Source organism: Primulina tabacum, chromosome 4 (genome assembly GCF_025594145.1).
Source record: "Primulina tabacum isolate GXHZ01 chromosome 4, ASM2559414v2, whole genome shotgun sequence".
NCBI lineage: Eukaryota > Viridiplantae > Streptophyta > Magnoliopsida > Lamiales > Gesneriaceae > Primulina > Primulina tabacum.
This window is the reverse complement of record NC_134553.1, coordinates 699,353-925,187: the sequence shown is the minus strand read 5'-3', so window position 1 is coordinate 925,187 and position 225,835 is coordinate 699,353. Positions and strand designations below refer to the sequence as shown.

General features: G+C 34.4%; 30 protein-coding genes, 2 long non-coding RNA genes and 5 pseudogenes across 59 annotated transcripts; 22 read left to right on the top strand and 15 right to left on the bottom strand.

The window, feature by feature from the left end:
- Positions 1–6,066: 6,066 nt before the first annotated feature.
- Positions 6,067–7,909, top strand: LOC142542170 (small ribosomal subunit protein uS19-like). The gene is made up of 4 exons (XM_075648658.1): positions 6,067–6,219; positions 6,309–6,454; positions 7,024–7,081; positions 7,372–7,909. The coding sequence occupies exons 1-4, from the start codon at positions 6,217–6,219 to the stop codon at positions 7,618–7,620; spliced, it is 456 nt and encodes a 151-aa protein (XP_075504773.1). The 5' UTR covers positions 6,067–6,216; the 3' UTR covers positions 7,621–7,909.
- A 1,192-nt stretch (positions 7,910–9,101) lies between these two features.
- LOC142541306 (pentatricopeptide repeat-containing protein At5g66631-like) lies at positions 9,102–17,869 on the top strand (annotated as a pseudogene).
- Positions 17,870–18,359: 490 nt separating this feature from the next.
- LOC142542166 (phosphatidate cytidylyltransferase 1-like) lies at positions 18,360–23,641 on the top strand. Its single transcript, XM_075648655.1, has 12 exons — positions 18,360–18,611; positions 19,227–19,425; positions 19,582–19,835; positions 20,284–20,435; positions 20,650–20,791; positions 21,188–21,344; positions 21,506–21,553; positions 21,647–21,733; positions 21,971–22,099; positions 22,185–22,241; positions 23,171–23,254; positions 23,336–23,641. The coding sequence occupies exons 2-12, from the start codon at positions 19,345–19,347 to the stop codon at positions 23,423–23,425; spliced, it is 1,281 nt and encodes a 426-aa protein (XP_075504770.1). The 5' UTR covers positions 18,360–18,611; positions 19,227–19,344; the 3' UTR covers positions 23,426–23,641.
- Positions 23,642–24,077: 436 nt separating this feature from the next.
- Positions 24,078–24,749, top strand: LOC142542167 (PRA1 family protein D-like). The gene has a single exon (XM_075648656.1). The coding sequence runs from the start codon at positions 24,078–24,080 to the stop codon at positions 24,732–24,734; it is 657 nt and encodes a 218-aa protein (XP_075504771.1). The 3' UTR covers positions 24,735–24,749.
- A 3,770-nt stretch (positions 24,750–28,519) lies between these two features.
- Positions 28,520–30,651, bottom strand: LOC142542168 (small ribosomal subunit protein uS8z/uS8w-like). The gene is made up of 4 exons (XM_075648657.1): positions 30,529–30,651; positions 29,738–29,888; positions 29,482–29,642; positions 28,520–28,813 (listed from the first exon to the last, which is right to left on the bottom strand). Exons 2-4 carry the CDS (start codon positions 29,868–29,870, stop codon positions 28,715–28,717), a joined length of 393 nt encoding a protein of 130 aa, XP_075504772.1. The 5' UTR covers positions 29,871–29,888; positions 30,529–30,651; the 3' UTR covers positions 28,520–28,714.
- A 3,092-nt stretch (positions 30,652–33,743) lies between these two features.
- Positions 33,744–36,568, bottom strand: LOC142542165 (auxin-responsive protein IAA14-like). Its single transcript, XM_075648654.1, has 5 exons — positions 36,127–36,568; positions 35,791–36,005; positions 35,025–35,160; positions 34,393–34,454; positions 33,744–34,096 (listed from the first exon to the last, which is right to left on the bottom strand). Exons 1-5 carry the CDS (start codon positions 36,387–36,389, stop codon positions 34,059–34,061), a joined length of 714 nt encoding a protein of 237 aa, XP_075504769.1. The 5' UTR covers positions 36,390–36,568; the 3' UTR covers positions 33,744–34,058.
- An 11,166-nt stretch (positions 36,569–47,734) lies between these two features.
- LOC142541374 (uncharacterized) lies at positions 47,735–52,064 on the top strand. Of its 3 annotated transcripts, none has more exons than XR_012819323.1 (6): positions 47,735–48,127; positions 49,723–49,895; positions 50,015–51,001; positions 51,092–51,160; positions 51,629–51,705; positions 51,813–52,064. It is a non-coding gene; the product is annotated as an uncharacterized LOC142541374 (long non-coding RNA). The 3 variants fall into 3 exon arrangements; XR_012819322.1 differs by lacking the exon at positions 47,735–48,127 and adding an exon at positions 49,518–49,620 and having other exon boundaries at positions 51,821–52,064; XR_012819324.1 differs by lacking the exons at positions 47,735–48,127; positions 51,629–51,705; positions 51,813–52,064 and adding exons at positions 49,518–49,620; positions 51,292–51,578.
- A 1,094-nt stretch (positions 52,065–53,158) lies between these two features.
- On the top strand, positions 53,159–57,019 carry LOC142542164 (U-box domain-containing protein 44-like; annotated as a pseudogene).
- Positions 57,020–57,729: 710 nt separating this feature from the next.
- On the top strand, positions 57,730–60,553 carry LOC142542163 (uncharacterized). Of its 2 annotated transcripts, none has more exons than XM_075648651.1 (3): positions 57,730–57,861; positions 57,968–58,168; positions 59,864–60,553. In XM_075648651.1, exons 2-3 carry the CDS (start codon positions 57,977–57,979, stop codon positions 60,221–60,223), a joined length of 552 nt encoding a protein of 183 aa, XP_075504766.1. In that variant the 5' UTR covers positions 57,730–57,861; positions 57,968–57,976; the 3' UTR covers positions 60,224–60,553. The 2 variants fall into 2 exon arrangements, with proteins under 2 accessions (XP_075504766.1, XP_075504767.1); XM_075648652.1 differs by having other exon boundaries at positions 57,738–57,811; positions 57,970–58,168.
- Positions 60,554–60,685: 132 nt separating this feature from the next.
- Positions 60,686–64,420, bottom strand: LOC142542161 (guanine nucleotide-binding protein subunit gamma 2-like). The gene is made up of 4 exons (XM_075648650.1): positions 64,062–64,420; positions 61,537–61,589; positions 61,407–61,451; positions 60,686–61,065 (listed from the first exon to the last, which is right to left on the bottom strand). Exons 1-4 carry the CDS (start codon positions 64,176–64,178, stop codon positions 60,981–60,983), a joined length of 300 nt encoding a protein of 99 aa, XP_075504765.1. The 5' UTR covers positions 64,179–64,420; the 3' UTR covers positions 60,686–60,980.
- A 1,708-nt stretch (positions 64,421–66,128) lies between these two features.
- LOC142541373 (calmodulin-1-like) lies at positions 66,129–67,227 on the top strand. Its single transcript, XM_075647910.1, has 4 exons — positions 66,129–66,309; positions 66,453–66,610; positions 66,720–66,800; positions 66,980–67,227. The coding sequence occupies exons 1-4, from the start codon at positions 66,231–66,233 to the stop codon at positions 67,115–67,117; spliced, it is 456 nt and encodes a 151-aa protein (XP_075504025.1). The 5' UTR covers positions 66,129–66,230; the 3' UTR covers positions 67,118–67,227.
- Positions 67,228–67,672: 445 nt separating this feature from the next.
- On the bottom strand, positions 67,673–70,639 carry LOC142541305 (small ribosomal subunit protein eS1-like; annotated as a pseudogene).
- A 476-nt stretch (positions 70,640–71,115) lies between these two features.
- LOC142541372 (leucine-rich repeat extensin-like protein 6) lies at positions 71,116–72,658 on the bottom strand. Its single transcript, XM_075647909.1, has one exon. The coding sequence runs from the start codon at positions 72,562–72,564 to the stop codon at positions 71,425–71,427; it is 1,140 nt and encodes a 379-aa protein (XP_075504024.1). The 5' UTR covers positions 72,565–72,658; the 3' UTR covers positions 71,116–71,424.
- A 3,746-nt stretch (positions 72,659–76,404) lies between these two features.
- On the bottom strand, positions 76,405–82,112 carry LOC142542160 (RNA-binding motif protein 25-like). Its single transcript, XM_075648649.1, is given in 8 exon segments — positions 76,405–76,936; positions 77,371–77,939; positions 78,018–78,692; positions 78,860–79,286; positions 79,288–79,308; positions 79,681–79,833; positions 79,986–80,233; positions 81,569–82,112. Coding segments are annotated over 8 exon segments (2,823 nt in total). The 5' UTR covers positions 82,047–82,112; the 3' UTR covers positions 76,405–76,684.
- A 1,762-nt stretch (positions 82,113–83,874) lies between these two features.
- Positions 83,875–88,861, bottom strand: LOC142541304 (2-methylene-furan-3-one reductase-like). Its single transcript, XM_075647861.1, has 6 exons — positions 88,405–88,861; positions 87,834–88,160; positions 87,529–87,607; positions 86,509–86,601; positions 86,289–86,425; positions 83,875–84,302 (listed from the first exon to the last, which is right to left on the bottom strand). The coding sequence occupies exons 1-6, from the start codon at positions 88,822–88,824 to the stop codon at positions 84,168–84,170; spliced, it is 1,191 nt and encodes a 396-aa protein (XP_075503976.1). The 5' UTR covers positions 88,825–88,861; the 3' UTR covers positions 83,875–84,167.
- Positions 88,862–96,192: 7,331 nt separating this feature from the next.
- Positions 96,193–96,972, top strand: LOC142541303 (uncharacterized). The gene has a single exon (XM_075647860.1). It carries the CDS (start codon positions 96,193–96,195, stop codon positions 96,970–96,972), a length of 780 nt encoding a protein of 259 aa, XP_075503975.1.
- Positions 96,973–98,255: 1,283 nt separating this feature from the next.
- On the bottom strand, positions 98,256–100,547 carry LOC142542159 (galactinol synthase 1-like). Its single transcript, XM_075648648.1, has 4 exons — positions 100,116–100,547; positions 99,078–99,398; positions 98,752–98,886; positions 98,256–98,621 (listed from the first exon to the last, which is right to left on the bottom strand). Exons 1-4 carry the CDS (start codon positions 100,446–100,448, stop codon positions 98,400–98,402), a joined length of 1,011 nt encoding a protein of 336 aa, XP_075504763.1. The 5' UTR covers positions 100,449–100,547; the 3' UTR covers positions 98,256–98,399.
- A 2,788-nt stretch (positions 100,548–103,335) lies between these two features.
- Positions 103,336–108,112, bottom strand: LOC142542158 (polygalacturonase At1g48100-like). 3 transcript variants are annotated; one of them, XM_075648646.1, is made up of 8 exons: positions 107,623–108,112; positions 107,407–107,568; positions 106,250–106,381; positions 105,925–106,146; positions 105,210–105,257; positions 104,911–105,118; positions 104,017–104,207; positions 103,336–103,925 (listed from the first exon to the last, which is right to left on the bottom strand). In XM_075648646.1, the coding sequence occupies exons 1-8, from the start codon at positions 107,953–107,955 to the stop codon at positions 103,533–103,535; spliced, it is 1,689 nt and encodes a 562-aa protein (XP_075504761.1). In that variant the 5' UTR covers positions 107,956–108,112; the 3' UTR covers positions 103,336–103,532. The 3 variants fall into 3 exon arrangements, with proteins under 3 accessions (XP_075504761.1, XP_075504762.1, XP_075504760.1); XM_075648647.1 differs by having other exon boundaries at positions 107,407–107,567; positions 107,634–108,112; XM_075648645.1 differs by having other exon boundaries at positions 107,407–108,112.
- Positions 108,113–109,546: 1,434 nt separating this feature from the next.
- On the bottom strand, positions 109,547–110,393 carry LOC142541370 (uncharacterized). The gene is made up of 3 exons (XR_012819321.1): positions 110,092–110,393; positions 109,839–110,009; positions 109,547–109,757 (listed from the first exon to the last, which is right to left on the bottom strand). It is a non-coding gene; the product is annotated as an uncharacterized LOC142541370 (long non-coding RNA).
- Positions 110,394–110,792: 399 nt separating this feature from the next.
- On the top strand, positions 110,793–119,596 carry LOC142542157 (putative serine/threonine protein kinase IRE). 2 transcript variants are annotated; one of them, XM_075648644.1, is made up of 18 exons: positions 110,793–110,904; positions 111,010–111,645; positions 111,976–112,043; positions 112,168–112,335; positions 112,440–113,684; positions 114,124–114,296; positions 114,964–115,210; positions 115,321–115,413; positions 115,509–115,649; positions 115,735–115,827; positions 116,442–116,634; positions 116,738–116,823; positions 117,326–117,414; positions 117,971–118,022; positions 118,104–118,160; positions 118,272–118,436; positions 118,941–119,021; positions 119,136–119,596. In XM_075648644.1, the coding sequence occupies exons 2-18, from the start codon at positions 111,276–111,278 to the stop codon at positions 119,223–119,225; spliced, it is 3,411 nt and encodes a 1,136-aa protein (XP_075504759.1). In that variant the 5' UTR covers positions 110,793–110,904; positions 111,010–111,275; the 3' UTR covers positions 119,226–119,596. The 2 variants fall into 2 exon arrangements, 1 of the variants encoding a protein (XP_075504759.1); XR_012819479.1 differs by lacking the exons at positions 118,941–119,021; positions 119,136–119,596 and having other exon boundaries at positions 117,326–117,370; positions 118,272–118,434.
- Positions 119,597–120,059: 463 nt separating this feature from the next.
- On the top strand, positions 120,060–124,800 carry LOC142542155 (uncharacterized). Of its 3 annotated transcripts, XM_075648642.1 has the most exons (10): positions 120,060–120,324; positions 120,478–120,603; positions 120,940–121,291; positions 121,668–121,701; positions 121,908–122,129; positions 123,417–123,506; positions 124,020–124,085; positions 124,165–124,256; positions 124,336–124,383; positions 124,506–124,800. In XM_075648642.1, the coding sequence occupies exons 3-10, from the start codon at positions 120,969–120,971 to the stop codon at positions 124,591–124,593; spliced, it is 963 nt and encodes a 320-aa protein (XP_075504757.1). In that variant the 5' UTR covers positions 120,060–120,324; positions 120,478–120,603; positions 120,940–120,968; the 3' UTR covers positions 124,594–124,800. The 3 variants fall into 3 exon arrangements, with proteins under 3 accessions (XP_075504757.1, XP_075504756.1, XP_075504758.1); XM_075648641.1 differs by lacking the exon at positions 120,478–120,603 and having other exon boundaries at positions 120,061–120,324; XM_075648643.1 differs by lacking the exons at positions 120,060–120,324; positions 120,478–120,603 and adding an exon at positions 120,632–120,848.
- Positions 124,801–126,047: 1,247 nt separating this feature from the next.
- LOC142542153 (ATP-citrate synthase alpha chain protein 2) lies at positions 126,048–129,694 on the top strand. Of its 2 annotated transcripts, XM_075648639.1 has the most exons (12): positions 126,048–126,300; positions 126,504–126,613; positions 127,313–127,489; positions 127,638–127,799; positions 127,908–127,988; positions 128,092–128,143; positions 128,255–128,369; positions 128,479–128,560; positions 128,731–128,826; positions 128,904–129,005; positions 129,150–129,266; positions 129,347–129,694. In XM_075648639.1, exons 2-12 carry the CDS (start codon positions 126,515–126,517, stop codon positions 129,533–129,535), a joined length of 1,272 nt encoding a protein of 423 aa, XP_075504754.1. In that variant the 5' UTR covers positions 126,048–126,300; positions 126,504–126,514; the 3' UTR covers positions 129,536–129,694. The 2 variants fall into 2 exon arrangements, with proteins under 2 accessions (XP_075504754.1, XP_075504755.1); XM_075648640.1 differs by lacking the exons at positions 126,048–126,300; positions 126,504–126,613 and adding an exon at positions 126,648–126,989.
- A 1,069-nt stretch (positions 129,695–130,763) lies between these two features.
- LOC142542154 (protein NSP-INTERACTING KINASE 3-like) lies at positions 130,764–137,917 on the top strand (annotated as a pseudogene).
- A 3,850-nt stretch (positions 137,918–141,767) lies between these two features.
- LOC142542152 (homeobox protein knotted-1-like 6) lies at positions 141,768–146,952 on the top strand. The gene is made up of 5 exons (XM_075648638.1): positions 141,768–142,370; positions 142,610–142,729; positions 142,831–142,942; positions 146,211–146,449; positions 146,662–146,952. The coding sequence occupies exons 1-5, from the start codon at positions 142,029–142,031 to the stop codon at positions 146,818–146,820; spliced, it is 972 nt and encodes a 323-aa protein (XP_075504753.1). The 5' UTR covers positions 141,768–142,028; the 3' UTR covers positions 146,821–146,952.
- Positions 146,953–147,738: 786 nt separating this feature from the next.
- LOC142542151 (protein POOR HOMOLOGOUS SYNAPSIS 1-like) lies at positions 147,739–151,807 on the bottom strand. 3 transcript variants are annotated; one of them, XM_075648635.1, is made up of 8 exons: positions 151,333–151,807; positions 150,289–150,405; positions 150,120–150,185; positions 149,944–150,047; positions 149,483–149,685; positions 149,341–149,402; positions 149,097–149,124; positions 147,739–148,941 (listed from the first exon to the last, which is right to left on the bottom strand). In XM_075648635.1, the coding sequence occupies exons 1-8, from the start codon at positions 151,606–151,608 to the stop codon at positions 148,883–148,885; spliced, it is 915 nt and encodes a 304-aa protein (XP_075504750.1). In that variant the 5' UTR covers positions 151,609–151,807; the 3' UTR covers positions 147,739–148,882. The 3 variants fall into 3 exon arrangements, with proteins under 3 accessions (XP_075504750.1, XP_075504752.1, XP_075504751.1); XM_075648637.1 differs by having other exon boundaries at positions 149,341–149,384; XM_075648636.1 differs by having other exon boundaries at positions 149,483–149,679.
- Positions 151,808–154,687: 2,880 nt separating this feature from the next.
- Positions 154,688–156,887, top strand: LOC142542150 (F-box protein At1g70590-like). Of its 3 annotated transcripts, XR_012819478.1 has the most exons (3): positions 154,688–155,332; positions 155,548–155,758; positions 155,789–156,401. XR_012819478.1 is itself a non-coding variant. In XM_075648634.1 (2 exons), exons 1-2 carry the CDS (start codon positions 154,807–154,809, stop codon positions 156,665–156,667), a joined length of 645 nt encoding a protein of 214 aa, XP_075504749.1. In that variant the 5' UTR covers positions 154,688–154,806; the 3' UTR covers positions 156,668–156,887. The 3 variants fall into 3 exon arrangements, 2 of the variants coding, with proteins under 2 accessions (XP_075504749.1, XP_075504748.1); XM_075648634.1 differs by lacking the exons at positions 155,548–155,758; positions 155,789–156,401 and adding an exon at positions 156,549–156,887; XM_075648633.1 differs by having other exon boundaries at positions 155,548–156,401.
- A 514-nt stretch (positions 156,888–157,401) lies between these two features.
- LOC142542149 (uncharacterized) lies at positions 157,402–159,589 on the bottom strand. Its single transcript, XM_075648632.1, has one exon. It carries the CDS (start codon positions 159,459–159,461, stop codon positions 157,605–157,607), a length of 1,857 nt encoding a protein of 618 aa, XP_075504747.1. The 5' UTR covers positions 159,462–159,589; the 3' UTR covers positions 157,402–157,604.
- Positions 159,590–160,157: 568 nt separating this feature from the next.
- Positions 160,158–166,368, top strand: LOC142542148 (ABC transporter B family member 26, chloroplastic). The gene is made up of 18 exons (XM_075648631.1): positions 160,158–160,779; positions 161,152–161,279; positions 161,414–161,456; positions 162,169–162,213; positions 162,334–162,456; positions 162,531–162,634; positions 162,867–162,921; positions 163,017–163,087; positions 163,172–163,274; positions 163,443–163,653; positions 163,830–163,903; positions 164,557–164,613; positions 164,783–164,857; positions 164,983–165,057; positions 165,134–165,415; positions 165,487–165,551; positions 165,705–165,765; positions 165,846–166,368. Exons 1-18 carry the CDS (start codon positions 160,336–160,338, stop codon positions 165,924–165,926), a joined length of 2,097 nt encoding a protein of 698 aa, XP_075504746.1. The 5' UTR covers positions 160,158–160,335; the 3' UTR covers positions 165,927–166,368.
- A 1,127-nt stretch (positions 166,369–167,495) lies between these two features.
- LOC142542147 (histidine--tRNA ligase, cytoplasmic-like) lies at positions 167,496–172,105 on the top strand. The gene is given in 8 exon segments (XM_075648630.1): positions 167,496–168,893; positions 169,340–169,519; positions 169,803–170,060; positions 170,273–170,407; positions 170,578–170,859; positions 171,113–171,253; positions 171,454–171,693; positions 171,695–172,105. Coding segments are annotated over 8 exon segments (2,688 nt in total). The 5' UTR covers positions 167,496–167,510; the 3' UTR covers positions 171,764–172,105.
- Positions 172,106–172,659: 554 nt separating this feature from the next.
- LOC142542146 (uncharacterized) lies at positions 172,660–175,207 on the top strand. The gene is made up of 9 exons (XM_075648629.1): positions 172,660–172,906; positions 173,013–173,122; positions 173,244–173,362; positions 173,446–173,543; positions 173,853–173,940; positions 174,040–174,177; positions 174,258–174,366; positions 174,544–174,671; positions 174,804–175,207. Exons 1-9 carry the CDS (start codon positions 172,845–172,847, stop codon positions 174,846–174,848), a joined length of 897 nt encoding a protein of 298 aa, XP_075504744.1. The 5' UTR covers positions 172,660–172,844; the 3' UTR covers positions 174,849–175,207.
- A 1,402-nt stretch (positions 175,208–176,609) lies between these two features.
- Positions 176,610–180,944, bottom strand: LOC142542145 (uncharacterized; annotated as a pseudogene).
- Positions 180,945–185,114: 4,170 nt separating this feature from the next.
- Positions 185,115–187,482, top strand: LOC142542144 (uncharacterized). Of its 2 annotated transcripts, XR_012819477.1 has the most exons (3): positions 185,115–185,535; positions 185,639–185,838; positions 187,212–187,482. XR_012819477.1 is itself a non-coding variant. In XM_075648628.1 (2 exons), exons 1-2 carry the CDS (start codon positions 185,219–185,221, stop codon positions 187,219–187,221), a joined length of 327 nt encoding a protein of 108 aa, XP_075504743.1. In that variant the 5' UTR covers positions 185,118–185,218; the 3' UTR covers positions 187,222–187,482. The 2 variants fall into 2 exon arrangements, 1 of the variants encoding a protein (XP_075504743.1); XM_075648628.1 differs by lacking the exon at positions 185,639–185,838 and having other exon boundaries at positions 185,118–185,535.
- Positions 187,483–194,446: 6,964 nt separating this feature from the next.
- On the top strand, positions 194,447–201,053 carry LOC142542143 (coilin-like). Of its 4 annotated transcripts, none has more exons than XM_075648624.1 (16): positions 194,447–194,770; positions 195,456–195,520; positions 195,598–195,879; positions 196,000–196,218; positions 196,449–196,518; positions 196,980–197,081; positions 197,166–197,231; positions 197,303–197,368; positions 197,448–197,781; positions 198,117–198,148; positions 199,405–199,602; positions 199,765–199,836; positions 199,926–200,072; positions 200,168–200,333; positions 200,420–200,467; positions 200,551–201,053. In XM_075648624.1, the coding sequence occupies exons 1-16, from the start codon at positions 194,576–194,578 to the stop codon at positions 200,868–200,870; spliced, it is 2,382 nt and encodes a 793-aa protein (XP_075504739.1). In that variant the 5' UTR covers positions 194,447–194,575; the 3' UTR covers positions 200,871–201,053. The 4 variants fall into 4 exon arrangements, with proteins under 4 accessions (XP_075504739.1, XP_075504741.1, XP_075504740.1 ...); XM_075648623.1 differs by having other exon boundaries at positions 194,448–194,770; positions 198,114–198,148; XM_075648626.1 differs by lacking the exon at positions 200,420–200,467 and having other exon boundaries at positions 198,114–198,148.
- Positions 201,054–201,295: 242 nt separating this feature from the next.
- On the bottom strand, positions 201,296–205,911 carry LOC142542142 (protein-tyrosine-phosphatase MKP1-like). 7 transcript variants are annotated; one of them, XM_075648617.1, is made up of 3 exons: positions 205,629–205,911; positions 202,585–205,182; positions 201,296–201,928 (listed from the first exon to the last, which is right to left on the bottom strand). In XM_075648617.1, exon 2 carries the CDS (start codon positions 205,152–205,154, stop codon positions 202,875–202,877), a length of 2,280 nt encoding a protein of 759 aa, XP_075504732.1. In that variant the 5' UTR covers positions 205,155–205,182; positions 205,629–205,911; the 3' UTR covers positions 201,296–201,928; positions 202,585–202,874. The 7 variants fall into 7 exon arrangements, with proteins under 7 accessions (XP_075504732.1, XP_075504733.1, XP_075504736.1 ...); XM_075648618.1 differs by having other exon boundaries at positions 202,585–205,175; XM_075648621.1 differs by having other exon boundaries at positions 202,585–205,146; positions 205,629–205,910.
- A 391-nt stretch (positions 205,912–206,302) lies between these two features.
- Positions 206,303–209,838, top strand: LOC142542141 (uncharacterized). Of its 5 annotated transcripts, none has more exons than XM_075648613.1 (5): positions 206,303–208,169; positions 208,708–208,892; positions 209,003–209,182; positions 209,295–209,393; positions 209,527–209,838. In XM_075648613.1, exon 1 carries the CDS (start codon positions 206,593–206,595, stop codon positions 208,138–208,140), a length of 1,548 nt encoding a protein of 515 aa, XP_075504728.1. In that variant the 5' UTR covers positions 206,303–206,592; the 3' UTR covers positions 208,141–208,169; positions 208,708–208,892; positions 209,003–209,182; positions 209,295–209,393; positions 209,527–209,838. The 5 variants fall into 5 exon arrangements, with proteins under 5 accessions (XP_075504728.1, XP_075504729.1, XP_075504726.1 ...); XM_075648614.1 differs by having other exon boundaries at positions 209,003–209,197; XM_075648611.1 differs by having other exon boundaries at positions 208,733–208,892; positions 209,003–209,393.
- A 1,101-nt stretch (positions 209,839–210,939) lies between these two features.
- On the bottom strand, positions 210,940–216,179 carry LOC142542138 (mRNA export factor GLE1-like). The gene is given in 16 exon segments (XM_075648606.1): positions 210,940–211,289; positions 211,369–211,491; positions 211,591–211,722; positions 211,948–212,031; positions 212,257–212,340; positions 212,508–212,589; positions 212,731–212,801; positions 213,035–213,147; positions 213,235–213,451; positions 213,940–213,966; positions 213,968–214,112; positions 214,616–214,764; positions 214,966–215,080; positions 215,364–215,525; positions 215,590–215,757; positions 215,997–216,179. Coding segments are annotated over 16 exon segments (1,905 nt in total). The 5' UTR covers positions 215,999–216,179; the 3' UTR covers positions 210,940–211,058.
- A 692-nt stretch (positions 216,180–216,871) lies between these two features.
- On the top strand, positions 216,872–218,311 carry LOC142542139 (protein SIEVE ELEMENT OCCLUSION B-like). Its single transcript, XM_075648608.1, has 4 exons — positions 216,872–217,256; positions 217,401–217,544; positions 217,629–218,077; positions 218,187–218,311. The coding sequence occupies exons 1-4, from the start codon at positions 216,885–216,887 to the stop codon at positions 218,299–218,301; spliced, it is 1,080 nt and encodes a 359-aa protein (XP_075504723.1). The 5' UTR covers positions 216,872–216,884; the 3' UTR covers positions 218,302–218,311.
- The last annotated feature ends 7,524 nt before the right edge of the window (positions 218,312–225,835 follow it).

The window sequence follows — 225,835 nt, the reverse complement described above, 5'->3', positions numbered from 1 at the left end:
TGGAGGCTGCCCATTAATCAATTCAAAGAACTTTTCCAGCTTTGCACTGCCTCGTTCTGGAGGCCGGCAGTAGTGGTGGCAGTCACGGTGAAGATGGCAATGGAGCAGGTCTCACTAATTTGATGACCACTTAAGAGATAAATGAAAGCTTCATAATATTTAATTTTGGGCATGGAAAAACTACTTACAGCCTGATTGTTTAATTTCATTATGATTTTTTTATTGGATTGCATGTTATCATTTTCTTTACTTTATTGTATAATTCAACATGTATATATATATATTATATATATATATACATACACTATAAGCCTGGAATTGGACTATGATTATTGGTTTTGTAAGAAATTATATGCTATGAATTTTCGGTTGATCATTTGTATGTACGAGCAATAAAGGGCATGTAAACCCTAGAAAGCACAGACGATGTTCCAAGATAACCAAGAAAACAAAAAACGAGAGAATCTCGTGTGATATTGTGCTCTGATTTCTTTTGATATATTTTTTGTCTAAAACAATTGTCCTTGACTTTTTCAAATATGAATGTATATTGGGCTAAGCTGAACCCACTCAAACTTACAATTATTTTTCATTTCCCTTTAAAATTTGAGTTAATCTAATCTTTTTTTTTTTGGGAGTTAAACTAATATTTTAATTGCAGAACAATTGAGCAAACACGTGACTACATCTTTTTATCATAATAATTCTTAAAATTAATTTACATGTGGAATTTAAAATTTAAATTTTTCTCTACATCTGTTTGTATTAATTTTGGGAAAAATTATATTTTGCATGTTTTTATTTTTTTCATGTTGTCGGATGATTTACTATTTTGGCCTACTTATTTTAATTTTTCAATTTTAGTTCTCTCTCAGAAATATTGATGTAGCACTGAAAAATGATGAAGTGACACTGAAAATTGTTGAAATGATATTGTACATTACCCAAGTATATGATGCCTTTACACTCTTGTGAATAAAGTAAAATTGAAATAATACAAATTAATATATTAAAACAAGGATTAAATAATAACTTGATAAAAATAAAAAATATCAAATTGCGAGACAACTATTTTTTTTTTAGTCCTGTTTTGACTCCGATGCTGTTATTTTGACGAGGGAAAAAAAATTAGACTATTTCATGCATTTATATTAACAATTAATGCAAATGTTAGTAATACATGTCACATCCTAATTGGCCGAAATTGCGTGTTCGTTCTGACAATATTTTGGACTTGGGATGCAGCAAAGAAATATTGCAGAATGTGAATCATTTGTCAGTTAGGCTTATGTATATATCAATTAGTCAGTATAATGCACGTGTTAAACGGGCCCGGCGCACTGCTCCAGGGTCTAGGCAAATTAAAATAATGTATATTCAATAAACTTTTAAAAAATCCGTGCGTGGATCAAACATATATTAATATCATATGTATTTTATACGAGGCTTATTTTATTTGAGATCAATTTATTTCATAATTATTCTGCAGAAATAAATTTCAATTTGGCGCATTTAAAAATATTTCGTTTGATTTAAATTTCAAAGTTTTGATATAATATAAGACACACGCCAATTTCAAGAGAGTAAATTTTCAAAGTCAATAAACAGGCATGCTTTATAATTTATGAGTGGTCGATGCACACACGTTAGTTTAGTTGTATTAAATATAATATATGAATGGTATGAAGAAATTTAATTATGTTAAACTTTTTCATATCTGGTAAAGGAACAAGTGTAAAAAAAGTCTCCCTTCTGACTGTTTTAAATTAGTAAAAAAAAATATAATCAACCACCACAAATTTGCACATTTTATAATATCTCTTTCACACCTTAACACTAAACAAAATTGAATAATTAAATCCAAAATATTCACTATTTCAAAAAATGGGTTATGAAAAATTTCTATAGCCAACCTTTTTTGCACAAATAAATTAGTCTGTCCATTTTTATGCTTTTTTGGGATAATTAGCTGAAGAAAAATATTTTGTCCATTTTTTGAACATTTTCAAATTTTTCCTGTATAAATTTTGTAAGAAATAAATAATTATAAGTTACAATTGATGCCATAAAAGATAGTTTTTCTAGGACGTTTCCTCTTTATAATAGAGTAATTTATAATATAATTTAATAAAGTGAATGAATGGATATTGAAATCTATATATAAGACATTTGCTTATGTAAGCATAGTTTTGGTGTTTGCTTGTGTCATGCAATATAAATCCAAATTATTTAGTCATAAATTTCAAAATCGACTAAACAACAAAAGAAAAATGTAAAACTAAATGAAAACAAGGGATTAACGTTTGACTTTGACCCACTATATATGTATACTTCCAGCGACGAAATCATAAGGACTTGACCCGAAAAATCTAATGGAATATATATGAACAAGGAACCATTCAAACTCCATTCTTGACCGCCAACTTCAGCTTGCTTGAGAGGAAACATCATATGTATATAGCAAAATATCTTTAAATATGAAATGATTAATGCTTTTATCATATTAATTTAATCTGAATGAAAGGAAGATAACATCAATATATAAAAAAACTATAACTGCATTAAGTATTAATAATTTATGTTTTTATCTTAAAAATATTTTTTTTGTTTATTAACTTGTTCAGTTTTGGGTCGTAGGCTTGTCAAATTTTTGTTTTGGTGCATTAACAATTAATTTTAGGTTATTTTGGAATATTTTTTCAATGTTACGTCAACACTCAGACAAAATAGAACCAAAATAAAAATAATATAAAATCAAAGTTATTACATCCACTACAACAATAAATGGCTATTGTGACACTTTTTTGTAGACACTTTTAATTGAATGTTGTTACAAATACTTAATAATGACACTTGTAAAAAATTAATAATGTGTAAAATAAAAAAACATATTAGATTAGTTATCATGACATTTTTAATTGATGTCATCTTTTATATGGAGGGAAACAATTACTTTTCCCACATCGTAAAAAATCGTTAAAAAACTAAAAAATTTCACTATAAATAAGTGTGAGAATATTTGGGTTAGATAAATATTGGAGGAGGGAAAATAATTGTCTCCCTCCATATAAAAAATGACATCAATTAAAAATGTCAGGATAACTAATCTAATATGTTTTTTTATTCTCACATTTATTTTATCTAATTTTCCCTCCTCCTATATTTATCCAACCCAAATATTCCCACATTTGTTATTGTCACTATACATAATATACACGACACTTTTAGTTGTCATTATAAATGATTTTAACTGACATATAAATTTGTCATTATTACTATAATAACAAGACATTTATAAATGTATTTAAACATGAGTTTTCCTGACATTTAAAATTGTCATTATATGAATAATTAGTAACACGTATGAAGTTGTCATTAACATCTTATAATGACATTAAAAAATTTCAGTAAGTAAGTTTAAGACGACATTGGAATAGATGACATTTGTTGGAGGTGTCACTAAAACTTAAATGTCACTAAATATTGAATATGATGACATTTATGAATGTTACCATAAGCATTTATTCTTGTAGTGATCAAAACTAAACTTTGAGAAACCATGTACAGATAATTTTTAGGATATATTGTCCTTAAAAATTGCACGGGTATTATGAAAGCTCCGGATCGAGCACATCACAGCGACATCATGAATACGTATAACTGGAAACATACTTTAGTTGTTTCGTTACTTCAGATATAAAATTATTATATTATTTGCATGTTTTATTGGGAAAAAATCAATTAGCTGAATTGGAAATCGACAATATATATCTGGCAGTACAATTTATTAAAATATATAATAGATCATTTACATTGGAATTTTGTTACTTTAACATTTAATTTACTTTTGATCACTTCAAAAGTTCAACTAATATCTCTTTATTAACAAGAAACCAAAAGTTGTTTGCATGCTACAAACTAAAGACTAATGAACAAATTAAATGAAAAAATTAAAAAGAATAATAAAACAATTATAAATCTTGTCGACGGAATTAACTTAATCTGGCATCAACCACAAAACCCTCTGTTTGTCAAGCTTCGCCATTTGCTAAATTCAAGAAGACCTCAACCAAGATTTATGGAAGCCCAAGCTGGCCACGCACGGACGGCACGGCCACCAGCAAAGTGTTTTTCACTCAAAGGGCAACTGCCGCCGCTACCCTGACCAGGGATGTAAGTGCACGGAGAACCCGCAGATGGTGGCACCGGTCCTCGTGGAAGAGACGCGAGTAAGGTAGCTTGTTTCCTTAGCCTTTCCTCCAAGCCCAAAGGTCTCCCAGCATCTACTTGGTGTAAAGATGCCGCTATACAGAATAATATTTGAAGGATTACAAACACTTCTGTTTTGAATGAAACCATTTTTCTTGTGAATTTTGATCGCCAAATCAAGCAGTTTTCTATGTTTGTCGGAGCAAGAAAATATAAGGGAGTTGTTTGTTTGGTGGATATATTTATACCCGAATTCGAAGTTCAAACTTTTTTTGTTGAATCAATTTTCTATATATTTTTTAAAATTCTAGTTGACTTCGTCACTTGGACGAGGTAGTATTGGTTTGGTTGGCTACGCTTTTACCAATTTTATGCAACTGGTTGCGATTTGAACATTGTCAAAGACAATTAAAAATGCTTTTGTGAGCCATAATCTATATCTTTAGAATAAAAAGTTTGTGGAGGAATATTGTCGATCGATATTTACACCATAAATCATAGCTCCGAAGCTACAAGCCAATTGATAAGAGTGTAGAAATTATGTTTACCGAGACATATAATAGAATATATTCAAATGTACCATTTGAATTCTTACTTAGCTGACATCATGCTAATTGCTAGTTTGATTAACATGATCGTCATGCCTGACCTTATATATCTATCTATTACGACCGGGGAAAATATTTGATGTGGTCTGGATATCTATATATTATTTTATTTCTTTCTAATACATAAAAATTTTAGTAATAAAATTTTTTTTCCGATTGTAAATTATAGATAAATTCCGTTGTGGTCTGGTCTCTGGATATATATAAATTTACATTATTCATTAATTTTGACACACCATGGTGTGTGAAAAATTACTAATAATCAAGAAACACCTGTTGGTGCTTTGGACTCGGAACGTAGAAATCAAAGCTTTGAAATATAAAAAAGTCTTTAGCCCAATTCAAAGACACGGAATGTTTGAATATTGGATCGTTCTTATTTTTTAAATGGAGAGGAAAACATTGGAAAATAATTATAAAATTAATTAATCGTAAATTTTAACCACTTTGACTTTTTCTAGTATGGAACCTGCCCATTTCATCATTCAGGTAATATCATATGTTATTATATTTTATATAATACGTATCTTGGAGAACTTTTGACTAGTGAAAACAAGACCAAGGAATTTCATAACCATATACAAAATTTAAATATTAAAAAACCCTATTTTAATAAAGTTCACTAAGATATTAAACAATATTTATTTTATCAAAATTTAAGTGCAAAAAAAATTATTTTAATCCGATGAATTCACTTATAATTCAGAAAAGTAAAAATAAAAAAATTCTCTTATTTGAATAAATTTATCTAAAAGTATTACAAAATATTGGGAAACATGCCTTATAACAGTAACCATGTATATATACTATATAGCTCGTGTCTTAATAAATTACTCTTTTTTATTTTGGAAAACATAAAAGTTAATAGTTCTTTATAAACATTATTTATTTATTTATAAAATATTATACAGAAGTATTGCATATATAGACATAAATTATGCTTATATATTTAAAAGAGTACAGAGGTGAAATACAAAGACAATGTTTGCTTATTTTCCAGGAAAACATTATTAGAAAATGAAAATTCTCGAGGCCTTATTTTTCATTTTTTTAAAAAAAACATATATTTTTCCAGCTCATTTGTTTTCTTACACCTCAGTTTTTTCTATTTTCATTTTTTCGCACTACTAAAAAAATAACCGATTTTTATTCACAGCAGATTTCATTTAAAAAAAATATAACCATGCAGTTAAATAAAATTTAACGAAATATCCCGGAAGCCAATATTTATCGGGCTTTTGAAAAAACATTCGGCCCTTTAGCCCTCTTCGTTTTGGGCTCAGGACCAATTAGACAACGCCCTCTACTAATCGATTCTTATCCTCCATCCTGCTTCCAAAACCCTAGCGGCGGAGCTTCTTCTCATTTCAACAGCATCACACCAATTCCATCGGCAACCATGGTAACTAGTTTGTTCCATCTTCTACACTCTCGGGTACTCTCAATGTTCGTGAATTCGCTTATTATGTGTATGTGTTGTGTGTTGTGCAGGCTGACGTCGAGACAGAGGTGGCGGCCGGGCAGCCGAAGAAGAGGACGTTCAAGAAGTTTAGCTTCAGAGGTGTGGATCTGGATGCCCTCCTTGATATGTCCACTGACGAGCTCGTCAAACTCTTCAATGCTCGTGCCAGAAGAAGGTATTATGGTTTTTCTTTTATTTTCGTTATCCTATTGATGTTTGATTATCTGTATTATATGATTTTTTAGTGAATCGTTGATTAATTGAAGAACTTGAATCGTACGGTATAACAGCTAAGGAATCTGTAATATCTTTTGTTGTCGTTAGTGGATGTTTAGTGTTTTTCTCGTTCGTGGTTTAACTTTGTGTATTAGTGCGAAGCTATAATTAGGTTGCTGCTGCTGCTGCTGCTGCTTTATGCTGCTCATGTATTTTTTATCTTGTCAGTTTTTTGTTTTATGAAGCTTTGTTCTTGTGAGCTGGTCCCTTTCATGACATCTTTTACGTTGTAACCACGAACAGTGTTCGACTAACCACGTTTGAGCTGTGTTATAATCTGTTACTGCATTGATTTGTTGTGGATGATTTCAACTGAAGAGTGTGTTTCCCTTTAAAATTTGTTTCTTTATCACCGCTTGTGTTTGGATGCATGTATTGTGAAATTATACTTTGGTTATGTTTATTTCAGCACATTTTATTTGCCATTTAAGATTTGATCCATTCTTACCTGAATGATGAAATGGGCAGGTTCCAGAGGGGTCTGAAGAGGAAGCCAATGGCTTTGATCAAGAAGCTGCGCAAGGCTGTAAGTATTCCAAATTTTTCAACTCATCATTATAATTCACCTTTTTATGCAATTTCTCGAGGTACGTTTTTCACTCAAGTTGTTAATCTTGTTTCACTCAAGCGTGTTTATACATAAGTTTTCCACTTGATCCACTCACATCACTGAATTTTTGTGCCTCTAGCAGTTTCTGGATTGCAAAATCTATTTATTTTTGATTAAATTGGAATAAATAGTTTTCCTACCATTCATTCTGTGCTTGCACACTCGTGGTTATGTTGAACTGATGTGACCATATGGTATTTGTTTAGAAACGTGAGGCCCCACCAGGTGAGAAACCAGCTCTTGTTCGAACCCACCTGCGAAACATGATCATCGTTCCTGAGATGATTGGAAGTGTCCTTGGTGTCTACAATGGCAAAACCTTTAACCCAGTTGAAATCAAACCCGAAATGATTGGCCACTATCTTGCTGAGTTCTCGATCTCATACAAGCCAGTCAAGCACGGAAGACCTGGTATTGGTGCTACACACTCTTCAAGGTTTATTCCTCTCAAGTAAAAAAATTCTGCCCTCAAATCAAGAAGACATGTTATGTTGTGGCCAACTCTTCCTCCCTATTCCCGCCACTTGATTATTCTAACCTGCAATCCAAGGAGGGATATGTAGGGGAACGAATGTGATTGTGTTTCTGAATTTTTGTTTCTCTTTAGTGTTTTGTCGAAGCTGTTCGAGTGTTAGTTGAGACTTGTGACTTCTACATCTGAATTCCCGTCTGTTGAAAATTGGTCTCGGATAATTTTGAAAAAGAGCTTTGAATTTGATATTTTTTTCTAAAAGAAAATTCGATAATATTTCGCATGTTATTTTACATTTCTATTATTTCAGGAGGGTTCCTGATGTTTTTGGCATTCATTATATTTTCTTTAAAAAAAAATTAGAAGCAAACTAGAAAATAACGAGTGTTCTGTTTTGTGTTCGCGGTTTTTGTTTATAACTTGTCACATAATTGCATGTCTGTTATAATTAATCTTTTATATGTTATTATTGTTTCACCCTTTTTATCCTAAATCATTTAACATGGATCTATTTATTAGAGCATCCGCATTGGTGGGTGTTATAACACCTACCACCTCATCAACATTAACACATCTATTCTCTCATATTCATTTTAACATTCAAACTCATTATTTGTGGGTCCCGCTGTTCACTCATTCATCTTACTCTTATTTTACATTATATAAATTCAATTTCAAATATTTTAAGAAATTTAAATTATTATTATTTTATATTAATAATAATTTGTTTTTATATATTCAATACGTAAAATAATTTAATTTTATGAGTGTCATTTACTTAAAATTAAAAATTTATTATAAACCTAAAATAAAACGGTACAACATATAAAATTGAAGAGCCTCGCATGCCCGGCTTCACGATTTCTTTTGATGAACCTTCTTCTTCGCCGCATCACGTTATTACTTTGACATGATTCAACTATTTGTCAATTTTGTTGAAGTATCAATGACATTAGCTCTTTTCCCGGATCATAATCTTCGTCATCAACTTCAACTTGGACTTCGTTTTCACTTGTTGAGCTAGAGGTTGAACTACTGGAATATTGAGACATTTTGGAGTAAACAAATTTAAGTGTATAGTTTTGCCAAATTGTATGTTTGTAGAATAAAGAATTGTATAGTACAAGGTGTCTATTTATATTGAAATTTGCAACGGCTATATTCCAACGACTACTTTGCAACGGCTATTTTGCAACGGTTATATTCACCAACGGATACTTTAAACCAATACATAAAATAAGTAACAACGTTCAGCGACGGTTTTTGAAAATCCGTCGCAATTAGCGACGGTTTTCAAAACCGTCGTTAAATGTCCAATTTTTTTGGGCGTTAAAATAATTCAAAACACGTGGGGCCCGCATGTCAGCAAATCGACGACGGTTTCTATAAAGCAGTCGCTAATAGCGACGGTTTTTTCAAAAACTGTCGCTAAGTATGCAATTTTTTTAAAAAATAAACTGACACATGGGCGTTCATACATATGAACGCCCCACACTCTCTCATGTGAGTGGGCATTATAACGCCCACTCACGTTGGAGAGTGGGTGTTAAAGGGGTGTTATAACATCCCTTTTAATACCCAATGTGTGTGCCCTTATTTGATTTTTTTGGTTATCATCGAAAATTTAAAAAAGGATTGTTCTTTTAATATAACGCCCACTCACATGAGAGAGTGGATGTTAAAGGGGTGTTATAACATCCCTTTTAACACCCAATGTGTGTGCCCTTATTTGATTTTTTTGGTTATCATCGAAAATTTAAAAAAGGATTGTTCTTTTAATATAGTTTAAAATTATGCTGGTATGTGAAAAGTCATTGTTTTTGTTTATTTATATTTTATTACTATATTTACCCATTTTAATTTTATAAATAATATAAAATAAGGGCAAATTTCAAAAAAATACATTTATACATCTTTGGTTTAAGATTCAGTACCTAGATGATTTTTTTTACAAATCAATACCTGACAACTCTACAAACTTAGTTTTAGCTCCCTACAAAGATAAATTTACATTTTGGCCCTTTTATTATTTAAATATTTAAATAAATATATAATTTTATCCACCAAATTAATTGTGTGTTTTCCATCTACCAAAATATTAGTACCTATTATGGGGTTTCAGATACTTGATTTTGTTATTTGAATACTCCAAATGTGTAAAAAAAAAATACTATATTTTCGAACAATAACAATAAATTCAGTCATTGTTGGTTTTAATTAAAAATGCATTATGATGACTTATTTATGTCATTTTATTTTTTAAAAAATATAGTTGTTCACTCGTCGTGAAATAAGATTAAGTACTTATTTTGACATATAAAGTATCTATTTTGAAGTTCCAGATACTTGATTTGACTCTTTAAATACTCCGAATGTGTAAGAAAATACGAAGATCACCATAAATTCAGTCATTGTTTGTCTTTTCATGAAAGATGTATTTGGATGATATATTCATCTCATTTAATATTTTTTTGTAAAAAAAATTAAATTCCCAACTAAGCATGTACATTTTAAAATACTTAGTTTTACTTGAGAAATACATATTTTGAGTTTGCAAATACTTGCATTTCGTAAATGAGATACTCACAATATGTATTAAAATATTGGATATTCGAATAGACAACGTAAATTCACCAAGTATTGGTATTTCAATAGAAAATGCATTTGGATAACATATTCATCTCATTTAATATATTTTTTTGTAAAAAAAAACAATTTCTCAAATAAGCATGAAAATTTTAAAGTACTTAATTTTACTTGAGAAGTACCTAGTTTGAGTTGGCAAATACTTGATTTCGTAAATGAGATACTCACTGTATTAAAATATTATATATTTGAATAGGCAACGTAAGTTCTCCAAGTGTTGATATTTCCATGGAATATGCATTTGGATGAGAAGTACCTAATTTGAGTTTGTAAATATTTGATTTGATATAGGAGATACTCATAGTATGTCATAGAATACTGGATATTCAAATATGCAACGTAAGTTCACCAAGTGTTGACTTTTCACGGAAGATGCATTTGGATGACATATTCATCTCATTTAATATATTTTTGTAAAAAAAAACAAATTCTAAAATAATCATGAACATTTTAAAGTACTTAGTTTTACTTGAGAAGTACCTAATTTGAGTTGGCAAATACTTGATTTCGTAAATGAGATACTCACAATATGTAATAAAATACTGGATATTCGAATAGACAATGTAAATTTTCCAAGTGTTGGTATTTTCATGGAATATGCATTTGGATGAAAAGTACATAATTTGAGTTTACAAATACTCGATTTGGTACAAGAGATACTCATAATATGTAATAGATTACTGGATATTCGAATATCCAACGTAAGTTCACCGAGTGTTTGCTTTCCACGAAAGATTCGTTTGGATGACATATTTATCTTATTTAATATGTTTTTTTGTAAAAAACAAAATAAATTCTTAAATAAGCATGAAAATTTTAAAGTATTTAGTTTTACTTGAGAATTATATAATTTCATATTGAAAATACTTGATTTGCTACGTGAGATACTCATAATATGTAATAGAATACTGGATATTTGAATATGAAACGTAAGTTCACAAAGTGTTAGTCTTTCTATGAAATATGCATTTGGATGACATATTCATTTCATTTAATATTTTTTTGTAAAAAAAAATTTCTCAAATAAGCATGGATATTTAAAATTACTTAATTTTACTTGAGAAGTACCTAATTCCATATTGCAAATACTTGATTTGGTACACGAGATACTCATAATATGTAAATAGACTACATGATATTCGAATATGCAACGTAAGTTCACCAAGTATTGGTCTTTCCATGAAAGATGCATTTGGATTACATATTCATCTTATTTAATATTTTTTGGTAAAAAAAATTTAAAATAAGCATGAAAATTTTAAAGTACTTAGTTTTACTTGAGAAGTATCTAATTTGAGTTTGCAAATACTTGATTTCGTAAATGAGATACTCACAATATGCATTAAAAATACTGGATATTCGAATATGCAATATTTCCATGGAAAATTCATTAGGATACTTATTCATGTCATTTAAAAAAATAAACATAGTTCATTATTCATCATGGATTAATTGGGATATGCATTATGAACATAGTTTGTAAATGAGCTTGAAGTTTGCATTTGAAGCACATCTATCGATTTTTGGATTAATGATTTATAAAATATTCATCAATGTTGATTGACAATACTTTTGATATTCATTGAATGACTGATTTGACAATTATTCTTATTTGACATAATACTTATTAGTATTTTTTTCTTTATACTTATGAGTGTTAATTTATAATATCATTAATATTCATTCACAATACTTGTTGGTATTCATTAAATGACAAGGCAATACTTCATTTGATATCATCCTCATTAGTATTCATTCATAATATTTATTGGTAATCATTCATTATATGTATCAATATTCTTTCATTATACTTATTATCAAATTTGAGTTTTTAAATGATAAAATCAATTATCAGTTGAATCTAATTATGTAATATTTTTAACAATTTAGGTATCACATTTTTATTTCACGGATCTTATCATCAAAAGTCACTCAATATTGACTTCAAATTATATATTTTGACATCATCAAATAATCGAATTTGAGTATTTAAATGGTAAAATCAAGTATTTGTGGACTCGTATTAGGTATTATTTGTATTATTTTAGGTATCACATTTTTACTTCACGAATGTCATCATCAAAGACCACACAATATTAACTTCAAATTATATATTTTGACATCCCAAAATAGTTGGATATAAGTATTTAAAGAGTAAAATCAAGTATTCGCGAACTCGCATTAGATATTCTTTGTACCAACTTAGCTATCATATTTTAACTTCACCAATTTAGATACTCTTCGTATCAATGCATCTTCCATGGAAAGAACAACACTTGGTTAATTAACTTACGTTGCTTATTCGAATAGTCGGTATTTTAATACATATTGTGAGTATCTCATTCAAGATATCAATTATTTACAAACTCAAATTAGATATTTCTCAAGTAAAACTAAGTATTTTAAAATTTAAATACTAAGTTGGGAATTTGTTTTTTTTTTTTTACAAAAAAAATATTAAATGAGATTAATATGTCATCTAAATGCATCTTCCAAGGAAAATAAACATTTGGTGAGCTTACGTTGCATATTCGAATATCCAGTATTCTATTACATATTATGAGTATCTCATGTACCAAATCAAATATTTGCAATAACAAATTAGGTACTTATCAAATAAAATAAATACTTTAAAATTTACATGCTTAGTTGGAAATTTGTTTTTTCTTTTACAAAAAAAATATTAAATGAGATGAATATGTCATCCAAATGCTTATTCCATAGAAATATCAATATTTGGTGAACTGACGTTGTCAATTCGAATATCCAGTATTTTAATATATATTGTGAGTATCTCATTTACGAAATCAAATATTTGCAAACTCAAATTAGGTACTTCTCAAGTAAAAATAAGTACTTTAAAATTTTCATGTTTAGTTGAGAATTTGTTTTTTTTAAAAAAAATATTAAATGAGATGAATATGTAATCTAAATGTATCTTCCATAAAAATACCAACACTTGGTGAACTTACGTTTCTTATTCGAATATCCAGTATTTTAATACATATTGTGAGTATCTCATTTACGAAATCAAATTAAGTAATACTCATTTATGGAGTAAAATTAAGTATTGATATATCGAATTAGATACTTTTTATACTAATTTAGGTATCATATTTTAACTTCACAAATGACACATCAAAAGTAATTCAATATTACTTGAAACTATATTTTTTTATATCCAAAAATAATCAAAATTGGGTCTTAAAAGAGTAATCAAGTATATGCGAAATCAAATTAGGTACTATTTGTATCAATTTAGGTATCACGTTTTTTATTCACAAATCTCATCATCAAAGAACATTCAATATTATCTTCGAACTATATATTTTGACATACTCAATCGAATTTGAGTATTTAGAAGGTAAAATCAAGTATTTGTGGACTCGAATTATGTATTATTTGTATTAATTTAAGTATCACATTTTTACTTTACGAATTTCATCATCGATATCACTTAATATTAACTTCAAATTATATTTTGCCATCCTCAAATAATTGGATATGATTATTTACGAGGTAAAATAATTTATTTATAGATTCTAATTAGATACTCTTTGTACCAATTTAAGTATCACATTTTAACTTCACAAATGAAACAATCAAAAGTCATTTAATATTACTTGAAACTTAAGTATTTTCTTATACATTTGAGGGTTTAAAGAGAAGACTTGCAAAGATGCTAGCTGCGTTATATATTTAACCAGTTTTGTTGCATCAAGTCTTTGGATCTATCTTAAATTATCATGCATATGTATCTATTTTTAGTTTTATGGAGCTAAATTTTTTGTCATCAGTTACTACGAATAAATTTCTGCTGCCTTCGTGTGATTGCTTCAGAAATAGAGCAAGACTGAATCTTTCTTATATTCCTTTTTTACATATAATTGGGTTTGTTGTTTTGTCATCTTCTGGATTTCACCTGTCTATATTTACTTCATTTAGCTGGGCTTCATTTGTGTGTGTGTGTGTGTGTTTTTTTTTTTACCCTTATTTTTTCTGATTGTGCGCTCGCCACTGTGTTTGTGTGTGTTTTCTGGGGTTTTATGCCCCTTTATTTAGGCTTTTTCTGCTCTTCATCTTTATATTTCATTATAATTATTGTTATTATTATTATTTTATGTTCTCCATTTTCTGTTTCTTTCTTGTTTTGTTGTTTTTTGGTATTTAAAAAGTTTTAATATGACTTTTGCTCCGTTTTCTTATTTCCACTAGCACACTAAATATCTTCTCTCTTTGTTTTTTCAGGGAGCACATTTCACCCATACGAAATATACCCTTCATGCATTGGCCAAGATTCTTGCAAAATCGGCCAAACAGGCCAACTTCGAGCATTGGTTGATGCTATGAATTCAGGAAAGTTCGTTAACGTGTTTCCCATCAGTTTCATGGATGCATGAGATGGTATGCGGCTTCAGGTAATCTTGATGAGGCGTGTGGGAGGAATGGAGAGCCACCTTAGATAAGCAATCCTAGTACTGAGTCATATAATCTTGTAATTAAACTTCTGTTGAGAAGGGTTTGGATTCAGAGGCTGTGATGCTGTTATGTAGGATGATTGAGGAAGGGGCGCTTCGTAATTGCAGAACATAAACAGTTATCGTAGAGCACCTAGTTAGGTTTGGGTATTTAGATTCAGCATTTAAGATTTTTCAGATACTGCTGCCGATGAGGCGTACTTTAAAGCAGTATTCTACTCTGGTGGGGGTTTTCACTCGCACCAACCAGTTAGAAACTGCCAAGATTTTGCTTCACGAGATGCAAGCTGATGGTATATTGCCTAACCGAGCAGTGGTATTGTCTTTGCAGAAGGAGTCTGGCTATGTTGATGACAAGGAGGAATAACTTCGAGAAATGATTCCAGATGAGAGGATTAAAAGCATAGGTTATTCAGTATTTAGTCATGAGGATGATATTGATGATGAGGATGAGGGTTCTGGTAGTGTTAATCAGGACAAGATGGCTGAATTTCAATTGAAACCATGGTTGGACCCAGCTGCTTTGGCGAGTGCCTTGCAGCAATGGGGCTCTGAAGAGGTGTCTGTATTGCAAGATGCAAACTTTGTGGACTAATTGATTTGTCTGCAAGTTAATCAGAAATTAATTCACCTGAAACAGCGTGGCCATTCTTCTGTTGGGTTGCTCATCAGCCTGGATATGTTCACGATGTTTACACGATATCGAGGATGATTGCGAACTTGGCTCGCCATGGTTGTGTCCAACTGGTTGATCAACTCTTGTTTAAGATGAAAAAGGAGGGTATGAGATTGTCGTTCAGCACAATTAGATTAGTTATTGATTTCTATGGGTTTTCCAGAAAGGGTGATACTGGTTTAAACATTTTCTACAATGCTGAGACCATTTGTGATCCTTTGTCACAAAACAGTCAGCTGGTTCTTTGTTCATCTGAGGACATTGGCAAAGTATCAGATGAACACTGAAGCCATGGATGTAATTGAGGAGATGATTATGCATGGGATATCCCAGATTTACAGACCTTTTCTGGGTTGATGCATCATTATGCACTTGAAGGAGACATTAAGAGAGTGCAACGGCTTTTTGGGATGGTACGACGGAGGAGTGACTTGGAGCCTGAAGCTCACATGTACATGATTCTCATATGTGCTTATTGCAATGTGGAAGAGCTATTCTCGCTTTGAGGGCTTTTGGGGACATGAGGAATTCCGGATTTATGACTGATGCTGCTGCCGAAGAAATGCTTGTAAAGAGTTTACGGAAGGTAGGAAAGCTCATGAGACGTTATTCTTGGTTCTAAAAGATGACGGGAGAATTAGTCCACAATCTTTTAGCTGGGTAGCACCATTCTCTGCTCCATATAAATGCTATGAAAATTTCCTAATCTGTGAAAGACCAGTTTTGTTGTAAAGATAAGTGATGTTCTCCCTGCCATTGTTAATGAATAATGGATGACACCAAAATATATCAGAAGTATGTTCGTTTGATCCTCTGGCAAGAAAACAAACTTGATGTCGAATATTAACAATTTCACCTTGACCTTGCACAATAATATCATCTAATGAGTTGTTTTAGGTACGAAATTTCTGTTTCTTGAACACACCCTGCCGTCTGCACCTGGTTTTTTATATTCAACTAATCTTGCAGGCTTCCAAATAAGAAGTGAAGGCAGTTGTGTCAAGTTTGGTGTGTGCTATCAAGTCATCAGATAAAGAAACAGGAAGAAGATTTGCAGCCAAATGGTACGTAAGGAGTCGATTTAGGGGAAATTCGTTAGTATGAGGAAAGGAATGCTTCCTGCCTCGTCAACTTATTTTGTAATTGAAAATTGAGGCGGTTCTTCTAACTTAATTCAACTAATATATTCTTAAACCTAAAATGGCATAAGTTTTTAACATATATTGAGTTTTTTTTTTTTTTTTTTGAAATAATTTGATTAAACTTTCTTTCACTTTCTTTCAAATTAAATGCTATGAAAATAGTCGAAATTAAACAGAACCCTTTCAATGTTGGCTTGAACTTCCAACACATGGAAAAACAGTGAGGGCAAGTTTCTGAGGGTTCAAAGAGGGGTCTTGCAGAGATTACATTGATAGGCATAGCTCGCTATGTTATTCTTCTAACCAGGTTTCTTTGACACATTAAGAAACTTCTTTCTCATGTATATATGGAGCTAAAATTTATTTTCATCATTTTTTCATTCTCTATTTATTTTTTCTTTTATCATCACTTCATCTTTATTATTCTGTAGTTTGTTGGGTATTCAAAGCCCTTTAGTTTGAATTCTTCCGTTGATTTGGTCGAATTACAAAATGGATAACTACGTATTATGTAACCATATGGCTTGATGAGAATTCTGAATTTTCTCCCACATGTTCTACACATGGTAGGTGATATCCGTTTCTAAAATCTCAATTGTCATGGAATGTCGTGATTCGGGCTGAGAATCTGGACTCCAAAGGTATGATGCATGCTTCAAAGGGCCATTCTGATTCAGTTCATGAATGACTTTTCCATCAAGAAGGCGTCTAAAGACCTCGGTTATTTCATTGCTCTGACAACTATAAGACCAAATCGGACAGGGAATCGCTAGGCAGCACTCTGGTGATTTCATATTTCCATTCCACTTCAGCTGCATAACCTTCAAGATGTTCCCCGGAGAGGTCTTGGAAGGCACTATGCACAAAATCATGAAACACAGTGTTTACTTGCAGCGCCGGCTGACCGAAAAAGTATACACGTCTCACCAAAAAATGGGTGGTTTCGAGTACATCCCTGGGGAGAATCCTTTCTTCAGAAATGAGGAGTGATCAAGCTTGAAAAAGGCGTGGTGGTCCTATTTGTGGTGCTGTTGTTAGCTCGCATGGGTGATTATCTTGGACCCATTTCTTAAGATGTCACTTCTCTTCTATACACCTTACTAGGCGAGCAGTTTTTTTTTTTTTTCTTTGATAAATTTTGTATGTGTGAGTGCAAAAAATTATTCGCAGAATACGTATCGCAACCCGGATCCTCCATTGTGCACAACACTGGATTCATTTTGATCCTTCCCACCACCCCCAAGTCTTGGTTTCGCCGCTTGTGGTTGCCATTAAATGTGTTCTGGTTAACATTGTTTATTCTGAAGGTCGAACTCTTTAATTTCTCGCGTACCTGCTGAAATTGATAACTCCTAATTTAATTGGGATTGAGAATATAAAGTTTCAAACAAGCTGCATCCAATTATTCTATTTGTAGATTGAAAAAGCCAAGATGCTCACTCTCGGTCTCCGCTGTCTTTTTCCACTTTACGCCCTTTACCTTTTCTACCTTAGATTCTCCAGCTATAAAGGTGTTTCCAACCATCATCCTATATATCAGTTTTCATATTAATATAATATAATGTATGTGTATCAAATATGAGATATTTGGGCATAAATATACAATGAATGGATTTTTTTTTCTGATTTTATTTTATTGCCTATGGTTTAAGAGTGATAATAAATGAGTTTATTTGACAATTAAAACTAATGATTGGTTCCAATAATACTCTACACATCTAAATTGTGCCAAAAAGAAAATTAAAATTTTAACTAGCCCATCACTTTAACCCCAATATTTTCTTTGGAGTGAATCGGGAGAAATTAAATTGTAATAATCCCGATACCCTTTTGACCTCAAATCTTCTAAAAAATCGAACCAAAGCGAACTTCGAATCCCAACACACTACACACTGAGCAAAAGGCCAGATCTCTCTCGCTCTTTTCATCTATCATTGACGCATGTCGCCTTAATATTGGAGTATCGTACTTTTTTTACATATAATGCATGCTTCTCGATTCCTATTGGCCTCTGGTGATTTCTCTGTCACAGGTTTTGTGAATTGTTATTTCTTTATTGTGGATTTGGTTCAACTTTGAATTTTTATTACCAAGATGCAATTTTCAGCTGTTTTAATTCTTAATTGCTACACGATTGCTGTAAAGAAATTAATTTTATGTGTATGCCGTATTCGAATCATGTTTATGTGTGAATATGTGTTTCATTAGTATCGTTTTTAAGAAAATCTTTTATTACCATTATTATTTTTTGGTACTTGAAGAGTTGATAGGCAATATGATAGTTATATCATATTTCATTTTGTTTTTTTTTTAGCGTTGATGTTCTATGTATTTCTAAGAATATGTTTTGAAGTTTATGACTTTTTTTTGGAGCTTCTCCTGTAGTTTTTGTTTTTGTTCCTAAACTTAATATTCAGTATTTGTTTGATTTTATGGTTGCCTGAATATGATATTAGTTAAGAATTAAGAAGTGAAGAAAAATTATGAAAATGAACATCAGAATAAATGTCACTAGAAGTTTATATTTGCGATTGTTTGCTGATCTTCTTTTTTTTTTTAATGTTAATCTTTGAATTCAAGTGTTTAAGGTGAGATAAATAAGGGCGAGGACCATTTTCTCACATGACTTTGGTTATTTTTATTGCAGCTGCTCAAAGTTCAAGTGGGGCTAAATTTTGTGGTGGTTGGTTTTGATTTCTCATATGGTTCATCAGGATCAATATATTTATGTGAATTTTTAGTGGAGTTCAAATCTTAGAGAGAAGATGCAAAAGGATTCCGGTTCTGGTGGTCCCTCAACAACTAGCATGTCTACGGCAAGACGTCGGCGAAGAGGTTCAAATGAGGTCTGTGATCTTTTTGGGAATCAGTTTTTTGCACCGTGCTGAATTATGTTAAATAGATATCGTGAGATAGTTGTTTGTTTTATTTTATCCTCTTGCTGAATCTGATAAGATTACCTGTATTTATATTTATTTGTCTTCTCCTTTCTAAAATTCCAGGTCCCTCCAGAAGTTGATAAAGAAAATGGAAGCCATCTACTTGTTAATGATAATAACAAGTACAAGTCGATGTTAATCCGCACATACTCTTCTGTCTGGATGATTGGAGGATTTGTCTTTGTAATATATATGGGCCACCTTTATATCTGGGCCATGGTCGTGGTTATACAAATATTTATGGCAAAGGAGCTATTCCATTTACTTAGAAGAGCACATGAAGACAGACGCCTTCCTGGTTTCAGGCTCTTAAATTGGTGGGTTGTTCCAGATCTGTTTGTCTTCAAGATCTTCTTTCTTCCTCAGGATATCATTTCATTATTAAAACCGTGCAAGCTAATGTCACCATAACTTGGAGTTATTGACACCATTTTGGTAGTTTTTCTTAAATTATTGCTTCAAGAAGGATTCTCCAAATTTAATTTTCTGTAAGCTTTTTATCAGAGAAGGAAATCCTGAAGGTTTTGCTGTATATTTTTTCAATTCCAGTCCAGGCACCTTATTAGTGCCCATGCTTTTAATTACCTCAAATTCTCTTAATGTGTGTTTGGATCCAATTTCATCACTTGCTAAATCAGTATCCTTTTTTTTTGTGCTGCCTTACTTTTATTTTCCTCGTGGACTGACATTTATTTTGTAATTAACAAAGCTTTTCTGCAGTTATATTATGGATTTTCCTAGTGTTTAAAGTTACTCTGTTTTCAGGTACTTCTTCTTCACTGCAATGCTATATTTTTATGGCCGGATTCTGAGTCAAAGGCTTGTGAATACTGTCACTACAGACAAAGTTTTGTATAAGCTCGTCAGCAGATTTATTAAGTATCATATGGTCACCTGCTATTTTTTGTATATTGCTGGTTGGTACAAACTTGACCTTGCACTCTACTGTTGTATGATCTGATATATCTAATTAGTTTATTCTTCTAATATATTAAATTTTGCTTGTGTGCCCATCAAATTGATTTTTTTTTTTTTGTAATTATATTCAGAACATGTGTCATTTCAGCCGTGATGACAGACTGCTTTTAGCTGTCAATATGAAACTAAATTTTTTTTCTTTTGTGACATCAGGTTTCATGTGGTTCATTCTCACTCTAAAGAAAAAGATGTACAAGTATCAATTTGGCCAATATGCTTGGACACACATGATTTTGATTGTGGTTTTCACTCAGTCGGCTTTTACAGTGGCAAATATTTTTGAAGGAATTTTCTGGTAACACAACTTCAGTTTTCATATAATCTTGTTTACAGTTGAACGCCATGGATGATAATTACTGGTCGATGGTTTTCTCTCATTAGACATAATGATTTGTGTTGTTATAATGACTCCGATCGATTTCAGCCAGATCAAGTATTATGTACTTTACTATATTTCAGTTGTCTCGCTCAGTTAATAAAATCTTTTTAGAAACGTCTTGGTTTATGAGTCGTTTAGTACAAACTCATTTTTGTATGCTTGATCTTTTACGTCTTGAGGACTTCCATATTTTTGTAGCTCAGATACTTGGATTCCGAGCCTTATAAATACCATATACTAATTAACAGACACAATTTTGCTGATTAAATTAACTTCTATAAAAAATTTCCAACACAATTGACATCAATGCAGGTTCCTTCTTCCAGCATCCCTTATTGTTATCAACGATATCGGTGCTTACTTTTTTGGTTTCTTCTTCGGGAGAACTCCTTTGATCAAGTTGTCACCGAAGAAAACATGGGAGGGCTTCATTGGGGCATCTTTTACCACCATGATCTCTGCTTTTGTGGTAGGAAATCATCCAGTTATTTAGAGACAATTGAGATTATGGAAAATCTTTGATATAGTGATGGAGCTTTTATGGAGTATTTTGCTATACGGGTCAATCTTGGCCTGTCATTTTTTAAATTTTGTGGTTATAAATTTAGTTAAATTTGAAATTGGTTTCAGCTTGCAAACTTATTGGGCCGCTTTCAGTGGTTGACGTGCCCTAGAAAGGTTGTTTCTGGCTTACATCCGATCTTCTGTAATTTCAAACTTTACTCATCAGTTTTCTAGAAGTTTAAACTTTGTATTGACTGAATGGTGCAGGATTTATCAACTGGCTGGCTTCATTGCGATCCAGGTTCATTGTTTACACCTGAAGATTTTACTATCCCGGAGTGGTTTCCTGAATGGGTAAGTTTATGTCTGATTTTGGTATAAATCTAGTGACCTGGGAGAAATCGTCCCTCTTGCAGTTAACAATGGCTCATGTCAAACTTCTTGTAAATTGCTGGCTGCCAGTGTCCTTTAATTGAATCAGTTCGCTATCTTTTACCATTTTGTTTTTATTTTATTTTATATCCTTCCAATTTTAGATGTGAAAGGTGAATATGATACTAATGAGCTGCTACACACGTCAATTATTTCCAGTTTCCTTGGAGAGAGATTTCAATTTTTCCTGTACAGTGGCATGCACTTTGTCTCGGTCTTTTTGCGTCGATTATAGCACCATTTGGTGGATTTTTTGCGAGTGGCTTTAAAAGGGCTTTCAAGATCAAGGTTTGATAAATGTGGAACATTCCTTTTCTAAATGCTCAAATTTGTAATGTACCCGATCTTTTTATATATATTTTCTCCGTCACAGGATTTTGGTGATAGCATTCCTGGCCATGGTGGGATCACAGATAGGATGGATTGCCAGGTAAGCTAAGCTTAAGACAAATTACTGATATTATCACAAAAACTGACGGTTGCTTTACACAAGTATGCATCACCACTATGTAGGCTTGCTTTTACTGTTGCATTGGTACTTTTATTTTCCCTTGTACCAAGGGGAATGTATTAGAGCTTAAGTTTGATCCATTTCACTATCTTTTTTATGTCATGTATTCACCCTTGGAAACCTTATCCATCCTTTTCTAAAATTTATAGGAAGTCTTCTACCAGATTTTATGCACACTTAGTCATGCATGTGCACATTCTACCTGGCCTGGAACTTTTATGTGTTTCTGTGTTCATGTATTCATTTAATTATTTTGACCATCTTACGGGATAGGAGGGGACAAAATGATTATAGTAACAATTAAAAGCCAGTCCAGTCACATACATCTGTTTCTTTGCATTTAGATGTAAAAATGTTTCATTCTTATCTCTTATGATGGGCTGGAAAGTTCTTAATGCCCTGTAACTTAGGAAGATGGTAACTTAGGAAGATGGTGACTTCTTGTTCACCTTTTCCTTGATATGGTACCTCTTTACAGAACTAGGATTTGTAGTGCTGCATTTTTATCACTTCTTGGCTTCTTGCCATGACATTGTATTGCTTTGTCAGAAACTAACGACGTTGGTCCTATCACACCGCACCTTGGTTCCATGTGCCCATGCAAGCGAGATTTAGACTCTGCTAGCATCCACTGGTGCATTCTTTCCTGCTCCATAAAAATAATTAGCCTAAGTTAGTAGAACTCATTGTGTAACATTTTCAATTTCTTCTCATAAACCGACGGACAGTGATGCTACTAAATGAGAAATAGTTCAACATTTTACTTTCTCTTCTGGCCTGTAATTCACTGAATCATAGCATTTTACCAAATTTTGTTTGTTCTGTGGTTAATACTCACCTACGTGCAGATGGTGATGGCTGTCTTTGCATATATTTATCTCCACTCATTTGTTGTGCCTCAAAGTCTATCAATTGAGATGATAATGGACCAGGTAAAAATATCAGCAACCATTCATCATGTGTCTAATAATTCATGCATTATGATTATGAGAAATGTTTTCGATTTGGTGTAGATATTGATGAACCTTACATTTGAGGAACAGCAAGCTCTGTACACAAAGCTTGGGTGCATCATCATGGAGAAGCAGTATGGAGAATCCTGAATATGATGAAACAAGTGAACCAATGCAAATTGTGGTGTTGTTTCTTGTGCTGGCCCTGTACATTCCTTTCCTTTTATTATTATGATAAGTTTTGATACTACTTTGCTGCAGGGATTTACAAGTGTTGTTTCTTTGTCGCCTCTGTAAAGTGGGTGAGTGAGTGAGTTAGAAATACCACATTCTCACTTTTTATAACGAGATGTATTTTTCCATTTATCTATGGAATTGGGGATATCTGAAATTAAATCATTGAAGAAAGATTGAGCCGGTTCATTTTTAGTCTGGGGACACGAGAGTCTGTCAGCTCTCAACAAAAACTGAAATTTATCAAATCCATGGAAGAATTTTTACGGAATTTGATTTCGTCAGAAAATATATGTGATCTGATGATCTATGAAACTTAAGATAATTATTAGAAGGTCATTATTTATAATTCAACAGTTCATTATTTATGGTTACTTCAGGAACTATCTCATTATCATGGTGGTGGTGATATGGTCAGTAGTTTTATATATAATATCCTTATATAATTTGAAACATATTTTTAGAAACACTCCAAAAGTCTTGTCATGTGTTTTAAGTTGAAGCCCAGTGTTAAAAAAAATTGGCAATTAAAAAAAGTCCAATTTTCTGTACAATTATTGGGACCCGAATGAACTGTGATACACAGATCAAATTACAGTTTCAGTCAAAATTTTCTCATATTGTATTTAATTTATTTATTATTCGCATTCCAGTGTCACCGACTCACCGTACTCTCCCCAGATTTTACAAACGAAATTTCCAAGAATTCCAAATGTCATCCCCGCCTGGCGCCACCACCTCTGCCGCCGGGTTACGCCCATGGGGACAATTCCTAGACCCATCTTCTCTCAGCATCCCCATCTCCCTCTCCGAATCCTCCTATCGCCTCACTCAAAATCTCCGTATCTTCCTTCCGAACTACGCTCTGCTCACTCTCGTCATCTTCCTCCTGGCCCTCATCACCCACCCCCTCAACCTGATTCTCTTCCTGTGCATCTTTGCCGCCTGGACATACTTGGTTATCTTTCGCGACGAGTCTTTAACTCTTCTTGGATACGATATTGACCAAAAAATAGTTGTGGGTTTTCTTGCCGTACTGACATTAGGTGCTTTGTTCTGGACTAAAGCTTGGTTAAGTCTGTTCCTTGCTTTGATAATTGGGGCTTTGGTGATTTTTATTCACGCTATATTGAAGGCGCCTGAGGATTCTTTGGAGTATTCGCCATATGGATCGTTGCTTAATGTCGTGGATGTTAGAGAAAATGCTGACCAATCTTTATTTTAATATAATTTAATGTTTCATGGTTTGTTATTTCTTTATCTGTATACCCATGTGAACAACATAGATAAAGACCTTGATTATACTTTAATACAAATGAATCGTAATTCGATGTTGAAACTCATTTGTAAACACTATATTATCTAAATCTGTTCCTAGTCGATTCAGCCACCTAAAACATGGATAAAAGTCGTTTGAGCTCGAGACTAGTATCTGTGATGTTGTGTACCGCGTTTCTTGGTAAGGGCATGTAGATGTCCAAACATACAGATAGGTAGTTATATGATGATTATACCGAACAACCCTCCCTCGGACTTTCCAAGTGGTTATCATTCATCGAGAGGATAAGTCCATGGTTATGATTGTACACCATTAGTCCTTACGACCCGGGACAACACTGAGGCTCTATATGCTAGGGCTGAACTTTGACTCGTTTACCGGCTCCAGGAGAGTCATCAGGTGGCGAGATTGGGTACAGTTGCGACACATGTAGAAGCCAATACATTGTAGTCGGGGATTCACCGCTCACCTACGGGTGTGGATATCCTATGTGATCTGATGAAATAATAGTGCATGGAATCTCTGGCCAGAGTATGAAATGTACGTTAGAGAAGGAGTTCTCCAACAGTACATGCGGTGCCACTATTTATAGATATCACATAGTTATCGAATTAATATGCAACCCTCGATGAACCAATGGTTGCAGATTCGATCGGGATATATGAGATGAAGGGATCGTACTGTACGTTAATCATAATCGACTGGTTCTTGCAGGCACTATCAGTGATACCTAGGGGATCATGGGGCGATGCTACTAGACGCTCTTACCATGATTCGATGGGTGCAATCAGAAATGAGTTCTGACATTCTTGATCAAGATATTGATGAAAAGAATGGGGCTGACTAGGGTAAGCCCGAATAAAGGATTATGTCCTGAATCACAAAGAGTTGTGAACCCACGGCTAGCTGTATTCCTGAACAATTGAGGGACACACAAGCACTGGCTTACTTGTTCCCGTTGAGATAATAAATTCAATGAGTTGAATTTATAAGAAATAAGTTTGATATGATCAATCGATAAGCTTATAAATAAATTTTATAAAAGCTTACAGAAATTTTGAGAGCATGACTGCTAAATACAGTCAAAAAAAGTAAACATGTTTTATTTAGATTTTGGTGATCTCCCAAATATATATGTATTAAAAGAAAATCAAGATTGAAAGAGGTTTGCATGCATATTTAGAATCTTTAATTAATTTAATTAATTAGATTAATTAAGTTAAGAAAGGATTAGAAATAATAATGAGGGATTATGATTCCCAATTTATGTGACATGCATCCACATGGATTTTATGGAAATTCATTGACTTAATTAATATGATTAATTAAGGAAATGATATTTAGTTAATAAATTAATAATGTATATATTACTTTGATTAATTGTTGGAGATTATCGCACCTTTAGAAAAATGGAGAAAGTCTCCAAAAATCCCATCAATCGAGATTGACCTTGTTTTTGGCATGAAAATATTTTAGAATCTTTAAAAATGGGAGGTTAGACAAAAATATAAGATTTTGATTCTTGTTTTACGTGAAGTATCAGCCAAAAACTTTAAATAAGAGATTTCAATATTTCGGCTCTTCAAGGTTGCTCTCAAAATTTTGAAACAATTTTTCTTGATCTCAAATACGCAAAAACATCTTATAATTTTCTAGTGCAAATTATAAGAGGAACAAGTTTCCCAGTCGTGGACCGGATTAGTAGATCGAATAACGTTCGTAGGGAATTCACGAAGAGCTATCTCCGCTGACTCCGGAATAGTTGGAGCTTAGTGATTTATTCACCAAAGGTATAACAATTTCTAACATCCTATGAATGTTTATATATTTGTTAAATCATACGAGCGCCTAAAGCAAAATTATTTTGTTTTTCAAAATAAAATAAAATTTTTAAATCTTCCGCTGCGTTTGGGCGCGTAGAAAACCGGATCCAACAGTGGATAGTCCGAGGGGACAATATGCCAGAGTCTGAAATAGGGAATTATTTTGTTCCGATTCTTGATTTCCCGGGTGTAGTTTTGCTTTGGATTTCAGTTTGGATTTGTGTATTCAAGTCTGCTGTTATCATTTTTCTCTGATTCGAAAGCTTTAACAAGGGAACGTTCTTTTACTCCCTTGGCCCATACTTGGCTTTATGGCGTAATATTGAATCAAAGGTGTTATCTCATGTTGATGAATTCATTCACATATTGTCTTCATGTTTCTTAATAGTGTTGTCCGATGGAAATTTGGGGAACCATTGGCTCTGACCTGCTTTTTATGACTTGTGAACTTATTATTTTGAATTGAATCAGCGGTTCAACTGGAGTTTAGCTTGTTTTTTATTCGTTATACTCCTTTTCCCGATTATTCGGCTTGAGTTATATCTACAGGATTCCTTATGTTTATGAGATGAAATTAGCTCATGACATTCCGGAACACGCAAATAACTGCATATCTGTATCCCTGATAAGTATATAAAATTTGAAATGATTAGAATCAAATATTGAAACTTAGCGCAAAAAACTAAAAACAATATACAACCCTAAAATCCTACATTTTGCGAGCGAGAGGTAGTGTCTGAGGTAGATCATATAAAAATATTTTCTAGTGGATATACAAATGGCTCCATTTGGTTTGTTCGTATTGTCGTATCGATCTTCTTGGTCGAAACAATGTAACCAACAACTTGGTTCATAGACAGGAGAGAAACCAAAAATAGCTTCCATGACCATGTTATCAACCTTTCCTTTAAGTTGCCACTTGTCCGCTCCTCCAAACTCCCACATATATAACTCATAGTCATTGTGCAGGTATTGATCATTACACCTTGGTTCTGTCATTGCATACCAAGATAACCTCGTTGCTGACCGATGCATTGATATCCCTGTATGTAACCAGGAAACTCAGTAGCATCTAAGAATCCCATGAAAAATACAATGTAACTTCCGGTTTGAACTGTTGATTGTTGACATATATACTACAATCTATCAGGAGGTGGATATGAGTACTGAAGCTACATCTTAGCCATGACTTGCTACTAGACGAGTATACTGTAAATCTTAAATCATCTTTTTAAGTATTCTTTTAACCTTTTCATAGGACACTCCAACCAATTGGTAATAACGACAACATGGAAATCCCCTCACCAACGATGACAGAAGTACTGATACTTCGGCGCCATTAAACCTCGTTTGCAGGGCTTGATATCATGCTTGAATTCAAGAATCGAAAAAACTTAATAGGACACGTGATCTGTGCTGTATATCTGCTGTTTCAACCTGAAAACATAAGCCTCCAGACCCAATCGTCACACAAATGATCAGTATCTGCAAACGTCTCTCCAGATTTCTTAGTCATGACATTATTTCAGTGATTGAATCGTCGCACGATTGGTTATGGGATTAAACTCAGATTCATGTTTTACTTGGTTCTTGATTATTATACCGTTAATTTTTCAACCACGTCAGTTTGACCCCTATATAGACTTGTTTTAATTTAATTTTTGTTAAAATTTTGCTGTCGTTTGAAATGAAAATAATGGGGGTGAGGTCACTTAATGTAACGTTATGCTACATTACCATTGAATTGCCATTCTATTTGGTAAATGGTGCAAATATATTTTAAAGTTTTACTTCTAATTTGTTGAAGTTTTATGAACCCGTTTTTCATGCATGCGTTCTCGCTAGCAATTTTGGAAGCCAAAAGGCATTGGCTATGAAATAATAAAAACATTATCCAAGAACACTTGAAAAAAAAAACGATTCTTTCAAACTACTGAGCTCGAAGTAGCTGACACAACATCGAGAAGTCATGTTAAAATTTCTGCTTGCAATTGAAGCAACGATCAATAATCGAACATAGAAAAATTCCAAAAACAAGCAAGTTTAAAATCACATCAAAATCTCTTCATAAAAGTAACTAAACCTCAAAACACGTTTAAGCCCTTAATAAAAGAAGCCAAGAACCTTGCCACCGACATTTTTTCTTCTGGCCTCTTCATGGTCCATGATGCCTGCAGATGTCGTCAATACAATGTAGCCAAACTGCAAGATACAATGGAAGTCGGGGTAAGCCACATATGAAAGATAAAGCAGAACAAAATGACTAAGTAACACAGATTTAAGATCTAGCACCTTTGATCAGGGTTGTGAACAAGGATCATCATGAACACTAACTAAAAACTCATTAATCAAACGAGAAGTCTTTTAGATAATGAAGTATCCGATAAAAATGTATAGTCAGTGTCAGACAATCTTAGGGCCATAGACTTTCAAAGTCAATCTTTAATCCAAACATAAATTTCCTATAAAAAGTACCCATCGCCATTATATTCCCATAGATGAATCTCTCACTCTCAGCCATTAATCCTTGATCACTCTTTTCATTTTTTTTGGAGTCCTCCAGCAGATAAAACACCAATCTATGACGCCCACAACATAACCATAAAGTGAAATCAACACTCAAGATTAATCTATAACCACAAACTAGTTAATTAAAACAAATAAATGTAACACTTACTAAACTTTTATACATATCATGGTGTTTCATATTGACACTCTAAATGAACAAAATTAAACCTCCAGAGCAACACATCCTACTATAATGACAGAAAGCCACATACATCAACACAGAGACAAATCCAAAGATTATAATTTTCATTGTCTAAAAATTATAGTTTCTAAACAATGAATAAAAAAAATTAATGGCTCACCTGTCTGGAAGGAAGCAACCTTGCAGTCCAGCCCTCAATATCCTTGACACCAATATCAAAACGAGGGCTGATCACACCACATTTGTTCAACCTTCCATTTAGTTCGACAACAATTTTACCGGACCGGTGATCGTCTACAAACTCAAACTCCCCAATATATCCTGCATGACGAATCAAAATGATGAAAGCATTAAGACATGTCTCGCACAATATCAGGAAAACAAACAAAAAATAGTTGAGTGAAATGCTAGCATACCATGCTTCTGCATCACCAAGAGAAACTTGATGATGACTTTGGACGAAGGCCTTATCATTACTTGTCGCTTACCCCGCTTCTCCGCATTGTACATGCTCTTGAGGGCATCATTAAGCACACTAACTCTCACCATCTTAACTTACCAAGAAGACTGTACGTAGAACAAACTACAGTCAAGTTAATAGCCTAAATCATACCAAACAGGGTCAACACACAAATTAAAGAAAACAATAATGTCATAAGTAATTTCTTGAAAAGAATTCGATTTTCGCAGTCAAAATACAGTAAGTCAGGACCAAAAAAATCCATGGGTTCGCCCTGCTTACAACAAACACAAAACGCAAATGATGTAGTTCCAAAACTCAAGGCCAATGTCTCATATTAAGGCATTCGTAAACATCAATTAGATTCAACCAACCAAGGCGAGAAGGCCAATGACCTAATACTTACTGTTCAACATTCCACTGGCGCTATAAAATTCAAATCGCTACAAAACACACACACACACAAACAGAATGTAAAAGCTTCCAGGGTTCTAACGGTAACTCAAATCGCTACAAAACACACACACACAAACAGAATGTAAAAGCTTCTCGGATTCTAACGGTACACGTCTTCCAGAAATATTAAACAAGCAAAAGACATTGATCAAAGAGAAGGACAAATTCGTTGTCAAAATCATAAGTTTGAAAATAAATTGATCAAATAATTCACGCACAGAAGAAGTAGCAACATGAAAAAAGCAATGAAATTGAGCTCTGGTCAGTTGAGGCAGTAGGATTTCAGCTTACCAGACGGCCAAGAATCAGTAGGCAGCGGGTGCCGAAGTCTCTTCGAATTGTGTGGTTTCTCGAAACCCTAGAACCTATTTTACTTGCGTTTAATGGGCCAAATGATATATTAGGTATGGTATGGGCCGTTTTATATAATAGGAGTACAAAATGGCCCATTAGTTGTTACGGGTCAACATATATATCGGATACACGTACTGGCCCATTATTTTTTGATGGATACGTACTTGCCCATTAGTTTTTTAACGTATGCGTAATAGACAATTAAAATGGCCTATTAGTTTTTAATGGGCCAATTAATATATTGGGTCTACGTACTGGGTCTACGTAATGGTTCATTAATTCTTTTAGTTCTGACCCATTAGTTTTTAATGGGTATACATAATAGCCCATTACTTTTAAAGGGCAATTGATAAATGGGCTAATTTATTATACGTATTTACCCATTAGTTTTACAGGCCGACTTGTATATTGGATAAACATGCTGGCCAGTTAGTTTTTTAATGGATACGTATTGGCCCATTAAAAGTGGACCATTAGTTTTTAATGGGCCAGTGGCTATATTAGGTATACGTATTGGACCATTTGCTTTTTGGGTATAAGTACTGACCCATTATTTGTTTTAATGGGCCCATTTATATTTAGAATATTGGACCATTATTTTTTAATTAGCCATTTGATATCTACTGGTCTTTACTTCAGACCCATTAGTTTTTAATAGTTATACATAATAGCCCATTAATTTTCTATTGGGCCAATTCATATCTTATGTATAGGACTGAAATGAGTCAGTTTATTATTGGGTGTACGTATTGTTCCACTGTTTTTTACCCGCCAACTTACATGTTGGATAAACGTACTGGCCCATTATTTTCTTAATGGATAGTTACTGGCCCATTAATTTTTTATGAATATGCAATGGTTCATTAAAATTGCCCCATTAGTTTTTAATGGGCCTGTGTCCTGGAACATTTATTTTTATGGGTATAAGTACTGACCCATTAGTTGTTTAATGGGCCTATTCATATTCGGGGTATACGTACCGGAAAATGTTTTTTAATGGCCCAATTGATATTTAGTTGTATATTAATTCTTTGAGTTCTGACCCATTAGTTTTTAATGGGCTAATTGATTGATATCCTATGTATTCCACTGAAATGGGCCAGTTTATATATTGGGTGTACATATTGGCCCATTAGTTTTTACGGGCCAACTTATCTATTGGACAAACGTAGTAGCCCATTTTGTATCGGATACGCAGTGGCCCATTAGTATTTGATGGATACGTAGTGGTCCATTAGTTTTTAATGGATACGTATTGGCCCATAAAAAAAGGGCCCATTAGTTTTTAATAGGTACGTATTAGACCATTTGTTTTTATGGTACTGGCCCATTAGTTGTTATAATGGGCCCATTTATATAACTAGTATACATACTGGACCATTACTTTTTAATGGGCCAATTTGATATGTACTGGTTCATTAATTCTTTTAGTTCTGACCCATTAGTTTTTAATGGGTATACAAATGCCCATTAGTTGATAATGGGCCAATTTATATTTATGAATGCGACTGAAATGGGCCAGTTATATATTGGATGTAAGTTTTAACCTATTATTTTTTAAAGGCCAACTTATATATTGGATAAACAAACTGGCCCATTAATTTTTAATCGATACACTTGCCCATTAGTTTTTGATGGATATGGACTGGCCCATTAAAATATCCCATTAGTTTTAAATGGGCCATTGATATGTACTGATTCGTTGAGTCTTTTAGTTCTAACCCATTAGTTTTTAATGGATATACCTAATAGCCCATTAGTTTTATAATGGGCCAATTGATATCTTATGTATACGACTGAAATGGGCCAGTTTATATGTTGGAAGTACGTATTGGCCCATTAGGTTTTACGGGCAACTTATATATTGGATAAATGTACTGGACCATTAGTTTTTTGGATAGGTACTGGCCCATTTGTTTTTAATGGATACGTAATGACCCATTTGTTTTATTAATGGGTCAATTGAAATTATTGGTTGTACGAACTGGCCCATTTATTTATATTTTAATGGGGAATTAGTACTGGCCAATTATTTTTTAATGGGCCAAGTAATATATTGGTTGTATTATCATACGGGCCCATGGCGAATTGATATATTGGATATACGTGCAAGTACTGGTCTATTAGGTTTTTAATGAGCCAACATTAGTTTTTTAATTGGATAATATGGTATGCGTAGTGGCCCTTTATTTTAATGGGTCAATTTATATATTTGGATATTTACGATAGCCCATATTTTAATGGGCCACCGATATTGGGTTACGTATTGGCAATTGATTGTTCATTGCTAATGGGTATGCGTTAATGGCGTATGATTTTTAATGGGCCAATTTTTATTCGGGTATATGTGCTTGCCCATTATGTTTTTACTAGGTATAATATTTGCCCATTATGATTTTAATGGCCCAATTGATTTGGTATATGTACTGACCCATTATTTTGTCCGAAGATCGAGATTTGTAATGGTCCAATTTAGGTATGCGGTATACGTAATACTCCCGACTCCTAATTAAATAAAAGAATAAATTCGAGAGCAATTTCTTTGTTTTTAGACTTTTCTCAGTAGAAATTTTATGAATGAGGGATATAATACGTTCAGAATTATTTAAATTTAACATATAAAATTAAGATTTTTTTAAGAGAAATAGAAATATAATGTTAATTTTTTATCGAACCAGATTCATTTTTGTTTTACAAATCATTTTTTAGACTGCCTTCTCAGAAACTTCATTAAATTAATAATCTAAATACCTAAGTTAAGTCTTAATTGAAGCATGTAACATGCATGTGCTCCCAACCACCATCACATTTTATAAAATTCCAACCCACAATAGACTCCCCAAAATTGACTAACATTACCACCCACATAATCAAATAATTGTTCAATAATTCAGATTTTATAAATAAAAATTATTATTATATTGATGATAATAATTCAATATTTGATTATCGAGATAAGAAATTTATATTCAATCTTTTTAAAACTTCACGTGCATGCATTGCATATTTTTCCTACTTTCTATTCAAATTGAGCATCGTAAAAAACATCAGAATGGAAGGAATAACCACATGGCCTTGTTCCCTGGAGTACTCGATTTGGCCGGGGACTAGAATAATCAATAAATAGAAATTTAATTTAAAAAAAACGATACGGACAAGATATAAATAAACATTATAGTTAATTGTTGGGGGTCATTATTATTAAATACAAAGCAAGCCAATTAATGGATACTATAATGACAACAAGCCAGACGACACAATACAAATATTCGACGAGATGGTTCATGTGTATTTAGAATTTATAATATTGATTTAGATACAGACAACGCCCAAACTCGAGAACGATGATATTTAAAAATTATACATTCACCACATAATATATATATATATATATATATATATATATATATATATATATATAAACAACTTATTTTCTTCGATCAAACCAGAAGATGGACAATGTTTAGTTAACACCTGCTCTTGCATTTCTCCATTGCCCTTGGAGCTGATTTTGACAAGAAAATAAATAAATAAATAATTAAAAATTAAAATCAAGAGAGAGCTCAGATCTTAGTCTCGATTCTTTATTCACACCAAGTGTATATCATGGAATCTTAATTCAAGAAGCTAAAAGTATGAAATTTTTATCAAACCTTAACTTTTATATAAAAAAATTCAAAGGTGTACGTTTTCACTTCTTTGGTCGTTTCATATATTATTATGTATACTGCAACTAAATAACATAACGTATATACATATTTTTTTCCCCGGCCAGATATATCGTAAATAAAGGTGACATACCCAGTCCAATTGCTTCTGATCCTTTCATAATACGAAGGCGCTTGCATGAAGCAATAAACATCCTGCGCATAAACACTCCAGAAATTCTTAAAAAGAAACTTTATAATGTTGAGAAGTGGCCATTTAAGTTATCACATGCGCATATAATAGTTTTACAATGAGGAATACTTTTCTAAAAACATTTTTTTTAAAAAATAAAATAAAATATAGCTTAATTAACAAGAATGGCAATATTATAGCTAGAACCACAAAAATCAAGAAACGGTCGCAATAAAAAAATTAAACACAAAAACTCTCATATGACATAGGTCAACTTTGTGAACGGGATCTCTGACCCGACCCGACCGACCCATGATACTATTCATGCCCAAAGTAACATCTTTCATTACCAAAATATCACATTTTGTTAGTTATGTCATGATGAAATATTGTGTGTAATATTGTTGATTTGAGTGAAAATTATTACTTTTATGTAAAAAAATATTACTTTCCAATGTATATATGGATCGATATGATCCGTGAGACTGTTACGATAATAGACACAATCAAGATTAAAATAAATTTTCGTAACACTATTTCAAATCACTGATAATTAAAAAAAAAATTAACTTGGAATCGGGGATGATACTTACTCCCACGGTACGTCGCCCACGAGCATCCAGTCACCATCCTTATCTTCGTATGTGGGAACATATTCCGAACTATTCAGCAAATCCATTAATTTCCTCTCGTTCATAAAATCTATCATTCCTTGGGTCCCATAATTACCTGTATATAATATAATCACAAAAATTAACCATACATTAATAAACACCTTTCACATTCATTTCACTTTTCAAACATGAACTTATTTTTAGACTTTACATGAATTGGAGCGGTAGATCCAATACTATTTTAATTTACTCTATATATGGTGATATATAAACTCATACCAGCCAGCCATATCTGTCTAAACACACTCACTAATATATATTAATTACTCAATAGCTACATTTATATATGCATATAGTTGATCTCGCAGAAAACTATTTTAGAACTTATTGTGCCCCAAAAAAAATTCCAGATCAAGAATGAAACAATTGACTATATTTCGTGGTTTCTATTATGCTAGCTAGCTATACTACCAACAATTTTGGTGTGTGTGTGTGTGTGTCTCTATATATATATATATATATATATTTTGGTGTGTGTGTGTGTGTGTCTCTATATATATATATATATATATACACACACACACACACATGAGTTTATATGAACTTAAGATGTAGGCAAGGATAGACGTAACCCTCCTTCAAAAAAAGAGTAACAATAATTCACGATTGTTTTTTTCTTTATTTACACGCAAATGAATATTGCAAAATTTCATGCAAAAATAAAAGGGGCTTGCACGGTACTTACCCATGGTGAAGGAGCTAAACATTTTAGCAAGGGCATCGGAGAGCTGTTGGTAACTCTCGTACATCGTCAAGTCCACTTTGCGAAGATACGGTGCCCCATCCATCGACACCTTCACGAAGGCTGGCTTCTCCGCCGACTCCTCGCAGCTGTTCTTCTGGTGAGCCATAATGTTCTTGCGGAAGGACCGGACTGGTGGCCACCCCACCACTTGGGCCCTATTGCATGCCAAATCAAACGAAGACATATCGATTTGTTTACGAACAAGCAAACATACTACTCCGAAAAATTACACACAACTTTTGCACATCATAGGTAAATAAACTAATGATTGATTACTTCGCCGGTGGCTTGACGGGATCTTTGGGAGGAAGCACGCCGCCCGTCTTCACCATAGCTGATTTTTTCATGTTTTCCTTGAGATCTATAGCATCTGATTCATTGTCTTGTATGTTGAGCTTCAGATCAACTGTTTCAGAGTAGTTTCTTTTCCCGGTTATCTTCATAAGCTCACCAATTTCCCCTCCGCCGCCCGGAAGCCCCAGGCAAAGCTCAGTATCCTTAAGATTCAGGCCACGCTCCTCCCCGAGAAAAACAGACATTTTCCGGCCAACTTCCCTAAAGTGATCTTGTCCTTTTTTCTTCTGAATATAGTTTCAATATCCTTCGTCTATTTGATTATTTTAAATAGAAAAGCGTGGGTATGAATATGCAAGCACCAGATAATTATTATACGAATCACATGTGCGCTTAGCATATTAGGCCATCAAGTTCTCTCGTATTGTGGGTGGACAAGTGGACAACATTACACTTACCTTCTAAATATGTTTGTTTTAATATATTTTTTTATATTATATAAATAATAATAAATTTGAAATAAAACAATGGTTAATTATATATAAAGTAAAATAATTAAGTACACTAGAATCATTTACTTACATAATTCATATGAACCGTGAAATAAATTAAGATAAAAATATAGTATGGGATTTAATATTTGTAATATGTTGATTGGTTTTCGCATCAAGAGCTAGCTTGCCCTTAAAAAAATGAAATGACTTTTTTAAAAAATTAAAGGTGAGATAAATCCTTGAATTTATGGCATTAATTCGCTTCTGCGGGCAATTATGTGCATTTTGATGTTTCAATAATTCGGTTTAATTTATAATATATTCAGATTGATTACCCTTCTATTATAATATCAGTAGACAGAGACGGAGCCATCAATGTTAATTATCAGTGTAAATATAAAATAAATATTAATTATCAAGGATGTTGATAGAAAAATGAGATTCTAAAAAAATATAAATTGACATTTTATATACTTGGGATTTTCATATTACTCGGAAAAAAATCTCTCACACGTGAAATTCATCTTATCATAAATTATTCCTTCCATTAATTAAATCTTCAGTAGCTTAAATTTTTTTCTGAATTAACAATAGTTTATTCAATGATAGAAATAATAATTTCAAAGTAATTATCTATTGAAGTTTAAGTTTAATTTGTCATTATATTTAGCAATAAATTAAAAATGCATTGTTTAACTGGTATTATCAATTAATATATTATTTTAAACTTTGCTCTCGATTTTTATATTCCAACCGCGCGAATTCAAATGTTACGAATGCTGCAATTAAATTCTAATTTGTATTCACACTTATTTATTTGTGTTATTAAAATTTAATTAAAAAATGAACAAATTGCTTGTAATTAATTACATGGTCAACTCAGCCAGCACCAGAAAATTAAAGCAAAATTTAAAGACAGAAGATGTAGTAAAAAAACTCAACTATTGGCCAATGTATATTATAAATTTTGGGCAGAATCTGCTGGGCGATTATCCAGCTTTTCCCGTATGATCCATCAGCTCCTCCATTAGGTCACATGATTCTTTTAAATTTTTATTGAACTTTACATATATATTAAATATCTTTTTTTTCGAAACAACATATATATTAATTATCTAAAAATTAACATTTAACCATATAAAAAACAAAAACATTCTAAATATAACAAAAAATAATCTATTTAATTCACATATTTGTTAATCAATTTAATAAAGCTGATGGTTTCATTCATGGCATTGATTAATTTAAAATTAATAAAGTAATGTGATTGACATGATTTATGGAGCAGAGCCTGTACGTGGTCTAGAAAAGAGACACGATGAATTAACAGTATCCTCTAATTAATGGCATTATATTTATATAATTCAAGAATTATTGTATATGATAATGCAATGTATTTAAAATGAATTGACTTATCATAGATTTTGTCTGTTTGATTTCATGTCTTTTCCCGTTTATTTATCTTTGGAGAAGTCATTATTGGACACGGAGTATTATATAAATGGAAGAACATTTCCTAAAATACTTATTACATGGAAAAATTATGACTTTTTTTAATAGTAAAACACTTACAAACACGTTTTAAATTTACTTTCATTTGAGATAAGCGATGGCCTCTACTTTCTCCTTTCTTCGATTTTGGTGGAGGACTTGATATTAATACTTAATTAATCATGCAAATAAACATTGAGGAGTTCATCATTCTGAAAAGATGAACATTCAATAAATCTTACAATGTTTGAGTTGGTGGAGTTGATGATCAGCATTTGACTAATGATCAAGACTTTGATTCCTCAAACCAACATTTTTCAGACGAGCCCATCGTACAAGTTTTGCATAGTGTGGTTTATCTAGCTATCGTGGTTCGAAAACAATTACATTAATATGAAGGTTTATCCAGTACATACAAATAGTGGCGGTTGTATGATTCATCTTGATTGATTCTGTAAAAGTGTTTGATTATTTTTAATCAAAATAGTGATTAGCGCTGATGGTTTTATCGATTACTCTGACTAAACAAAGAAAATGTCTTTATGATATTGGACATGGTAAAACATTAAACAGACAATGCAACGAAACTGTCCTAGAAACCATGTTTTTATGATATTCTCCTGCCCCCACCCAAGCAAAAATTCGTGTTTTGATTAGGTCAAAATAAAATTAATGTTTATGCTAGCATTATAACAAATATGACATGATTAATATATACATTAAAAGGTTGTAAACTAGTAAATAATCAAATTTCATTATTAATTGCTAAACATATTCTTTTAAATTGATCATTGGTGATGACTTTGAGACAAGTCACATCTTTAAGAAAAGGAAACATCCCTAACCCTAGTTGTATTGTGTCCTTGCTCCATCACTATTCTTTATAAACTACAATATTTTATTTAATTAATCGCCTTAATTTCTAATTTAGTATATATCGAACCAGAAAATTTGATTGAAAGCAACGTACAAAAAATATGATAAATTTGAAGAAGTTAATGTCATACATGAAATAATGTGATCCGAATATGAAATTAAATAGAAAGAACAAATTTTGAATTTTTCAAAAATTATATAGGCTTGATCACGATGTTCATCTCTCGCTTTCCAACGTTGGAATTATCGTTGTTTTGGATTTGATGTAAAAAAAATTAAAAATTAGTAATCGAAACATTAAAACCTAGATCATATATCTAGCTCTATTATTTAATATCAATAGATTCAGATTAGTTTTCAATTAATAATAAGACCTAATTCATGGGAACTATTTTCACTCGCCTCTATATATATTATATTAAGTAAAACTATCTTATTTGCTTCATCAAATATATATATAGACTAATTTTTTATTCATCGATAAAATATAACAGTATATATTGATCGTTTAAGTGTGGTATTTTTTCGAACCAAAAGTAATTAATTATTAATGTGATCCTTGTGTTTAATATATCACAAGAGTCCTTAATTAATTAAATAAACTGCTCTAGTTTTTCTAGCTAATTTTAGAATATAGGCACCTTAAATTAATTCTTGATCTGAAAGGGATTCCAAAAGATAAAAGGACTATATTTTCACCTTTTTGAACTTGGTGGAGTCAAAATCATATAAGATAAAACAAAAGACTGTTTTTTCCTTGGCGTCATCCAGAAATTGAAAACCTAGAAAACAAAAGAAATTGATTTCCCTTGTTATTGCTTTTGGATTATCGTTTCTTTTACAATAACACACACACACACACACACAGATATATATTTTCTTGTTTAGCAAATTTTTTCATGTGGGAAGTTTGTTAGAGATTTTAAATTTAAGTATAAATTTTCTTTTTATAAATATCTATTCAAGGATTTTGTAAATTTCCTATTCATTAATAATTGTTTGTTTAATTAAATAATAATGATCAGGTTGTTATTCGTTGGATCATAGTGGTCACATTTATTCGTGTTATATGGGAAAAAATCATCGCCACATGGCTATTGTGTGTGTGTGAGTGAATATAAGGCATTCATGATAAAAGCTTTGTAGAATTAGTAAATGAAAGTGATTTACAATCATTGCCACAACAAAAGAAACAATATTTTTAAGATAAAACAACTATACATGTTAGTTGAACACTTGAACGTTTTATCAATTTTATTTCGATATAAATGATAATCGTTAAAGTAGGAATATAGATCCATGATAATTAATTGACAACCATGTTATATTTTTTTTTGAAAAAAGCGTGTATTTCTTTTTATTAATACATGAAAAAGTACACACACACACACACACACATTTTTTTCTCTTCGAGTTATAGAAAAATCCAATCTAATGACTAAAGTTATTTAAACTTTATTTAGAATTTTGAAGATGAGTATATCGAGTTGCTAGACAATCGATCAGGTCATTATAACTGAAACGAACTAATATTAAATTTATGGTAAAAAATTGTGCGAGACGGTCTCACGGGTCGTATTGTGTGAAACAGATCTCTTATTTGTGTCATCCATGAAAAAGTATTACTTTTTATGCTAAGAATATTACTTTTTATTGTGAATATCGATAGAGTTGACCCGTTTTACAGATAAAGATTCATGAGACTGTCTTACAAGAGACCTGCTCTAAATTTATTGGTTGGAAAGTTCAATTTAACTATTAGATAGAGGTAAAAAAATTTATTCGATGGAGAAAACATATAATTTAAAAAAATGTGTAAAAAAATAATGAAAGCATATATATATATATATATAAAGTGTATAATTTATTTCAACATCCCATTCAAATAATAATAATAAGAGTGGCAATGATGAATGGTGGTGTAGATCTTAAAAGTTACAAGAGGTATAAATTAGATTAAATAGACTGACGCATATGATTCTTTTATATCTGAAAAAGAAATTTAGATATTTTGAAATATCGATAATCCTAAAAAAAAGTATGCCGACTATATATGATTTGTTTGTGTGGCCCATAAATGCATTTTAATAATAATAAATATTCCATATGTTGGTTGAAGTTGGGACAATGGATCCCCATGACGGGGATTCATCATCCCACTAATTGCTTGCATTGTCTAAGCTTATTCCACCCGAGTTTCCATCTCATCCACTCTTATTTAATTTTCCCATCAAACACGCGTTTTTCTCCTTAAATTAAATTATATATGATCATTTGTTCTACATTAACTTTACCATTTGACACTATTAGAACAAATATTTTGAGCTCAAACTTACTAACTGTATCTGTTGATCAGTTGATCAAAAACTCGAAAAATATAATTTTTTTTTTTACATTTATGCTATAAATTTAAAATTTAAGTTTCATAAATTGACGAAAAAGAATCACACTTCTACTTCTGGCCTTGGGGTATTGACTTCTCCCCTTGGCTCAAGTGGCGGAGAAAGTTGGTCACTGCATCTGTTTATATATATATGTGACGTAAGAGCAAATCGAGATGTATATACAAATGTTCGAGTTCTATTATGCTCCTCCATCTTCTCTCGGTGCATCTAATCTATATAATTTAGAAATTAAATATGCACATGCAGTGGTGGATAATGTGTTTTTGCATATTTATTTATAATTTTTTTGAGCTGTATTTATTTATAATTTTGGCAATGAATAACTTCTTCGTGATGCTTTTTGGGCCTTATAGTGAGAATGGCACGGGTGGTCCTAAATGAATTTAGACTCTGTTAGATCTGTACCGACCATGAAATCTAAGCATCTCATTTATTGTATGATCCTCTCTTGCCATAGCAGAGAACAACTATTGGCGTAACATTCCTTCCCCCATCACACTCATTCAATTCCCTGTTAGGAATTTAATATAAATGTGGACAGTAATTAACAAAAAGGTAAGGAACACTTGTATTATTTTCTAAGACATGCATATGTCTCCACAAAAGTTATATTATAATATTATATAATTAATGGTATGAGAAATAAATCAACACATCATGAACTTTTATTTAAAAAATGAAAAATTGGAATGTATGCTGAGAAATTATCCATGTGTATATATATATATATATATATATATATATCTTTTTTTGTTTGAGAAAAAAATAACTCTTAAACATGTTGATCCATCCATTAATTCCTCCTCATGATTGCTTTTGTTCGGACAAGGACAGTACTTAATGGTCCATACTTTTAAGATTTCAGTATTTTGTGCCATTAGCCCAATCCAAGTCGATTTCCCAAGTGCCTTTGACAAATATCTCTCCATATATGATTCTTCTCCCTAGGATATTTTTGTTAAAAAATACTTGTCATTCGTAAACACGTACAAAAACCAACTATGTACGTATAAAATGTGAAAGATGTTTTTTTTTTAATTGACAGCACATTTTTCACGTACATATGGTTTTGGCATCATTCTCTCGATAGAAAAATTTGAAATAATTATTATATATTGCCACAGATATATAGGATCATGTAAAAGTTCTTGTAAATGTTGATGATATGCCCGTCGCTCTCCGTGTGAATGAAATTTGTCGATTCATATATCGAAACTCAATCGCACTTGAATGGTCCATATGGATCGTAATGTGACGATGCATTGGTAATCCCCAACTGTATTGTCAAATGTGGACCTTCATAGCTAGACACATTCAGACTCGTACATTTGCAGGTTTTCTCGCAAAATGGTCCATGTTATGGAACATTTCACCCTATCTTATGGGGTCCACCAATTTTTTAAAATCAATTACCCAGATCCTGAGGAGGCACTGCCCCACAGGTAGCATCGACACTACCCATGTTGTTATATCACATTACTGATAGTCCTTCAGTTAACCCTAACATCTATATATTATGAATTTCATGTACACTAGGAAAGAACTACCTATCACATGCGAAGTTGATGGGCTCATTCAATTCGAAACTCCACTTGGTACGTGACTGCGTATATGGCGTTTGTTTTGCAACGTGGATGCACATTTGGCAACTTGCACGTCGCAAACAAAATATGGCTGTATTTGGGATTGTTACAGCTAGCTATAACCATGCATGATCACAGGCGCGCCTAGGTAGCTTATTATTCACTTCTTACGTGTCCCACGTTACTTATGACATTGTATATATATATATATATATATATATATATATTTTGACGTAATATATGACATTGTTATATAAATAGACGTGATTTTATAATTTTAAAAATAATTTTTTACTGTATTAAAATTTAAAATTTTGATTTTGATATTTTAACTTTGATTATTTTTTTCTTTTAATTGTATTTCATCGAAGTGTTGATATAACACTGAAACATATAGATGTGACGTCATAAAATGTTGATTTGACGTTTATAGGCAAGGTTAAGATTTAGTGTACTCAACTCAAAATTTAAAAATTTAAAAGATCAAAATCTAAAATTATAACTTAATAACAAAAAAATCATTTTCCTTTTTAAGATACGTAGATTGTGCGAGAGGCAATCCAAATTATGCAGAGATTGTTTCGAGAATTATTTTCATTTCAAATGATAATTTAACATCACCATAATTCACGCTTTAAATTTCCGATGGATTTATAAGAATTTATTTGAAATTGTACTACAAAACATGGGTATAATATTCAGATATGAATCAGTTCAGTAGCTTACAAGTTGTTTTAATTTGAGCATATCTCAACTTACGGATTTGATATGTTGCGCAAACAGTGGACCACCCATATGTGATATTTGCGCGTGGAATTAATGAACGAGAACGCCCGTGGATTTATATATTGCCACAAAACGGACCCTATCCTTCATGATCTGGCCAGGCCATCCAGAGACTGCATTGCATGTATAGTATCAATATCATTCCAAATTATTATTTTTACTTGACTTAGTTGAATGGCATAGATTCTCTTATAACCAACGTTATTTGTTCAGGCATACACACTTTTTAAGAGAGAACATTCAATCAAATGGGGACTTTAATTTCTCGATTCGATCTTTCAGTACGTAGAATATCAAACAATAGTTTCCTGTGTGTTGACAAACAAATCAACATTACATGGGAGGAAAGTTCGTGTTTTTTCCGGGTTCGTTAAACACTTCGTATTCATTCGATTAAAACAAAAAAAAATGACGTATAAAAAAATATTGCTTACCTGAATATATAATTGAAATATTCCGAGTGAAGATTAATCTTCTTTCACTATTATTCCTGCAAAAGCGTCGTTCAAATAATTCCAAACAATCTATATCGCCAGGTGTATCGACAGATTGCCAGCCAACTCAAGCATTTGCCAAGGCAACATCATAATGAATAATGTCATATTCGAATCTAATTAACTAATATATTTTTTTGGACAACATGAAAATTCAATGAGTACGTAGCCTAGACTTGATGGAATCTTTAATAGGTATATTGTATGTCACTATCCTCCAGCACACAAATTACTTCCAATTCAACTATGTCAATTGTTTGTTTATTTTCTTCTTCTTTTTCTTTTCCTAACACGGCTAAATAAATTTCATTTGCACACATTAATTAATTTAATACATATAAAGAGACATATATACATACAAAAGACACTAGTATATATCTCGTCTCCTCCAAGAACCAATTTTCGTACTGCAATTTTTAAATACCAATTTGATTGACCATAATTCACCGCACCTCGAAAACATTGCCTGTTATGTTAATTGCAGAGCATGTTTCAAATATAAGGCCAAGTGCATTGCACCTATGGCCCTTCAAATCTTTAATATCATCATTGATATAATAATAAAAATAAAATTGTATTGATATGCAGAAATAATTTTGAACATAAAGATCATTACCTAGAAATCGTATTAGATGTTACATGAAATCAAAATCCTATAATCAGTTTTTAAGGAATTGTGATTTTGTTTTTCATCGATTAACGGATCAGTCAGCCCGGATTATGATGTCTTCTTACTATTTTCTCATACGTTAACTATTGCTCTTGGTTTGGATCAATATAAAATAAAATAAATCTGGGCCCGCGAGCATGCTCCCACGTGGACCCTCTCTTTTCCGGATTGGATGCACCTCCATCTCCAATCCAACGGACCCTCTCTATCGCATCCCCTCAACACGCATCTTGACTCTTCCTCTTCATTTTTTAAATGTCTTCCAAAATGTGGGCTGAGATTGTTGCTCTCTTGTCCCCTAACCGAACGATCTTCTGCCGCAAGCCTGCTGCTACTCGCGGAGACATCTTACGCTTCCTTGTCCAAAATTTATTCATAGTTTTGAAGTTCTGAAATTCATTTATGTCAAGTTCACGATATCACTTAATATTATTTGAGAATTTTAAAGTAAACTAACCCAATTGTTCAAAATTAGATATATATTGTTTGGATACAAATATTTGAAATGTCAAATCGACACCTTCAAGTACTTTAATCACAAAATGCAACATATATATCACTGACACCTTAACGCTTAATTTCTACTACAACAAAACACACGCATTCCACATATACCCCAAGCAATCTAGTCTAGAAAACCGAAGGAATCAATTTAGTTCAAGCAAATCATGATTTGCATGACGAAAATGAATCGTGGAATGATGGGTCAAGATCAAAGTGAGATAAATTTGAAGGCAACTGAGCTGAGATTAGGGTTGCCATGCTCCGACGAATGCCATCAAGATATGACGAGTGTTGTTGCCAAGAACAACAAACAAGCATCGCCTGAATTGACCGAGGACAGCAGGTCCAACGGCATCAATTTATCTGAGAAATCCAGCGAACCTGAATTGCCGCCGGCGCCCAAGCATGAGCTAGCCATTTTCTGTAATTTGAGTTCTCTTTGAATTGCGAGTGGTGGTTGTTTGTAAGTTAAGTGTTTGATTGTTCATATGGTTCAGGGCGCATATAGTAGGGTGGCCACCGGTGAGATCTTACCGGGAAAAGGATATCGAGGCGAAGAATTCGGGACCTGAAGCTGGTGGGATGTACGTGAAAGCAAGCATGGATGGAACTCCTTATCTTAGAAAGATGGATCTCAAAGTTTACAATGGATATTCACAGCTTCTCGAGGCTTCGGAGATTATGTTCAAATTTTCCATGGGTAATAATTAAGAAATAGCTAGTTAGCTTTTAATTCATGAATGAAGAACAAGTCATGTAGAAAATTATAAATATAAACAGAATGTGAATTTTTTTCTTTGAAAATTTATTCAGAGAGGGAGGTTTTCAAAGGATCGGAATACGCACCTGCGTATGAAGATAAAGATGGTGACTTGATGCTTGTCGGAGATGTTCCATGGGAGTAAGTTCACTACTGATATATATATATACCCCTCCATTATACAACATTGGATTCGAATGGTGTACGTACCATTTAACAGTGAATACAAAATTTTTGCGGAGTGTTCAAATCATCTTGCAAGAAAGTGAGGATTATGAGAGGAATAGAAGGCAAAGGATTGGGTTTTGGTGTGATATATGATCGATAAAACCTTCTTGGGGTTAATTGGTACCAAAATCAGAGGTGGATCGAAGATTTTGAAGTTTCTCCTGTAGTTTGAACAATTTTCCAAGTGCCACTATTGGTGGTTCAACACAAGAAAAATTAAGTTGTGATTGTAATTTTAATTCTTTAAGAAACCATGGTGATCTTTGAGAATCTGTTGGTTTTTCTTCGTTTTGCTTGTTTACAAATCAATGGAACAAAAAAATGTGCAGCACACGTACGTTAGGTTGTCTAAGCAATGTACAAATTACAAGAACATGCATGAGTATTGAAAATTAATATTATTCATTTTGGTAATATATTTAAATATGCGTTTGATGTTATGCTATACATTCAATGGCACGCACTTGGCCCACAGAAAATATCTTTAAAATGTATTAAGTGTCGTCTTTGGGCATTCAAGTTGGTGGAGTATGTGTCACAAGTTCAATTTCATGTCAATACCTTCTTGGACTATCATGTCTCCCAAGACAGCAATTGTGGATTCCTGTTAAAAAACAAAGTATTTAGTTTCAAATTATATGTTTTATACTTTCAAATATCAATTATATTACTTTGGCTCAAAATCAGTCAATTATGGAAGAGAGGCACGAATAGTAATTTCCGTAGTCTATTTTTTGGGGGACGTAGCATGAAAATTTAATTGAACTTTTTTAACTTCTATGGAATATATATTTTTAAGTTATTCCCCCAAATTACCCCCTTTTTTTTAATACTTCTGTACAAAATAAACTAAAGTTGTGTGGGAAGAGCATCTTCTCACAATCTCTCTTTGGGAAAGAAGAAAAATGATGGTTTAACGACGCTTGGTCTTCATCAATGATTAAGATAGATCAAACAAATATAATTTGAGACGTGTTTCTTAATTTTAGTTTTAATTAAATTTTACATTCAAACTTGTATATGATTAAATTATTTCGGAAAAAATTTAAAAAGATAATTTTATCAACTCTGCGCATGTCTAATAATTATATTTAAATTGTGTTATGAGTTTGTATTTCTAATAGTAAAATATAATCACAATCTTTTCAATTATATTACAATGTGTGTGATGAATAAGTAATTTGTTTTAATATTTACTATCAAATCTTTGTGTTGGAGCATTTTGTTCCCTCTATATTTTCTAAACCCAAAGGTAATTGGCAAATATGAATGTTTTTTTTTTTTTGAGTTGTTGTGGGCAGTGAATTGTTTCCTACTTTTAACATTCACAGTTTTTTGTTGGCCATTGATATAGGCAAAAATATTAAGGCATGGTGATCTTGGTGTTTTGTGACGAAGTTTTGTTGCTTCGGATTTTTGATCGATTGAACAGAACTCGAGTCATAAAAGGTTTTCATCTGATGAAAAGAAAATCACGTCTTTCTAAAATTTTCTTCTGCATTTTACCGGTTTCTTTCTTCGGGTTTGGCTAATGTGGACTTGATTTGAATTTTTCGAAGGAGACATCAATCTGTACTGGTCACTAGGAAAACTGATATCAGGGCATAAGATGATCCACAAAGACAGTGTCAGGGAACGACACGAACAAATGGAGACCTATATTTTAACTTGGACAGAGTGAAATCAAATGGGGTACGTACTACAAGTCGAGTGTAAACATTTATTAAATCAAATTTTAACATTTTCAATATATGATATTGTACGTAGTGTATGCCATAATTTTTACTTAGTTATTATTGGACATGCCAGTAATAATAATTGCAATTTACATACAGTCAATATACTAAATATTCACGATAACACTCTTTTAAAAAGTTGGAAAACGTAATATTATATAAAAAAATTATTTACTATGATAGAGAACCGTGAGATTAAATATATAAAAGTAACACAAAACACAAAATCATAACCAAAATTAAATGAAATGATATAATCAATGCAAATACTTAAATGTAATTTACATTTTCAAGAGACATCAAATTAAAATTTAAATTTTAAAAAAGAAATTGAAAAGATTTCACATTTAATTACATATTTATTCCTTATATATTTTAAAATATTTAATAAGATAAGTGGATACATGAATATAGATAACTTTGAAATCGGAGTAATTATCAATATCTGAAATTCGGAAACTGCTGGAAATTTTGAAAGCTTGTTGAAGGGAAAAATAATTTTCTAATTTTAATTGATATATCTTATTGATTTAAAATTATTTCCCAAATATCTTGTTTCCTTATTGATCTCATTAAATTTATTATCTTGCCTTTCTTAGATAATGAGATAATCATCCATATATATTCAACGATATGTTATTTATTGATGATATTGGTATTTCAAAAGAGTTTATTCCTAATAAAACTCTTATCTTTCCTTGTGAAATAGGTTTCCTTATGGAATGAAACTCTGGATCTATAAATAAGAGACCAAGGACATCATGGAGTCGCTTCTTCCCCCGGTCAATATTCACTTCTGTGTACACGTTCAGAAATTCAGAGGAAACCCTTATTCGAGAAACGTGCTGTGAAGAGGGTGATAGAGTGTTGCTGTGAATGTTGAGAACATCTGGGAAGAAGTTGACCGAAGATTGCTTCTCGTGGATCTACTGTTTGGCAACACGTTTTTGCTTTCTTGTTGAGGAAATTGATTTTTGTCATAATCACTAGTGTTAGGTTTTTGTAAACGATTGAGTTTTCTAGTGATTAATTTTTGCCATAAGGCACCGCACAAGTATTTATACTTGTGCATATTTAATCTCGTCCATCTGTTTATTTAAAGTGAATTTGTGTTACAAAATATAATATTTCGCTGCATGTTGTCCGAAATGTTGTAACATCTGGCACAACATTTAATTCTGATAAAACACGAATTTATTATTTTAAATCATATTCTGATATTCTTATTATTTCGATCATCTGTCGGACAAAATAATCCTTACACTTGTTGTGTTACATTAGATTCATTATGAATAACTTAATTGTTTATGTTTTTACATTTGTTCGATTTGCTCCTTTGTGATTGTCGTCCTACATTAGGATCTACATGTTTTTGCTGGATATACTACTGTTGTGACAGAAAAATGTATGTACTTAAAAAAATTGCAGTTGCATTCCCTCCCTGCCTAGGTAGGTCTTGATCAATATGAAATTGATATCATTTTACTTTTTAGAAACATCCTGCTTCTTGTTCTATACAATTTCTGATTTTTATTTTTCTTACTTTTGAAGTCAAAGATTATCGGTTTTATCTGTCATGAACAAAAAGAAATCCAACCCCACCAAAGAACTGTCGGCAGGTTTTGATGCAACTATGCTTGAAAAGTATTCTTCTCTTTCTAAGTTACAAGAATTCTCAGATATTCCCACAATAGATAAAGCATGGACTTTTAAATCTGACAATGGTAATGCTGGTCAGTTTTATCAGAATTTATCCCTTTAAATTAACTTTTATTCTAACTATTTCATGTTGTTTGAATATTTTCAGCCAAGATGCTTGACTTACCACTAATTGTTTCTGCAGAAGATGGTTCTCATGCTATGTTTTCAATTAGCCAACCAAATACTTTGGTCAACAAGAGGCCGGAGGAAATCCATACTATCCAGTCACATTTTACAAAAAAATAGTGATTCTGTAACTTTTCAATGGGCCCCATTTCCTGTCGATGTTACCGACGTGTCTGCTATGGTACCGTCTCCATCAGGTACAAAGCTTCGAATTATTCGAAACCCTGAGGATGGCTCTCCAACACACTTTGAAATATGTGGCCCATCTAATGTGAAGAAGGACTTTATTGTTGCACGATCTATCCATGGATCGGTGTATACTGATGGATGGTAAACATTCTCTATGTATTATATATTACTTCCCACGTGCTATGGCTACATGCCGAGCATTTTGCATAGGAAAGAAGCAGTGCACAAAATGAATGCAAAAAAATTAATGTAGAGTGAGTTTATATAGTTATTCAAATTTTCTTATCTTGGAATCCAATGATACAAGTATAGAAGGACCAATTATTGTGGAAGATTTGTCTTCATATGTGTGAGAGTGTGTGAGTGTATTTATATATATAGTTAATACCGTAAGTATTCTTGGCATATCATCTTAATTTTTGAATGATCATAAAGTTATATTGGAATCAGAAGGATAACAATCAGGTTTGCAACTTCCGAAATTCTGATTGATACTTTCTCAACAAATTTACATCAAATTTCCGCGTTTTATATTTTTTGGAAGGCATGAAGTGACGCACCATGAATTAGGATAGTATGTGAGGATATGATACTTTCAAGTTTTGGAAAATGAACCTGAATGAAAAATAATACAATATATCACCAGTTCCTGCGCTACCACTCTTCTCCTCTTGATGGTTGGCACATCTGATATTCCCAATTGGTGTTTCTTCGAGGCATATGGAAGTGAGGGGAAAGCTCTCTTTGAGGAATCCGCTTCACCAGAACAGCTTGCTTTGTTTCACAGCAAGTCTCCGATTCTCACATATCTAAAGTCCAATTTTTTTAGCTATTGCTGATGTTATTCTATTGCAAAGAAGTCGACTAGATACCAACTTTTTTTTTTTTTGGTACTCTCTCACAGGTCAAAACTCCCACTCTGTTCCTTCTTGGTGCCAATGACCTTCGTGTGCCGATTTCTAATGGATTGCAGGTCAGATTTAATATTATCATTAGACCTTGAAATTCACTGATTATGACTGTAGTTTAGACCGGGGTACAAGCAAGCCAAGCAGTTTATGGGTAGCTCATGAGCGATTCAGCTAGAATTCGACTTGGCTCCAGCTACTTTGATGTGAATGCCGAACAGAAGAGATGAGTCACTTTAGGATCCTCGACTTCTGGAGCTACTTTTGGCCTAGAATGCAAAGACGTTCAAGATTTTTGACCTCGATCGCTAGTCACTTGACACAGGTTCCTGTTGAGTTCGAGCATAGCAAGTCAATATATGACGAAGAGCTTGTTTGAGTAGCGAGACTGTACTTGAGTCTAACTGTTATATAGCACGAGCTCGACTTAACTCTCATATTTGATGCACCCCTAGCCGGGGCCATATACTAATGAAGCAGTAAACGTATGGGTGGCATCTAATTTCAGTTCCCCTTTTTTTTCTTGTACGCAGTATGCACGAGCATTGAAGAACGAAGGAGTGGAAACTAAGGTGATTGTGTTTCCTGAAGACGTGCATGGCATTGAACGGTAAGTCACCACATTGTATTTATAACTCGCCTTTGTTACCGATTCCAACTAACAATGAATTTTGTTGAGTCGGACTGGTTTGGAGTCTGATGCGTGTTTTCTTGCAGACCACAAGTCCGATTTTGAGAGCTTCCTTAATATTGGAGTCTGGTTCAAGAAGTACTGCAGATAGCATAAAAATCTTCTATTTCTGCAAGCATTTAAGTTGCACTTCTGAACGATTAATTTCATTATTATGATGTTAAATTTAGGAAAGAAAATATAGAATTTCTTTCTTCAATATTTTACAGCACATTTTAAAACATTTTTTATCCAGAACTTTTAGTAAAATAATATATATTCAAGACAGTTTTTATGAATGAGGGTTTTTCATTATGAATTCAATGGCTTACGAGACTCTTAGCTTGTTAATTTTTCATGTAAGATTTCATCTTCAAATTTGAAAACACAAGGCTATTTTAAGCAATTGATTTTTCACGGGGATTTGGCAAATTCTGATGAATTTTAACTATATATGAAAGTCTAAAATGCAACACAACAATTGAAGAAGTGAAACGTTTGAATTAGTCATTGTTTTCAAATTTCTCAATCTTTCTTTTTCCTCCATTAATTTCTAAATCACCAATACTAAAAGCATCCTGAGTCTTTGAGAAGAAGTGAAACGTTTGAATTAGTCATTGTTTCATGAATCCACCGTGTGAAATAAAAAGTTTAGGTTGTATTTAGATCCATAAATTTTAAATTTATGGATTTTAAATATATTTAAATATATTTTTGTAGTGTTAGAGAAATGAGACATAATAAATTCTAAATACACAACTTGCACGGTTTCATTTTATTTTGGATATCTAATATGCAATAAATAATCTATGGATTGAAGATTTGGTCGATTGTTTATTGTCAACATTAAAAATATAATCGAAATCTATGGATTTCAAATCTATTCCCCCAATACAACCTGAGTTATTTTACTCAATTAAAGATGAAAAATATATATAATTTAAAGTTTGAATGAACTGAAGCACTTTCAAGACGTTCAAGTCCACTGCATTACTAGAAAAATAAAATAAAAATTAAAAAATGTTCCTATTCACACAAAACAACAGCAGCAACAATGATAAATAAAATAATCATGGATAATTTCCTAGCATCGTCATTCTTTTATGATAATTTTCCACATGCATGCTAACAAGCCAAAATATAATATTTGGTTGAATTATTATTTTAAGGCTGAAATAATATCCTCGCAAATTCGAAATTGAAATATGAGGGTGATACTTGATATTGGGTGACTTCTTGTCATTTATTTTCTGAACCAAAACATCAAAAGTTTGAATATTCAACATTTAAAAGCATAAAGGAATTTATTTAAACATATTAAAAATTTAAATTCAGTACTGCAGTGGTAATTTTCCACTAAATTTCGGTCCCTTGACGTGACCAAACATGGAAAACTCGATCCCATTACGATTCTATTTAATGTTGATCGCGTTTCTTTCCAAGAAAATGAAGAGAAAAGATCGCCTGTCATTGACTCCAGCAAGTCAATAACGTCTAAAGAGTGTTGCTTTATTTGTAAACGAACGTGGCTTCTGCTGATCACTGGAGCGGCATATTTTTGTACTTTTCAGATTCTTGAAAAAGGGTAACCTTCCCTTCCATTCTTGAGTAATTTTAACTGAATGTCTGAATTGTTCATGTTTATACTCCATGTTTTGACAGCTTTGAAGCAGCATAAATTATCCTGGTACGGTTAATCTACAATTCGTGAATAATTTTTATGTGTACTTTTGCGAAGAACTCGGATAAAAGTCGAGAGGGGAAATAATTTTTTATCCTTTAGAAAAATTACAGCATATCCCCTCTATTGTATTGGAAAAAGCTGTAGTGTGATCCTATTTGTTGAATAGAATAATCGCAGCAGTGATTTTAATCTTGATGGCGGAGTTGGTACCTATTGGAACTAATCATAGCAGTTGTTTCCAACCAGATCATTAAAACAGCTCAGGCTGCCAAGGATGTGGTTTTCGAAAAGGAAAGTTTTAAGGTTTTAGCGAAACATCTTTTTGACATCGATCCCGTATTAAAGGAACTTCAGTTGAAGCAGCTTAGTGACTTACCTGCCACGAGGCAAGCTTTGGATTGCCTTGAAACAGATGTCAAGAAAGCAAATAACTTGGTGGAAAAGTACAAGAACCGGGCTCGTTTCTACTTGCTAGTGAAGTGTAGGCACATCGTAAAAGAAGTACAGGACGTTACCAGAGAGATAGGAAAGTCTTTGACTGCTCTCTCTCTCGCAAATGTTGAGGTATTATCAGGAATCTCGGACCAGGTGAATAGGTTACAGAACGAGATGCAACGAGCAGAATTTGAGGCTTCTAAATCTCAACTTCAAATAATTGATAAGCTAAATCAAGGTCTCTCAGATCATGTACTTGATAAAGAATTTGCAAATTATATGTTGAAGGAAATTGCTCGTGCTGTTGATGTGCCTGTCGAGCCCACTGAAATTAGCAGAGAATTAGCTAGCTTCAAAAGGGAAAAGGAGGAAGCCGAAAATCGGAAAGAAATGGCTGAAGTTTTGTTCTTAGAACAGGTAATTGAATTGCTATCGAGGGCAGATGCTGCCAAAGATTATGAACAAGTGAGAGATCAATATTTCCAAAGAGTTAAAGTTATTGGCCAGTATGATCCTCGAGAAGAATATATTCAGCACTTTAAACCCTTTTTTTGTTGTATAACTGGAGATTTGATGGTTGATCCCGTTAGCCTCTGCACGGGAACTACCTGTGAAAGAGCAGCCCTTGAATCTTGGTTTGAATGTGGGGAAAAAACAGATCCAGAAACAGGTGAAATTCTTCATGATTTTTCATACAGATCAAACATCCAACTGAGGCATTCCATCCAGGAGTGGAGGGAACTGAATTATTGTGTCAAGATTAGGCGTTGCAAGGAAAATTTGATATCGAAGGATGATTCATCTGTTGAAGAAACGATAGAGCAGATACGAGAGCTCATTAGAGAGAATCATATCAATAAAGATTGGATTTCTATTTCAGGATTAACCGATATCGCTGTTGCTATGCTTGGTAGCACGGTTGATGGAGAGGTAAAGAAGGGATTATTAGTAACATTGAAGGACATCATAGAAGGTCATGCTATAAACAAGGTTTGAACTTTACACGTTGAACAAAGCCCTTGAAAACTATTATTTTCTTGATTAATTTTCTGCCTTTTATCTTATAGGTTATATTCATTGAGAATCAGGGAATTGAGAAACTAGTTATGTGCTTAAGCTTGGATTCAAGAATATCAAAGGCTGCAGTTGAGTTGCTATACGAGGTTTTGCTTGATAGGTCAGGCTGGAATATGTCATACTGCAGGATGCTTTCTACTAACTGTGACGTGATCCATCTTCTTGTTTCCCTTCTTAAACATCCAATTGATGAAATAACTAAAAAGGTGGAAGAAATTTTAGTTAAGCTTTGTGATGCAGATGAGAATGTTATTCGAGCTGCGAAAGTGAATTGGTTTAAACCTCTGGTAGATAAAGTTGTCCAAGGTTTATTCTCATAATTATTCCTTTCTCTAATAAATACAAGGGTCTTTAGCATTTAGAATCTCATCTTTATCGTTTAAACGCCTTTTTCAGGATCAGCTTCTGTAAGGACATCAATGTTGAAAGAGCTTGTCAGCCTGGAATTTGATGAAGAGAAAATAAGGGTACTTGGTGAGGAGAGGATTATTCCACCGCTGCTTGAAATGGCATCTGGAAATATTGAGTCAAAAGATTTGTCTCTGCGAATACTTGTCAAGTTGTCGACTTTCCATCAAAACAAAAGGCTTATTGCTTCTTCCGGCGGAGTTTCTCTGATCTTGAATCATGTTATTTTCGTCCCACACTCACATTGCTATTATCAGTAAATGTGCTGAAATTCTTGCTAATCTCTCTTCAAATGGCGATGGAACTAAATTCTTGATTGATGAAACGGGAACTCAACTTGAGTTGGAGGCTGTGACAGCCAGATTACTTGCTTTTCAACAGAATCTTAATTCATGGGATGCTGTTCGAAGGCCTGCATTGCATGCCCTGTTAGGGATCTGTCAATCAGAAGCAGGACTTGTGAAATCTGCAGTTCTATCTTCAAGTGGAGTTTCTGTGGTCCTCTCTCTTCTCGATGACTCGAACCAAGAAATACGAGAACTGGCGATCAACCTTCTGTTTCTATTCGCTCATCACGAACCGCAGGGAGTTGTAGAGTATCTCCTCAAGCCAAGAAGATTGGAAGCTTTAGTGGGATTTCTTGAAAATTCTGAAAAATCTGACGTACAAATGGCTGCAGCTGGTTTACTAGCCAACCTTCCGAAATCAGAAACTTCACTGACAGAAAAGTTGATTGAACTCGGCGGGCTTAATGCGATCATCGACATTTTGAACTCGGGGACGATTCAAGCCAAGGAGAATGCTTTGAGTGCTCTTTTCAGATTCACAGATCCCACAAACCTTAAGTCTCAACGTATAGCAATCGAACTTGGTGCATATCCTCTGCTCACAGGCCTTCTTAAGGCTGATTCATTGACAGCCAGAGCCAGAGCTGCAGCTTTATTAGGTGATCTTTCTATGAGAAGTCCAGAACTAACAGACAAAACCAAGAAACACAGATTCTGGTGCATTCCTAGAACCAGTTTTTCAATTTGTCCTGCACATGGAGGCATTTGCAGTGTGGAGACTACGTTTTGTCTGTTAAATACCAATGCTTTGTCTGATCTTGTTAGATTGGTGCAAGATAAAGTTCATGCTACAGCTTATGAAGCAATTCAGACACTCTCAACTTTAGTTCAAGAAGAGTCTCCCCAGAGAGGGGCCAAAGTTCTTCACGAAAACGGCGCGATTGGACCGGTAATAGAAGTTTTGAGCTGGGGATCAGAGTCACTAAAAGGAGAGGCTTTGGCCCTTTTGGAGAAAATTTTTGTGTCGAGGGAGATGGTGGAGCTTTACGGGTCGATTGCTAAATCACCTCTTATGTGCCTTACTGGCCGGAGGATTTATGAGGATGGTCATCTTCAAAAGAAAGCTGCTAGAATCCTACTTCTTCTTGAACGGTATTCTAGAGCATCCGCAGCTATTGTTGCAGGTGGTTTAAACAATTGATCGTGGTTTTATTGTATCAAAAAGATAAGGCAAAAACTTTTTATTTTTGAAATATATTTTTACGATGGTTCATCAACAATATTATCTTTAAACCAAAATGTTACGAAAGATTTCTTCTCATTTACCGCAATTAGATGCTGACCTTTAATGCGATGTAGTGTAATCAAGAATGTTTATACAACCATTACAATATTTGGCATGTAATTACCGACTTGGTTATTTAGATCGTATATTTATCGAGTCTTACTCAACAAATATATATATTTTTTGTAGGCTAATCGATTATTTTGTATTGAATCCAAAATGGCAACTGCAGGGTTGGTCCGCCTATATTTTGGCTTTTAAGTTTATTTTACCTTATTTTTAAATTATTTCTAGAAGAACCCTTATAACACATTACAAAACCAATTCGATATATTGCGTTTCTTTAATTTTAAAATATTCAATAAAAATTTAATTAAATATGAAATAGTAATTTACAAAATATAACAACCACAATATGAACATCAAATTCTTAAAAATGAAGCTAATGTTAAGTAGATCTCTTGTGAGACGAGGTCAATATACCGACATTCACAATAAAAAATAATACTCTTAGCATAAAAAGTAATACTTTTCACGGATAACCTAAATAATAGATTCGTCTCGCAAAATACGACTCATGAGACCGTCTCACACAAGTTTTTACCTGATGCTTATCCTGTATTCTCCCTGTTAGACCTTGTATACAATACACATCCTTGTTTTTGTTCGGAATTTAATTCATTTCATTTTTATATATTTTTTAAATTTTTTATACAAGAATTAGATATTTATTTGATCACAAATAAAATGGTTTCGTGCGAAAAATCACTCCCTTTCTAGTGTAATAAAAAAGCATGAAAGAAATAGAAAACACAAATGAAGCATCTAATAAAGGAAAGGAGAAAACAGCAGCGGCTTCTTCCTTCGCAAGTTCGCACAAACCATTCGTCAAATCAAAATCTTAATCGTTTCTAGAAAAAGGTCCAATTTTTCTGTCTTCGCACGATCTATATTAATAACCCATATCAAGAATTTGTTCTTGAGCGTCGTAATCTTGGTGATCTTAACACTGTTAAATTTACGTACAGGGGATCTATGGGGGCACTCATGTCCAAATTCTGGTTCATGATGTTTCCGGCGAAGGAGTATAAGATTGTGGTGGTGGGTTTGGACAACGCTGGCAAAACGACGACGCTCTACAAGCTTCATTTGGGGGAGGTGGTCACCACCCACCCTACTGTTGGAAGCAATGTTGAGGAGGTTGTGTACAAGAATATCCGTTTCGAGGTATCTCACTTTCATTTCTATATATTGGATTTCTTGACTATAAATTTGAGATTATTTATTGGTTTGATCAAATCGCAAATTTTGTGATTTTGTCGAAATGTTGAAAATTTATAGTGCTTCGTGAGATGAATATGATGGAAAACCAACTGGGGAATCAGTATTATTTTTGCATTTCTTGATCTTGAAATCGTTGATGATTCGTGTGCAGCGATATCAAGGATTTAGTTGGTGGGGCGTTGTATTTTGGGAAGGAAATTTTTTTTTTTGGGAAAACTAAACATAAAATCTAACTTTTTTCAATTGGGAGTTCCCTGTTTGGAAGCTGAGTCTACCTCTCGTTCATGTGGGATCTGTTACGTACAGTAAGAACTCATCTTTTTCTAGCAACACTTTCGTGAAAAGGTTAATTCTCCGAGTAAAGAAGTATTAGAGGTTGTAGAATCGTACATACAGATCAAAGGAAAAATAAGAAGTTATGTCCATAGGAAGAACGAGAATCACGATACAGGAGAAAGAGAAATAATGGATAATAGAGTAGTAGAATAGAGATAGAGAAACTGTAATTATACTATATTGCAATTGAATTGATATACAGTTGAAGTCTCTGTTTATATAACATTCAGTTTATATTAGTTATACTAGCTGTTAGTGGCATGCCATAAATCCAAGTGACGACTTTACTCTGCTATATTCTTGGATGAATGTATTCTGCTCGTCTTCATTCTCTTCAAGAAACTTGTTTTTACTTGTTCTGTGGAAGTTTGTTTAAATTGGAGGTTTTGGCTTTCAAAATTGATTACATTTGTCCCAGATATAAATTTAGATTCTGAGGAACTGCTTAAAGAACGGGAATCTTTCTTCAAAAGATAAGAAAATAAAAGGAGGGAAGTGAGTTGAGTATATTTATGCGGCTAAAACCCTAGACATAATTTTACTTCGTTAAGTTCACAAAAGTTAATGCCGTGCTTAATTTATAATGGCTTTAGGGAACTTGGAGATGATTGGTACGAAGATGGTTTTTATCTTTTTTTTTTCCCACTCACTGAATAGGTTTTGTGTGTGGGGCCGGTAACTGTGCGATGGAAGGGAATATGAAGTGGTTTTACCTGGTCTTTCTGTTTGCTTTTACTCTCCACATCTCAAATACTATGTTTTGAGATTCATCATACTTCTGAAAATGGATCAGTATGTGGTGACCATGTATTAACGGACGTGAGTCCAGTTTTGTCTTGTTTAATTTAATGAACATGTGATTGTGTGTTATCGAACTTTAGCTTCTTAAATGAGGAATGGCGGAAGAGATCGTGTAGTTACCTTATGGAGCACCGCACGATGTTGTGTAAATGCTTTGAGTAATGTGCATTGCTTCTTTGGCACGTAGCTTGTTGATATCTAGACGAGTTTAAAAATAGAAACACTTGTTCTTAAAAAATAATTCAAGTTATTGGAGATCCTTATTATGGACTTGCAGTTGGCTCCAAATGCCAGTTGGTTTCATCACCAGGTCATTTAGATCTAGAGCCGTTTGACTGCAGAATTTATTTAAAAATTCGTGTCAACGGTTTGTTTTCACATACCTGACTGCCACTAAATTGTTTCTCGAAATCATAGATATGGATTACGTGGATTCTTCAAACTATGCATTCTGACTATTCATAGAACTTTTGAGTGATACTTCTGCTTTTCTGTAATCAGGTATGGGATCTTGGTGGGCAAGAACGACTCAGGACATCGTGGGCAACATACTATCGTGGGACTCATGCTGTTATCGTGGTAATAGACAGCACAGACAGAGCCAGGATTTCTATCGTGAGGGACGAATTATTTAGTCTCCTTCCACACGAAGATCTACAAAATGCTGTTGTTCTCATATTTGCAAACAAGCAGGATATCAAGGATTGCATGACACCTGCTGAAATAACCGATGCACTCTCCCTTCACAGTATCAAGAACCATGATTGGCATATTCAAGCTAGCTGTGCTCTTACCGGTGAAGGTTTATATGATGGCTTGGGATGGATAGCGCAGAAAGTAACCGGGAAAGCAACTAGCTGAAAATCTGAAACCGTATGTCTAAAATTATTGGGAACATTTGTAATTTGACGAGTCTGCCATAATTGGATTCTTATATTCTACTAGTACAATATATTCGTGTTTTCAATGGAAGTGTCGTTTGGGGCATTGTTTTACGTGTCTGCCGGTGATATGTTTGGTTCCACGAGCATACTTTATTTTTCTGAACAGCCACGAGTGTTTTCGATTAATTTGAAGTTGGCATTTTCAGAAGAAAAGCTTAGTTCGAAGGTTAAATTTCGGCGGGTGATTTTATGTCTACTTTTTCTGAAAATATAAAATTGTGCTATGAAATATCTCAGTTCATCCCAACATAGAAAAAAAATAGCTCAACACTTGTATATGTGTAGCTAGTTAATACACTGTAGATGCTTGTATCATTATACAAAGAGCAAAAAGAAATACTAAGAAAGTTAATGCCGGGAAAGAGCAGCGCAAAAGAAAAGCAAGAACTGCAGAAATTGTGATATAAGCTCTCAATCATTCAACAAGATATACTTAGAACAGAAAATTGGATAGAGAATTGGAATCATTGTATCAACACCGCACCATTCAGCATCTGATGTACATGTAACATCGTTATGGGGAGACAAAAAATTTTAATTTTCTGACAAGGCAAACATTAGCTAGTTTAACATGAAACACAGTTGTGTCCAACTATCTTTGATGCCTGCTGTAAGAGAGGTTTTCACAAAAACACCTATGGAAGAATAATAATCCCAGAAATCAGATGCAGCCATCATAGTATCCGGCACCTGCATCCAGAAGAATCTTGGGGCCCTTCAAACCATCGATCCCAGATTGGATTTATCGGACCATTCGTTCTGAAAAGACACGGAAAATATTATATGACCGACTAAATGATCGAATAGTACAGCTATTGGTTTTGCATGATACGGATCATGAGATCAAGTCAGATTGGATGAAAAATTCGTTATCAGTACCATGTTCAATTATGGAGAAAGAGGGAGGCCAGCAAGGCCGTTGCTCCTCCCTTCTAATTTTTCCTATATATTTGTACATTTTTCCCAAATCGTTGTTTGGATAGCCGACTCCGCAACTAACGGGAATTGTAAAATTCAGCACGTTAGGTTTCTGGCTTAGCTAGTCACCACTGACCATACTGATAGCACTCGTGAACAAGGACACAAGTTAGAGTTCTTACACAGGAAGAAGAGGGTCTTGTCTTGTCTCGATATTACTCAGCATCCTGTTAATAATAAAAATACTATCAGGCATTTATATCATTTTAAAAACAGAAAAGTAGCAAGTCTTTTAAAGATCTTCTCACTTACTCCTTACAAGCAGCTGATGCTTTCTCCATTTTCTCAAGCTGTTCCAATTCTTCCTGTGCACGTTGTCTTGCATAAGAAATTATTTATAGTAGAAAAAATCCATTTGGTATTTAGTAATGTGATAATCACACTGAAATTTATCTTATTGCCACCGGTTGGATTATCATGCGGCATATTTCTTCCGTGGAATTACAATTAACACAGACACCACGGGCTGAAAGATTTGGTGATCCAAAGTGCTCAAAATAGAAAGGTGGAGATGGATCACAATTACATATTCTCTTACATATAGAAGGCTAACGACTATCATGTGTAGGATTCCGAACATTCAGGAAAGTGAAGCAGAAAAGCTGTTGGGAAAAAAGAATCACGAGTACTTGCAGTTTACAATATAACACTTCAACTTTTGTAAGTACTTGCAGTTTACGGTAAATCACTTTGACTTGTGCAATGTCGCGACAAATAAAATGATAGAAAATTCATCCCTAATTGGCATATTTAAAAGTACAGATTCGCCAAAAATAACATACTACAGCAATCAGGTTTGAATTTTACAATTTAAAACCAACAAATTTAGAAGTATACAAACCAAAGCACTATAATTGCATTCTAAATGCTAATTATTCTACAGTATGGACGTACAAGTAAATATATGCACATGCAAAAATAAAATTACCATTAAGAAATCTACATGTGAAGATTGTTATCTATATAAAAGTGAAATAAATCAAAGTTCATTCTTTTTAAATTAGCTGACAGTTATAAGCACACTTTCACCAATTATTCTTTACAATGTATATAGGGATTACAAAGAATACTCAGATAGATACCTTTTTAAAGCCAAACAGGTAGATAGATTTTTTAATTCCTTGGCAAGCATCATAAAAGATAATCAAGCATCCAAACACATGCATAAGCTAATCTTGTGTCAGGTCCTGGGTCCACTAGGTGAGGGTATGTAAAAGCGAGATTGTGCCTATGGAGTTGCACAAGAAATTAATTCGCATGCATTCCCACATTGAAAAAATAACTAATTCAACTTGCCTGAATAATACATTATACAACCTTATATCCTTATTGATACCGCCTCAACATTCTAATTTGGGATAGAGTATTACAATTTTCACCTACTGGACATGCGATGTACTCATCGTGTTCTCTCACATTCTAAAACTTTCACAAGTATATAGCTGGATATTTTCCAGACTAATAGTATCCTCAGGATTGTGCTTGATACAATTACATCACTCCCCGAACCCACAAGAGGGCGCCAATGCAGGCGACAACATACATGATGGGCTCCACGAACAACTTATTCGCATTTGTCATCACTCAACAAAATGATCAAACCATGTCGCTAAAATTGTTCGTTGTCGATCTTGTAGTCCAATCATGTTCCTTCTATATGTGGAACAAGATATTATATTGCTATTGAGAATCATTATGTATTTGGCAAAATTATCAAAGTTTAATTCTTAATTAATTGATTAACAACAATATCTCTAACTTCTCTTTCAACATATTTACAACGTGGGCTAGCTGGTCAAGATAATTCACAAAAACATTGGATCAAGCTATGGGCTTGTCAAACCAAGCATTCAAATGTTCGATATTTTTGTTGTATTTCTATTGCCATGTTTGAGGCTGGGTAATACACAAATTCTCAAGTTTCTTCAGGCTTAGCCTTCAACAATCACACTAGTGAACCAAGATGTTCAACAATGTAATATAACTCAATCTAACTGCAGGATTCAGTTTACTAGACAGTGGCTGAAGAATTATGTTGTACTTACTAATTCTAGTAAAACTTAAGTGCTCATAAGAAGCATTATTTTGCATTGATCACATACACATCAATGGGCATGTTTTTTTCCAAAAAAATGTTCGACACCATTTCCAAGAAACATGCCAGTAACAGAACACATGTATCCAACCAATGAACGGTCAAGTGAAAAAACGATGGATGTCTGCATCTGCCCCTTGATTGTAAATTTATAAGGAGGTTTGAATGTTTGAAGCTGAGTAATGGTAAATTATACTAAATAACACAAGTTGTATGAACCTATTGAGTCGAATTCCATTTTCTCACTTTGTAAAAGAAAGTTTATACTTCACCTTATACGTGAAGTCTACATATTTCAAAAGGTCGACTTAACCATACTAAGCCCAAAAAAATTCTCAAATTTTTTAGTACTAATTGCGAAAAATGAAAATAAATATGGTTCCAACTATTATAGGGGATCATTCAACAATATTAAGAAAGCACAAGGTAAAAAGCTTAATTCTCTAAAACTTCAATTTCTTTTGTCACTGAAATGAAACAGAATTAGAAAGAAAAAAAAAGGAAAGAAAGAAGATAGAAAAAATGACCAGAATACATACCTCAAGATTTCATCTTTCACCACTCAAAATAACATTTGCAGTGAAATTACAGCATCCCAGACACAAGACAACATAAAAAAAAATATGTGATAACAAAAACAGATAAAGGGCCAAGTCAAGAAAACAACAGAAGAAAAAACAACCTCCAAGAATCGAGTTTCTTGCTCAAGTCTCTTCAACTCAGCAGAAACCCTGTGTTTCCCTCTCGTATCCGCAGCTCCCACAAGCGGTCGAAGCTCACCTGAACTCCCAGATTGCATTTTTAGTATACTTCAGACGTATAAATAAGAGCTAAACGCACAATCAAAAAAACAAAGCAGACCCACACAAAAAAAATGAATTGAACAAGAAAAACAGGAAGAAGGAAACTTTTTCGGTTTGGTCTATGAAGTTCGATTTCGTCCAGGATCAACAAATGTAGCGAAAAGTTGGACTTCTTTTGTCGCTTTTCTCACAAAGAATCGCATTGTGTTTTATATATTTCTTTTCATGTTCTCCTTTATTTGGTTAGGCGAGACTAGGTTAAACGATTTTCTTATAATGATTGATTTATTTAACTTATTTGTTTATCCTTTTGTACTTTAGTCCAACCACATTAAAAATACAATATAATTATATTTTTTTCCTTTTTTGAAGTTAATTTTATACGATAGAAATTGAGATTGAAAATAAAGCAAAATTTTTATTCAAGTTTTATTTGAATAAAGACCAAAATTCTTCGAATAATATGCTGCAAATACTGAATAAACGTATATATACACAAATTATTTTTCCTCAGCTTGAATCTTCAAATTTAGGATATATATATATAATATAAATGGGTCAGCAGATCGAGCTAAATATGGACTCAAGCCCAGCAAAGTAAATATGGGCTTGTAAAAATGAAGCCTGGTTTTCAGTCCAATTTGATTATAGTTGTCAGATTTAAACGTTGCATGTGAAATATATATAAAATCTTAAAATTTAATTTGCATATGATATATAAATTTTTCATATATGAAAATGCTCCCATGATATATAATTTATTAATAAATAAAGAAAACGTTGGGGTGAGGAAGAAAAAGATAGTTTTTTTAATGAGAAATTACAGTTGTCAAATAGGAGCAAAACGCGTCGACAGCAAAGCACATTTATGTCGTTTTGATTTCATTTTCAAAGTCGCACGCTTCCCACAGTCATAGGCTGTTTATGTTTATGCCTAACCATGTTTAGTCGTGCTGTTAAGGTATTTTTTTCATTATTTATTCACTGGTCAAACCTTTTTAACTATTCTGAAATCCTATAACATCCAAGTAAGTCCTTCCATTCCATGCAACTCTTTAATTAATTTCAATTACAAGCTGATAATGAAACTTGATACCAGATCCGGTGGAGCACCCGACCCGACTCACCCATTTCACCCGGATGGTTGTGAGTAAAAAAATAACAAGGATTTGCAGTATATATATGTAGATACATATGAATGAATGAAGTAAAACATGCATGCTAATTCAACGGCGATTGCCCGTCCATATATAGAAAATTAAACATTAAATTAATAATCTCCTTTTTTTGACAAGAATCTCAAAAATTCGAGAAGAAGAGCCACAAGTAGAAAACTAAAAGAATATATATAATATTGGATGGGAAAGAAATCACTCGTATGAACGTAGAATTAGGTGGAGAAATTCCAAGAGAGAGTTTGAAAGGTCAAAGACGTTGAAATGGAAGTTGGTGAGTAAAAGAAACCGAGTAAGGGATTATTTGTCAAGGCCGGAGGGAGATTCGGTCGTCTTCTTGAAGGGAAAACATACAATACATATTTCTTCATTTTTGACCTATTCATTCTTTCATTTGATCAGCATGTTTTTCGTTGAATCTTGTCTCACATGTATGTATATTTCTCGTGTTCTACATTATTGTGTTACGTTTACCTATGACCATTTCAATTTTCACGTGCATTTTATCGATATATAAGTGATTCCAAGAAATGATATTACGATTTTCCTAGGCTTGCTTTTAATTAAGTGAGAAATGTATTCCGGTCTAATTCAAAATTTCGGAAAAATTATACGTACTCCCACAAGTACAACATTGACCTACTCAATCCTTGACTAATACTCGTTTTCTTTGATAATAATAATAATAATAATATTTTTTGTAAACTTTCATGAAAACTTGATGCGTTTACTACGGCTTTGTTTGTCCCATTTCTCGCTACTACATAAAGCCAGCCAGGATTGAGCTAGCTATACAATACAGCCTCTCTCTCTCTCTCTCTCTCTCTCTGCGCAACCAGTTCAAGTATTGTTATTTACCTGTAGAGGACCTCCATGGCGGATGCAGTACTTAACGAAGAACAGATTGTTGAGTTCAAAGAAGCCTTCAGTCTTTTTGACAAAGATGGTGATGGTTAGTGCTTTTTCTTGGTCATTTTTCTGATGAGCTGAGAGGGATTAACTCGATGAAATTGGTTTTTTTGTACCTTAATTTAACTAGAGTTATCATAGGTTTGTCCTAATTCATCCTGAAATGAAAATTTACATACGCTGCAGGTTGTATTACCCTTGAAGAATTGGCAACAGTGATAAGATCTTTGGATCAGAACCCAAGTGAGGAGGAGCTTCAAGATATGATTAATGAAGTTGATTCTGACGGGAATGGGACCATCGAATTTTCTGAGTTCTTGACTCTCATGGCCAAGAAAGTTAAGGTACATAGCGCTTTTAGTACCAATATTGTGATGTATACTGTTCTCCGCATTTTGCGTGCGTGCGTGCATGAACAAACAATTATGATTTTTTTAAAAAAAATTATTGCAGGACACTGATTCGGAGGTGGAGCTCAAGGAAGCATTCAAAGTGTTCGACAAAGATCAAAATGGTTACATTTCTGCCACTGAGGTATATATGACCGAAGCTAAAATTTAGTTAAATCTTGTAAGAGTTCTTTTAATATTAGTTTAGGATCATTTTTTTTTTTTATGGAATATTTTTAGGTGTAGATAGATTAATATCCAACGCCATTTCTACTTATTACATTATCATATCCTTGATTATTTTTTAATGACATTTTGTGGCAGCTTCGTCATGTAATGATCAATTTGGGGGAAAAATTAAGCGATGATGAGGTTGAGCAGATGATTAGAGAAGCCGATTTGGATGGCGACGGACAAGTTAACTACGATGAATTTGTGAAGATGATGATGACTATTGGTTGAAAACTAGCTTCATGTTAACTTTCTTTTAATTAAGTTGAGTCTTTTTCCAATTGTTTTATTATTGCTGATTTATTTTCCATATTAAATTGAAGATAGAGATTGTATTTCTATTTTTTTTTTTTTTACCGAGTTAATTGATTTCTGACTTCCTGTACCAATAAAAATCGTTAAGATGTTCGAATATTTCGGTACGATCTCAAACTCGAGACATAATTCAAATTGAATTCGGATAATTTTTTTAAAAATTTTCGAGCTTAGAGTTTAATTTTATCCGAATTCGAACTTTAATTATTTTTTCATATTTGATTCGTTTAAGCCACATTTGACTAAATTCAGCTCATTTACACCCTAATTCAACTTAGTTACACCACTACCGTAAGCCAACCATGAAAATTATGGCTACTTCATTTCTCATCTCAAGTCTCAACTCTCTGGCGTTTAAACGAATTTTCAGTCAAAATATAAAATTTATCACCATAAATTATACAATTAAAATACACTTAAATTTTGGCCAGTAAATTAATGTAATTTAAAAATATTACAAACGAACAAAATTCATCGATGCAAAAACAGCAACAATAAGACTGAGTAGGGAAAAAAAAATTAAATGATAAGAATGAAAGTAACATTTAAATGTGGTTTTGGCAAAGGTGCGGATTACTAAAGAATTACCGACCAAACAAAAGAAAACAAAATTAACATCCAAAGTCACATTATCAGACTTCCCCTAGACCACTCTCCTATTGCATTCAAAGGAACAAAAGAAAACTTGGGTGGTCTCAGCAAAATCTAAGCACCAATAACTTCAGTCACCTCAGCCACGGTCTCCTCAGCAGGCCACTCCGATCCAGTTTAACACCAAAGTCCTCACTATATTCGCCGTGAACCTACAAGTTATGCAAATGCAGACAATGTACGATACCATCAAAAAGGATTAATTTTCAGAGATGTTCTAATGACGACCAGTGAAGTCATGGCATTTTTTCTTGACTCACGAACAAAAATATAAAAGATATCTAATTATCGCTTCAAGATGGTGAAGGTTAAATTATTAACAGTGACATAGGGCTAAAAGGAGATCGTGGACAATAAAGACTTGCCTCCAATAACTTGCCAAGGTCGAACTTGGGAGTTTTTAAGATCTTAACCTTCCTAATGCACACATTTTGCAGAGGGTAAATGCTAGAAGTAGCCTTCTCTCTCTCTTTTCCAGTTGCCTCAGGAATGAACTTCTGAACCAAATCCTTGAGATCACAATATTGTGCCAGGTTAACCATGATTTCCCGCATCTTCCTTCGGATCTGAAGGAATAACAATCATCCACATGAAAATAGAACATTTACTCCAACATAAGCTGCACCAAGTTGAGGATGAAGGCACATATACAAGTGTATAAATTTGGAACAAGTCCGTAATAATACAAATATTTACTTGCCGAATTTGACTGGACTGTGCGTAACACGTCCTCTTCTGCTGATTCACACACTTCTTGGTGAAACCAATGCAAAACATCCTCAGAGTATAACTGTCAGTTGCCTTGACATCAACATGAGCCTCAATCAAGGACTGCCACTTCCTGACAAGTGACCTCAACTTATCAGTAGTAAAGTCCATACCCTGCAGGTCACCCAGAAAATGGAAGGCATTAGATATACAGAATGCACGTATCACAAAAGTGTACAGTATCTTTGGCTCCTTCATACCCAGAATTTTGTGAGAACATTCTTTCCCTGAATATCTTCAACTCTCAAGCGGATCTTTCTGAAGGCATTGTCTTCATCACCTTGAAGGTAAGCCAAAGACACCTCAACGACACAATGCTTGAGTCCGTCTGAAGCAATCTGATAAAAAGAAAAAAAGTAGAACATGACAAGTGTAAAATAGAAAACTGGAAACAAAATATTTTTCAATAGATTATCGGAAAGCATAAAAAACATTTAACTCAACTAGTACAAGCTCTGCATTTCATAATTTCAACAAACACGCAAAGAACCATCAAATAAAAAATGAAAAAGACCATTTTCTCTTTATTCCACCATTTTCTTATCTACCTAGCATCTCCTCCTGAGTAACATTAGTTAAAACATCAACACCAGTCATACAACAACGTCCTGAAACATATTCGTAACCTAAACAACCAAAAAAAACTTTCATTGAGAAGCACAGGTCTTGGTATGCTTTAGAGGTTCAAGGGACCATTTCACGCATTTTTAATGTAGGGATGGATGGATACAAGTCACGTTCATTTTGTATGGAGTCGTAAATATTTTTTATATTGTCTTGCATAAAGATTGATAAGAGATTGCTTAGGTTGTAATATTATCTATATTATGGAATCTCATTTTAATAAAGCATGCTTCTCATTTTGCGCCTTGCCCTTAAACTCTATGATACACAAATGCTTTAGTGAAAATTCCACTTGTTATAACCATGGATTTTACCTTAATTTAGACAATAAAATCGTGAAAGAGTTCAAAAGCATGTAAAACCAGACTCCAACATCCACCAAAAGATGTAAATAAAATATTAATGTATCAATGAAACAGTCATGACATGCAACAAGATCCTTCGCAAAATGTTTATTTCACATATATAAATGTAACACGATGAATACATTTCCTCGAAATAAGTAAATTAACAATTTTTTGGACCCAAGATCCAGACAGATGAGAAAGAGAAAAACTAAAATAACAGACAGTACAAAGCAAGACTACAGAAAGAACAGTTGAGCTTTTCACAGAAAAAAGATGCAAATAAAATCCAACACAGACCAGCCAACAGGTGCAACAAAGTATACAAAATTCGCGGAATAAACATTATTCTGATAAGCAAAAGTGAACAGCAACAGCAAGCTGGTGAAACACTCCCATCAAAGATTTGAGAAAATCACAAAAAGGTATATCCGAATTTCACAAGCAATAGTTCCTTCGGCATTAACTCGCAGGATGGATAAAAACGAAATCTTTGATCTGAAACATAATAATGTGATACAATAATTATTATACCTTTGTACCCTGAGTACGAGTAACAAGGGTTTTGCCAACATTTCTGGTATTGAATATTGAAGGCGCTTTGATATCTTACCAATCTTTTTTTAGTAAACGTATCGGTCCTATCATTAATCAAAAACGCAATTTTAGCCAAAAACTGGCACTTTATTGAAATTAGCACCATAACAGAATACTCACGCTCCCTTCTTGCCTCCCTTCTTACCCTTTGAAATTCTCTTGTTCTTGCTGAAAATAAACGATAAGAATCAAATGTACTCCGAGTGAGGCCAAGAACCCTAGTAATTTTTTATTGATTAATGTACTCGTTTTGGACTAGAAGTGTTTCGATCGTTTTTGGGTTTATTGGACTACCCCACCCCTCCTCAACTCATACATGGGACCTGGGAAATATATTATTTTTAATCTGTATATGTGTAACAATTTCTGGAAATTAATTTGTTCAAGTAGGTGTGATCTTCCAAATTTTTTATAAAAAGACCAATATTTGTTATAATTTATTCCGAAACTCCATATTCATCCGAAGAAATGATTGATAAAGTTAGAATCTCATATCCAGAAATTTCAAAATGTTTAATTTGACGATTTCAAATTCACAACAATTTCTACCGCTACAGTTTTTTTGATGATGATGATTATTATTATTATTATTGCTTTGAGCAAAGATAAATAAACAATTTAACAAGTTATGGTGCTATTTTATATGAGTTGACCTAATAATGAACTATTTGATAGTATCATATCTTACGTTGTTAATGGGTTGTGTGTAACTTGTTCATGAGCTGGGTTAAACGAAAAGGGTCATCATTATCAATATACTGTAGAAGCTTTCTCAAAAACAAAATGTGAAGAGTAATAAATCTTACCGATGACCACTGCTTTCTTCAACTATATATAGACTTGTATTTTTTAGTTATTATTATTTATGATATGAAAACTCACAATTGTTATCTTTTAATATATATTGGTTAAACCTAAAACTTATCAATCATGTCAGTAAGATAATTCACAACAAACAAACTATGTGAAATAAGCTAATCCAAAAAAATGTTGCAAGAAAATGTAATTCTCATCTCTCACCCACTTCAACTAGTCATAATCCTTAAACACATTATTATTTTTAGTGTTATTATTATTATGTACAGTGTTTTCTTCGAAGTTCAACCTTCCCTTTCTTGTAACAACCAGAGCCGAAAAATATTAAAGAAAAGCAACAAAAAACATAACAAAATAGAAGTCAAGAAAAGTACAAACAATCACATCTAGAAAATAGTAAAAACGTGAACTTGATCAAGGCAATCAATAATGATACGGCGGCGGCGGCGGAGGCGGTGATGGAGGTGGAGCAGGCCGAGACGCACAGCCGAAAGCGCTACAATCAACTGGATGTGAATAAAAAGCACGGCATTCTTCATCAGAACGCTGTTTAGTCTTGTATGGTATACAATTCATGGAATCATCCTTAGCTTTGATTTTCCGACACGAACTTGGCTCTGTACAGAAGTAATTATCAGCAAAAGTGAAATTCTCCAGCCTCGGCAACGAACAGATGCTCTCAGGAATCGCCCCGGAGAGCTTGTTATGCGCAACATTCAGCTGTTCCAGGGACTTCATGTTGCCAATAGATTCCGGCAAACTCCCGACAAGCTTGTTAGAACTCACATCAAACACTGTCAATTTAGTCAAAAGCCCGATTTCCTGAGGCAAGCACCCTACCAGTTCAGCGTTACTGATGATAATTTCGTTCAGTGTTTTGGCCATTTTGCCTATACTTGAAGGCAAGCAACCCTTGAGCTTGTTATTGGCAAAAACTAAAACAGAAACTGTTGAGTTCCCGAGGTTTTTAGGAAGAGCGAACTGAAAATCATTGTTGTTTATGAAAATCGCGTCGAATTCTTTATCAAATAAGCCTGGTGGAACCTTTCCCTGGAATTTGTTAAATCGAATATCCAGGAATTTGAGCGAAGGCAGACAAAGAAGGACAGAAGGGAATTTTCCAGACAGACGATTATTACTAACATCAAGTTCATATAAGAGATGGAGATTACGAAAACTATCTGGGATTGTGCCTTTGAATCGGTTCGAGTTCAAATGGAACAAGGCAAGATCAGTTAACAGGCCAAGTTCTTCTGGCAATGAACCTGAAATTCCACCATGATTTAAATCGACCCCAGCTACCGTGATTACGTGTGGATCATCGGGGGCCGGGGCGCAGAAAATTCCATTATATTTGCAAACATCAGGGCCATACCAGTTTGAAGTGAAGTTCTTTGGGTCATCTGTGATGGCATGTTTCCAGGCTTGGAGGGCTAAGAATGCATTGAAAAGTCTAGGATTTGGAAGTGGGGTGGAATAGTTTGATGCTTGCAGAGATGGTTTCGAGAAGAGGAATACAAGGGAGAGGAATTTGAAAATGGTTGATGGATTAATGATCTTCATTTTTCGTTTGCTTTAGAACATTTTTGGAGTTTTTATGAGAGTGTGTCGGACGAGGTTTTGGGCAAGAGTTTTTTGTGTGAAAATTGTCAATGGATGTAGGCTCTACTTATTTCTCATATATATAGTTCTCTTTCTTTGGGAATATAATAATAATAATAATAATAATAATAATAATGTATATATAAATATATACGTGACTTTCAAACATCATATATATATATATATATATATATATATATATATATATATATAATGTGGTTATGACTTTAAAGTTTTATAATATACAATAACATAGTAAATCATTTCATGTTTTACTATATTTTATTATACTATAAAATAATAGTTTTGTTTATATACACCATAGAAAAATGCTGCATGTATAATTCATTATTTCTTTAAAAGCATATATTTTTTTATCATACAATTTAAATTTTGATAATGAGTTATCTAATAGAGTATAAATTTTGTGTATGCAAGAAAACAAGTGGTATGAAAAGTAGAGATAAAATTAAAATGAAAGAGAGAGAAATTGTTTCAATTGATTGTTTGAAATTTGTTAGATAAATCAATGAATCAATGCTATATATCAAGTCTTGGGCCAAATTACATTAAAGTAATATTACTACTATACGTACGTTTTTAAGGGAATATTAGAGATGTAGAGTAGATGAACGTTTGATCAATGGTCAAGAGTTCGATTCTTTCTACTAATATTTTCTTCGACTAGCTTGTCATGTAGGACTTACTCAGTGTGATTTACTTGACTAACATGGTTTGCAAGATTCACGTTAATCTAAAGATTTATCCAGCAGACACCGAAAAATAACAACAACGCGTTCTCATTGATATGCACACAATGCGTGGGGAGGGAATAGTATGAATAATTTGCCATTATAATTTTTGTTGTAAAAGGTGGAGATAGTGTTTTTTTGACACTTAAAAATACAAAAGTGTGTTATTCTAAAATACTCTCCAAATACTACTAGTATTGATAGGCACTTAAAAGACTTTTATTTACCCTGTATATAAATAATCACAAAAATGTATTACCATTAAAAATAAACAGCTGCGATAAAAAGACATAAAATAGAAAATAATTGTTCGATTTATAATTCGGTGGGGTTGTTGAGAGATATTAGATTCAAATTAATTAAATTAAATTACACCAAAAACACGGTTATTAGTTTTGGCAGCTGAATTTAAAATATAAATACTGCATATCGGTCATTTTCACAATTACAAAAATGCTTTGACAAAACCCACAAGGTATCGGAGACCTAGTCTTTCAAGATATCTATGGCCCCATTGCGTTTATTTTTTTATTCCTACTATTATCTATACATATAAAAATATTAATTAGAAGCTAAGTACTCTATTTTCTATCCGTAGACTAGGTGTGTGTGATTAATCAATTCCTTTAACAAATTTATTTTAATTGGCAACAAATTTATTGACAAGGAATGGCCTCAATTGTACGTTTGTTGGGAAAATTGGACTTGTCAAATTCCTACCGATTAGGTTTTCGTCTCGTTGTGTCCATTATATTTTATTTATTATTATAAATTATACACTGAATTCTTATTTGTTTTTTTCCCAAGCAACCATTCTTGCATATATGGACTAGGCAAATGATTTGAAATTTCTATGATCATTCCGCACCACCTTTTCAATAATTATTTCTTTTTCTCTCCTTATATATTGACTTTGAATGGATGGAGGGAAAAATTGAACTAACGGGTTCTTTTAAGATAATCATCTCCATTTATATTTAAGATCGTAATAAATACATAAAAACCAACCATAGTTTAATTTCACATTTCTCACTTATTGATCAATGCTTAATTATGTATCTAATTGGGCGGAACAGCAAAAAGCATGTTTGAGAATTTTATGATATGAGGAGCAACAGGGGAATATTGACTGAGTTAATCGACAGAGGTTCAAACTTTTAAAATTTTTATCCCGCGGATAACCAGGATGGATCAAAATTTAAATAAAATCTGTGATGGGCAAATAATTTTTAGATTTTTTCACTAAAATTTAAATAAAAATATTGTATACACATTTTATGTTATTTTCAAAATAATTTGCCCGACAAAATTTCTGCCCTTTACTTCACCAACCATGATTAAGATTTGCTTTTTTTTTTTTTTTAATAGACTAAGATTTGCTTTTAAGACACGGTCTTAGAATGAAACTTATTCAAATTATAAGAATTCCTCCTGCATGGTGGCAAGTAAGCTAGAAATAGTTAATTACCATGGTTAAATACTAGCTGTCATCCACATTAATGGAACCCCGGATAATGGAGATATAATTAAAGATTACCTACCATTCATGAAAATCAAATTTGATTTTTTTTAAAAAAAATAATTCAAGTTCGTCACCCTTTAATTAATTAAATAAACTTTAAATATGATGTTGGATTATTATATACTAGACCTGCAATATTTCCTCCTATTTTCAAATGTTATATATGTCAATTTCAATTAAAAATACAAGAGACTCACGTGATCTAATGATATTAAAATAGGAGGAGAAACACTCTCGACATTGACTAATCTTTTACATCTTATCTCAAATTTAAATGCATGGTTGTTTTCTTAAATTCAAAATCAAAGTTATTATATTATACGAACATGAACACACATATTTGTGGTGTATGGATTGAGGATATGATGCTGTGCTCAAACTTGATTGCTTGTGTTTTAAATTAATCCCCACTTGCATGTGAAAGTCAGACTTCAAAACTTAGGTTGGAACATATTGACAGTCTCTCCATTTTCTTCTTAATTCTTTTTTCCCTGCTGGACAGCACATAGTTTTATTAGCTTCAGGGAAACAGCACCATCTTGGAAATTATATGTATGTATGTATGTATGTATGTACGTACGTACGTATCTGTACGTGTAAATTAATAACACTTAATTATAGACATTCCATGGTTTCATCTCAGCAGGTAATTTTGAGCTACCGCTTGGAATTGATCAAACCCCGGAAAGACAAATTTGACAAATTGAAGTGAATTATATCAAATTTAAATCAAGGAATTCAATGGTTAATTGTTGGAATATTCAATCTTAGCCCTTTTTCATGCGAAAGGGCGGCCAGCATTTGGAGTGTCAATTCAGAGGCCTGAATTGAGGAACTTTGATGTAATGATCCTTCTAATACTTAATATTGAAAATAAATACTCAATTATGGTAAATTACTAAAGTACAAAAAATATCTCAATCATATCCCAAATTTAACGATAAGAATTAATCTCATCTTATCAAAATTTAACGATTATTAATAATATAATATAGAGATTACTGTTAATAAAAAAATTATTATAAAACATCGTAATTACAAAATCAACTAATTTTATCACGATTATTTTTTATTTTAATTAATTATGCTAAAATTGTTAATTTGAATATGATCATTAGATTTTTTACACAAAAAGTATGTAATACAAAATATTATTATATACATGCACGTTGGATATGATCAAAGTCCATTATTCATTAAATTCTAAATTTAGAAATAAATGATTTATTACATTTTATTCGAAATAACATCTTTTCAAGTCAAGTAAATAGATATATTATATGTGATAAAAAAAAAATGCAGCATAGTAGACTAGAACGGCTAGAAACTGCCTTCTCGGGTGTCTTGAGATAAGAGGTATATATGATCGAAGTTCATAAAATCGTTGCTTTTAAAATCCATCATAGTACGCTATATATTTAGGTAAAAGGTAATAAATAAATGTTACCAACATTCCAGCTCATTCAATTTTTTATGTAATAATAAGTTTTTTGAGAAATTTACTTGATAGGGATGCTGACCTGAAAATGAGTAAAATCAAGAGGATATATGTATGCGACCCACCTCATCTGTTTTTTTCCCTTTTTTTTTTCTTGAGCAACACCTTTGTCTTTTTAAGTCTGCGAGAACATTTTATAAGGTTGCAACATGTTTATATCTACCCTGAATGAAACTTACACATCGAAAGTAGCAACACTGCAATTGAATCCTCTCTAAAAACACGGAAAAATGTGGCTGGGATGCAGTGGTAAATCAAACTGAAACAACCCATGGAAACAAGATTATTCTGTTTTTGCCAAATTTTTGCTCAAGCCCTCGCCTTTGGTGCTAGGCCAGTCTCTACTTTCTTGATCTCAAAGATGAGCATTCTCCACATCTTTAGCACAAACATTTCGGCTTCATCGTCCAGAATAGATTGGAGACGTTCAAACATCTCGCCAGCATTTATGTGTTCCTGAGTGCTGGAAACTATGTAGTCCACAAGTGTAACCTCCTCTTCTCCCAGAAAGTCAGTGATCTTCTTTGATATCCATGGTCTCATTCTCTCGTGCAATGCGTTCTGTAAATGCAAAAACAAAACTAATAAGCTGCACACAAAATGTTAACTGTTTATTTCAGGAGAACAAAAGAGAGAGAGAGAATATTTCGAACTCAGGGTCTGGTCACTACTATATTTAAGAGACGACAGATATTCAAATAAAATTAGTGTACAGCAGTAGTATAGTCAGGAAGGTTTTACGGTAAACTAACTTTCAAGAAATCTTCACGGTTAAATATTTAGTTGAGTAATCAGAAATTTAGACAAAATGGGTTGCTTGATCAGTTGATCGGTAAAACGAAGATGGTTCTCTATTCAATCATCATGCAGTGCTATCTTTTTTCCAACACAACTGAAAAGAATCGGATGGTGTTCGATCATTTCGCAGAAAAAAGCTAAGTCAAAATATATCAAACAAAATTTTTAAAATTTTAGACACCAGCAATTTAAGTCACCTGTTCGTAAATAACCCAGTTTATCTCATATGAGAACAATTCATCTTTGGTCTTTGGAATTGCATCAATCAACTGCTTAGCATCCAAGAGCTTTTGGTTTTCCGGGGTCTTCAACTTATTTGCTCTCTCTCTCCCCGAATGATCCTTTCTGCTATCTTCACGAGTGCTACTAGTCTCTTCTTCGTATCTACCTCGATCGCGCTGACTAGATTTCTCATGATAACGCCTGCCTTTTTCTTTTTCTATTCCAAGTTTCTCTTCTTTAGGATTCACAGTTGAAATACGCTTTACATATTCTGCTGCCGCAACCATATTGGTACATGGACCTTCCGATATGGAAGACTGAACTGCTTGTTGTTCCTCGGTTGAGTAATCAATCGGGACCAGTGGCTTCATCTTCTTTTCCTTGTGTGCATCCTCGTCCTCATCCTCGTAAAATACAGATGGGATTGCAGCTCGTTTTCCAGACCCTGAAAGACCAAAACCCAACTTTCTGGTAGGTGCCTGTCGCTCATCTGTTGTAGCATTAACAGTTTCATCATTGATGCCATTCCGTAATACCCCTTCACCTGCAATCAACCAAGGAGATCTAAGACACGAGATGTGGAAGGTAAATCAGCAACACATCATAAAGTTAAAAATATTACTTTCATATATTCCACCACTAGGTAGGAGGCCAGAGGTCTGATCAACTGCTTTACTCCGATCTTCAAGATATGAAGCATCATTGGGTAAAATCATACTCTCATGCTCATTAGCTGGTCCAGCAGATATAATTTTCTGAGCCTCCTGCAGTTTCTTTAGCAGTTCTTCCTCAGCCTTCATTTTAGCTTCTGCGATCTCTTCTTCCTCTCTCAATCTATCAGCCAGGTCCTCTTCCTTCTCCCTTTGTCTCCTTTTCCTCTCTTCATCGCTAGTCTTGTATTTCCTCTTTTTTCCATAGCCATCATCACTATCACGCTCTTGGTCCATTATTTCCCACTTTCTTTCTTGAAATTTCTCTTTCTCTTTTTCACGCTCTCTCTTCCGCCAATGCTCTCTCTCTCTTTCCCTAGTTTCCCAATCTTTTTCACGCACTTTGTACCTGCGTTCTTCTTCCCTGCTCTTATATTCTCTATCTTTCTCCCTCTTAGCTCGTTCTTGCTCTCGCTCCCTCTCATATCTTTCAAATTCCTTTTCTTTGTCTTGCCTTGATTCACGGTCTCGGTCTCTTCTCTTATCATGCCTTCTACTCCTATCGGGAGAACCAGTTTCAGTCCTGTCATGATCGCTCGAAAGCTTACTTTCACCAGTCTTCTCATCTTCATTTTTGTCTTCAGCGTCTGCACAACAAAGTTGCAACATGTCAGGAGTGCTTATGGAGAACCCAAGTTTTAGGGATAAAAGTGTCTCCATGGGATAAAAATGTCATAACCCTTAAAAATGAATTCCAATCGAGGAAGCGAAAAAAGGAACACCTTTTCCATTCACAGATAAAAGTGAAACTCACCATGCTTTGCTATATCTGTTTCGGATTCTCCATCCCTTGACCCAGAAGGCTGTTCAGAATTTGAGTTTCCCGGACCATCAACAGCTATTTGTAGAGGTGGGGGTGGGGGTGGCAGAGGTTTGTTCTTCAATCTCTCATCCAGCATGCTAGTAAGCTTTTCAAAAGCCTCACGGTCTGCTTCCATGTCTAAATCAGTTACAATACCAAAATTGGAATCATCAGGATTTTCCTTATTCAATTTTTCACCGTCGTCTTTCTTCTCTTCCTCTAAAGAGGGCTTCATAGACTCATCGGAGGACTTCACTGCTTCATTTTTATCAAAACCTGATCCATTCGGTTCCCCTATCACAGAAACTTCTGTTTCTGATCCTTGGATAGTCTTCGAGCTTTCAATTTTGTTCTTCACGTAATGTTCAAGATAAACACGAGGTTGCTTGATTAACTTTTAACTGCAAATTCATCAAATCAACTAAATATAAGCCAAAAAGAAGTCCAAATTTTTTACTAGAAAATTAATAATTTAGAAGTAATCAGCAAAAGTTTTTTACATTATGAGAATGAATCCAAGATTATTGAAAAAAGGCACTATCAAGACAGAGATATGAACCATGAGAAGGAAACACTTAGCATGTGATTCCAGTTTATATTTAAAATATCACAAAGATTTGTGTTTGGTGAGTACTTTGTGGGCTAGGATATTTATTTCAACCATCAAAGCCAAATGCTTAGCAAGAAATACGATTTTCTGGCAATCCAGTGTCTTGAGTAAAGACATCTAGCTTGAAAAAATATAGGAAAATTATTGAGTAAGTGTCAAATACCATTAACTCCTGTCCATCGACATTCAATTTATTGAGAAGTCGCATTGCACGAAGAACTCCTTCAGCAAACTCAAACTCGCAAAATCCAAAGCCTTTCAGAGTACCATTAGTAGGATCTTGCACTCGTTTCCAACTCTTTACAGGCCCACAAAGCTTTAGAAAAAATGAAAAGTAAGATTTCATTTAAGTGAGAATCATTAAGATTTCCAAGCAAACAGGATACTCATAAAGCAGGGACACACAGTAGATTGAACTCAATAAGTTCAAAAAAAATGGTAGCCAAGTAAAATGTACGAGTCTTATACTTGCAACAGAGAAAGCATGAAATCATTTTCCACGGTTGACGATATCTTCCCAACGTAAACAGTTGTCTGCGGCTTCTCCGTTATTCCAGCACTTGAGATAACAGGCTGCCTAACAACAGGAGAAATTAATGGACCGCGAATTCCAATGATTGGCGGACGTGCCAGAGGTGGCATGACACCAACTAGCATTCTTGGAGGAAATCCTGGACGCATCATTGGGGCATAAGGAGAGGGATAACGGACAGCGCCTGCACAAGGAGACAAAAATCTAGGCTAATGTGTTAGAATTCGTTCACGAAAATTCAATGTTCCTTCATATTGCTGGAAATCATGAGTATAAAAGAACCAATAAGACAAATAATCTTTTGTTACCAAAAAAACTAAACAGGGACGAGAACATTCACCAGCAGAATATAGAACCTGAAGGGACATCAAAACAATATAACTCGAATTCATGAATCAGGAATGAGTGAACAGATCATACCTCATGTATCCACTTGTAAAACAGAATGCGTGTCAAAAACTATCCAATTCCAGGCACCATATGTGAAGGTTTAATTTGAGTTGTAAGATGAGAAAATCAACTTCTCAATCTCACCAGAGTGATAAAAAAACAGAACTAAGATATAGGTCTAAAAAACATTTAATTACATCACCCATAACAATGGTTTTAGGGTCATTTTAATAAAATGTATAGAAACTAAATTCAAATTGGGAATGAGAAGATTGTGATACCTTGATTGACATAGGCATAGCTGCACTCAACTTTATTAAGAGTCTGCTGTCGGCAATTCAAAAATTAAAATCCCACAAGAGGGATAAACATTCTTATAACTACAACAAGTATCCTCATGATTAGAATACGAGTACCAGAAATGTGTTGTATTTCATTATAGGAAAATCACACTTTGTTCAGCCTATTACCTGGACTTCAGTTAGATGCTTGTTTTTCCTATTCCTTGTTTTCTATGAATTCGAATTACAGACATTACCATTCTAGTACTAAATTGGTACTTAAGCGAGATCAATCAAATAAACCAAACAAATAAATTGCGTTCATACCAACAAAAAAGGAGTTGAAGTGTTGGGGTACTCAGTAGTCTCTAATGAAGCCTTCCAACTTTTCCCAACGTAATCAATCATGAGTGCACTGTAGGAGAAAACATGGTCATCGATACCCCTAAATCGAACCAACATATATCTCTCCCCACACCTTAGTGGCACCCATTCTTCCTTTTTCATCAACATATCATATCATATTATATAAATGAAGCTCAAGTATGAATATGCATTATTGTCCTAGTTTCAACATGATGTTAATGCCTATGTGGCATACCTAGAATCAAGTCAATCCAATACCAAGTTCATCACAGCTTAAAACTTTTAGAAGTGCCAAGTCGTATAACCGTAAAAGTCAAAGTTACAGCAAACTTTTTATCTTAAAACTAACAATATACTATAAACTAAAAAAAAATTCATAAGATGATGCATATAAAGTACAAGACATCACACACAGTTAAATCAAGAAAGGGCGAGACAGTATCAGAAACGGAAAAAGGACCCACCCGGAGGAGGCATCGAACCTTGGGGAAAATTCTGAGGGATCGTGGGGTAGCCATTCGGCAGGTGCATTGGGTATCTCAAAGGCTGCGGGGCCATGCCATAAGGAGCCGTAAGAACCTGATGAACCGGAGCCACTAAAAGTTGAGGCGGCGCGCCACTCCCGACTGCCGAAGCTGAAGCCATCGCCACAGGCGTCATCCCGCTCACCCCCGGCGGCGGAACCCCGGGATTCTGAAATGGAGGAACAGGTGAGAACAGAGGCGTGGAGCCGGCGGAGGGAACCGCAACAAGAGGAACGGCGGGGCGAAAGGATGGCATGATCGACGGCGGAGGAGGCGCGCTCGGATTAGGGCTAAGGTTCGGGAAAGGGGTTAGCGACGAGGAAGATAGATCGGATTGGATGGATGGTTTGGGGATCGAATTATCAGAATCTGGTCGGTTAGGTGTGAGAACGGGACCCGTGGTTGTTGTTTCCGGTACCATGGCTGGCTCCGCCATTGCAGTTCTAAGCCGGTTGTGACAACTACAAGTTCAATTTGAGCCCTAGTCTAATTTGTGGCAAAACTCACGTCGATAATGATATATACCATTTACCGTTAATGACAAAGCTCGATTTATGTAATTTTTTTAAAAAATTTTTACTGTTAAAAGTATGAGATCATTAAGTAGAAGGAGAAATTGATTTTGACACTTGTTAAATTTTTTTTTTTTTAAATCAACTTTATCTTCATTTATTAGAAGAATGGTTTGATAAATTATACATTGAGAGTTCGCTTGATATTTAAGATGTGATAATTGAATGATTAATAATTTTATTGATAAATGATTGATATGATAAGATATAATTTGATGGATATATAATACCATGTGTGATATTAAATTAATGACATGGATAAAATCATGATAAATGTATTAATGACCAAAATACCCTTCATCTTAATATGGATTCGCACAGTCCCCACCAGCCCACGCCAGCCAATGGAGACTTCTTCCAAATCCCTAGAGTTGTTTAAAAACGCCGTTTCCGCATGTTGCCCTACCTCAAAGGGTTCGATTTCGATAAACCCACAATTGTATACGTACTTGAAGGAACCATCCAATTGGATTTTCCTTTTTTCATGGATAGAAACGAAAAGGGGATTACGAAATAAGAAATTTTTTTTGGGTATTAAGGGTTGCATTGGATTTGTACGATGGTGCTGCATCCGGATGTGCTACACTACGCCTGCATTGCGAAGGGCACCACCGTTTTGGCGGAGTTCAATTCTAGGGACGAGACCTTAGGTGCTCTTGCCGCAAAATGTTTGGAAAACACTCCGGCTTTTCATTCCACCTTCTCCCACACCGTCCGCTCCCGCACCTATTCTTTCTTGATCGAGGACCCTTACGTTTATTTCGCGATTTTCGATGTGAAATTGGAGAATTCAGGAAGGTTTGGCATTTTTGAAGAGCGTGTGAGAGTCTTTTGAGGACGTTTTTAACGGAGATCCGGGGAAAAAGAGGTTGGAGCATTTGAGCTCACATTGTTTTCAAGGTGAATTTGAGCTCATATTGTTTTCTTCAACACCGGTCAATGGCAAGAGTGTACTGATGAAGAAATTAGGAGAATGACGTAAAGAACACATGATTGAAAATTTGATTTTTAAAATCAGGGTTATTTAGGACATTACTCTGTACTGGAGTTGTCGGATAGTTTTTATCCTCCTGGTATGACTGGATCTCTTGTCCAACACAAACAGTGAAAACTGTCCCACAAATAGTCAATGTCAAGTTTAAAAATCAAATCAAACAAAACATTAATAATCTATCCAACCTTAATACTATTAACCAAACTGAGCCTAAGATGTATAATATAACACTCAAAAAAATTTAATTTTTTTATCATTGTATTCGACATTTTAAGGTGTCACTCGCCCATTGGATGCACAATTTTTCTATATTTCATCACATTCAATAGGTGAATGACACATCATCGGTGCTCACAAATGTGTGCACGGTAGGTGTGCATGATATCAAAACTATATATATATATATATATATATATTGTTATGTTTACATCACATATTAAAATTTTTACTTTAAGATTAACAACTAAATATCAAATAAACATCACATGAGATATATATTAAATAATAGATATTAATGTATGTATAATTTAATTAGTGTCGATTATGTTATCAATTAAATCATACAATTTATTATATCACTGGAAGAAGATATTATCTTCGGTATATTTCTATCAATAGCGTATACAATATTTTGTTTGGAAATTTTGGAAATTTTCTGTTTAACAATTCAAAATATAAAATTTTTGTAACCACATAAATTTACAATATTAAACGATTAAAATCAAATATAATTCTTTCACCATTTTTTTCCTTTTCATGTGAAAAATAGGCTATCAAATGTCGAGTCTTAGTTACAATATATCCCCGAATCATAGGTGGTTTGGAATTTGATATTCACAATCGAACATATTACAATCATCTTTTGTATTAGAAAAGACACCAGAGACTTTGCCGCGATAAATCCTGTAGTTCAACCCCCTAATCCAGACTTTTAATTATCCTTGCATTAGACAATCTCAAATACACACCTAAAATAGTACTCAGTTTTTCCTCACTGAATTGGGTATATCACCACCTTACCGGTAGCCCGGTTCGTTTCCAGGTACGAGAAAGCTTCGTTAACCTTGTCGAATGGGAAGGGTCCCTTAGGGTCGAGTATCGGCTTCACCTTGCCACTCTCCAGGTGTAAGGCCCGAGAATTTTATCCTATTAATCTGAAATGATTTGGGGATAATTGATTTGATTATAGACGGAAAGGATCGAACCGGGAAAGACGAGATAATGCATGAAAATGTGCGAGGAACAGTAGCCCTCGCGCATATGCGCGGCACAGATGCGCGCATATGCGCGACGTGGCCAGAGGACCTTGCGCATATGCGCGAAGTAAGTCGCGCATATGCGCGAGACTGTACAAGCGAAGTCCAGAGGACCTCGCGCATATGCGTCGAGATGAGTCGCGCATATGCGCGAGCTGCCGAGAAGCCGAGCACCGAGACCAGTAGGTCTCGCGCATATGCGCCGATGATGTCGCGCATATGCGCGAGACGTGTAATTGGCGGAATGAGCCACTCGTCCTCTTGCATGTACGTGTGTATATATATATATATATCTATATATAGATATAGATATATATATATATATATGCACGAATTCTTCAGAAATTTAGGAATGAAGAATCGAGAAAGGGCCGAGGAAAGAGTGAAAAATCCTTACGCCTTTTGTGAGAAATCCGTCTATCTAATTTTGAATCCGACTTCAGTACTGTGTTCCTATCGACGTAGGCTACAACTGGACGTAAGTTTTACTACGTTTTGATATGATTTGAAATTATGGTATTGTCAGAATCTGATACGATTCTTATATGATGTTCTGGTCATGTTAGACATCGTATAATCGAAACCGGACTGAAGAATAAAGACCATATGGAATTGTTATGATTTTCGGAGTTATTTTGGAATCGATTTGATATCAGAATTGAATTGTTATCAAATATGAGATGTTAGAATTGATATCTGACTGAGATGATATTGTTGGGTATATTGAGACTATGACGTTGTACTGTTGAAACAGAATTTGATTGAATTTTGATTATATCCAGTGTTGTTTGAGTGGCGTATTGATACCGTAACCTCGATATTGTTATTGTCAGATTGAGTATTGACAGGCTTTGAGTTCGAGACTTCGACAGAGTCAGAGTATCAGAAAGAAAGGTATAAATTAATGTTGAGTTGGGATTGCACAACTCGAGTGAGGTTTGACTCGAGTCTCCCTAAATCACATACTTAGTTTATTGCATTGATATTTGTAATTGATAAGATTGATGTTTGTAGTCTATTGATTTATAGCCACTGCATGTATTGACTACTGATTCGTTTAGTCATTGGCTGATTCGCCTAGTCACCGGCTGATTCGTCTGGTTATTGGCTGATTCGTCTAGTTATCGACTGATTCGTCTAAACTTTGGCTGATTCGCTTAATTACTGACTGATTCGTCTAATTATTGGCTGATTCGCTTAATCCTTGACTGATTCGTCAATTCTGTGGCTGTTTCGCCCAGACACTGGATATATGAACTTATATCCATACCGTTTAGGGTTGATTCATTCCTATCGACTGAGATTCGATATAATTATCAATATCCAGACATTGGGATCCCTAGGTTAAAGTTAAGTCGAGTCTGAGATGACGCGTTGTTTGAGTCGAGTCTGTGATGACTAGTGGATTTACAGTTTTGATATCATACATGTTTGTTGATTGGCTGCATGTGAATGATTATTTGTTATATGCTTTTGTATATGTTTTTATATGATTGCATGTTTACATTGTTTATACTGAGATTTATTCTCACCGGAGTTATCCGGCTGTTGTCTTGTTTTGTATGTGTGCATGACAACAGGTGGGACAGGTTCAGGGTTGAGAAGATGAAGAGAGATCGTGATTAGAGTGGAGGCTCCGGACTTGGATTAGAGATAGGGTTGGACACTTGATATTAGCTGTTAAACCTTAGTTGAATAAATGTATGTAGTACAGGACTTGTACTTTTATACTGAGATGTATATATGTTTTATTTCACTACGTTCCGCATTTAAAAAAAAAATTAGACCCTGTTTTATTATTGATTAATTAGTCCCAATTATGATTAAAAACATGATTAGCGTCCTGGTCCCCACACCAGGTATGGATTCAGATGCTTTAAATATTCTCCTTTTGAAGTGACCACGAATCTGAAACCAGGCGGGGTGACGGCACCGGATAGGACAACTACACTCCCGCCTTCTTTCACTGCCTTGGCCGCCCTGTCGCTTTGTCCTGTCATGTTCGAAACAGAAAAATAATGGATACCATCAAGCCATGATATAGTAAAGATTGAATGAAGATTATGATGAACTCACCAACTGCATCGTAAACTACATCATATTTCTCCGGCCTGTCTTCAAAGTTCTCTTTAGTGTAGTCAATAGTCAAGTCCGCACCCAAGCTTTTCAGAAATTCATGTTTTGCTTCGGTGGAAGTCAGAGACGTAGACAGAAAAATTTTTGACCTAGGGCTGAATGACTCGATAAACAATAGTGACATTAACTAGATATAAGCTACTGCTCTGCGGTTTTTAATAGAATAAAACTCATCGATTATTGAATCAGTATCTATCCTTGCACTAAACTTTCTTTTAATGTAGATAATCATATAATCTGCCAATAACTCTTCTTTCATCTTATTCTAGAGTGAGGTATTAAGAAATTTCATAGCTGAGAATGATCGTTCAGTTGTTGCCAGTAAAAACATGAAGCGTTAAAACAAGACAAATCAAATCTTTAAGAAAAATGCACCAGAGCCGCGAGGCAGGCATGCTAGGGCGGAAGATTTTCCTCGTCATAGTGCCCCCGGTGAAATTTTCTACTCGAAACTCGCGTTGGGACGGAAAAACAGAAAATCCACTAAAAATATATATCATACGGAAGTTAATCTCAAACTCTATACATATCAAAAATCTAATCTTCTATGAGTTCATCAATACATAAGCTGAAAAATAACTACAAAATCAACCAACCCATAATTTGAATCTTTCTGCATAATAAATGGAATATTCTAATTAAGTAACAAAAAACAATCATTTCATCTCGTGAAAATTCAATCGAGACCCTCTCCCGCACAAACTTTTTCAAATCTCTTACCATAAATCCCTTTCAAATCCTCGCCCGATCACAACCTTTTTCAACTCGAGGCCCTTGCTTGCAAAAATACAGTTGTTTACAGAGTAATTTCTCTTATGATTAAATGGGTTGAAAATGATTTTAGTGGGCTAAGTTAGTAAATATAATTATTTTATGGACCGGATAAAACTTAAATGTAGGCTAAAATTAAACATATACTATAATTACTAATAATATTTTTTTTTGATATAGGGCTGGAGCCCACCCCAGCCTTTGGGGTGGCTCCGTCCTTGGTGGAAGTGACAGCTACCTTTGATGCGCCAAACACATGTTTTGCAACCTGCGCAAAAATATACTAATTTTTGAATGAATGATCCAACCAAACAAAAAAAAACTTTTCCGCTTGAAGAAATAGGCATAATTCAAGAACATCTTTCAGTTCATATGGAATTCATTAAGCTACGAATCGGAAATCACAATAACCAGACTCTCCAACGACAATTTGTAATGAACTACAACTAGAAAGACAAGAATCAAGTAGAGTTTTAATTTATATTTTTATTTACCTGAATCGCAAGCGATCCAACGCCACCAGCTCCACCAAGAACAAGAATGGATTGACCCTCAGAAAAGCCAGCCTTGAGAAGGCCTTCATATGCCGTCTCAATGGCAAGAGGGAGACTGGCCGCCTGCACGAAATCAAGATTCCGAGGCTTGATCAGGGCTAATAATTTCTCCTCAACGGCAGTGTATTCCGCTAATGACCCGAACTGTTTTGGTCCAGTCAGTGGTTTCTCGTTGATGTTCCCGTACACTTCGTCCCCTTCCTTCAGACCATTCACCTGACTTCCAACTTTAACCACTACGCCGGCAACATCGTAGCCTGGAACCGTCTGTCAGGAAAACAAAAGTCGAATAACAGTTCAATAAAATGTCACTTTAGTAACATGTAGCATAAACGCTGTTGAGAAGCAATTACTCTGAACCTATCTACTGCTCTCCTATCAAAACAAAAAATAAAATAACTCCAAAACAAAAGACAAAGCCAGATTTGACCGAATTATAGTACTCAATAATAGCATAGCATAGAAAGAACGAAACAACATCAAGAAACAAAAAGGTCGACATAAAAATTACAGGAAGAGGTGAATCGGTGGCCTGAAACTTCCCTAATCTCCTCTTGAAATCAACGGGGTTTAGCGCAGCAGCAGCCACTTTAATCAGAACCTGATGTTCCTTGACCTCAGGCACGGCAACATTCGACTCGAACTTCAACACATCGACACCGCCATACTCGCTGTATGTCCAGGCCTTCATTTCAGAGGGAATTGAAGAGGCAGCAGCAGCAGCAACAGTTGAGGTTTCTGCAGATAGACAAGCTGCAAGTATTCTGAGGTTTCGAGGAGTAGCAATGGACTTTTGGGCGGAATGGGTTGGTTTGGGACAGCCTTTAATACTTATTTGGGAGGTTAAAAATGGAAATGTATGTTTGTTGGGTGAAGAGTGTTGGGTTGGCACCATCCATCGGGAAGTGGTGGGAGAGAGGATAGAGTCCATGACTTCTTTTAAGCTGATCAACTTCAACGCTGCATGCTTGTTTATGTGGCATGGAATTTTTTTTTTGGGTTACCCGAATAAATTACTAAAAAAAACCTGATATATCAAATTTAACGTAATCAATATTCAATCGATAACATTATTTTTTAATAAAATTAACTGTTAATGAACACCTATCTGGTTTTGCTTTCAAATCACTCGTAGTGATCAATTTTGGTATGTAAGTTCTAAGTATCAAGGTATCTGGACGTATTCTTGAATCAGATCACATGTAAGGCTTCTGAATCTACATGTCCTTTGTGAATGTAGAGTATGTCTTTTGTGACACGGTTTCACTAATCTTTATCTGTGAAACGGGTCAACTCTACCGATTTTTACAATAAAAAATAATACTCTTAGCATAAAAAATAATATTTTTTCATGGATGACCCAAATAAGAGATCCGTCTCACAAAATACGACCCGTGAGACCGGCTCACACAAATTTTTGTCGTGAATGTGAGAATAAGCTAGGTGGAAACGTTCAATTTTAAGATAAAATCTTAAGTTTCGAATCTAAGTTATAACACCTCTCTTCCTCGACTAAAAAAATATTTAGTTATTTAATCACAGTTTAAAAATCATATGTTATTAGTTGTTCAAAATTAAAAGAGAGCCCATCATAAATTATCTTTTCGTAGTTAAAATATATATAGTTGGAATGTTTATTCCATATTTGATAAAATTGAATGATGCACAATAACAAAAAATCTCGTACCATAATACATGCAATCAACAATTAGGCACATATTGATCCAGCGGCATTAATATATTCGAGACCTGAATTTTGACTCTCAAAAGCTCAACAAGTTCGAGTCAAGCTCGTGAAATCGGATTTTAGTTTCTTAAGTTCGAATCAAGCTCAAACAGTGCAACCATAAGATATTCCAATACTTTTAGCTCATGAAGCTACAAAACCCTCAACTCAACGACCCTTGAATTTAGCTCCATCAAGCTCAAAATTCAGCTGCCATTTGAGCTAAAAATTGAACACAAGAATTACTTTTCAGTTCATGCATGTTGTTTTTTTGTTGTAGCAAAATTTGACCACATTAAAGATGATATTGAGCTCTAAGAAATGGAGTAAATAACTATTCAGATGTCTTTCATGGCTTATAATTACCCACATAAATGCCTTAAAAAAACTTTCCAAGAAATCGAGTCATTAAGTGTTGTCAAACTCGTGCTATCTTAAGCCGATTTTGGGCAGCAGCAATGTCATTTTCTAATAGGTTATTCCGCTCAAATTTCTACTTGAAGTCGAATAATAAGGTGCCCAAAGTTTTCCAAGTTCCGTTCACACATTTGAATCACGTAAGCGAGCTAATGCGTGTTTTAAAAAATATGTATGCGTGTTAAAACTCGATCGAATCAGTACATGTTTTACTATGTTTCGTTTCTTTTGGTTATAAGCTCTGTTTCGATTTGTTACGTTCATTTAATCATGCTCCGAATTTGGAAAGCTCGGTTGGGATTCAAGTTAAATGAGAGAAATTCACAAACTCTGAAAGTTCTGTTTCGTCACTCACACGGTGTGTATAAGACAGTGATACGACACCTCTCCATAGAAAAATAACATATTAGGAACTGATCAATTAATCGTGAATAATGAGACGAATTTTTTCAGTGTTCTATGTCATATGTTTTGGTCCATCCATGTTAGTCCGACATTTGAATGATTTATGACAATTTTTAAAGTATATTTCTTTAGAAAAAAAGAAAAATTTCTCGCCGTTCACACATTGTAAAATCATACCAAACATTCATTTTAAAGATGTGAACGAATTCTATAAAATAAAAATTTTCAAACACGCCACTTGAGAATTATGCTAAAACAATTAGTCTTCGACGTTCAAATATTGCGATGTGAGTGTGTACGATTTTCCAATCCTACAATAAAGCAAAGGGCACATATATGTTTGGCCTATTTGCAGGCAGAGAATATTTCTTATGTTAGTGCACCGAGCAAATTTGAATTTATTTATAATATTTGCTTGCATGATAATAAGATAAGATTTAAAATAATGAGAAAATAATGTGAGAAGTTTTGAACAATTTAATTTTTTTGCACCTTAATTATTACATATATAAGAAGAATGGTAAATTAAATTATTCGACATCCATTAATATTATAAAATATAGTTAATCAAAGTGGTTTTCATATTATAATATAATAAAGATAACATTATAATATATTAAAGATAACGGGATAAGAATTTCCTAATTAAATTACATGTATTATTCACATAATTAAAATTTGAATCCAAGATTTCATGAACCCTTGGCGCAAGCAAGAGGATCCATCAGTTTGTAAATTAAATAATCAATCCTATGCTTTCTTTTATATTTTAAAACGCGGATAGATTATATTCATTTTTAGAATAAATTTAAAAATAATAATTTTTATTTTATACGAATAAATTTATGAAGTAAGCTACTTAAATTTAATCAAACGATCGAGGCTATTTTTAGTGCAAACGCCTTCTTAATTTCTTCCTTATAAAGCAACATTCTATAAAAGACACAAAGAATATCTTTACTTGTATCTTTATTAAAGAAAAGCCACACCTTTTGGAAAGGAAACCCCAAATTAATCATGTGTTAAAATAAAAGCAACCTTCTGTATAGATATAGAACCAAAAAATTTGCATAAACAAGCAACTAATTCTATCCTTTCGATCTTCACCTAGTCTTTGCCTTGTTTTCACTCAAAGAACATAAAATTCTAACCTGATTATATTCAAATATTGAACCTGTTTTCAATACTTTAACCCAACATAAGAAAAAGAGATATAAAATGTCACAACCAGTTGAAGTGTACCCCAATAATCAAGTCCCAAGACAGTCAAGTTCTTCCCATTCTCATGGCTCGTTTGGTCCTGTTTTTGTCGTCTTGGCGGTAATCGTTCTCGTATCAGCGGTGGCTTGTGTGTTGGGACGGCTGTGCAACAGGCGGTACCACAGGGACGCTGCAAAGGAGGCGGCTGCACACCACCGCTCGAAGGCCAAGAAGCAAAGCCATGGACTTGGACCCAAAGAGTGGGAATCTAGGCAAGAACCTGGCTTCAATATGAGAGATGGAGACATAGAATTCGGATTTGATAAGAAAATCCCTTCCGTGAATATGGCTAAAAAGGAAGGAGCGAAGGAAAAGCAAGGCTCATCGTACTAACGGTGGACACAAGCCAGAAGTAAGATATGCTGATAATAATTAATTTTTTTTATATAAATAATAAAATAATTTTATTCATGATGAGGAATTAAACTTGTAAGATGCATGGTGGGAACTTCTGTAAATTAAACGCTAGACTTAAATATAAATGTTTTCTCTTTTAACTAACCAAAGTTTTGGCAAATCTTCTGTGGATTATGAAATATAATTGTGACTAACATCACCATTATTTTATCTGGAAAATTTATATCTGCGTCAATTTGTTATTTTTAAGATATATTTATTTTGATAATTATATAGTTTGTAGCTTTTAAATAATCAAGGTAACAATATTAGGTTCACACACACACACACACACACAAATCCAAACCTATCGATCGACCTTTCAATGTGTTTCTTATAAGTGACGCTTAATCGATATAATCTCATTTGTTTCAAATATTTCGTTTAATCAACCTCGATGTATTTAAAATCTTGATATTGGTTAACTGAGTGCCACGAAATATATATTGATACTGTTTTCACTATTGGACGGAAATATGGAAGCCCGCAATGTTAACTGAATCTCAAAAGACCTAACCAATGATTGAATTTATGCATCGAAATTCGGAAGCCCAAATATTGGGCCAATGAAATTAAGCTTAAATACTGATAATGAACAAATATTTTCATGTCAAGCAAACTATATTTTGATAATTACATTTTGTTCCCTTCTAATATACTAAACAAATCCGATTGAGTTTGACCCGCTAATCGTTGAACAGCTAGGAAGGAAAATTGAAATTTAGATTTTACGACGAATGAGTCCCGGTCAAGATTTCATATCATATAATTATGTTTTTTTTAACTAGAGGTTTAGAAAAATCCAAAAGCTTCAAATCTCGATGCAAACACCAAGGAAGAGAAAACGTTACACTTATCTTAACTTCATATTCTAAAAATGATTTAACAATTTTTAGGATATAATACAAAGACGTTGATTTCAACGTAGGAGAAGATACCGATAACATTGGGATTTCGAAGATTTTTAATAATATACGAGTTCATTAATACTTGATGTCATGTAATTTATATTGGAAATATCTTGTATCCATCCCATCCCATCCCATCCCACCCCACTTAAGGCTGTGTTTGTTTGGGGTGATTAGGCGTGTTTATTTTTTTTAACCCACCTAATCACCTGTTTGGTACGTTTTTTATTTAACCAAGTCAATCCCTTCTCTGAATGATTAGTTTATATTAGGTGTGATAAAATAATCACTCCTCACCCCTAAGATTATTTATCTCACTCTTAATCCATACTATTTTTCCAATTTTACCCTTCTCCTAAATCCAAACTCACAACCACTTCCATCCACCGACCACCGGACGACCACCCCTGCCGTCGGCCGACCGCCGCCGCCTCCTGTCGGCCGACCGCCGGTCGATATCCGGACCGCCGTCATTGCAGCCGCCGCTACAAAACTGGAAGGGCAATTTTGTCAATTCATCAAAATATTATTATTTATCACATTCTTAACAATCATATCAAACATAATATTATTTTATCATTATTTACTTCAATCATTTTTTTTATATATTTTCTTTTAATCATTTCATTATTTTATCTTTCAAACCAAACTATAACACAAGAATCTACACTAGATTTATATGGGTCAGGACTCGGGAGTGATGTTATATTGAATATGAATGGACGACATTGTTTCTGCTTTATTTTCTAATTAAAGAAAATTATTCAGATATCCTTGCCGCCTTGCCTTCAATTATTAGCGTTATTTGTCATTATTTAATTAATGTATGTATAGGATATCTCACACTAATTGCTAGCTAGCTACTAGTCTTCTTATATATTAATTAATATTGATATTTTCATATCATAATTTTGCCAACCCCCATTAAATGCATAATCAATATTTGAGTGTGAGATTTGGAATCAAGAGTGCATTCGGAAATCCCGTGAGAGGACAACACAAAAATAATCATCTGGCTTGTATGTTTCACAGTGTTCTATTTGTATAAAATACTGATGGAATAATTATTTTATTACTCTGAATTACGGCCGCACAGATTTGTATTCTTGGTTATTTTTTTTATTGATACTTTAGAATACAATTTATTTCCTTAGTTATTAAGAAATATAGTTTTTTTGTTTATTCATTATTATTGATTTTGTAAACTCTATTTTTTAATAATTATTTTGTCATAAACATTGCACAAATACGTTCATTTATACACATTTATCTTTGTGTTATTTTTAATTAAAATTTATTTGTGCGTTATATCTTTACGTTAGATGTTGTGACGAGATATTATAAATTCGAGACCTCACAATCTTGACCATTATGTTAACAAAAATAACTCTCAAATAGTATGTATGTATAATGATGATTCATGACCCCACTTGTATTTTTACATCTAACCCATCGAGTAAAAAAAACTCTAGCCACTACCCTGATCAATACTGCAATAATGTAAGCACTAGATAGTACCTACGTTGTTTGGTGCAGCCACGTAACACAAAGCATTCGATATGAATCATTAACCCAAAAAAAAGTTAGATATTTGGAATTATCTAGAAAATCTTACATTTCAACACCACACCTTAAATTTTAGGTAATACGTTTAAAGTAAAATTTTATTAAAAATAATGGTAATGGCAATTGGCCACTTACATGCCAAATAAAATTTATAATCATTTTAAATGAATTTACGGTACACACTCAGTAGTATATTAACACGAACTTTGACAAAAACTCGTGCACCCATTTTAGCTTAAAAAAAAAAAAAAAAAAAACCAGAGTTGGTAGGATCGCAACCCACTAATCGGCCAGATTGTTTTAATTTTTTTTATTTTTTTGGTATAATATAATATCATATAAATACGCTACACCATTCAAAAAAAATGAACACATAATAACCATGATCTTGATTTTGAAACGAACTCACGAATATTTTGGAAATAAATTTTCGAATTCCTAGAGAATCCACTATTAATTTCTTCGAATTTTATTGAAAGTTTTTATCACAATAAATTAATCAATACGATATCGAGCAAATGAATTTGTCACTCGTGGGCAGCAATACGAACAAATTATTTGTTCATATATTATTCTTTCCGAAACTTACAAAAGGTCAAATTTTCTATATTTATACGCTATATATATGTATAAAGAATGTCAACAAATCTTTATGTTTGCCAACATTATCTTTATATGATATAGATATTACATTTTTGCTTTCTTTTTTTTACATTTCAAAATTGCAGTGTAATTTTATGGGATTTTTAAAAATTATGATATAAATATAATCAATTCAAATAATAATATGGACATTCATTACATTTTACAATTACGAAATTATATCGTAAAAATAAATTAATTAGAAAAATACATATATATTAGTTTATTTTATTACCGTATGTGCAATCAATTTTTCCATCTTTCTTACCCACCCTAATTTCCACGCACTTTCCCATCTAATTATTTCCTTAAAAAGTAAAATAAAATAAAATAAAGTAGCACTACTAAAATTTTACACGTATTTCCCATTGAATTTTCATAAATATGTTCAATGTTTGACCACTACGACAAATATTAAAAATACTGCCACTCATATTAATAAGTTTTATGTATTATTCATAATTATAATAAAAATATAATACGAGTCACATTTAAAAAAAAAATCGACTCAAGTGTTGATAAACTGATATATATATACTAAACGGTTTATAAACACGTGTTGTATGACCATTATAAAATGATATTTTGTAATTATAATTTTTTAAAATTGATTAAATATGAAATTAAAAGAAAAATAATATAAATATGGAGATATATATATTTATATGTTAAGAAGGGTGAGATAAAATAAGAAAAATAGTAAGTTATATGAATATTTATAGAAGAAAATAATATTCAATACAAGGAGTATAACAATAATATAATATATAACACATTATTTTATACTTGCTTGTGACAATTATTCAGCCAAAATTTTTAATTAATTAAAACGTAAACTAAATTTCTTACCCGAGGCATCAACCAACCAACCACGTCTACAATATTACTATAAATAAAGTGATACAAAGATCATTTAATCCATCTCTCTCCAACTCACCGTCTGATGAAACTAGTGCATATCCAGCCAAAAGTTTCAGAAATGCAGGGAAGCTTTGAAGAAAAGCGTATCCTAGGTCAAGATTCAGATTTACAAACCGATTTAAGCCAAGATTTCTGCAAGCACATGAATTTCATCTATACTTCAGGAGATTTTCAGGAAGAGGAAATAGAGAAAGAAACTACAGCAAATCATGATGAAGGAGAGGAGGAAGAGTTTTCCTTCACATGCGGAGCAGCTGATATGTCACCAATAGCGGCGGAGGACGCGTTCATCAACGGCCAGATCAAGGCGATCTCCCCCTTATTCGACCGGGATCTCTTCTCCACCCACGATGAGTTGGATTCCTTGCACGAAAACTTGCCCACGAAGCCTCCGGTGAAGAAGATCTTCGTGGAAACAAAGGATAGCGGAGAGCTGACGTCAGCTAACGCCGGAATTGGCGCCAGGAAGGCGGTGGAGGTTTCTCCGGAGGTATGCAAGAAGAGCAACTCAACTGGGTTTTCGAAGATATGGCGGTTCAAAGATTTTTTGGGCAGGAGTAATAGCGATGGAAGGGACGCTTTTGTGTTCTTGAATGACAATTCCCACGCACCGCCGATGATGGAGGCGAGTGAGAAAGGTGGCGAGGAGAGGGTTGAGAGAAAGTTGCCTAAGGCGAAGAAGGGAAAAACGGCGTCGTTGTCAGCTCATGAAGTGTATTTGAGGAGTAAGGCCAAAGATGATGAGAAGCGGCGGTCGTATCTACCGTATCGACCGGAGTTGATGGGTTTCTTTACTAATGTTAATAGTGGGTTGAGTAAAAACGTGCATCCTTATTAAGAAGAATCGTGTTTGGTTTTTTTTTTTTTTTTTTTTTTAATCGTAGAAATTACAATCTTTACGAGGGCTAATTCTCTTGTATTAGTCAACTATATTATGGTGTTTAAATTAATAGATGAAAAACTGTTGACATTGGATTTGAACTAGTTTCACACATTTACGTTGTTGCCTCGTTATCGCATAGAGTTGTACGTATCCTTAGGATATTATCCGACACACAATAACAAATTATATAGAATGTATTTTCCCCGAATATAATCGATCTTGCGATTATCATGAGTCATAAAAGAGTCCGTTTGGATTTAATAGTGTTTTTCTCATATGTATGTATATATATATATATGTATGTATAATTGATTAGTTCACGAGCTACTCGAGCAGATCCATCGTATACTTGAGCTTGACTCAATTACAAGCTGGAGCTACTCGAACTCGACTCGAGCTAGAATTTTGACCGAGCTTGAGTCGAGCTCAACTCATTTGTACCCATATATTAGATCGGCCAGATCCTGATTTAATTGATACTGTTATCCGCTTATTTTCTATTTATCACGTATTGATGGAAATTATGCATTGTTAATTTGTAAAAAGTTATTTCTTTTTATATAAAAAAAACAATCAAACACATATAAATGTTTCCCTAATATACATAGATATATTAGGGAAAGGAACCTTCCGATGGCTTTCGTGACGTGGCGAAGTTTCTTCAATAATAGCGTGCGTCAATTATTATAACTCTATTAAAATGGCGGTGGCGCACCAATTCTCCTCGAGTACGGTTAACTAATTGGACACAAAACTTTGAACCGAACACTAAAGACCACGTGATGTTAATTAAGGTCATGAGTTGACCAAACCACCACCATCATGCATGGTACCTCTGCTCAATCACGACTTTAAACTTTTAGCAGGTCATGAGTTAATCCGAAATCAACGGACCTAATTTCAATATTCACGGTTCCAAGTTAAAAGTTTGATCAAACATTTTCACATGTTCAACTCAAAAAAAGAATTTTGCTCTTGATTAATCTCTCGGGAGATGATCCCAAATTTGATGAAGTCTTTGAATTGAATGGTGGGGGTGATGTTTTGAAAAGTAATTTGTCGATTCCTTCAAGTTAAACTGGGCCAGCATTCCTTTTCATTTATATAAACATTCGGCTAATGGGTTGTTAAGCCCGTTTCTTTAATTAATGGATATGGATATCGATACTAAATTTGATCCGTAGATCAAATAAAAGCCAATAAAGTTGGTTGCTGAACTAAAAAAAGTGTGACACAGATAAATCAAACAGTACCAAACTATACCCATATATATATATATATATATTGTTACATCACACACCAAAAAAAGGCCAAGTGGCCTACAAAAACCCATATAGATATTATATTATGGCTACATCATAAGGTTAACACCAAACTTATTTTTAGGCAGCAGATGGTGCTGGGATATAAGATACAGCCGGCTCAGGCATGGCAGCCAAAAGCGAGGGTGGCTCGGAGAAGCTCTCTTCTTCCGTAACACCGTTCTCGGATTTGTTATCGAGGGATGGATCGTTGTAAATATCCCACCATTTCTTCACAAGCATTTTGATGTCTTCTCTGTCCATGTTGTTTTCTACACCAGTATACCTCCATGGTTTTGATCCCTAACGTGTGAAAAAAAACTGTTAGCGTACAAGAATCTGGTTTGATATATGAGACAAGTAAGTACTGCTATATCTTTCTATGTTTTGAAATTTTTTTATTGTTTTATCAAGAGAAGAGACTGATGCTTACAGCAGCACAATAGTGAACAACTTTGACTTTTTCAAGCTCTACATTCTCAGGATGGCGCCACAGATTTGCTAGAACAAGATTGTAAACATTTCGAATGGGTTTGTAGACGCTGTTGAAGAACATGTTCAAGAAATCCTGTCGAGTACAAAATTTATAAATCTTAGCAACCTGCAAAATTTATTTTCTCTATAGAATGGAGAGAGTGTTAATTCGTATCCTATTAGTAGTTACTAATGAGTGCGACCCAACTTTACAATTCAGATCTTCCAAATCGTGTGTTTAGGACGTCTGCGAAAAAGAAAACAAGATCACATGTATGTATATACCTGTTCAGCAAATGATGTTGGAGGAGTAATACGCAGGGTTTCGAGGAGGTTGTCGTAAGTAGTCTGGCTAGGCTCGAACACGAACATTCCAGCATTGAAATAGAGAGGCGGAGGGGACCCCATTTCAGCAGGCCAAGTCACCTTATTGGGAACCTGTTGGCAGTAACCAATAGAGTACTGCTTCGAGTGGCTCCACGTTTTCTCGCAGAAACAGTCCATTACCGCATAGAAGTAGCCGTCCGGTGCGTCGAAGAGGTGGTCGATGTTGTCGTAAACCTGAATGTCTGCATCCAGGTACACCATCTTGCTGTACTCCTTGAACTGCCATTCAAACATTAATATATTTGATTCTTTAAAATGTGACATGCCACGGAAATACGTGGAAAATGCAAAATTAAGTTTGCTCCCGTATGTGTGTGTGTGATTTTGACATTAATGTTGAAAATAATAATAATTTAATTTGGCCCTGAAAAATGGCTAGACCACCGTATAACCAATATTCATCACTAATGAAGTTAATTATATGGACATCCACAACGAGCATCACTCACCAGAATACAAATGAAAGGTGTAAATTTATGCATTTAAATTTAAATCTGCATACGGTATATGTGAGTATGGGGCAGATTAATTAAATTGATAAATTTTTAATTTTATGCCCAATATCAGAATTTCTTAACTTAATTTATTCATATATTTAGTGCAACTGCTACATTCTCTATTATTGGTATTTGTGATACACGTTATATATGTGTGTGCATAAAACTATAACTTTTTACACAAAAGAATTTAATTTCTAAAGTCTCAATGGAATAGTTTGAAATCTGAACTTCGGACAAAAGTTTTTAAAATTTATGGCATTTCTCTAACATCCAAATAAATTTATTACTAATATTCAGATTACAGATTTTAGATAAGAAATTAATTAGGCCTTTATATATTTCCTATGCGTCGGTTGATAAGACAACTTGTGTACATAATATATGTGCATGATTGATGAGACGAACACATAAATATATAAAGAGATAAAATACTCACATTCCATATACGAAGCTTGGAGTAATTGATAACATAATAAGCCATGGCAAACTGAATCTGATTCTCTGGCGGGTAAATCGGTTCAATTTCCTTCACAATGCAGCCCTGTTCCTTCAATATCTCCCGATGCTCTTCTGGCACGTCAGGCAAGATCGCCACCACCAAAGGGTAAGAACTTTTCACCTTTCTCAAGCCCTTAGCCAATCCAACCACGCCTTTAACATAGTCACCATTTCCAGCCAAAAATGTCACGTATGCTCGCTTCATGTGGCTCGACTCCAGCCCTGGAATTTTCCCATGGAAAACGTGGTCGACAGGCGCTTGGGGTGCCATTTGCAGTAACCTTAAGGGTTTATTTATTTTGTATGGTTTAAAGATATAGAAACACTAGGAAAACCCTACTTAATTTGCCTCGTGCTCCTGAGCTTCTAGGGTACTATTCGTTCGCTTTAAATAGAACTCAAATGAGCCTGAAATGAAATTCAAATTGAAAATGAGATTCTTTTTTTAATAATTGATTCTCTCTGACTTTTTTTTTTTAACTTTATGTAAATATAAATTTTATTTTATTTGTATATTTATTTACGTGTGAATTTAAAACATGTGAGTTGTGTGGAAGAAGGGAACGCATGAATATTATTTGCTTTTTTCATCTCATCGTTCATTTAGCCTTATCACTTGACGGGACCGTTCAGATCCCAAAAAAAAAGAAAAAAAAGCAGAGGTCGTATTCAATTTGAAATCGAACATCATAATGAAACAATTAAAATAATGAATATAACTTGGATATGATTATTTAATTTAAAGAGATTTTAATTTTTTTCATCATAAACAAAAGATTATGTATGATAGTAAAACTAAGGACAAGCGTCACGTTCCACCATCTATGATATATATCTATATATATCAGCAATAGCAAAAAATCATTTTTAGAAACACACAAATTACGCAATACCTGCTGGTTTATTATATGAGCAATTAGTCACTTTAGCAAAATAAAAAATAAAAAAATCGATAAGACCGTCTCCCCGCATGTGATATGAGTCAGTAGCACTCATAATAATAAAAAAAAAAAAAAAAAGGAGAAAAATGATTCACCAAAACAAGCTAACCCTAAAAGACAGAATATACAACTTTATATCAGAACAAAATTCGGATATGACACCTTATCAAGTGGAAGCAAAAGGACAATAACTGAGTAAAAGAGTAACAAATTATTCAACAGAAAAATTATATTATTTAGCAGGAAACTTTTGGCAAAAGAATCTTCCTTACATTTGGAATTCTATTTGAAAGCATACCTTTCATGCATTCATGGCAAGGAGAAGCGGTCCTTTTAGGTTCTTGCAATTAGCCATGGATGGATATATAATCTAATGCTTATTTGTTTAGCTTCTAACGTACGTATCAATATTTTCTGGATACGTACTATTCTTGCCTTATAATATGCATGTGTAAATAAATCAAATAGCGATCAATTTGTTCGCATTCCCGGGAATATTAATAAGCCGCACAAAAAAAATCACTGAATAGTATATTATATAACATTCATCGTCTCATCTTTCAAACCAAACATAATTTATATCGTATATGTTGTCACATTGTGACCATACTTAACGTATGTTTTAATATATGTATGAAACTAGAAGTAATTAAAATGGGGAGTGAAATTAATTTGCAAAATGTGATTAGGATTGAACTCACAAAAAGGTGTTGCGTCACCTTACGTATTCCGTGTCCAGAATCTTCTTGCCCATCGGGTTTATAAATAATTTGATACGAAGGCAATTAAACGTACAAAGAAGATCCGATTAAGTTTCCTATAATCGCACCGAATGTTTTCTTTTCAAAAATTCATGTCTATTAGACATTAGTAAGTACCTTAGTAACCTTACTCTGCAAATCAAATAAATATGCAGTAAAATGATTTGATATACTTCTACATATGTGGCTGATGAGACCGAGTAAAGATGGATGTGAGATGCATGGACAATTTTATCGGGTCGGGTTATATTATTTCAGTAAATGGTTCTTCCTGGCTCTGAAAATATCTACACACTTAAAATAATAGAGATCGCTAGTGGGGCGCTGGATAGTTTTCTGGCGTAGCCACTCTGATGCTTTAAGTCAATTTTTTTCAAAGAGAGTGAATATTTCATTTTTTAAGAAGAGATATCTGAATAGCTCAATAATAAACAAACCTTGATTCTTATAGGAGGCATAACCAATCATGATTTTGTTTTCAGTGTCCAACTACTACTCATGATGGGTTGACTGTCCATGCTTCTGTTTAACTGACACTGTTCAGTCATACATCTCATGCTTACTTCGATTGAGTCATGTCACTCTTCACATGCCAAAAGATCACTTAATGATGATCAAGTCATGGTGTCTCATACCTACAATCTAAGACATGACACCAGTAACAGAATGCCCGGGCTCACAGATGGACTTTGCCCTAGCTACTCCAGTCTTCTGGCTGACCGAGATCCAATCTCCTGGGATTTTAAATAAGCTCGGGCCCTGCTTGATGCATAGCAAGCCGCCTGGTCTCTCGATTACATAAATGTATAGCTGAAAAAGTAAAAAAATAAAAATATCATGCTTATTATATTATATGATTTGAAGAAACAATACTCGTAATCTAGATGTAATTACATGATGTACATCTTTCAATCGTATTTTTGAAAAATTAAAGTTATATTAACGCACATTATATTTCACAATTTCAACATTATAAAAACCTTTTGACCAAAAGGACGAAAGCAAAAAATCTGATTTTATATTGATCAAGTAATCTTACTTTTTGAAATAAGAAAAACGTTTGGCAATGGCAAACAGATAAAACAAACTATTGTTTTCTCATAAGCAATGTACGAAATCATTACCCCACAGAAAAAGAAAACTATCACTCCAAAAAAAACGTGTTGGATTGGACCCTTGGGCCATGATCTTTCTGGTTTTGGGAAAGTACCGGACTCGATTATTTTTCCATGTCCGCTTACTAACATGATATCTCACGAATCAAATTTAACAACGGGAAAAGAGGAGATAATAATAAGCTTGTGGGACGAACCAGGGAAGCAGACCATTCTCCCCAGATTAGTCGGGTATCTAGATTAACCAAAAACAATCATAATAATAATAAGCATGTGGAAGTTAAAAAAGGCTAATATATAATACCTCCCGATTGTATATCCTAAAAAATTAGTCTATGATCAAGACTTTAATTTAATTTTGCCTTCATGTCTCCCATTATATATGTAAAAACATTGTATCTTATTTAATATGTACCCACACAAACCCATAATTATTCATTAAGTAATGATGTGATGAAATTGGGCCAGAAAACCATAACCCCAAAAAAATAATAATTACACTGATATACATATATATAAGACAACATTATTAAATTAATTAGCAAGAATCTTCATCCCCCAGAATCCTACTGCTCAAAGGCTTCCCGACTAACAAACATTCGACGGGAGGAACCGTAGGAGTGAGAAGCTTCCCAAATGTTTGCCAACAATAAGGATCGTACATGTGGTATCGCTCTTGTTGAGGTTTCAGCTGTATGTCGTTGAGCGTGACGTCGGTGCAAGGTAAGATATCGCTGCAAGCAAAATGCACTGGTTTTACAGTATACGTTCCTCTTATGTTCTCGTAGTTTATGCCCGACAGAGCCACGGCGGTTGTCTGATTCTTGCAGCTTCTTTTATCACAGTAGTATTGGTCGATGACTATGGGAAGTTGGACCTCGTATACTTGAATGTTGGAGAATTGCACACCCTGAACTGACCCCAACCCGCCCTGTCGAACAAGACTTTGTGTTAGGATTAATTGTTGGTGTTTACATGCGAGGTTTCCACACAGTGATAAATTAGAGGGAAATTGAATTCACCTGCCATGTTTTTATTCTAACGCCGTTCATGGTATTTTGCAAAATGACATCTCGGACAGTGACATTTGATACGCAAGCTTTGGTGTTATCTTTTCCTAGACCTCCGATGCTGATGCCATGTCCTGGTCCGCAGTTGATGTTGTGCACGTATATATTGGTGCATCCAGTTTGTATTGACACGCAATCATCTCCTGCGACCAACAATATTTTAGTCCATTATCAAAAAAAAAAAAAAAACATGCCAAGTACTCAAACATATGGAGGAAAATTGAAAAAATCACCAAGAAATCTAAATGATCTCTAAATACCTTCAAAAAGACAAATTCCATTTTAAACATAAATAATATTTTTTCAGTTCTAAGAAAAGCTATTACTTTAAATATTAGTCTTTTAAGGGGAACACTCACTCATGCACATACGGTCCCCGCATAGGCAAGAAATATGTCTCCTCTTAAGCAAGGATGGCGACAGTTCTGGGGATCTATTTTATTTGATAATACAAAGATTATGACAATTCTACGAGAGTGGGGTCAAAAGCTCGTGGCGATCAAGTTTCTTCGACAAATCAATGGCTGAAACGTGTCCACTCACAGTGGCTTAATTTTGACTATGTGGTTGGCTTACGTCCCTCCCCACTAGGATAAGATTGTAGCAAAATGGATCACAAATTTGTCCTAGGTGGCTATGCTACACATTCTTTTTAAAATTAAAGTAGCTAGCTAGGGTTGTTTAAGTAACGCTGGTTGCATTGCATTGACTTGCAGAGATAAGTTGTTTATGGGGTCTAGCAGGTCGCAGCGAAAATATTGGAATAATCTATCTAATGTAGACCGATTCATTTTTTTTGTCTCGCCTCGTATGCAAAAATCCACTCAAAGGAATAGGAATACGTACCACAACCAATATTGGAACTGCGAATGAGCACATCTTTGGAGTTCTGAAGGTGAATGCCATCTGTGTTTGGGCTGTCGCGCGGCGACGAGACGCTAAAATTGTAGACAGCTACACCCATGCAGTTGTCGAACTTTAGATGACACTGAGGGCTGTTTTGAATTGTTATTCCCGTTACGGTTACATTGAAACTTCCGTAGAATCTAAGTGCCTGATTATCAAGATTTCAACTTTAATGTGACATATATAAATACCATTAATTTCGAAAATTGGTTAATTTTGTAAATGGTGGTGCTAATTACCGTTGGTTTTATGCTTGGCATCTTGGAACCAAGTGAGCTGCTTATCCACTGTCACATGGAAGAAAGAAGGAATAGGATAAGTTAATAATTATATATATATATATATATATTTATATTTCGATCACGAGAGTCAATCAGAGATACAAATAATTTTAATGTCTATTTTTTTTTTCTTCTCCCCAAAAAACAAAATAATTAACCAAGACATCAATTAAATTTATGAAAATTTCACTTTATCTATTTGCAACTTTGATCTTCCATATTATAAAATTTCAATTTTAGTACTATATTTGTTTTTTGTTTTTGTTTTTTTGGTTTTTTTTTTCCTTCTAATTTTAGTAATTTTTCCAATGCTTAGGTATGAAGTGACACATCAACACTCATAATGAAAAATGACTAAAATTGTCATAATCGAAAGATATTCAGCTATAACTAAATTTGATAAGATAAAATATTAAAATTAGAAATAAAAATAAATATAAATGACTGAAATTGTGATTTTTCTATTTTTTGTTCTAACAGTAAAAAAGAGGAGTGGAGCAACATGATGTGGTCGAGGACTAAACTCTAGCATATATCCAATATTATTTATAGAATGTCACATATATATTTTTAATCTAATTGTTTTTTTTTTATGACCTGGAAACCAGCATCTGTTACTCTTGTTTATTGGACGTTAAGTTGCTTGTGAATAGAGGATTAATTAATATGTTACCTGAGGCGGCGGATGGCTTTGTTCTAAGGTGCCATTTATTGGGATTATGAGTCTTGATTGATCATCCTCTAAGGGAGAATATTGCCACCAGGCAGCTCCGTTTCCATCTATAATTCCACTTCCCTTTATTGTAATCCCAACCAATTTTGTGAATTCTAGCCATTGCAGAAGCCCCGATCCCCAAGCACTTGGCCTCGTGGGAGCAACAATTTTGCCATCTAACTATTCAGTTTTAAATAAAAATCATTAAATTCGACATATATATATATATATATATAATTTTCTTTTGTAGGAAAAAAGAAGCTCGACCCTTTTTATAATTTACCTGGAAAACAATGTTGTGTTGGCAGTATGGACCCGAAAATGAAATGGGCCCTACAAGGAATTCATAGTCTGCTGGCACATTAATCACCGAGGCTTCGACGTTACAAGCCGCAGCCCAAGCAGCAACAAATGCCTGCATTCAATTTTTCCCTAATAAATATATATATAGATATATATTATATGAATCTCAAGTTTCTAATTGATTGTGTGTTACCAAAATGGGTACATCAAATAATTTTTGTGATACAACATTTTAAGTCCAAAATCAATCGTTGATGTATGATATTAAAGTTTTGGTATAGTTGGGAGCAATTAATGTAAACTGTCGTAACGAGATTCGTTCTTGTGGGTCCTTTGTGATTCTTCTATTGTCTATTCTCGTGACACTTTGATTGTGTCGACCAACTTTTCCCTTAAAAGCATTATTGGAATTTAGTTACGCTTTACAAGTTTTTCTTATTATAATGTCACAAGCACCTAATTCTTGTCCTCATATTATGGAATTATGTTTTCACCAAAGTTCACCTTTAATGGTTGGCCTCATGTGACCACAAAACAAACAAGATAAAGTAAAAAAAAATAATTTAGAGATAAAAATTAAAAAATACATGAGTGGATGTGAGTTAGTAGAGCAGAGCATCTCTAAATAAATAAAATAAAATAAATGTTGGCGCATGCATATATATAATTTACTTATAGCTTCATTTATCAACATGTGATTCACTTATTTTATGGATCTTATGAGAAATACTTGTCGACTTTCTGTATTACGATTCCTTGTGCACAGATGCGAGTAAAAGTGAAATTAATGAGAATTATACACTAACTAATTAATCATCTTTTATAACGTCAAAAAAAAAAATATCTTTTATATTTCTATCATTAGATTTCGTGTTACATGATTTCAAATGCATGCCATGTATATGATTAATTTTTAAAATACTCCAGAATATCAAGATTGAACAATGTGGAATTTCGTAAAGCCTTGATATTGTGGAAATCTTAGGGATCGAATACTTTAATTTATGAATTCCAAATGCTAAATTTCCAGTCACATTTTGATATATACTTAAGAAAGTAAATTTAGATTTTCTCAAAAAAGTAAAGTATAGTTAATTAATTTAAATCACGGGATCAGGTAATTATGAAGTTTATTACCTTAGTGTCATCTGAAGTTCCGTCGCCTTTGGCTCCAAAATCCAGCACATCATACACCGTACAACCAAGCGTATTTTCACCTTTCTTTGGTGGGGGACTTATGTTTGGAGGACTTTCTTTCGGTGCGCAGGATGGAGGAGGCAATGCTGGTGGTGATGCTGGTGGTGCTGCTGATGGTGGTGATGCTGGTGGTGCTGCTGATGGTGGTGATGCTGGGGGTGCTGCTGATGGTGGTGATGCTGGCGGTGGCGGCACTATTGCTGGTGGTGGCGCTAGTTGAGGTGGCGGCGCTAGTGCTGGTGGTGGCGGTACTGGTGGTTGTGGTTTTGGAGAATAAGGTTTGTGCGGCCACTTACCGGACTTGCCATTATGGTGATAGGGGCCGTGTTTTATCCCTTTCTTCTTGTGGAGAGAAGCAACGGCTGTACTTGGGCTTCGCCTCCAGTGCTTGCCGACTCTTCCTGCTTTGCATGTTTCCATATGGTAACACCAAAATAGAAGAACGATTATAAGCAAGAATATGAATTTGTTGAAGCGAAAACTAGCCATATTTATTTTATCTGGCGGCGGTTACGGCGGCAGTGGGATGGTGTGGCGCGGTATTATGGGCTGGGAAGGAGTGGAACAAATATTTGTTTAAGAATGTGAAGAGACTTGTATAGCATTCCCCCTTTATTTCTCTTGTATTTATTGCTGGGCTTTCCTTTATGTGAATTTTAAGTTAGCATTTTATAAGGACTTATTTAACCATACATCCCATTGTTCATGTGCAGCATTTCGTTAATAATTTCATTTCATCGTGTCAACCATTCGATCCTAACCAATTAAAGGAACTACAACCGTATATTTAAATTTTAAAAGTCTTACATATATATTTTCTTGAACTAAATACCGATTGCAATACGATTTTTATGTTTCTCTGTCAAATCATATATATATATTACTTAGAATAAAGGACTGAAAGATGTGTGAGTATGGATGGGTCGATAAGTTACACACACACACACACTGATTATAACACCTCCTTTCTAAGGTCACATGCAGCCCGTCACGGGCCTCAGTTTCGTACTTTGTCTTCTTAACCAGCAGGAATGATCTGAAATCAAAACACATCCACATGTCAAAGCCACCCAAAATGTGTAATAGGATTTTGTCCGTCTTTTTATCGAAAATTGAATGCTCTTCTTTTTCTTTTTCTTTTCTTTTTTTTTTTATAAATTTCTATCATATATTATATCAAAGTCTGATTAAGTTAAAGTTGATTAAATTTATAAACCAACCGTCCAAAGCAATGGATTAATGTAATTGTTGAATTAACAGCCTTGTTAATTAATGTTTGTGGATGCATGCATGTTATTAATTTATTTTGTTATATTGTGTACAAATCGAATTCATTCATTTGGTCACAAATAATTTTTTGCCACTTTTTGTTTGTTTGCAGTAGCTAGCTAGCTAGAGTCCATGATTTTGTGACAAATATTTTAATTTGGATTTAACCATGCATTCACGGATTGTAATTTCCTTTTCGCAGTTTTTCATGTATTTATTTGTTCTTTCTTCTTTTGCCATGGGCCAATACTATTGCCATGCATTGGGATGTATTGTTGAACAGTGCAGCCATTTATACTGCAATTTTAATCTAAAACAAAATTTTCGAAAACGTTTAAAATTACAAATAAGAAAAAGGGGGGAAAAAAATGAAGAAACACATTAATGACAAGATGACGTGTCTGTTCCATTTTTGGCTATTCTATTGTTTTTCCTTTATGCTATTCCAATTTTTGATCTCAAAAGTTGCGACCAATTTCGAGGGTTGCGGTGGTTATATTTTGATCAAAAAGTTGTGCTGAAAAAGTGTTTGAATATCTATAAATAATAGATAGCACTTCGAAATTCCAAAACTAACAACATCATTAACGATATAACAACCAACGATTCTCAAATTTCTGAAAAACACATTCTCCAATTTCTGTAGTACATATTTTTTGTTTTTGCTCTACAAAGAATACATAAAGCTTGGAAAATCCTACAAGTTATTTGCATTTGAGAACCCGATGGTAATCTTATAGATGACGTAAATATCGCTCAAGGACAACAAATCATTTTCGTGGTTCAAGCCAGTACTATTTTGAGATAAACACTTCGAATAAGGGACATGCGCCTCCTTTGACCAGCCATCCCAGAACACCCCATTTGGCCGCTATTTTTGCATCATATTTCTTCTCGGCTTTTGGTGAACCAGTTCCCAGAGAGAAAACAAGAAATCATCCATTTTCTTTCGGGTTCAGCGGTAAAAACACAGTTCTTTCTTTGGTGATTTCTTTTGTCACCTGGTTTATTTCTATCAAAGTCTGCAGGGAAGATAAGAAACTTGTATGATCAGCATATAATCTTTGCATAGTCGAGTACGGTTCAGAACTAAAAATAAAAACCTGCAAGATATGAATGATTATTAGCAGCGACACCACCATCAACTAGATTGACTTTTGTTTCCCCATGAATCTTTTGTTTCAAAAAAAATGTGCAGGAAAATAAGTTGGAACAGCTGAAGTTCCTATGCATATATCTGATAATGAAGAATCCATAGATAGATTATTTTTCACCTAAGTTCATCGACATAAAAAAATGGATATGTTAATGAACGTTAATACATAATAAATATTAATAACTTGAATAAATGAATACCTTAGAACTTGAAAAGATTACGAGTTGAAGACTCCTAATATCAAAGGTTGGAATCACATCTGTCAGTGTTTCGTGCAATTTGGTTTCACCAAGTTTTTCTTTCAGAAGTAAATGAAGATACTTGCCATTGTACATTGGTCCTGAAACCGCCTTCGTCAGTTTTAAAGCACGGGCCAGTAGATTTCTGTTGATTTTAGTGCAAGAAAAATCAGTATATGTACATATATCAAATTTGAATAATTTTACTCCCTGTTTAGCAGGGATGGGTATGAATTTTTGGGAATTTGCTTTCTTCTTTTGTGGCAAGAAATCCGAGGATAACTCATGGGATAATCCCTCCAACTCCACCACAATGGATAGAATCCTGATTAAAGTTCCCGAAACGGAGAATATGAAAAGGATGAAATGAATGTTCCATCCACGTAAATATTAAATCGCCAGTAAAAAAGAAGCATGTGTTTTAATATCGGATGATGGGTTATCCTAAAACCCATCCATTCGATTATTTATACAATTTCTCGTCAAATTTAAAAGATCTATTGATGCTTTGGCAGTGAAAAAAATTAATATAAAATAAGTATTAATTAAAATAGAAAGAGTCAAACAAAATATTAATAATTATTATTTATAAAAAAATTCCCAAATAAATTGCATGTGTGCATGGAGCAACCGAAATCGTGAACCCAGAAGCGCAACTTCCCGCGAAAATAAGTAATAATTCGTTTACTATAAATAGATTTTGTATGTTCAGAAAATAACCATCTGTCTCCACACCAGAAATTCTTGCTGCCTCTTTTGGGTCTTCTTTCAACAGTAAAGATCTCAACTTTCTTTCTGTTTTTGCTGCAAATTTCGATCGATTTAATGCGCGGAACTTGCTTTGATCTTTTTTTTTTGTTTCATTATTGTTTCGATCAGGTTGAATTGCGATGGCGAGAAAGATGATTAGAGAGTGTGATTCGAAGATATTGCTGGAAGAATTTTCGAAGAAGATTTCTGGGTCTGAATCTGCGCGAGTGGGAAGCACGTTTTTTATTTTTTTCAATCTATAACTGACGTAATACGTGTCTTCCTCTATTCCTTCTCCGTATCGTGGAAATCTCTCGCCATAAATCCCAAAACTCAAATTCTGGACATGTCTATCCATGTACTCCGCACCCGATTCAGCTTGAAAGAGATTCGTGATGTCAAGTACTGATCCGGATTCCTCAAATCCGCCTTTGGCTACGGCAGTAGAGAAGAATTCTTCGTCGACGAAGATTGTGAAGCTCCGAAAAATCCCGCAAATTCCCACTAGGTCGAGAGCGAATAGGGAAGAGTACGAGGATTTTGATTTTGGTCTTGATGATAATGGCGATGCGAAAATAATCAAGGCCACGACGCTAGGATTGAATCAAATCAAGACGCGATCCTCGCCCTCACCCTTGACGCTGACACCGGTTAACTCACTGGGCAAGCCCGCTAATTTCGACTCTACGACTAAGGATGTGGCTGATTCGAGACCTCAGTTATCCTCTGCCTCACAACAACCGGCTTCCACGTCCGCGGCACATGGTGGATTTTTTTACGTTTTTTGTTTTCCATAATCAGTTCTCTGTGTTTTGCATTAAAAATTATCATAGCTAGCGTTCACGGGAACTCTTCAATCTGCATGATTCAGTATTTCCTTGAAGTTGGTTAGCTAGCAAAAATTGCAGAGAGAAGAGTTTATGGATTACCTTTTGCAGGGCTGGAAGGATCAGAGAAAAGAAAATTTTAGTTTAATATCTGAAATCATCATTAAAATTCTAGTTATCGTAATCGATCGATCATTGTTCTGCCCAAATGTTCTGATATAAAAATCCTGTGAAAAATATCAGTCCTAATTATGCACTTCCACCGTAGGTAAAAAGGGACACTGGAGTCAATCAAAATCTTTGAGGGTACCTTCACCCCGAACGTCATGTTTAGCGGTAATCAGTTTGCTCTTCTTTGGTTTCTTCAATTCTTTTAGCTGTTTCGTAAGATTTTCTAGTGATAGTAAGTTAGCTGAAATGAAATGGACATTTCATATTCACGTAATTGTGCTCATTGTAGGGTTTTCATTCAACCTTTGCCAAAGAAATGCAATCTCCACGGTACCAGTCTATCATCCGCTTAACCAGTGGTCGGACTCCAGATATTAAGAGCTTTTCTCATGAACTCAATTCCAAAGGTGTCCGACCTCTGCCATTTTGGAAATCTCGTGCCCTTGGTCGCCTGAGAGTATGTTTAGTCCAAATATTGCCTTCTGTTTCTGCTCGTGATGTTATATCTTCATGGCTTTCCTAACATCAGCTATTTTCATCAACACAAAAATATTTTTCCAGGAAATTATGGTTGTCATACGATCCAAATTTGATAAATTAAAGGAAGAAGTTAATGCTGACTTGGGTATTTTTGCCGGGGATTTGGTGAGTTTACTTGAGAATACTTCAGAATCTCATCCCGAGTGGAAAGAATGTTTGGAAGATTTGTTGGTAAAAGCCAGGCAATGTGAAAAAATGCCACCCGCTGAATTTTGGTTAAAGTGTGAAGGCATTGTACAGAATCTAGATGATCGGCGTCAAGAGCTACCTATGGGTACCTTGAAGCAAGTGCATATGCGCCTCTTATTTATCCTCACACGTTGCACTCGGCTTGTTCACTTCCAAAGGGAAAGTGGTTATGAAGAAGACCGCACACTGGCTTCACACCAGCAAAGTGACCTTGGTGTTTACTCAGAGCATATTATTGACACATTGGATGGGAAGCAACTTGAGAACCAAACTCAGAAGGTCCATGACCAGGATCAAAGCAATCTGAGTTGCAAGCAAGACAATGTAACAGAAGATGTTGGCAGTGCAAAGAGTTTTGCTTCATCTACCGGAAGCTTTAAAATGTCATCTTGGAAGAGACTTCCATCTGCGGCCAAAAGAAACAGGAGAGGATATGGTTTTTCTGACACCCACTCCAAGGATAAATCTGATAAACTGCAACATGGAGAAGAAATTGATAACGTTGAAAGCATAGATTATCCAACATGCCAGGCTGAACAAGTGGGAGAATCCTTGAAGGAGCGAAAAGTGATTTGGGGAGTTTGGGATCAAAATCATATGGCATATGAGAATTCGTTGATCTGCCGAATATGTGAAGTTGAAATACCAACAGCTCTTGTTGAGCAGCACTCGAGAATATGTACGATTGCTGACAGGTGTGACTTAAAGGGTTTAACTGTAAATGAACGACTAGAAAGAGTTTCCGAGGCTCTTGAAAGAATACTTGAATCCTGGAAACCGATAAGCATGGAAACAGGGGCAGGAAGTCCTGAAGCTGTGAGAATGTGTGGGTCAAGTTTGGCAGAAGATTCATACGAGTTGTTATACAAACGGAACATTGTTACTGAGGCTGATAATTATTTTCTTGTTGATGATGTTTCATGCGATGTCCGTTCTCTAACACCTGATCAAATTAAGAATACATCTTCCGCAGGGAGTTCAATCCCCCAATCACCTTCAGCAACACCACGAATAACACAGATAGAGTTTCTACTTAGTGGACGGAGAACAATATCTGAGTTTGAAAGTTATCAGCAGGTAATGTTTAAATATTTTCCTTGGTGGTTGGCCCTCCTTGTTTTCAACTACTCCTGGTTTTTAAATGGAGTTCCTTTCCACTGTAGTATCTTCTGTTAGTATACTAGTCAATCCAGATTGATAATTTTGTTTCTTTTAGTTTGTTTTTTTTTTCTCTCGGCAAAATGTGGCTGATATATTTAACACTAAGATTTCCTGTTACAGATTTCAATTTTATGATACACCCGTGTCTGGATAATTTCATTTGAGGATACTTTATGCCAATTCCACTTATTCGTTGCTCCTTTGATTTTTTCAGAACTTATTTATGATATCTTTTATATTTCGTTAACTGAACTTCAGCCTTTAATGCAGACAAATCATCGTGCCTTGTATAGCCTATTTGTTTGAAATTTATTTTTTGAATGATTTGCACGACTACCTGAACTGGTAATCACAGATACACAAGCTGCAGGATATTGCTCAGTCTGTAACCAACGTTAACACTTTTGACTACAACACATTGGAATATTTGATTGAGCGCTTAGAAGACCTTAAATATGCCATTCAAGATAGGAAGGTTGATGCTCTTGTTGTCGAAACATTCGGAAGGCGCATTGAGAAACTATTACAGTAAGTTCTGTTACACCGAAATGGCATTTGCTGGTGTAGAACTGTAAAGGGATATGAGCAAAGTTAGCATTCATGGTTTAGTGAGGCTTAGCTTATCTTAAGAGTTATGCAACTTTGATTAAGTTAGATGTCATTGTCAAGTTTATGGTATGAACTATCAGTCACAGTTCATTGAAACTCCACACATTTACAATAACCATTCTATTTATCCCTTGATTTTGATGTAAACACTAGTGCTGAGAACATTTTTCCAGCAGCATAATTGATGCCAAAAGTAACTACAGAGGCCCTGTACCTAATACCTATTGAAGCATTACCTTGTTTAATAAATTAATGTCAGTATTTTCATGGGTGAAATATGTAACATAGAGGAGCGAATTATGCAAAAGATTGACTTTATAATTTATTGCAATGGAGTTTCTGGACATGGGGTTTGATAGTTCAATGCAGTTGAAATTTCAACAACTCATCCAGAAATTTACGATTGTTGCTTCAAAATGTTTGTAATTAGTTAAAATATAATTGGGCACATATCTTGTAAAATGTGCAATCTTATTAGGGTTCCATGATCAAGAGGCGTAAACTTTTGTGCTAGCATCCTGTTTGTACTTCAAATTTTTGGTTTCTCTGAATGTGGCTTCCGCTAATCTTATTTTAAAATCTTCAGGGAGAAATATGTACTTATATGTGGGCAGATTGACGATGAAAACGCAGATATAAATAGCATGGCTTATGAGGATAGCCCACCAGAGGAAGACACAGTTCGCAGTGTGCGTGCAAGCCCTATTAATACATCTACAAGGGATCGAACATCTATAAAAGATTTTGAAATCATCAAACCTATCAGCCGAGGAGCTTTTGGTCGAGTTTTTCTTGCAGCAAAAAGAGCAACTGGTGACTTGTTTGCGATAAAGGTCAGATTCTTTGTCATAATCTAAAGTATTAAAATGATAGTTCTTTTTAACTGGACTTTGAATACATATATTTTTCTAAAGAAAACCCCAGTGTTAACCAAATTTTATAGGTTTTGAAAAAAGCAGATATGATTCGAAAAAATGCAGTGGAAAGTATCTTAGCCGAGCGCGATATTTTAATTTCCGTTCGCAATCCTTTTGTGGTGAGCAGATGTTATGATTTAAAGCCAGTTCGTAGACTATGTTACAGCCAAACTAAAAACTTTCCTTGACTAATTCATAATCTAACGATGAACAGGTCCGATTTTTCTATTCTTTCACATGTAGGGACAATCTTTATCTGGTTATGGAGTACTTGAATGGAGGTGATCTTTTCTCACTGCTAAAGAATCTAGGTTGCTTAGAGGAAGATATGGCACGCATATATATTGCCGAAGTTGTAAGGACTTCTATTACTCTGTAACTTAGAGTTGCTTCTCCTATTTTTCCTTCTTTAGAGACTAATTTATCTATTTTCTTTGTAGGTACTTGCTTTAGAGTATCTGCACTCCTTGCATGTCATTCATAGAGATTTAAAGCCAGATAACCTGCTGATAGGTCCAGATGGTCACATCAAGGTCAATATATATAACTGTATCAATGTCTCTCTATAAGCATGAGATGTATATCTTCAAATTTAACTGTGAAATATTGCTGTCTAAAAACAAACATGCACTTGCATAAATTAAATAATGTAATGAGAAGTTTGAATTGTATTATATCATCCTATCCACTTTATTTTCTTTAACATTTTTTTAGCAATCCATTGGGATGAAAGTAGCATGGATTACAAGCTCCTTCTACGTTCTGGAAAAAATGGGATTGCTTACTTTTATTATAATAGAAACTGTATTTTACAATCTTGCTAAGTTATTGAAACAGGTAAATATGATCTAGTAGAGTAGATAAGCAAGAAAATGCTGCTCCTTTCCTTGAAGACATTAAATAGTGAAATTTATATCACATTTTTCGCAGATTTGCATCCTTAACTACTCCCTAGAGGTAAACATACAGAGCTTACAGTTATATTGAGCTATGTTTGAAGTATTTTACCAATATAGTTAGATTTAATCGCATAGCAGGAGCTGTCTGTATTCACATTACACAAGTTCTATTTTCATTGGAATAGACTCTCTAACTTAATTCATTGTTTTATGTACTTTTTTCATAAATCTAATTTCTACTGTTGCAGTTGACAGATTTTGGGCTCTCCAATGTTGGTCTTATAAACAGTACAGATGATTTATCGAGACCATCTGCTTTTATGGGGAATGATAAAACAAAAGCAGCAGTGCACTCATCACTAAAAAGAGAACATCGGAAAACTTCAGTTGTTGGAACACCTGACTATTTAGCACCTGAGATACTTCTCGGCATGGAACATGGTTCAAAACATATGCAAACTTTTTCTCAATGTTAAAGGACAGATCTACTGAATTCTATATTCTGTCATTCTTGTTTTGATTCGGTTGTGATTTTTTTTTTCAGGTGCAACAGCTGATTGGTGGTCTGTGGGCATCATCCTCTTTGAGCTCCTTGTTGGTCTTCCACCTTTTAATGCAGACGATCCACAGGTATACCACCAACATATGTTGTAGAGATGAGGTGTTCTTGTCATTGTAATACATTAGTCGTTTAACTTTAAGGTTTTATATCAAAGTCTATCTCACTATTGTCACAGCTTGATTTGATTGAGGTGTATAATTGACATTTCTAATTTGGTGATTAAATTCGCTTCTAAAATTGACTGGTAATAAGTGAAAACACTTCGCCAATGGAACAAAGAGACACCCCCAACCTACTTCACAAACTCTGTAACATATAGCCGTCCTTTCTAGCTAGTCAAAGGGCTCATCATTTCGAGTGTTTCGATGGTAGCCATCATGGTTTTTTAATTCTTCATCCAGTTAAATTTGTATCCCACAAAGTTTGATAATTGACGTAAGAATTGTTTGAAGTCTAAATTTTTTTCCATCTGCAAAATAAAGCAACCAATGTTTTGATTTTTTATCGGTGTTTGTGTATCACGGGCTTGTTGATGAATTACGGTGTTGATAGCTTCTTTGTTTCACGCAGCAAATCTTCAACAATATTTTGAACAGAGACATACCCTGGCCCAAGGTACCAGAAGAAATGAGTCATGAAGCCTATGATTTGATTAAGAAGTATGTTCTACATGAAACTTTTTGTTTCCTTTTGTGTCGGAAACTTTATGTAGTTATTTTATGATTTTTATCTCTAGATTTGTGTAAATAGAGTTTTAAAATCTACCGGCCAAGTGTCAAGATTCATATTGTTGGATAGCAAAACATAGTTAAATTGAGATTCTGAAAGCAAATGTAGTGCCATATTATTTGTGTGTCTTCAAACCACTGCATGTTAGAGCTTGAGATAGGATTTGTCACAGGAATATGTTCACCTTTTCACCGTTTAAAGCGTGTCCAAAAAATAATGCATTCTTCAAGGCCAAATTGATCTGAGTTCATTCATCCCCTAAATGTGCGGTCAATGCATTTAAAGATTTATGCTTTTCTTGGTATGTACACAAGATATTTTGGCCTTGTCAACTTTAGCTATTGAAGACAAGGACTTCTATTACCATTACATTAGCATATGATTTTGGTTGCTATAATGATTGGATTATTATTCAAATCAATTCTTTCTCCTGACTTGCTTGTAATTTGTGCAACTGGATATTTAACATATTTGGCTACCTTTCAGGTTGCTGATTGAAAATCCTGTTCAGAGATTGGGTGCAACTGGGGCTGGAGAGGTAAGGATACCTGAACTGGGTAGGGGGGATGCAATATAGGAGGGGCTTAGGAATACAACCTAACTCATCGGTTGTTCTCAGGTGAAGAGACACTCATATTTTAAGGACATTAACTGGGACACACTAGCAAGGCAAAAGGTCTTTACCTATTTCTCACTCGCATACGCTGTCCTGTAAAACATGCTGGATTTTTTCTATAACAAAGCTATATTTATCTCAGCAATTACTATATATTCTCCTTATCCACAGGCAGCATTCATACCTTCAGCCGAGGCACACGATACAAGTTATTTTATGAGCCGATATATTTGGAATACAGAAGAGGAAAATGTTCTTGGAGGTAGTGATTTTGATGACATGGCTGAGACTGGCAGTGCTTCCAGCAGTTCATACAGCTACATAAGGGATGAAGATGTAAGTTTTTCAAAAGCTGGACTGCATTAATTTCCTAAGTCTTTTTTGGAGATCCACATGATCAAGAATTCAACCAAAAGTTGAATACGTATTATGAGATAATATATGATCTGTAGGATCCTATTGACCCAAAAGATTCACTTTGGCCCTCCTTGGATTTCGTATGGCGTGAGTCCCGTGTTACCTGCTGATAAGGAGAACACAAGAAGAAAAGAAAATAGTTATTTGGTTTAAGCTGATTTTATTAATATTCATTTATTATGTTAGTTGAGTTAGGATGTAATTCATTAAAGTGGACTAAGTTAGTGAAACATTGGTCACAACGTTCTGTCATCCAAAATTATTTACTCTTTGATACCTACTTCACAGAGGTCTTAGGAAATAATATTAAACACCGTACAAACTAATCAACTCTGGACAATCTAGAAACAAATGCAGCCCTTAAATGTATGAATTTCCCATTTCTGCAGTGAAAACTGATAAAACATTTTATCTTGGACACAGGGGGATGAATGTGGAAATCTAGCAGATTTCAGTACTCCAACTCTTGACACGAAGTACTCGTTCAGTAACTTCTCATTCAAGGTGCGAATATTTAGTGAATAGTATAATGCTAATGAATGACGATCTGCAACAAATTTATATTCTTGGTACAGCATATCCTACTAACCCCTCCTAATCTTTGTTTTCTCTCATCAGAACTTGTCCCAGCTAGCTTCCATTAACTATGATTTAGTTACAAAGAGTATTAAAGACTCGGTACAGACTGAAAAACCATCCGGTCCATGAATAAGCCTGGCTTTAGCTTCTGCTGAACATGGAACCTGTCCAAGTATCGTTTATAGATAGCTATAAGGACGGTTGATGCCAGACTGAGTGAATTTGACGGCCAAGCTACTGAATTGTGTATCGACTGTAGCCTCTTAACGTGCATAGTGGGCTGTTGTGTTAAGAAAGACACGATCCTTGGGTGTAAGGATGACTCGGATATTACATAGATTGCATATATTTTATTTTGAATTGAAAGTTTCGTCTCATTTTTCCTGTATATAAGTAGTTGTTTGTTTTTCTGGTACGGTAGATTTGAAATGTAATTATACACTTTAAATGTGGTTCATATTATTGTGAAGATGACTGGAAATTAAGTTGTGTTTCTTTCATTGTCCATCTCTTTCATTAGACGCATGCACTTCCGTTTATCTTGATTTTAACAGCATAAAGTGAAAAAAATATGTCGTGGGATTGTTTCTATTTGTTTAGTAGATTATATTTTCCGTTTTCAAGAGTTGTCAAATACTCAAAATGTAACTTATCCTTATAAATACGAGCCAAACGATTGTTGATGTCATATATTTTCACGAGTTTATGTTAAAATAAAATTGTTTTTTGAAATGTCATACTATTTCATGTTATTTTACAAGCTATAGAGTGTCGATTTTCTTTGGCTTTTAGAATATTTCTTAGTTCAAAATTTTCATAAATAAACAATGTCAACATTTGGCTCCCGAATAGACCTGGCCAAGGGCCGGACCCGGACCCCGCCCTTGGCCAGGTCTACTCCCAAGTTACTAGTCTATATATTAATTTATTTAAATTGGTCAAATTTAAGGGTAAAGGGTAGTTTAGGCAAATAGATTCCTTCCTACTCTTGTTGCTGACTTTTATGGTTCCGCAATCGTTTTCCAAGAACTTCGTGTCACCATTTTTGCGCTGGTCCCCTAACAATCCTAACGGCTGCACCTAATCCCTTGCTCAAACGGGATTTGGGTTCCAGCGCAAGTATTGCCAAAGTTTGTTCTTTTTTCTTCTGGGATCCTCTGTACTGTTCACGAGACTTGAGAAACATCTTACAGGGTCTAGCTGAACATTTCATTCCAGGAAAACAGAGGTACGATAACCTTCATTCACAATCTCCCACTTTTATGTCGATATATGCTGAAATTTGACACATGTATATTTGTTTGGCCCATATATGTGAGCGTTTTATGTTTGGTGGGAACATTTATTCAGTTTTTTGTCGGAAAATGTAAATTTTGTGAAGGATCGTGGTTCCCCTTTTCGTCCTTATTTTGAAACGGACGTTGGGGTCGAATCAAGGAAGATTGTTGATGATAATATAAAGTCTCGATCAACTGAAGAGGCAAAGCAAATGTCTTGCGTGATACTGGTACATCATGCATTGTGCATTGTATTTTAACACACTACAGAAACTGTAGCATTCCCACGTTTATTTTACCTTTTGAATCTGGTTTGGTCTCTCTACTGACACTGTCCTTTATAAAACAGTAAAATAAGGAACTCCTCTTCTTGGTCTTAGTTACTTGTATGGCGTTGCTGCTATTATTGTTTCTTCCCCTGATTTTTTTATGTTGGCCGCTATATATTCATGTGCCAAGAGCCCTTTTTTTCAATGTAATTGGTTGTGAATTTATAGTCTTATCCTAGTGAAACTGGATCATGATTAATGATTTAAAGTACGAAATGATAATGGGATTCTTGACAGGACTTCATAATCTTGCTTGGTGGCCTGTCATGACACCGGACACGACAGCCCCAAGCTATTGGTTGAACTGGAGGTTTTTACTCTGTGCAACATGGATCCTAATTGCTATGGTGTGTTCTGCACTTTTGATATGGAGATATGAAGGCACTAAAAATTCGAAAAACAGAACAAGTGGTGAGACACAGGAAGCAGCCGGATGTTTGTACAAGGGTGAAGCTTGGGGAATGTGTTTGAAAACGATCCATCCCATTTGGCTACTTGGCTACCGAATTGTTGCTTTCTGCTCAATGCTTGCATTAATTCTTGCCGATTCCTTCATCAACAGTGCTCACATATTTTACTTTTATACTGAGTAAGGATTCCTTATTTGTTTGTTTGAACATGTTCTCTCACTAGGAACCCTGATTTTCAGTAGCATTCCATGTTTTTGGCTTGACTTCTATTGGTTAGTTCTCTCCTAGATTCCAATACTTGCATTAAGAAAATATAATTCCTCTCTGATTGAAGGAATCTTTGGATGAATTCATGCCAATGCGTTTCTTGACACAGCTCCTTGTGCTATCCTTCTTGCCTAGCTTCTTTTTCATCTTTTGGTACCTTTGTTTTTTTTTGTTGCTATTTCACTCCTTTCTCATAAGAATGAACAAAAAAATGCTCCAATAAGGCGTGATATTGTGATATGTGTGTGTGTGGAGCATATCTTGTCTCACTGCTTTTTTGTTAAACAGGTGGACTTTTACTCTAGTCACCATCTATTTTGGGGTATGCTACTCATTGCTGAAATCTGCATCTATACGCCTCTAAATTTTACGCTCCATGTGGATATGTCAGTATTGCTCTTTTAAAGTTTCGACAAGTATCAAGAAAATCATTGAATTCCATTATATATTTTTTTATTGGTTGTGTCATTTCATTCTTATATGAAGATCAAAAACAGTTTTTTATTTTTTCAGTTTGCTTTTCTGTAGTTAGCATCATTACTCTCCCTTCATGGATGTCTCCATTACTGCCACAAAGTCGACCACGATAAAAATTGCTGTGTTGATTCAGAGGAGCGAGGCTCCTATATAGTACCAAAGCTTGGAGAATATGCAGATGTGCCCAGCATGACCATAAGTTTGAATCAGCACGACGAAGATCGTTGCCAAAGTGCATCTACTTGGGAATACACCTTACAAATAATTTTTCAGGCAAGTTTTCTCCTGCGGTTATATCATAATCCTAATTATTTATTAGAGATCTTATGCTGTAATTGTTTTTTTATTTTTAATATTTTTTAGTGGGGGAATTTTGGAATTTAACATATCTTTTTTTTCTTTTGTATTTTTATTTTTATTGTTCTTTGTTTTATGAAGCTCTCAGCTTCTTTAATTTTTTTTAATAATTTTTTTTCTAGGTATTCTAGATTGTTATCTAAATTTTTTATTTCATTAGTTAGAGAAATATATTGTCTACTTATGTGGGCATTTTTCATTTTTGTTGGATAAGTTATCAAATAAATAATTAGTAAATTAATTTAAAATAAATGTGATAATTGCAATTTTGAAGTGGTCATACCAAATTAGTTATTCTAAGGTGCTCTCTCTTTATAATATACTAGTGTCCTTCGCATGCGATGCGTGTATACATATTGTATTAAAAAAATTGTTGTTGGATAATTCTTTTTTGAATTCGAGATATTATATTAAAATTTAAAACTTTAAAAAGTTTTTATAATAAATATTTAACTTTAAGATTAAAAAATATTTTATTAATATATGGTAGAGAAATAAGATGCAAATTTACTAAAATGAGTTTAGTGAAATTTTTATTAAACAAAAAATAGAATGTCTTGTAATTTGAGAAAAAAATGTATTTTTGGTTTATAAAAAAAAGCACATGACACAAAAGTTAGTTAGTCTAGGTGTCTCAAACTTAATAATATAATAATAATAATTTAGATATAAAAAACAGACCACGACACCAAAGTTAGTTACTCGAGGTGTCTTAAACTTAATAATATAGTATATACTTAATAATATAATATAGATATCAAAAAACAGATCATGACACCAAAGTTAGTTATTTTATGTGTCTCAAACATAATAATATTATATAAATATATACATATATATTTAGTATATATTCAAGCAGGAAAATATGGCATCCAATGATTAGCGAGCTGGGAACTAAATTAATGTTAATCTTATTTTATTTTAGTAGAGATTTGTCGAGTTGTTTCAGCCTTTTGGGTCATAACTCAATTTATGGTCATAAAAGCACTAACAAGAACTCAATCTTGGATAAGCACGGAATATTTAGCCAGTGTAATCAAAGATGTATCACCAAATGTGACTGAAGACCAGTAATAGGTATATTAGGACATAAGACTGGACAAAACATGGATTAGTTGAGTGAACTGTTGAATTTTGTCATCACCATGTTGTATATATTTTTTTCACTTGTTCTTATTATTCCTCATTTCACTTTTGTTATAGATGTGTGCTGGGGCTGTCGCACTAACAGATTCTGTCTTCTGGCTCGTACTTTACCCATTTTTTACTGCCAAAAATTTCAGATTAAGTTTTGTAAGTATAAAGATTTCAATTTTATCGGCTCAGCTATAATATTGTTTGAATTTAGTGATTTGTTACCTTCAAGTCTTCAACTATGCTACGTATGGTATTTTGCTAATTCCACTAAACTAATCGCTAGGGCTCACATGAACTTATTCAAGCTGTAATATTATACTAAAGTTCGGTCATATAGGTAATCTGACTACTCAGTCAAATAGTCAATTGTGAGCCTGAACTGCGCTTGAATAGAAATTTCTGAGCTGCCATTTACATTTAAATGAAATCAATATTGATACTTAACATAAACATCACTTTAACTAAAACAGTTAAAGTGTCTTGAGATCAAACGGCTTCACAAGCACTCGAGTTCCGCTCGGATCATGATTTGGGCAGTTCAAAGTCACTCTCCTCAAATTTACCTCTGTCTGCATTTGACAGAACACATGTTAAAGTTAAATGCATGCAACACATTATTCCTTCGATATCCTCATCGATTCAACACCTTAGTATTGCTTGATTTTGCAGCTGGTTTTTTGTATGCATTCTGTCAACGCTGTTTTCCTCCTTGGTGAAACAATTTTAAACAGCCTGGTAATCTATTAATTGCTAAATTCTCTAGTATCTTTCAGTTAATCCTGAACTTACAGAATCATCAACCATTATTTTCCAGCGGTTCCCCTTCTTCCGAATGGCATATTTCCTTCTATGGACATGTGTATTCGTTTTTTTCCAGTGGACTATCCATGCGTTTGTTCCCATGAGGTATGCATATGATTCCTCCAAACTTCTCCGGGATTACACATGATTAATTTTTTCACTCATTGTGAATTACCGCCAACAGGTGGCCTTATCCTTTTCTTGAATTGTCATCTCCATATGCTCCCATATGGTAAGCTTTATATCTTTACTTGGTTATGCTTCTGATAAGTGGAAGCTGTCGATCTAACAGAGCTATGAGTTTGTATTCTTGATCTCCTTTCTAACATATTTCACTTAAAATATCCTTCGCAGGTACTTGTCTGTGGGGCTGTTACATCTTCCTTGTTTTGGGATTTTTACTCTTATATTTAAGATAAAAAGCTGCTGCTTATCGAGATAAGGGAGGACCTTCTATCATATAAATAAGTGCAAGCTAACACTCTGTGCTTTCGACATGTTAGGACTAACAGGTTTGCTACGTTTTTATTGAAATTCCACGAGATACTGATTGTGATGGGCGGAATTATAAGTTTGTATATAATTTGAAACTGCTGAAAGTCGAATATAAACTAATTTTCTATAATGGGGTTGGCATGACATTCAAAGATGAGGGGACTGTTTGTACTGCATAGACACAAGTCTGAATTTTCTTTGAAAATGTAAATGGCTACATCACCATCTGTCTTTATATTAAAATGTAAACGAGGAGAAATGCCAACCATGGGAATTGGAGGAGCACTTCAAATTCAACTCATCAATATTGTGCATGGGTTTTTTTGTGGATTTGCTTAAGGTCAATGCAATAAAATTGAAATCCAGGACTTTTTGTGTGCGTGCCTTCCGCAAGTAATAATGAGACAAATGTTCACTTCGTGGCTCTCAGTTTGGCATATAAACCTTCAAAACTTTAGTGTATCTGTTGACCTTTGAATGAATAGTGCAATGATAACGATAATTTCATTGTGCTATGTGAGAATTGATGTGTGGTAATCAAGAAATATTGCACGTGAAAATTTTAAAAGATTTTAATTGTGTTATTGAAATTGTTATAGTTTTTGGTATTAAAACGAATATTACTTTAAATAATTTAAAATATTTGAATTATATTAACAAAATTATTTATAGCATTTGGTATAAATTCGAACATTGTACATTCCAGTCTGTGTGTTACATGAACAATAATTGAAGACGGGTGTCCGAGTTGGTGAGTATTGGTTAATGGTCATGAGTTTGATTTTCTCTATCCATATTTTGTCAAGCGTAGATGGGAGGTTTCTCCATGTAGACCAAACAACGGCGACGATTGGTTTTAATATAATAATAATAATTGAAGAGGGGTTGGTTAATCGGTGCGAACAATCTTGTGTTTCTTTGCATGAACTTGTATTTGTGATATAGTAATTAAAACACGATATTGTAAGATGACTAAAAATTGTTAGTTTTGTTATGTTGGTATACTTGCAACTAAAATCATCCAAATTATTCAAATTTGATGTTTTTTTATTTACAAATTCGACATATTGTGATAAATTTGTTGACTGTTTCCATTTGTTTAACTATCTTTTGATTTTCCGCCAAAACGAGTTTCACATTCAATGGTGCCTGCTGACGGAACGCATAAGAATTTATGGGGAGAAAGAAATATGATTTGGTAATTCGATTCAACAATTAAAAAAAATAAAAAAAAAATGAAAGAGAGAAAATTTAGGCACGCAATAAACTTTTGACGAAGAAATTTGGTGAGAAAACAAAAGTTTCCAATTTGCGAAAAAATAATAATAATAATATTATTATTATTATACTGGAAAATGTTATATTTATTGGAGTGAAAGTAAGCTCGTACGAAATCTAACCACCGCATATGAATTTGCAAACAATTTTTTAATCGACGAATCCACCAACAAGAAGTGTAGGTTGGTGGGTTCTGCACTACTTCCCGCTAAAATAAGACCCATTTTACCAAATTTATTAAATCACATGTGAATCAATCTCCCTAACTATAAGTATAGCTGCACAATACCAAGATTTAGCCTGTGTTCTTAATTAGTAGTAACCATCTCTCTCCACACCAGAATTTCTAGCAGCCTATTTTGGATCTCTTTGAACGGTAAAGATCTCAACTTTCTCTGAATATCTGGCAGCTATTACGTTCTTGATTTACATTTGGTATTTTGGTTTAAATGGTGGATCCTGATTCGATCTGTTTTTACGTTAAGTTTTTTTATTATGATCTGGGAATGCGGCTCTAGGCTCGGCTCATTTTTTTTTTTTTTTTTTGCTTTTTTAAATTGTTTTGAATGAGAAAATCAGATTGAGAAGCAATGGCAAGAAAGAAGATTAGAGAGTATGATTCCAAGAGGCTGTTGAAAGAACATTTCAAGAGGATTTCTGGGTCTGATTTGGACATCAAATCTGCTCAAGTCGGTTCCATTTTTGGTCTTCCTTTTTCTTTGATCTATTGTCATCCATTTTTGTAATCATCGGATGTCAAGTATTTGATGTTTCTGGCAAAATCGATTTGTTTGAGTTGAAGAAATAGTATGGTCTTGTCTCATATTTGGAGGGACGTACCTAAATCTTCATTTTTCTTGCTGCTCAAATTGGATGATATTTATAGATTAGCTATCTGACTAATCGGCTAATCCGGGGTTCTCATATCGACCTTAAATGAAAATATCCGAAAACTTTGTGCATAATTTTATTGAAGTTCAAAATTTTGTCCCAAGTTTTCTACATTTTAGTGCATCTGGAAGCTGAATGGACGTTCCGATTGGTGGTGGTTCAGTCTGCGTTGAGGTGCAAAACTTTCATATAAAAAAACGCATCTTGAAAATTTTCATTTCAGTTGTCTATCTATTGATGATATAGGTGGATTTTTATCCATTGCTTAAATTGGTCAGGATATACCTTGATTTAACTCAATTATGCTACTGAAATATTCAGATCCATGAGTTTTATTGGCATCCGCTTAGTGTATATAATCTTGTGAGAACAGGTGCAGAACCATACTTTTTTTCAGTTGGGCCGAGATCTAAATTGCAAGGGATTCAAAATTCACCATTAGTTTTGCGAATTTATGTTCCATGATCTAATTGCAATATTTGTTTGTGATGGTTTAGGTCACCGAATTTACTGATTTCAATGAACTGGTAAACAAGGAGCCATGGCTCTCATCAACAAAACTGGTTGTCAAACCAGATATGTTATTCGGGAAGCGTGGCAAAAGTGGTCTTGTCGCATTGAACCTGGATGTGGCTGGAGTTGCTGTTTTTGTAAAAGAAAAGATTGGGAAAGAGGTACTTTCAATGTGCTTTCACATTATTTCTTGTGTTATATCGAACACTCTTCTTTCACGCCATATCTTCCATGCCACGGAAAAATTATTCATATAATTATATAGTATACGTACTTACCTATGCTTTGGCATGTTTCATTTGAAAACAGGTAGAGATGGGAAGATGCAAAGGGCCAATTACAACATTCATTGTAGAACCGTTTGTTCCTCATAATGAGGAATTTTATGTGAATATAGTCTCCGAAAGGCTGGGTTGTAGTGTAAGCTTCTCTGAGTGTGGAGGAATTGAAATTGAAGAGAACTGGGACAAGGTACTGGGAATTCTTTTTTGTTACATGTTTTAGCAAAAAATGTTGTACCCATCCTTTATTTTTAGTAGTTAAATTTCCTTAACGTTTATGGTGTATTTTGTACTCCAGGTGAAGACTATATTTGTTCCAACGGGCACGTCTTTCACATCAGAGTCATGTGCTCCACTTGTGGCAACTCTTCCCTTGGAGGTAATTTCTCTCTCTTTTGTTTGAATTTATGTATCTATCTTCTCAGTTTTGGTGAAGTGCCATTTGCTCCTATGGGTAATTAGAAATGATATATGTGATACAGATTAAAGGTGTGATTGAGGATTTCATCAAAGTGGTCTATGCTTTATTTTTAGGTAATTTTAAGATTCTCGACAATAAAATTTTCACGTAAAAGATATGAATTCATCAATATTCTCTTGGTTTCAAGCCTTGCGGCAATGATTTGAGATATTTTTTTGGCTTAGATTTGGACTTCACTTTTCTTGAGATGAATCCTTTTACCTTGGTTGATGGAAAGCCTTATCCTTTGGATATGAGAGGGGAGCTTGATGATACAGCTGCTTTCAAGAACTTTAAAAAGTAAACTTATTTTTCTTTCATCAATCTTCTTCTATTTTTTAGGTTTAATATCACTTATAAGAATACCATGCTAATATTAGATGGTTTTTACAAAATCTTGACCTTACAGATGGGGAAATATTGAATTTCCAATGCCGTTTGGAAGAGTTATGAGCCCTACAGAAAGCTTTATTCATGGACTTGATGAAAAGGTGATTAAAAATGCATCTACTCTCCTTTTCAACTCCTTGTGAATCTTGTTAATTAAGGATACAATAGACATTGAGAATGCAACAAATTGTGTGATATAATGAATGCCGAGTCTGTATGTTAATAATCTGCTGTAAAGGCTTATTTATTTCTCTTATCATTTCTCCTTCAGACTAGTGCATCTCTGAAGTTCACTGTCTTGAACCCGAAAGGACGAATCTGGACTATGGTTGCTGGAGGAGGCGCTAGTGTTATCTATGCAGATACTGTATGTGTTCCTCATTCTTGGTCCTTTTTTATGCTCTTGAAACAGTTTGTCGTAAAATTAATCATATTCGGATTTAGGTTGGTGATCTTGGCTTCGCCTCTGAGCTCGGGAATTATGCAGAATACAGTGGTGCTCCCAATGAAGAGGAAGTCTTGCAGTATGCCAGAGTTGTAATTGATGTGAGGATTGTCCCTTGTCTATTTTCTTTCTTTAGTCCTCGAGATCTTGGTTGATGGAAGATCTGAGAAAATCTACGTAGAAAGCACTGAAACACACTTTTTTCATATACTTCAGCCAAATATTGACTAGTGAATTATTTACAGTGTGCAACTGCCGATCCTGATGGTCAGAAACGAGCCCTTGTGATAGGCGGTGGGATCGCCAATTTCACTGATGTCGCTGCCACGTTTAACGGCATCATTCGAGCTCTGAAAGAAAAGGTACTGAAACTTCAGCATCCATTTGTTATCCTATCTCCACACCAGATGCTCAAGTCCTAACATTATTGCTCCTGTTATAGGAATCAAAACTTAAGGCGGCAAGGATGAGTCTGTATGTTCGAAGGGGTGGTCCGAATTACCAGAAAGGTCTTGCCAGGATGAGAACTCTCGGAGAAGAAATCGGCATTCCTATAGAGGTCTATGGACCTGAGGCAACCATGACCGGTATATGCAAACAGGCCATTGAATGTATCACTGCAGCTGCCTGAACTTTGAATTCATTGTTTATTGCTTTGATTGTAGGAATAAATATTTGAAATTTGTGTGTTTTTTAAACGTGACATAAATGAGGCAGTAGCCCTTTTATGAAGTCTCCGAGATTCCAAATTAATGAATCAGATTATTTAGGTGAAATATTATTTTTTTCATATTTTTTATGTCTTAGATGTTAATGAATAGTTTATTGTGAGTTACAACCAGTGGAGATTGTGGTAGACTAGAGAATATACCACTTTTCTAAGGCGACAACAATTCGCTGGGCATGGGGATTCGTTTTTTGAGTTAAGTTTTAGGCATTCAAGAAAATTATTTGGACAATCTTTGTTTTTATTTTTCTAAAAACAATAATTATTTTGCTTTTAATTTATTAACCATTTACTTTTAATTCTAAGTTAAAAAACTTATAAAAGATGTTAATATTAAATTTCATATTATTATATACTTATCATGTTATTCTATTATTACATATATAGTCATTTCTTAAATATATTTTCTTGTGATACTATAATTTATTACTTAATTGAAAATTACATAAAAATTATAAAAAAATATATAGAGAGAAAATTTAAAGGTAGTACAAAAATGAATTATTTGATAAAATTAATATAAAAGTTACATTTTATTCTTGAAGTGATATAAATTACTATAATCAACATATATTGTGATAATTCATTAATTATTAATCATTTATTAGGTTGAATAAATATAAAATTTTGATATTTCATTTTTGTCCTCACGACAATTAGAATTTTTTATATATAGTTATTGGATTTATACTAGTAAAGAGATTATTTTTTATCTTTTCACAATTGAAAAACAAAACCAATAATTCACAATTTTATAGATATATAAAATATAGATTACCCTTGAAAAATCAAAATAGATTTGTATTTAACTAAGTTTCTATTTCTCCAGAAAAAATGTCTATTACTTTGTTATATTTTAAAAATTCAATAAAATTTCAATATAATGCATATTATATTAAAAAAAATATCAATCATCAAACGACAATAAATGTTATTTGAACTCTAAGCATTATTTGATTTCTCATTATATTTTAGAAAAAAATATTTTCAAGATACACACGTCTTTTCAGTTCTAATCACTGAATGTAAATATAAAGTGAGTCTTTTGATTAACCCCAGAAAAATTGAACTAGCTTTTAGTCATTTTTTATAACTCAATAATAATATTTAGTACCTAAATTTATACCTTTCATTTCATCTCACGCTGTCCCCATCTGTCTGATGCTTTGGACTCTTGCAGGATTTGTCTTTCTGCCAAATATCATAGTATGTCGTACCCGTTATGTGTGTCACAACTATAGAGTGGATGCTTCTAATCTTTAGTGGATATGTTGTGATTTGTGAACAATAATCACATAGTTGAAGCTGATTTCTGAATAATAATCAGCATGGATTTCCCAAGCTAGGATTCCCAAATCTCAAGGCTCCTGAAATTTCAGGTCTGTCATCTGTTTTTCCAGCTTCAAGAAAATTCCCTACATTTTATTGACCCGCCTTTTATTTATTTATTTATTTATTTATTAAAGACTCTATTTTTTCGTTCAGGATTGCACTTTTTTCCTTCCGGGTTTTCGTTTTTCACCATGTTTTAAATCATAGCTGACAATTTGAGTCGAGGTTGTTCGGAGGTAAAAGTGGGAAGAGCTTAGCATTTCTCTATACGGTAATGATGGCCTTGCTTTATGGGGTTCGGGTTCTTGTGGGCACCTTTTTGGCTGAGGTGTTTGGATAATAATTATTCAATGAGTGGAGGATGAGTATCATTATGAAAATGGCTTATTCTTGAGCCCAAATCAAAAGTTGCAGAGAAGGTGAAATCAGTGGAGATTATAGAGAAAGGAATGATTGATTTATCTGTTACCGAGATTGGTGTTTTTTTATATTAATGGAGGGCTCTTACTCAATTCTATCTCCTTCTGGAGTAAGTTGTGAAGGTACTTTGGAAATTTCATATTTTGCTTTCCACAAAATGGTAAAAGTTTGATCCTTTTCAACTTCTATATGCTTGATGGCTACTTGAAATTTTATTTCTTTGAAAACTAACCACTGTGTATTTACTATAATTGTAATTGCTACTGTTTTTTTAGCCAGATTCAGTCTCTTTTCTTCTTGCACATCACTTCAATTCTCATACTTTAGAGTAGTCATTTTATGTTGCAAATGCACATATTAGTACCATTTATCTTTACAAGCAAGAAGCACGTGCGATGCACGTGAATATTAATTATTTAATAAAAATTAAAATTTGTTTTTTTTAAAATTTAATTTGAATCTTTTTTTATTTTATATTGTGTTGGTAAAATAAGATTTACAAAACACGTAAAACACATTTTTCCTATTTTTAGTTTAGTATAAATAGTTCTTTTTCTTCCTTTAGATACAATTTTGGAAGCTTATTTCTCGCTGCAAGCCGAACAATGAAACCTTTCCGTTTTATGAGAAAAGTTCTTATGAGTCTTAACATTGGTTTAATCTTTTGTTATATTAGACGAATAAATTAATTAAGAACTTATATACCTTACTTTCAAAATTGTTTTTCAAATTAAAATTCAAGCAATTGATTTTATGTTATATAATAAATTATAATGAGCAAAATATATAGAATGAATTGAACTGAAACAAATTTTGAAAATATATATATCTAAGCACCACGTATAAGTTATAATAACCTAAAAATCAACAAAATTATGGATTTTATAAATACATAAATAATAATTTATACAAGTGAAGCACACTAAGGACAAATAATTATCAATTTAAAATATTTGTGACTATCTCATCAAAATATTATCAAACTAATTAAATAATAATATTGATAACAAAATATAACATATAATATTAAATTTAAATATTATTTAACTTCATACAGAATTTTTTTAACTTTTGTTTTAGAATTATATATATATATATATATTATGTATTTGTATGTGTTTAGTGATTGTATATTGTTGGGATCAGAAAAGAATTTTGATGGGGTGAATAAACTCTTTAAAAATATATGCTATTAAAATTTGTCTTCAATCTTTTTAGGCGGTTGAAAGATTTTCTCAAACGGTTAGAATATGAACCACGTGAAAAGTGTGGAAGACGATTCAATATTTCTAATGATATTTTCAACCGGTTGGCAATTCAAACAACAAGATATAGTTTGAAATGTAAAAACTTGTGAAAAGTAAAGACACAGGAATTTTATGGATGTTCGGAGAAAAATGCTCATACCCCCTTCTTCATCTGTAGTAAGGATTCCACTAAAACACTTGTCTGATATATATATTTTTTTAAAAATTGTTACTAAAATATTTTAATTTTTATTATAGCTAAATCTCTTAATTTTTCTATCAGATTCATATTTTATGATATTATTAGTATATTAACACTCATGATTATTGATATAGATTATACTAAATAATTTATTAAATTATTTACTTTCAATTCTTAGTTAAAAAATTATAAATATATTATTATTAAATTTCATATTATTATATACTTATCTTGTTATTGTACTATTGTATATATAATTAATTTTTTCTTGTATTTTCTTGTGATACTATGATTTATTACTTAATTAGAAATTACACTAAAATATAATTATAAAATTGTATTAAAATCATAAAATAATATGTAGAAAGAAAATTAAAAGAATAAAATATTTAAAGTTAGTATAAAGATGAAATAATAGAAAATTTACAATGAAAAATGTTGTTATTCGTTTTACACTTTTATAAGTATAATAATTAAATATATATTCTTTTAATTTTTTAATGATTTTTTAAAATTAAAAATATATTTTTTTAATATTTTTTCTAAGAATCATGTAGCAAGAAAATGTTATTTCTATAATGTATTTTTATTATCAAATATCAATTCAATTTTTATGTAACATTATTTTCAAAGTTTCTTATGTTGAAATTTTCTATTAAAAAATAAAAAAAACATTATTATGATCTTCATGTATTTAATGATTGTGTAGAAAATTTTTCATTCAATTAATCTAACAACACACAATTTATGAGAATAGTAGAAAATTTACAATGAAAAACTTTGTTATTCTTTTTACACTTTATAAGTATAATAGTTAAATATATATTCTTGTAATATTTTTAATAAAAAATATATATTTTTATTAAAAAAGCTATATTTTTTAATATTTTTTTGTAAAAATTATGTATGAAGAAAATATTATTTCTCTAATGTATTTTTTATTATCGAATATCTATTCAATTTTTATGTAATATTATTTTCAAAATTTCTTATTTTACAATTTTTTATTAAAGATTTTTTAAATTGCAAAATTATGATAACTGATTTTAGAATTGAAAATAAGAAAAGATTTAGTCTGATTTTGGTTCTACAGAACCATAGTCAGGTTTAGCTTTAGACATTTAATGTCTAAATATTAATCAATCTTAGTAGATATTTTAAATATCACCAAATTTTTGTGTAATGAATTTATAAATTTGTTGTATGTTTAATCTTTTTTAAAAGTGCTACTAAAATCTTTACTTTTCTTATTATAGTCAAACTCTCCAAAAGAAGACATTTGTGTCTTTTCACAATTGGAAAACAAATGAGTGATCCACACTTTTATAGGTATATAGATTCACAATTGAAAAACAAATGAGTGATCTACACTTTTATAGATAATATATATAGTTTATATTAATAAAGAAGACATTTGTGTCTTTTCACGGTTGGAAAACAAACGATCGTTGAAAATGTACGGGTAATTACTGTGCTCTGCTTATGGGAAAGAACCAAAGGATGAATGCGTATTCATAATTCTTGGCTATGTTATGTATTTAACAAACTATTTGATTTCTTTAACGGGATGCAGTTGTAGCTCTGATAGCTATAAAGAGTGATTTACACGATCCATATAATGTGATGGAGTATTGGGACGCAACTTGTGTAGATCCTTGTAGCTGGAGGATGGTGGCCTGTTCCTAGGATAGCTATGTTTCTGCTCTGTAATTTGCTATCACCACTCCTCTTGCGGGAAAATGAGAGAAATTTTTCTAGCTAGGTGGTTTTTTCCGTAATATTTTAAGCTCAGAATCCGGGCCGATCCGAGAATTCGAAACCTGTTCATCTTATAGCTGCTGGATCCGCTCTCCGTTTGATAACAAGTTTGGGAGCAAGATTTATCAAAATGAGTACCGGCGGTAATTATTTTGTATTCTTTCTTGCTTTTACAGATCTCTTTTACGAAGTGGACGGAGACAATCAGCGTGCCATCATTACTTCGCCATTAGCTAAAGTGGGATATACTCTGAAATGTGATTACAAAGTCATATGAAGTAATAATGTCTATCACTGATTCTTGATGGTAATTTTTACTTGTATCCGAAGGCTACCTAGCCTGAGCTTGTCTGGAACCTTGTCGTCTCGGATTGGAAATCTTACTAATCTGCAGTCTGTGTAAGTTATTCAAATCCACCATGTTCTCGTTTATGCTAAATGTTCCCTTAATGTGAATTATTCAACTCACTGAAATGTTCTTTGAACCATTGTAACTAACAAGCTGATTATTTCTCCCATTTGGGCATACGAAGGTTGCTGCAAAACAATAATATTTCAGGTCCAATTCCGTATGTCATTGTAAAATTAGAAAAGCTTCAAACACGATCTGTCCGACAACAAGCTGTTTGGTGAAATACCGGATTCTGTGGGCAATCTGAAGAACTTGAATTATCTGTGAGTTTTTAAGACTTTGCCGTAAAAATTTGGGCGTTTGCATGTTCTTTAGATTGATTCATATTCCACTATTCTTCGAGCAAGAGAGGCATCTTAACAACGACAGCCTCAACGGACTGGTACCCAACTCTCTTGCCAAAGTCGAAAGCCTTACCCTTGTGTATGTTGCTCCTTTCGATTTTCCGTATCCCGATCAATGTTGATTGTGTAAGTAAACCAAGTAGTCCCACACATTCTTGAATAATTAAATACTTGCATTATATATGAACTCTTTCAGGGACGTTTCTTTCAATGATTTAAGTGGTCCTTTGCCAAAATTTCTGCCCGAACATTTAAGTAGGTCATCTTGTGTTTCTTTGACCGATCATCTCTTGCATTATACCTGTCTCATTGCTGGAATTTCCCTTTCAAAGTAGTCAGAAATCCCTTGATTTGTGGGCTAACTTCTCTGAACAATTGCTCTGTACTATATCAACAGTTGTGGTCCTTCCCACCAGATGCTGTTAAAGGTATATTTCACTTCCTCCCCGAGCATTTCATTGCTTCTATGGAGTTTAAATATCTATCTTTTTTCCAGAACAATCAAACATAAGAGCAAAACCCCGTGTTGCCATTGCTTTTGGAACGAGCTTTGTCGCCGTGTTTTCAATAATCATTATTGTTGGCTTGCTCAGTTGGTGGAGATGTAGACACAATAAGCATATTTTCTTCGATGTTAATGGTAAGTTCAACTTAACGTGTTTGTTGCGTACCCGGAGCAGTGTCAATAATTTTTCTAACATTTAGTTTGTAGATATTCCCAATTTACAAAAATGATTGATCAAAGTTGATAGAAGAGTCTATCATAGGCTTATAATAGCCCTTCCCACCACATCTATAATCCGATGTATAACACTGTTATTACCAACTCAAAAGTTTGGAGTCTTGATTGATGTATATGAGACACTGTGTATGATTGTTCCTTGAAAATGAGTTAAATTTTCATTGCTTATAAATTGGATATGATTAGCTTTCTTCGTAGATTATGTTCATGGAAGGCTAGCTTTAGACAGGTTCCGGCGTAAAAGGATAGCATTGGGCACAGCACGGGGGTTGACATATTCACACGAGCAATGTGACCCGAAGATTATACATCGTGATGTCAAAGCAGCCAACATTTTGTTGGACGAGGACTTTGAGGCCGTTGTTGGAGACTTCGGACTGGCAAAGCTTTTAGACCATCATGAGGATTCTCATGTGCCAACAGCAGTTCGTGGAACTGTTGGCCACATTGCTCCGGGTACCTGTCAACTCTTCAGTCATCCGAAAAAACAGATGTTTTGGGGTTTGGAATCTTGCTTCTTGAGTTGATAACCGGCCTGAAGGCTGTAGACTTTGGGCGGGTTACTAACCAGAAAGGAGTGATGCTGGATCGGGTATGTTTCCTCTCCTTTTATTGGCAAAATAAGGGTGAATAAATGAATCGTAGAACAGCAAATTTTAATTTTCAGAAAATTTATGTCTTATTTGAGATGAGACTACTGTTATTCGACCTTACGTTTGATCCTAGTAACATTAGTAAAAGTAACTGAATGAAATTATGTGAAGAGATGAGCTTGTTCACAAAAACAACCAAGAAATCTCGATGGATGCCCTTTTCAACTTTGTTGTATCTGTCCCTGGCTATAGCATCTGTCGTTTTACGAGCCTTTTCTTTTTGTATTCTCAAAACTCTGTCAAAATTAATTCAATTCTAGGTAAGGAAGCTCCATGAGGAAGGGAAGCTAAAGCTTATGGTGGACACAGATTTAAAAAACCATTTTGACAGAATGTAGTTGCACGAAATTGTTCAAGTAGCCCTCCTTTGTACTCGATTAACTCCATCTCATCGTCCCAAGATGTCGGAAGTATTGAGAATGTTAGAAGGAGATGGTAAAGCTGAAAAATGGGAGCAGTCACAAAATTTCGAGACTCCAAGGTATCGTTCATCTGAGTGTCGTTCTCAAAGATATTCTGATTTCATCGAGGCATCAGCACTTGTGGTTGAGGCTATAGAAGTCTCTGGCCCGAGATAGAATTCCCTACTTTTGTTCCACTTCTTTGTATGTATTGTTTAGTGTATTACATGTAAAAAAAAAGGTCAAGAAAATTTTGTACGAGGTTTCGTTTCTTTGTTCATGTGACCCGTTTGAATGATTTTTGCTCCACTGTACATGCAAAATACAGGAAAAAATAAAAATATGACACCTCTATATATATGTACGTCTACATATATACAGATAACCTTTGAGAGAAACAGAAGATTAAAGCATGAGATGTTAAATTAAAAGCTTTTATTCAACACACAGAAACAACACAGAATCGTTAAATTAAAAATAAGAGGAAAAGAATTTTAGACGAGTCCACAGTGACTTGCCGGTTTGATGGGAGTAAAACCTCTTGAATCAGAATGATCCCCCATGCAAGCCAGTGTTGAATTTGATGTTTTTGCTCACTCCAGTTCTCCCTAGCTTTTCATTCCAACACAATCTTGCTAGCTGGAGTACTGACTTTGATCCTGGGCTAGCCGTGGGTAGTAGGAACAAGGGTTTTAAATAGATGGTGATCTTGATAATTTGTTGATACATAGTTGAAGTTGGGGCCGAACAAGAGATGCGTCTTTTCAAATTATGAAAATCATTCAACATATATGTGATGTATAATAAATTATGCTCTCTTTTCTTTTCTTTTCTTTTCTTTTTTTGCCTTTTAACAATTTCTAAATCCTTTGTGTATAAATGTTAAATCATTATCCACTATGTCCTCTTTTCCACCATTCAAGTTGCTCACCTGGATCTACTCTGATTTGGACTGCCCCATTAAATTTAAATGCGTACTACGCAATAATTAACCAGATGCAAAATTGTTTTATATAATTTAGTCACTACCGATCCGAACAATTTTTAGATATGGATCTAACTTTTAAAAGAAACCGTGTGTCATAACTTACGTTCATATTATTTTAGACTTATAACAATTTTTTTTAAATTAAATCAACATCTTAAAGACAATATAAAAACTAGACACGTACAATAATCAAAAAATATATATTATAATTAAGTAATAAGATCAAATATGTATAAAATGATCACTAAAAAACAATCCATATAAGAGTTATAAAGATAAAAAAATATAATCAAATTGTTCAGTAATTTCTTTACTAATTGACAATATAACAATTTCATTTGATATTTTCTTGTGTAATGGTTGATTGGAGAGAAAATTGTGATGAAATTTAATTTTGAGAAAATTTATTCTGCACTTACAACCGTAAACAGAAGATCAATGATAACTACTATGTAATAAATTTATGAGTCGGAGAATAAGTTTTTATATTAGTCCAAATTACACTACTATGTAATAAATTTATGAAATAAAAAAAGTCTTTTTTTGTTTATATTGGCCTCGAGAATAAATAAATTTATATTGAAGAAAAAAAATTATCAAACGACCTAGAACTAATAAGTTTTGAGCTATATATTTATTTTATATTTTCAAAAAACTAATAATTAATAAATTTTGGGCTACATATTTATTTTATATTTTCAAAAAACATTATCCGATGCCACGTTAGCTCTAATTCAACTCATTTTCCCATTGACGTGAGATAAATATCAATTTCACATGTTTCTTTCGGAATTCTAAATATATTTCATGATTTTATGATTCTTACAATACAGAATTTACTAGATCTTATATGCACCACACATCTCACGATTTTTTTTTTTCATTTCCTATCTAGGTTTCATACGTAGGTTTGTTTTTTCTTTTTCACATTCAGATATTATAATTAATTGTAGCATACATTTTTTTAATATATAGAATACAATTAAAGATTTAATTATTCTAGCTGATAGATCCAAATATTTAATTATATATTTGTTTTGGATATATAATTTAAAGGATGAATAATGGGAATATAATTCCAAGCCTCCACGATTATGCTGAACAATTATCAATTGATACGATCCAAGTTGATTATTATTATTATTATTATTATTATCTAATATATAAATGACTACAGTATAAAATAATATCACTTTCTCCTAAAATGGTTAAGAATCTTGTTCATCTTTTGACTACGAACTCGCCACATTCCCGACTAATTATTTTTCTAAAAATTTATTAATTTTTTTAGAGTCAAACTGTTGGGAAAAATTAGATGAGCACAACATTCAAATCATAAAGAAATTATTAATTAATGCTAGTTTCTTGGAAGTGACTTTATAATAATTTATATTATATAAATAATCACTTTATAATTAATAGGCGATGCTTTTTAACAAAGCTTGTTTCCCTCTTAATTTCAGGGTCTGAGATTAAAGTGAGTGCTTAAACAATTAAAGGAACGAGGTTTCGTTAATTAATTAATATTCTAAACACAACACTAATTTATTAAGTATGTACTTTACACCTTGCTATGCTGTTTTTTGGTTGCATAGATAGATAGAGTAATTAATTCCTCTAAAATATAATTTAGAGATTGTTTTTGTAAGATATAAATATAATTAATTAAAATCATTGTTTAAATATGGAAATTTTACATTTATAATATTTCATCATAGTTTTTTTTTATATATATATAAGTTGTTATTTGGTCATTTAAATAAGATTAATTAGAACAGAATTTCCAGTTAAGTATATATGTACGAGTAAACATTAAGATAGCTTTGTATTACGCTGAGTGAAAATTTTGTCCGCCTCTATACTCATTATATATTAATAATATTATGCAATTCTTGTGTATTTGTATAAATAATTATTGTTGGAGTTAAGTCAATCTTTATATTCCGAAACGAAAAATATTTGTGATTTTTTTTTTAATTTGCAAAATTATTATGTGGATGATTGTATATAAATTTATTATATAATAATATTTAATATATAAAGTATACACATTATATAGTGAGGTTGTGTTTTGTTGGATATATTGGTCGTTGTTTGGTTGTATTTTATATATTAATTGTTTATCTCATATGAATTAAATTATTTATTTAAAAATTACAAATTTATCTTTGATACATTTTTGGGGAAGTTGGTGAAAAATCTCCAATCAAAATATTTATTTGGGTTCACTCCCTACCCATAAATTGTGGTACTATGTCATACAAAATGTGGTACACTTCATGTGGAAATGTGGTACATTTCATGTGGAAATGTGATACTAAAAAAATACCCAGGGACTGAACACAAAAAAAATCGACGGTTGAGGACTGAAGGCCAATTTCCCATACATTTTTTATTTATATTACATCAATTATTAAAACAAATAAATTAATAATTTATCAACTTATTTCAAATTCAATCAATCAAACCAAACATATTACTATTTGTTAAATAATATTCCACGTACCACTTAATATTTTAATAATTATTTATCATATCTCATCCTATCAACTCAAATAAACGCACCTTTAAAGCACAGATATCGTGACATTAAATTCTACATCTTATGATTTAGAATATATAGTATGGCAAGCATAGTATAAATAAATATAAAATACATCTAAAATTAAAATAATCTAGTTTTTTATTATATAGTTTATGACTTTGCACAATAAAATCATGACTTTCTATACATAATTTAAAATTCACTAGGAAGCCATAAATGTAAAAAAATATGTTTACTGTACTGTAACTTGACAATATAAATTCAACTCCGTAAACTAAATCAGCTTTCATCCAAGTGGAGCCTTGTTTTGACCATATCAGCTGATATTATATTAATATGGTAAATTTGACGTCTCTAAAAAATAATGTATTAAAATGCAGTTTTAGAGCAATAAAACAAACGGAGATAAAATTGATTTTGGGTAATGGAAGAATGAATGAATACTGTTCTCAGCTTTAACTTCAAACATATCAGATCACATCAAATCAATCCATCAATCAAACATTGCCCCCAACTTGTTCTTGCTTTGTTTATGCACTCTTTTCTACCTTTTTTTTTTTCTAAAAAAAAGAAAAAATTTAAACTGAACTACTAAATAAATTAATTTTGGTATCATTGCGCTGTAAAAATTTTGAATTTTTTTTAATCAAACAAATTCTACATGTTCTATATTATATTAACGTTATAAAATTTTGATTAAGGCTATTACAAGACGATTTTATAAATTTATTTTCATGAGACGGATGGATTTGATTTATAATTAAAAAATTTAATACTTTAATTTTAATAGGATTTTTTAAATTTCAGAAATTATTACTTAATTTAATTATTTTAATATGTATACACACATTGCAATTCGCGTATGTATTTTATATGATAAATTGATTTGTAGATCCAACTATGTATTCTACGATATACAATGTGGATGTTTTAGTTCTTATTATTACATCAATTAAAATAAATTTTCTCAGAATTTACAATGATTATTATTTAGTAATAATAATAATAAATCGATAAATATATACGAAAATCAGTAATTTAAGGGTTTTATTGTAATAATATGTTTTATTTCCATTTCATTTACAAATTATACTTCCCTCAAGCTCCCTTCAAGATCCAAACCTCTCGTTTGATTTTAAGTGGAGGCCATAACCCTTTCACCGCCGCCACAACCACCGGCGCTTCCAGCGCTGTGGAGAGCTCTGACATTCCGAACAGTCCTGTTGTTTGGTTTTCTTCCTCGGAGTACAAAAGGATAATCTATTTATTACTAAAGTGTTGCGTGAAGTTTCTTCAAACACACATATATTTTCACTGCAGCGGAAACATTTGACGAGTTCTGAATCAGTATATATGGATGAAATATATGGAATTCATTCGACAAGTACCGATCATGACTACGCAGACAAGGCTTTAATGTCTCCCGAGAATCTTATAATTCCAGCTGAATACCAGCAATATTACTACCCTTCTTTTGTCTACTCCGCCGACCAGCGCCACCGGATTCCGGTGTTTGGATCGGAAGGATTGGGATTTCAGAGTTCGGTGCCATCGGAATCAGCTTCCATTAATTTTCAGAATCAAAGAGAAGGGGATGATGAAAATGAACAGGCTGATTCCAGGGTGCTTAAGGCCAGAATCGCTTCACATCCTTCCTACCCAAAATTACTCGACGCCTATATTGACTGCCAGAAGGTTTAAATGATTTGAAAAAAAATTGTTTTCAAGAACTGATTCTTTTATACATGTCTTCGCTGTTTATAAATAGCTGGTGTACTTACTCGATCATGGTTTTGTGGGTTTCTCAGTGATGATTTCAAATAAAAATCATGGATTTTGGTGGATGGTTTTAAAAAATCTTTTTTTTTATTATTCATACTAGCAGAAGGTTTGGAGTCAGCTGTAAATTTCTCTTTTTTATATTATATCTGAAGGTTGGAGCTCCTCCAGAGATAGCTCGTTTGCTGGACGAAATCCGGCGAGAGAAGGATTTATATAGACAAGATACAGTCGCAACGTGCATAGGAATCGATCCTGAACTCGATGAGTTTATGGTATCTCTCTCCGACTCTCTCTCTAAAAAAACACGCTCAAAACACACACCAGTATATTTCATCGTTTGCAGTTGTTGAAAGTCGGAACTTTTTCCTTGAAGGAAACATATTGCGACATACTGATGAAGTACAAGTCGGATCTGTCAAAGCCATTCGAAGAAGCTACATCTTTTCTAAACAATATCGAAACCCAACTCTGCAATTTAAGCATAGGTAAGTCATATTCATGAGTTTTCTCCCAGCAGTTACGGGTTTCATGTCTTTTCTCTTGTTTGTGTACTTAACAAACGAGACCATTTAATTCATTACCGTCCATGCGTTTGTTCTGTGTTTAGATTTTATTTATAGAATTCTGACCCTAATAACGAAAAATCATAAACCCTTAACTTTGTTGGTTGCTGGTGTTTCTCAAGGTTCTTGCTTTTGTTTAGTTTAGAACTTATTAACTTATAATAACAGTAATATAAAGAAAGTGTAAAGTTTTTCTTCAGAAATACTTTCCAGACATTGCTGATTTATATATTTTAATTAGTTTATGGAATGTCTGTAAGTGTTACTGTGACATGTGATCTCTTTTTCTTGTTTGTACAGTTAAGAGTAAACCTTAAACGAAAAGTCAAGGGGTATTCCACAATCAAAAAACACTGCAAAACTGCGAACACTTGTCTCCTTGTTCTGTTGTCTTTAGTTTTCCTTTGGAGTTTTTATTAGGTTCATTCCCCATCTATTTTTATCGATTATTTTTTATACCCAAGTCACTTAATTCAATAGATTAGATATTTCTGAAAAGAATCAACTTCTGTTTCAGTACATTAGTCTATTATCAGTAGAGTTGGTCTTGCCTGAAAACCATTCACTTCGCTATCAATTTTCTGAAAATTTAAAGTGTTTTCAAGATATATTTTATTTTTATTCTAAATATTGGAATAAAATCTAGGAAATCAAGGTTCTCTTGGGTTACTAGGATCTTAACGAAAATGGGATTTATATATTCACCATTGTGAATGAATTTACCGTTTGTTTCCACAATGAGAAAGAACAAAGAAACATGCTTCAAAAACTTTCCGAGTTTTCATTTGTGAAGTCTTCAGATATAACATCTCACGTTCTCCAGTTGAGGAAGATTAGTACCGATGACCTTGATAGTGCATGTTTAAGCCTATTTTTGGTTTGAAATGTGCGCGAAAACAAATCTTTGCAGCATATGAATATTGTCATGCATTTGTTGAGATAGAATGGAAAATTTTGATATATATTTTTGATTTGATGGATGACGGGAAGTTTCTTAAGAATTTTGGTTCTTGAATTGTGGTGCTATATGGAATATACATGGCGACACTTGTGATGGAGTTTCAAGTTCCAAGGGATTATTTGTTGGCATGAAATACGAGAAATGAACATTGGAATTTGGAAAGTGTCTAATTGCTAATTGGTGGGAAGTTAAAGAGCTACGTCCTCTATAATTGAACCACTTTATTATTAATTAAATATGTGCTTGAAGAAGATGAAAAGATGAATATTTCCAGCTTGAACAAGCTTTACTTGAAATATTTAGCTATCTTGCATGTATCTAGGATCAGTTTGGGCACGGTAATCACACCTTGAAAAACACCATTATTTCCTAAATAAATATTTATTTAAAAAGAGCAGAATCATTTCTAATATTTAGATTTAGTTGCAGCAGAGAAAAATAGACTTTCTAAGCCTTTTTTTTCCAGTTCTCTTCGACCAATTTTTTAGAATGAATTTGCATGTGTTTTTTGAAAAAAATTGAAAATATATTTATTCAAATAAATAATGCTAAATGTACAACAAATACATCGTACAATCATATTTACAATAATTATATCGTGAGATTTTGTATTGAATTTATTATTAGATTTTGATAAATGAATTTTTTGTGGCGTAAAAATTTGGTGGTACATATAGTATTACTTTGTTCAAATGGATTCTTAACAAAATATGAAAACATTGATCACCCTTTTGATTAAGCTGTAAAGTTGAGTATTTTGCTTATGGTGGCTTGACACAACATAATATATATATTAGATCAAATGGGGTTTCTGATGATGTCATTGTTCATAATCATTAACGTGTTATTTACATCTAATTGTTGTGTATTTTTTAAGGATTATTATAATCTTTGATGAGTTTGCATTGTCGATTCGATTAAATAATTGAGTGCAAAGTGTACTTGTATGTGGTTTAAGTACGATCGGGATCTGATCTTAAATCTATTGCTGGCACAGCTCTTTTACTTAGTTTAATCTTTACCCGTGTTAAGAGAAAAGTTACACTTTTTTTCTTTTATATTCTTCATGTCTCTCTATTCAAAGGGGCTCCCGGGATTGAGAATTCATCTGCAAACTATTCCATTGAAAAAAATGAAATGATTTTACGTGATATATAGTGTTGATAATACATTGAATGCTGTTTTTATAATTGAAGAAATTGATTGGGCTGGCTGGCTGGCTGGCTGGCTGGCTGGTAGGCATGTAAGAATCCCAAATGGTGTTGTAGAGACCATTTGCTGGAATAAACGCCATCTTGTATTTGCAGAGTGAAACAACGACGACGAAGGGGGGCTATGGGGAAAGGTTGCATCAACTTTTCAATAATAATGTGAAAAAGCCCGGATAAGGCGGGTGGTCGAATTTTCACATGGACGCCCGGGGTTTACGCTGAAGGCCCGGCCCACATTCATTATCTTTACCACACATGCACACCACCTGTTCTTTCCAGATTTTTGCATTAATGTCGTCAAATCAAACACATATTCATTGAACATCGTGCCACATTATTATTATTTTAAAAAATGAGGTAGTGGTAGTGGTCATCGGGGTCTTGTCTGGACATGCATTTTGAATTTGATAATTTGCGGTTTCAATTTGGAGTCTTGAAACTTGGGTAGGATCATAGAACCTGTGCCCATTGTACCGTGGGGTCTACGTCCCATCCAGTAGTGTTTCGTTTAGTAAAATATACCACGTGCAATTTAATGAAATTTAATTTGTTTTTGAAGCTCATTAATAAATAAAACAGTGGGATGGGATTTACGAAATAGATTTTGCCCAATAATCCGACCAATCAAATGGACTGCTTCCGTTGATTCTATGTTCCTAGTCTTCGCTCCATTCTCTTATGTGACCCATGAAATTTGGTTCCATCATCGTACTTGATAATATATGGTTTGTTGCGGTTTAGCCCAAATTATTTATATGTAATTACGGTTTAGTTGCATCATTCTATATGAAGTTAAAGCTTTTTAGTCTCTGAAGTGACGTGTTCCCGACTCGATTCGATGACTTCGATACATAACCTAATCTCTTGCTCAGAGATTGGATCCATACCCATATTGATCCTATATGTTTAACAGATATCCTATCTGTTTGCACATCAAGTGGTGATTAAATCATTTGAAGAATTATGGGACGAGATCAATCTTTTAGTACTTGCATTGATGATGTATGTTTAATTGTAGATGACGGGGGTCTATCATCGGAAGAGGATTTAAGCGGAGGCGAGACAGAGACTCAGGACGCCCCCATGAAGGGAGAAGATCGTGAGCTGAAGGACAGGCTTTTGCAGAGGTATGGTAGCCATATTAGTAGTCTACAGAAAGAGTTTTCTAAGAAGAAGAAGAAAGGAAAACTACCAAAGGAGGCTAGGCAAATGTTACTCGAGTGGTGGAATGTGCACTCCAAATGGCCATATCCAACGGTTAGTATCACATTTTATTGGTTCTTTTCACTACAGGGAGGAGACTAAAGCTTAATGTTGTTGGGGAAGATATATGCACAAGGTTTATTTTTTATTTTTTATTTTTGTTATGTCGTGGTATCCGCAGCCATTATCTTCAGGTGTTCTCTGGTGAACTCCGAATAAGTCGAGAGTTTTTCTTCTAATAAACCATGAGCTGGATTTATGTGCAGGAAGCGGATAAGATATCTTTGGCGGAATCGACAGGATTAGATCAGAAGCAAATCAACAATTGGTTCATAAATCAAAGGAAACGCCATTGGAAACCATCCGAGAACATGCAGTTGGCCATAATGGAGAATCTCTCTGGTCATTTTTACGCTGGAAATTGATCGACTCCAAAAAAGGTGGAAGAAGGAATTGATCTTGTATATTTCTTAGAAACAATAATTCATCCTACTCACAATATAAAGTTGTAACCTTCGAGTTATTAGATTTTATAAACGATCGGTTTCTAATTTGGATATATTTGGTATTATGCTTTATATTTTACATGAATGATTCATGTATCTGCTAAATTTTTCCGTACAAATCATTTTTTCCTGATTATATTAGATATAGAAATGTGATTTTTCATCTAAAAAAAAGGAAATGTGATTTATTTCTTGTGTCCGAATTTTTTTAAAAATTATGCCACAGTTAATATTTGCTTCATATCTGAAATGATGGGCTGTGACTTTGCTATAGGGTTTCCATTTTAACATGTTTTGAATTGGCTAATCCTTCGAAAAGAACATACTAACATAAAGTGGATATAAATGAAAATCATTTACATTATGAATCTAAAACACATTTAAGATTTCAAATTTAAGTAAAATATGAGAGAAACTCTTGTAGCTATCGCACGATGGCACTAGCTAGTACGGAACCAATTCAAATATATTAATATTAAGGTTAAAATGTTGGATCCTTCCGAGTTACATTATCTATGGCAGTTATGTTTCTCGAGAATTATTCCATTCCATGAGTCAAAGAAATGGCTCATCGAACTTCAAGGCTCAAAAGTGGAAACCAAACACACACCGTTATCAACACAATCCAATAAAATCCACACCTAATTTAGGAAAGTCACGAAAAACCAAAAACAAACGAGAAAATAACGCAGCATCCGCCTCCACTCCTACACTTATTTAACAACTACAAACCAAAACCCAATTGCCCTTTTATTATTACGTCCTTAATTGGCATTCAAACGCCTCAAAGGACGAATGAGCGAGAGAAATATTGAAATAAAAATCAAAGTCCCCCCAAGAAACACAATGGCTTCACCAAGAACCGCAACTGCTTTCTCTATTGCCCTCATCATCACCACCTTCTTCATCTCCTCCGCCACCGCCACTGCCGCCAACCCCTTCTGCAAAACCGCTGATGACGAGACCTTCTGCAACTCTCTCGCAAAGGGAGCCAAAACCTGGGAGCAAGCCATGACTAATGTGCTCAATGCCGCCCTACAGAAGGCCAAAGCCGCCAAATCGATAGCTGACATGGTTGGGTCCAAGCTGCCGTCCAGTTTTCAGCCACAGACAAAAAAATCCATCGACAGCACATGCCATGAAACTTACGAATCCCTGGTTGACAACATCCAATCTTGCCTTGGATTCGTTAAGAATGATCCCGACTCTTCTTTGAGAGTTTACCTGTCTGCAACTTCTTTCTCAGATTGCAAAGATGGGCTTGATGAGTTTGGTATTTCTTCCACGGAGGTGGATCAGTTAACTGCGGAGATACAGAAGTTGAGCAGCACTCTGTTGGCTATTGTTGAGACGAAGCCATGAGTCCCGTTAATTTATTCTCTGAGGTTTTTTATTTAATATCCATTAAATATTAATGCTGTGTTTATTTTTTGTCAATATTTAGTGAGTGGATTAATGTGTAATTGATGAGATATTCACGTTTCCAACAAGGTGGGGTCGTAGAAAAATTTACACGTGCATTTGTTTCAGATTAACTGATCGAAATATAGTATTTTCATGTACTGCCATTTCTGAGTATGGAGATGACCATTCCATTTTATCTGAGATTTGTACTTCGAGATCATGTTCAGCATTAATTATTTATTGTGCATTACAATGCACACAATCATTATTCCATGTGATAGACTAAAGATTCAAATTCGTTGGCAAGGAAAACAGAAAAGATAGTGGTTTGAGGTTACTATGTTGATGTCGAATATGTAAATTAGAACAATGACAAACGAGAGATTGAAATCCACCCACTCCATATATTTGAAATAACTATCAAGCCCAACCAGAAGATTCCAAGGTAGTAAAAGTATATGCATGGTCTTGTCTTCAGCACACTTGTAAATGTACATCCGAGTGTGAATGATAGAGCACAACTAGTTACCGTATATTTATATATAATTGAAGTGTGGTGTCACTTGATAAGCTTCATTTACAGAGCGATATCATATCCCAATTCGTTGATGACGTTGTCAACGGTTGCAATCATCTCTGTCATGTTTAGAAGATCAAACCAAACCTCTACGTAGTTAGGCACAAATCCAAAAGATTTTAATCAATTAGTAATTTCGTTTCGGTTATTTTTTGCTTGTTCCTTTGATGACCAAACAATTCAAAAGAAGATGATTGCTTCTCTAAATTCATACCTTGTAATGAAGTTCCCTCCAGGTATCTCTGTAAGAAAGATAATAACTAATTAATACTGCAGCAATGGTTTTACCAACAATTACTTTGAACCTATATATCTTGGATCTGTGAAATATTTGAAACATGTTACCAGATTAGGTTAAATATTTATCTCAAACTCAATGTGAATGTAAGATATTTACAAAGCTATGGAATCCTGCAAAAAGGAGAGAATATTGTATGGAAAAAAAAAAGAGGGTGTACCATAAATTGGGTTTTAAGATCTTCCTCGTGTTGAATAGGCTTTGCTGCACACAGATAATTAACTGGCAACAGTAAGCCAGAGGACTAGAATTAACAAAACAACTGCGGGCATAGTAAGCATATCACTAATGAGGCAAAGTACCCTCATCAACTGCAGGGGTACAGTTATTCAATAACTGCCTGAAACTGGGAGGAAACGATGCAATTGTCTCTGCGGCTTCTTGAATTTTTATTGTTTCAGGTACAAATTGTTCTTGAACTGCATTAGATTCAAGGACTGGAAGCATTAGCTTGGAACTGGTTTCTGCTGACGCTGTGCACTGCCAATCCCCATCGGACCTGATACTAAACAAGCATGAGATCAGACCTCGTTTTGTAAAAGAATTTATAACCAGAGGTAGACCTTGCCCAGTCACCATCCCACTAAACGTCTTCAAATTTTTTTTGTAATTTTTTAAAAGTTGAAACTATCACTCCTTGATGCAGTAATTCGTTTTGATTGAATTTTCTGGTCCACCCGTATATACTAGTCACTCTTCTTCGTTGTTGACAAAGTTCATTGAAAGGGACAGCGAGAAGTCAACGGTAGATACTTCTACTAACCTGCATGTGGGTCCATCCAAAGGTAATACCTCGGCCTGGGATGATATTTCAGATTTAAGTCCAGGGTACTCAAGCAGTCGGGGATTTTCATTTTGAAAAATTTCCTGAGTAGACATTAGTCACATTATTATACCAAGTGGAAACATATAACTAGTTTCAGGAGCTATAATTATTACCTTCAGAACATTCATGAAGTTTTCTGTTTCAAAGATGGTGAGAAAATGCAGTGCGAATTTCTGGATCTGTGGAGAAGCATAAACTTGAAATTTTATGTGAGGGTAATTCTAAAATGTAGCACAGAATCCTTGAAAAATTATCACGAGGGTCGAAGTTCCAGCAACTTGCCTGACCAATACCGTCTTTATAACTCACAAAGACAGCCCTGCTCCCCCTTGCAGGGAACCCAGACACACATGAAACTTGAGGCCATGAAAAATACATCTTTGAGATGTGATGTTCTTCCTGTAAGACAACTAAAATTTTTAAAATAGTATCCCTGCCAAATTTACTAAATACAGGATACTACACTATCCATGCCCAACCAGGGTATCATTAGACTTGGAGGACAAAATCACGGTTACATTTCTGTTTGCAGAGAACAAGAAGAGTAATGTCAGGGATCCCCTTCTCATTGTGAGAAACATCACAATTGTACTTTTCTTATAAATAGACCTTCCTTTGAAATAACTAAAATTGCGCACGAGCTGTCGTGACAAACTGGATCACATGCAACAAATCGAAAATTCAGAGAATTTGGCATGAATTGAATTCAAAAGTTGGGGCTCACATAAATTAAATGTGGCACCTACTATTTAATTGCCAGTGGAATCCAAAGTAAGCTCTTCTTTGCCAAAAATATTGAGATGAGATTTGGAGGCCACAAATAATTACTTCAAATAACTTTTGTTTCTGTGAACTTCTGTAGCCTTTTCTGAGGATACTTTTAAAGAGAAAATCCAATCGACTATTTCAGATAACATCAAGGTAACAACGTATAAGCAGCACCAAGTCCACTTCTCTCACTGTGAATTACAACTTACACGGAAAATGTATATCTCATTCAATGTAGACATATCAAGCCAAATCAAGTTATGATCAGAAAATGGGCAAGCTACAACATATAGATATTGCTACATGTTAAATAGCAGGAGATTGTTCAATCTTATTCAAGCACCTGAATAACGTACATTAACGACATCACAGGGTACGACATGTCAGAAATATTTACAGGAAATCAATGTGCTGGAGATCGATCTCGTTCAAGCACCTAAATCGAGCCTAAATTCTACACTATATTTTAATTGGTTTGATTCGAGCACTAGTGAAACGATAAAATCACAGACTACATCATATACAGAGAAATTTTTTCCACCGGAATTTTCAACTTACAAGTACGCGAGATCGAAGAGAAATGGTTAGAACTGCGTCATCCAACCCCTCAGCGGTTGGTTGGAATATGAGCTTGAGTGAGGCAGCGGACAAGGTGGTGATCCAAGTGCCTCCTTGATGGCGATTTTTCCAGGCGGCGGAGATAGGAGTGAGAGAAGGATGAATGTGGTTGACAACGGTGGAGCTGTAGTTCATGAAGCGCGCGTATTGAATATTCCATTGATCTATGACCGAGGAGGTTAAGTTGGAGGGATTTGTTTCTGTTGATTCCGCCATTGTCGAATTTTCGAACTGCGGGGAAAATTTGGAGCTGAGCCGTTCATATAGTCGCAATTTTTTGTCGGGTAATTATTAGTTCTACAAAATAAAAATTATATAAGAAATATTACTTATTTATTTAAAAATAAAAAATTGACGTATGCGCCACTTATTTGCCGAGCAAGGAACAATAATACGGCACCCGCATTATTCCACTCACATATTATACAAAGCCAAAAAAAAATTCCCGAAAACGAAAGTATTCTGTTTAATATGGTGGTAAAAATGGCGTGTATTAGATAAATATTAAATTGGATGTTGTAATATCTTGTGATAACATACCGTAGAATAGTATAACACATAAATAATTAAAATACGCACATATATATATATATATATATATATTTATGCACAAGTAAACACACTTACCTTATACCTATGGTAAAATCATTGCTAGAAAAGAAATCGATCTTACATAACCTACACAAGTGAAGGAACGAAAAATATATCGCTTAACAAGTCTAGGAAGCAAATTGTATCCTAAAATCTCAATAATCAAAACACAAGAATATGCAAATATGTGTAGTAGAAATTTGGAGCAACAAAATAACTTTTCAATCAACATTTTGTTCGAGTGTTATCTTCAAATATTTCTAACATAAAGCGTTAACATAGTAAAATTACGATGTTTCGTTTTTGCAAGAAGTAAATTAGTAGACGATTGTCCCCGCGCAATAAGAACTAAGGCTACCGAGGGATGGATTCTACGACATCAACTTAATAAAACAAAGCTGCTGGCATATTCGTTCAATCAAGGGTAAAAAGAATTCATGCTCAAAACAGGCGGCAATCATTTGAGAATGCTGCAACTTAAAACACATACGCAACATACTGGACAAAAAGACAGCAATTCTTAGTCATACTGAAGATCCCAAACATAATAAAAATTATCTCAAGGAGACAAGACAGCAATTAAAGGGGCAAGCTCAGCGGCTTCCAGATATTTGTAGGCTATATGTAATATGTATATATACAGGGACGTTAAAATGATGGATAATCGTGGAATTGCGATTTTAAAATTTTCAAAAAGTTTTATTTTATTTGTTTCTAAACTATTATATTTGTATGATTGACTTCCTGTTCCTGTTCGTAATATTTTTTGAGTTAAAGGTAATTTTTATATAAAACTGTGAATCATTAAATTGAAAATATTAGTAATATTTTTTGCATTTATTTAAATTTTTATATAAATTATAAACCATTATATTGAAAATATTAGTAATTATTTTATCATAATTTGTAATTGTATTTCAAATAATGTGTGTTTTTTTTTAAAAAAAATTAATGATATGATTATATTAAAAAAAAACTAATTATTTGTATAGATAAGGAATTTTTAAATTTTTATATAAATAATAATTTAGCAATTATATTAAATATATATATAATATTTTTATGGAATAGGGTCAGTAGGGTAATAATTTGAAAATTAACTTGTTTAAGAGAATAAAGGTAATACTTACACTAAAAATGGTCACACCAAAATACGATGGCAGCCGTAGCGCTAGTGCTAGTAATTGGGATAAATTTTATGACATTATAATTTAATTTAAATTTAATAATTCACATTTAAATTTAATAATTCTGAATTTAATAAATATATGGATACGAGAATGGAAGAAATAGAATAGATAATAATAAGAAGAAAAACATAGGTGAGGAAAAGTTTGGTTAAATAGGAAGTCATCACATTTAATCATTTTTTACTCTATACTTTATCAAGCTCTGGTGAGGTTAGATTAAAATAACATTTGTGGGATTCGACCATAAATCAATATATATATATATATATATATATATATTTGGAATTTTTTTCCAATGATAAATGATCACACCAACTGGAAATTCCGGGAACAAATTTTCCAAAGTTCAACTTACTGGACACTTGCTGTAAACGTCTAAATATATAAAATAAGAAATAAAGCAAGGAGTTTCGGCTCAAACACTCATAGGCAAACAAGAAAATTATGGCTAATTTTTTGCAGCAATATTTGTTGGCAGAAAAAAATAGAGCATCCTAATTTAATTTATTAGCTTGGTGGTGTTTCGCTGAATATTGGCGGCGGCGGAGTGCTTAGCGCCGCCCTGAAACTCACGGCGGTTGCACCCGATCCCACAGTCCCGCTATCAGTAGCAAGTTTCCCAGCTCCACGATGCCATGACGAGGGAATTGCCCCTGGATTTCCTTTGTTTACAAAAAGAGGAGAAAGAAAAAAACAAATATTAATTTATTTGTACTCTGATCTTTTTGTCAATATATATAATTGACAAAAAGTAAATATATATATATATATATTTACCTGATGATACAAAAGAGGAGCTTGAAAGAGGAAGACCATTAATGCTTAGAATTTGAGACAGAATCAGAACCAGAATTAGACCTTTGCTCTCCATTTTTGGCTTGCAACTCAAACTGGGAACTTCACCAGATTTATTTAAGTAGCGTGGATAGAACAAGTAGATAAAGACGTACATATTTCATTTAATAATTATAACTAATGGGGGGCATCTATTTAAAACCGTGTTGGTAAAAATGGTAGGTGCTGATGTAATGGCCCACACGTCCTTTCTCATTGACAAATATTATATATTAATATTTGTGTATATATACCTAAATAGTCAACATAGAGCAAAAATCAAGAAGTAATAATATACGACTGGTTTCGTTTGGAAATGGGAGGAAACGAAATTTTTTTTTCCTGATTAATTCCTTATAAAAATGGAAAGAAGCACTAGCAAAAAAATAAAATTTATTTGCTTTCACTAAAAAAAAAATCATCGTTTCTCTTAGTTTCTTTTCCGTTCAGACTCCCCAATTTTTCGAGTGATTTTTTTATTTGTGTTTCGCTATATAAAATCTAACTTGAATAATTATATATTTTATTAGTCGGTGATTGTGTTTTGATAGTATTAGTATTGAGTTAGGGTGATAATACAATTGATCTTCCAAAAATTACATAAATCCTCGTATAGTTTTATAAAATGCGTGCTTTTCTCGAAAAAGCAAATCCCTATACTCCAACGTGGTTTCTTTCTTTCTTTCTTTCTTTCACACAAGGCCAAGGCCTTTCTCATTTTGTCTGACGTTTCAATTTACGTGACTCACATGCCCCTGCCCTCCGCTGCCCCGAAACTCAGCCGCCGCTACTCATCCTCATGAAGCAGAAGACATGGCCATGCAAATCAGACAGCCCTCACTTCATAGCTCTCCCTTTCTTAAAAAAACCTCAAACTTCATCAAATTTCACCAAGTCCTACAAAATCTACCTCTCATACTTCACTTCCAAACCGAACCCGTCATCTTCCTTGTTCAAAAGCCCCGATTTTTCCGACCTCCCTTATGATGTTCTTGCGAGAATTACGGCGTTTCCGGACCTGAGGGCTGCTTCCCTTGTTTGCAGAGCGTGGAGGGACGCGCTTAAGCCCTTGCGCGAGGCGATGGTATTCTTGAAATGGGGGAAGAGGTTCAAGCATGGACGTTGGGGGATGAAGGCAAATTTGAGCAAGGCTTTGGATTCTTTCTTGAAAGGTGCGGCGCGTGGCTCCACGCTTGCTTTGGTTGATGCGGGGCTGATTTATTGGGAATTGGGGAGAAGGGAGGAGGGGATTTCTTGGTATAGAAGAGCAGCCGAGCTTGGGGATCCAGCTGGACAGTGTAATTTGGCTCTTTCGTATTTGCAAGGTACTTTGTTTAATTTCTTCTTCTTCTTTTCTTTTTTTTTTTTTTTTTTTTTTTTTGTGCTCGAGGGTTGAATTTGATATCATTTTGTTTTTGTTAAAAAATTATTGAAATTTATTTCGTGCCTCGTGGGCTCAATTTGCATTCTGAATTTGGAATTTGGTTGATGTTCTTTATCATCTAGCCAGAAATTCATGCTTCATTAAGAAATGTGACAGGGTATTTTTGGTTGGAGGGGTCAAAAAGTGGATTGAAGGAGGCTATGCCTTTACCTGTGTTTCCTTGGAAGAAAATGGACGAAAAAGGGGAAAACCAAATGGACTTGCCTCCCTCTTTACCAGCAATTTTCAGCCTTTCAAATATGCGGAGTTGAAAATAAGAAGTTTAGGAGTATTGAATTGATAAGACGCAACACTTTATCTCTCTGTGGTAGTTTTGGTCGTATATATCAATGGCAAGGGAAGGGATTGCCTTTTCCTTTCTTTAAATACAAAACTAAAGAAGAATTTCCCTTGCTTGTGGAAGGATCTGAAATCTTTTTTCCCTGCCTTCTTGTTCATGTATTGAAACCATCGTTTGATGAGTCGTAAAAGAAGTCAAGATTATTTATGGCTTTCATACTTGCGGTGTCTTCCTTTGATGCCAATGTACGGCTTGTGATAACGATTTTGAGTATTTTAAAATGGACGGTTGACTAGGAATAAAATTTTAGTATGCATTTGTGGTGGTGTTTTGGACTTGGTATGTAAGCAGGTGTATGTTAGCATCCGATTATCATCTTTATGCTAGAAATCTTTTTTGTTGCCTTTTATTCTCAGTCAGTAAAATATGATTGATCTTGCAAGTGGTGTTTTCTTTTTTCTTTCACGTGCAAAATTTCATAGTCACAAAGCCGCATTTAGTGATATTAACCATGAAAATAGTGTGCAATGTTAGTGATTCCACTTTCAGTGTTGTCTTGTTTGATTATAGGGATGCAATATTGACCCTAACTGTTTTGAAGAAGAAATATTTTAGATCGGGGAGTAAAAGATAGCAGTAGTCCAAATATTTTAAGCTGGTAGCCGATATTCCAAATAAATAAATGAAAGACCTCATTTCATTCTCTCTCGCCGTGCCATCACTTGGTAGCAGCATGATACCACACACGCGCACACACACACACACATATATTTATCGGTTTATGTAATTCATTGAGATTGCATTACTACTTGCACAGGAAGGGGAGATGCTGAAGGCTGTGGTGTACCTAGAGCTGGCAACGAGGTCTGGCGAGAGGGCTGCAGCTCATGTGAAAAACATTATACTTCAGCAACTTTCTGCATCGTCATTCAATAGAGCAATGTTTCTTGCTGACAATTGGCGTGCTTTGCCTTCCACTTGCTGAATCTTTGTTTGACACTTTTACTTGCATATTTCGTACCTAGGATAGCTCTTCATTTTGTATATACTGAGTTGCATCTACTGAGAATACCAGGTGTAATGTGAATTGTATGAAACTTGATCCTTTTTTACTGACTGTTGCTATAAAGTTGGTCATGTATCAAATTGGCTTATATGGTAAAAGGTAGAGAATTATTTGTATCTTGTGGTACTTCTCAAGAGTGGAGAGTGCTTAAATGTTTAATTGTTCTCGAGCAGTGAATTCGAGCTTGCATATCTGATCGACTCAGACTCGATCCATTATTATATTATGCTCGAATTCAACTTTCATATGTACCAAGTTGCTCCGGCTTTAAAAGTTTGAAATTTCAAGTTATTCTCTCAGGTAGACCTCATAATCTTATGTAATAATTTTTTTACAAAATTTTTTTATGTAATAAGAGTTAAAAATAAAACTTTATAAAAATTAACTTTATATCTCGAGTTCGAGTAAATTGATAAGCATTGAAACCTAGGTTACATATTCACGAGTTTTAAATCAAGAAAGCAGCTGTGTTTCATTAGAAGCAGCTTTGTTTCATTAGTTTAAATCATGTGCTTGATTAAAATGAACGATTGCATATTACTCTGTTGATTAGATATATATCAGATTTAGTGTGCCATAACTGCATAAATAATCCAAAAAACCATTTCACAAAAGTTACTAGAAACAGGGGAGAAACTGATAAATGTGTGCTTTCTGCTGCAAATTATCGAGCAACGGAATTAAAAATCCCAAAGAATAGGGTTCAAACGCGATAATGCATCACTCCCCTGACAACTTAAGCATAATTAAACAATAGCTCTTTATGCAATCCCTTTCCTATTCACAAAAAACTTCAAAAAACGTGACCTAAAACTGCCTTGTATTAAGCACACCAGAGTGGGACTGGTGAAACACACTTAGATGGTATATTGCCTGGGATATCAGTTCTCTCAATTCAGGATGATGAACAACAAATACTCGGTCCACCCCCTCCAAAACATTAAGTACCCCCAATCTCTCCAAATCTTCACTCTTTCCAGCATGAATCGCAAGATAACAGAGAAGAATTAGACCATGCAACCGTGTCCTTCCATCTCCCCTCAACAATCTCATTAGAGGAGGAACGCCTCTAAATTCGATAATTGTCTTAGAATGTTCTACACAAAGAAAATTCTCGGAAGACACAAACTTCACAAGTGAAATAACGGCTTCTGTAGCCACGTCCTGATTCTTGTGGCTAAGTTGTATGACTAAGGGACCAATGACCCTTGTCTCCCTGGCTGGAAATGTTCGAGCCAAGTAACCTATAGCCCGTATAGCTGCAAATTGCAACGTTGGCTGATCAGCATTGTTAATCACCTTTAGAAGCTGGTCCACAACTGCCTTAGCAGCTGGGGAATTTGTTTTGAAAGTCGATCTTCTGAGGTCTGCATTAGATTCAGCCGCAGCAGTTATCTCCATTATTGTCATCAAGCAATTGCTCAACAGCTCCCCCTCTTCCGTCTCAACAAGCTTAGCCAAACAAAGCAACCCTTTAGTCTCTGAGATCCTCCGACTATTTAACACGCTCCCCCTTGCCAACATCCATAATGCCTCTGCACAACTAATTTTAAGCTTAAGTTTCACCTCTGGCTTCTCATTCTCCCTCTCCTTGTGATGATTACCTCTAACCGAGTAATGATTATGCAAAGGCGATGATCCAATCCCTGGCTTGTATATATTATTCTTTTCACATTCTTGGTTAATCTGAACAATAGAATGAATACTTTGTTTCCCGAATTTGAGCTTAGAATCATCAACGAATAAATCAAATGCTAAAATCGTCACAAGCGGCCTAATCACGTTCTCCTCAGCAAAACCTTCCCGAACAAGAAGGGAGTTTTCAGCCATTCTCGCCACTAACTTCGCCACCCTTGTTTGAACCCTCATTGGTGACTCGCTTAAAACTTGAACGATTGCGAGAGTTCCTAACTCACTGGCGATAACTTGGACCCTATCAGCATTATCAGCTAGATGATAAAGTGCGGTGGCTGCTGCAATTTGGCCTTCTTCTGAGGAGCTATCTTTCAAGAGCTTTAGTAAAGGCAGAAGTCCCCTTTCATCAACTATCATCTGTTTATTTCTATCATTATCCCTAGCTAAAGAAGCTAATTCATTGGCAGCTTCGATTTTATCTTGCAATTGTCCCACATACAACGCGGAAATAAATGACCAAACCCAAGAAAGTATAGGATCGTTACTAGCAATGGGAGGCAATGTAAGAACAATACCTCCGTCAACTATGCTCAAAACCCACCTCATATCAGCAACAGATGAGTCCAGAAGATTGAGCAACTTCCGAAAATCAGCGGCGGAGACTATTGTCATGACGCGGCGGAGGATATTCCGCCTCCGGCATTTGTTGACTAGGGTTCTTGATTTTTCAAGATTCTTGGACACGTCATCTGTGATGCGCCGGAGGGGTCGGTCATAGAAGGTGCTTCCGGCGGCGTTGGAGGTGGCGAGACGGGCGGCCGAGCGGAGCATCTGGCAGAGACGTTCGACTTGTTTTCCAACCTCGGAGCACTCGAATTTGAAGAACTTTGCTTCCTTAACTGATTCGTGAATCTTATCGGATAGAAGGATCGGGAACGACAAGACATCTTCGATCCGCTTTTCTTGATGCTCGATTGCTTTGTGGTTATCTTGGGGTTGTAGTTTTGGAGGGGTTATTGCAGCCGCCATTGTCGATGAATGAAGAAAGTAAGTTTGCGGATTTTAGAGGAATTTTGAACTGGAATTTTCGGTTGGATCAAGGAATCTATGTGGTTGACGTGTTGGGAAGACTGGATAGTAGACAGTTATTTCTGAGTTCTTACGTCTGTCTCATTAGACATTATTAAGTCGAAAATTAATAAATTTTTTAGAACATAATTATTATTAAAATCAAATAATATTTCTATAATACATATATATCTTTTCAATAATTACTTTTTTAAATATATAATATTATAAAATTAAAAAATTTGAGAGAGATGACCATGGAAATAGTCGATGAAGCTTTCGAGAGATATTAATTAAAAATAGACTCAGTCAACAATTTTTTGGGAAATCAGAATTTGGAGGGTATATTTGAAATATAAAGGAGAATGTCATTTTTATAACACAAAGTTTGATTGACTCACGTCTCAATTTCATGAGACCTAACTTTTATTTAAGGTATTTATAAAAAAAATTATTATTTTTATATCGAAAATATTAATTGTCATTGTAAAAAATAAATAAAATGACCCGTATTATAGATAAAGATCTGTCCCAAAAAAAATATTATTATTTTTAGATATAATGAATGACTAAAATTAGATAACTAAAAAATAAAGATGGAGGACAAAATTAGTATTGAAATATCCGAGTAATACATAGTCGGAACCATTTCTCACAAAATCCAAATTTCGAGTGTTCGAGGTCTGTGATTAACATGACGTCTTTCTACACGACGCGCAATCCGTTGTGTGGTGCCTCATCGATACAACACACACCCGCAAGAAACAATTTACCATTCTGGTGCATAGAGAAAGGGCAACCTTTTTTTCTATAATTTCCAGTAAAATTATCACTAATGGCCCTCACAATATGCAATCTTCAACCCCTTCTCGTGTTTCCACTCCGACAAAGAAAAATCCCTTCAAAAGTTCGATTTATAAGAGCCCACGTCAACCCAGAAAAGTCCCGAATCCAGTTGTTTTCTTCTTACAAAACTTACCATTGCATTTTCCGGGTAAAATCAGCTTCAGTAAACGGGTACCCTATTAGCAGTGATGACAGTAAATCATCCCAAGAGTATGCACGAGTAGCTTTGAGCGATAAATTGAAGAATTGGATTAAACTTGTGAGAGAAATTTTTCCCGGTGGAGAGTGGTGGAGGCTCTCTAGCGAGGAGATTGATCTTGGGCTTTCGTCTAAACCGGTGACAGTTTTACGGGCTCTTCAGAAAATGTGGGAGTTGATAGCCCAGGATCGATGGGTTGTTTATACGGCTTTTGCCACACTCATTGTTGCAGCTGTATGTGACATTCAGTATTAAATTCTTAGTTGTGTTAAAGAACTGTGATATGGACTCGAGTTGTATTCATATGTTAAAAAAATATGCTTTGTTATGTTGTTTAGGTCGACAAAATTGTATATTTTTTCAGAAGATTACAAGCAGTCAGGAATATTCAAAAGTTCATGAACTCCAAATTAAAGTAGTTAGAGTGATTAGTTTTGCTGGTGATATGATGGTTGCCTCCTAGTTCAAACGCAATTATCCCCACCTTTTCAGAAGTTTTGAAGTGTTTTAGCTTTATTTGGTTTGTTTTGACTGATTGTAAAGCATGAAGTGTTGTTTGTTTTGTCCTGAATTCTTTCCTTCCTGAATCTCGTTCTTATGCTTCAGCTTTCAGAGATATCCATTCCACATTACCTGACCGCATCAATCTTTTCTGCTGAGAGTAGTAAAACTGCCCTGTTCCATCAGAATGTGCGCCTACTGGTTATGCTATGTATTATGGCAGGAGTATGCAGGTTGACATCTAAACTGCAGTGTCCCCCTTATTGTAGTATGCAATATTGGGTTGCTGGCCTTAAACCTGTCATGTACAACGTTACACAGTTGGTTGTATATACTGCTGATCTTGTTCAATATTTTAAACTTACAGTGGCATACGTGGTTGCATGTTTGGCATTGCGAATATGATCCTAGTGAGTACTCTGACCATTATGTTCTTTAATCTACATCATCTTTCGACATTTGAATCCATTGGAACGTAGCAAGAGAACTGCGAGCTGCCACACGTTCTGCAAAGAAAAGATAAAATATTACTAGCAAGATGCTGTTGTTATTTTCTTTTCTCGAAGGAACTTACATAAATAAGATATAGATAAGTCAGTCAAAGAGTACATTTGGATTGAGTAACTCTTATTAAAATAGGTTTTTGCTTAAAAAAATATTTGTGTTTCAATGGAGAAGCCGACTTAAAACCACTTTTTCAGCAGATGGAAAATGTGACTTTTGAGTTTCTGCTTGAGCCTTTCCTTGAAAAAGAAAGAAAAGCTCTTTTTTACTATTACTAAACTTAAAACTATTTCTAAAAGCTCTTTAAAAGGCTGATCTGTTGAATTTTCTATCCAAACTAGCCCAAAGAGAGAGCTTCAGTGCCATAGCTCACAAATAACTAGTTCTTATAAAAGGGTGTGCTATTTCTTGATAACAGGAGAGCAAATCCATTCATTTCTCGTTGAAGAAGTTGACAGTGGATTTTATCATCTAATATTTTCACATACCATGGCTCCTCCCAGTTCATACACAAAATTCAATGTGTTCAAAATCCTTTGCACATATATTATCATGATATTTATTTATCATATTTTAACTCATGGTATGGTAACTATATGGTGTGATCTCAATGGTTAGGTAAAGCGACTGAGGGAAAGAGTATACTCCACCCTTCTTCTTCAGGTTGTTGGGCTAACCTACTTGTTTATGGAATATTCCGTCTTTTCATCTGCATCCTCATAGCTTGATTCTTTTGTGAATAATACATATGATATTTATTCATTCCATGTACATTCTTTGTAGGATACATCATTTTTTGATTCAGAAACAGTAGGTGGTTTGACGAGTAGGCTTGGGTCTGACTGCCAACAAGTTTCTCGCGTCATAGGAAATGACCTAAATCTCATATTGCGGAATGTACTTCAGGTTGGTTTGTTATATTAACATTAACATATATTCTCCAGATTGGCTATCAAGTGATAACTATTTTCTTTGTATAGGGGACCGGCGCTTTGATCTACCTGTTGATTCTGTCACTGCCACTTGGATTATTTGTATTGGGCATTTGTGCCTCACTCTTGAGCATCATGCTTGTATATGGCATGTAAGAATTTGTTGGCTACTTTTCGTGTGCTCACTGATCTTCAGGAAAATATGTGATCTTTGATTTACATTTGATGACAACAAATAACAGAAGAGATGATCTTTGACGATAGTATTTAAATGAAACTGATTCTCACTCCTAGATTATTCTAACTTCACCGTTTACATATATTAATTTATATTGTTAGATTTAGTCTAGCTTTAGTTGCATTGATGATTATCTTCTCGTACAGGTATCAGAAGAAATCTGCTAAGTTAATTCAAGAGTTCACGGCTTCTGCCAATGAAGTAAAATCAAGATTTTCTTAGTTAACAGTTCATCTGCACTGCATCTTGTTGCCTAATTGTCACATATTATATACTGTCCATGTGTTCCATTGTAGGTTGCGCAAGAGACATTTTCTTTAATGAGAACCATTCGAGTTTACGGAACAGAGAAACTAGAATTTGGAAGGTGACTTCCACTGTAACTTTTTGACGATATATTAATTTTGACGTTACGGCGATGTGAAAAGTATCTACTTTTCATGATGTATAGATATCAAAAATGGTTGGAGAAACTAGCTGATATTAGCTTACGACAAAGTGCTGCTTATGGGGTTTGGAACTTCAGCTTCAACACGCTGTATCACTCAACACAGGTTAAGTAATTTAATGAGAAAACTCCTTGCCGTCCTACTTTTTTTGCTTAGTTTATATCTGGATTGTGCTCTCCTAGTAAATATGTAAAATGGAAATATTTATGGTCTCGATTCATTGATGCGTAGTTCTGTTTGATGCTTATTACTTAGAAGTGTTGAATTTCATAGGTTATTGCTGTGCTGATAGGAGGAATGTCTATTATTGCTGGTCATATTACGGCGGAGCAGCTTACAAAGTTCGTATTGTACAGTGAATGGCTAATCTATTCGACATGGTGGATTGGAGACAATTTATCGTCATTGATGCAGTCCGTAGGAGCAAGCGAAAAAGTTTTTCAATTGATGGATCTTTCACCTAGCGATCAGTTTACTGCAGAAGGCATGCACTTCTCAACACTTAACCTGAATATTTAAGTAGTCCATTAATGCAGCATATCCGGAAAAAGTGATTTTTTGTTAATGATTATGTTATGACTTTGTACAATTTACTCAAAACCTCATATTCTTATTTATTTACTTTTTCTTTAGTCAGTTAGTCACTCTAACGTGTTCCAGGATCAAAGTTGCAAAAGTTGAAGGGACAAGTTGAATTTAGTGATGTGACCTTTTACTATCCATCAAGAACCTCGGTGAGATTTTCATTTCTGACATTGTCAAAATTTGTTTTCTTGTATACCATGAAGCTCTCTTTCTTGCATACTACATAGAGCATAGGCAGAAGCAAACTATGGATTTAGGATGAGGGCTATACAGCGCCAAGGGGGTGAAGAGAACTCAATTTAAGGAAAAAAAACATAAAATTTCAATTTTTTATTTAATTTGAGGGGTGGGACTTTTGCCCCTGTCTGTAGGAACGACTTTATGGTATACGATAAGTCCATGATTCACGTCTTCCAGTTTTAAATACTAGAAAATCCAGACTATTCAGCTGCTTGTGTATTTCTTAGAAAGTAGAAAAGCCAATATTTAATTTATCGACAACAATAGGAGCTAACATCACCGTGAGATTTTTATGAGTTGTATAAGTTGCTTTCGATTTTGACGTATCTGCCTGTCCATCCATTCCTCGGAGCTAAGCTGATTCTTGATAGTCTATAATTGGCTAATCGTACCGAGAAAAATTTGTCCACTACAAGTTGAATATGTACAAAATTGTCTACCACTATATTTTTTCAATTTACACTGCGATGGAAAATGCAATATCGTGATGTCCCTTCTTTGTTCAATGGAGCTTGAATTTTGTATTTGTTATGATTTATATCTTTTTTCCCCAAGAGAACAGGTTTCTGTACTGCAAGATTTCAACCTAGTGCTGCATCCTGGGGAAGTAGTTGCTATTGTGAGTGTACTTTTTTTAAAGTTGTGAAAGTATTACAACTTTTTTGTAAGTTGTGAAAGTACTACAAAACTCTCTGGATATTTTCTGGATTTTGTATCCCTTGATTTATTATTTGTTAATAATGACCTGAAGTCATGAAATTACCTCTTCGCTACGATAATTTTTCAAGGTCGGCCTCAGTGGTAGTGGAAAGAGCACTATAGTGAACCTTCTACTTCGTCTTTATGAACCTACCAAGGGTCAGGTATTGTTCGAAAGTAGACCTTTGTTCATGTAAGTTAAGAAATATATTTGTGTCGGACAATTTCACTTTGTGGCGGTTTGTGTTGGTTGTAAGTTTTATTAATATAGTTCTTGTCTCAAGTGTAGATACTGATTGATGGCTACCCTCTGAAAGGACTGAACATCAAGTGGCTGAGAGAAAGAATCGGATACGTTGGACAGGTACTTTGTAGTAACTTTTATCCTGAACAAAATATAAGTTTCTGTAAAACGTATCATTTGTTTTTCATATAAGTAGGAACCTCGCCTCTTCCGTATGGATGTCAGTTCAAATATAAGATATGGATGTCCCCGAAGTATTAGCCAGCAGGACGTGGAATGGGCAGCTAAGCAAGCCTCCGCCCACGAATTCATCTTGTCTCTTCCTAATGGTTACCAAACACTCGTCGATGATGATTTGCTCAGTGGGGGACAAAAGCAACGAATTGCAATTGCTAGGGCCGTTCTTAGAGATCCTGGTATCTTGATTCTTGATGAAGCTACTAGTGCATTGGATGCTGAAAGCGAGCACAATGTTAAGGTAAAAATGGGCCCGTGAGGAAGTAGAAAAAATGTTTGCACACTTATTCACTGACTTATTGTTGTATATAGGGGATTCTCCGATCAGTACAAAGTGGACAAGAAACCAAGAGAACGGTTGTCATAATTGCTCATAGGTTAGTTGTCTAACGGCCGTGTAATGAGCTGTCCTGTATCAGATTGTGGGGATATATGAATGGCTTTATATGATTACTCTTCTAACAACTTGAGTTTACCATTATTTATGTAAGCTAGCTGAAGACTTTTTTGTTGGTGACTTCCTTGCATAGGCTTTCAACAATCCAAGCTGCGGATAGAATAATAGTGATGGATGGTGGCAAAATTGTCGAGGTATGTCTCGGTGCTTGATTTTAAATGATACATGATTCGTTCATCTTGCTTATTTCATGGATTCCAAGCACAATTTTTAGATGGGTAACCACTTGGAGCTTCTACAAAGAGATGGCTTGTATGCACGATTAATCAGAAGGCAGGCCGATGCTGTTGCATGATCTGCACAGCCAGCATATATTTACTTAAAGAAAGACACGCTTTCGCTCCTACAAGGTTTGAATCATATGACATAAGCAGAAGACAATGACCATTAATACTCTCAATCATAATTAGAGTCACCCCGGTATTCTAAATTGGGATTCTACAGCAGTTAAGCTCCTCGACTTTTTTTGACACGAGGATGGAGGCTACATGTTTCTCAGTGAAGAGATTTCTTGTCCATCGTGGTGGTTCTTGGATTCTTTCCATCGAGAAGTATAGAGTTGGCTTTCATGACATGTCGCTCTTTTCACAGAGAAAAGCAATGCCAATTATTCATTCTTGTTTAATGCCTATATTTCACTTGACATGGTGCAGTTATTAATTTTTGGCATTTCAGATGTTACTAAAGATTTGTGTTGTAATCTTAGGAATTATGAATAATATCACTTTAATCTTGAATTAGAATAGAAGTGATAATAAAAAAGAATTAGAAATCTAACAGAATTTATAATGCTATTGTTTGAAAAATAGGAATGTATATTGTGATAATTTGAGGTATTAAAAAACCATCTACTTCCAAACTTTCAATATCAACTTTATATTTTTTATTACAATCGGTGGAGAAGCGAGTCTTGAACTTGAGATTTGTTTCATTTTTTGGGTAGCTTAGCTTGATGTCGTCACTCTACCGGGCATGGCGAGCTCAGCTCGTTGTTCCACTAACCTAAACATGACAAATAAATTATAAGGAGATGATTTTAATTTCATAAATTTGTAATTATTTTTAATCATAAAATTAAATTCTTTCAAATTCATAGCTTGTTTCGTTTTTCCATTTGTGTCTACCAATGACAATTTTTCTGGACTTGACAGAGAATTCGATCAAGATCCAGATGTAAGAGAGTATGGATGATATTTTTTACGTGATTAAATAAATGAATAATTAGGTATGAAGATTTTTGGATAAAGGTATTGAGACGGGTTTTAAAGAATCCTACTCATATCAGACATGTGTGTGTATGTATATATATATATATATATTTTGAATATGATGTTAATTTTAATATACTTTTGTTGAATGATATTAGTTCGATGAAATAAAGAAAATTATTAACATGGAGTTTATGCTATTTTTGTTGGATAACGATGTTATATATATATATATATATATTGTTTTATTTGTTAATTTTTATATATATTCTTATCAACAATTTAGTAAATATACATAGATTACCCGAAATAATTTAAATTTGAGAAAATGTAATTATATGTGTTGATATGATATTTAGATTGGGTATATATATTTAATTTTCCAACGGATATGAGCATGAGATTGAATTTCTGATGAGAATGAAAATGATGATGATAGATATAATAAATATATATGAAAACGTATAATAAAATAATACCAAGATCCGACTTATTATCATCTTTATTTGTGTCGCAAAGAACACTCTCATAAATGCCCCATATTAAAGTGGAACAGAATAAGTGGACTGAGGATGTTACAACCCAATTCAGTAGTGAGGCCCGAATGTGATAAACGGGTATTGATAGGCCCATTTGACGAACTGGGTTTAGTTTTCACATTGGGCTGGCCAATGCAGTTCGTGTATCATACCTCCTCATTTGGTCTTCTCGCTCCACCTGCAGCTGCAATGGCGGCGACGGCGAGACGGCTGGTGACACTCGGTGGGAAGGGTTCGTTACTCACATCCTCTGACGTGTTTGAGGTTGCACACGGCATTTCTCGTGTCACCATCGATTCTTCTGCTCTTTCCAGACGCCCTACCGTTGCTTCCAATTCCACCAGTAATCTTTCATTTTCAATTCCCAATTACTTTTCCCCGGAGGAATTCAGGGCTTCCTTGCTTCTCCTTTTGAGCAAGGTACTACTTTCCTCTTCCTCTGCATCCGCCTCTTCGCAGCTTCTCCAAATTATTGAACAAAATACCATGAGTTCCGATTACAACCTAGAAGACGCCGTTTTTAATGAAGTGGGTGTCGTAGATTACGCAATGGCGGCGATCGATGGCGTTTCGGCTTTGATAGACCACTGCTCTTCCGGCGTATCAACTGTTGCTGACGCCGTTGCTGCTATTTCATGCGAGGCTTTGGGAGCTGATGGTTCGCCCTTTAACTTGATCGATTCTGGTGATGGTTCTTCAGCCAAGGACGATGTTGCTGTGGCTGCGGATTTTAAAGTCTTTTTTAACGGCTCTAAGTTCGTTAATTCAGGAAAGAAGCCAGTGGACTCTGCTGTGGCGGAGATTCCTTCGGTCCATGGGAATTTTAGGGAGATTTTGAGGTTGCTCCACTCGAAAACTAGAGTTCAATTAAACTCAGGTTTTAGAGTTGGTTCACCCAAGGCCATGGCCACTGCATTGTCGTCTTTGGCTTTGTCTCTCTGGAACTTGGGGGACTTAAGTTGTCAACGAATAAAGCTCATCGTTACCAATTCGATGTCGAATAAGGATCTGACATCTCGTTTGTCTAATATGTTGGATGCTAAATGTCCAAGGATCGAGCTTTTGGAAGAACTGTGTGAATCTTCACAGGCCGCACTTCGAAATAAGGATTCCCTTTTGTTCTTGCATAAAATTTATGAATTACTGGATGCCGTGAGGAAAGTTGTTTCTTGGGAGGCTGTAGTTGCATTTGTTTCCCTTGAAGGAATCGAGCTGGTTAAGGAAAATCAATTCGACATTGGAAGTGTGAATGGGCCTCTGACTGCGGATAGCGCCAAAACAGGAAAGAAGTTTGATAAGAAAAGGAAGGTCCAACTGGGGAAAGGAACTAATGCTCTCATTCAGTTCATCAAGGACCGGCTTCTGGGCGAAGCAACAAATTTTGACTTGGATAAATTTGCTGAGAATTTCCTTTCCTTGATGGACCCAGTAGATTCTGGTTATGATCATCTTTTGAAGAAGATCAGAGAAATCGTGGAAAGCAATGAGAGTCGAAGACTTCCCAAGCTCCCGAAGGTATAATGGTGCAGATAGTATTGAGTACAACTGCGGCTGGCGCCATCCGCAGCTAAATGTCGAGTCGGGACAGTTTTCTTATTAAATTATTTTGAAAATAATATTTATTTATAACATAATTTTAATATAATAATAATTATTTTAAGTAGTTTAATTTATACAAGGAACGAATGGGATTTATATAGAAATCAGGTAAAAATTAATTTGTAACTGTGTTAATAAATGGATATTTGTTAAATAAAAGAATTGTTGGAAAATATAATAAGTAATATTATAAGAATTTTTGTTTTAGAGTAAAATTGAAAATACATGGTTTGGACATGAGTTCTGCATTTGTTGCATATTTTTAGAAATTTTAGTGCAAAACATGTCAAGTAGTCGTAAGGAATCATGAAATGATAAGTTTTGCTATGAATTTAATAATTTTGTACTGTGATGTTACTTAGGGTACTCGTGATTTTGCAAAGGAGCAGATGGCTGTCAGAGAGAGAGCATTCTCGATAATTGTCGAGGTTTTCAAGAGGCACGGTGCCATGGCCTTAGATACGCCTGCCTTTGAATTGAGAGAGACTCTTATGGGAAAGTACGGTGAAGACTCAAAGTTGATATATGATTTAGCTGATCAGGTACGCTATTTGTTTCCACACTGACTTTTTCAAACAAAATTGTGGTACCAAGTTTTATCACACATTTATAATGAGAACATTTTTTTTAGCTTTTTGTAGTTGTCTTTTCAAACTAAATGCTTCACTCATGATTCAAAATTCCTATATAAACATGTATGCATGGCACCGTTGCCTGGAGCATAGTTATTATGATAACATTTAGTGAAATCTATGCACCGAATCCTTTGTATTCCATTCTTTAGTTTGTTTAAGATATAAATTTGTTTCATACCTATGTTGGCAGGGTGGAGAACTCTGTTCACTTCGTTATGATCTGACAGTTCCATTCGCTCGATTTGTTGCTATGAATGGTATAACATCATTCAAAAGATATCAAATTGCAAAGGTATATCGAAGGGACAATCCATCGAAGGGGCGATACCGTGAATTTTATCAGTGTGACTTTGATATTGCGGGTCAATTTGAGAAAATGGGGCCGGACTTTGAGGTCGTAAAAATATTGACAGAGTTGCTAGATGAGCTAGATATTGGGGATTATGAGGTAATTGAGATCATAAAAGCAACATTAATTACCCTAGTAGCTGGCACAAATAAAATCAAAACCAGTGAAAGTCATTTGTTTTTGTTGTTCTTTGCTCGTGTTCGGTTCACTGACATTCAACATCTTAAAGTTGTTGTTCATAAAAATCTCTGAGTAGTTTCTTAAGAACTTTTTTAGTGTTTAAACTTAACTTAAAATTGTAACTTTTCCAGGTTAAGTTGAATCACAGGAAGTTGCTCGATGGAATGTTGGCAATTTGTGGGGTGCCGCAAGCAAAATTTAGAACTATTTGCTCAAGTATTGACAAGCTAGACAAACAGACATTTGATCAGATAAAGAGAGAAATGGTGAGTGTCAGGATCTTGTTCTCATTTATTGTTTCCGTAGTTCCTTTTAAGTGGTGTTAACATTATTTTATATTGTCCTGATTTTGCCATAACTGGTTTGGAGGATTTTAGAGCATGTCCTCTAGTGAATGCTTGCAGAGACAGATCACCCATTCATGTCATTTGTGTAGGTTGAAGAAAAAGGTCTAACTAAGGAGATTGCAGAGAAAATTGGAACTTTTGTTAAACACAGGGGCTCACCGGTGGAATTATTGAACATGCTAAAACAGGAAGGCAGCGAGTTTTTAAAAAACAGGGAAGCTGAGCTTGCTTTGGATGAATTGGAGATTTTGTTCAAAGCTTTGGAGAAGTCCAAGTCCAATAAAAAAATAGTTTTTGATTTGAGTCTTGCAAGAGGTTTGGATTACTATACTGGAGTCATATTTGAAGCTGTTTTTAAAGGCGCTACGCAGGTATTTTCAAACTTCTGTAGTAAAACTATTCTTCATCTTTGGTATGTTTATCTAAAATACCTGTTGGCATATTTATCTATAAAAAAGTGCAAATACTTGTCCTTGAATACAAAAATACCCATTCAACTTAATGAGATGCTTTTTTTTTAAGCCCTTAACTAGCTCCTCGTTCTTATCTATATTTTCTTTATTGTTATTGCATTAGCCTAATTTAGTTCCTTCCAAATATCTGTATTAAAGCATTTATCTGCAGGTGGGTTCAATTGCTGCTGGCGGACGTTATGACAATCTCATTGGCATGTTTGGGACGAAGCAGGTTCCTGCAGTTGGAATCAGCTTAGGAATAGAAAGAGTATTCACGATAATGGAGCAGCTACAAAAAGATAGAAACCTGGTATAAACTGTTATTTTCTGTCACAAATTCAACTTACATTAAAATATTTAACCTCTATTATCACCATACGAGCATGCTGGAAATTCATTTGCTCGACTTTCCGTTAAGGTGTTGCCCTAGTATGATTTTGTGCCATTTGGGTTTGTAAATTTGTGGTATTTGTAAAAACTATAAAGATATTGAATTCTCTCCCTTGTCAGGAAATCCGAGCAACTGAAACTCAGGTCCTTGTGAGCATTCTTGGTGATGATTTATCCTTGGGTGCGGAATTAGTGAGTGAACTGTGGGGTGCCAAACTGAAAGCTGAAGTTATGATCAATAAGAGAGTGATGAAGCACATTGACCGTGCCCGAGAATCCAGGATACCGTTTATGGTAATTGTAGGAGAACGTGAATTGAATGAAGGAATCGTAAAACTAAAAGATTTGGCTGCTGCTACCTGAGCATGAAGTTCCCAGAAGCAACCTTGTCGAGGAGCTTCAAAGACGGCTGAACAGTATATCACCTTAAAACACCACCACAAATTGCCAAGATCAGATTATCATTTGGTATTTAAGATATATACACATGATCTTTTTCTTTTTCTTTCGTATTTTTTTCCTTCTCAATGAGAGATTACCACTGGGGCGGCTATGAAGATCATCATCCGTTAACTTCACATATAGCAGAATCTACGTTTCTCTTGCAGGGAATGTTGACATGTCATTCGTTTCCAAAACGAATTGAATGGGAATATTTTTCTGCATAACATTGGTCTGGAATTGTATGTATCCTTCATCTTTGTACTTATTTTTGGTCATAAGGACCTGTCCAGGATTTTATTAGGATTTGATGAAGACCTCATTATATTTATTTTCGGACAAACTTTTTCTCTCTCGATCGATCGCCAGGTTACTTTCCGTGATGGATGTACGGTCCCCTGCGATTGGCTTCCCGGGTTTGAAGTGCTTAAATTATTGATTATAAGTAATTTGGAAGCAGTCGCTAGTAAGTAATGATATAAACATCTTCCAAACAAAGCAAAAGTCCAGGCACTTGCCCCATGAAGTTTGGGAGCAGCAGTGCTTCATCCTAAAGCTAACTAATCAATCACAGTGGTACAAGTTACTTAAAACTCTAATTTTTTTTAATGCGGGTTATGAAGTAAAAGGTATTTTCGGGTCCAGGTTTTTACGTTTCGTTTGGAATTTGAATCAAACAGGAGAAGGGAACGATAATTAGATTTGTGGCACTAGAAATCAGAAAATCATGACAGAGTGAGCCTTTAGTCGTTCTCAAATATGAGAAATTGAGAGAGACTTTTTCAAACCTCAACCAATCAAATTTTTTTATATGACTCGCCGAAAGTTTTAGGAGTAAAGCGGTAATCCAAATAAATAAAGGGCTAAAATATTTAATATCATATAGATGGAGGATGATTTTAAAATTTTACATTCATAGGAAATAAACCCAAACCCTAGTCCCTCGGCCATCGTTAAACCTCAGCTTTCCAGTGGTGTTCTTGAGTCAGGGCATTATTATCAACCAATTGGTGGAAATATAACCATTTACGAGCTATCGTTCTCGTACCACCCACTACAAGGCTTGAAAAATGCAGCACGACGAGGTCATATGGCAGGTCATCAGGCACAAGCATTGCAGTTTCATGGCCAAGTAAACGTTTTTCTGCTTTTACCCCAAATTATAACCGCCGTTTGAGTTTTTTTGGTTATGTCTTGATCTGTGAGGGTTCTTCTCTCTGTTGATTTCGTGGGTGTAGAATCGAAACTGGGATATTCTGTCGAAACCCTTATAATGTGACGGGTATTTGCAATCGGAGCTCCTGTCCTCTCGCCAACAGTCGCTACGCCACCATACGCGACCATGAAGGTATGCTTTTGTGCAATTTAATCACAGAACTTAGTTCTTTGAATTTGAGTTCCTATATTTTGATCCGCTCCAATTGTTGATTTCGTTGCTGGATGTTGGGGTTTTTTTTTTGGTTTTGCAGGGGTTTTTTTTTTGTATATGAAAACTATAGAAAGGGCACATATGCCCAATAAATTGTGGGAAAGAGTTAAATTGCCGAGAAACTATGAGAAGGCCCTTGAAATAATTGACAAGCACCTGGTATTGAATCATTTCACTGATTTTGCTGTATCTGTGTCATGTTGCTTGCATTTTCTGAACATTGAGTGCTGATGATTTAACAGGTGTACTGGCCGAAGCTACTTGTGCACAAAACAAAGCAAAGATTAACTAAGATGACACAAATGCGGATTCGCATGAGGAAACTTACCTTGAAAACAAGGTTCACACTTTCTTTGCCCTAATGTGATATTTTAGGCATTGGAAGATGCGATCTTTAGTGATTCTCTAGTCAAATTGTGTGGATACTTTTAAAAGTTTGGTTTTATTCTTTTTGTTGCCTGTCTAGCATTAGATACTTGCATTTATGTAATTTGATGGTGGTAGCCTTCACTTTAGCAAAGTTAAATTGAACTCCTTCTTTTTTTAGTGGTATTGTATATTCAAGTATTCTGTCTACTGTCCCTCGATCAATGATAAGTAATTTATCATTTACCTTCGACATACTTTTAACGTGATGTACTATGTATAGAGAGAAGATCATGACAACACCTAGAAAGGAAAAGAAAAGAGAAGCTCGGAGAGAGGAAAAAGCTGAGAAGGCAGCAGTATTAGAGAAAGTCAGTATCCCAATACGATATTGCTTCCCTGCAGAATGTTTCGCATAATTTTGTGTTGTGGTGTGCCTTGAGGAAACTAAAACTAATACCTCCTTGCAGAGTATAGAAAAGGAGTTACTTGAACGTCTGAAGAAAGGAGTTTATGGTGACATATATAATTATCCTGTGGACAAGTACAATGAAATCCTTGATAAAGAGGTTGTAAAAGATATTGTTAGTGACTATGAAGAAGAGGAGGTAGGCAAAATGGGGGGTGATTCATCCATGCAATTATTTTGTTCTCCATTTGAGCAATATTTTATTGTTGGTATGTGCAGGAACATATGATAGAATATGTTGAAGGATATGAGGAGCTTGAAGAGGAGGAGGACATGGAAGATTTTGGTGGGTTCGAATTCAGAGAAGCTGAAATGGATGATGATGCTGGTAAAATTTCTCATGGCTTTGTTCTTGGCTTAAAACATGTGTTAGTTGAGCTTTAAGAGTGGTAGATTCCGACAAATGGATACTTGATTTTATTTCTTTTGTGAAGCATCAATCCCTTTGATTTGGAGATATTTAATTGCGAAGCTATTAGTTAGTTAAAGAATGTAAATGTTGCAGATGAAATGGATGATGATATCGAAGAGACCCTGGTTGTTGAACGTAAGAAAGGAAGAAAGGATTCTGCACAAAAGCTGGATAAAGAACATGGAGCCAAGTCGAAGAAGAAAGCAAAAGTACTTGTTGAGGTAAGTTATGATTCTGGTATCTATATTTCCTTATCCACTGCTCCTTTGATTCCCCTTTTACCACAGATTTGTATATCACATTCATCGTCCATAAGTAAGTAATTACCTCCAACACTATACTCTGTGTTCTAGGTTGAGCACGAAGATACAAGTGAAAGACGAAGAGAGATACTGTGAAATTCTTTTATATCAGTTCAAGTTCAATTATAGTCATACAATTTGTTGTGCGATCGAGGCCCGATGAATTAGCTATTGCTTGCCAGCTCCGTAGACAGTGCAAAGTTACCGGAGAGTAACTGATATTGCTAATTTCACGAATTTAGAATTTGAGTGGCCTCTCTTTGACTAATTGGGCACCATTTTGATTGGTCAAGAGGCAAAGCTCTTTATTTAATCAAAGACCTGCCTTTTTTTGTTTTTGAGAAGGGGAAATTTTGGAACTGTTGTTTTGTCATCATTTATTTTGTAAATCCATGCTGTTAAAGAAAAGCTTTAGTGCTTGGACATTTCCCAATTCATTTGTCTTTTCAGCTCGATGAACACATTATGGGTGTACATGTTCAGATTTTAGTTTGAATTGGTGGGACCGAGCTTGAATTTAGAATCCAGGTGTTCATATCAAGCTTGGGAACTTGATTAACAAAACCCATCTGGTTCTTTCAGTTTATATCATGCATAACCAATTAATTTCAGTTTATTTCTTTCATTTAAAACTAATATTATATTGAACACCAACCAAAAAAACAAAATTACCTGTGTCAATTGTGGTGAAAGACTCCAAAAACGTGCATCTTCAGTATACGATATAAGCATTTTTCAAAAATTTCGTTAAGCATTTTTTTATTATTCAAAGTTCAGTTGAGCATTTTAATTTCTTAAAAAAAGTGAAAAGTAGGAGATCCCATTGCAGGGGGCGTACGCAATTTGACAACCCCGACCTAGCACGCTTCGTTACACGTGTCTTCTTTTGTGCGAACTTAATTCTCGCTAATTCTATATATAAATGTTTTATTATATTAAGTATATGAGTGATATTTTATCAGTGTTTAAATACAAAATTTTAAAAATATTTTAATTAAATTGAGTGATCTATCTTAAATTTTATATCTGTACTATATTAATTACATGTATGAATTCTAATAGTCGCATGCATGTGTCCCTCCCTAGCTTGAGTTATGAACCTCACCCTTAACCACACAAAAACCTGAAATTTCACGAAAAATTCAGTCTAATTACTCTTGACGAATTCTTCAACTAATGGAGAAGCCTTGAGAATGCTGATCGGTATAAATTTCTTTTACCTTGAAAACTATGTTAGATCGAGTGTGTGAACGAAGTAGATGAAGTCCACATTCGTTTAGTGAAAGTTTAATTCGAGCTTTGACTTCTGTTGAAGGGTTTCCAACATCAAGGACTTGCATATGTTGCTTTTAGAACTATGCTACACGTCCAGCTTTATTTATAGCATTGTGTTAGCAGAATTTCTTGGATTGATAGACCGAGTAAGACTTGCACATAATTTTTCCTAAGGGTTGATATTCATGAGGATGGATTGTATCCGTGTGCCAAGTTTAAGAGTTGGTTATGATGGCAGAAACAAGTTGTAGCAATGGTGCTCGATACCTCTCATGTACATAAATTTTTTATTGGAACTAATTTATTCGTGACTCTTCTTGCAAATCGTGTTTAAATATCTCGTCCATACCAGAATTCTATTTTTCATTCTAATTATTGATTCTTGTCTTCTTTTTCTCCATAAATTTGTCTCCTTTTAAGTTTATATTGTTCCTGGTTTCATTAAACATAAATTCGAGGGCCGGTTTCTTGGAATTTAAAAAGAAAAAGCAACGATCCAGTTGAGTGGGATAAACGAAGTAGTTGGGGCGATCAACTCAATTTTGTTTTTGGTTTTTTTTTATACTTGAAAACGATTAAAAAAAATAAGCAAGCAGAACATTATGACATATACATGTAACAGTGGTCTGACACTGAAGTACAAATTATAATATGAACCTATAAAGATACACCAATTTTATCCTGTGAAAATACAATGGAGTTGTTTGTATGCAACTATCTCAATCGTCTCATACTGTCTGTGTGTCTATCTATCTATCTATCTATCTATTATCTACCTATGACTTGTAAAATTTGAAGGATCAATTCCAATGGACTTGTAATAAGTTTTTTCTGCATTTTCCAACCGATTTTTGAACATTCCCCACTCCCTTGTACACCTCAATCTCACCTAGAACAAATAAAATAAAAACCAAATTGAATTATTGGGTAACACACATACATACATATTGGAGCTAAAACGACAATCAAGGATTAAGATCAAGACTGCGAGAGCAAAAAGTACGGAGTTGTAAATATATTCACAGTTGTCAAAAGTAAGGCATGTTCTGGTTAACAGGTCAAGAATTGTTAAAGAAGTATGAATGCGTACCCCTTGCCATGGAGCTTTTCCATCCTCTGCCATCCCCTGTCATAAGACGAGACCGGGTTAAGCTGAGTCACGTTTACGATTCTGATTAAGTTGTAAAATTATAATGTTGTTTTAAAGCTTAGAGCTTAAGCTTTTTTACCTGGTCTCCTAATGAAGGAACAGTTTTGTGAACAATCCATTGGGCATCAACAACTCCGATTTTTTCATGAGCAGGCTACAATGAAAGCATATAGATAGTCAGATGCCAAAAAAATGTTAGACCCAAAAAAAAGGTCCATTGAAATGGTAAGAGACGTATTGCCAGACAGAGACGAGACTGACCTCAACACATTTTTGGAGGGCAAAATCGAGACCCCATCCATGGACCAAGTCATTCTACAATAAGCGTATGGAGGCAAGTAAATAAAAAGACTAAGGGGGAAATGAAGTGATTTGAGGATTCATGAAAAAGTGAATGATTGCAAAACAAAAACAACAATTACCTGAATCAAATGCCATGCACAGCGCCATGCCTCCCGAGAAAAGACAGGAGCCATGATTTCTACAAACCTGTGTTAGAATGCAAAATAAAATTGATATTAATAAGCTAAAAAGAATAACAATTTGATAATAAAATAAATGTGGTGTTGGAATTCTTACGCTGCACAGGGGGGCAACTGCTGGTTAGAACACCAGCCGGGCCTCTCCTTTACTTCCCTGTGTTTAAAAGAAAGTAAAAGAAAGATAATTTTAGACCTCACATCAAAAGAAATAAAGAAAATGTGGCCTTAAGATAGTGACTGCAATGATTTTTTCTTACTTGTGAACTTCATGATCACTTTGTCGTTTCGTCATTTCCCAAGTAGTGCTCCTAGTTGGCTCCAAACCCGGCTGTGAAATTTCTAAACCATGCTTCCTCACAAGTTTAATATATCTAGAATTCGCGGCACACAGAAGAAATAGTGTGAGTAAGCTGGCCAAATTTATGTCACAAAAGAATATGTTCACTAGACTCACTCTTCTGCGTTAAAATGTTCAACCCCGAGGTCTTCATCCCAAATAAAAATGTAGTCAGTACGGTGCAACAATGTCTGGATGTAGAAACCTTTTAGCGTACCACCTTTTTATGAAATTCATAGATAATATTCAACGTCAATAATTATTTCCTAGCACAGTTTATTTACAAGTTTCAGAATTGATTAAAGATAATAATCATACCATTTTGTCTGTTTTATAGCACTAACATGAATAGCTCGCTTGGACCACTCAAACTCATCCCATTGACTTGTTCGTCCATCATAATGAAATAAAAGAACGGTAAAATTCTCTGAAAACTGTAGCGACATAGTGAGATAAGAACATAGTTTAAGGGCTGTATAAAAAAATTAGAAGTTCACCAACCTTTTTCACTGCTGCGTCAATGTTATTCTTTTGATTGTAACCAACCGTAAAGGCGACCAGATATTTTGGTTCGATGGCCAAGTCCTAATCAGTGATACGATAAAGATATCAAATTCAAGTTAACTGAACCAACAAATTCAAACATATGATTTTCAAGAGCATCCAACTGGCTCCAGTGTAAGTAATCTAAGCAAAGCCTTTCTTTTATCCATTTTACACTCAACAAAAAAATGGTAATCAGTTGGAATACTTTCTCTATGGAGAATAAAGTGACGATTTTTTTGAGTACCAATCATTGCTGAACATCAGCTTTTTTTATCACTAATCTCACCATAGCATACAACTTTTCTATTTTTCGTATCACTTCTTTCTCCCCTCTTATGCTAATGATTCCATTCTTGTCCAATAACATGAAAGTTCCCATTCATATTGAGGGCCAACTATATAGACTAGACAAGAAGTTGCTATCGACATAAGCAACATCATTCAAAATCTCGACGGTGAATCAGTTCCCCAGTTCAAATGGAGACACTATTAATAAGAAACCAAAACAGAGAAGTATGACATAGGAAAGTAAAATGCTCACCTCACTAGGTAATCCCCATAATCTCCGGAGATAGAGATCTGACTCAGATGCAACAATGGTTGGAGGCAATCTTTCTGCTCCTTTTGGATTTGATGGGACCCAAATCTAAAACACAATAAGTTTATAAAACGATGTTATCAGAAACTTTTGAAAGTGTTATTTTACTAGTTCAATAGCAATGATACAGGCATTATGTAGATACATTCACCAAGCAGAATTTTAGCTTTTGGGTGCCAAATTAAAAATGACACTTTTTTGTATCTCGGTAAACCATGATATCTCTGCCACAAGATATCCTCGATTACATTAACCAAATAAATAGATATAAAATATTACAATAATTTGAATTATACATAACATAAATTTATAGTTATCTCGATTAGCAACAAAGATTATACCTTTGATAAATCCTTTGTGGTTTGATTTCCAGAAGAATTGTTCACAACGTTCGTTGGCGTATGCTGAGAAGTAACAGTTGCTTGGGTAGAGTTAGCTAAACTTTTGTTCCCTATTATTGTAATATCATGAAGAATAACGGAGGTGATATTTAGCTGCCAAATAACAAAATAAAATAAGTAGTCGCACAAAATACAAAGCATAGATTAGCACAGGGCAGTAAATTCAATCAGTCATTTCGCAGAGACATGAACATTTTCCATACCTTTGTTAAGGGAAGTGAAGGAAAGGACACTCCTATAAAGAAGCCAAACATGATACCGACACTGATCGTGATGAAAATCCTCATAGTTTCGTTTGGTTTGTTGACAAAAGTGCTGAAAGAACAAGATCGAAAGCTATGTAACAATCGCCTCACATACAAAATTGAAGGCGTTTTCCACTTGCCTAACGTAACCAAATGATACATACCTACGTGCAATATTCCCCTTTCTATACAGCATGTCAGATTCCATATTCATAGTTTAGAGGCTGCTTTAATTTCCCAATTAAGCTTCAAGCAAACACTCTGCACAAAGAAAGTGCAGATATGCTTTCACAGAAACACAAAAAACAATCGAGAAGGATATATTGAAATCACAAATATAGGTAGAAACTAATTACAAACTTAAAAGCCCATACTGTTGATTATAATACAAGAGGTCCCTTTAAAGAGCAACTATTAGGAGCAAAAAATGATCACCCCCACATGCCTATCGCTCCACAATTAGCTCCACGGACCATTTTTAAACAAGCAACAAAGCACATGCCACCCTTTGATATTCTCAATAGTTGACTTTTATACAAAGATCACAACTTTGATATGCCCGAAAAAGCAAGCCACATGGTGAAAAACCTTTGACTAATTCCACCAATAACAGCTTATACTCGTCAAAGAATCTAATTTTTTTAACACAAAAATTATAATTGAAAATTTTGATATTATTAGAATTCAAACACGTAGAAACAAACAACTGGGCCTTTCTTATATTTAAAGATACAACGATACTTGGATAACATCGATGATATTTTTCATAAAGAAATCAACTTTGGCATTATCCGCATAAACACGATACAATCACCTTGTACATGCGATTAAATCATCAAGCATTTACGCCTGAATGGGGAAGCAAGAACCCGGAAATGATCTCGAGGATATTGCCGACCAAAAGTCGGGGAACCACGACAAAGGAACAAGAAAACGTGGGGGCCAGCAGCTCTTTCAACGCATGAATTACGAATGGAGAAAACCGTGGAGGAGATTTTCAGAGAACAGAAAGATGGTGAAATCTGTACGAAAAATAAAGGTCGGAGAAATCACAAGTAGACGAATTGATGTGTAGTCGGATATATGAGTATTCTGAACAAGAACGAATCGGACCGAGGGAGGTATCATAGAATCGAATGAGAGATTTGTCCTTTTTTTACTAAAATGATATTAAAATTAAATCTCGAACTTAAAACATCATTATCATCTATTTATCTAAAATTAAATCTCGAACCGTATGAAAATGGAGTCTCTAAACCTCCATTTGTTTGTTTAATTGCATTAGCTTATTGAAAGTCAAATTTCCAAGAAACCGTGTTTGCTCTTCCTATTTCACATAATCAAGTAATTTAATCAGCCACTCTCCTCAATTCATATTATAATTATTTATTCAAATCTCATTCGACGTTCGTCTTATATATAATTTTGACAAAAAAATTGTGTGAGACGGTCTCACAGAACGTATTTTGTGAGACGGTCTCACAGAACGTATTTTGTGAGACGGATCTCTTATTTGAGTCATCCATGAAAAGTATTAATTTTTATGCTAAGAGCATTATTTTTAATTATAAATATCGGTAGGATTGATCCATCTCACAGATAAAGATACATAAAATCGCCTAACAAAAACCTACTCTATAATTTTTTAGAATACATGTAGCACAAGACGTATACTTCAATTTTGATTTATTTATTAAGAAATCTGAGTAGATTTAAAGGATAGCGTTGACTTGAAGAGTCAACCAGCAAAATTGTGAGCTTAATTAAATTCTTCAAGGTTTCACGCGCCGTGTAGAAATTTTTTAAGTCTCTAAATTATATAGGTTTTGCCACATCAACAATATCGTACGTAAAGATTCAGTGTATTGACAAAAAATTTCTATATTACTCTCTTATTAAATTAATGATCAAATATTAATTTTTAGAATGTAAAACCGTTAATTTATTAGTCTCTTTTAGTTAATGACAACATATTATATTTGTGAGATCTTAACTCTTAATTGTTATTACAACGTAGTTTGGTTAAGGTTAATTAATTACAACGAAAAACGAGTAAAAATTTTGTTTATAATGAGCCCAAAACGTGTCAACAATTATTATGATATTAAAAATAATATATAATAAAGTCTCATTTAAACATATCACATCAGAAAATAAGCCCACACATAATCAAAATCAACTACATACAACTCATATATCGAGACATGTCCATGTATATATATACATATTATATACACTGGGATAGACCTCAACTCAGACGTGACTCCCTCCAGAAGTATCCTCTTCGGTCTCCTGATAACCTGAAGCACCTGTCATTGTCCACACACAAAGACAACAAGAGCCCCTTGGGGGTGAGCAAAGCTCCGTATGGAACAATTATAATATACACAACATGTACAATGATATATGATATGCAATACATGCATGTCGTGAGAATATTAGGTCAAATGCACATTCACTGAGCATGTATCAGAACCAATCGAATCGCTATCAAATCAATGTTTGAGATGACACACCAACCTCAATCAAGTATAAGGGATGATTGTACGATAGCGTCGACAAAGCGCCATTAAATCCCAAATCTCAATCAATCAATCATCAGTGTCGCAAATGACTATGTTCTAAAGACCACATAATACCAAACGTAGCAGCGTGCTCACAAACCCCATAATCAAATCCAATCATATCAAGGTATCTAAGGATCATAGATCAACGTGCATGTCATGTATCGATGTATGAATAAAATGATGTGTGTTAACAAAATATTTATGTTATACATTGATATCGAATCATGAATGTCATGTATGTCACATCAACCCAACAAATAAGGCATATAGACATATATTCTCAGTCAAATCAATCAAACACATATCATATGACACATATACATATCATATGTTACTCGGTCACAACATACCTCAATTCTTCGTCTCTAGTCAATGTAGCTTGATCCACAAGTAGAATTTTAATACAGATAATCAATCTACATCATTAACATCTTCATTTCATCCAATGAATTCAATGAAAATCAACAATTCAAGTTCCTAAAATCCTTTGAAACTTTGAAAATTCATATCAAATTGAAATCATAACATAATTCAATTCCGACTTTGAAAAGTAGTTTATTCTCGGTAATTCTATCGTATATATTGAAATCAACTTCAAATACATGCTATTTCAGCGGTTCAAGAAATAAAGGTGCTGAAACTAAAAGAAACTTACCTTAAAAGAACGCTCTCGACGCGAGGATTTCAAATATATAATTTGTTTCAAGTTTTGACAACGTTTCGAAGTGAATTCGTATGATATAACCCGATTTCCTCGTTTCTCTTCTAAGCCTCCAAAGGAAATGAAAGAATGTCATCGGCAACTGATTCTTATCAACTTGCATCTGAGGCATCCGCGCTAGGACGGTCAAGAACTTACGCCCTAGCGCACAGAGTTCTGCCCAGAAAATTTTATCGTTCGCGCTGGTGTGGTAAAGAAATCGCGCCCTAGCGCGCTGGCCTCTGTCCAAACTACATTACAATGCCGCGCTAGGGCGGTAAAGAAATCTCGCCCTATTGCGCCTGGTTATGTCCGAAATGTTTCACAATGCCGCGCTGAGGCGGAAATGAAGTGGTGCCCTAGCGCGCCATGTTCTGTCCGAAATGCAATATTTCGAATTAGAAAAAGTAGTCAACATGAAAGTTCTATATCTATGTCTTGAATTTTATTTGCCACCTGACCTCACTAAATTCGGATATTATACGCAAAAGTTAAGCTCGTTCTCCCAAAATGTGTTAATACAAACACTTCAAAGCACACAATACACTTCGGGATGATTTTGCCCCTATTCCCAAATGGATTTGGACACAACTCAAAACATGAAAATTGTAGTACTTTGTATTAGCTTTTTAATGAAATTGGTTACATTTCATTTGGACTAATATGCAGAGGTCACGGAATCGAAAATACTTGAAAAAATATTTTCTATTTTTCACGCATCAAATATAACTATAACTCTACAACAACAATATAGAGTGCTTGGATTTGCGAGATATTCTGAACTTATCGCATATCTTCTTATGGTGGAAAAGAACAACGAGCTACTAATGAGAAATCATCAGTCCCGACCTACTGGATCAGCAGCATTTCCAGAAGTAAATGTTGTAAGTAAAAATGAATTTAAACCTAGGAAACCAAATTCAAAGTCAAAGACAAGGGTTTGGTCGAGATCGAAATCGAGGTCGTGGTCGTGGAAATGCTCGTGGTCGTGGTCGTGATCGCGGTCGTAGTTTTGAAAACAATCGAAATAGTTACTTTTATAACTCATTTCAAAAGGGCCTCACTAACCACCCACTAAAAAGACATCATGAGAACATGAATGTTAATGATTTTTCTATATTAAAATGTTTAAGGACCTTTTTTGTATTCAAAAGATATCAATCAAAGTATAATTGGTCATGCTGATGCTGGGTACTTATTTGATCCACACAAGGCACGTTTCCAAATCGGATATGTATTTACTCGTGGAGGCACTGTAATTTCTTAGCGTTCACAGAAACAAACACTCGTAACAACTTCATCGAATCACGCTGAGATTATTGCATTATATTAAGCAAGCCGTGAATGTGTGTGGCTAAAATCAATGACCCAACATATCCAAATCTCATGCGAATTATCATTCGACAAAAAAACTGTGACACTATATGAAGATAATGATGCATGTGTTACTTAAATAAAAGAATGATACATAAAAAGCGACAGAACTAAACATATTCCCCCTAAGTTCTTCGCATTTACCCAAGAGCTTGAAAAAAATAAAAATATTGATATTCGTTACATTCAATCAAGTGAAAACTTATCTGATCTTTTCAATTGAGTTTTTCCTAATACGAGACATTATAAAAAACATGTAATGAAGACAATCATTGTATCATGATGATCATCATCACAAGAGAGAATGTTGAAAATAAGAGTTGTAAAAATTGAAAATTATTGTGTGATGATGTATGTAATAATGTATTTATTTTTTGATTATTTTCAAAAAAATTCTATAAATAAGTCTCTCAATTTGTGAAGAAAAAACACAATTAAGTGGATAAAATTTTATAAAGTTTGTAGTTTAACATATTTTGTGAATTTGAGATTTTTATTTTTTACCGTAAATTTTTATTTTTAACAGTTTTGATTTAAAATAATATAACTTTTCAATTTTGTAACATAAATTAATTTATTTTAATACGAATTTGTTTATATTATTTTATATTACTCTTGTCAATTTAAAAAAATATATGTTCAGAATTTACCCCTCTGATAAATAATGGCATGGCATGTAAGTAGAATTTGTGGATCATGGTCATTTCGGCCTTAGGACAAAACCCTCGGAAGCCCAATTGAAATCGGCGCATTAAGTTTGAAAACAGGAACCTGAACCCTGCGTAAGAGTTATGATTCACGCATTGGCGAAGCGATCATCGGCGCCTCTCTACTGTTGTCCGAGCGGCATTCTGAATTCAGCGAGTTCGCAGCTGCGACAATGGAGGGGTATCCGAGTTAAAGTGCTCAACAACAATTTGGATCACGCCTTACAGGTGCTGCAGCGGAAGATGCAGTCTAGCGGGATCGAACGGCTAATAAAGAACGAGCAAGTACGCCACATCAAGAATTCCGAGAAGCGTGTTCTGGCTACGAAGAATCTGGAGCGCAAGATTCGTGGACAGGACCTCGCTCGCAAGCTCAAAGCGATTCTCGTTCAAAAAGTCAGGTAAAATAAATCAAAAGTTGTGATCTTTGTGATATCACTTGATCGTTACTCTTTTCGCACGCATTTATTTGTTGCCAATATTTCGCAAAATGCCCCAGTGCAGCCAACTGAAAAATCTGTTAATACGACGGGAACGGTGAATTTATTTTGTGTGGAAGGTGTATTAGTCTGATGAATTCAAATATTTTCTGGTAATTGGAGAAAGTTAAAGGATGCCGCTACTACGAGAACTGTGCTTTCAGTTAAAGATGTGGTTTCTGTTATGAAGCTGAAAAGCTGAGGATGATATTCTTTGAATGATAGGTAATTATGTTGCGTATGGTGTAGAATAAAGGATTGGGAGTTAGATTATTGTCTGAATTTCGTTTGATTTACAATCTTGTGGTTGTAATTAGAAATGAAACTTTATCATTTGATTCTCTGTTAGAATGATATATTCCATCGAAGCTAATGTAAGTTTGGGAGTTATTGTTCTAAAACAATAATAAGATAGTTCAAGGAATGCAGGTCTTGGGATGTTGTCTTGCAACAGAAGTTGTATTTAGTATCTAGTCTATTACTTTGTATTCTACATGAAACACAAGGCCTCCAAGTTTGGGGTTATTGTCCCATATTGTAATAGGTCCTTTAACTTCCCATCCTCGAACCAAATTTTGTCTCAATGGCTTATAGCAAATTTGAGATTGATTGAGTGAATAAACAAAACTTATAATTCGAGTACAGCCTAACCACCAAATTTGGAAGTCTTGTGTTTCATGTAGAATATGTAACATCAAAATTTTCCCGTTTGATCCCTCCATTCTATTGTGTGCTCAATTGTGTCAATTAGTAGATATTGTTGTTGAAATAGCAGGTTTACTGAATCTTAGTTGGAATTTTGACTGAAGCTAGATGCTTGAGTTGCTAATATCCAACCTTCTTCGGATATTTGACTGAAAATTGGCATTTGGGAACTGGGAAAATTTTATTTCCTTTTCTAACTTTTAACGGGGAAATAAGGGACATGATGAAAGAAAAACTCAAATACCGAGCGAATTATTTGTGGAAATAAAATGTCCCACTGTGAATGGATGATGAACAGTCTCCTATGTTGATCAACTAGCGGAGGCTACAATCATCCAGATATTGTTCACTATTTTGTCGTTGTTTATATTATTTATTTCACATCTTTTTCCATTTGACACACTAGTGAGATGTGCCAAAATTTCTCGAACTTCACGTTACAATGGGATGTGCAGTAAGGGCTTAATGTCTTTCCAGGTCAATGAAGGTCGCATCTCAAGCAATTTGTTTTATATGAAATTGTTTCAAGTATTGATATGCTGTTTCTGTTCCTAGAACAAAGTCGACAACCAGTGGTACGGCTGAGATGAATGGTTGTCAGTCGTGAATGTGCGGATAGTGAGGAATTATTATCTGTCACATAAATTTTACAATAAGCTTCCACAACTGCAGAGTTTACTATGCAAATATGTAGTTTTGTTTGGATAGGCAAATAGTATCGTTTTTTCCCTAGTTCAAGTTGTTTAAAGTTCCTGGTAAAATAAACTAGGGAGAAATAATCCATACTTACTGTTCTACTTCAGTTTCTAGTATCATATCACTCTATTCTTCAGTTATGCTCTCGTCCCGCTGTAATTCATTTTGGCTGACATATAATGATTTGTCGCTTGCAGGGGTCTTTAAGACCGGTTGCAAGACTGTAAGGGAATGAAGCATAATTGTTGCCAATTGACACTCCCTATGGCGTTGCCATAACATCGAATTTTGTTTGTTAGAAAAAATGAATGGTTTTTTTAACACAAATAATGATGCAGAAATTGTTATTTCATGTCGTGCAAAGTGACATTGTATGACGAATTCGAAGTTTTTTGGTCGTTTTGACTACCATAATGGAAGAAACAAAATACGTACGAGTGCTAGCAAGTTTATTGTCAACTCATATCTGTAGGATTCAATCGAGTTGGCCAAATCATTGTACATGGGCGATAATAGATTTTTACTCTGGAATACTTCAGTTGAGCTTATTAGCAAGTTGTCACAAAACACCGTGTATGTTGCTATTAAAATAGCTCCAATCTTTTCAACTTTTTTTTTTTTTTTTTTTTTTTTGTGTTTTTACTTCAGCATTTCATGAATCCCGTTTCATACCATTTTCGACGTATGTCAGCCGGTGCTCGGTCATTTAATTTCATAATTTCTCGAATCTTAATTAACCTCTATACTTAATTTTTATGTCCAAAACTTCTCTTTCTTCGGCTCTTCAGGCGATCTTTGTAAATTTTTTTTGAAAAAATATTATGAACTTTTCAGTAAGAAAAAAAAAATTATATATATTTTTAAAATAAAATATTAGATAATTAAAGCAATATTCAAATGCATCTTAAATTTTTCTAAAACTATTGACAATAAAAATTGAGAAAATTATATTTTTAATTTTATATATTTGATTTTTTGTGATTTTAGTATTTTATGATTTTCAAGTTTTGACTATTTTAATTAGTTTTTAGTATGAGTGTTGATGTGACATTAAATTTGTAGTGTTGTATATTGTCGTCACATGAGCCTCACTTTAAAAAAATGTTAAAATCATAAAATAATAATATTAGATTAAGAGTGAGATTTATTGGAAAATAATATTTAAAATGTGTGTATTGAATATTTGAATGTTGAATATTTGAATGTTGAAAATAAGAGTTGTAAATATTGAAAATTAGTGTGTGATGATGTAGGTAATGATGTATTTTATTTTTGGATTATTTGTAAATATTTCCTATAAATAGATCTCTCATTTGTGAAGAAAATCACAATTGAGTAGAGAGAAAAATATTATAAAGTGTGTAGTTTGGTAAATTTTGAGAGTTTGAGATTTTTACTTTTTACCATAAATTTTTACTTTTTCACAACACGTTATCAGCACGAAGCTCTAAAAGTCCTACATACTTTTCCAAGCTCCAAACAGAAGAAAAAGGTAACAAAAATAATTATATTTATTTTACTGTTATTTATTTATTGTGTATTTATTTAATATACAATATAATGTTATTATTAGAAATAATAAAAATAAATTTTTCATAAACTTGTTATAAATCCTGGGAGGATGTTAAGACGACATCCCACACTCCCGGTAAGGGATACGACAAGTATAAAAGCCTATAAGGTTTTTAAACAAAATAAATTATGACACTCATTATAATATTATGATATGATATACATAATTATTTAAACATGTCTAATATTATATATATCATATTATTACCATAAAATTATACAAATACATACCTTTATTTTTTTTGTACCCCAACGGTCATAAATGGTAAAAAACGGCTAGTTTTTGCCCTATAAATATGATCTCACAAACACATTCCATCACTCCAACTTTCTCTTCTTCTCTAAAAATTATTCATCATCAAATTTTTCGAAGAAAAAAGAAGATGGCTTTCTCAAGGTTATTTTTAATTATTTTGGTTATCATACTCACGAGTCGTTTATTTATCGGAGAATATCCTCCTCGTGTGTTTTCTTTATTTTTACAAATGCTTTTACTTGTTGTTTATCCATTACTTTGTATTGCAATATTCATTAACTAATAAAATGCATCGTAATTTTTTTTAGTACCACCATGTCAAATTTAACAAAGCTCGAATTTGTTGCGCTCGACATCACGGGAAAGAATTATATGCCATGGACTCTAGATGTAGAAATGCATCTTGAGTCATTGGGTCTAAGCGAGACCATTAAAGAAAATGGCATATGCACGTCACAAGAAAAGGCAAGAGCCATGATATTTTTGCGTCGACATCTCGACGATGGATTGAAATGTGAATATCTGACTGAAAAAATCCCATGGCTTTGTGGAAGGGATTAAAAGAAAGATTCGAACATATAAGAGAAGTTATACTTCCGACCGCCCGGGATGAATGTAATACATTGAGATTCCAAGACTTTAAAAAAGTCAGTGATTACAATTCGGCGATGTATAGAATAATCTCGCAATTAAAATTTTGTGGACATGAGGTCACAGAATCTGAGATGCTTGAAAAAACATTTTCCACGTTTCATGCATCAAATATTACTCTACAGCAACAATGTAGAGTACGTGGATTCGCGAGATATTCTGAACTCATCGCCTGTCTTCTTGTGGCGGAAAAAAACAACGAGCTATTAATGAGAAATCATCAGTCCCGACCCACTGGATCAACAACATTTCCAGAAGTAAATGCTGTAAGTAAAAATGAATTTAAACCTGGAAACCAAAATCAAATTCAAAGACAAGGTTTTGGTCGAGGTCGAGGTCGAGGTCGTGGACGTGGACGTGGAATTGGCCGTGGTCGTGGTCAAGGCCGTGGTTTTGAAAATAATCGAGATAGTTATTTTTATAACTCATCTCAAAAGAACGTCCCAAACCATCCACAGAAAAGGCATCATGAGAATACAAGTGTTAATGAGAAGCACTCAAAAAGATATGAAAGTTCTTGTTACAGATGTGGTACTCCAGGACATTGGTCCAAAGTTTGTCGAGCCCCTGAGCACCTTTGTAAACTTTATAAAGAATCATTAAAGGGGAAAGAAAAGGAGACCAACTTCACTGAACGCAGTGACCGTTTGAGTGATTCAACTCATTTTGATGCTGGTGATTTTATGAATGATTTCTCTGGAAATGATCAATATGTTGGTGGGATAGAAATGAACAATATTGATGCTGCAGATTTTCTCAACGATTTCTCTGAAAATGAACAATATAATGGTAGAATATAAATGTACAACAATCTATTTTTCATGTATTCATAGAATAATGTTTTATTGTATAATTATGATTTGTGTTATATTTAAATATATATTGCAAGTAATTTATTTCATTGCATATTTTTTTGAAGTTCAAATATGGAAAATGCTATGAGCAAAGCTGAAGTTTGCATACCCGATAGTGGTACAACGCACACTATCCTCCGAGATAAAAGATATTTCTTGGAACTAAAACCAACAAAAACAACGGTGAATACAATATCAGGTCCTGTAGACTTGATTAAAGGATGTGGTAAAGCACAATTTTTGTTACCTAATGGTACAAAATTTTTGATCAATGATGCTTTATATTCACCACAATCGAAAAAAAATTTGTTGAGTTTTAATGATATATATTCCCATGGGTATGATACTCAAACAATGAATGAAGGGAATGAGAAATATATGTGTCTTATCACATATAAATCAGGAAAGAAATATGTGATTGAAAAACTACCAATGCTCCATACTGGATTGTATTATACACATATAAGTCTCATTGAATCAAACATGGTAGTTGATAATTCTTCGATATTAACCAATTGGCATGATCGATTGGGACATCCTGGTTCAACAATGATGCGAAGAATTATAGAAAATACACATGGTCATCCACTGAAAGACCAGAAGATCTTTCAGAATAATAAGTTTCAATGTAAAACATGTTCTCTTGGAAAACTTATTATAAGACCATCACCAGTCAAAATCCAAACTGAATCACCAATGTTTCTTGAACGTATTCAGGGTGATATTTGTGGACCAATCCATCTACCATGTGGACCATTCAGATACTTTATGGTATTGATTGATGCCTCCAGCAGATGGTCACATGTATGTTTATTATCAACTCGAAATGTTGCATTTGCAAGATTACTTGCTCAAATAATAAAATTGAGGAATCAATTTCCCGATTATACAATCAAGAAAATTAGACTTGATAATGCTGGTGAATTTACTTCCCAAACTTTCAATGATTATTGTATGTCTATGGGAATCATTGTTGAGCATCCTGTTGCTCATGTACATACACAGAATGGATTGGCTGAATCATTGATTAAACGTCTGCAAATGATTGCTAGACCAATGATTATGAAAACAAAGCTCCCTATTTCTATATGGGGACATGCAATTTTACACGCTGCTTCATTAATTCGCATCAGACCAAGTGCATATCATAAATACTCCCCATTGCAGCTTGCATTTGGTAAAGAACCAGACATTTCTCATCTGAGAATTTTTGGATGTATGGTGTATGTGCCTATTGCACCACCGCAACGAAAGAAAATGGGACCTCAAAGAAAGGTTGGAATTTATATCGGTTATGATAGTCCATCAATCATTCGATATCTTGAACCTCAGACAGGCGACGTGTTCACAGCACGTTTTGCTGATTGTCATTTTAATGAGGAAATCTTCCCAATGTTAGGGGGAGAACAGAAACATACCGAAAAGGAAATTACATGGTATGTATCATCATTGTTACATCTGGATCCAAGAACAAAACAATGTGAAAAAGATGTACAACAAATTGTACACTTGCAAAGAATAGCAAATCAAATACCAGATGCATTTGCTGACACAAAAGGGGTAACTAAATCATATATACATGCTGCAAATGCCCCTGCTCGAATTGAAATTCCAAAGAAACAAATGGAAGATACTCATGATGTCATTAAACGCCTGAAGCGTGGAAGGACCAGTCGGTTCCAAGGATAAAAATCCTCGAAAAAGAAAATTCATAGAGAAACACGATGATCACAAAATAAAGAATGACGTTTCTGAAGAAACACATGATGATCACAAAATAGAGAATGGTGTTCCTGAAGAAACACATGATGATGAAAATGTTCTGTCAGAACCACAAACTGACGAGAATCATGAAATCTCTATCAATTATATTAATACTGGAAAAATATGGAACCGAAAAGATATAGATGAAATTGATGATATATTTTCTTATATTGTGGCAATCGACATCATAAATGATAACGAAGATCATGAACCAAAATCTTTTGGTGAATGTAAAACTCGGCAGGATTGGATAAAATGGAAAGATGCCATCCAGGTTGAATTAAATTCGCTAAATAAACGTAATGTTTTTGGACCTATAGTCCTTACACCTGAAGGTGTAAAACCTGTTGGATACAAATGGGTTTTTATTCGAAAGCGAAATGAGAAAAATGAAATAGTAAGATATAAAGCTCGACTTGTTGCACAAGGTTTTTCTCAAGGCCTGGAATTGATTATGAAGAAACGTATTCTCCTGTGATGGATGCAATTACGTTTCGGTATTTGATTAGCTTGGCGGTATCTGAAAATTTAGAAATGCGTCTTATGGATGTTGTTACAGCTTACTTATATGGATCACTTGATAGTAATATATATATATGAAAATCCCTGAAGGATTTAAGATGCCTGAAGCACAAAGTTCAAAACCCAGGGAATGTTATTCTGTGAAATTACAAAGATCATTATATGGGTTAAAGCAATCAGGTCGAATGTGGTATAATCGACTAAGTGATCACTTGATGAAAAAGGGATATGTAAATAATTCAATATGCCCTTGTGTTTTCATTAAGAAAACAACATCTGGATGCGTAATTATTGCTGTATATGTTGATGATTTAAACATCATTGGAACGAATAAAGAAATTCAAGAAGTTGTGTCATACTTGAAGGAAGAATTTGAAATGAAGGATCTTGGAAAAACCAAGTATTGTATGGGTTTACAAATTGAACAAAAAGAATGTGGAATGTTTGTTCACCAGACAAATTATACAGAAAAGATCCTTAAACGTTTTTAATATGGATAAAGCAAATCCTTTAAGTACTCCAATGGTTGTTAGATCATTAAACATAGAAAAGGATCCATTCCGTCCATGTGAAGATGATGAAGATATTCTTGGTCCAGAAGTACCATATCTAAGTGCCATCGGTGCCCTTATGTACCTTACAAATTGTACAAGGCCTGATATATCTTTTGCCGTGAATCTGTTGGCAAGATTTAGCACATATCCAACAAAGAGACACTGGAACGGAATTAAACATATATTCCGTTATCTACGAGGAACGACAGACTTGGGACTTTTGTATTCAAAAGATTTTGTATTCAAAAGATGCTAATCCAAGTATAATTGGTTATGCCGATGCTGGATACTTATCTGATCCACACAAGGCACGTTCCCAAACTGGATATGTATTTACTCGTGGAGGCACTGCAATATCTTGGCGTTCTCAGAAACAAACGCTCGTAACAACTTCATCAAATCATGCCGAGATTATTGCACTACATGAAGCAAGTCGTGAATGTGTGTGGTTAAAATCAATGACCCAACATATCCAAATTTCATGCGGATTATCATCTGATGAGAAGCCTGTGATACTATATGAAGATAATGCTGCATGTGTTGCTCAAATGAAAGAAGGATACATAAAAAGCGACAGAACTAAACATATTCCTCCTAAGTTCTTCGCATTCACCAAGGAGCTTGAGAAGAATAGATGTATTGATGTTCGTCACATTCAATCAAGTGAAAACTCATCAGATCTCTTCACAAAGGCACTCCCTACGTCAATACTCAGAAAGCACATATATAATATTGAGATGCGCAATCTACGAAATTTGTGAAGAATTGTTCATGTCAACATCAGGGAGAGTTTACGTGACTGCACTCTTTTTCCCTTACTATGGTTTTTATCCCAATGGGTTTTTCCAAGTAAGGTTTTTAACGAGGCAGTACAAAAACACGTAATGAAGGCATCATCGTATCATGATCATCATCACAAGGGGGAGTATTGGAAAATAATATTTAAAATGTGTGTATTGAATATTTGAATGTTGAAAATAAGAGTTGTAAATATTGAAAATTAGTGTGTGATGATGTAGGTAATGATGTATTTTATTTTTGGATTATTTGTAAAGATTTCCTATAAATAGATCTCTCATTTGTGAAGAAAATCACAATTGAGTAGAGAGAAAAATATTATTAAGTGTGTAGTTTGGTAAATTTTGAGAGTATGAGATTTTTACTTTTTACCATAAATTTTTACTTTTTCACAACAAGATTCAATTTTTCTATTTTCAAAAATTTGTTAATATCAACATTTTGGGTAGAAAAAAAAAGTGGCCTTAACTAGTGAACAGAGGTTTGTTTAGCTGTCCGTGTGGTACGAGGGTTTAAGAGGCAGGCTTGTTCGCTCCGCATGCCAACAAATTTCTAAAACTGAGTGAGAATTGGAAGAATTAGCTTGGGGTATGGAGGAAACCAAGAGAATCCGACTGGTTTTCAAAGATGATGACATACTGAGCGAACCCCAGATGTTAGAGGGCTTGAATCGGAGCTGGGTACTGTTAAAATCCCGCCAACACGTCACCGTTTCCGATGTTGCCTCACATCTGCTCCACGCTTTCCAGCTCCACCGATCTTGCCCTCATGGCCTTCTCCTCTCGGTAAATTATTTTAACAAGTTCCAATCTTTGTTTTATAAATTTTAAAATTCTTCTACGCAATTCATGCTCAAGATTTGTGGGAGTAGCTCAAAAGTTTCTGTTTATGATTTGGCACCAGGAATGTGTATCTTGTGATTTACTTTTTCTGTTAATTGGTGTGGGTGGTTACTGAAAAATCTTTTGCTTTGGAATATTTTATGCCAATCGAGCAAGAGTGTGCTGATTCTCTCTTGATTTTATTGTTTAGTGTACTGTGTGGATGTGTATGTTCGACAACCTGCTCTAGAGTTTATGCATACATGTGACTTTTGCTTGTACGTTTTTTATGGTTTACCATTAAAAGCTCCGGCTTTGATTTATGATAGTCGTTTTGTTATCCTGGTCGCTTTGTTGATTCATTGCCTATATTTTTTAGTTTAAGTCAATACTGTATCTGTGGTTACTTTTTATCTGGAGGAGATGCGATAAGGAGACAGCTTACTTCTACCCATTTTCTTCACAAGAATTGACCTTACTTGTTGCAACTGGTGATTATAATTAAGCTTAAAGAAACAGCATGCTTCATTTTATATTTGGACTTTTTAATATTTCAGTTATGAGATTGAAATGACGCTAACATTTTAGATTTGGAGGATATTCTTTACATAACTTTTTGGTCACATCTATTTTCTAATATTTCTTTCAGATGTCTGGCTTTGCGTTGCCATCGTTTGAATCAACTTGCCTTTTGAATGATAATGAAACTATCAGGTTAGTTCATAAGGTTTTGGCAATCAGAAATGAAGAAGATATGTTTATTATTTTAACTGTTGCATATGTGGAATCAGAGTCAGGAAGAGGAGAGAAATTTTATCCATAGAGGGAAACGATACCGCCAATGCAGCTGTGGAACTGAGAGCCATGGAGAAGCAACCTGCACCCAATGGTACCTTGCTTTTGGCTAGTGAGGAATTTGAGAAAGAAAAAGGAGGTTATGAGAGTGATGAAACTGAAGTGGAATCTGACGAGGAAGATGAAAATGTGTTGGAAGATATGGAAGGTCCTTCTGGTGGAAATGCTGATCCAAGAAATCGAAAAAGAAAAGCATTAGAGAAACTCCAAGACTCTAAGTACCTGCTCTTTCCCTTGCTTTAATTTTACACGATCATGCGTGATTTAGTTCTGATCACGTGCTTTACTCTCCATGGTCCTGTTGAAATTCATATGCCTTCTTTTTCTTTTCAACATAGGAGGAAGAAACAGCGAGCTAAGGCCTCTCAGATTGTTGCTAACAATGTCCACACAGGAAAAATCGAAAATTCTCATCAGGGAGGAGTCCTTACAGTGCAGAAAATCCTTTCTCAAAAGGAGGAAAAAACTTGTTCTGATGCCAAAGATAACATGGAAAGCAATGAAGAAAGTCCTGCCCCACTTGACAAGAGTGATTTGCCTATGGCTGGCATGAAGCGGTCAGTTAATTCCAAGTTATTTGACTTTCTAGAGTTTTTTTTATCACTTAAATGCTTTATGAAGTTATCACGTCTGACTAATTTTAAATTCCAAGTCTGGAAGAGTCTCATCCTTTTTACTTTTCCATTAAGTTTGATGTACACAATCCATCCGTATCCGAAATCTTATTGTTTATACCATCTTTTTCTCTAGAATTTCTCATATATTTCTTCTGCTATGACATTTTCAGAAATGACGAAGTTCAAAAGAATGACAAAGCAATTGATGATGCCAAAATTTCCTTGAAGGAAACTAAAAAGGTTATCTCTTATTAGCTGTAAAGTGATCTATTATTTCGTTATGTGGTAGCTTTTAGAGAACGGAGAATAGAATGGCGCGGTTCTTCTATCTGATTGTTACCAGTTGTTGTTATGATGATTACAAGAACGCAGCATGATAGCTGGGGATTCCTCCCAAGAATCATATGATTAAGGAGCTTTGTGTTAATAAAAAATCTGCATCTCTCTTGAGAACCCCTTTCACTGAACCCAGCATCTCCTTTGACCTTTCCTTGATTCATTTCCTGATTGTCTCGATGTGAGCTGCTCTGCATTTTCAATTTTCATCATCGAGGTTTATCTGTAAGGAGGCATAGTGTATTCTTTTTGTGTTACCCAAATGTGATTTTGAATTGGTTCACGAGTAACTATACTGCTTGTTTGTGCTCTATTTTCCAAGATAAACCAGAAATCTAAATGGTATTTGCTATGTGTATGTGCAGGTTCCAAGTAGAAGTGCCAGGCGGAAATATGCAAAAAGGCGATGGATGCGGGAAATGACAAATATACAGAAGAAAAATGCAGTCTGTGAATCAGAGGGACTTGTAAGCTATCAAATACAAAACTAAAGATTCCCCTGGTACTGGTAATTTGAAGTATGTTGGACATTGACTGGCTTAATTGTGCAGCGAAATTGGAAAGAGGACCAAGCTAAAGCTGAAAGGAAAAAGGTGGATGTTCAATCAAAAGGACTTGTAAGTGATCAAACTTTTCTCAACCCCCACCACTTTGTTGGCGTGAAAAACTGAATGCCTCTATCTTACAGCAAAAGTGGAAAAAACACCAAGCGCACTCTGAAAGAAATATAGTGGATGGCCAACCTAAGGGACTGGTGGGTAATCTTATTTACTTAATACTGGCGTTGACAACCTTCAATGTGATTGGATTAAAGTGAAGTCTCAAATGTGCAGCTATATTGGAATCAATCCCCTCAAAATAGTCCTCTTAGTGGCAAAAAATGGCAACGAAATCGAACTAGGTGGCTTCGTGAACATCCAAATCAAAATAATGATAGTGATGTACATGAGCACATCACTCAGATCAGTGGTGATGTACACGAGCAGCCAACTCAAAATAATGATGATGCACATGAACAGCCAACACATAATGATGAGGATGCCCATGAACTGCCAATTCAAAATGGAGACACAACCAATCAGTCAATTCAGGAAAGCGACGAGGAGCATGAAGTTGTTCCCATTGAAATAAGGCCAGGACACATCCGCTTTGAACCTTTTGAAAAAGGTTGCAATCTGTCTGAATATTTACTGTCTACATTTGTGTGAGAGTTGTTGATTTTATTAAATTCTAAATCTTTGATTTCCCCAATAAGCAATTAGCAGAACTGTGATTTACTGAAATTAATCACGGGTGACTGAAACATGATGGTCGCTGGCCTTGTAAGTTTTTTGTGGCTCATAGTGTTGCTATGGTTCTTATTATGTTGACTAATTGTAGAACGCTGTTATGTGACTCCTCCTGAGGACAATTTCATACTATTCTTTAAGGTCATTCTATTTCTATTTTCATCATGCCATATTTCTCTGAGTATCTGATGTCTGAATTTTATTTCTCAGCAGAACAAGATGTCCAGCCAAATCACGTTACTTTGGTATGTCTTCTAGATTAATTGCAACTCTTCTTGATCTGCAATCATGTATTGTGAAATAATTTTTTATAGCATATCGGTTTAATTTACGACTCCTTGCTACCACTATACCCCAATATGGTGCCCTTAGTGTACTCGAGCTTTGGTGGTGTGAATGAGCTTTTGAAAATGTTCAGGCCTTCATCCGAGCTCGTGAATTTTCGAAGTCAACTTAACCTGCTTCAAATTGAGTTCAAATAAAGCCTTTATAATTATATATGAAAAATAATTCCATTAATTTAATTGTTATGGTATTTAAATATTATGTATTATATTATAATAATATTTGATATAAATAAATTACTACCTCCGTCTCAATTATATAGGCATGTTTCCTTTTTCACATAGATTAATAATTTATTGGAAATATCAATTATACAAACAAATTTCCCTAATATACCCCTGTTAAATGATTGTTTATATAAATTGTTTGTTATCTTTCCAATATTTACTTAATTACAAAACCTAATTTAAATAGGGGTATATTAGGAAAAGAGGAGAAGTAATAAGGCTAAATTCCATACAAATTTTTGGGATAAACAAAAAATGGAAGGTAGCCTGTATAATTGGGACGGTGGAAGTATAATAATATTAAGAAAAAGGCTTGTGAGTTGGCTCACAAGTTTCGAATGATTTAAGGAAATGCTGAAGCTTGGCAATATTCAAGCTTCAGCTTATCTTAAACCCCTATTCAAGTTCTTGGATGTTTGCCAACTAGGAATGACATGTTGCTACATAATAAATTTGGCCTTGTAAGCTATCAAATACAGTGATATTAAAAATCAAGTATTTGGGATCACATTGTCCTAGCCATGTGAATGGAAACAAGGATTTACAAAAAAATTCATGCTTTTAGAGACTTCAACTTAAAATATTTGTGGTTTACATTTTGGAAAAATGATCCGTTAAATAGCAAGGAAATGAGAGATGCATTCCAGTCTCAACCTCTTATGCGGATGGTCTGGTTGAATTTGACACTGGCGTAGCCAACACCACGCATCTCCTCTTTTTCGAATGAAAATGGCTCAATCTATATAAATTTGTTCTATTTCTAAAAGTTTCATCCAATACCACAATAATTTATATTCTATTTCTTTTTCTTATAGACGGTGACATTCTTTTCTGAGCCTTGTACCCTTGGTTTCCTGCTTTGCAATTATGTTGATACCATTCCGAGTTTTGCAAGTTTCCTCTGTAATTAACTTAGCATTTTCTCTCAGGAAACCATCCAGTGGAATGGGATTACTAGCAAGAAGAAGGGCCAAAAATGGGGATTGGCCAATTCTCCACTTACTTCACGAAATGGCTATAAAAATACAAAGAATGACAATTCCAAAGCATTCGCGAATGAAAAAAGGGAACAGCCGGTAGGAGAAATCGACTTTGAGAAGCTTCTGACTCTTCCTGGCATGCCTAAGGTTGATTCTCATTTCTCCTTCTTTCGAGAACGATTTGTATATTTGAGTTCCTCTGTATTATAGAGGCCAGATGGAATATGTTGCCTGATCTTTTGGCTGATAATATCTCGCACTGGAAGAATCTAAAAGCATTTTTTTCTTTTTTCTTTTTCCATTTCGCAGGAAGGTGACCTCCTTGCTTATCGTATTCTGGAATTATCTTCAACCTGGACCCCAGAGCTTTCAGCTTATCGAGTATTGTTTAATTTGTTTGTGCATTAATTAAATATTCCAAAATATCAGATGACTACAATTCTTCTAACCTTTCTTTTACTTGTACCTAGGTTGGAGAAGTATCTTTTTACAATACTGAATCCAATCAGACAATATTGCTTCCAGTGTCAGATTATCCAATTGTTTCCAAGAAGGCAGATGAGGATGGAGTTGAACCACTAGATAACTCTATTTATAAAGATGATGGTTCGCTGGAGGTAAGCCTTACGGATCTAGATCATTATTTTTTCCCCTATAGCCTACGTTAATATTTGACTTTTGGTGAATCTCTTTTGGATCTTCACTCGTGCAGATTGATTTTTCGTCGCTTGTTGATGTCCGCGTCATCAAGGATGGAAGTTCAGGTCCAGGAAATGTGGATGCTAGTTTGGCGAGTGAGGGTCCTCTAGACAACAAAAATGCTTCAAAACCAGTGTCATCTTGCCACATCAATACACAAACAGTGATATCCAGTGCAGGTATATACTGTGGTTCATTTTTAAGGTTGAAAGTCCGGTTAACTAGAGTTAAAGAGGTCTGCTTAGAGACAATGTCCTGTTTGTAGAGACTAGGGAACTAAACCAGAGTGAAGAAACTGTACCCCCTACTGCAAGTATTTTTTTTACTTGAATTATGAATGTTGTTGCTGACTTGTGCGCTTGGATGATTTGACACTGGCTGGCTCTTTTCCTTTAGAAACTGGGGGGTTGGACGTTTGGGACCAAATCACTGAGGCCCTAGATGCCAAAAAGGAAGAACTATCTCAAGAAAGTAGTTGGGGCAAAAATCCCAAGAAGCTTCAACTAGTTGAGAGAACTAGTTTTGTAAAGAATGCTAAAAAGGTACAACCATCACAAAGAAATAGATGGATGAAGAATGTCATGACGGTACATCCGTCGGTGGAAAACATTCCTGAGAAACAGAGTCCAGCTCGTAAATCATGGTCCTATAAAGCTTTGAGAGGAAGTGCGCTCGGCCCAACAATAGATATCCTAAGATCGCGAAAGGAGATATGAGGATGAGTACTGGTTTTAATTTAAACATCGGTGGCTCTTGATTTTCGTGGTCCATCTGCGGTTAACTTCTCTTTCCTTTTCATTTCTTTTATGTTACTTCTCCATCTTTTAAACGACTGAACACTTGGAACTTTTTGTAAATAGCCATGTTGATCTACATGAGAAATGCTTCTCGTTCGATGATATCTTTCATGGTGCAATTCATTCATATTTTAATGCGAAATTTGCTAAAAGGATTTCGATTCAACTCGGAAGCTAAAAATAGTATTAGTGTCTCTAAGTAGAATTAAAGCTAAAATTTAAACTTGATTTATTTTGTTAACCTAATATTCGCATTATGATTCTAAGTAGATGATTTTTATAATATATATATAAGCATTAGATAACCTATCCCATATTATTAAACAAAATAATTTGGCATCAGATTCAATTCAAAATATGTATAATTTGAGAAACATGCGAGTAACTGGAAATACAGTCGAGCTTAAATTGCCATAGTTCAGTACAGAAAGTGGACAAAGTTTGTAGAACACTCCCGAACTCGAGCCCTAATTCGAATCGAACTTGAACCAAAAATTTAAATTCAACATATCAACTTGATTCGTTAGCCACTAGACATGACCATAACGCAACTGAACAATGGACCTGAAGGGGTTAATAAAAAAATTTATTAAGTTCCCAAGGTAATATATTTAAAAAAAAAAACACACACACACACATCTAATTAATAATCGTTAGCACTGCGCTACACTAGCACAATTTTTTTTTTTGCTTGTAATAGCTACTTTCAGATTACGGAGAGTTATTTCCTGTTTGCACAGAGTCTTGCACGGGATTTTCCCCTTACGTCTCACAATCAGAACGAGGAACTCGTCCCGCTTCCGGATGCCAACGCATCTGATAAGAGCTGCTGCAACCCAGAATAAAAAATCAAAGATCCTTGCTTCGTCTCTCATTCTCATATCCAACCAGAAACCATTATATTATTCGTTGTCTAACAAGACGCAGTTGAGCAAGAGTTGATTCCCACCTACCAATTGTTTCTCATTCAAAAGGTCCTGTGGTGCAGATCGTGTCTCATCACAAAGGTCCTCAATTATATAGCTAAAACAAATCATTCACAAACTCGTCTTGTCAACCGGTCAGTAAATTTCACGAGACCAGGTACCATGTCTTCAAGGTAATAATCAAGTTATTCTTGAGCATAGATAGATGCATAAATAGCCTATATGTACACATTGGTCACTAGTCACTACTATTTGCGATGCACGAGATAAAATTCGGATGATATTTTTACATAAATCTCTAAAGAGTGAACCCACGGAATGAGCATTCAGATTCTTGTTTTAAAACACAAGGCTCTTACGTATGGCTGTCAGCATCATGCACAAATTTAGACGTCTTTAATCTTTCAGAATAAATAAGAAAAAAAATGTGTAATAAATGAACTACAAACGTTGAAAAGCTCGTGAGTTCTAACTCTGATCTCTCAACTTTCTCGAAATGCCACGAGGAGAACAACGTTAAAAATACTCTATGTTCCAAATTTAGCTTCCTTTTTTAACCATAAAAGTAAAACCTAGAGAGGACATTAAAGTTGTCTCTATTGTTCAAGAAAACACATTCAAAACGCTAACATGAGATAACAGAATGTTTAGCAGTGAAACCATGCACGAAATGGTATAATATTGCTGCGATTAAAAGGATCAAGTACCTTATCTGAGAATCTGTGATGAAACTTTCCTCTTAAGATTCTGGACAACTGCTTCCAAATGGTATGACCATCTTCACATTCACTCCTTTATTACTCACTGATCATGACTTTTAACATGCTAAACGCACGTATAAAACAACAGCGACTTTGTACCCAAAGCTCCCTGAGGCATCAAAGTTGCCAAAATGCAAGTTCATTTTTGTACAAAGCTTACAGGTAAAGACTAGGTCACTTGCTTCTGAGCAGTTAAATCATTTTTAGTAAATAGTATTTTTCATCTTGCAAACCGATTAAAACTCATCATTAGGAACATAACCATTTGCATCTGAAATTGGCTTTTTCCCCTCCCTCTCGGAAGGAACATCACTATTAAAGCTGTTGCATCCAATATCTTTCAATACATTGTTTCTCATGTAGCTTGTCAAGTTTTCTGTACTACGAGACACTTCTGCAGTGGAGTGCAGGATCATCCTAGAAGGAAAATGGCTGCCCATATGCTCTGAAAGGGAGGGCAAAGTCTCTCCACAGGATGAACATTGATCGGGTACTTCTTGACCTACAGAAACAGTTTCCTCTACAGGACCACGCTTACCAGGATCAGCATATCTGGATTCGAGTCCATTAGGAGATGGCTGAGCCGATACAAACGTTAAGTCAGACCAGTTGGATGATGATGGGGAGAAGTTAAATGAACTTGAATAATCAGAGGTAGCTGGTGAAAGTGCCGGTGATGGTGAACAGGACTTTGATTTACTAACCAGAAAAGACGAAAAAGAATCCACCAAATTGAATGATGGTGATCGAGACAATGCAATCTCAGAAAGAGGAGCTGCAAATTCCACTTCTTTTAAGTTACTTTTGGACCAACCAGGGCTGCTGGTTACAAACGAAACAAATGAATAAGGTGAATCACACCGACTATTGGAAGACACTGAAACATCAGAAGCCGATACAAAATCTTCAACTTCTTCACATATATCAATTGAATAGGGTCCATTACTTACTTCGGAGGCACTAGGGTTGAATTTAGAAGAGGTGATATGTTCTCTCAAAATACCACTGGCAAATTTTCTCCTCAATCTGTTCCAACCATTCTCTCTTGCTGGAAGACATGTTTCAGATCCTGATTCCATTAATGGATATGACGGTGCAACCTCACCAGGAATTGCTCCGTGAGATAATTCAAAATCTAAATCATGCTCTGGAAAGCCACTAGAGTCGATTTTAGACGAGGTAATAAATTCTTTCACAACACCACTGGCAAACTTTCTCCTCAATCTGTTCCAACCATTCTCTCTAGCAGGAAGATGCGTCTCAGATCCTGCTTCCAATAACGGACATGGTGGTAAGACCCCACCAGAAAGTGCTCTGTGAAATATTTCGAAATCTAAATCGTACTCTAGGAGTTTCCTTTCACCAACAGATGGATGAGCTGTCGCGGGCACCACATCAAACTCCACAGGCATACTTTCTTGCTCGGATTTTACACTGCAGTAGCGGAGAGCATCCCAAAATTCAAATGTCTCTTCACCTTCTTTAAGAGTAATAACTGGACCCTGAGCCTTCTCATAACGAATTACTTGAGAGGCAGCTGCCATGGCATTATCTGACATCACAGGGGAGCAATGCTGCCCGGTCCATACATATAAAGCACAAGGAATGTGAATAATGAAAGCTCCTCGAGAGTCGAGTTTTTGCTCAATGGGTTCACACAACAGTTTTGGTACAAGATGCAGGGGATCATACGGCGAGTGAGGTGCCATACGGTACATCCTAAGAACAGAAGTAGGGCTTGCAGGGAGAGCATGCACTCGTTTTTGGCACTGCAACAGTTGGCAAGCAAATCCCACATTTGGATCAGTCACTCCTCTGGCTGCCTTGACATGCTGAAATGCATCATCAAAGCTCATCCCCTCTTTCCACATAAGATATGCAATGACCAACGAGTTTGATCGAGACACACCTTGACAGCAGTGTACGAGAACGCGCTTGCCTTGTTCCCGAACATCTTCAAAATAATCAAACACATCATAGAGAATACTTGTTATATCCTCAGACGGGCAGTCATGCAGCCAAAGTGTTTTGTACACAAGTTCCTTCTTAAAATATTCTGGGCAAACAAACCCCACGCAGTTCAGCACATGAGTGATTCCATTCTGGTGGAGGATTTCGCGATTCTTTGCAGCGGCATCACTACCCAAATATATATGATCTAAAATCCTTGAGCATTCCTTCTCAAAAAAGGCAAGCTTGTCTTTTCTAAAGTCAAATTCTCGAGGAGGTTTATCTAAGGCTGAATTTTCACAGGGAGTTGCGGACCCAGGCCTTGCACCGGGAGTTGGAGGATTTGGCCATATACCAAGATCATCCGACCCAGCTTTTGGCCACTCCTCAAAACTCGGTCTGATGATAGAGAGAGGTTGAAGTGGCGGCAAACAAGCTCGTGCTTTGCTGTTCCATTGTGGTTTAGAATTAGACTTTCTTGGCGGATGTTCAGTCCATGAAACCGACCTTGAGTATGTCTTCCAACTTCCACCAGATGATTGCTCCTTCTCTTCTTCCCTTATCATTTCAAAACACAAGGTGACACTCTGTAATCTAATTTAAGCAAATTTAGGAATTTTTGTAAAAATAAAATCTAGTGTCAAGATTGAAAAAGAAAACCGAAAATAGAAATCAATCGAAATATTTGACAAATAACAAGTGAAATTTCCCTAGAAGCCCGAGAAAACATCAATTTTGATTCATGAGACCCATAGCTCGAAATTCTCTCAAGACAATTATTGAAAGAAAAACCCGAGAAAGACCAATCATAGTAGTAGGGTCGTTTAAAAAATATTGAACAAGAATCAGTCATATTAAACCCAAAGTTTCTTCATTTTCACACGACCCAATAAAACCCATTAAACATCGCTATCAAGAGAAAAACACAAAAATTATAAACAAAGTAAAATTCAAATTCAATTCAACATAAGATCCATAAAAACCCAAATATAAAATAACTAAATTAATAATTCAAGGAAAAGGAGATCACAAACACTTACATGAACTGAACGTCCTTACAGATTGTTGGGCACAAACAGCAGAGGTTTGATCAGCATCCCATGGTGGTATGATGGTCACGAACAAAAATCAAAATTAATAATAATATTTTAAAAGAAGAAGAAGAAGAAGAAGAAGAAGAAGAAGATCCGTTCAACAAAAGAAACTGTGTTTTCTTGTCTAAAGGTCGAAGAAGAAGCGAATGGAGAAGAGCCGCCAAACAGAAAGTGAGACGACCACTTGGCGATATTTATTACATATATCCATTAACGAAGGAAGTAGTCAAACTTGCCATGCCGGATTTTGCTCTACTCCTACTATTTAATATTAGTCTAATGAAATATATTACGAATGAAAGATCACAATATAATTAAATTAAATAGATATCTTCAAAATAATTATATCATTTAGAGATTATAATAATTAAGAAGATAAATCAAAATTCGAATAGGGACTTATTTAGATAAATCAATGAATTAATCAGTTCGCAACTCCAACATGAAATTAAGCCATGCTTTTTTATTTAATAAATGTACAAATCTTCGGATTTCAAACTTTTAATATATTATTACTATTATTATATATAATTTCAGATGTTCGGAATTTTACATTAAGCCAAAACTCATCTTGGGTTCAAATCGCACAAATTGCAAAATGGTAGGCCCAATTGAATAGATTCGACTCAAAAAGGTCATTTACAAGGCCCGGCCCATTCTCTCTATTTTCCAAATCCAGAGCTCGGACTTGGATTTTGGGCCCCCGAGTCCCCGCCTGCCTTCTCTTTCGTTCTCCGCCGCAAAGAGGTGGAGCAAAAACTCAAATGCCGAATCCCGGCGGACGTAGCACCTGCGCATAAGTGTTCTTTTATTGTTTTGAAATTGAGCACCAAGTAGCAAGGATATTTTTAACTCCCGTTTCTTCAGCGGAGCTCAAATGCCTAAGTTTCTGAGAAACCCACGTTGATAAATGTATAGAACTCTTGGCGCACAACGCCATATATACCGTTCTTGCATTTCTATCTTCGTCAAATCTGGACTAATTGATCAGGCAGTTCAGGTGTTCGACGAAATGTCCTCCTCGGATTGCAGAATTTTTTCGATGGATTACAATCGATTTCTCGGAGTTTTGGTGAAAAACCAGCGTTTCGAATTGGCTGAATATTATTATAACTCCATGAATCCGAAAGGGTTCTCTTTGAATTCCTTTACTTACTCAAGATTTATTTCCGGGTTGTGTGAAGTTAAGAACTTTGAGCTTATTTACAGGCTTTTTCATGATATGGATTCCATTGGTATCGTTGCTGATATTTGGGCTTATAACATTTATTTGAATCTTTTGTGTAGTGAGAATATAGTGGATGATGCTTTGAAGGTGTTGAGAATAATGGGAGAGAAGGGGCGAGAACCGGATAAAGTAAGCTATACTATTATAATTAGTGGATTGTGTAGAGTCAAACGATACGAGGAGGCCGGAGAAATGTGGAAAATTATGATCAAGAAAGGGCTGGAACCGGATAACAAGGCATGCAGGGCACTTGTGCTGGGATTAAGTGAGAGTGGACAGGTTGATTTGGCTTATGAACTCACAGTGGGGAATATGAGGGGAAAACTTAGGTTTGAGACGGTAATCTATAATGTGCTTATCCACGGGTTTTGTCAGGTTGGTAGGATTGACAAGGCGCATGCTATTAAGACTTATATGAAGAGGAATGGATGTGAGCCTGATTTAATCACTCATAATGTATTGTTAAATTATTGTTGTGGTCACTTAATGTTAGATGCGGCAGAAAAATTAATGGAGAAGATGGAGAAGGGCGGGATGAAACCTGACAGTTACAGCTACAATGCGCTCCTAAAAGGTCTCTGCAAAGCCAGTATGATAGATAAGGCATACATGTTGATAGTAAATAAGATGGAGGGCAAAGGAGTTGTAGATGTTGTATCTTACAACACAGTGATACATGCACTTTGCAAAGTTGGTCGTACCAGCAGAGCTTATAAACTCTTGTGGGAGATGGGGAGGAAGGGAATCTTTCCAGATGTGAATACATTTAGTATTCTCATAGATGCCTTTCTGAAAGAAGGCAACTCAAGTGCAGCCTGGGACCTTGTTGAGCAGATGACAAAGATGGGTCTAATTCCAAGTCGTGCATTATATACCATCATTATTGACCATCTATGTAAGAAAGGTAGAATAGGAATGGCTCACAGTACTTTCCATGATATGCTAGAACAGGGAGTTTACCCTGATGTTGTGTCCTATAATGCTCTCATCAATGGATATTGTAAGTCTTTTAAAGTTAGTGAAGCCTTGAATCTATATGAAGAGATGCAAACTATAGGTGTTTATCCAGATGACGTAACTTTCAAATTGATTATTGGGGGTCTCTTAAAGGAAAATAAGCTTTCCTTGGCATGTGGAGTCTGGGATCAAATGATGGAGAAAGGATTTACGCTTGACAGAGATTTGTCGGAGGCTCTTATCAAGGCAATCAGATCAAAAGAAGTGTCCTGAGGAAACTAATCGGTGGTATCTATCATGTGGTATCCCTTTTTCTTTTTGTTGGAGATATGTAATATTTCGTTACACTTCTTTTTTGACTGTGCTGTGTCTTTAAGTTGTTTTTTGCACGATGTGTTTATTTGTCATTTCAAGTTCGAAGTTATAAATTTTTTAGAAGGGTGTCTATTTGAATGACTGCATTTTCTGTAAGTTGAGGAAAAAAAATCTATTTCATTCTAGATTTTGAATATTAAGTTAGCCAAATGTGATTGGCCATTGTGATGTTTGGTAGGCAGCCTTTGATGAAACAAGTTTTTAGGCAATATGCTTGAATCACTGCTCCGCCCTATATATATATGTGTGCGTGTGTTCTCATTTGGTTTTACCTTATGTGGTCCATAGAATTATGATGGTTCTTCTTTCTGGCTGACTGTTGAAAATTGAGCTAGCTGGTTCGTGAGCTTGTTTCTTTTTTCTTTTTTCTTGTCTCTTGAAATCTTGGAATTTTTATTTCTTTTATTTTTTCTTTTATTTGGTTGAAAGACATTGATGACTGTGACGCAGGTACAACAGTTTGAGTTTACAGTCGGATTCTCTCATGCAGATTCACCGAACTGAGATGAAAGATGCTGTAGATAAGCTAAACTGTCGAGTTTGTGAGAGAAAAATTGCTTTCTTGAGTGGAGTGACGGGACAGCTTGGTTCCAACTCTTTGGTCAGATCCATATCAGGCTAAAGGGCCAGAAGAAAATCTCAATTTGCTTGTATAGATATTTTTATGAAGTTTTCCAAATTTTGCTCTCAATCACAGAGTATTTGGTGAAAAATTTTACGAGTTCTAGATTAATACTTCTTTTACTAATGATGGATGCAGGAATGAAGCTTAAGTCTTACCCTGGTGCAATGGGAAATTTTTGGGTGCAAAGAGGTGGCTGCCATTTGTTCACACAAGGCTCTAGGTTGTATTGCCATCAAGCATGTGGAGGACTTTTGGCTTTTGGCCTCCTTCCCTGGAGGCAAAGTGTCTCAGGCTCTTCTCGGTTCTCTTCTCCAAGTATCAAACAATATGGTTGCTTTTAAAAAATTTGAGATCCACTCACTTCCCTGCGCACGCACACAGAAAACAGGAAGGGATATTATTTACTTTTTGCTACTTATATTTTCAGGTGAACATTCACTTGGATTATTCAAACTAATTCTTGATGTTGATGCACTTTCCTACACTTTTCTTATGGTGCATACTGCTTCTCTATATTCAGATTCAGGTGCTTCAAACTTTTCATTTCATAATCAATTTCATTTGCGGTTCAGTAGTTATTTATAAATTGAATCGATTTTTCTGGCTTTTGAAATTCTAAAAGACAGTGGTATTTGATGTGATCTCTTTCGTGCGTGTAGATGCTCTGGTGCTTATATTTTCCTCGAGTAGAATTGCTGTATTACAGATATCTGGCCGTTTGCTTGCCTCCGTATGAAGACGTTGAAATTTGAGCGTGAAAGTTTCCCTATTCTTGAAAGGAACCTCCATGGATCATCATCCACGTATCGCAATCAAGCGTAGAGGTTGCTTTAGTTCATCTTGATCCTATCATTGTTTTGCAAAACAAATTTTTTATTTTTCTTGCACGTAATTTAGTTCTGTAAATTATTTTTTATACGTCGGTTCCGTAATTTGTACTGTGGTACATCTATCTATAAGTTTTAAATCTAATATTTATTTAAGGCAAAAACTTGTGTGAGACGGTCTCACGAGTCGTATTTTGTGAGACGAATGTCTTATTTGGGTCATCCATTAAATGTCATTTTTGTGACCAACCACTGTTATTTGGGAAACATACATATGTGAGAATAATCACACGCACATACATATTGTAATTATTAGAGTATTGTATTTAAGAAATTACCTTTTCCATTCTTATTGAAACCTTCTTCCTATATTTTTTCCCTTTGCGTATCTACTCCCATTTATGAATCGGTAAACAACATCAATTTACATAAACAGATCAAACGATTTCGTATTAAAACTTTTTAGTTAATTTAAATGTTAAAAAATTAATCTTTAGAGCATAGACAAATATCAAACAAGAGGAACATGTTTTTTATTTCACCATAAATGAAAATTCGAACTTGATTTTAAAAGATTCCACAAGGAAAATCAAAGAAAAATCAGGTGGTGGAATTGGGTTTTGCCCATATTTCTTTATCCGATGTGGCAACTTGCAAAAACTTAGAAATAGGGTAGGTAGCAAAAATATTTCCACGGCTGCCTTATTAGCTCAGGATGGACAATTACTATAATTTAGTTAATTTCTTGCAAAAACAAATTTAAATGGTATGTAGATAGTTGTGGCACCAATTTGGGAGGTGATTGCTTAAACCCTGTTACACTATTTGACCACAAAAATTACGGTCAAGATACATTGTTGTCACTTGGTAAGAAACATGTTCAGAATTAGAGGTTTGATTGATACTCCCAAATCAAAAGGAGAATTGATCTATGGTCAATTAGTATACCACTTTTCGTTCTTTTTTCTATTATAAATGATCAAAAAAATACAAGTAAAATTTACGTTATCACCATAATCCTAGGAAGCTGCCAAGGGCAATGGTTCACTTGTCGGACATATGGACAGCTATCCGAGTTGAGTGTTTGTTTAAGTTTTCAACACTCTTTAAGTGTACTTGTTTCTTGAATTTCTAAAAACTTTGGGAGGATCTCCATTATTCAAGAGGATGAAGCCAAATTAGGCAACATTTCTGAAAGCCTTTGGGTTCTAGTAGTCCAGCAATACTAATTGGGAACCATGATTGATGAGTAACATTTCCCAACATTCAACCTTTGTGTTCTAGTTGCCAATAACACTAATTGGTACACATGATCGATCAGATGAACTGCACATCAATAGATTTCGAAAAATAATGGCTGAACATCAAAAAAAATCATTCGAATCCAAGTGGCCTCTCAGCTGCAATCCTTCTGGTTCCTTCTTGAACCGGCTTGACTCTACGTAATTAATGATGGATGTTTTCACCTTGATCAGCTTTGCATTTACTGAATCTGAATTACCCTCTTTTAGTGCTTTGAGGAAGTCGCAGGCAATGATCCTCAGCAACTTCTCAAATTGATTTCTGTATCTTCGGTAAAGAGCGTATCCTGACATCTGGACGTTCGTAAATGACTTCATATCGTTATGCATAAAATATTAAAAAATATATGTGAAAAGGCAAATGCCAGCTTACTTCAAGAAAATGTTGTAGTGCAACTGCTGTATAAAGATTAGCCGGTAGAGAATTTAGAAACCGTGCAAGCCATGCCCAACCTTCTTTAAGTCCATGGAGATTCTGAAAGCCACCAATTTCAGTCTGCCAAAACAAGAATATCAGAACCCAATCTTGTCTCGTACCATTAAAATGCACTGGGAAATTATGGTTAAAAGCTCAAGTAGTAACAGAGCACCAAACCTGCACTAAAGCTCCATAGAGTCTCATGATCGAACTCAATCTCTCTACATAACTATCAGTGTTCTCGATCTTACCATATATTTCCTTGTAGCCAATAGCTTTGAAATAAGCTTCTCTGGTTTGAAACAATACCTGTACAAGATAACATTAATATGGTAACAATTTACAGCAGCAGCTCTGTCAAAAAGCCAAAAGAGAACAAGAATGTTTCTGAACTCAAGAGTCCAATCAAGTCATGTGACTCTTGCAGAGAACATAAAAAGTACATGAAACTGCCCATACTTTTGCATCAGCAAACCATAACAAGGAAAAATCGAAAACAAACAAAAGACAAGTATATTGAGTTAGATTTATTACTGGAGAGTATTCTACATATTTGGGCACAGTGTACATGCAAACTCTATTCAACTCTGCCAAGAGAATGTCCAAAGCCAATGGAATCTGTATTCAATGAAATAAAATGTTATCAAATTACACATTATCCAGGATCAACATGCTAAATTGCTGCTTCAATGGACACAAGCATACAAATCCAGATACGGAGAAGACTTATCTACACAAAAGAAGAGAACATAAAAGGACTTCTTAGCAAACAAATGATTTCATAATAACTACTTAGAATCATTATATAACAAGTAGTATGGAATTCTTCACAGCAGAGTTTACCTTGGAGGTGACAAGAACAATGACACGACTACAGGCAAAAATGAATCCGTCGCTCTTCTGAGAATTTTCACAGTTGAAGACCACCTGTAAAAATCATGACTCCCTAAGTAAGCACATATTTATTAGACATTCTCTGAACACGATGATGAAAGTTTCCTCCACCTATAATATATTAATTATCAAATTGGTTCTGCAATCAAACAAAGAAATGAAAACCCGTAACTCCTTCAAGTGATACTCAACAACAATACCTTTTCTGCAAAGGACAGGATACTGATGGATTGGGGATATTCTGGACTACCGATTAAATTGAACAATTCATCTGCTTTTGTTCTGTTGAAAAAAACAAAAACAAAAAAATGCAATTTGCACATAACATAAGATTTTTTATCAGAGGAGAATAAAAGTTAATGAACAGCAAAGTAAAAGACTTACTGGTTTGTTAAAATGAAAGAATGACAAGATCCAACTGACCTGACATTTTCTACAGTAGCAGAGATGGTTTTAATCAGCCTATTGAAATTCTGTCCAGTTCTTCGATTACCCTGGATTGGACAGACAATCGTGGTTCATAAATGGCATATCATCGACATTGTGCTCATGGACATCGTAGAGAGATAATGAATCACAAGAACCTATTTGATCTTTTCAAAGTTGCGACCACCTTACGTGTCTTGCTTATTTTGGACAAATGATTCTATAAACCTGTAAAGATATTTAAATGCATAGTACAGGAAAATCTAGTAATTCGAAATTCGAATAATCCTTAGTGATTTACCTGATCAGAACTTGCTTTAATAGCCTCGTTTTCTATAGTTAACTTTTCATAAATATGTAGTTTTTTTTTCTCCAATTCTAAAGCATTTTTTGAAGCTCTTGTCATACTTCTTCCTGCCAGATAGACTCAGTTGAAACTTCAGATTAGATTGGCGAAAAAGTCAAAATTCTTGTTTATCAACATAACACGGTCGCACATACCTGATAATGAAACCTGTTTCTTATTGTCAAATCCTGTAGGCACGACCTGCCCAAGAGTTTCTATCCTGGGAACACCATTTCTTAAAGTTTCAACAGCATTTTTGGTAGCAGCTAATTCAGCAACTTGCTTCTCAGCATGTCTTTTTCCTTCTACAGATTGCTTCTCAGCTTCTGCAGCCGCTTTAGCTATTTCAGCTCTCTCAGCATGTAGCCTAGCCTACATTGATTCAATCATTCAAATGTACCAGGAAAAAAAACAGTTACTTAAGTTACAAAACAAATAGTGGATGATGGATGCATACTCACATAAGCCTTGCTACAACTAATTTTCTTGGTAAATCTAATGCATGAAATGCATCATCCATCATTTGGTGTGCAATTTAGTAGCAATTCTTTTCTGAGCAATTTTTCAATAGTTGGAAACTTTCAGATTAGATTTATACACAACATGATAATAAGACATGGAAGACAATACCAGGCTGTGATATCTGAATATTTTTCATCGACTAAAAGTTCGTTCTCATTTTTATCGTTTATACACAAGAAGCCGTCGACAGAAAAACTACACATATGTGAATAACTGTCACATCTGACTCATTCCCATGGGAGAAAAACAAATTTCCCAAGGGTAATGAATTAGCTGCTGCAGAAGCTGAGAAGGAAAAATATTCAGAAATATTTAAATGATATAGGCGCGGAAAGAACCTCTTCTTCGGCTTTGATCTTTTCTTTACTGTAATTTTTCTTCTATGAGAGTCTTCTCTTTCCTTTTAGCCTCTTCACGAGCTGCATCATCTCTTATTCTTTTCTCTTCTAGTTGTGATATGTGCTCATGATCTCTTTGTACAGCTGTAAGGTGATTATCAAGTGCTTCTGCACTGCCATAATTCAATAAATTAGTAAGAGCAGTATTCTCGTCCTATTCAAATTATCGGAGTAGACATGATAGGAATACAACCTTAAAATCCTAGCTAAACACTTCACAATAACCGTGAAAATTCATATCAAGGTCATCATAATTGAGATGGATATCAGATAGGTTAAACTATTTTCGAATAAATTGAATTCATACGCCAACCATATCCATACACCTCAAGGACCCTCCAGTTGTCTTAAGTGTCCTGGAACCTTTATAATCTCAAAACAGTAACAAATTCAATGAGTTTTGTCAGGTAGTCAGTTACAAAAGGTTGCCATTTACTAAGGGAGAAAAACTACACAGCAAATGAAGTTACTAAAAGAAGGAACATCTTCATAGCATACATAGAATATGCCGTGCTAGAAAGTCTCAAGCCCACTTCCATATTTAAAAATAGGAAGCATAACGAAAATTAAGATCCGAGGTACACAGTGTAAAAGGTCACAGTGTAAAAGGTCATACATTGTACGGTGATATTGCAAATCAAATTTTCGCTCCCTCTCTTGTTGTGTCCTTCTATGCTTATCAATTTCAGCAATTTGAGAAGCAAACTTCTCATTTTCCTTTACCAAATTTGTCTCTAAGGTTGATATTTTATTTCTCACTTCCTCCTGAGTCAAGAAAATGGTAAGAAAGGTCAACAACAACAACAATTAGTCCTATGATGTAATAGAATGAACGAAAAAACTAGAGCAAGTACACACTAATCCATCAAACTAATTAGAAAGATGGGAAAAGACAGTTTGGAATCATTAACCTCATTGTTATCCTTTTCCCAAATCATCTCACACAAATCAAGTACGTCTACTCACCGAAACATAAAGCTGAAATTCATAACTTAGCTCATGGAGTGCACCTTCTGCTAACCCCACTTTATCCATCAATTGGCATTGAGCATAAACAGGTAATTCATAATCAGAACCATCACTGGAATTAAAAAAAAAAGAAGAAGTGATCAACAACCTGGTGCACACTAATAACCAAGGAAAAAGTCAACTTGTTAATCAGGCTGGGAAAATAATGAATATTTAATACAAGAAGCCTATACAAAATCATTATTTAAAAAAAATTGTCCATGGGGGTTTTACCAGAAAAATTTGTATTTCATACACTGGAGTAACCAAAATGCTAATGTTTATTGTTTAATATCTCTTTCGGACATTTAGTCTACTATTTTATTTCACTTCCCTTCATGTAGTCAAGCACAAACCTCATATAGAGTTCTTCAAAAGAAAATTTTCTGCCTGAAACCATGGATGAGTTAACAACCTCCTCTTCAACGTCACTATCAGAACAACCCAATTCATGATCTGACACATGCATCGCAAATCCTCCTGTGTTGCAACGATTCTCCTTTGAAGCTCTCAAGTTTCTGAATGAACAAAGTAAAGTTAAGACCAGTACACATCAAATAATGGAGCAAAATTAAAAATTACCTAGGTCGTTTCTTGTCAAAATGTACATAAATATCTAAACTCGGGATGAGCTTCTTTTCCATTGTATCAAGCTCTGATCGTAAGTCATCAAAACTCCAATCAGGCTGTGGATCGGCAGCCATTCCATTTACATTTTGGGGACAATGAAGTTCCAACTTAATGACTCCCCTGAATGTTGACAACTCCATTCATCAGACTTTGATCAGAACAAAAAAAAAGCCCTATATTGCTAGCATCTATCTCTTCTCTTCTTCTTTCCAATAAAGAAACCCACATATGCAGATTTAGAGTATATACATACATATATATATATATATATATATATATATATTTTAAAAAAAGAGTCACTAGATTACAAAAAAAGCAACAAAATCTACTGGATATAAGTAAAAGGAAAGAGAACTTACATTTTTTTCGCAATAAAAGAAACGTCGATGGGAAGGTTCAAATAATGACGTGATTATCGATTAAAATATGGGAAAAAATACGAAACACTGAGGCTAACTTTGAGCGCAGCGAAGAAGATGTAATTTGGGCTAACGCAGAGTGCAGAAATTAATTAAGGATGAAAGGGGGCAGAGATGCTTTTCAATGGGGGAAAACAAGATTTTCTTAAAATAATTAATTATCTAATTAGAAGGAAAAAAATCTAAAAATACATTGATTAAAACAAAAACATAGTGGGAGTTTATCGATTGTCAAAAAATAAATATATTTTTAAACTCCTTGCATATTTCTCTCAGTTTCACTTTTTCCATATGTGGAATATATAATGGTCTCACTTGGCCCACTTTTGTATATGATTTTTGGTTAGGTTTATAGTTTTAAAACATTTAAATAGTAAGATTGAATCTGCTCCAATTCTTTATGACAACCTTAAAAAGACTCAAGTTTCAAGTAAAGAGGCCTGATACATTGCCAGAACAAACAGATGCCAAGTTTGCTGAAGGCTTACATTCTTCCAGATTCATATACAAAAGAAGCTTCACGCATAGAAAACGTGAATCATGTGGAAACGATCGTGTGTAGACATTAAACACAATGTTCCTTTTGCTGTCTGAAGCAAAGGATTTAGTAGAAAGAATATGTTGCAAGGGACTGAATTCCAAACTTCTTGCAGATTTTTAAACCAAAACCAAAGTAAGTCATATGATTCAACACAGCTTTATTCTTTTCTCATGGCGCTTGTCTCCCTTTCTTTTTCTTCAACAAGTTCTGACATTCTATATAAAGCCTGGAGAAGAACACCAGATTCGGATAAGAAATAGCTAATTGAAAATACCTTTCCGATAGATATGGCTAGCCGGGATGTGTTTCCTTCGACAAAGAATGTTACATTTGCCCCCGAAGAGGTACCACCTACTAAAGCTCAGATCTTCAATGGAGGCGTGCAGGATTACGAAACTGATCAACGGTTAAGGCCGAGCTATGAAATGGAACACAACATTGTCAAGCCCCTTCCATTGGGTGTGCCAGCGCCTGGTAGAGGACAGCTCGTGAAAGGTGGGGGGCGACGTGTCTTCTTTTCTGCTGATGATACTGCACTTACCAAGCAAATTCTCGAAACCCATTCTCCAGAAATTGAAGATTTTGATGTCAAACCAGTTTTTTTCATAGTGGAGGATATCATCCATCTGGCCAAACCTTTGACTGCTGATTCTGCTGCTGTAGGATACAAGAAGTTTCATTTTCCTTACACTTTCTAGTTCAAGAAAGCTTTTTTAAATGATAATGATTCTTTACCTTTTTCACTTGGAGAATTCTTTCCTTTTCAGTTGATAACAATTCTCTTGCGTTCTGCTCAAATACAGGTTGCTCCAATTCAAGCCCATTTGGACACGCTTGACAACAAGGTCATCTCCAGTTCCTACCATGATACTGTCACTCAAAGTTCTTACCATGATACGGAAATAGTTGAACTAATGGCATTTCCCATCAACAAGATATCCAATGAGGTAAAGTTCATAATTTCCCCTCAAGAGTCAAGAGACAGACATTTTGTTGAATTAATTACATGACTCAAAATCACGATGTAACAGATAATATGCAAATGTACTTCTGGAACAGAAGCACATTCCCTAACCATGGACCTCCTAAAATCACTGTCAAACTACCCATGGGATGCCAAGGTGGTCATCACCTTTGCTGCTTTTTCCATCAACTATGGCGAGTTCTGGCTCGTTGAGCAACTTCACACAAAAAATCCACTAGCCAAGAATGTTGCCACACTCAAAGATTTACCCAGCCAAATGGAACATTCCAGTGATTTAAGAAAGAAATTTGAGGCGGTAGTTGACCTCTTAACTGCAACAACGAAGATGATCCACTGTATTATAGAATTCAAGGAGCTTCCGTCTCTCTACATTAGCCGGGAATCACCAGAAGTGGAGACTGCCACTGCTCATATTCCAATAGCTGTTTATTGGATCATAAGGAGCCTTCTGGCCTCTGCATCAGTGCTCCTGAACCTTATCGGCACTGGTCACGAGTATGATGCTCTTAGTAATTATCTCCCCTTTCTTATCGCTTATAACTGAAACTAACCACTTATTTTCTCAGCGAGAAATCTTTAAAACTGTCTTTTGTTGTGTATCAAGGTACATCTCGTCAACTGCTGAGTCATGGGAGATATCAAGTGTTGGATCTATTGTTAGAGTAGATGCCCTGCAAGCCAACGGTTGGCTAGGGAATTTATTGACTCAAGTGAAATAAGCAATCTTTATTTTAATATAATTTAACTTTTTATGGTCTTATTATACTTTATCTGTATACCCATGCAAACAGCATTCATAAAGTCCTTGATTATGCTTTAATACAAATGAATCGTAATTCGATGTTGAAACTCATTCGTAAACATTGCATATTCTAAATTCGTTCCTAGTCGATTCAGCCGCCTAAAAAAGGGATAAAGGCCGCTTGAGCTCGAGACTAGCATCTGTGATGTTGTGTACTGCGTTTCTTGGTAAGGACATAGAGATGTCCAAACATGCATATGGGTAGTCATTTGATGATTATACCGAACAACCCTCCCTCGGACTTTCCAAGTGGTTATCATTCATCGAGATGATAAGTCCGTGGTTATGATTGTACACCATTAGTCCTTACGACCCGGGACAACACTGAGGCTCTATATGCTAGGGCTGTGCTTTGACTCGTGTACCGGCTCCAGGAGAGTCATAAAGTGGCGAGGTTGGGTACAGTTGCGACACATATAAAAGCCAGTGCATTGTAGTCGGGGATTCACCGCTCACCTACGGGTGTGGATATCCTATGTGATCCAATGAAATAATAGTGCATGGAATCTCTGGCCAGAGTATGAGATGTATGTTGGAGAAGGAGTTCTCCAATAGTACACGCGATGCCACTATTATAGTTGTCACATAGTTGTCGAATTATTATGCAACCCTCGATGAACCAATGGTTGCAGATTCGATCGGGATATATGAGATGAAGGGACCGTACTGTACGTTAATCATAATCGACTGGTTCTTGCAGGCACTATCAGTGATACCTAGGGAATCATGGGGCGATGCTACTAGACGCTCTTACCATGGTTCGATGGGTTTAATCAGAAAATAGTTTCTGACATTCTTATAATCAATTGTTGATAGATAGAATGGGGCAAATTAGGGTAAGCCCGAATAAAGGAATTGTCCTGAATCACAAAGAGTTGTGAACCCACGGCTAGCTGTATCTCTGAACCATTGAGGGTCACACAAGCACTAGTTTACTTGTTCCCGTTGAGATAATAAATTCAAGGAGTTGAATTTATAGAAAACGTTGAGATAATAAATTCAATGAGTTGAATTTATCATAAATAAGTTTGATGCGATCAATTGATAAACTTATAAATAATGTTTATAAAAGCTTATAGAAATTTTGAGAGCATGACTGTTAAGATAGTCAAAAGAAGTACACATGCCTTATTTAGACTTTGGTGATCTCGAAATTAAAGTGTGCATCATAATAACAATAAGTTGAAATTGTCACATCGATTATGTTGGATCGTCGATCGGGATTATGATGAGATTAATGTAATGAGAGCATGAATCATGGACTTGTAAGAGTATAAGCCCATTATGCAAATTTATTAAAGTTCAAATGGACTTTAATAAATAATTATATTTTAATTGAGTTAAAATATATCTCATTAAGTTTTTATAAAATATGGTATTGATTTATGTAATATGAAAATATTCATGATACCATGATTTTAAAATCTTTACATACAAAGAAAAATAATGCGTGATATTCTCATAAATATATGCATTAAAAGAAATCGAGATTGGCTATAGTTGACATGCATTTTTAGAATCTTTTGTTGACTTAATTAATTAGATTAATTAAGTAAAGAAAAGATTAGAAAAAATATGATAATGATTTTATAATGCAAGATTGTTCGGTGGACACAAGATATCTTGCAAGGGCATGGATTTTGGAATATATAGTTTACTTAATTAATCTATCTAATTAAGTAAATGATGGATTAAAAAGAAATAATTAGAATTCTTTATTTTAATTGCACAGAATGAATTTTCGAGAGTACGGGGAACTCATTTTTTTCGGCTCTTCCAAAATTCCAATAGGATGCTCTCGAAATCTATTTTCTTATGCAAGAAAAATTTGGCTTGAATCGATTTCTTCTTCGTGTATCATCTCTACGCAAAATGTCTTCTAATTTTCTAGTGCAAGTTAGAAGAGGAACAAGTTATCTGGTCGTGGACCTGATTCGAAGATTAAAGAAGAAGATCGAAGAACGTTCGTAGAGATTTACGACAAGAGCTACATCCGCTAATACCGGAGTAGTTGGTGCAAAGTGAATTTTCACTAAATGTAATTCTTTAACATCCTATGAATGTTTATTTATGATAAAATCATACGAGCGCCCAAAACAAAACATATTTTGATTGTCAAAATAAAATAAAAATTTTAAAACTTCCGCTGCGTTTGGGCGTGTAGAAAACCAAGATCCAACAATGGTATCAGAGCCAAGGTTTTTCTAAATCGTATGATTTTGATATTGAATAATTTATTCCTAACCACACAAGAAAATTTTTCAGAAAATTTAGCACCACGAAAATTTATTTTTTTCCAGATTTTCGAAATTAAAAAAAATTAAATCTGCCCGAAACTGTTCCGGGCAGTCCGTGCGCGCAGGGCCGCGCACGACAGCGCGAAGCGTGCGCGCAGGCGCCGGACGCCTGCGCGCACCGCGCTAATATGATTTTAATTATTTATGGTAAAAATGAGTTTTTACGAGAAATCAATTATTATTGATTTAATTGGAAATTAAATAAAGGAGTTTATTTAATTTATTAAATTTTTTAATAATTGTGGTGGTTAGTGATAAATTATTAGATATATGATTGATCAGTTAATTAAATTTGTTTAATTAATTGATGTTAATATTTGATATTAAATGCTTGAAGGATGATCGAGAGCCTTGACCAATGTGTTATGTGTATGTTAGGATATTTTACTGTTTTATTCGGTTTTTTTATTAATATTTGATATTATTAAAGTGGGCCTGGTTTATGGCCCGTTCCCACCCCATGAGATGTATCCCTTATGTGACATGACTATTTAATTGTAATTATTAGAAATAGTGGGAGATCAAGACTGGAAGATGGTGGACCCGATGATCAAGATGAAGACATGTAAAATATTGGAAGCTCTTGTAATTGTTGCATTTGCATCCATGCATTCACCTAGGTTTTGGACCTGGATCCATGTCTGGCTCACATGGATCTAATAGTGTTGGCGATCGATCATCCTTATTTATTGGTTAATGTCATATTATGATATATATGCGATATATAGTAGTATGCATGTATGTATATTATTATATAATATAGTTGCATGAATCCGGCAAACATACAAACTCGTGACACGCGATTTTAAATTAAAATGATGAGACATTTTTAAAATTAAAATCCCTCATTTTGAATATGATTCAAAATTTATATCAAACCGGAAAAGTAAAAATTAAAAGAGTTTAATTTTTCCTTGCCTTCCATCAACCGTGGTTGCATGTTGATCGCTACCCGCGGACAGTGTCTGGCTCATATTATTGGGGAGGCCTGTACGCCGGAAAGCTGTGACTTCCACCGGACATATGATGTGAATTGAGTGGAACTCCCATGACTTCGGCTCATATTATTGGGAGAACTAATGGCGACCGTCTACTACATTTCAATATTGATGGGTTGGTTTGATACGCGAAAATAAACGACGTCATATTATTGGGTCCTTATTAAACGTGAGGCAAAACACGCGGAGGTTGCATAGGGATGAAATTGGACTCTACTTTTTAGAAATTATAATTGGCTAATATTATTCGGGATTATAATTGGCTAATTGGACTCTACGTGCCTACTAAGGAAATACGATTTCCCTTTTTCATCAGAGGGTGGTGGAAATGTCAAAATAGTAGGAGGGTAATTTATAAAATGAAATCCATATTTTATATCTTAAAATTATTTTAAAATAATCAGCAACAATTATTCTATTTCCATATCAGTGTATTTTTCGATTTCGTCACATAATCCACTTTTGTTATTAACAAGCTAATCGAATCTAACTTTCAAGACTGGTTGGAAAATTGTTCTGAATTCGGAGAAAATGACATACACACTATTGTCAGTCCTGCTGAACTGACAAAGCATGCAAGATGGTAAGACCATAGTATACATGCTAAAGTGTAACATGCTCGCTTCTATGTCAAATGAACTGTAGGGATAGTTTGAGGAAATTTTGAATGCTGCTGACATTCGAATGCACGTGCAAGAGTTGCATGGTGCATGAAACTATGCACACCAATTTCAAGGAGCTCATGACTACACATATGCAAGACAGGGCTTTGGCACATGAGCGTGGTGTACGTATGACTGGGCTTATTAAGAATGTAAGGGGGGCCTGGAATATGTGATTCCTAACAAGTTACTAGATAACATCAATTTGTTGTCTTTCTCTTCCTCATTTGACGGGGTTATGGTGAACTTCAATTTGAATAAGATAGATGATAGCCTTGAAGAGCTAGTCAATACGCTTATGACTTATGAGATCACCATGAAATAAGAAAATCGTTGTTTTTATAATGGGCCTCTCGTCAGACGAAAAATGACCCACCAGGTAAGGGAAAGAAATGTTCTGCCCTCACAAGAAAAACAATCCCAATAAGAGGCAAACTCTGAAAGACACTTAAAAGGCCTACAAAGCCCGCTAAGTTAGAACATATTTATTTCACTGCATGAAATCCGGACATAAGAAATTATATGTGCCAGAAATATTCTGGAAATGATAAGTGAATGTCCAAGTAAACATGATTTCAACAACAAACAAAATAAAGTTAGATGATCCAAATCCCACACAAATATGACACGCTAGACTAGGTCATATTTCCCAAAGAAGGATGCACAAGCTAGTGGGAGAAGGCATGTCTGACTTGTCAGACAAAAATTCTCTACCTGCTTGTAAATCCTGTCTAAAAGGAAAAATGACCAAGACTCCATTCGATGGAAACGTGGAACGTGCGCATGGTCTACTGGATTTGATCCACACAGACGTTTATGGCCCGCTAAGTGTTAGCACAAAATATGGGCATTCCCACTTCATTACCTTTACTGATGACCATTCGAGGTATGGGTTTGTTTATGTTTATGAAACACAAATCTGAAGCATTTGAAAGGTTCAAAGAATTCAGATCTGAAGTTGGAAAACAACTAGAAAGGAGTATTAAGACACTTCGATCTGATCGAGATGGAGAATACTTGAGTGATGAATTTTTGGGTTATCTAAAAGAGAATAAGATTCTCTCACAGTGGACTCCACCAGCAACACCACAATTGAATGGTGTTTCTGAACGTCGTAAGCGAACCTTGTTGGACATGGTTCGATCCATGATGGGATTCACTGAATTGCCTACATCGTTTTGAGGCTTTGCGCTTGAAGTTGCGGCAATGTTGTTGAATAATGTCTACGCTAAAGCAGTTGATAAAACACCATATGAGATATGGATGGGAAAAACTCCCAAATATTCTTACATGAGAATATGGGGATGTTCTGCTTACGTGAAGATGACAGTGGGAGACAAATTGGATAGTAGATCCACTTTGTGCTACTTTGTAGGATATCCAAAGAATTCTGTTGGATATTATTTCTATCATCCCAATGAAGCAAAAGTGTTTGTTTCAAGAAATGCCACCTTTTTTGAAAGGGAATTTTTATTAGATAGAAAAGGCAAGATGATAGAACTTGAAGAAATTCAAGATACTCCCTCAACTATAGAAGTTGAACCCATTTCCCAAGAACCAGTAGTTGAAGTACAAGCTTCTAGAAGGTATGATAGGGTTATTAGACCACCTGCAAGATATACACTTCTTCATGAACAAGGCCATGATGAGTCTTGTGTTGGATGTGATCCAATGAATTTCAAAGAAGCAATATCTGATACTGATTCAACCAAATGGCTTGAAGCCATGCAATCAGAAATGGACTCTATGTATTCAAACCAAGTCTGGACATTAGTGGATCCACCTGAGGGAATCGTTCCCATAAGATGCAAATGGATCTACAAAAGAAAGCTTGGGGCGGATGGGAAGGTAGTGACCTTCAAAGCAAGACTGGTTGCAAAAGGTTATACTCAAAGACAATGAGTTGACTATGAGGAAACTTTTTCAATAGTTGCTATGTTTAAGTCCATTAGAATACTACTAGCCATAACATCATAGTATGACTGTGAGATATGGCAAATGGATGTATAGACTGCATTCCTCAATGGAGACATCAAAGAAGAAATTTATATGTCTCAATCTGAGGGATACACATCAGTAGGAAGTGAGCATAAGGTATGCAAACTTCAGAGATCAATATATGATCTCAAGCAGGCATCAAGGATTTGGAACCTCAGATTTGATAGCACTATCAAAGAGTTTGGTTTTGCTAAGAATCCTGAGGAACCGTGTGTGTACAAGAAAGTTAGTGGGAGTGCAGTGACATTCCTAGTACTTTATGTTGATGATATTCTGCTCATTGGGAATGATGTAGGATTACTGCAATCAACTAAAGTATGCTTAACAAGTAAATTCTCCATGAAAGACATGGGTGAAGCATCCTATGTATTGGGAATACAAATCTATAGAGATAGATCAAAGAGGATGCTGGGACTCACCCAAGTCACTTATATCGATACCATTTTGAAATGATTCTCTATGGAAGAGTCCAAGAGAGGATACTTACCAATATGTCATGGTGTTACTCTATCTAAAGTTTTGTGTCCCAAAACTGATGAAGAGATAGAGATGATGACATGTATTCCATAAGCGTCAGCTATTGGTAGTATCATGTATGGTATGATATCGACACGTCCTGATGTTGCTTACGCTCTGAGTGTTACAAGCAGATATCAGGCGAACCCTGGTCCAATGTATTGGAAGGCCGTGAAAGATATTCTTAAGTACTTGAGAAGGACTAAGAACTTGTTCATGGTCTATGGGGTGGAGAATTGAAATTGGAAGGCTACACTGATTCTAGCTTCCAATGTGACGTAGATGATTCGAAATCGACCTCTGGCTTTGTATTCATGCTTAATGGTGCAGCTGTCTCTTGGAATTCCAGAAAGGTGACCGAGTGTTTTTGAAAATATCTCCCTTTAGAGGCACTGTTCGATTCGGCATGCGAGGGAAGTTATCTCCTCGATATGTTGGTCCATACGAAATTCTTGATCGAGTTGGTGATCTTGCGTATCGATTGGCATTGCCACCAGCTCTATCTGCCATTCACGATGTGTTTCATGTTTCTATGTTGAGGAAATATGAACCCGATCCATCACATGTACTTGCACCTGATGAGATTGAACTGGATCATTCTCTTTCCTATGTTGAACAACCTGTTCGCATTATGGATCGAAAGGAAAAGATATTGAGAAACAAATCGATTCCTCTAGTTCGAGTGCAATTGACATGACATGGTGTTGAAGAATCGACGTGGGAATTGGAGAGCAAGATGCGAGATTCGTATCCGCATTTGTTTGATTCTATAACATCTGTTCCATTGTATTCGATGTATTCTGATCCTTTTACTGATTTTAGTTTTGATATGTATTATAACTGGTGACATATGTATGTTTGCCAATGTTATGTATATGGAAATGTTTGGGATTTCGAGGACGAAATCTTTTAAGAGGGGGAGAAATGTAAGGACCGTGTATCGTGTTATCGTAAATCTTAAGTGATTATCGATAATTTAT

Coding starts and splice junctions, on each gene's coding strand:
- LOC142542167 (XM_075648656.1), top strand. CDS start 24,078: ATGAACTGTGATACACAGATCAAATTACAGTTTCAGTCAAAATTTTCT.
- LOC142542142 (XM_075648617.1), bottom strand. CDS start 205,154: ATGATAAGGGAAGAAGAGAAGGAGCAATCATCTGGTGGAAGTTGGAAG.
- LOC142542148 (XM_075648631.1), top strand. CDS start 160,336: ATGGCCCTCACAATATGCAATCTTCAACCCCTTCTCGTGTTTCCACTC. Junction 161,457..162,168: donor GCATTGCGAATATGATCCTA/GTGAGTACTCTG, acceptor CTCAATGGTTAG/GTAAAGCGACTGAGGGAAAG. Junction 165,552..165,704: donor GTTGTCATAATTGCTCATAG/GTTAGTTGTCTA, acceptor TTCCTTGCATAG/GCTTTCAACAATCCAAGCTG.
- LOC142542166 (XM_075648655.1), top strand. CDS start 19,345: ATGCAAAAGGATTCCGGTTCTGGTGGTCCCTCAACAACTAGCATGTCT. Junction 21,345..21,505: donor CCATGATCTCTGCTTTTGTG/GTAGGAAATCAT, acceptor AATTGGTTTCAG/CTTGCAAACTTATTGGGCCG. Junction 21,734..21,970: donor CGGAGTGGTTTCCTGAATGG/GTAAGTTTATGT, acceptor AATTATTTCCAG/TTTCCTTGGAGAGAGATTTC.
- LOC142542163 (XM_075648651.1), top strand. CDS start 57,977: ATGGGGGCACTCATGTCCAAATTCTGGTTCATGATGTTTCCGGCGAAG. Junction 58,169..59,863: donor ACAAGAATATCCGTTTCGAG/GTATCTCACTTT, acceptor TTCTGTAATCAG/GTATGGGATCTTGGTGGGCA.
- LOC142541373 (XM_075647910.1), top strand. CDS start 66,231: ATGGCGGATGCAGTACTTAACGAAGAACAGATTGTTGAGTTCAAAGAA. Junction 66,611..66,719: donor TCATGGCCAAGAAAGTTAAG/GTACATAGCGCT, acceptor AAATTATTGCAG/GACACTGATTCGGAGGTGGA. Junction 66,801..66,979: donor GTTACATTTCTGCCACTGAG/GTATATATGACC, acceptor ATTTTGTGGCAG/CTTCGTCATGTAATGATCAA.
- LOC142541304 (XM_075647861.1), bottom strand. CDS start 88,824: ATGGACTCTATCCTCTCTCCCACCACTTCCCGATGGATGGTGCCAACC. Junction 86,602..87,528: donor CACCCCAAAGGCTGGGGTGG/GCTCCAGCCCTA, acceptor AACATGAATTTC/TGAAAAGCTTGGGTGCGGAC. Junction 84,303..86,288: donor AGCATCTGAATCCATACCTG/GTGTGGGGACCA, acceptor TCTCGGGCCTTA/CACCTGGAGAGTGGCAAGGT.
- LOC142542143 (XM_075648623.1), top strand. CDS start 194,576: ATGGAGGAAACCAAGAGAATCCGACTGGTTTTCAAAGATGATGACATA. Junction 196,519..196,979: donor CCTTGAAGGAAACTAAAAAG/GTTATCTCTTAT, acceptor GTGTATGTGCAG/GTTCCAAGTAGAAGTGCCAG. Junction 197,232..197,302: donor ATGTTCAATCAAAAGGACTT/GTAAGTGATCAA, acceptor TCTATCTTACAG/CAAAAGTGGAAAAAACACCA.
- LOC142541303 (XM_075647860.1), top strand. CDS start 96,193: ATGCAGGGAAGCTTTGAAGAAAAGCGTATCCTAGGTCAAGATTCAGAT.
- LOC142542155 (XM_075648642.1), top strand. CDS start 120,969: ATGACACCGGACACGACAGCCCCAAGCTATTGGTTGAACTGGAGGTTT. Junction 121,702..121,907: donor TAGTCACCATCTATTTTGGG/GTATGCTACTCA, acceptor GCTTTTCTGTAG/TTAGCATCATTACTCTCCCT. Junction 124,257..124,335: donor CATGCGTTTGTTCCCATGAG/GTATGCATATGA, acceptor TACCGCCAACAG/GTGGCCTTATCCTTTTCTTG.
- LOC142542151 (XM_075648635.1), bottom strand. CDS start 151,608: ATGGCGGAATCAACAGAAACAAATCCCTCCAACTTAACCTCCTCGGTC. Junction 150,406..151,332: donor CTCTTCGATCTCGCGTACTT/GTAAGTTGAAAA, acceptor GTTGTCTTACAG/GAAGAACATCACATCTCAAA. Junction 148,942..149,096: donor GGAGGGAACTTCATTACAAG/GTATGAATTTAG, acceptor TAAACATGACAG/AGATGATTGCAACCGTTGAC.
- LOC142542141 (XM_075648611.1), top strand. CDS start 206,593: ATGTATAGAACTCTTGGCGCACAACGCCATATATACCGTTCTTGCATT.
- LOC142542149 (XM_075648632.1), bottom strand. CDS start 159,461: ATGGCGGCTGCAATAACCCCTCCAAAACTACAACCCCAAGATAACCAC.
- LOC142542168 (XM_075648657.1), bottom strand. CDS start 29,870: ATGGTGAGAGTTAGTGTGCTTAATGATGCCCTCAAGAGCATGTACAAT. Junction 29,643..29,737: donor CTTGGTGATGCAGAAGCATG/GTATGCTAGCAT, acceptor TTCGTCATGCAG/GATATATTGGGGAGTTTGAG. Junction 28,814..29,481: donor GGTTGCTTCCTTCCAGACAG/GTGAGCCATTAA, acceptor TGTATCTTGCAG/TTTGGCTACATTGTATTGAC.
- LOC142542165 (XM_075648654.1), bottom strand. CDS start 36,389: ATGTCTGTTTTTCTCGGGGAGGAGCGTGGCCTGAATCTTAAGGATACT. Junction 34,455..35,024: donor GTGGGCGACGTACCGTGGGA/GTAAGTATCATC, acceptor GTTTATGCGCAG/GATGTTTATTGCTTCATGCA. Junction 34,097..34,392: donor ATCAGAAGCAATTGGACTGG/GTATGTCACCTT, acceptor TGTCAAAATCAG/CTCCAAGGGCAATGGAGAAA.
- LOC142542144 (XM_075648628.1), top strand. CDS start 185,219: ATGATTCACGCATTGGCGAAGCGATCATCGGCGCCTCTCTACTGTTGT.
- LOC142541372 (XM_075647909.1), bottom strand. CDS start 72,564: ATGAAGATCATTAATCCATCAACCATTTTCAAATTCCTCTCCCTTGTA.
- LOC142542158 (XM_075648645.1), bottom strand. CDS start 107,955: ATGGCTAGTTTTCGCTTCAACAAATTCATATTCTTGCTTATAATCGTT. Junction 106,147..106,249: donor AACACAACATTGTTTTCCAG/GTAAATTATAAA, acceptor AAAACTGAATAG/TTAGATGGCAAAATTGTTGC. Junction 103,926..104,016: donor TTAGAATAAAAACATGGCAG/GTGAATTCAATT, acceptor CTTGTTCGACAG/GGCGGGTTGGGGTCAGTTCA.
- LOC142542170 (XM_075648658.1), top strand. Junction 6,455..7,023: donor AATGCTCGTGCCAGAAGAAG/GTATTATGGTTT, acceptor TGAAATGGGCAG/GTTCCAGAGGGGTCTGAAGA. Junction 7,082..7,371: donor TCAAGAAGCTGCGCAAGGCT/GTAAGTATTCCA, acceptor GTATTTGTTTAG/AAACGTGAGGCCCCACCAGG.
- LOC142542161 (XM_075648650.1), bottom strand. CDS start 64,178: ATGCAATCTGGGAGTTCAGGTGAGCTTCGACCGCTTGTGGGAGCTGCG. Junction 61,590..64,061: donor AAGAAACTCGATTCTTGGAG/GTTGTTTTTTCT, acceptor CAACGTGCACAG/GAAGAATTGGAACAGCTTGA. Junction 61,452..61,536: donor GCATCAGCTGCTTGTAAGGA/GTAAGTGAGAAG, acceptor TATTATTAACAG/GATGCTGAGTAATATCGAGA.
- LOC142542150 (XM_075648633.1), top strand. CDS start 154,807: ATGAAGCAGAAGACATGGCCATGCAAATCAGACAGCCCTCACTTCATA. Junction 155,333..155,547: donor GGCTCTTTCGTATTTGCAAG/GTACTTTGTTTA, acceptor GAAATGTGACAG/GGTATTTTTGGTTGGAGGGG.
- LOC142542146 (XM_075648629.1), top strand. CDS start 172,845: ATGCAGCACGACGAGGTCATATGGCAGGTCATCAGGCACAAGCATTGC. Junction 173,123..173,243: donor CACCATACGCGACCATGAAG/GTATGCTTTTGT, acceptor TTGGTTTTGCAG/GGGTTTTTTTTTTGTATATG. Junction 173,544..173,852: donor AAACTTACCTTGAAAACAAG/GTTCACACTTTC, acceptor TACTATGTATAG/AGAGAAGATCATGACAACAC.
- LOC142542157 (XM_075648644.1), top strand. CDS start 111,276: ATGTCAAGTACTGATCCGGATTCCTCAAATCCGCCTTTGGCTACGGCA. Junction 111,646..111,975: donor TTCCACGTCCGCGGCACATG/GTGGATTTTTTT, acceptor CTTCCACCGTAG/GTAAAAAGGGACACTGGAGT. Junction 116,824..117,325: donor TTAATGCAGACGATCCACAG/GTATACCACCAA, acceptor TGTTTCACGCAG/CAAATCTTCAACAATATTTT.
- LOC142542152 (XM_075648638.1), top strand. CDS start 142,029: ATGGATGAAATATATGGAATTCATTCGACAAGTACCGATCATGACTAC. Junction 142,371..142,609: donor CCTATATTGACTGCCAGAAG/GTTTAAATGATT, acceptor TTATATCTGAAG/GTTGGAGCTCCTCCAGAGAT. Junction 142,730..142,830: donor CTGAACTCGATGAGTTTATG/GTATCTCTCTCC, acceptor TTTTCCTTGAAG/GAAACATATTGCGACATACT.
- LOC142542159 (XM_075648648.1), bottom strand. CDS start 100,448: ATGGCACCCCAAGCGCCTGTCGACCACGTTTTCCATGGGAAAATTCCA. Junction 99,399..100,115: donor CCAAGCTTCGTATATGGAAT/GTGAGTATTTTA, acceptor TTTGAATGGCAG/TTCAAGGAGTACAGCAAGAT. Junction 98,887..99,077: donor CAACATCATTTGCTGAACAG/GTATATACATAC, acceptor TGTACTCGACAG/GATTTCTTGAACATGTTCTT.
- LOC142542139 (XM_075648608.1), top strand. CDS start 216,885: ATGGCTAGCCGGGATGTGTTTCCTTCGACAAAGAATGTTACATTTGCC. Junction 217,545..217,628: donor TCAACAAGATATCCAATGAG/GTAAAGTTCATA, acceptor ACGATGTAACAG/ATAATATGCAAATGTACTTC. Junction 218,078..218,186: donor CTTATCGGCACTGGTCACGA/GTATGATGCTCT, acceptor TTGTGTATCAAG/GTACATCTCGTCAACTGCTG.
- LOC142542153 (XM_075648639.1), top strand. CDS start 126,515: ATGGCAAGAAAGAAGATTAGAGAGTATGATTCCAAGAGGCTGTTGAAA. Junction 126,614..127,312: donor TGGACATCAAATCTGCTCAA/GTCGGTTCCATT, acceptor GTGATGGTTTAG/GTCACCGAATTTACTGATTT. Junction 129,267..129,346: donor TTCGAGCTCTGAAAGAAAAG/GTACTGAAACTT, acceptor CTCCTGTTATAG/GAATCAAAACTTAAGGCGGC.